Here is a 287402-nt window from a genome sequence, read left to right on the forward strand (position 1 = left end):
ACTTTGTCTAGAGCGGGGGGGAAATCATCCAGGGTTCCTATTTCTGACCACTACCTAACAATCCATGCTGAAAATACTCTTCTGTGTGGACGTTGGGTTACGCACGGTTTTGACCAGACTCATGGTACATGCACTATCAAAGCTTGTATGTGAAGACTGGGCAACAGTTTAATAAAAACAAAATACTGCAAATGCTGGAAATCTGAAAAAGAAACAGAAAATGCTGGAAAAGCTCAGTAGGTGTGCCAGCATCTGTGGAAGGAGAAATAGAGTTAACATTTTGAGTCCAATATGACTCTTCGGGCAACCAAATTGTTTGCCAACAAGTGAGAAAACAACTCTTGAGGAGTAGAAAAAGAATTGGCAATTGTCTGAATTGTTTTGTCTTCAAAATTTATGCCACAATTCCTGATGTGGTAGCTCTGATTCTGGGGCAACCATGAGTAGGAGATTAAAGGTAGAAATTGTTTGTTTCTAATGCACTTGGGATTAAGCTGTCAAATTCATCGCCATTTTTCTGCATTTTTGACTTGGTCCAGCAGTCAGATCTATGACTTGAGTTGGTTTTGGACCAAAGCAGAGAAATGGTGTTCTCATTGCTTTAAAGTTAAATATGAAGTTTGTCTAAACTTGCATATAAATCCAACTTTCCTTTTGTATGTAGTAAGACCTTCAGTTTGTGAACAATTTTTGCTTCCTGATGTGATTTCTGGCATGCCTCAGGTAGAAACTCTCTCTAACAAATAGAGGTTAATGTGTATGTTCTGGTATGGCTCACAACAAATATTGCCATTTTGCTGTTTTTTCTTCTCAATGCCTTTCTCTCCTTTTCTGATGGTGATTAATTTACAGCTGGATATGGTTTTACAGATGCAGTTAGCTCTTGTGGGGATTCATCTTTCTTAAGCTGAGAAAATGAATAGTGATAGACAATTTGACCAATGCTGAGAGGGCATCAAAATTGAACTGAATCCTTTTGCTTTTCATTCGCACCCCCTGACCAGTTTGTCAAGATCCTGATACTAATGCAAATCATGCCTCTACATCATCCTAGTTGATTTTGGTGAATGCTAGCAATTGAAACTGAGGCATTAATAGGCTTTGTAGCTCCATACTGCACCTGACAGTATCCCTGCAGTCTGAGCCACCCGAGAAACCCGCGTGGTTCATTTTTTTTAAGAAGGCTGCTTGATTTTATAAGTGAACTGCATGCTATTGTCAGATTTATTTGCAGTTATGAATGAAGGTGAAAATCCCAAGTGTTTTTTGTTAATTACAATATTAAATTAGCGACCCTGTGAATGTGCACCAGCAGATAAGTTTGTGTACATTTTGCTAACAATGTATCAAAGTGCATTAACATTCCAGTTGAAATCTCTGTTTGCATTGTACCCAAATTTGGATAGCACCTTATTGTGGTTGAGCAATTTTTATTTTCTCAGCATTGCTCTTGTACCTTGTGCAGCTGCTCTGGAAATTGGAATGATTTGCACTGCAGACTTGTACTTGCCTGCTCTGACTCCTGGAAATTTCATAGGTTGCACCAACAGCACCATGCGGTCTCCTATAAGGGTAGGTCAAAAACAAGCTCTTTTTTTGTGAGGCAAACTTATGTCTTTTGGGTTTCTTTGATCTTTCCAAACCAATTCTGAGCTGGCGGTTGAGAGGAGCAAGAGCAGCTCAAGTACAATGAAACCCTGTGGTGAAATTTCATGCATTAGAATTGAAAATAACTTGTACAGCAGTGTTACTTGCAAAAACGAAGTTTGGCTTACTTAATTCAAATCTAGTATACTGTTGCTGGCCACCTGATCAGCGCTATCCGTTTCTTGATGTTTCCAGCACTGAAACATAGAGTTTCAGTGCTTTACTTTGGTTCCAGCATCTTTTGCTCTCACATCATGTTTCAGCAGCTGTTATAGGAAGGTCAAGTGTTGAATGGTTAACTTTGTATCTGTAGAAAAAAACCTCCCTGAAATATTCAGCAATATCCTAACCCTGTGGTTCCTTTAGATGACATCTATTTATCTTCAGTTAAATTGTGAAAGGTCATCTTGGCTCAGTGATTATGCTTTGGTTTCAAATGTGAGTTTTGACCATGTGAAAAGATGCTTGTTGCCATTTCATTCCAGGAGAAAAAAAGGAATTGTCTTCAATCTGACCAAAAACTTGTTTTTATATTGGTGTTTTGCATGAGTTTTAAGTCCACTTTTATAGTTTTAATGTTTATTTGGGTGTTCATTATGAAAATTACATTTATGGTTGTTACAACGTGAGGTCTAACAATCAGTCATGTGCTTTGTGTTGTAAGTAAATAACGGCAGAGGCGTTTCTGATAAAAATTTCTCTTTTGCTGAATCATTTTGCAACTTCAGAATCTCACTGCTTGACTTCCAAAAACTGGTTTGCAGCTTTCATTCTGAAACTACTTTTAAACCCATTCATGAATTTAAGGAGGGTAATAAAGCAGGTAAAAGACTGTACTCTCTGGTATCTGTAGTATGAGTGGTTAGATGTACTTTCTGTATTAATACAGATTTTGCTGTAGATGTGTTCTTTTCGCTGAAGTAAATGCCAGTAGTAATAGGTTATTGACTGAGCCATAATAAAGCCAGTGGCAGTTGAACTGAGCTTGATACAACTACCTGGTATTTTTTATTTGAGCTTCTAAATGCCTCTTAAGATTTTATAATACATTTTCCATAGCTAATTGACAGTCTTAATGAGTTTTGAAAGTTTTATTTTGTTTCTGCTTCATGTTATTTAAATACTTGGGATTGCTGAGGTAACTCACATTTGTCCTCTGGAGTGAGAGTACACATGTGACCATTACCTCTAAGGTTATTTGTCACTTCTTTTCCTTCCTCACAACTGGAGAAGTTTTAGAAATCCTATCCTCACCTGTTGATTACGCCATCACGTTAAAAGTAACCAATGAACATTGTCATGAGGTCTAATTCTGACAAATTCAGAGCAGAGTGTCAAAACTTAACTTTCTTAGAATCAGTGGTCAAGTGTAAAGTTTAAACTCAGCCAGGCTAATGCTTTCTCAAAGGCTGAAGGTAGAAATAGCTATTTTAATTTGTTCAGATGCAGATGAGTACCATTTTTGAGACTAGAAAGACTACAAATAACTGCTCGCGGTTTGGGTTCAAATATGAAGAATGGCCACAAAAGCAACGTGCAAAAGATAGCTGCTGTTGGCCTTTGCTAGGGTACACCTTCAGAAGAAAGGAAGGTTTTTTGATTGTGTGCAAATATGTTAATTAAGCACACTCCAGTTTGCTCTATCCTACGTCTAAGATTTGCTTTTGGTGCAACACCACCTCCGCTGCTGCTACGATAGTTAATCAACTTTTCTAAACAAATACAAGAACACCCTGCTTTTCAAATAATATATTGTTAAACTTGTGCATGCTCTTCAATTATATGGAGGATGTGAAAGCCTTGTAGAACCTACATGGTTGAATGTGCACTCTGCTAGAATGTGACTGATTCTGTATGAATTGCTGACCTTTTACATGATCCGGTTTGCAACTGTCTTTTTATATTGTAAAAAAAAAGTTCCCATATTTAAGAACCCTATTCTCGTATACTATCTGCCTATTATTTTGCAGACAAAAATAAGCAGTTTTGTATGAGATGTTATTTTCAATGTGTTTAATAAAGTTTTTGAGTAAGAATACTTTTTAAGTGTAGCATTATTTCTAATGGCCTCAAGATGAGAAGTATGTAATTTTTGTACAGTACTAGTGGAACTGGATAAACAAGTGATAAATTAGTGCTATTCTCACAGCATTTGTCTGCCAAAATTAAGAGTGGTGAATGTGTTTCAAAAATATTGTGTTGTTTTAGTTCTACAAAATATTGGTCTACTGATCAAGTCTTTTGTTGAAGCATTGGGTAAATCATAGTTGTGGGAGTGCTGATGGGAGATGAGCTCAATTCTGAATGGAGATATATGTTACATATATTTATTGAAAGCTGGATGAGAATATTAGATGAGTTGCCTTGTATGCCAAGTGTTTGGCAGCCAAATCTCTCAACCTCAAACTAATTCAAGCGGACCTTGGGTACATAACATCATTGTAGTCTGTTGGTGACTTTTTGTTGTGTCTTCCCAAGTGTTGAGGTTAAAGTTGCAAAATGTTAAGGTGTTCTTTAGTATGTCTTTAAAGCATTTCATCTATCCCCTCTGTGACGTCCAGACTGCAGCTTACAGTAGAAAACGGGAATTCTGTCGTGAAGTGTGGAAATGGTGAGTTCAGACCAAATCATCTACACCTTTCTCATAGATGCATTAATTTTGGTTAGGTGCTTGATGAGTGTTGGGCACCCACCCTGCAACTTGATGCCAATGATGCATCATAGACAATGCATGTGGAAAGGGTGAAGTCATTCAAGCAAGGGATGGCAATGGGCTGTACTTAAGTGCTTAGCAAGTTATTGGCAAACAATAGATCATGAAGTTATTTTTTTTTATCATATGACCAATGAAGGTGCCACCATCAGTGTGGTAACAAATGTAAATCCCCTGTCATGGTTCTTGAACACCTCAAGTAATATCGCAGCAAATGGAATGCTGAGCAGCATTAGGGCAAGAACAGAACCTTGTTTGACACCATTCATGACTGAAAATAGTGCATGACTTCAATCTATTACTTACTTGGTCCTTCATGCCTACATGCAGTTAGTGGGAAATGTTCACGATTATAGCTGGATACCCGAACTTTAGAGAAATCCCCCCCCCTCCCCCCAACGCACACAGTCCATTGTTCACCAAATCAACAAAAACCACACAGATTCTGCTCTACACTTTTCCTCTGTTTGTCAGGCTGAAACTATTATCTTTGATATTCTGTTACCAATTTGAAAATCGCATTGGCTTTCTGGGAGATTTTTTTTCCACCGCTGTTGATTCAGTGAGGTTTACTATTGCTAGGACGAAAGATTTGATCTGGGGTAGGCAAATGTGATAACTTTTTTTTGCATACAGCAAGGTCCTACAAATGGCAATGAGATGAATGACCAGTTAATCTGTTTTGGATGGTATTAGGGCACAGCTCCCTGCTGTTCTTTGAACAGTGCAATAGAATCTTTTAAGTTTACCTGCAGGAATGTCTCCAATGACAGCAATCATGCAGCAGGCCCTTAGTACTAAATAATGTGCTTAACTCACAACATTCTAACCTGGAGGCGAGTGTACAATTATTGAGCAGCTTGATACTGGGGAAAAAGGAGAAAATGGTTTTGAAAAGAGGAGGTTGTGCCACTAGGTTAAAAAAAAATCCACTCCTGAAGCTGCCGTCAAAGGTGACAAAAGCCTGGTTACTCATAAGTGTGCCATACGCCATGAGTTAAGCAGTCTTAATTTGAGCCTGTCATAGACATAGATCCATATACAAATCACTAGTGTAGAAAGTGAAAATTTTACATTGGTGTTGCCTTGATCTATCCAAGGTCAGATATAGCATGGGAATGCTTGAACATAATTGCACTCTGTTCCCTGGCACTGATGGTTCTCACTTTGAGAACAAAAAAACTTTTCTAAAGTTTGGTTTGATGACACAATACAAATGTATCTTGCTTAAAATTTACGTCTATACTCTTGGTGAGTTTCCTACCTTGGTGTGTGTTGCCATAGAAGAGAAGTTGAACAGAGCCGAGATACATGGAGAAAAAGGCCAAAATCAACCTACCATTAAACACTTTTACACAGGTTTAGAATGCACTGGTTGTGGGGAAACTTCGAACACAAGGGAGAAAATAATAGATTTTTAATTCTGATAGCAAACTCAATAGTTAAATTTAATCATTCAGCTTCCAAACCTTATGAAGTGTTTCAAGATAATGCCCATTTAAATTGATCTAGGGTATATGAATAACACAAGTAAATAGATTCTTTATACCCCTTTCAAAACTCTAAGCCAATTTGCAGCAAATGTGACTAACCTGTAATTTCATTTTATAGAAATTTACTAAGAGATTTAGAGGGTTAGTCCAAAAAATATTGTAAAATTTAGGTTGTCTAAAATGTTTTCCTTCCTCTTGAACATTACAATTGACTGCCTACATTATCATTAAGCAGTTAAGAGATTAAATCACTACAGGAACGTAATCATTGTTCACTAAACAGTTTCATACTTTTATATGATCTTGTGATCTCATTGATTTATTGGTTTTACAAATGCTGTTGACAGTATATAATATGCAATTATTTAATGCCTAAAGTATGCCACCGCTATAAATCAACATAGAATCATCCTCTCTATTTGTCGTTCTTCCCTTAAGCAACACTAACATCAAAACAGATGTGTGGATATAATTTTAATATAAGTTCCTGTTTCACGTCTGAGAAATAACGGTATGGCTACTTTTTACTGTTTCTGTAGCAGTGGTCGGATTTTACAGGGTTGAGGGTGCTAGCCCCATACCTAACCCCCCTCCTTTTCCAACCAGGCTTGGTACTGGAGGGGCATAACACTGCTGTCAATACCTGGCAAGGTCTTTCAGCACAGTGCTCAACAGATTGAAAGCTGAAGTAGACAATACTCCCCAAAGAGAAGGCAGGTTTACAAGGTGGTAGATCATGCAGCAAGCTGATATTTATGCTCAGGGACATCATAGAGCAGAGCTGAGAGTATCAGAAGCCACTTATCAACTTGATTGATTTTTCAAGAAGGCTTTCGACAGTCACTCTGGTACATCGCAAGACAGTATGGCATTCCAGAGTTGTATATTAACATCTTCAAAGCCTTATACTATGACTCCTGCTGTGTCAAGACCAGCACCGGCACCACAGACTCCTTCAACAAAATAGGAGTATGGCAATGCTGCATACACTTCCCAATCCTTTTTCTCTCGGTTATCAATTTCATCATGAGGAAGGCAGTTGTAGGTGCAGACAATGGCATCATATGGCAACACCACCAGTTGACTAATCTGGATTTTGCAGATGACATCACCTTGCTGGCTGAAGAGTCGCACATACTCCAAGACATGTGTCACAGCGCCAAGGTTGGTCCACGGTCAGGTGCGAGAAGTGCAAGACAGTAACAAGGCCATTGCCATTGGGCAACAGAACATCAAAAACGTCAACCATTTCCCCTATCTTGGAAGCAATGTCTCTTGGGAGAGCGATGTAGACGTCCACACATCTGGGCATCCAGCACCATCAATACAGTCATAACTCTGCGACTCTACATGTCCATTGTAGTACCAATTGCAATCTATGCCAGCGAGACATGGAAGAGAACAGAAAAGGTGTCACCAGTGCTGCCTAAGAAAGATCTGGGGCATTAAATGGAGACGCAACATCACCAATGAAGTGCTACAAAGAACTGGTCACTGCCTGTGGGACATTGTCACGGAGAGACAACTGAGACTGGCAAGACAAATATTTCACCTCCAGGGCCAGAGTGGCAGTAGGATGGATACTACCAAGGCTAGCCAAAGAAGATCTGGCAAAGTATATTTAAGGAGGACCTTAAAAAGAGCAGGACACTGCCTGGTATGGAGTGAAAGAAATTGCAATGGGCCAGTGATGGAGTCTTGCTGCTCGTTTTTCTGTATGGGACCAGAGGAACAAAGTCCAAGTCTGAGAACTACTACACAAGCTAATATATCATATAAGCTCTTCTTCAGAACTTCTGAAGAAGAGTCATACGGACTCAATGTTAACTCTGTCTTCCTCTCCATAGATGCTGTCAGACCTGCTGAGTTTTTCCAGCAATTTTTGTTTTTGTTTCAGATTTCCAGCATCCGCAGTATTTTGCTTTTATCTTATCTATCATATAGCTATAGTTAGTCTTTATTTAAAAGTTGATTATTCTGTTTTCTAGAGTGTTTGCATTATTTATTCACACCAGTAGAATTCAAATTATAAGCAATCTTCCATATTGCCTTTATGAATTATTTTATATATTTTCCCCAGCTTCCCAGATAGTTGGCGCAGTATGGTGGTGGCTTGCTCAGCCACTTCAAATGACATTAAATCCATCACAGTCTGGACTAGGCAAGAGCAATAGTGGAACTGTGAGGATTTTGTGACATTCATTTCTTGTTCAGTCCCCATTGTAAGTTTTCTTGAATTCTGTTACAGAACTTGTACCTAGTTTATACCACATTTGGAGCATTGTAAACAGTCCTAGTCTCCACATTAAAGATATGAAGACATTGGAGACAGTGCAAAAAAAATTACAAGATTGATACCAGAACTGAGGTTATAATTCAGGAAAGTATCAACAGGTTGGGTTTTTTTTTTAACCTAGAAAATTATGAAATGGCTTGAAAGGGTAGGTGTGGAGAAGATTTCCATTTGCAGGAGAGACAGAACTAGGGCCATACATATAAGATGGTAACTAATAAATCCTCTAGGCGATTTAGGAGAAGCTTTTTTTACCTTGAATGATTAGAATGTGGAACTCATTCCCATAAAGGAGTAGTTGAGATTAGCAAAGATGAATTTAAGAGGCAGATGTATGGGCAATAAAAAGGGTAGAAGGATATATTGATGGGGTTAGATGAAGAAGGGTTGAAGGAGGCTCGTGCAGAGCATAAACTCCAGCATGGACCTGTTGGGCTGAATGGCCTGTTTCAGTCCTGTAAATACATGCAACCATGCAGATAGGAGGTGAATACTCTACCTCTGGGTTGGTAGTTCTCTGTTCAAATAAGGAAATTCCATTCCATTTTCCTAATAGATACGGATCAAAAGATCCTACTTGTGAAAGGATAATCAATCATGGTTCCTGCGCTGATTCTTACCCAGTGACTCCTGATGGAAAACTATTGAATGCATATTTAATCTCAATAAGGTGTTGTCCTCATTTACTGTCTGGACTCCATACATGGAATGGCTATGTAACAAGTTACTAGAGGACTACCAGTAAGTAGGAAATTCTACCTCGGTAGGAACACCAGATAGAGTGAACTTGCATTTATATGGTATGTACATTAACACATCCTCAAGGAACAGTGTTTCTCAAATAATCTTTTATGTATTCCTGAGCAGGTAGAGATAGCTGTGGTTTAATGTTTCATGCAAAAGATGACACCTCAACAATGCAGCACTACCTAACTACAGTACTGAAGTGTGAAACTCTGTTACATGCAGAGCTTGCACCCACAGTCTTTTGATTTAGAGGTGAGTTGCATACATTCAGAGATGAGATGAAGGGAGGAAATTAAACAATATGCAAGTGAAAATATTAACTATAACTCCAGCTCTAACCACAGGTTGCACTGGGATCATTATTAGCCCTCCGTGACTGACTCTGACTCTGCCTCTAAAGCTACTAAAGTAATAAAGCAAAGGACTGTCAGTACCCATTGTATCTGGGAGGCTTTACTGTTTATTTCAATCATGAGAAATTCTTGCAGCATTTGTGGATTTTGGATCTTTCATACTAACCATAAATGTTACAAACTGCATTATTTAATCTATATAATAGGTTATGAATAGTATTATGCTTTAAGGTCCTTTAAGCACTTTATTATCCATCATGCTAAACTATTTGTTTTCCTGTTGGCATCAGTGTGCAGCAAATTGGTGCTCCAATTTGCTGAATCACAAGTTAAGTCCTGCATTATGTTATGTGTCAGTCTGAGACCAAACATTTTCTCACCAGGAGAAACAAATGGATCATTTGTTTTATGCCAAACCACTTTTGTAGAGGTCCTATCTGCTGCATTGGCATATAGATAAGAATAGGTTGATTTTCCCACTTTCACTCAGACTGGGGTCTAATCTGGGAAACTTTTTTTAAAAAAATTGTTGACTCTTTATTAATTTTATATGTAATAAATCATTTTTTAACTTTTTTTGTACTTTTAGTTACACCATTTAAGTTTTTTTTCCTAAAACTGAAGTTGGGTATCAATTTAAAGTGAACTCCCTGGTGTGGTGCTAGTCTTGTCTCCGATTGATTCCACACATCAGTGTTTGTCATTCAGTAATATGATCTTGCATGTTAGTTGAGATATCCGGGGGAATTCATGCTTTTTAGAAACCAGTTCTGCTGTACAGTAGGTTCTTAAGTGTTTGATATTACTATAGGGCATGTCAAAAGGAAGTTACACTTTTTCGTTTCACTCATGAGGAAGAGCTAAACTTTAAATGTTACTGAAGCTTCTATACTATTTAAAATAAGAAAAATGTTTCTTTCGCTTTAAATTCTGCCATGTTAATACTAGAAATTACGAGGCAAAGACCGAACTAGATACTTTATGTCGTAAATCAGATTACAAATTGGATTTCAAGTTACAAATGGTTAGTGATATCACTATCTTAAGATGTCATCGCTGAATGCAGTGACATGGGACTGAAGCAAAGGGCAGAATCTTTCTGGCCGCGGGGTGACGGGCTTGGAGGCTGAAGGGACAGCGCCAGGAAAATAGCGGGGAGTCGCGATGGGTTGGGTCAGTGACGCATTCCCGACGCCGGGGAAGTTTGAGAGGTGGGCTGGGATGCGGATTGGCTGCCCACTGAACGGAGTTAGGCAATTTAAACAATTAAGGTCCCAATTGGGGGTGAATTAGAGGGAGCCGCCAGCAGCAAAGGCCACACCTGTGCCCAAACACTGCCACTGGAGAGGTTTCCCTTCTGCTCTCAGCCCTCCCTGCTTGCCCTCTCTGAATTAAATAAATTTTTGCTTCTTTAAGATCTTCTCGAGGTCTGCTTGCTTATGAGGTGTCCACCTCCCCAAGGAGATCTGCTAAAGCTCTAGAGATGCTGGCCCTGTGATTGGATGGCAGCATTTGAAGTTCTGAAGGGGAGTCATACCGACACGAAACGTTAACCGTTTCTCTCCAGATGCTGCCAAACCTACTGAGTTTTCCAGCATTTCCTGTTTTTTCCAGATTTCTAGCATCTACAGTACTTTGCTTCTATCATAGCATTGGAAGCCCACCCACCTTTCCTTTTATAGGAAGCCAAGCGCAGAGGTGGCCAATTGAGAGACTGCCTCCAGAAAAATAGCTCCGGTCTGTCTCCCAGCCAGCGTAGGCTCGGGGCTCATTTTTTTTCCTAGTGTCGGGATCCTGAAGCCTGCGGGGAAAATCTTGCCTAAAGTATCAGTAAGTATTAAGATGTGGATTCCCAGCTGCGATCCTAATCTCAATAACACCATTGGGTGGTTTAGAAACTTCACTGCATTTTTTTTAATGCCTATTGTGTATATAGTTGTAATTTTTGCAAACCAGTGATGGTCTTTTACTCTGGATATGGTACCAGCTGCACTTTGCAGGCACACCAGTTCATTTAAACAAGCTGAGATTCTCAATAATAGGAAGAGATGAAAATGGAAGTTTCCCTCCTCTAATGATACAGAGCACGTTGACCTTTAATTCATACTGTGAGACAGTCTTTGGAAGCCATTTGATTTACTGAGTTTGCCATCAAATAAATCAATGTTGCAAAATAGGCATCACATTTCCAGGATGATTCATAGGGATTATATTCATGGTTTCCGGAAACATACATGTATTTAGTTTTGTAGATCAGTGTTGGTTGTGGGTTTTAATCTGGCTTGACATCTGTTTGTGTGACCTTACAGATGTTTAATTTTGCTTTGGTAGACCTTCATTTAAGGAGCTGAGATGGGAATCTTTGGGAAAGACTGCAAAAATATTTTAATTTATTATGGTTATTGGATTTGTAAGTGTCCTAGAAAACAAAAGCAGCAACTGAGAAGTCAACATGTTTTATATGTAATATTTGCATTTATATATGAGAATTTACAAATGGCATTTGTAATGGAAATTAGAGCCTATGGGAAAAATGAGGTAATCATCAAAATGTGTTCCACTGTACAGAAATAAATGGGACTTGATGAAGAGGATGAACTGTAGCTCATGGAGTTGCCTGACGAAGGCACTGGTAGAATGAGGAAGGGTTGACTTCAATCCAATTGATGAGCTTGGAAACAGTAACAGTGAGACTTGAAGACATTAAGATCAGTTTTGGTTCCAGCTATATTCCAGGATGAGCTGAGGATAAATATCAAAAGCAAAACTCATAATAAATAGGAACCTAATCTCATGGTATCCTCCTTTCTAGAAAAGTGGATTGATGGCAGTAATGTGGGGAGAATGGGGGGGTGAGGAGGAGGGGGAGAAAGTCTGACAGAATAACATACTTGACACACCTGCATCAGATTCCAATTTGCCAAGTTTTGAGTCTAATGAATCACTGCCAAGGCTATTTTCTTAGTCTACAGTAAAACAAAGCACCTAGGGTAATATCACCTGTATGAACAAGAAAATTCTAGAAGCATTGAACATCTAAAGAATCAGAATGGTTACAATGCACAAGGAGGCCATTTGGCCCTTTGTGACCATGTCAGTTCTCAGTAAGAACTACTCAGCTAGTCCCAGTGCCCTGCCTTTCCTTGTAGCCTTTCAAATTATTTTCTGCTTCAGACCCAAATTCCTTTTAAAATCCACAATTGAATCTGCTTCCATCATCCTAGATCCTAACCACTCGCTGGGTAAAAGAAGTTTTTTTCCTCCATGTCACTGTCCTATGTCATGTTCTTGACCCTCCCAACATTGGGAACAATTTCTCCCTATCTACTGTCCAGACCCCACATGATTTTGAACACCTAGATGAGAAAGGAAAAAGTTAATATTTCAAATTCAATTCTTTCTCAGAACAACAGGAACAGAAGCAGGCTATTCAGTCCATCAAGTCAGTTCTGTTATTCAGTTTGATCATGGCTGATCTGTACCTCCACTCCATTTATCCGCCTTGATCATATCCGCTGATATTCTTACCTGACAAAAATCTATCAATTTCAGTCTTGGAAAATTTCAATTAACACAGCATCTACAACTTTTTGGGAAAGAGTTCCAAATTTCCATTGTCCTTTCAAACAGAGTCCCAGCTCAATTTTTAACATTAGACATTAGCTTGTCACCTTTCTCCGCAGAAGCTGCCTAACCTACTGAGTTTCTAGCATTGTTTTGTTTATTTTGTTCCAGATTTTCAGCATCTGCAGTATTTTTTGTAATATTGTGTTACTGCTGAAGTCCAGAATTCTTTCATCAATTTGAGGGAAGCTCTTGGCACAGAAATAGATATCATGTTGTCCTTTTGAACTATAGAAAGGGTAGACAGTAAAGATTTGTTTCCCCTAACTGAGGGGTCAGTTACCAGGGGACATACATTTAAGGTGATTGGTAGAAGAATTAGAGGGGATATGAGGAAAAACTTTTTCACCCAAAGGGTGGTGGGTATCTGGAATTCACTGCCTAAATCAACTCATTTCAAAGGTACCTGGATCTGTATCTGAAGCGCCGTAGCCTACAAGGCTACAGACCAGGTGCTAGGAAGTGGGACTAAAATGTGTGGCTAGTTTCTTTTTTCATCTTTTTTGTAGCTGGCACAGACATGATGGACTGAATGGCCCCTTTCTGCACCATAGCTTTTCTATGGTTCTAATATGGAGAGGCGATGGTATAGTGGTATTATCACTGGACCAGTAATCCAGAGACCCGGGGCAATGCTCTGGGGACCTGGGTTCAAAACACACCATGGCAGATGATGGAATTTGAATTCAATAAAAATCTGGAATTAAAAGTTTGGCCCATCTGGTTAGAGGAACTGGATGTGGTTCCTTGTTGAGCTTTTTAAAAAGTCTGCCTGCACACACCGCCTTTCCCCACACATGAAGAAGATATAAGAGGGTGAGTTAGGTATCTTCCAATAAGGAGGAAAGAAAAAATGCAACAACAACTTGCATTTATATAGACTGTTTAACATAGTAAAATGTTCATAGAGATATTAACAGAGGTGATGCAAAACACATACATAAGTTTTAAAGAACCTCTTAAAGGAGGAAAGTAGGTAAAGAAGCAAAGCAGTGTAGTGAGGAAGTTCCAGAGGCAGGTGCATGCACAGTTGCCATTGGTGGCGATTAAAATCGAGGATCCTTGAGGCCAGAATGCAAGGAGTGTAAATAGCTTTAAGTTGTGGAGCTGCATGAAATAGGTATGGCAAAGCAATGGGGAGATTCGAAAACAAGGATGAGAATTTTAAAATCGAGGCATTGCCTAAAAAAGAGCCAGTGTAGGTCTGCAAGTACAGGGGTGATGGGTGAACAGGATCTTGTGTAACTTAAGTAACATGAGCAGGCAAGTTTGTGGAGGGGATAGCGTAGGAGGCCGGCCAGGAGTGCATTAGAATAGTCAAGTCTAGGGTAACAAAGGGTTGGATGAGGGGTTCGGCAGAAGAGCTGAAGTAGAAGTGGAATTTAGTGATGTTATGGAAGTGAAAATAAGCATTCTTAGTGATGGTGTGGATATGTCATTGGAAGCTCATGTCAGAGGGTTGTAAACATGGAAGAGCTTAGTGATATAAAGGGATGATGCGGTGGAGAAGATTAAAAAATACAAATGGAAACTCAGTGACCATGGGTGGTGTGCGAACGGGACTTGATGTAAGTTATGATATGGGTAGCAGAATTTCAGATGTGTTCAAAGTTGAGGATGAAAATGAAAGTCTAGCCAGGAGAGCATTGGAATTGTCAAGTCTAGAGGTAATAAAGGCATGCAGGAGTGTTTCAACAGCAGGTGAGATAAGGCAGGTGCAGAAAGAATCAATATTACAGGAGCCGTCTTGGTCATCAAGCATGCGGTCAGAAGCTCATCTCTATGTTCAATAGGGGATGCCAAAGTTTGGTTCTGCCTCAACAATAGCTTTGGTCTTCCCAATGTTTGGTTGGAAGAAATTTCTACTCATTAGGACTGAATAAGTACCAGGACAAATCAGACAAAGGTTGAGCAAGATGATGATGAGTATCAGCAGTGTATATGTGGCACCTGATGTGCTTTGAAGTAAAGTCAGTGAGGGGGATCATGTAGATGAGAAATGGGAGGGAGTCAAGGATTGACTGCTGGAGACTCCAGTGGCCATGGTGCAGTAGAGGGAGTAGAGATTAATCCTGCTAATTCTGGCTAAGACTGGATCGATAAGAATGGAATCTGGTGAAGGCAATCCTATCCAAATGGCTGATGGAGAGGAGTTGAAGGATGGTGGTGGTTAACAGTGTCAAAGACAGAATAAGAAGGAAGGGTAATTCCAAAGAGGAGTAATATTGGACTCGAGATTAACTCTGTTTCTCTCTTCACAAATGCTGCCAGACCTGCCGAGTTTTTCCAGTACTTTGGATACTGGAGATCTGAAATAAGAACATAATATTTTGCTTTTATCCTTATGATAGGTGTTAGGCTACCTGGGCTATAGTTTCTGCTTTCTGTCTTCCTCCTTTCTTGAATAAAGGTGTTATATTTGCTATTTTCCAATCGGTTGGATATTTCCAGAATCATGAATTTTGGAAGATTATAAACAACACCCCTACCATCTCTGCAGCCACACTTTTTAAGACCCAATGATGCAGGCCATCTGGTCCTGAGGACTTGTCAGCCTTTATGTTTAATGGTTTTCCCAGCACCTTTAAGTTCCTCCCTCCCTTTTACTTCTTGATTTTCAAGTATCTTTGGAAAGTCTTTTAAGTCTTACATGCTGACAGACACAAACTACCTCCATCATTTCCTTGATTTCTATTATCAATAACCAGGGCTCACTCTAGAGAACCAATACTGGCTTTAGTTACATTGTTCTTAAAGTCCATGAGCTCCTCCCTACAGTCCATAGTGTCCTGTCCTTTTTCACACATGAAGGTCAGAGAATAAGGATTACTGGAGTCAATGACTACAGGCAAGAAGGAAGGGAGAAAAAATGCACAAGTGCTCTCAACACGAAGTTGAAATTCCTGTTGTCTGTAAACAGAAGTGATAAAAAGACCTTTTGAAAAACAATGGTGAGTCATGTAATATCGATACTGCCTGCAGCAAATACCTGATTGGAATATGTAGTTGTGTTTCCTGCAGTGAGTCCACAAAACCTCAGCCACACATGGCCCCGAGTGGCTGTAATAAAACTATATTTGGATGCAACTAAATGAAAAGACATATGTCTCTGGCAATGTGCTCCTCAGTCACTATTGGACAGGAGGTCCTTGGAAACTTTTAATGATTGAGGTTTCTTGGAGTGAGTTATTAAGCTGGAGTGTTTCAGCTATGAAGAGAGATTGGATAGGCTGGGCTTGTTTTTCCTGGAGCAGAGAAGGCTGAGGGGGGACCTGATTGAGGTGTACAAAATTATGAAGGGCACAGGTGGGGTAGATAGGAAGAAACTTTTCCCTTTAGTGGAGGGGTCAATAACCAGCTGGCATAGATTTAAGGTAAGGATCAGGAGGTTGAGAGGGGATTTGAGGAACCATTTTTTTTTGCCCAGAGGGTAGGGGGTACCTGGAGCTCACTGCCTGAAAGGGTGGTCGAGGTGGGGACCCTTACAGTATTTAAGAAGTATTTAGATGAACATTTGAAACACCATAGCATACAAGGCTATGGGCCATGTGCTTTAAAATAGGATTAGAATAAATAGGGACTTGATGACTGGTGTTGAAGGGCCTCTTTCCGTGCTGTAAACTCTATGACACCTATAATGAAAGGTTAAGTAAAATAACCTTCATCAAAGGCTACTCTTCCAAATATTATGCTACTCCCTTTGAAGCTCTCTTCCAAAACCACATTGCCTTCCAGAAACTTGAAAGGCTCCTTAAAACCTTTATTTTTAACTGGGACTTTGTTCTCCCCAAGCACCCATCCCTTGCCCATTAGTTCCTGTTTGACACTAGCACCTTGCCCACTTGTTGAGTTTCACTTTAAAAGTCAATAATTACAAAGGAGACCAGAAACAAAGTAGAAAACATTGAATTCACAGCAGGTGAAGTCAGCAGCTGAAAGGAAAAAATAGGTCAATGTGTTGAAAGGGATCCCTTCACCAGAACTCCTGAAAGCTGCACGATCTATTTTAATTAAGTGTTATCAGTCATTGCAGAAATGAATCACAGTTCTCACTCTGGACATACATGATTAAAAGGGGCCTATGATCTTTATAAAGTCATGATACTTAATGGGACACTCACCACGTGACTCTCTAAAGCCCATCCAGAATCTACAAGTCACAAATCAGGAGTATGATGGAATACTCTCCACTTGCTTTGATGAGTACAGCTCCAACAACACTCCAGCTCAGCTGCATCTAGGACAAAGCTACCTGTTTGACTGGCACCTCATCCACCACCTTGAACATTCACAGCCTCCGCTTTTGACACACAGTGGCAGTAGTGCATACCATCCACAAGATGCATTGCAGCAACTCACCAAGCCTCCTTCAGCAACACCCAAAGCCGGTACCACTAGAAAAACAAAGGCAGCAGACAGATGGGAACACCACCACTTGGAAGCCATCCAACATCCTGACTCGGAAATTTTTTTGACGTTACTTCACTGTTGCTGGGTCAAAATCCTGGAACACCCTCCCTTGTGGGTGTGGGTAAACCGACGCCACATGGACTGCAGCAGTTCAAGAAGGTGGCTCATCACCAGTTCCTCAAGGGCTATTAGGGATGAACGATAAATGCTGGGCTTGACAGCGATGTCCACATCCCACGAAAGAATAAAAAGTAAATACTGTCACACATGTGGCACGGTAACAAATTCAGGTTAAGTTTAGGATGCCAGGGATTCAAGTTGCCAGGAGGAGTGGATTGAGGCCAGGGAAGCATCTAGAAGCTATCAGGGATGGATGATCAGACCCTACCTTCATGATCACAAACTGGCCCTTTGCTTCTTTTATTCCAAAAAGGTTAATTCGAGCTCAGTTCATTTAAAATAATAAATAAGTAGATTTGATTTTTTAAAAAACATCAGGACTTTAGTGACCAGCGACACGTCACAGGGAGCCGGCGGTTGCTAAGCAGCCTGACGGGAGTTTTTTTTTTCTCTTTGACCCCCCCCGCCCCCTCCCACGGGCTCCCATCGTCTCGGATGACGCGTCGATGCGCAATGACGTACTGACGCTCCGTGAGGGGAGGGTGGGGAGAGAGTGCCGGCACTGCGGCTGCGCAGTCGGAAAGGCCGACCCGGTTGGTGGCGGGGAAGCGCGAAAGGTGGCGGTGTGCGTGCGTGCCGGCAGCGCTCATGCGCGTGGTGCGAGGGTTGCTCGGTTCGCTCGCGCTCCCTGTCTCTCCTTCTCGCACTGTCGGTGAGCGTCATGGCGGAAGGCGGCGTCCCGGACCTGGAGAGCCAGAAGAATGAGATTGGGAACTTGTTGAAAACGTCGCTCAAGAAAGGAGATTCGTGGTAAGGAAGGAAGGGAGAAAGGGACGGACGGACGGAGGGAGGGGAGGGGGGGAAGGAGTGGGGGGAGGGAGGGGGCGTTGGCGACGGTGATTTAGCGCCTCAGGGTGAAGGCCGTGGGTAAGAAAGCCCCCCCCCCCCCCCCAGCCCCCGTCACTCGCCGGGTTGGGGGGTAAGGAGAGCGAAATGCGGCCGGGGAGTGAGGGTTGAATCCCCCGGGGCAGAGCCGGCGGGGAAGCGGCTGGTTTTGACATGTCATGGCGTAGGCCTCGGGATTCCGGTTGTAAATCTACCCGGGAAGCTCCGACCCTCCGCACAAACTCCCCACGGTGTCGGTGCGACAACGTGTGGCCTGAAGCCTAAGAGTAACCTTAACACCCCTATTGGAAGCCACTACACCCCAAAGAAGTTCCTTTGAAAGGTTTCCTTCCATCCTTAAGTGGAATATTAAGGTCTCTGATCCGACCGTGTTTCTGTTGAGACTTGACTTGCCCAGCAGCCACACTTGGAATAACATTTAGCTGTAAATAACCCAGCAATTTAGACGTGAAGTTTATTTTCACACGAAACAGCTGTCCAACCTCGACAATTAGGTGACTCCCAAAACATCCTGTTTCTCACTTGCCCCATTTTAAAGTTTCTCTTTTTCAAGAGTGTCTTAACGTCGTGAGTCTTTATTATTTAAAAGAAACACCTTTCTTTTAAGACGCGGCCAAGTCATTTTTAGCAGTCCATTTACAAACTCTTTTTACTTTCAGTGCTCAATTGTTTAAGATTGTGGCCCTGTGGGACTCAAACTTAGGAAAATATAAGGGATCTGTGGGCAGTTCAAAAATGAATATGTTCAATTCAGAGCAGGGGAGAAGAAAGTCTTTAGCTGGTTTTAAATCCCTGATGCCTTTAAGAATTTTAAGAATTAAGAAACACAGCTCCTTGCTGACTCAGCTGTTTCATTGTGGGGATTAAATCCATTCAGTTTATCAAAGTAGGACTTTTTTTTTAAAGTAGCTTGAAAGTGAAGAGATATATATTCCGGAATGGTTCTTTAAAGGTGAATACTGAAGCAGTAACATGTCTATAAACTCTTAATTGGTAAGGTCGTGATACTGGTGCAGACAGTGCAAAGAGAGAATAGGTACTTTTCTATTGAGAAAGGAAAACTGAGGGCATTGCTCTTGGCCACATTTCTGCACTTGACAGCTGTCATTTGTTCATTGAAGTGAGGAGTTCTACACTGAGGAATGGAATGTTTTTCGTTTTGTCATCCATTGTCAACACAACTGCCATGGCACAGTTCGATGCAGATCCAACCTTTGAGTCCCCAAAATACACCTGAAATTTAGTTTGGAAGAGTGCTTCTCACATAAGAACATTAGTCATTGATTGCCGGGTGCCAGTTTATGCCAAATTAAAGGTAGTTTTTTTGTGCTGCAGATATGCAGTGCTTCAGTAAAAGGGCTGATGCTATCAAGACAAACTTAATGTCGAACCTTTACAATGAGTGAAGAGGGAACAATGGATCTTAGAAACCTGTCTGGAGTTGATCCCAGAGGTGGAAGGGTGAATAGGAAACAGTAACATAATGATTGTTATTGGGTCAGTAATCCAGGGCCCGGACTACTGATCCAGCGACGTGAATTCAAATTCAGTAAATAAATAATAGTAATGGTGACCACGTAATGACCGGAGTGTCATAAAAACCCATCTGATTCACTAATGCCCTTTGAGGACTTGCTCATTCAGAGAGCTGGTGCATACACAATAGGCTGAATAGCCTCCTTTTGTGCTGTAACAATTCTGTAAGGAAGGAAATATGCTGCCGTTACCCAGTCTGGCCTGTATGTCACTCCAAGCCCACAACAATGTGGGTGACCCTTAATTCCCCCAAAATGACTAAGCAAGCCATTCGATCGACGACAATTGGGGATGGGCAAAAAGTGCTTCTGGTCTTGCCAGCGACACCAACAATTGGTGAATGAATAAAAAAAGGTGACATTTCCCAATGCTGTTTAACTTCTTTTCTTTCCTCTATGCAAAAATATCTTCAATTTGCACCTCTTAAGAGAGAATTTTATAATAGTAATTTGAGCTGTTGACCTGTGGGTGCTATCCATGGCTTTGGTAGCTTCTGAGTCAGAAAGTTGTGGATTCAAGCCGTATGTCAAAGAGTTGAGCACTAAATCTACATTGATACTTGAGTGCGGTACTGTGGAAGTGCTACATGTACTGCATTGTCAGAGGTACCATCTTTTGGATGAAGAACTCCATACCCATTAGCACTGTGGGATGACCTTCATCATATGTCTTAAGTGGGTATTAAAGCTCCCATGGCATTATTCCAGAAAGAGCATGTGAACTCTCCTGTTGTTCTGCACAACATCCATGCCTCATTGGCATAATTAAATCAGATTATCTGGTCCTTTATTTCTTTGCTGTTAAGGAACTTTACTGTGTAGTATGTGCCTGCAACTCTGGTCTTCTATATATCCTCTTCCCTCTACTCCACCATTGGTGGCAAAACTTTTAAGCCATTTGGCTTAGCCCCATGTTTATCTGTTTTTCTCCCTGGATTTAAAAGTTCTAGAAATCCTGCTTTTTTAATCCATGATTTTTGTCGATTCTCATCTCTTTTATTGCCAGGTGTCTGAGATACTGTAGGAATTTTTGAAGTTAAAATTGCTATATATTGTGTACCTTGCTTATTGCTTCTTGTATTTGTTACAATCACATAGACAACCATAACTGCTTGTTGCAAATACACTCAACTGTTTCGCTCAGCCTCCATGTGCATCATATCTGCTCTGTTGATTCTCTTTTCTGTATAGCTGTTTCTAAAATGCCATTTTCCCACTTCAAACATTTCCCTTAACTCGTGACCACATTCGTTCAGCTTTGAACCTGCACATGCTAACCCCCTCAAGGTCTTTCTTGCTATGCTTAGTACATTATGTCTTCACTTTTGTAGTACAATGTTGTTACTAAATACAATTATACATTTATTGACACCAGAAACTTCTTGCCCTCACTCCTACAACTTTAAATGCAGCACATCTTGAAATTTCTCAATGAAAATATTATCATTGTGTCCACCTTAGCTTGACAGGACATATGCAAATCACTGGAATAAAGATGTGAATTTGAGCCTGAACACAGTTGCACTATAAATGCTGGAAAAAAAGCTAGTTGCTTAGTCCACAAGAGATTAAACTTCAACCAAACTCTTCTAATTCACTTCTCTAGCCAAAAGTAAAAAGTTTTACTGGTCCCAGAAGGCTGTCTTGAGTCAGAGGCAGTAAAAAGTTGTGTTACAGCATGCCGTTACATTTCAGTTTCATTTGTAAATATGTTAGCTGAAAGATGAAACTGAGAATAGATGTGATGTATTACTTCCTTCAGCCCATTGCCTTTCAAAAATGTTGAAGTGGAAGAAAATCTAAGGAAAGTTAAAGCGCCAACAGCTTGAATCCAGAAGGCATAAATAAGAAGCTATCTTCTAGATAGAGGATGTCATTGGTTTGGGGGGGTGATGCCGATTTTGAATTAGCAACTTGCTGCACTGTTTATCAAATACTTAGGAAACGGAAAGCGAGAGATTCTTATTCAAAGCATACAATTTCTTGGTAAATATGGGATTCATATGAGTATTCATTAGCATCAGGAACAGTACTAGCAATTTATTTTAATGTAGTTTATTTCTGAAAGGAAATGTGCAAACACTGGTGCTGAATACAATTTAGTAGAGCTTATTATGAATGGCTGCTCAGTTGCACGGTACTTTGTTAAAATTTCATTCTCAGGATTTGGTTGCCACTGGCAAGGCTGGCATTTATTGCCCACCCTTGATTGCCCTTCAGAAAGTGGTGGTGTGTTGCCTTGAATTGCTGCAGGACATATGATGAAGGTCATCCCACAGCACTATTGGGTATGGAGTTCCAGGACTTTGATCCATGGTGCATGATTTGGAGGTGATTGGAATTTCCACGCACCAATTGCCCTTGTTCTTCTAGATAGAGGATGTCATTGGTTTGGGGGGGTGATGCCGATTTTGAATTAGCAACTTGCTGCAGTGCACCCAGTAGATTGATCAGTCTTTCTCCAATTCCCTGGGTACTCTTCACCCCCACCTGATCCTCATTCGCTCTTGATGCCTACATCTTTCTTTATAAAAAGTTAAACTTGCTAATCTAGCACATAGTTCCTTTAATAGTATTAGCTTGTGTATATTCAGTTGTATAGTTTGCAAAGGATATACAGCACTGAAGTAGGCCTTTCACCATTTAAGCTCCACTCAAGCCTCCCATCTTTACTCATCTAAACCTATCATCATAACCCCCATTCACTTCTCCCTTATATGCTTTTCTAACTTCCCTTTAAATGCATTTATGCTATTTACTTCAACCACTCTGTGTGATAGTGAGTTCCAAATTCTCACTGCTCTTTAGATAAAGAAGTTACTTCTGAATTTCTGACTGAATTTCTTATTTTATATTGACAGCCTCTATTATGTGCTCTTCCCCACAAGTGGAAACATTCTCTGTATCCGCTCTATCAAAAGCTTTCCTAGTTTTCAAGACCTCTAATGGTCACCCCTCAGGCTTTCTTTTTCAAGAGAAAAGAGACCCAGCCTGTTCATCCTTTCCTAATATGCATATCCATGCATGTCTGGTATCATCTTTGTAAATCTGAAACATCTGCCTGGTTCAGAACAGGAAATGCTGCAAAAGCAATGGGAGAGAGAGGACCTAATCTGCAGTTCATATAAGTGACCAGCCCACGGAGATGTGAATAAATACTGCTGGTAAATGCCTTATTCACAGAAAATGCTGCAAATACACAACAGTACAGGCCAAATATAATGAAATAGGGTTGCTGAGACCCTGAACCATTAAACCTCTGGTCTTGCGATTGAGCTATTTACAATTGTTAAATTAATTGAACAGTTTGCCATTTGAGAGATTTGAGTTTCAAGAACTTGTGTATGATTAGAAAATGTAAAGGTTAATTTTGTTAATGTAATAAATTAATGTTATTGATAATGACCTTGGAGCCCACTGTGTTAGCAGACAAAAATTGATCAGATTCCGATGCCTGGGTTTATAACTGCAAGCTCAAAGGGAAAATGATGCTTTAGAAGCTTAGAAAAATCAATCCTGTGGAATTCTAGCAAAATGATCTGGTCTTTAACCTGTAACAGTGAGCTGTGATTATGAAAACCTCACAGATGAGATACTGCCTTCAGATAAACTAAAACATTTGTATGGTGTCTTTCATTTCCTTGGGATATTCCAAAGTGCTTCATATCCAGTGAATTACTTTTGTGAAGTGTAGGCAGCAGTCAGCTTTGCATGCAACAAGGTTATGCAAACAAATTACATAGAATTTACATCAGTCACTGTTTATGCCCCTCCCCTCTTCACACCCCTGCCTTCATCCAACCCTATCAACGCACCTTTCTAATTCTTATTTCCTCAGACTTGTCTAACTTCCTTTTAACTGTATTTATACTATTCATCTCAATTACTCCCTGTGGTAACAAGTTCCATATTCTAACCATTCTTTGCATAAAGAAGTTCCTGCTGAATTCCTTATTGGATTTATTGGTGACTGTCTTATATTTATGACCCCTAATTTTGAAATATTCCACAAATGGAAGCATTTCTACACCTGCCCATTCAAACTCCTTTGTAATCTGAATGACCTCTGTTAGATCATCCCTCAGTCTTCTCTTTTTCTAGAGATGTACTGACATCCTGGACTGGAGCTTCAACTCTCAACCTTCAGACTTGGAGGTTAGATTACTCTGGAGGTCACCATTGACCAGAAACTGAACTGAACAAGAGCAAATCGGAGGCTAGGAATTCCGTATCACCTCCTGACTCCCCAAAGCCTGTCCACCATCTACAAGGCACAAGTCAGGAGTGTGATGGAATACTCTCCACTTGCCTGGATGAGTGCAGCTCCAACAACACTCAAAGTTTGACATTGTCCAGGACAAAGCAACCCCCTTGATTGGCACCCCATTCGCCACCTTAAGCATTCACTCCTTCCGCCACAAATGCATGGTGGCAGCAGTGTGTACAATCTACAAGATGCACCGCAGCAATTAACCAAGACTCCCAACATCAATTTCTAAAACCGTGACCTCCACCACCAAGAAGGACAGAGCAGCAGGTGCATTGGAACACCACCATCTGCAATCCCCAAGCCACATACCATCCTGACTTCGAATTATATTGCTGTTCCTTCACTGTCGCTGGATAAAAACCCTGAAACACTCTCCCTAACAGCAATGTGGGTGTATCTACACCCCATGGACTGCAGCGGTTCAAGAAGGTAGCTCTCCACCACCTTCTCAAGGGCAGTTAGAGATGGGCACCAAATGCTGGCACAGCCAACAACACCCATATTCTGTGAAAGAACAAAAGAAATGAACACTTCTGCCCCAGCATGCATGAAATTCCATTGTGATAACATATTCTAATCTTCCTTTTCCAATAAATGCTCTTTTCAACAATCTGTTAATTAGTATATTGATCAGTTTGGCACTGAGTCGTGCATGTTGGGGAGGTCCCAAGTTCAGCTAAGTATTTCTGCCGCTAAGCTATGTAAGGGGAAAAACCTGCTAAAGTTATGCTCCTTTTAGAATTAATTAATTTTTGATGGGAACTGAGTTTTGGGTAAATACAGGATTAAGATTGGGATGAATTTGTTGGCAATTATGGTATAAACTCTCACTAGGATAATGACAATTTGCATGAGTTCTAAGAGACCAAAGCCAAGAAACAAACAAAAGTCAGTACCTTGAGGGCAAAGAAAGAGTTGCATATAAATTATTCCTTGTTGTATCTTCCTAACTTCAACCTCGTTTTTACGGCATTTAAAGGGACAGTAGCATAGTGATAATGTTACTGGACTAGAAATCCAGAGGCCTGCACTAATGCTCAGGAGACATTAATTCAAATCCCACCACAACATTAAGTAAATTAATGCATGAATGTGGAATTTAAAAAAACGAGTCTCGTTAATAATGATCACGAAGCTACCAGACTGTCGTTAAAACCCAGCTGGTTCACCGAGGCCCTTGAGGGGAGAAAGTCTGCTGTCCTCCTCCAATCTGGCCTACATGTAACTCCAGACCCGCAGCAAATGTGCTTGACTTTTAGCTGGCCTCTGAAATGGCCTGGTAAGCCACTCAGTTTCAAGGGTGATTGGGGATGACCTGTGCTTGCTAGTGGCACTCATACCCCAAGAATAACTTAACAAAAAACCTGCACTCTTGGTGTCTCACCATGGAGATGGAAGATCTCAGAGTTGAACTTTCTGGCGCAGCTGGAAACAGGTTGACAGAGGCTTTGGGACCCTGTCAGCCCTGCAGATTGCTGGAGATGTGTGGTTTAGTGGGATGGATAAGAGGAAAATAGTGATTTCATGCCCTCTAAATAACTTCTTGAATGTTTTGATTTTTAGGTTCCTAATAGACAGTAGGTGGTTTAAACAATGGAAGAAATATGTGGGTTTTGACAACTGGGATATGTACAACGTGGGAGAACGTGGAATGTTTCCAGGCCCCATTGATAATTCTGGGCTTTTTGCAGGTATTGAAAAGTTGAATGTCGAGCTTTGATTTATTTGAAAACTGTCAACCCTTTGTTCTATATGCTAATGTTAGATTTTTCCAGTTGACAATTTCACAGAAATTATATTAGCTTAAGAGGCTTCATCATGTTGTGGGGTGATGTATTTCATTGAACATAAGATACCTTTGTGTGTTTCAATTAATACATGATTTATGCACAGCCATTTAAAAGAAACAAAAGCCTGTTTTATTATTGTAACCCTGTCAGATGTTTTGTGTCTGGAAAGCTGGATAAGAGCAACAGGTTTCAATATCTGGATGTATAATGCATTGCATGTGCTGCCTTACCTGATCAATTTCTTTTAAAATCTATACTGTAATAAATCAAAGTTCCAGCACAGAAGGAGGCCATTTAGTCCATCATATCTACGCAGATGGTAGTTCTGCCTGTCTTGTAGCATTAACAATTAAATTTGTAGAAATAGAGTTGTATGTACAAGTTTGCAGGTTGGCACAAAGTTTGGGGCAGAATAAATTGTGTAGGTGGGAGCAGCAAATCACAAAAGGGCACATCGCATTAAATGAGTGCGCAAAAATTGTGGTAGGTGGGAGTTCAAAGTAGGGAAGCAAGAGATTGTTCAAAACAAAAACAAAAATACCTGGAAAAACTCAGCAAGTCTGGCAGCATCTGTGGAGAGGAACACAGTTAACGTTTCGAGTCCGAATAACCCTTCAACAGAACTAAATAAAAATAGAAGAAAGGTGAACTATAAGCTGGGTTGGGGGGGCCGGTGGGGCAAGCAGAACCAGTGATAGGTGGAGATAACCAAAAGGTATGAAGATCTTGCCTTGTTCACATATCTTTTGGTTATCTCCACCTATCACTGGCTCTTATTTGCTCCCCCCCCAGCAACCTAAACCAGCTTATATTTCACCTCTCTTCTCTTTTTACTTAGTTCTGTTGAAGGGTCATTCGGACTCGAAACATTAACTGTGTTCCTCTCCACAGATGCTGCCAGACTTGCTGAGTTTTTCCAGGTATTTTTGTTTTTGTTCTGGATTTCCAGCATTCCCAGTTTTTTGCTTTTATCTTAGTGCTTAAGAGATCGTTCACTCTGGATTCAAGAAAGATAAATCGGGCTATTTTCTTAATGCGAAGAGACTAGAAACTATGGAGGAGAAATGGGATTTGGGTGTCCAGATAGAAAAATTATTAAAAGCTAGTGCATGCATACAAAAAGTAATCAAAAAGCCAAATGAAATGTTGGCCTTTATCTCAATGGGGCTGCGATACAAAAGGGAGGAAGTGATACTTTTTGTACAGAGCCTTCGTCGTGGCCCAATTGGAGTACTGTGTTCAGTTTTGGGACCTCAGGTAAGATAATGTCAAAATTGGAGGGAGTGGAGCTGATCCACCACAACGATATCAGGGTTTAAGGGATTAAATTATGAGGAAAGGTTGCATAGAATTAGCTGGTATTCCCTTGAATTTAGAAGTTTGTGGGTTATGTAATCTGGATATTTTCAAAACTCAAATCAGATTTTTACTAGGCAAGGGTATCAGATTAAATGCAGGCAATGGTGTCGAGATCTCAACCATCTATCACCAATGAAATGGTGGAACAGACTCATGGGGTTGAATGTTTATTACCCAAACCGTGATGCTACCTTTCTCCTTGAAGGACTATGCTTGTAGTTCTGCACCAATATCTAGCTGAAATTTGATTACACTTGTTTAAAGAGCATAATTAGGCTTTGTTTGCCTAATTTTACCTTGATAGCCATGTATAAATGTGAAAGGGATGTTTATTTTGAAAGCAAAAAGATTTTTCACAACTTAATGACAATAAGCTCTAAAGGCCTCTTGGACAATCTGAAAAGGGTAGACTTCAGAAGCTTGAATTGTAATTTGTAACTTTTTTCAATAGTGCTTGGCTCCAGATCTTTGCTTTTGTAAATATGGCTCTAGAGCTATTTTTCAAGATCTAAGCTCACTAAGTCATATGACTGTGTTTAAAACAACAACTTGTAATACAGCAGCATTTGGAAACAGGTTTGATCTCCAGGTTGTAAAAGTTCGCTAGACTGAACTATGTTGCTGTGGGGATGGAGAGTTGTTCCTTAATTTCTCTTAGGTGCCTCCTGTCGACTATTTCACGGAAACATAGGCAGAGACATGGAAGTCGGTCACTCCCATTTTAGATGCAGGTTGTGCGTGGCCCCCATGATATGAGAAATTTTTCTGAAAGTTTTATTAGAGCATCTTTGCATCTGAAATTGTCAGAGGGGAGAATTATTTTTGTTTCAAGGTGAGATAAATATTTATGATTCTGCTCTTCTATATAATGCTGCTTATGTTGACCTCTGGTATTTCCCCCCTCACTTCCCCCATATCAGTTGACTTGTGAAAATGAGATTACTTTTTAGGGGTTTAAAGGTGTTTGTAATTATACTTGTGGACTTGGAATGCGTCTGATACAGGCAACTTGCTTTCCCGATACAGATTTTGTCTGAACTGTGATCAGGTATAATGTTTGCCTGCAAAATAGCTTTATCTTCTTGTAGTCCAAAACATTGTTCCTTAGCTTATGTCAGTTCATGTTAAGTGTCCTTTCTAAAATAGAACTGCTGAAACAGGCTTCTTGGCTGAATTGCTCCTAGAACATCCAGAGGTCACATTAATGTGTGGTGACTGCCTGACATCCTTGCCTTCTGTTGATAGCTATCTGAGTGGTTCAGAATAGATGCAGTTGCTACCCATGAAATCCAGCTTGTTTTGTGTGATATCTGCCAACTGGTGATTGTCGTCATGTAACCAAAGATGCTCGTAAATCTCCACGGTATCTTTCTAAAGAAACTCATTCTAAATGGTAATTTTATCTAATAATTAGAGACCAGTGAACCTGTCTCTTAAGGAAACCACAGCACATGATTTGGCTCAAATACAGAGGTTAGATTAATGTGCCATTTGGTATTTTTTTTTTGTTAGTCCAGGTAAATGACTTTGACAAAATGTATGTGGAGGTGGTCAGCTGTACTTGTGCAGTTAATTAGTGCAAACAGATTTACTGAAAAGTTCTAAAACTGCTGTAATAACAGATACAAATTATAGTAAAATTGTCCAGAAGATTCTAATTGTGTGTATTTGGTATGTGCTCATTTGTTTGACAACTGTTAATTATTTCCTTTTACCGCATGCAAGGACTACATACATATACTTTGAGACCCTTCGGCTTCTATATTTGTGCCTCCATCTTGGGTGGAGCAGCCTGAGAATTACTGAAGTTTGTGTCAACCTGGTCTTCATAACCCTGAGGCTGTGAACCAGATTTAAATTGGTTAAGTGCTTTGAGCACATTTAAAAGTGAGGCTAAACTTTTAACAACACTAAAACCCCATTTGCCAATGCTGAAAAATCTTGACTCATAGAGGTTTACAGCACAAAAGGAGGCTAGTAGGCCCATCGTGTCCATGCTGGTCGATAAAGATCTGACCACACTAATCGTTTTCCAGCACTTGGCCCATAGCCCTGGAGACTATGGCAACACAAGTTAATATCTAAATACTTAAATGTTACGAGAGTTTCTGACTCAACCACCCTTTCAGGCAGTGAGTTCCAGACTCCCATCACCCTCTGGGTGAAAACATTTCTCCTCAACTCCCTTTGTACCCCTCATCTTAAATCTATGCCCCCTGGTTATTGACCCTTTTACTAATGGAAAAAGTGTCTTCCTATCCACCTATATTCCTCACAATCTTATACACCTCTATCAGGCCTCCTCTCAACCTTCACTGCTCCAAGGAAAACAACCCCAGCCTATCCAATCTTTCCTCATAGCTCAGGCAGCATCCTGGTAAATCTCCTCTGCATCCTCTCCAGTGCAATCACATCCTTCCTATAATATAGTGATCAGAACTACACGCGGTACTCCAGTTGTGGCCTAACCAGCATTTTATACAGTTCCGGCAAAACCTCCCTGCTCTTATATTCTGTGCCTCGGCTAATAAAGGCATGTATCCTTTATGCTTTCTTAACTACCTTATATACCTGCCCTGCTACCTTCAGGGACCTGTGGATATGCACACCAGGGTCCCCCGATCTTTCGTACTTTCCAGGGTCCTCCCATTCATAGTGTAATCCTTTGCCTTGTTAGCCCTCCCAAGTGCATTACCTCTCACTTTTCCAGGTTGAATTCCATTTGCCACTGCTCTGACCAGTCCGTTGATATCCTCCTGCAGTTTATGGCTGTCATCCTCATTATTTACCATCACCCTCTGCTTCCTGCCTCTCAGTCAATTTTGAATCCAATGTGCCACTTTGCCTTGGATCCCATGAATTCTTATTTTCTTGACTAGTCTACCATGAGGGACCTTATCAAAAGCCTTGCTAAAGTCCCTGTACATCACATCAAATTCATTACCCTCATCAACACTCCTGGTTACCTCCTCAAAAGATTCGATCACATTTGTCAAACACGACCTTCCTTTAACAAATCCATGATGACTATCCCTGAATAGTCCGTGCATCTCCAAGTATAGATATATTCTATCCCTCAGAATTCTTTCTAGTAACTTTCCCACTGCTGAGGTTAGACTGGCTGACCTGTAATTTCCTGGTCTATCCCTTCCTTTTTTGATAATGGGACAATGTTAGCAGTCCTCCAGTCCTCTGGCACCTGTGGCCAGAGAGGATTTGAAAATTACTGCCAGGGCCCCGATATGTCTTCTCTTGCCTCCCTCAACACCCTGGGGTCCACCTCCTCCGGGCCTGTGGATTTATCCACTTTTAAGGCCACTAAACCCATTCGTACCTTCTCTCTCTCTCTCTATGTTAATTTCCTCTAATATTTCACAGTCCTCCACCCTGATGTCTATACCTGTGTTATCCCTTTCCATTGTGAAGACCAACGCAAAGTATTCAATGAGGACTGTACCCATGTCGTCCGGGTCCACACACATTACCTCTATGGTCCCTAGTTATTCTCTTGCTTTTTGCATATTTTAAAAACCCCTTTGGGTCTTCCTTTATTCTACCCACCAATGCTTTCTCATGCACTGTCTTAACTTTCCTAATTTATTTTTTAAGTTCCCCCCTGTACTTTTTATTCTCCTCTAGGGTCTTTCCGTATTGAGCCCTCTGTATCTGCCATAAACTTCTCTTTTCTTCTTAATCCTAACCTTTATGTCCCTTGACATCCAGGGTTCTCTGGACTTGATTCCACACACACACACACACACACACACACACACACACACACACACACACACACACACACACACACACACACCCACACACCCCACCCCCCTCGTCTTTACGGGAACATATTTGCCCTGTACTCTCTCTATTTCCTCCTTGAATGTCTCCCCACCCCCCTACTGCTCTGACACGGTTTTATCTGCAAATAGCTGCTCCCAGTCTACTTGGGCCAAATCGCATCTCACCTTAATAAATTCAGCCTTTCCCCAGTTTAGAACTTTTATTCCCAGCCCAACCTTATCCTTTTCCAAAACTATCCTAAATTTAACTGAGTTATGGTCACTATCTCCAAAATGCTCCCCTACAGAAATGCCTTCCACCTGCCCGGGCTCATTTCCAAATATTAGGTCCAGAACTGCCCCCTCCCATGTTGGGTTTTCTATGCACTTGCTAATAAAGTTCTCCTGGATGCAACTTAAGAATTTTGCTCCCTCCCTACCTTGCACACTAAAACTATCCAAGTTAATATTTGGGTAATTAAAATCCCCTATTACTGCCTTATTATTCTTACGTTTCTCTGAAATTTGATTACATAATTGATCCTCTATCTCTCCCTGACTGTTTGGGGGCCTATGGTACACACCCAACAGTGTATTTGCCCCTTTTATGTTTTTCACTTCTACCCATGTGGCCTCATTTGATGATATCATCCCTCCTCACTGTTATAATTGATTCTTTGATCCGTGCAGACTTGATGAGCTGAAGGACCTCTTCTACTCTGTGATTCTGTGATATTGCACACCTCCATCCCCCTCTACCTCGTCTGAATACCCTATAACCGGGAATGTTAAGCTGCTACTCCTGCTCGTTTAGCCAAGTCTCAGTCATAGCTATGATATCATGCTCCCATGTGCCTATCTGTGTCCTCAGCTCATTTGTCTTATTCCTCAAGCTCCTTGCATTAAAATGTATTCCATTTAGCCTTGCTAAACTCTCTTCTTTCTTATTAAGCCTATGTTTCCTCTGCCTTCTAGACTCACTTACTAGCCTTTTAATTTCTAATTCCATTTCAGCTTCTCTCCCTGCTGAACTACTTTTCAGGATCCCATCCCCCTGCCGATTTCGTTTAAATCCACCCCAACAGCATTAGCAAACCTCCCTGCGAGGATGTTGGCCCTGTTCCTGTTCAGATGTAACCTATCTAACTTGTACAGGTCCCAATGTCCCAGGAATTTAAAGCCCTTCCTCCTGCACCATCTCTCCAGCCATGCATTCATCTGCTCTACCCTTCTGTTCCTATACTTACTACTACATGGCACCAGGAGTAATCTGGAGATTGCTACCTTTGAAGTCCTGCTTTTCAATTTCTTACCTAACTCCCTAAAGCCTGCTTGTAGGACTTCATTTCTTTTTCTTCCTATGTCACTGGTCCCAACATGGACCATGATCTCTTGCTGTTCACCCTCCCCCTTCAGAACGCCCTGCAGTCGTTCCATGACATCATTGATCCTGGCACCCGGCAGGCAACATACCACCCTGGAGTCATGTCTATGGCTGCAGAAGCGCCTGTCCACTCCCTTCAGTAATGAATCCCCTACTACTATTACCCTTCTACACTTCTTCCTCCCCACTGAGCAGCTAGACCACCCACAGTGCCATGGCCTTGGCTCTGGTTGGCCTTCACAGAGGAACCGTCACCTCTCACCGTTTTCCAAGGCCGAAAAGTGGTTTGCAAGCGAGATTTACTTAGGGGATTCCCTCTGTACCTCACTACCTGCCTGGCCCCCTTCTTCTGTCTGGTGGTCGCCCATCCCCCCTCTGCTTGCTCTTCCCTAAGCCTCATGAATGCTCCGTAGTGCCCCCAGCTGCTGGTCAAGCTCCGAAACCTGGAGCTCAAGTTGCCCCATTCGGACGCACCTCCTGCACATGTGGTCATCCAGACCACCAAGAACATCTAGGATTTCCCGCGTACTGCAGGATGTGCAAATCACATGACTGAGCTCCCCAGACATATCTTAACTAAATTAAACATGAACCCTTGCTTTTATTTTACCCTTACTCCTACTTGAGTATGGACTAGATGCTAGGTCCTGTAGATAGACTAGATCCTCTAGGTGCTGCTGACTGCCTGTCCCAGGGTCGTCCTCTTGCATTTTCCTCTGGGTGCTGCTGACTGCCTGACCCAGGGTTGTCCTCTTGCACTCTCCTCTAGGTGCTGCTGCCTGCCTGACCCCTCTTTGCTGGGTATTCCCTGACATCTCAAACTACCTTCCTTCTGTTTATAATGCCCCACAACATGCAACTGCTAGAACTTTCCCATTGTGTCTTTATCCTATGCTGCTACATGCAGTACCTGCTACCTACTTCTCATTACTTGGATTTTGGGCCATCTTTCTGATCACTGCGGGCTTTTCAGAGCAAATATGGGATGAGCTAAAATGAGCCATTACCTCAACGTAGATCAGTCAGACGGTGATTTATGGGCTCTACACAAACTCATGAATAATAATAGAATTTGAGCTGAAAATACACTTTACCTATTCAGTTACTGTATTTAGGTTACTGGTAGTATTGTACATTACATGTGATAAAACAACCTATTGTTCACTTCGCCATGAACTACAGGAGCACTACTTGTCTATCCATCTAACTTCTCTCAAAGATGTAAATTATTTTTGAGAAAACATTTACCTTATGCTGTAAAACTAAGCCACATCTAAGTGTTAGTCATGTAATCAGAGTTTACTTATTTTAATTCAGTGGACTTAAGTCATTCATCCTCTCTAAACTCAGCTAAAAATGCTTGGGATTGGGAAGGGGTGAGAAGTTATTAATATTGCAGCATCTTAACTTGTAATCTGTTACTTTTTTTTAATAGAAGTAGAATCACAGGTCCTGAAAGAACACTTAATCGATGAGTTGGATTATGTCTTGGTTCCCATTGAAGCTTGGAACAAGTTGGTCAATTGGTATGCATGTGTTGTGGGTCAGGAACCCATTGTACGAAAGGTAAGACAATGTCAAATCCAAGGGATTGATATGGGTTTTATTAGCAACTGATTTTCAGTCTAGTTACTTTCATTTTTATAAAATTTGGTTTGGCAATGAACTCAAAATTGTACTGAAGCTGGGTGGGATTGTTACCAGTGCATATTGAAAAATGGAAATGGGCCAGCGAGCATAAAGCCTTGAGACATTATTCTGCTAGACTAATAACTCGAAAAAAACTGAATGATTTTTTTAATAAATATATTTTTAAGATTTGAATGATGCTGGCAAGCCTGCATTATTGCCTGTTCCTAGTTTTGAGTAGCTTGCTTGACAACTCCAGTGGGCTTTAGGGGTGAGCTTATACACTGTGGGACTGGGGTCATTTGTATGAAAATGGAAACAGTCCTGCAACTTTAATGGTGCCAGCTCACAAATTACCAAATCAATTGAACGTAAAACCCAAATTTGCATGGGTTGCTCATCCATTAAGGTACCCACTATGCTATATATGTAGTTTGAACATAGCCAATAAAACTTAAGGCAAACCTTCTTAATACCGGTATCAAACCAAGTTTCCCCTAATATGTTCCTTGCCCAATGACGTAATAAAAATCAGAAGAATAAAATGAATTGTTTAATGGGAATTGGACAGCAACCTTTCAAGGGATGTAATCTGACCACTGAAATTCAGTGATACTAAATTTTCTGCTTGGCATGTATTTCAATTCTGAGCAGCCATGTTACCACAACGAAATCAAGAAAGTTAGATTTTATGAATAATTCGCTGATTTATTGATCAAAATCCATGACATTCAATTCTGGGAGGTAAACCTCTACATGACTTACCAGTATTTTTTTTATTCATTCATGGGATGTGGGCTTTGCTGGCTGGGTCAGCATTTATTGCCCATTCCTAGTTGCCCTTGAGAAGGTGGTGGTAAGCTGCCTTCTTGAACTGCTGCAATCCATGCAGTATCTGCTACACATTCTGTACCAATAGTACAATCTTTGAATGGGGGAGATTTTAATATGGAAAGTAGCTGTTGGTGGGCCAACTGAATTGAGAAGATGTTGCAAAGGCATTAGTCTGGTTAATTTAAGCTCTGTTTATACTGTATTTTACAACTGAGGTTTGCTCAATCAGGCACAAGCCAAAGGGTTAGTAGCTATTACCGTGCTATTTCTTGGCAGCTGCTTTTGTTTTTGCCTAGTGCGAAAAACAAACTCGAGCGTCTGAATTCCAAAACTTCATCTTTAAATTCTTTGGCCAGGCACTGTCACATATGCCTAAGTGTTATATGTCAGTGCTTATACAAGTGGTGTCTGAACTCAACCCCAGATGTTGTGCTTATTACGTGTTCATCGTAATTTGGTATGATGAAAGAGGAGACACTAGCATGTTTCTTGAGGATAAAATGTGTAGAGTTGATTATCAAAGGTCTATAATTTTATGCTGTTTCAGGTAGAAGAGTAGAACTTGGCCATTACTTCATGTACCTTTATGACTTGTATTTTGCTAAATTAGATGAACAGTTAATATCTTTGCACATTCATTAACTGTTGCTTATTAATGAGAAACAGCTTTTTAACTTCAGCTGTGTGTCAGTTTTTGACTGCTTGTGAAGGATGTTTACACTGAGTAAAGCCTTTACCTTTTTTGGTTACCAAGTACCAACATCATTCACAGATTAGATCTAGTCAGTTAGACACAGACTGAGGTTGTTGTTTGGTGTTCAAATGGGTGTGATTTTATGTTGCAAGCCCATGCCCATTGGGAACTGAGTTTAGACAGCAGAGACTTGATTCATAGACAGCCAACACATGTTTTGGGCTAAACTTGAATCTAAGAGGTAAAAAAAAAACCCTAGTGTGCAATCTATTTTGCCTTATCTTTGTAAACTGGTGTACATCTGCACCGCTGTCTCCTCCCCCTCCCCCTTGAACTATACAGCTCAAGGTACATGCTGAAATCCGTGAACATTTTGTCATGGATGTATAGGCTGCACAATCATTCTTTTACTATCCATTAATGTTATAGGTACCGGTACCTAGCCACAGTCAAAACGTTAAATTTTTTAAATTCCATTGTGATGTACTAGCATTCTGCCCATATTTTATATGTATTTAAAAGACTGGTAGGAGCGACACTGGGGAGTTAAAATTGCTAGCTTATTGAGTAAATCACATATAGTTTAATTGTAACTTTGTAGACAATGATTGAAATTGGTTTAAATAATTCAGTTTCCTTGTGAAAGGACAATATCTGAATAGTATCTGAACTTGGCTGTTAAATGTGTGTAGACTCTGCTGTGATGCATCCATGTGATGTTTGAAGAATATTCTTGCCGTGAATATGAAAATCCATTTCCTAACTTCTTTCATTACCTGTATATCATGGTTATTTAAAAAGTATTTGATGTGCTATATGGATTACAGCATGGTGCTTTAGACTTGAATTGATCTGAGTAAAATCCAGATATGCTCTTTTTAATCTACTAATTATCAAATATTTTAGTGTTCAGTAAATGGATTCACAGAAGTGAAAGCATGAAATTCACTCATCTGTCACAACAGTTCTAATATCGATATGTAAGTGATGGCAGTAATTTTGAGTTATCTTTGTAAATGACTCAACCTGGTAATTTAGACTTGTCAGTTGATTAGAGAGAGGGCAGTTAGGGCTACATAGTTGTCCATAACCACTTAAGGGGAAACCTCCTACCAATTTCAGAACCCAATTAACAGAGATCTGACAGAATTGGTTGGCTTGGAAAGGCACTCATGCCTGTATATTTGAAAGGTAGAAAAAAGGGTGACTTAAAAAAAAATTGTGTATTACATGCAAAAATATAACCTTTGTTTCTCTGTCATGTATTTCCGTGATCTGTTAGCTGTTTGTTTTTTAATGCAGTGATGCATTCTGTTCACAGGTGGTTGAGCATGGAATGTTTGTAAAGCACTGTAAAGTAGAGGTTTACCTCCTAGAATTGAAATTATGTGAGAACAACAACATGGACAATGTGGTGACGCGCCATTTCAGCAAAGCAGACACCATAGGTAAAACCCTTTATTTCTGTGTTGCTTCTGGGACATCATTAAAAGTAAAATGAGATTGCACGATATTTAAAAAAAAACATGCTTTGATCCTGGGCATTGCATCATATAGCCGTTCACCTTGACATTAAACTAAGTTGTGTAGAAGTACAAGGGTTATATAGAAATAGTCGTTTGGTAGTACAGAACTTGAGTATAGCTGAAAAAAGAGATGTCAAAGCTTTTCATGTTGCACTCATCAGGACACTTAGCAAGAATATCAGTATAAGGGGAAAACAGTTGATCCTAATTGGTCAAGCTGCCTGGTTTAAATTTCAAACAATGCTCAGCAGTTAACTGTCAGTCACCATCACTGCTGCATTCTCCATGGCAATGCCTCTACCAAGCAGAGTCCACTTGCCAACCAACCAGCACTCTCTTCACATACAGTAAAAAAATGTTGTTTTCCCCTTTCATGGGTATTCTTGCAAAGTATCCTGATGAGTGCAAGACAAAAAGCTTCAACAGGTTTTGTAGAAACCAGAGTTTATTATGCATGGCTGTTTTGGAAGTCAATTTATAGTGTAAAGTGAACTGCAAATGTTTCCACTGAACACAGCAGTGCTACAGGGTGTGCCTCAAGCTTTCTTCTGACTTTTGTTTTTGCTATTCTTTTGAAACTGTTGCAAGGCAGTCAGAATAAGGTGAGCTGTGATTAGTGGAAATTTGCAATGTTTGTACAGATAAAATTTGTCATATCATCTCCTGGCTGCTTTTGACCAGTAATGTGGAAATGCAACACTCAATGACTCTGCAGCTAAAGTACTAACATTGGCGGCATGTCTTGTATAGGTTAACGTAATTCCTTTTGAAGAAAAACGTTTAAGTCACAATGTTCACTAATAATGAATATGTCAGTGGGATACTTACTAACTGTTACAAGCACATGTAAGTGTGGATTTGGTGTTTGAGGTCTTTTATTAAAAGCAGCTTCAGAATCATTTAGGACTGAGATGAGGAGGAATTTTTTCACTAAGACGGTGGTGAATCTTTGAAATTCTCTACCCCAAAGGGCTGTAGAAGCTCAGTCATTGTGTATGTTCAAGACAGAGATTAATAGATTTCTAGATATTAAAGACATCAAGGGATACTGGGATAAGTGTGAGAAAATGGTCATGATCTAGCAGAATGGTGAAGCAGGTTAGAAGGGCTGAATGACCACCTCTTATTTTCTATGTTCCTAACCTTGATATCAATTCCTGCAGCAATTCCAACTACCTTCTGGGACAAGATGTAGATTCTGCAGTGCACACATTTATCTTTCAACTTTTTTAAAAAAGGCACAAGCTTAGATTTGTACTTTATAACTAACTTATTGAGTAACTAATTAGAAGAGAACCAGCAAGAAGAGTAGACGCTAAGATAGCAACTACTCAGACAAGCCAACACCAGTACCAGAAATTGAGGCCTGGATCAACTAGCCCACCACTGCCACCTCAACCAACACCACCTTTCCCAACCAGCAGAAGGGAGGGGTTCATCCGAAGGTGTGGGTATAGGAGAGACCACATAATTGAAAGAAGCAGTGGTAAATCAAGAAGAGCTGGTAGCAGCAGAGATGGAAAAAGCACATGATATATTTTCAGCTTTTTGCAGTAAATTTCTTGGTTAATGTCAAATCTGACTGAGACTTTCATTAATAGACTTACCGTAAGAGCCGGTATCATTTCTTGTGTATGTTTGGCTCATGATTCTTGCTTCTCCTTTTGCAGCCTCCTGTTTCTGACTCACTGGTGTTTTATGGCAGGGAGTATTTTCTGCAGCAATTTTCATGGCTGTAGACTTGTGGACAACTGAGTGCCTTAACAGCTTTGAGAGTATGTAAGAGGTCACACTGTACATGATGACATTACATTGCAGCCAAGAAAATGACAAATTTAAATTTTGAGCTGCTAAACTGTGAAAATAGTTTTTCAGGTCTGCTAGTTGTGGGTTATTGCTCCCTACTAAATAAACCATATGTATTGTTTCTATTATAATTCCTGGTCCACAAGATAACAGCTGTCCAAGGCAGATGTAACAGTTGGCAGCACGCTAGCTGTTTATGGATGAGAGGGGACAAATGTAAAATCTCACTTTGAGCTGTGTACAGCACTCCTTCAGATTCCCACATGGAACAGATCAGTCATACACTGCCATCTACGGATCTGCACTCAATTTAGCAGACTCTAGGGTTAGATTTACCACCTATTCATACAGTTAATGGATGGCAATCTAGCTCTCTAACTTTGCTTCCTTCTGGTGTTGAATGAGTGATTTCAATCTGGCCCGACTTATTATGGATAAAAGAGCCATTAAAGCAGTGGTAACCGGTTTATTCTCAGGACTAGAGTATAAATTGTGACTGGAAATTGAAGGTGGAACTTTAATCACTTCTGACTGCATCTGGATAAAGAGAGTTAATGTTGTCAGTTAGCTCTAAACCTTATGATCAGTGAAGCATGTGGCATCTTGGTAGCCATACTTGATAAAACTGAAATGTGCAGCAAACAATTGCTTTTTAATCCAACATCTTGCATACCTGTAACTCTGGGAAGGTATTTAAACTTGCAGTTGTTTCAAATTTGCTTTGAATCGAGCATTGAATGTACGTGTCTTCAAATTTCTTCCTTAACTGCATCTGGTTTATTTTGTAGCAGTTGCAATAATAGGGTATGAGTTGCTTGGATGACTTTCAGCTATATATCAAGTTTATAATATAATCTAAGACTTGGGGAATGGGTGAAGAAAAAGGAAAAGTGAACAATGTAGAAAGAGGAAAGAATATCAATGAACAGGTAAAGGACATTCTGTAAGAGGTGAAAAGAACAGCCAGAAGTGGTAATCCATGTTAAAATCAATGACTAAGAGAAAAAGGGTTGTGGTCCTACAGGCAAAGTTTCAAGAGCTGGGGAAAAGATGAAAGAATGGGACCTCAAAGGTGGTAATCCCTGGATTGCTCCCAAGTTGTACATACTAGTGAGCACAGAAACAGGAAGATAATGCATGTTAATGTGTGGCTGGAGAAGTGGTGCAAGATGGTGCTTTTTAGATTTTGGAGGCTGGTGTTATATAATCATTACTTCTACATGCCAGACTGTTTCATCTGTGTCTCAACAAGCCAAGCTTCTACGCTACTTACTCTTGAATTAGGAATCCTTGTTTTTCATTCAAGATATAGGAACATTAGTGGATCATTTAGCTGTCTGAGAATGTTCTACCATTCAATGAGATCATGGCTGATCACATCCTAACTCATATACCCAACTTTACCCACATCGCTTAATACCTTTGGTTAACAAAAATCTACCAGTGCAGGTTTAAAATGAACAACTCATATAGCTCTCTTCTGCAAACTGATAAAGCTCTATCTGCAAACTGCAATTGATGCAACAAACGTCTGTCTCACTTTGCGCATGGAAATGTTTGCTAACTTCACTCCTGGAAAGTTTGGCTATAATTTATAAACTCTGTTCCTCGACTTCCCAACCGGCAGTAATAGCTTCTGTCTATCTACCTTATTTGTTCCCCTTAATATCTTGAAAACTTTGATATTTGTCTTTGGTTTGCCTACCCCTTCCTCCGCTACCCAAGCCAGACAGCATTCCCTGGGAAGCAGCCACATCTTGCATGCCACAAGCTATATATGCTTTTGATTATGAAATTTAATTTTTAGCAGTTTGTGCCATAATTGCCCCCTTTTTGTTTTGGTGCCTCAGTTTAAAAGGATTTCTCTTCTGATTTTTCCCACAGAAAGTATTTGGAGGTATTTGGATATGCACTTGTGATGCCATGGCATACAAGGCTTTGAGGCTAGTGCTGGAAAATGTGATTAGAATAGTTAGGTACTTGTGTGACCGGCGCAGACTCAATGGGCTGAAAAGCCTTTTTCTGTGCTGTAGACCCCTATGACTCTAAAATCTGAATTCTGTCTACTCTCTGCTGAAACTCCATCTGTGTTTAGAAGAATGAGAGGTGATCTTATTGAGACATATAAGATCCTATGAGGACATAACTAGAGCTGGGGGACATAGTTTAAAAAGACGGATATGAGAAGAAAGTTTTTCTTTTGGGGGTCGTAAGTCTTTGGAACTGTCTTCTCCGGAGACCGTTGGAGATAGGGTCATTGACTATTTTTAAGCTAGAGGCAAGTAGATTCTTCAACAAGGGAGTCAAACATTTTTGGGGGCAGGCAGGACATAGAGTTGAGAACACAATCAGATTAGCCATGATCTTATTGAATGATGGAGCAGGCTCGAGGGGCTAAATGGCCTATTCTTAATTCATAGGTTCATATGTAAATAAGCCTTGAATTGTCCACACAGCATCAATGACATGGTACACATCATGCTTTCAAACACATGTAATTAAAATTTTCTGCAAATTAACCTTCCAATTGTAATTTTAAAAATTGGTTATTTCTTGTGGATGTTTCCAAAAGGACCTTGCTTTCTGTTGGTCAGTTGCCCAATTAGGATTGTTATATTTGATAACCAACATTTCTAATAAATTTGCATGTTTAATTGCCATATTACATTTGTGTTCTTTCTTGCAACAGATACGATAGAAAAGGAGATGCGAAAACTGTTCAATATTTCAGTTGGAAAGGAGACGAGATTGTGGAATAGATACATGACAAATACTTACGAACAGCTTAACAAGCCAGATAGCACTGTACAAGATGCTGGTCTGTATCAGGGGCAGGTGGGTATTACATTCTGCTGTTCTATATGGAGACAGTGGGGCTGGGAGTGATGACAATACATGTTTTGGAAAAGTAAAAAGTACAATTTGGGTAAAACATAAAATGATTTGTAAGAAACGATTTTGCAGATGTGTTTCCAGCTTTCTTTACACCTCCCCTCCCCTCTCCGCATTGGCCTGCCCCACCTTGCCTTCTTTCACTCCCCATCCACCCCAAAAAGAAAGTTGAGCACCATAATAAGATGAAATTTAGTTCTAAAAAGGTCACTTTTAGAGACAGTCATATGTAGGGATTTTTTAGTGGCCATTACCCAATAAATTGCAAAAACTCCATCCTGTACTACTCCGTCATTTCTGTTGCCAGGACTGTAAGCTGTGATACCTTCTTGTGGCATAAATGGGGCATATTCATTGCAACTGAATTAATTTAGACTAATTAGATATAATTTACCTAGATTGTAGATGCAATTTATTTGAATTTTCAATAGATCTTCGATAAGGCCCCCCATAATAGACTAATGAATAAGGTCAAGGAACAAGTGGCAGAATGGATTGCTAGCTGACTTCAAGACTGAAATCAGAGTGGGAGTAAAGTGTAGTTATTCAGGGTGGCAGAATGCACAAGGATTAGTCCTGGGACCACTGCTATTCATATTTTGCATTGAGGAGGAGGACTGCAACAAATTAAAGGAAGGCATTAATAAATTGCAGAATGGGCAAATAATTGGCAGATGAGGTTCAACACATAATGTGAGGTAGTACATTTTGGTAGGAAAAATAAGGAGATCACTTATTACTTGGCAGGTGCGAGCCTAGGTTGGGCAGAGTAACAAAGGGATCTCTTGAATACAAATACATCAATCACTAAAAGTTGTGCCACAAGTTAGCAAGGCTACTTTTTCAAAAAAAAAAGCACTCTGCTTTATTTCTAGAGGGATAGAATTGAAAAGTAGGGAAGTTACACTAAACATGTATTAAACCCTGAATAGTCCACATTTGGAGTACTGCATGCAGTTTGGTCACCATATAAAAAGGATTCAGAGGCATTAGAGAGGGTGTGAAGGAGATTTGGAAGCTTGATTCCAGAAATGCATGGATATACATATCAGGATAGGCTTGGTCTCTTTTTCTTGAGAAAAGAAGTTTGAGAGGTACCTGATAGAAGCCTTTAAAATTATGAAAGATTTAGATAGCGTGGATACAGTATGATTCTTTCCTCTTGTAAGGAAGAGCATAACTAGAGACCATCAGCACAATATAGTCACCAGGATATCCCATATGGAATTCAGAAGAAATTCCTTTACCCAAAGTGTGGTGAGATGTGGAACTCGCTACCAGAGGGAGTAGTTGAAGCGAACAGATTAGATGCATTTAAGGGGAAGCTAGACAAGCATATAAGGGAGAAGGACATATATTGTTACGCTGGGAGATTTGGATGAGAAAAGATGGGAGAAGGCTCGAGCAGCATATAAACACTTGCACAGACTGGTTAGGCTGAATGTTTCTATGCCATACACCCTGTGTAATCCTATGTTAATTAACAACTTTGTACTTTGATCTATAATTATGCATTGAGTTTCTGTGGAAACACAACATCTGTTGTACTGGTTTCAACAATGTTAAATTTTACATCTGCATTTTTTAATGGGTTAATTGTATTGCATAACAATCAACGTGTTTTAGATTTTTTGACTTTCATCTCAAATCTTGTATGGACTCATGAAAATTCAAGCGTGGAAACTTTTAAAAAAAAACTTGTGATACTCTAGCTTTAGTGGAGTGGTTTTCAGCAAGATACATGAGGTGAAACCAGTGTAGACAGGCCAGCCACTGACTCATCTAATTAATCACTTAAGATGTTTGATTTTGGAGACTTGTAAAACTTTATAAAATCTTGCATCATACAGATTCCGAAACTTTGGGTGAATGTCCTATGTTCAGTCAGCTATGTATTGAAATGAGAAGTGGCTTACATGTCTGGGATTGTACAAGACCAGGAAATTTATTATTGAGAGCACCCTGAAGTGATGAATGATATGCATTTATTTGGCAAGTTACAGGAAGCCTTCATTTCGTAACACAGCTCTGAAGCCAGTTGGATCGGTCAGCTTGGCCTATGGTAGCATTGGAAATAAAATATTCAGGGTGCCTGTTGAGGTACCACCATCAGCCATTTAGTTGCAGGCAGGTTGGTACTTGCAGCAAACAGTACTTTGCAACAGCATCAATTTATTCTGCAAACAGCAAAGCAAGCAAAATCTATTTAGAGTATATTTAAAGGAGTCATTATGAACTTCAATAAACAGAACTCATGAACAAAACTACAGCAACTTCTCCCAATAAAGCAGGGTGATTGCTCCAACAAAATGTAGTAGGTGGGGGATAGTTACATAATCTAAAATATGTGCATAAAATTAGTCTCCATCACTAACAGGAGTGTGGCCTCCAATCATGACTGTCCGGAAAGTTAACCCACCATCTCCATTCTGACTGGGAATAGTGGCATCACTACATGAAACCTAAAATATTATAAAATATTGTCAATTGTTAAATGCTAGGGCTTGGAGATACATAAGTTCCTCATACATAAGTTTCTGGTATAATTTTCAAATAGCGCGCAAGATGGCTTTGATGAATTGCAGAACCATAATCCCGTTGAAAGACTTATGATGCTATAGCCTGGGAATAAAAGCACAAAGATTTTTAGAACTCAGGAAGCTAAAGCTTTGAAGAAGCTTTTATAAGGCAATTTCCGTAATTCGGCTTAATCCATCTGGATTGGCTTAATATGTTGTAACTTACCAAGATATAATATTTTAATATGGAGTGGTAAGAAATGAATTCTGTTTTTCTTTGGCCACTGATTTCTTTAGACTATTGCCTTTTGAAGATTTGTGGCATGAATGTAGGGCTTTGAATAGTGAATAACAGAAAATATTGCGTCAAAATGTCTCAGAAGTTTTCCCTGCAAGGTTGATTCATTTTATGCTTGCCTGATAAAAGGATTAGATACTAAATTTAGACTTTATAGACTTTTGCCACTGAAAATTGTATTTGCTTATTTTTTTTAATACAGTTGCAAGTTTAGATGACTTCATGCTGCATCTGAGTCTTAATTGTTACTACCATACAGTTCCCTCCTAAGGTATCCTGTTTCAAAAACTCTTTAAGTGAAAAGTTCTTTATTTTTATTTAAAGATATGTATAATGTGCCGTGTTGATTCCACCCAGTAGCTGTTATCTTATCCAGTGATTTGGTGATCCAGTAGAAACATCAGGGCTTTGAAATCCAGCCTGAGGTAAGGTAGTTGGTTTTAGCCCAGAATGGCAGCATGGGCGCTGGATGGAGAGAATCAGCCAAGGTTCAATCAATAATAAAAACAGAAGGTGCTGGAAAAACTCCCCGAAGAAGAGTCATATTGGACTTGAAACGTTAACTCCATTTCTCTCTCCACAGATGCTGCCAAATCTGCTCAATATTTCCAGCGTTTTCTGTTTTTATTTCTGATCTCCAGCATCCGCTGTATTTTTTTATTTTAAGATTCCATCAATCCCCATTAGATGTGCACATGACAATTTTGAGTGAGTACAGATCAGGCTTTCCTGTCATACAAATGGTCTACCTCCATTGAGCCAAGGCAATGAGTCATCAGGCTGCTGGACTGCATAAGATATGAGAAACCAACCTTTCTCTCCCCTGAATATCTCCACACACCACTGGATAGTGATCAAGAGGAGTGTCTTGGCAAGCACGACTTTTTTTCTGTCTTTTTTAACCTTCCTCACCCTTATAAAATCTATGAGCGCTGAGGTAATTCTATTACAACCACACTAAGAATCAGTCTAATTGGCTCTCTCTCGTTCTCTCTTAATTGCGCATCCACCCCACAAGCAGCTAATGGGAGATTACTGTTTATATTTCAGGTGCACAATACTTTTGTTTTATCAAAACTAAACCAGCATTTAACTTTGGGCTATGTAACATGCTTGCTTAAAGGTGTTAAATTATGCAGCTTGGGAGGAGAGTTTCTAAATCATTAACTCGGTGCATATCTTTATGATCTACTGGTAAGGAGCAGACAAATGGTTTTAAAGTAGGTGTTTTTGTCCATGCTTTTTACCTGTATTCAGCGGTTCTCCCAGTTCATGTATGAGTGTTATTAAGAACAACCAAAATCCCTGCTTGATAGGTGATGAAGGCATATAGTCTGGAGTTTGATGTGATTGAATAGTAAGAAAGCAAAGGGAAATGGGGAAGTATGGACTGCAGAAGCTGTGACTGTTTTTATTTCAAATAAAGCTTGATTTTTCAAGTGAGTCACTGTTAGCATGAGCTTTTAGTTTTGTGATACAGTTTACAGGCATGTATTGAAGTTAAAGCTGACAGTTGCACAGCAGATTTCATGTTTGCAACTGCTATAAAGTATCAGGTAATGCATATTGATGGTTGTAGCTGATGACCTGTTTGCGTTAAGAGAATTCTTGATTTCGTATGAGTGACAGATGGTGCATTACAGCAGGTAGATGTTTTTAGTATGTGAGCTGAAGCTTTGTGTTGGTTCCATGACTTGCGACTGAAACAAGTTTATATTTGTAGCCATATGGGAACCATCTATCCTAATCTTTCACTACTCTTGACTGTATTCTTCCTTTTCTGTTTCTAAACCAATTCCCTTTTAAATGATGATCCCTGTTTCTGTAACTATTTATGTTGTAATAATCCTTTGTGGAGGAGTTCTGCCATTATTGTCCTCCAATTACCAACTAGGAAAAAACATTTTTCACACTTGAAAATGCCTGATCGAAATGCCCTTGACCTTTGCTGTTTCAGCTTTTTTTAAAAAGTCTTTGTTGAGCAATTATTTCACAATTTTTCATTTCTACTGTTAGTAGAACTTCACCAACCTTTCCATAACCCTAATATGTTTCTTGTAATGTTCTAAGTGACCTGAATTTTTGATCCACAAGGAAGTTAAGGATTATGGAAGACAGATAGGTTAAGGCTACAGAAAGATCAGCCATGATCTTATTGAATGGTGGAATAGGCTTGAGGGGCCAAATGGCCTACCCTCCTCTTTCTTAGGTGTAATGATCCGCCTTGTGATTGTAACCACACTGATGTGGGAAGGGCTAGTAGAATCCAGCCACCACCATAAAGGATCAGAAATAATTTGGAGTTTCTGATACCTAGTTAAGAGTAGCTTTGTTGATTGATGTGGGATCAGGTTGGGTGAAGTGGGGAGAAAACTCAAATCAGCATACCCTCAAGCCTGCTGATTTAGTACGTTGTATCAAGCTCTGCACTATTTGATTCTCATTGGTAATACACCATATACAGGTTCTCATTTAAAGCGTTTGAAGGGACAAAGCAGAGACTAAGCATTTATCTATAGGGTCACATTGATTATCTTATGGCATTAACACAGAAATGAGAGCCAGCTACATGTCTGTTGTCTTAGATGGGTAAATGTGGTAAAAAAGAATAGCGAGAGGTGCCACTTCTTTAAAACTTAAGTCCCAGTGCAGACAGCCTGGCTGTGCTGTGTAACACTAACCTGGTGTTAACTGAGTATAATACCTTTTTTCCAGGTTTTAGTAATAGAACAGAAGAATGATGATGGAACATGGCCAAGACAAACATCTCAAACAAAGTAAGTTATGATAACATGGTATACCATAATTTCTTGAGGCAGTGGAAATGCGTGTTTAACATTAAAACTCTAGAGGCAACATGAGCATGTCTGCATCCTGTTTTCTTCTTGCAAAAGTCCTTGAAATTAGCGTTTGAATTGTTTCTCCATGTAACAGTAAATGTGTGCATTTAGTGTCCACATTTCCTCAGCATATTTTGTAACCCTTAGTATCGTCTTTAAAGATGGTTTTAGGACAGGCTGTCCTTTTTGGGTAGCCTGAGGAGGACGGGTTCAATTTTCAGTCTTGCTGTGATCTCTTCAGAAATCTCAATGCCCTCAATTAGGAAGGGGGAAATGGGAAATACACTAAACTTCCCACTCAATATTTCTGGCTGTCTCTACTTATGAGTGTGATGCTACTTTGGGTATTGGGGAATAATTAATACCTATGGAAGTCAGTGCCTTCAGAAAAAGGGGAAAGAAGAAAATTAAAGTGCTGGAAGTTAAGAATAGGGGCAGTGATACTAAATCAACCCCTCATTTCAGTAATGGAATTACCCATGTATTGTAGTAGCTTCAGGCAATTAACAGATTGTTGGGGAGAGGGAATTATAGGTATGTGTGCTTGGCTTGTGTTCTTCCTTTGTGCTTCCCATGTCTTGCATATCCCCAGTATATTTTAATTTACTTTTTCGTTCTGACTTGAAATCACTTAATATTTTTTAAACGTTCTGCCAGTTTTTGACTTTTTCTCTTTCTGATGTTTTAGCGGCACCCTTTCTTCCCTTGTCCCAGTTTAGAGGTGAGATCCTAATCAAAAAATAGTGTCTGATTGGCTGACTCCAAAAACTTTAATTAGGAGTGGTGGCTTTAAGTTTTGCATGGTCAAGGTACCAGCTTATTTTGAAGTTCAATCCACCAGAGCAGCAGCAGGCCTACTTAGCTCATTCAAGGTGCTCACTGCGCAACCTTAGCCAGATGAGAGAAGTCACCCCTAATACTAAAAAGATCAAAATGAAAAGAAACGCTGCAGTTGCTATGAGTTGACTTTCAAAATTTGAACTGCTTTGTATTTTGGAGCATTTCAAATGTTTTGACTTGCAATTTGTAATGTGTAGCTCAAATCAATAAGTAATCAATTGACTTGAAGTTTGTCTTTTTCAGGATCCCCAAACATTCACTTATTACAACAAACCAACATACCCCAAAAAATTCTCGCTGCATTCCAGTGCTGAATGTTTTGAATTAAGATTGTGTACAGACTATAAATGGAAGAACATGAAAGTTGTTGGAATTCTGATTTATTCTGTTTGTGGTCTTGACTTTGTAACGATCAGTATTCTGCAGTTTTGCTCTGTGGGTTCGATTTGAAAGAAAGCATTTTTATAACACCTTTCACAACCTCTGGATGTTGTGAAGCGTTTTATAATCAATTAAGCATAATTTTTTTTGCAGTGTAAGTTTGTCTTTATTTGTTACTGCCTTCATCCATTAGGTCTCAAAGTTGAAGCCCAACCTAGGTACAAACATGTAAGCTCAATTCTCTGAGTTGGGTTTGAACTTTGTAACTCTGATATGAGAGCCATGCGAACAAGCCAGTGCAGTACTGTACCAAGGTTGCTAGCCTTTTGGATTAAATGTTGTGCAAGGTCTTATCTATCTTTTTGGGTGGTTCAGGTATACCTTAAATTCCATGACACTATTCAAAGACCAGGGTGTTCTCTAATATCTTATCCAATACTCCTCTATTAACATCAAAAAATATCAACTGCTCAGCCGTCATATTGCTGTTTGAAAGATCTCGTACACAAATTCATTGATGTATATTGGCTCTCGGTATAGTGACACCTCAATTTTGAAACCCTCATCCTTGCATTCAGATACCCCCCCCCCCAGTCTTGATCCTGCTTATCTAAGTAACCTCTTCCTGCACTGCACCTGCACACTTCTTTTCCAATTCTGGCCTCTTGCACATCCCCAATTTCCATCACTCTACTATTGGCAATCACGCTTTCAGCTGTCTAGGCCTTGTTCTGGAATTCTCTCCTTAAATCTCTCGTCCTATAAGATGTTCCTGAAAACCTACCTCCAGCCAAACATTTGATATTCTGGCTTGATATCTCTACTGCTTTGTGGTCACTGTTTGTCTGAGAATGTTTGAGAATGCTTACGCTAAAGGCACTTATAAATACCAAGTTGTTTCTCACATTTATTGTACTCTTAAGTAATTGTTTGAAGTGCTTTGACATGTGGCACACAACAAAAAAGCAAGGTTTATTTTCCTTTCATACTCGAGGAAAAAGTGTGGATACCTGAAGTTGACTTGCAATTTGATTGGCACTTGCTGAATTTTCACTGTCAGCCGTCCTCTTGTAGAGGTGTTCCAGAGAGGCCAGGTGGCCCAAGTTGCCTCGTGCTTTCTTGTTAGAATTACTATTGTTGGTGGATGTCTGAAATTAGGTTACTTGATGTTTGGGCCAAAGAGGGTATGTAGTCTGAGGAAGCTGGGAAGAAAATAGTGGTGCTTTTACACTGTGGTTACTGTTGCTTGACAACAACAATTTACTTTTCTACCTGTCACCAATCTCCAAGCACTATGCAGTAGTACAATTAGCGCATCTCGTGACAGCTCATCAGATCTGCCAAAGGGTGGATCTAGACAAACTGTCAGGTATTTTGGGCAGTTTATATTTACAAAAGACAGGAGAACTGTGCATTTATAATCAGCTTTCGTTTTTAAATGTCAGTGCCTAGAGATTTATGTTTTCAATCTGTTAGTTTCTAAAGTTATTTATTATCTATAAAAGCAAATAGTTAAATCATCATTTACATTTTTCTACCTTGCCATTTTATTCAGATGGTGGATACTAATAACACTGGGGAAAGAGAAGTAGCTGAAGAATAATAGTGAAAGCTTGTTTTTATGTGAATACAAATATTTTGGCACTTTCAGATTGTCTGCATCAGAACTCTAACCTTCCATTAAATTTTTAAAGGCAAATCTAATTAGACATCACTTATAGATCAACTAAACATGTTAATTATTGGGATGTGGGTGTTAAAGAATGTCCTGTTTTCACTATTGACTATCATTTACCATGAGATAGATATGAGTGTGATTATTTAAGCATGGAGTTGCACAATATCATACACTTGATTTCATTTTTCAATAAGTGTGTAGTTGTCTTGAGAGCAATAGTCTGTCTTTCATTTTATTTCATATTAAAGCTTTGATAGTCTAAAACAGTAGCAAATGTTTGTTTTCAATTGCCAGGGTACCTTGGTATCTGTTGAACGTCTACTTCGTTTAGATTTTTATGGCCAAAAAGATGTGTTATCAGGCAGTTAAGATTGTGGGGGGGCTGGGATTGTTCCCTGGTCAAACGTTGTCAAATATTAAACATGTGCAGAGTCCATCTTTGCTGTTTCTATTAGTTAGAATCTTGTAGTAATAAAGCTAGAAAAATAAGATTCTATTGGTTCAACCTTTGAAGTCCATCCTTCGCATATTAAACCTTCTGTTCTCCTTGTTTATTTTGTGGACTATCATTTATTGTAATCATGGAAAACATGAAAAAAGTTGCTGTACTTGTATGCATGGGTTTAAAAATAGTTGAACTAACCCATTGCACTACAGAAAGAGGAGAATCTTGTTATCAGATTATTGAAGAAAATTTGCAGTAATTTTCTTTACTAGATCATTGGCAACTAGGGCTTGATTCAATGATATATGGGAAATAATTTTTTGAAGAATAAAGCTAAGTTAGATAACTTTGTCATTTATATAATTTGAGCCTTGTACAACCACGTCAACAATTTAAATAACGTGATTTTTGTTTGAAATCACTCTTCTAAGTGTAAATTCTATTTAGATTTTGCTAAAGTACTTTTAAAACTGTAATGAACAATAACATTTCACTGGCATTTTGGTAGAAAAATAGAAGCAAGGGTAAGTCATTCGGATCTTCGAACCTGCTCCACCATTCAATATGATCATGACTGATCCTCTATCTCAACATCATATTCCTGCTTTCTCCCCATACCCCTTGATGCCTTTAGAGTCTAAAAATCTATCAATATCCTTCTTAAATAAATTCAGTTACTTGACCTCCACAACCCTCTGCAGTAGAGAATTCCACAGGTTCACCACCCCCTGAATGAAGAAGTTTCTCCTCATCTCAGTTCTAACTGCCCTACCCTGTATCCTGAGATTGTGACCCCTTGTTCTAGACCTCATCCGGTCTGTCCATTCCTGTCAGAATTTTATACATTTCAATGAGATCCCCTCTCATTCTTCTTAACTCCAGTGAATACAAGCCTAGTCAGCCGAATCTCTCCTCATACGACAATCCTGCCATCCCAAGAATCAGCCTGGTGAACCTTCACTGCACTCCCTCTATGGCAAGTATATCTTTTTGGTAGGTAAGGAGACCAGAACTATACATAATCCATGTGTGGCCCCACATATAGCTGCAGTGAGACATCCTTGCTCCTGTGCTCAAGTCCCCTTGCAATGAAGGCCAACATACCATTTGCCTTCTTAACTGCTTGCTGCACCTGAATGCTTGCTTTCAGTGATTGGTGTACAAGGACACCCAGGTCCCTTTTAACATCAATGTTTCCCAATCTATCACCAGTTAAATAATCTTCTGCCATTCTGTTCTTCCTACCAAAGTGTATAACTTCACACTTATCCACATTATGCTGCATCTGCCATGTATTTGGCCACTCACTCAACTTGTCTAAATCACCTTGAAGCCTCTTAACATCTTCCTCACCACTCACATTCCCACCAAGTTTTGTGTCGTCAGCAAAATTGGAAATATTACATTTGGTTCCCTCATCCAAATCATTGATATATATTGTTAATAGCTGGGGCATTGATCCCTGTGGGTATCCCATTCGTCACTGCCTGCCATTCCGAAAAAGGCCCATTTATTCCCAGAATTACCTGGAAAAACTCAGCAGGTCTGGCAGCATCGGCGGAGAAGAAAAGAGTTGACGTTTCGAGCCCTCATGACCCTTCGACAGAACTAGGTGAATCCCAGGAAGGGTTGAAATATAAGGTGGTGGTGGTGGTTGGGTGGGGGGAGAGAAGTGGAGGGGGGTGGTGTGTTTGTGTCGAAGTTGGTGATATTATCTAAACGAATGTGCTAATTAAGAATGGATGGCAGGGCACTCAAGGTATAGCTCTAGTGGGGGTGGGGGGAGCATAAAAGATTTAAAAATATTTTAAAATAATGGAAATAGGAGGGAAAAAGAAAAATCTATATAATTTATTGGAAAAAAGCAAAAGGAAGGGGGAAGAAACAGAAGGGGGGTGGGGATGGAGGAGGGAGGTCAAGACCTAAAGTTTAGGTCTTTGACCTCCCTCCTCCATCCCCCCCCCTTCTGTTTCTTCCCCCTTCCTTTTGCTTTTTTTCCAATAAATTATATAGATTTTTCTTTTTCCCTCCTATTTCCATTATTTTTAAATCTTTTATGCTCCCCCCACCCCCACTAGAGCTATACCTTGAGTGCCCTGCCATCCATTCTTAATTAACACATTCGTTTAGATAATATCACCAACTTCGACACCTTTGTGTTCTTTTGTTCTGCCGTCTGTGACATCTTTTGATGATCTGCTTCTATCACTGCTTTTGCCTACAACCACACCACCCCCCTCCACTTCTTCTCTCCACCCCCCCCCCCCCCACCACCACCACCACCAACACCACCTTAAACCAGCTTATATTTCAGCCCTTCCTGGGATTCACCTAGTTCTGTCGAAGGGTCATGAGGACTCGAAACGTCAACTCTTATTCTCCGCCGATGCTGCCAGACCTGCTGAGTTTTTCCAGGTAATTCTGTTTTTGTTTTGGATTTCCAGCATCCGCAGTTTTTTGTTTTTGTTTTTTTTTTCATTTATTCCCACTCTGTTTCCTGTCTGCTAACCAATTCTTAATCCATGCCAATATATTACCCCCAATCCCATGTACTTTAATTTTACACACTAGCCTCTTATGTGGGACTTTATCAAAAACTTTCTAAAAATCCAAATATACCACATCCACAGAAATATTATTGGATTTAAATTCTCTAGACAAATTGGATTTTGCTATGATTCAGCTTTTTTTTCAGATCGCATCCAATAGGTTTCCTGTTTGCTTAGCTGGTTTAACCTGGTGAGTAGTTGAACTATACAAATCAGGAAGGCCCTGGTTTGATTTCTGATCTGTGTTGGAATTAGCTGACTTCAGCCAGGTGGTGAAGATGTTGCAGTTTGCCTCAGAGTCCATTTGTCAAAGGGGGCAATCTGATTTTTACCTGCTTCTGATTTCTATCCAATGGCCTGCAAGTCCACTTGTATAGGTTTAAGGTAAAAGCAAGATCAAGCTCAGTTATGATGTCGGGAATAACCCAAAAGCTTCTGTGAAATTGATGGTGCCTGCTACTCATGGAATCATATCTCAAAGGAGTCAATATCTGTAGGAATGATGGATTAGAGACAATATTGGTAGAAAAAGGAGTGAGCAAAGGAACCTAGTTATAGTAATGCTCCAAATGTCATGAAAAATAGCTTCATCGTGTAAGCATGTTATTGTGCAACAGGAAAAATGTGTTTTTAAATTTTAAAAAGTGGAATTAAAAAATAGTCGGTAATTGTCAGCTTCCAGTGACAGTCCTAGACCATGCGTCCAGACTACTACTTTATAATTCGCAGGAGAGTACATTTCCCTAGTTTCATTTTTTTATCCGGAGAGGACTGAGCTGCACAATGACAGGATTATGTCTGTGTATTTGTATTTGTGATGGGAAATGTGTATTCTTCATTTTTCTTTGTTACACATTGTTACAAGGTAGAGCTGTGGGAAACCTACTGAGGTTTCTAGCATTCTCCCAGTACCCTATAACACAATGACCAAACATATTCTGTCCTTTTTTATCTCTTTTCCTCCATTGTTTATTACTTCTTCCGTTTTGCTTTTCTGAAATCACCGGAGGCAATGAGGGGTCCTCATGACAGATGTACATACAAACTCTGTTCCAGTTAACATTCTGTAGTGATCAATTAACTTCTGTCAGAATAACATTTATAATCCCCCTTGCTTAGCTTTTTGCGTAATTGTATTGCTAGGCATGCAAGACTGCTCTTAAAAAGCATTGTCTTGACAGTGTTGCCTTGCATCTGGCAATATGATTTATAAATCAGTGTTCGTGCCTTTGTTTTTATGACAGATCCAGCACTGCCACCAGCAGAAATTTATCTACCTCTCCAAAATCCTCGACTAGCTGCAACTCCTACTCGTCCTTGTCCTCCCCTTCTACAGTCTCTAATGGTGAGAGCAGCAACTCCAGCTACATATTAAACAGCTCCAGCTCCACCAGGGGGTGAGTGTGCCTGCATGGTGGAAAGACATTGCCTTAAATGACTTGATCAGTTTTTAATTCAAACTCAAAAATGTGACCTGGTGGCTTTTAATTTCACTGCCTTTCTTCACTCACACCTAAACTTATATTTTTCGTTTTTTTGTTCAATTATCCTATTCAACTGCCATACGCAATTTCACATAAGGCTGTAAGGGTCCAGCCTGACTGCAGATTGAGGTCCCTGTTGTGTCTGCTCAGTTGACTGACTTAAAGTTATATCATAAATGGTTGTGAAATAGAAATTTACATCTATTAAATTTTGAAAGAACAGGTGTTCTCCCTCTCCTTCAAAAGCAATTATGGAGGTATCTTGAAATTTAATTAATTTCTTGGTGTAAATATCTTGAGAGATTGTGGTTTCTTTGTAGCATGGCCTCTTTATAGCTGAAGAACAGTTAACCAGTTGCTGCTATAGTGTAATGATAAATGAAGATTTCCTTCTGTTATTCCACTATAGTCTTGATCTATCTCCTGGAAGTTTAGCAGTTTTGTAAGGTTGTTGTTTCTTATCCCAATTCTTCTGTTGTTGATTTGGGGTTTGTGTTTCAACATTTTTTAAATAAAATTTGTGAACATGCTGTAATAATGAACCTTCAGTTTATGTCCACTGTCTCAACAAACCTCAAAATGAATGGTACACCAAATATTCTTTGTAATATTTTCAGATGAATATTTGGTGTACCATTCATTTTGAACTAGTTAAAAGTAGCATTGAGAAACTCCATTGCACGGCTGTTTTGTCAGATTTCCTTTATACTGTGGGTGTGCCCAGCTAACTTTTACAGTGTTGTTAATTTGTAGGGAAAACCCCAACAATTTAAAAGTGTCTCATGATGAAGAATACTGGTTGACTTGTTTAAGATTTTGAGTTGCTACTCCATTTTTTACTTCTTGCTGCCATATTGGTGAGGTGTAATTTTGATGCCTAATGGTGTTGTCTTGTATGGTTGTCTTAATAGCAGATAATACTGACATTTTTACAGTATAAAGTTGGATTTGTTATGAGGCTATTACCTGGCCTAGACATTTCTTTAAATTTGCACATTTCATATGTTCTCTGGGGTAAAATATTTGGACTCATTTTCCAACTCCTAAGAATTTATTTGATATTGTGTTTGTTTTTTCAGACCGGGTGGGTATGGATCTTCATACAACAGTTCTTATAATTATAGGGAATCTCATGCACCAAGCCAAGCAGGTCTTTGTGGCCTAAGTAACCTTGGTAATACATGCTTCATGAACTCAGCATTGCAGGTGAGATTCCACAAATTTTAAAAGTTTTCATCACTACTTAAATACTTGAATTGTTACATCTTAAATTGTGTTCTAACAATCATAATTTCATAAGGACAGATATGAACACGGTTTAAGAATATTCTTCATTTCAATTTCTCTTAGTGTTTGAGTAATACTGGTCCATTGACTGATTACTTCCTGCAAGGAAAGTATGAAGAAGAGCTAAATCGGGAGAACCCTTTGGGAATGAGGGGAGAAATTGCTGAAGCCTATGCTGAGTTGATCAAACAGATGTGGTCAGGGAGAAGCTCATATGTGGCGCCAAGGATGTTCAAAGTAGGTCCTGTTAAATTCTTCTGAATTACTTGGTTTCTAATTATCATTGAAGCTTGGATTTTAAGCTTAGTTTAAGGACAGCGTAGTATCTTGAAAAGATGAGATGAGTTTAAAATCTAGAATTTCAGAGTGATCTTCTCTCTCAATGTTTTATGTCAGCAGATGCTAAAATGTAATTTCCATATAACAAATAATTGCCAACTAATTGCCCACAATATGAATGGCTTCTGATTAAGATTGTGTATCTGTCCATCTAACTAAAGAAAGGTTTGTTGTGTTGCATTAGGATTTCCACCAGTTTCCACTCCATACTAAACTCATAGGAAGACATTCCATGCAGGCCACCAGATTTTAGAAGAGCATCTTTATTGCCTCAGTTCCTATTTTTAACCTCATGGGTGTTAAAAACAGCATATGGGTTTCTATTTCCCCCCTCATATCAAATCAAATTTATTGTGCAGCTTTCTGATTAAGGACGCTACTGCAAATTAAACAATGCTTTGTTTTTGAATACAAAGATTCTATCCCTGTGATTCAATCACATACCATTGGAGCATGAGTCTGCCAATTAAGATATAATTTGTCAGTCAAATGGGCTTATTGACAAAGAGTTCGTAATGGGAGAAGCCAATTCTTTCTGGAAAATAAATGAGTAGTTAAATGAACAAACCAATCTGATCTGAGATCAGAAGTTACTATTAATGAAAGGAAACAAGCACAGAATGTCATCATTAAATCTTTTTAAAATGTAAAGTTGGTTGACAAGGACAGATTTATAATAACTACCTTACAAGAAGAGATTAGCTGTGTGCATTTGTGCTTCTCCCTGGGAATGATGTTTTCCAATCATCAGTCTTCCTTTTGAAACTCACCTTTTTCTTGAAAGTCAAAGCAAGAACAAGATTGACAGGACCAAAAAATTGGATTTAATCTGTATTCTTGGGCAAGGAAGAAAGTACTGATGCAAAAACTAAATCTAAGGACTGAGAAGAGGAAGAAAGGCATTGAGGCATTGTTTATCATTATTGTCAAGCAAAACAATAGTGTAAGATGCAAAGGCTATTCAAAACCTCAAACTGATTTAACCTCCAGTGAGCCACTAAACTTTCAATCCAGTGGTGAAATTTCATAAGTTGCTAGCTTTAAAGAAGCATGTAGTTATTTTGTTTAGCTGCCTTTGAGAATTGTCCATTAATACTGGAGTGAACATCAGATAAGATAGAGTTGAGACAACATTTATTTATCTCTTCCCCAAAATATTTTTAGCAACTCGTAATTGACTATCAAAAATACTTAACAAACCTTACTTTGTGTTTTCTGAAGAATTAGATCTGTCCTAGTCAGTGTTATGGTGCTTTCTCTTGTTTCTCCCACAAGAGGCTCCAAACTAACCATCTGTCTGACCTCAAGAAAACACAAGAAAAGCAATGATGGACTTCAAGATGTTACTGTGATTACTAGACAGCAACTAAAATATTAGACCACAAATTGGGGTAGAGACGATAAATACTTTCATTTTGCATTCTTTGTCCTCTATCAAATCTGCTTTCTCATCTTCAGAGCTGAGTTGTATGATTTAGAATTACATAGTAATTAACACACATCTTGTCCTCATTCTCTGTGAATATTTAAGTTTTTGAGCTCTCTGGAATAAGAAAGTTTCTGCTGACATTGACGTAATTCTAGTAAGATATTACTGGAATAATTAAAATTACTTTTGAAATTCTGGATTATAAGCCTTTCTTTTTAAATAAAGTGCAAGTTTAAAACTACATGTCACCCAGTTAAGTATGAACTTTTTCTTTCTCCAGACACAGGTTGGGTGTTTTGCTCCGCAGTTTTCAGGATACCAGCAACAGGATTCTCAAGAGCTGCTTGCATTTCTTTTAGATGGTTTACATGAAGATTTAAATCGCGTGAAGAAAAAACCCTACTTAGAACTTAAAGATGCCAATGGTAGGGAAGACGAGGTGGGTCTGGCTGAATAGCCTTTTAAATAATGCAAGACTCCTTATTGAATCTGGAACATTCTGAGTAAAGCATGCTTGTTACTTATTTATAGTGCCTTTCACATCCTCTGGCAGTTCCAAAACATTTTGCATCCATTGAATTACTTTTATAGGATAAATATTCAATTTTCCCCTCAAAAATCATTGTTTGGAAATATATTGACCATTATAAATCCATGGCTGAGAGGAGGAGGGGCAACTGGACAGTAAATGTCATATGCACTTCCTGGTATCATATTTTCCAAAGGATTAAAATTTGATCACCAATTGGTTGTTAAAAAAGTTTTTTGGCACGTGCCAGAAATTAACGCTATAGTGCCAAGGTAGGCAGCATTTACAATTCTAAACAGATAATATGTCATCTTCAAGGTTACTGGACATAGTAGCAAATGTTGTCTACTTGCTTTTGTTCAGCTCCTTTAGCTAGAAAGTTTTAGACTGCAGCCAGCATTACATCCATCCATACAAGCTAAGGTGTTTCTTTTTTTTGGCTCCTGTGCTTGACTATTAAAATACCTCTCTTAATTAATCCATGAAAATCTCCTTAACCATTTTAAGGAAAGTACAACTCTGTCTCAACACATGAAATTGAGTGACATTTATTTCACTAGTTCATACCTCTGTTGTCCAACTCTCATTTCTTTGTATGTTTTATCAATAGTTCTGTTACATTTGACATGTCCTCTTACACCACCTGTGACAATTTGCAAACCAGTTCACTCTTGTACATATTACTAGTAAAAACTCATTAAAAAATAATAGGGAAGAGAAAGCTTATTCATTCCCTTACATTGGTTGGTTCAAAAGTTGCTTGGAGCTGGCCTGTTGTCAACCCTGTTGACTGAGTTGCAGCAAAAATTGTTTCTTGCATGCTCATCTATGTCATCAGCTTAGTTGCATTGGTATTCTCGTCTCTGAATCAAAAGGGAAAAGGCACAAAGCCCTAGTGCTGACTTGAGTACATTATCAAGGCCAGCACTTTCACACAATACTGTGCTGCCTGAGGTGCAATCTTTCAGTTGAGGTGTTAAAACAAGCTTCTGTCTGGCTGCTCAGATGGATGCAAAATATCACAGTACTATTTAAAGAAGAGCAGGAGGTTCTACTGCCCTGGTCAGCACAATACCCTCAGATACTGCCACCAGAACTGGATTTGCCTTGATCTGTTTGTGGGACCTTGCATTCAAATGGGCTATTTGGTATGCTGATGTAGCAATCAGTAATTACACTTCAGAAGTAGTCTGTTACGAATGTGCGAGATAGGAGCAAAAGTAGGCTGTTTGGCCCCTTAAGCTTGTTCCGCCATTCAAATAAGATCATGGCTGGTCTGTTTGTGTTACACATTCCCGTCTACCCTCCAAAAACCTTTGATTCCCTTGCCTAACAAGAATTTATCTACCTCTGCCTTAAACATATTCAGTGACCCCCGCCTCCACCATCTTCTGAGGCAGAGAGTTCCAAAGTCGCACAACCCTCTGAGAGAAAAATTTCTCCTCATCTCTGTCCTAAAAGGGCAACCCCTAATTTTAAAACATTGCCCCCCTAAATTCACCCACAACAGGAAATATTCTATCCACGTCCACCTTGTCAAGACCATTCAGGATCTTATATACTTCAATTAAGTCACCTCCCACTCTTCTAAACTCCAGTGGAAACAAGCCCAGCCTGTCCAATCTACCCTGATAAGACATCCCGCTCATTCCAGGGATCAATCTTGTAAACATCCCCTGAACTGCCTCCATTGCATTTATATCCTTCCTTGAATAAGGAGACCAAAGCCGCACACAGTATTCAAGATGCAGTCTCACCTATGCCCTGTATAATTGAAGCACGACATCATTTCTTTTATGTTCAATTCCTCTCGTAATAAAGGATAGCGCTCCATTAGCCGTCTTGATTACGTGTTGTACCTGTATACTAACTTTTTGCGATTCATGCACGAGAACACCTACATCCCGCTGCACCTCGGAATTTAGCAGTCGTTCTCTGTTTAAGTAATACTCTGCTTTTTTTCTTCCTGCCAAAGTGAACAACTTCACATTTTCCCACATTATACTCCATCTGCCAGATTTTTGCCCACTCACTCAACTTAACTATATCTGTCTGCAAACTCCTTATGTCGTCTTTACAGCATACTTTCCTACCTATCTTTGTGTTGTCTGCAAATTTAGCTACCATGCCTCAGCACAGACCCCTGTGAAGTATTTTGGGACATTCTGAGTATGTAATAAGGCCTACGATAATGCAGGTTCTTCATTAATGTAGAACACAATCAACTATTCTTGTCCCCTTTTCTGGTTGTAGGTAGTGGCTAAAGAAGCATGGGAAAACCACAGGTTAAGAAACAACTCCATCATTGTGGACATCTTCCATGGGCTTTTTAAATCCACCCTAGTTTGTCCTGAATGTTCAAAAATTTCTGTGACATTTGATCCTTTCTGTTACTTAACTCTTCCGTTACCTATGAAGAAGGACCGCACGATGGAAATCTTTCTTGTGCGGGCAGACTCGTCTAGGCCTACCCAGGTAAGACCAGGTTCTCTGCAATAAATTAATGCATGGCGATCACAGAAGGGATAAGAAACTATAGTTAGGAGCAGAGAGTAGAGATACTAGGAATATTTCCATGGAAGCGAAAAAGGCTAAGACAAGAAGACTTCATGTAGGTTTTTAAAATCATGACCGGTTTTGATAATGAAAGACAACTTCTTCAATTGAAGATACAGTGATGAGGGATGGTCAGTTTAAATTTTTGAAAGCGGTAAGTTAAAAGAAATCTTTTTATTGGAATATAGAATGCTTTGCTTTCTTGAGGCAGAGGCCACAGTATCTTTCAAGAGAAAATTAGATAAATATTTGAAGCAGGAGAAGAAATAAGCAAGTTCACCTCCAAGCCACACACCATCCTGACTTGGAACTATTATATCACTGTCTTGATAGTGTTGCTGGATCAAAATTCTGGAACCCCCCCTATCTCTCAGCACTGTGGGTGTACCTACACCACCTGCATTGCAGCAGTTTGAGAACGTGGTCCTGAACCACCTTCACAAGGGCAATTAGGCATAGGCAATAAAATTGCAGGCCTAGCTAGTGACGCCCACATCCATGAAATAATTTTTAAAAAGCAAATGGAAAAAGTGCAGGGCAGTGGAATTAATTTTCAATTACTTTAGCAAGGATTCAGCACAAACATGACAAGCTAAATTCCCCTCCAGGGTGTAAATTTCTGACTCCAAGTGCCTCCATATATACCAAGTGGCACAGTGTAGTCATCGATATTGGTCCATTGAAAGTCGCTAGCCAGAATTATTAATTTGAACAATTCTTGTAGTGGGGGGATTTAAACTTTGAATAGTAAACTTGAATAGTAAACTAAATTGTTTAAACTTTGAATAGTAAGGGAACTGGCATACTTATGGAGTAGGAGCGAGGTTGTTTGCAGCCCATTTTTGTGTTTACTGGTTGTCCACACAGGTACTTAGCCAAGATATGTTGCTGAGAAAATAATGCCATTTCCTGCTCTCACTAAATACTTGTTTTTTTGTAGCAAATTCTTCTGTCACCTATTAATGATGACCTTACTTTACAGTATAGAATAGTTGTTCCAAAGATGGGTGCAATTTCTGACCTGTGTACAGCCCTTTCTCAAATCTCAGGAGTTGCTGCAGAAAAGGTAAACTTCCAGTCGTCACTGAAATTTAACATTAGAATTTGTGTATTCATTTTAGAAGTTGCTTTCTTGCATTATGTGCATGCTAGTGCATTCTGTCAGTGAGTTCTCATAATACCTGATTAATCTGACCTGGAGCTAGAATCAAAACCTGAACATTTTGGGATATTTCTTGTTTGTGATAATTTTGCTTCTATAGTTGTGATATTTCAATTACAGGAACATATTTGGGACTTGCTTCAGATCTGGAAACTATGTCTCAATTGGCATCAAATGATTGAACAGGGTAGTAGGATTGACTACTGTAAAATAGCCTGCTAACACTCACTGCTGGGGTATCTGCAGAAGGAATGGTGACTTAGGTTAGGAGAGCATTGCCAATATCCATGAAATAAAACAAAAGTACAATACTGCGGATGCTGGAAATCTGAAATAAAAACAGAAATTGCTGGAAATACTCAGCACGTCAATCTGCATCTGTGGAGAGAGAAACAGAGTTACCTGAAGAAAGGTCCTTGATTCAAACATGAACTCTTGTTTCTTCCTTCCAAACCCATGGCCCCTACTACCTAGAAGGACAAGGGCAACAAATGCATGGGATCACTGCCACCTGCAAGTTCCCCTCCAAGTCACACACCATCCTGACTTGGAACTATATTGCCATTCCTTCACTATTGCTGGGTCAAAATCCTGGCACTCCCTGCCTAACAGCACTGAGGGTGTGCCTACACCACATGGATTGAAGTAGTTCAAGAAGGCAGCTCACCACCACCTTAAGCACAATTGGGGATGGGCAATAAAAATGCTGGCCTAGCCAGTGAGGCTGACATCCCAGGAAAGAATATAAGAGAAAATATTTCCATTATTTTCTGTTTTTATTCCATGCAACAGTACTTCAACTTAAGTAGCATCTTTTGCAGAGGCACAGTGGAATGGCTACTCAAAAACTAGAAGTTAAGTGTTGCATTTTACAAATATGCCTAGATGCAGTTTGAAAACTCTTGTATGAAAATTATTCCAGTGATAACATTATCCACTACTCATTGGCCTGGTTGGACAGTAATGAATCACAGATGTGTTAATAAGTTTACTGGTCTCCAGCAGATCAAGTTTGGCTAAAGTATATATGCGTAGCTGATTTTTTTTAACAGCATTTTTTCCAAAATTTCGCATCAACACTTTGGAAGCAATGAATAGTTCACAATCCATTCTAAATAGTGAGTTTTGAGTTCTGACGGAATGAGTGGAGTTGCTGAAGAAAAAATGCTGCCATGAATCTTTACAAGTTACGTAATTGTGTGATAGAAAAGAAAATGCAAGTTTGAAAAGAAAGAAGTTGAAAGTTGTATAGCATAAATAAATGTTTTCAATTTGTCAGATTAGCCTCAAGTCCTGGTTGGGTCTCATTTAAACAAACATGCAAGTACTCTTTTGAAAGTTGTTGTGGTGACTGTTCTTTTTTTTATTCCCACCCTACTCCTTTCTATTTGCAATCTTTGGTTTTGCAACTATATATATTTTTATAACGACAGTTGGGTTTGTGGTAAGGTTCTGAATTCATCAATTTATAAGACTTGTTGAATAAATTATTGAACCATATTCAATTTATCTGATTCTGTACTTGTGTTGCAATTTTTTTTTAAATGAAAAAAAAATCTCAAGATGGGATTCCACTGTTTTAAAACAAAAACAGAATTACCTGGAAAAACTCAGCAGGTCTGGCAGCATCGGCGGAGAAGAAAAGAGTTGACGTTTCGAGTCCTCATGACCCTTCAACAGAACTGGCCAACCTGCTAATCTATCTGGGTAATTAAAATGCGTCTCTTGGAGGAGAAAATGGGTACTCAATACTGGAAAAACAGAATCCTTAGGTTTCTCTAATCTTAGTGATCGAAAGTAATTGACCTAGCTATGTGTTCTGTTGAAGGGTCATGAGGACTCGAAACGTCAACTCTTTTCTTCTCCGCCGATGCTGCCAGACCTGCTGAGTTTTTCCAGGTAATTCTGTTTTTGCTTTGGATTTCCAGCATCCGCAGTTTTTTGTTTTTATTCCACTGTTTTAACCTTGGCTTTGTAAATTTGGCTGCAAAGCTGAAGAAAATTATGCTGCGCAGAAGTTGAAAGATGCAGAACTTGGCATAGTTTTTCTTCCTGTAGCTTAAGAAATAGTGCTTCTGGAATTTTGTAACTAAGCAGAGTCATAGAAGCTAGATTGCTACATATTTTCAATTTACTAACTATTTAAGATTGAACTGCAAATGACCAAGATCTGTTTGTGTTGAAATGTGCTGCTTACCATGCTCCGACTGACATCCTGGTACTTAACTGTCCACTTGGTGAGATCTCGAGCTTCCCTTGTCAATTGTTCAATAGTAAACAGTGATTATTCTCCTGGGGAGGGGTGGGTGGGGTTTATGGGGGTTCCTGCATCTAAACTTTCTGGATAAGTGAAGGTGTGAGTGAGTACTCCAATATGGGAAAAACAGGATCCTTAGATTTCTCTTAAGAATTTCCAATTCAACTTAAATGTGTTCATGGGTTTTCATGTGTATCTTACATCAAGCTAGCCAAAAATATATATAAAATAGCTCATTTTGCAATTCTAAGTTTGTTGAAAACATATTTATCGCTTTTTCAGTCTGCAAGTACAACTTATTTTGTATCATTTAAATTTCGGTAGTTCTAAAATTTGAGACCTTTTATGAACCTTAACATTTTCATTGGTGGTGGATTCAGGCAGAAAGACCATTGTCTGCTGATTTCTCTGGGGAATAGACTGAAATTAGCTTTGGAAAAACTGCATTCCTTGAACTTTCTTGTGAAAGTGGAATTTGCAGTCAAGCATGCGCTGCCATTCAGTAAGATCATGGCTGATCTGAATGTGGCCTCAACTGTACTTTTCTGTAACCCTTCACTCTAGATCTGTAACTCAGCCTTGAATATATTCAATGACGCAGCCTTCACTGCTCCCTGGGGTAGAGAATTCCAAAGATTAATTATCCTCGTCCAAACTGCCTAATAATTAAATAGACCATGTGGAGGACCCTGCTCCAATCCATGCCTTATTTTGTATTGGCTGATCTAACCCAGTGTCAATGATGGCCAACCTGCTAATCTATCTGGGTAATTAAAATGCCTCTCTTGGAGGAGAAAATGGGTACTCAATACTGGAAAAACAGAATCCTTAGGTTTCTCTAATCTTAGTGATCGAAAGTAATTGACCTAGCTAAGTGTTTTGGCAGTGCTGGGTGGGCAGATGCTTGTGGTGGGGCTACATTCAGGGCTTCCTCTTATGATTACTATACACTATGCTTGTTTGAAAAATAATTGTGCAGTCATTGGGTTGAATAGTGGGTTAGGCACAGTTGTGATGACCCCTATGGTTAGCCTGGTGACATTCAACACTTGGATTCTTGCATTAAATATCACTAATTAGGGGAGTAATTTGAAGGAGTAACATGTGTTGTGGGTAAAGGGGAGACAATGGATGTATTTGTACTTGGATTTCCAGAAGACATTTGATAAGATACCATATCAAAGGTTACTGTGGAAAATAAAAGCTCGTGGTGTAGTGGGTAACATGTTAACATGGATAGAAGATTGGCTGGCTGGCAGGAAAGAGCATGCATAAAGTCTATTTTTCTGATTGGCAGGATGTGACGAGGGGCATCCCGCAGAGGTCTGTGCTGGGGCCTCAACTTTTTACAATTTATATCAATGACCTAGATGAGGGGAGTGAAGGCATGGTAGCTAACTTTGCAGATAACACAAAGATAAATAGGAAAGTATGTTGTGAAGTGGAATTAAGGAGGTTGCAGATGGATATAGGTAGGCTAAGTGAGTGGACAAAATCTGGCAGTTGGAGTGTAATGTGGGAAAATGTGAAGTTCACTTTGACAGGAAGAATAAAAAAGCAAAGTATTACTTAAACGGAGAATGACTGCAGAATTCTGAGGTCAGATCTCAGTGTTCTAGTTCAGAAGTCACATGCAGGTGGAGCATGTAATTAAGAAGGCTATTGGAATACTATCCTTTATTACGTGAGGAATTGAGCATAAAAGAAATTATGTTGTGCTTCAGTTATATTGATGAGACCACATCTCGAATTCTGTGTGCAATTTTGGTCTCCTTATTTAAGGAAGGATGTAAATGCGTTGGAGATGGTTTACTACATTGATACCTGGAATGAGCAGGCTACTTTATGAGGAAAGGTTAGAGTGACTGAGCTTGTTTCCATTGGAGTTTAGAAGATTGAGGGGTGACTTGATTGAAGTACATTAGATCCTAAATGGTCTTGATAAGGTGAATGTGGAAAGGATGTTTCCTCTTGCAGGTGAGCTGCCAGAATTAGGGGGCACTGTTTTAAAATTAGGGGTTGCCTTAGGACAGAGATGAGAATTTTTTTCTGATGGTTGCGTGACTTTGGAGGCAGGGTCATTGAGTATTTTTAAGGTGGAGGTAGATAGATTCTTGTTAGCAAGGGAATCAAAGGTTATCGGGATAGATAGAAATGTGGAATTTGAAACAAACAGATCAGCCATGATATTGAATGGCAGAGAAGGCTTGAGGGGCCAAATGGCCACCTACAATTTCGTATGTACGTATGAGTACTGCTGGTGCTGTAGAATTGTAACCCACTAAGAATTGCTGTTTCACTGCCTTCGTAGGAGCTAGGGAGTTGATTATAGAGAATGTTCAAGCAAGTTGACCATTTCAGGTGGCAGTTAAAGGGATTGAGAATTACCTGAACTTGTTATTCACTCACCCATACTAACTTTTACCCAAACATCTGCAGTATTAAAAATTGGTATTCTCCAAGAGCTAAAAAGTTCATCACTTCAATGTAGTAGGTAAAGACAATGTCAAATTACCATTATTTCAGTGGAGATGTATTACTCTATTTCTATTTGATCTCATGTAATTATTTTACAGCTTCAGAACAAAGTTGTGTATAACTTCTGTATATTTCTTTATCAGATGGTTGTCGCTGATGTTTATAATCACCGGTTCCACAAAACCTACCGACAAGATGAAGCCTTGAACCACATTATGGACAGGGATGATATTTTTGTGTAAGTATAAAAACCACTCTCAATTTTCCATTTCAGTGGTGACAAGTAGTTTGTAGCACATATTCCACATTTTTGTATGTGCACAGCCTGTTTATTGCACATCGCAGTATGTTCCAGATTGTTGCGGGCCATGCAGATTAGAGGGAATGTTGATTTAGATCTTAGCAGGCCTTATTTTTGCTCTGGAAAATGCTTTAAGTCTGAGTCACAAATAAAATGTTCATTGATTAGTAAAACCATAATGTTTTTAAATTACTTTGTGAAGAATATTTTCGAAATCTGTTAGTGGATTGCCCGAGTGAATTTAACTTATAATGTGATATTGAGCCATATGAACCAGGGAACACTCAATTCAGGCAAAAATCAGCGCTAAGTTAGCTATCTCAGCAGGGAGCAAAATAGCCACAGGGTTGTTCCTGATTGCTATCTAGTGCTCTTAGCTGAATAGTGTTATTTGAGGACAGATGTGATTGTTTGGATGATGTGCCACCAGAGTAAGTTAGAGTGAATTGAAACTTTTGGGCAGGGCCTTTTTATGACTCCTAGCGGAAAGAGTCTGATGTTCGATTTTGTTCCCCTTCTATCTTTTAAGGCATCCTCCAAAGTATGAGAGAGTGGGCAGTCTGCTCCCACAGCTGATTAGCAAGTTTGAGAGTACTCTACAGATGACTCCTTGCTGTAGCACCTCAACATAATACTAAATTAGCGGCGGTGGGAATCAGACCTCAGTATTACCAGTCAATTCTACCATAGAATTATGTTCTGTAACTGTTGACATTTTAAAAATTTCTATATGAAGTTTATTTTCTTGCAGCTACTGATGAACTCCTTACATTTTACAGTTATGAGGTCCCAGGTGTTAGAGAGGAAGACTCTGAAAGTTCAAAATGCATCAATCTACCAGTTTACTTCCGTGAGAAAATGATGCGATCTTCAAATACACCTGCTGGCACTATTCTATTTGGTCAACCTCTATTGATCTCTGTTCCCAGTGATAATGTTACAGCGGATAGCCTGTACGAATTGGTCCTTGCACGAATTTCGTAAGTTTACCAATATCATCTTATTGGGAGGCAAAAATCTTTCAAGTGCTTTGTTTGGCTAAGTTTGTTTTCATACATTTACTTGAACAGAAGTGTCTTATTTTTGCTGCCAAGCTTGCAGTTCTCCTGATAAAAGATGTTTGGATTTGATGGCCTCCTTTTAAAATAGCTGACCATTGTTATATCTCTCTTCACAATTGCTTTGTGTCTGATGCCTTAACTGTTTCTGATTCATTTGTGAATGTATAAGTTTCCAGTTCCTGTTGTTGTCCTGTATATATGGTAAGTTGCAGTTCCAAATACTTGCAGAATGTTTTAAGTTGTCCAGACATTTGTGTCCAACTGCATGTTCACTCAGTGTGGAAAATAAAATAGTCAGTAGTATTTATATAATAAAAAATGTGGAACAAATTCTTTAAAAAAATTTGTTCCAGTGTGTGGACGATGTTGTTATTGTCTATCAGCCTGTGCCCTGTCGATTGTATGGTTTGCTCAGAGTCAGCCAGTGGGTAGACCAGATTAGGTAGGGGTGGAAGGTTCCTTTCCCTGAAGTGAACCACTTCATTTTTTAAAAATTTGTTCACAGGATGTGAGCGTCTCTGGTTAGGCCAGAATTTATTGCCCATCCCTCATTGCCCTTGAGAAGATGGTGACGAGCTGCCTTCTCAAACTGCTGCAGTCCATGTGGTGTAGGCACACCCACAGTGCTGTTGGGAGGGAGTTCCAGGATTTTTACCCAACAACAGTGAAGGAAAGGCAATATATTTCCAACTCAGGAAGGTGAGTGGCTTGGAGGGGAACTTGCAGGTGATGGTATGCCGATGTGTCTGCTGCCCTTGTTCTTCTAGATGGTGGCAGTTGTGGGTTTGGAAGGTGCTGTCCAAGGAGCCTTGGTGTGTTGTTGCACTGTATCTTGTAGATGCTGCACACAGCTGCCACTGTGCGTTGGTGGCAGAGTGTGAGTGTTTGTGGAGGAGGTGCCACTCAAAGGAGCTGCTTTGTCCTGGATGCTGTCAAGCTTCTTGAGTGTTGCTGGAGCTGCACTCATCCAGGCAAGTGAAGAGTATTCCATCACACTCCTGACTTGCACTTTGTAGATGGTGGACAGGTCCCGGGGAGTTAGGAGGTGAGTTACTCGCCACAGGATTCCTAGCCTCTGACCTGCTCTTGTAGCCACAGTATTTATATGGCTCGCTCAGTTCAGTTTCTGGTCATTCCCAGGATGTTGATGTTGGGGATTCAGTGATTGTAATGCCATTTAATGTCATGGGGCAATGGTTATATCTCTCTTGTTGGAGATGGTCATTGCGTGGCACTTGTGTGGTGCAGATGTTACTTGCCATTTGTCAGCCCAATCCTGAATATTGTCCAGGTCTTGCTACATTTGGAAACGGACTGCTTCAGTATCTGAGGAGTCGCAAGTGGTGCTGAGCATTGTTCAGTCATCTGTGAACATCCCCATTTCTGACCTTATGATTGAAGAAAGGTCATTGATGAAGCAGCTGAAGATGGTTGGGCCTAGGATACTACCCTATGGACCTCCTGCAGTGATGTCCTGGAACTGAGATGATTGACCTCCAACAACCTCAACTGCCTTTCTTTATGCTAGTTACGACTCCAGCCAGCGGAGAGTTTTCCCCGATTCCCATTGGTCCCAGTTTAGCTAGGGCTCCTTGATGCCACACTCGGTCAAATGCTGCCTTGATGTCAATGGCAGGCACTCGTCTCACCTCTGCACTTTTGTCCATGTTGAACCAAGGTTGTAATGAGGTTAGAAGCTGAGTGACCCTGGCAGAACCTAAACTAAGGGTCAGTGAGCAGGTTATTGCTAAGTTCAGCTTGATAGCACTGTTGCTAACCACTTCCATCACTTTACTGATGATCGAGAGTAGACTGATGGATTGGTAATGGACCGGGTTGGATTTGTCCTGCTTTTTGTGTACAGGACATACCTGGGCAATTTTCCACATTGCTGGATAGGTGCCAATGTTGTATCAGTACTGGAACAGCTTTGCTAGGGGCATGGGAAGTTCTGGAGTACAAGTCTTTGGTACTACTGCTGGAATATTGTCAGGGCCCATGGCCTTTGCAATATCCAGTGCCTTCAGCAATTTCACATGGAGCGAATTGACTTGGCTGAAGACTGGCATCTGAGATGCTGGGGACCTCCAGAGGAGGCCGAGATAGATCATCCACTCGGCACTTCTGCCTGAAGATTGTTGTAAATGCTTCAGTCTTAAATTTTGCACTGATGTGCTGGGCTCCCCCATCATTGAGGATGGGGAACAAAAACAGAATTACCTGGAAAAACTCAGCAGGTCTGGCAGCATCGGCGGAGAAGAAAAGAGTTGACGTTTCGAGTCCTCATGACCCTTCGACAGAACTTGAGTTCGAGTCCAAGAAAGAGTTGAAATATAAGCTGGTTTAAGGTGTGTGTGTGGGGGGGCGGAGAGATAGAGAGACAGAGAAGTGGAGGGGGGACGTGTGGTTGTAGGGACAAACAAGCAGTGATAGAAGCAGATCATCAAAAGGTGTCAACGACAATAGTACAATAGAACACATAGGTGTTAATGTTGGTGATATTATCTAAACGAATGTGCTAATTAAGAATGGATGGTAGGGCACTCAAGGTATAGCTCTAGTGGGGGTTTTTTTTATATAATGGAAATAGGTGGGAAAAGGAAAATCTTAATTTTTTGGGAAAAAAAGGAAGGGGGAAACAGAAAGGGGGTGGGAATGGGGGAGGGAGCTCACGACCTAAAGTTGTTGAATTCAATATTCAGTCCGGAAGGCTGTAAAGTCCCTAGTCGGAAGATGAGGTGTTGTTCCTCCAGTTTGCGTTGGGCTTCACTGGAACAATGCAGCAAGCCAAGGACAGACATGTGGGCAAGAGAGCAGGGTGGAGTGTTAAAATGGCAAGCGACAGGGAGGTTTGGGTCATTCTTGCGGACAGACCGCAGGTGTTCTGCAAAGCGGTCGCCCAGTTTACATTTGGTCTCTCCAATTTAGAGGAGACCACATTGGGAGCAACGAATGCAGTAGACTAAGTTGGGGGAAATGCAAGTGAAATGCTGCTTCACTTGAAAGGAGTGTTTGGGTCCTTGGACGGTGAGGAGAGAGGAAGTGAAGGGGCAGGTGTTGCATCTTTTGCGTGGGCATGGGGTGGTGCCATAGGAGGGGGTTGAGGAGTAGGGGGTGATGGAGGAGTGGATCAGGGTATTGAGGATGGGGATATTTGTGGAGCTGTCGCCTCCTCCATTGAATTGTTTAATTGTCCACCATCATTCATGACTGGATGTGGCAGGACCGCCAAGCTTGGATTTGATCTATTGGTTGTGGAATTGCATAGCTCTGTTTATCCCTTGCTGCTTATTCTGTTTGGCACACAAGTAGTTCTGTGTTGGAGCTTCACCACTTTTTTTTTTTATTCGTTCATGGGGTGTGGACGTCGCTGGCTAGGCCAGCATTTATTGCCTGTCCCTAATTGCCCTTGTTTAGAGGGCATTTTAAGAGCCAACCACATTGCTGTGGGTCTGGAATCACATGTAGGCCAGACCAGGTAAGGATGGCAGATTTCCATCCATAAAGGATATTAGTGAACCAAATGGGTTTTTACTACAATCGGCAATGATTTCATGGTCATCATCAGACTTTTAATTCTAGATTTTTGAATTCAAATTACACCTTCTGCCTTGGTAGGATTCGAACCCAGATGCCCAGAACATTACCCTGGGTCTCTCGATTGCCAGTCCAGTGACAACACCACTACGTCACCGCCTTCCTGATTTTTAGGTATGCCGGGTGCTGCTCCTGGCATGCCCTCCTGAATTCTTCATTGAACCAGGGGTCATCCCCTGGCTTGGCAGTAATGGTAGAGTGGAGGACTTACCTGGCCATGAGTTACAGATTGTGGTTGAGTACAGTTCTGCTGATGACCCACAGTGCCACTTGGTTGCCCAGTCTGGAGTTGATCAATCTGTTCGAAATCTATCCCATTTAGCATGTTGGTAGTGCCGCACAACACAAAGGAGGGTACCCTCAATGTGAAGACAGGGCTTTGTCTCCACAAGGTGGTCACTCCTGCCTATACCGTCATGGACAGATGCATCTGCGACAGGCAGGTTGGTGACAATGGGGCCAAAGTATGTTTTTCCCTCACTGACTGCCGCAGACTCGGCCTAGCTGCTATGCGATTTAGGACTTGGCCAGCTCAGACCATAGTCGTGCTACCCAGCTCCTTTGGTGATGGACATTGAAATCCCCCATACAATGTACATTCTGCACCCTTGCCACCCTCGGTGCTTCTTCCAAGTGGTGTTCAACATGGAGGAACACGGATTCATAGCTGAGTGGCGGCGTTACATGGAACGTTACAGGTTTCCTTGCCCATGTTTAACCCGATGGCATGAGACTGCATGAGGTCCGGAGTTGATGTTGAGGACTCCCAGGGCAGCTCCCTCCAGACTATATACCACTGTGCTGCCACCCCAGCTGGGTCTGTCCTGCCAGGACACACCCAGGGATGGTGATGTCTGATATGATTCCATGAGGATGACTATGTCAGGCTGGTGCTTGACTAGTCTGAGACGGCTCTCCCAATTTTGCACAAGACTCCAGATCTCTTGATTACTAGTCCAGTGACAATAACACCACACTACCCTTGATATAACAAGCCAACTTCTTTTGCGGTCATTTTTCTGATGGTAGCCCACAAAATGCCAGAGTTACTGAATTCAGTTTCAAAAATTCCTATGAATGTATTCCTCTTCATTTGCAAGTTCCATGCTGTGCAATAATGACCACACTATTGTAACCAAATAACTGACAGAAATGAGTTAGCAAAAAACTGATTAGTAAAGAACAAGGCGCTAGCACTCAGATTTCACAAAGTTGAACATAATTGCAGTGTGTTATCCTTTGACCACCAGCAAAACTCCATAAAGCCATGTTTTAAAATCATTATTTAACTGATTCAGTCACCGGAAAACAAGGTTCTACTTACATGTACACATGTGGGAATAATTTCAAATTTACCATTTTTAACAAGAAAAATATTGTTACTAATTAATACTAAGGTATTTTAATAGTCTCATATTATGACTTGGGTCCATCCTGCTCTCTTGAACCTTCTTTAAGTAGACTTGAGTATATAAATCTGCCATCTAGCCTCCAAATATTCCTGTCACAAGTGGGTCAGGTGTCAAGGAGAACTAACGATTCTCATAATGTAGTTGGAATATATTGTAAAATAGAGTAGTAATGGCGGGGGGATGGTGTGTGTGAGATTTAATTGAATTAGAGGCAACTAGTCTGGGTGCTTTGATCTGAGAAGACAGATTGGGTTTGAAATGTTAATAAACATGGGGAAGTTTAGAAACATGGGTGTCAAAGGAATATTTGCATTTTGAAATAAACCAGACTAGATTGTTTTCAAAGGAGGGGTGAAATGTGTCACCTAGCCAGGTGAAGCTTAGAATCGGTGTGTTTATTTTTCCCAAAGATTGCTGGTAAAACTTAATGTTATGAGAGGTTTTAATTTCAGGAAGATAAAGTCCAAAGACATAGTGAAACAATGGGCATTTGCATTCACAGAGGAAGATTTGTATAAAGAAGGAGCAAGGGCTGTGTTTAAGGGAAGGCATTTTTTAAGATCTTACAAGTGTGTGAAAAGTCTTCAGCATCTATGCCTTAAGCTGCTGTCTTCAAAGGACTGAAGTTAAGAAAACTCACTCGGAAAGCCACTTGTTCAGGGTATCATGTTTCATTGCATGGGTCTTTTAAAAAAACTGTGTGCCTTACTGTTGCCTTAACAAAAGTGTAACTGGGAATTAGATTGATTAGGGAATTTAAAAGTAATAATAATTTGTAGATCTATGTATTTAAAATAATTTCTCTTATTAATAAATACTTAATTTAGTTTTATAAAAATCTAAGACTTGGTAGTCTTATTACTACTGAATTGAAGGCACGCATCTTGAAACTTATACAAATTGCAAAACAAGTTGTGACAATTGTTTAAAGTTTCCCTCTGGGATTTGAACAGCTCGGCATTTACCACCTACTGTGTCATAACACAGGCCATTATGAAAAATGACTTCATAGTGTAGTTATAGATAGTTGATCAAATACTAAGGATCAAAATGAGTTATGTGCTGTTAAGGCCACAGAGATATCAGTTTTGGAAAGCATCCTGGCCAGCTTTGAATAATGGGGAACTAAGTATGCTTGACTATTTTGAAGGAAAGAAATGTGAATTTAACATGCCTAGGACTCACTACATATGCAATTAGTTACTTTGAACTGCAGCTACTATTATGTAGGATCCCATAAATCGCAGTGGCATGAATGACCACATAATCTGTTTGGTTGTATTGGTTGAGGAAGGAATAGTGGCCAGAGAAGTGCAAGACCTCCTTGCTACTCTTCTATTATGGAATTTTTAATACCAACTTGGGCCCTTGAAGCATGTAGACTGGGTTGTGACTTAACGTCTGGCCCAAAGGGTGGTACCTGCTGCATTCTAAGGTCACCCTAAATAAAGCATTATTAGAGTAGTTATTGAGTGCACAAGAGAGGGAAGGAGGACACATGATGACCAAAAAGACTTTGTTTATTCCATGCTTTGTCCTTGACCTTCAGAGTCTCAATCCATGACAGATGCAGGTGCACCTTGCGACCATTAGTCCAAGGTGTGTCTCCCTGCTCCCAATCTACATAGTATTCACAGAGAAAAGTTAAGACCATAAGAATAAGAGCAGGAGTAGCCCATGTGGCTTGTCGAGTCTGTTCCACCATTCAAAACAATCACGGCTAATCTTCGGCTTCAACTTCACTTTCCTGCCCATTCCCCATATTCCTTGATTCTCCTGTGAGACCAAAAATCTGTGTCTCTCAACTTTAAATGTATTCAAAGCATCCACAATCCTCTGGGGTAGACAATTTCAAAGATTCACAATTATTTTAGTGAAGAAATTTCTCCTCATCTCGGTTCTAAATGATCCGCCCCTATCCTGAGACTTTCCCCTTGTATTCTAGATTCTCAGGCTGGGGAAACAACCTCTCTGCATCTATCCTGTCAAGCCCTTTCAAAATCGTGTAATTTTCAATGAGATCACCTCTCATTCTTCTAAACTCCAATTTACCCAGCCTCTCGTCCCAGGGACCATTGTAAAACTTCCACTGTTTTGCCTCCAATGAAAGTTTTAACTACTTCCTTTCAGAAACCAGGCATTTCTGGTCCTGTACTGCATTCTCAGCAACTTACTTCATGTCACATTTTGTGGTAGAGTTTCTTCTGTTAGCTTTGCCTACTCCAGCGCTGTTTGGATTTCAGGATAAGTGTAACAGGAGTGTGATATTTGTGTACTGTCATCCTGGTGCCTGGAGAAAACATGTTGGTATCTAACACCTGGGAAACATGCTGTGGTTAGAGACCTAGCAATGATATTGGTTGTTCATCTCACAGCACTCTGCTTTTTTTTAAGATTTAGAATCTGGAAATAGGTGTGACCAAGTATTTTGCCCTTGTTTCTTGTTAATAATGAACTAATCCAGTTTAAGACTGGCAAACTGCTGTCTGAGTATGAATATCATTGAAACAAACAAGACTCTGAAGGGATTGACAGAATAGATACAGTGCTATGAGGTTTCCCCTGGCTAGGGAATCTAGAAAACAGGGGCACAGTCTCAGAACTAAGGGATAATCATTTAGGACTGAGATGAGAAATTTCTTCACTCAAAGGGTTATGAATCTTTGGAATTTGCTGCCCCAGGGGGTTCTGGATGCTCCATTGTTGACTGGGCTGGGATAGATGGATTTTTGGTGTCTCAGCGAATCAGAGAATATGGGGAGCAGGTGGAAAAAACGGCATTGAAGTCCAAGATCGGCCATGATCATATTGAATGGTGGAGCAGGCTTGACAGGTCGTATGCTCCTATTTCTTGTGCTCTTGTGACTATCACCAGAAACCAAATTTGGGCTCACCTGCTCTATGCTGTAACTTTTGAATCACTATTAAACATGTGAGACCTTGGCACTGGTTTTGTGAGCTATAGGTATGGAGGTAGTTTCAGTTCAGTAAATCAAAACAAAACAGTACTTCCACATGGATGTACCTTGGTTGTGATTTGCAATAAAATTAAACTTGAGGTCCAAAGGTAAACTTGTTAAAATTGAGACTGGGTTTTTTCAAGAAAACAAGAAATTGTAATATTTTTCTTCTGTTAATAACCCTTTCATATTTCCTATGTATTGAAAGACAGGCTGTTGGGGATTTGTAAGTATGGCAATTGGCGAAAGAGCCAGAGTGACTGCAAGAGTCTAAAGCCAACAGTGAGAAGTGGTTTTGATATGCTAATGAACCAAGAGGAACTTGGTTCCAGGCCCACGGCAATGTGGTTGACTCTTAAATGCCCTCTGAAATGGCCTAGTAAGCCACTCAGTTGTAACAAACCACTACAAAGTCACAAAATAGGAATAAAACCCGTCGCACCACCCACCATCGACCTAAGCACCGGAAACGACAAAGGCAGTCGCAGCCCTGTCAACCCTGCAAAGTCCTCCTCACTAACATCTGGGGGTTAGTGCCAAAATTGTCAGAGCTGTTTCACAGACTAGTCAAGCAACGGCCTGACATAGTCATCCTCACAGAATCATATCTTACAGACAAAGTCCCAGATTCCTCCATCACCATCCCTGGGTATGTGTTGTCCCACTGGCAGGACAGACCCAGCAGAGATGGCAGCACGGTAGTACACAGTCGGGAGGCAGTTGCCCTGGGAGTCCTCAATATCGACTCCAGACCCCATGAAGTCTCATGGCATCTGGTCAAATATGGGCAAGGAAGCTCCTGCTGATTACCATGTATTGCCCTCCATCGGCTGATGAATCAGTGCTCCTCCATGTTGAACATCACTTGGAGGAAGCACTGAGGGTGGCAAGGGTGCAGAATGTCCTCTGGGTGGGGGACTTCAGTGTCCACATCACCAAGAGTGGTTCACTATCACCACTACTGACTGAACTGGCCAAGTCCTAAATGACATAGCTGATAGACTAGGACTGCGACAAGTGGTGAGAGAACCAACAAAAGGGAAAAACATATTTGACCCCTCATCCTCACCAACCAGCCTGCCACAGATGCATCTGTCCATGACAGTATCGATAGGACTGACCACCGCAGAGCCTTTGTGGAGACGAAGTCCCTCCTTCACATTGAGGATATCTTCCATCATGTTGTGTGGCACTGCCACAGTGCTAAATGGGATAGATTTCGAACAGATCTACCGACTCAAGACTGGGCATCCATGAGGCGTGGGGCCATCAGCAGCAGCAGAATTGTACTTGAACACAAACTGTAACCTCATGGCCTAGCAAATTGCCCAACCTACCGTTACTGTCAAGCCATGGAATCAACCCTGGTTCAATGAAGAATACAAGAGGGCATGCCAGGAGCAGCACCAGGCATAACTAAAAATGAGGTGTCAATCTGCTGAAGCTATAACACAGGACTACTTGCATGCCAAACGGCATAAGCAGCAAGTGATAGAGCTAAGCGATCCCACAACCAATTGATCAGATCTAAGGTCTGCAGTCCTGGCACGTCCAGTCATGAATGGTGGTGGACAATTAAACAACTCAATGGAAGAGGCTCCACAAAAAGCCCCATCCTCAATGATGGAGGAGCCCAGCACAGCAGTGCAAAAGATAAGGCTGAAGCATTCGCAACAATCTTCAGCCAGAAGCACTGAGTGGATGATCCATCTCGGCCTCCCCCTGAGGTCTCCAGCATCACAGATGCCAGCCTTCGGCCAATTCGATTCTTCCGCGTGATATCAAGAAATGGCTGAAGGCGCTGGATACTGCAAAGGATGTGGGCCCTGACAATATTCCAGCAATATTTGTGCACCAAAACTTGCCGCGCCCCTAACCAAGCTTTTCCAGTACATCTACCCAGCTATGTGGAAAATTGCCCAGGTATGTCCTGTGCATAAAAAGCGGGACAAATCCAATCCGGCCAATTACTGCCCCATCTGTCTGCTCTCGATCATCCGTAAAGTGATGGGTGGGGTCATCAACAGTGCGATCAAGCTTAGCAATAACCTGCTCACTGGTGCCCAGTTTGGGTTCCACCAGGGGCACTCAGCTCCTGACCTCATTACAGCCTTGGTTCAAACATGGACAGAAGAGCTGAGGTGAGAGTGACTGCCCTTGACATCAAGGCGGCATTTGACCGAGTGTGGCATCAAGGAGCCCTCGCAAAACTGGAGTCAATAGGAATCGGGAAAACTCTCCGCTGGTTGGAGTCATACCTAGCGCAAAGGAAGATGGTTGTGGTTGTTGGTGGTCAGACATCTCACCATCCTGACTTGGAAATATATCATCATTCCTTCACTGTCGCTGGGCCAAAATCCTGGAACTCCCTTCCTAACAACACTGTAGATGTACCTACACCACATGGACTGCAGTGGTTCAAGAAGGCAGCTCACCACCACCTTCTCAAGGGCAACTAGGGATGGGCAATGAATGCTGGCCCAGCCAACGAAGCCCACATCCCACGAATGAATTAAAAAAAACTTCAGAGTCCTTCTTAAAACAATAACAGGAGTAAGTTTGAATTGAGTTGGTTTAGTTCAAAGGGGGATATATGCAGGTTGTAAAAAGGTGTAAGTAAATAAGCTAAAGATAGGGTAAGTTTCCATTTTTTAAAACCTAAGAGCTAAAGTAGAGTCTAATAAGTCTAGGAAGAAAACATTTCTAGAGACTGGTTGAAACAATAGAGAGATCAAAGGGAAGGAACTCATTTAAGGAAATACTGAAGCCTATGTGAGGGAGGTAGCTATTTAGCTTTACCAGAAGACAGCAGGATAGCTGTCAGATTTCCCAGAAGACAGTGTGAACAAGGCCAGACTGGGAAAACCAGTTGCTGTCAGCTTCAAAGGACACCCCAAGGTAAAAAGGCACTGTGTGGTAAAAATTATTGGAACTCTATAGATTTGGATGTCCTTAGCTGCTGCTGGACAGAAAAGGGGACAGTCAGTCCTGAGGGTAGTTCAGATCTTATGGAACTGTTTTAAAGTAATGTTCTTGCGTTTAGGTGTAATTGTGTTTTTCCCTATTTTCTGTCAATTAATGTTTACTCTACTGTAAAATCATCACAAGTAGCCAGGGACATAACTTCCTGTTTTCAGGACCTCTCCTCGTACTATACAAATTGTAAAATCTGTTTTGCCAGCTGCTTCAAGTTTCTGTCTGGGATTTTGGCAGCTCAGCAATTACCATCAGCTATGCCACAACAATTTTGATTTAGATTTTAAATGGGATTCCAATTAAAGCATATTTTTTATACTGTAAACTTGATGTGATTGGCCTAATGAATGTACATTAATTCTATTTTTCATTTCAGCCGTTACGTGAAACTGTGCAAGGAAATGTATGAAAGTCATAGTTCTGGAAGTCAGAGCACAGACAATGGTTTGTCTGGTGAGCTAAATGGTATTAATGATGAAGGTACTGGTATTCTATTATATTAACCTAGATATATTTTATAACAAGCAGGATATATCAATTTAAAAACAAAAGCAGCAGATATATAGTTTGTTGAACTGGCATAGTGAAATTTGCTTTCATAGTTTACTGTGTCTTCCTGTGATTATCGTATCCATTGACTGGGAGGCAATAAGAATTACTGCATGAGCAGTTTGGTTTCCTTGTCTCTTCCTGCTATTCTTTTCTACTGCAGCTGAACTTAGATACCCTGGTGAAGTACATTTTTACTACTGTGCAGGCAGAATCCTTTCATCCTAAACATTTTTCTTATATGTTTGAGTCTATTGTGAAAAATTTTATGACGGATGGGGAAATTATAGTGTAAGAAGCAATATAAATGCAAGCCTGTCTTCTTTCTACAAAGGTTTGTTGCAAAACCTTGTTTTGATTCTTGCATATGTTGCAAATCACTGTCCAGTTGATTTGAAGTCTGTTCTGCATCCTTCCCTCCTGCCTGTAAAACAACCATTCTCCCCTACTGTGTTTCCTTTCACTGAGCCAACTTTCTATCCGTGCTGCCACTGTTGCTTTTATTCGATTGGCTTTGACTTTGCTGACGAGCCTATTATTGTGGCATTTTAGCAAATGCCTTTTGGATGTCCTTAGGTACCACATCAGCCGCATAACCCTCATTAAACTTGTCTGTTACCTCACCAAAAAAACTAAATAAAGTTAATTAAATACAATTTGCCTTTAACAAATCCATGTTGGCTTTCCTTAATTAATCCACATTTGTCCAGTTGACTTTAATTTTGTCCCAGATTATTGCTTTTAAAAGCTTTTCCAACCAAAGTTAAACTGACTGGTCTCTATTACAGAGCTTTCGCTTGAACCTTTTTTTTTTGAACAAAGGTATAACATTTGCAATTCTCCAATCCTCTGCCACCACCTCTGTATGTAAGGAGGATTAGAAGATTATGTCCAATTCTTCTGCAGTTCCCTCCCTTGCTTCGCTCAATATCTTAAGATGCATCTCATCCAGTCCTAGTGGCTTTTCAACCTAAGTACAGCCAGTCTCTCTTAGCCTCCTCTTTATCAATTTTTAGCCCATCCAGCATTTCAACAACCTCCTCTCACTTTGACTTTGGTAGAGTCTTTCTTGGTAAAGACAAATGCAAAGTATTCATTTAGTACATCAGCCATGCCTTCTGCCTTGTTGCATAAATAATCCCCTTTTGGTCCCTAATTAGCCCTCCCTTCCTCTTGCTACTCTATTACTACTTATATGCCAATAGAAGACTTTTGGATTCCCTTCCATGTTAGCTGCCAGTTTCTTCTCATACTTTTCACCTCTATTATTACTTTTTTCTCTGCCCCCTGAACTAACTTTATTCAGCCTGGCTCTCACATATATCATAAACCCGACATCTGTCACATGCGCCTTTTTTTTTGCTTCAACTTTCTCTCTTTGTCAGCCAGAGAGCTCTGGCTTTGTTTGACCTATCTTTCCCTCTTGTGGGAATGTACCTTTTTAAAGACACTTCCACTACAGTTTTGCCTGCCTCTGAGACTAAAAGCTGATGATTCTTTGATTAAATATTTGGTTGTGATGATTATATTGAAGCTTTAAAGGACAGATATTTTTAGGTGGCACAGTAATGCTTTGAAACTTCGTTAGCAACTGAATTTTGTGAACTTGTTTCTTTTAAGACTTCTGATTACTTCCATCTGTTAATTTTTGTGTTCTACATTCTTTAGTTGAGGAGGAGATGGATCTTCAAAATGTAGTGGGAGATAATGAGGAAAATAGTTCTGAACCTGAAATCAGCCAGTCTGACGGTTCTGCAGCTGATGAGAATGATAAGATGGAAAATGGACCCACCAAGCACACTGCCAAAGAGAATAAACAGAACTGTAAAAAGAAACTCTTCAGCTTCAGTCTGGTGAATGCCTATGGCACTTCAGATTTCAGCTCTATTACAGAAGATGGGGCGTTTCTCAAGTTAAACTGTAAGCCACACAAAGTTTAAGACAATGCTGAACTAAAAATATGAAGTCCACGGAACAAAAAAAGATTGTTTCAGTCTCTTCCCACAGATCATACACAATTACACCTATCAGAACTTGCCACAACTCATTAATTTCCTGAAGGAGACGCACCTAAGTTTAAACCTTTAAGACATGATGTAAAACATCAATCAATGGCTTTATATACGTTATTTTATCAAGGAGTTTCTGAAAATCCAAGTAAATTACATCCAATGGATAGATCTTGTTACCACCTCAGGATATTCACTAGATTTGTTCAGAATAATCTTTCACTTTTGTCAACTATCTTATCACTGCGTTGTTTATTTTCAAAAATGGAGTCCTGCTGTGAAACTTGCTTGATGAGATTTATTGATGCATATTCTTGGTGAAAGGAGAATTGCTACACTGTAGTTTACAATTTAGTACATTCTAAAGCTTGCTATTTTCTCTTGTTCCACACTCCCCCTCACCCCCATTCTCTCTCCCTTTCTCTCTCTCTCTCTTTCCCCCCACCCCATTGCATTCTAGTGTTTTTTTTAAATTCCAGGATGTAAATTTGGCCTGGAAATTAGAGTAGCTAAAAGTTACAAGTAGGTGCAACTTAGTTGTGTGAAAAATTGGTACATTTAAAATGAGTCATTAGATTTTGTACAGATAATCTTTTCCATTTTATAAATCTCTGACTCATTTTGCCTGTACTTGGTTATGTTAAAATTTGGTGCCGAAGTTGCAGATGTGATTGCAATCTGCCACTCAATTGCTGGGTATAGGTCATAAATGTGATGCCTGTGACTTATATGTGACCATAAGCACAAGGCTAGTCAAAACTGGCTTGACATTTCAATTAATTTTGCTGATTTTTCACTCTGAGACTCATGGCAATATTTGTTTCTCTCCAGCACATTCCACAGTTGCTATAGACTGGGATGCTGAGATCAAAAAGACGTATTATGTTGATCAAGAAGCTGAGGTATGTGGATTTTCTTTGGAACCTTTTAACCACCATAACAACATATTGCATTTAATTTAGCTGACTGCAAGAGGGAGAAGTAAATGAGGAGAAAACCTAGTGTGGGGAAAAGAGGCTGAAGATACAGTGAATGATGGTCTTTTCTCTAACTAAGACCTTTGAAGGAAAAGAGCACGCTAACTGAGCAGTACTTTTGGTAAATAATTTAGAGCATAGGGGTATAGTGACAAATAAATGTAGCACTGCAGCACACTAAGTGAATATCAACACGTGTTAGTTAGTATAGCATTAGCAAGCGCTTCTCCTCCATTTTACTTCCAAGCATTGCATGTGTAAAAGTTCAATGGAAGCACATGTAGGATTAAATTATTTCTTCGTACTTAAAACTTTACTTTTAAATCATCTCATGAACATTACTGTGATTCGACTAAATTTAAGCAGTGTCAATGAACTTGTGTGCATAATGACCTCCATTATTCAGACCAAGAGATTTGTTTCTAAAAGGATCTTATTTTTTCACATAAAGGCATACAGAGAGCACTCATTGTTAAAACTCAAACATTTATTTAAATTGTGCTGCAGTAAATATCCTAGTAAACTGGACCACCAATGATTAGTTCAAAATTAACCAATGAAATGGAGCCTGTAATCCCAGCCATGAAGGCCATAAAATTAATGGTATTTGCATTTGAAAATGAGCTCACATCTTCTATAACTTAACGTCACCACCCGCTGATTTTATCTTGACCCACAGTGAAAATACTGATTTGTTTGTTACTAATTCACGTTATCTAACATTCTGCAATAATATGAACCAAAACTCTGTGGGTCATCTATTGGACAATTATCCAGCTAAGATATATTGTCAACTTGAATATTGCAAAAATGTTTCTGGTGCAAAATCAAAGAAGGTTTCTGTTGCAAAGGAATATCCAGTCAATCTTAAGGCATCATAGGTATTTGTGGTGCTCCATAGGTTTGAGTGCAAAATATTTAATGGTGATCAGTAAAGGAAATTAATTCTTCTTCCCTGCTTAATTTCTTAACTTGCGGATTTTTACAGGGAGGAAAACTACATTAGAAGTTTTTTGAGTCTGGTGGCATATATCTCACAACTGTCAAATTAGCTTCTCAAAAAACCGATTGGCAGCCTTTCCCTTCCTGTTGCTGAGGAGCAGCAGCAGGAGATTGATTCTCTGATCCTGTCCTATTTGAAGCCTTTAAATGACAATTTGTATACAACTAAAATAAAAAAGAAATTGTTTTGGATTTTATATATAAGACAGACAACCACATGCATTGATACTGAGAGCTGTGAAATATTCCTCAGTTCTGTCAGAAAATAAAGAATGACAAACCAGCTTTTATCTACAGTAAAATCAGGGCCGTAACTTCTGAGCTCTCTCCAGTGTCGGATTGGGGTGGTACCCCAAAGTGCACTGGGGAATCCCTCTCAGATCTTCACTAGTAAGCATTTGCATGGCAATTGCCCAGAAGTGCACACTTTCTCTGGGCAATTGCGCTGTGCTAGGAACCATCTGAAAATGCGATTTAAAGCACAAACTTCAGATGGTTCTGACAGGGTTACACCAATAGTTACCCAGAAAAAGAATTAAAAGCTCTTCTAACTTCTGGATAATAATCGTAAAGACCCAGACTGCCACACGCAGCGCCACCACCACCACCACCACCACACACACACACACACATACACCCCCCCCCCCCCCCCCCACCGCTGCCCCCGCCAAGGTGAGGTTGCCGCACCAGACTCCTCAACTGACCTGACTCCCCCCCCCCCCCCCCCCACACACACACACACACACACACACACACACACACACACACAAACTCTCCGCAGGCCTGATTCTCGCTCTCCAACCCGATTGGAACCCACCCCTGAGGTCCAACCAGAGCCCCATCCCTCTAATGTCCAACCCCGAACGTCCTCCCACCCCCCCAAAGCATGTCCAACTCCCGCCACAATCTCCAGAATGTCTGACCCCCTCCTGATGTACGAAACCCTCCCCTCATCCCCACCTGACCTCCGAATATCCCACCCCCTAAATCCTACCCAATAATCTTTTCCCTGGCCTGTCAATTTCAATTGGACCTTTTAAACATACCTGCTTTGCGGCAGCTAGTGCTGTAAAAAAGTCAATTCAACAGTGCTGGACTGTGATGCTGAGCTTCAGAGACAACTGCGCTGCTTGGATCTCACCTGGCCTGTGTTGGAAGGTCGGGCAAGATAGGTACAGAAGAAATTTGCCACTCCAAGGAAGTTACGGCCCACAATTATCTGGCATGTGCTGGGAATGGGTTAATCAAAAATGCCAGTTACTGTAGAGTTACATTTACCAATGGAATACAGTGCAATGCTTGTAGCATGATCTAATCTGTAAGTAATCTTCAACAGTACGTTAAAATATAAAGTATAAAATAATACAGTACACAGGTGCGGGTTTCAGATAACTTCAGAATTACTTCTAGTTGATAAAGTGACTATTTGTATTAGGTGAATATCAGAAATTCTGGTTCATTGTGAATTCCAGTTGGTAGAGTGCCTGCTGTCTCAAAGGTTACTGGTGTATTTTTCACACCATGAGGTGTGCCATGGTGTGTTAGACCCAATTAATTATTGGTGAAATGCAGACACTGCTGTTTTATTGTTGAATATGGCAGGTAATTTGCATGCAGCAAGGTCTGATTTTGAGGCTTAAAATCCAATATTTGCATCACCTAATTACTTTTTTTAATTTTAAAGAAACATGATGAAAGGCTGAGACCCAGAGTGCAAGTCACCCAAATGTTTAAGATATTAAAGAACATAGAAGGTACTGATTACTTTGTCTTCTCTTCTAATATCATCGATATTTGTGGTGACCTGCAGTATGGGCCTCAACCTTTCATCATGGTTTTTTAATTTTGAAAAAATAGTTGCTTAGTGAAGGTCAGGCTCTTAAATGAAGGATAATTACTGGTTGAATTGGTAATATGATCAGATTGACAATCTACAGCTATTGGCTGGAATGATTCCCGTAAGAGGTAGTTGGGAAAACTTCAAAATAAGTAGAGGTAAATAATATTTGGGAGTAATTTAGTGGTGTAATCTAATAGAATAAACATCTGTTATCTGTTCAAGATTTACTTTCCTAATTTTATGTGATCTGATTTCTTTGTGATATTGTTGGTGTTCACCTAGGAAATAAATTTGGACTAAAGAATTTTATAAGGATAGCACCATTGGAAACTATGTTGTGAAATGAGAATAATTTGCCACTTCTTGTCACTTCTACAGGCATATGAAAAACATGAAAGTATGTCACAGCCTCAGAAGAAGAGAAGCTCAGTTGCATTGAGAGAGTGTATAGACTTGTTTACAACAATGGAAACCTTGGGAGAGCATGATCTTTGGTTAGTATACAATACAGCTGATTCTTTTCTTCCCCCCCCCACCCCCCCCCCACTCATTTATTTTCAGTATTTCCCACTGTTTTCCTAGGAGTTCTGTGACCTTTCTGCTGTTAGAGTGGGGTGGTTCAAATCTGAGTTGAAGTGCAGCTTGTAATCAGCTGAGGGAGCAAGATTTTGTAGCTTGGCAGAAAGGTAAGTTCAAATAATTACAGCAGAGTGACTTCAACCAATGAACAATCAGTGGCATACGAGACCATCATAATTAATTTAATCCATATGCAAGCTGTCATCTGGATGCAAGTTTACAGTATACTGAAAGCTTTAATGCTTTTATGCATCTTGGGGAAGGTTTATTGTTTTTCACATAAAATATTTAAGATAACTGCATTATGTAACTTGTTAAAAAATTAACTTGGTTTTACTAGCCTTTTACTGTTGTCATTTTTCTGCTCATCAAGGTGAGGGATGTTGGTGCAAGGGAATAGTATATTTCCCATCTCTGCCAGCTAGTGCCCCACATCAGGTATAAAGCAAACAGATTGAGGACAGCTTATTCTGTTCTGACCCACCATGCCTCAGCCCCAATCTCTGAAGAGCACCCTCGCTTACATCAGTGTAACTTACTTTTGTTTAATTTTGCAAATCTGCCACCCACCCAGTAGTCCTCGAATGAGTTTGCCAATTAGGAACTTGCTGAGGACTGCCGAAACTCACTTCGTAGAGGAAGGACCCTTGCAACCAGCAGACAAAAAAGACTTCCATCCTATCAGATAAAAGCAAAATACTGCGGATGCTGGAAATCTGAAATAAAAATAGAAAATGCTAGAAAAAGTCAGCAAGTCTGACAGCATCTGTGGAGAGAGAAACAGAGTTAATGTTTCAAGTCCATATGACTCTCCTTCAGAGCCAAACAGAAGTAGAAATGTGATGACATTTATACTGTTTAAGGGGATGGAGCGGGTGAAGCTGGGTAGAAGGTCAGCAATAGGTGGGGGCTAAGGAGAGATTGACAAAGATGTCATGGACACAAGACAAAGAGAGTGTTAATGGTAGTGGTAAGGGCGAAAGGAGGTGCTGAAAATGGCTTAAAGGTAAGAAAGCAGAATGTGTGAATAGCAGAACGAGGGTCAGCACCCTGTGAAAGAACAACATGGAACAAATAACAGATGGCCCTTTGGGGCCGGGGTGGGGGACTGCATTGGGAGCAGCGAATGCAGTAGACCAAATTGAAGTAAATGCAAGTGAAGCATTGCTTCACTTGAAAGGAGTATTTGGGCCCTTGAACGGTGAAGAGGTAAAGGGGCAGGTGTTGCATCTTCTGCAATTGCGTGGGAAGGTGCCGAGGGAAGGGGAAGTGGTGATGGAGGAGTAGACCAGGGTGTCCTGGAGGGAACAGTCCCTACAGAATGCTGACAGGGCAGGTGAGGCGAAGATATGTTTGGTGGTGGCATCATGCCGGAGTTGGCGGAAATGCCAGAGGGTGATCATTTAAATGCAGAGGCTGGTGGAGTGACAAGTGAGGCCAAGGGGCATCCTATCATGGTTCTGGAAGGGAGGGGAAGGTGTGAGTGTAGAGGCACAGGAGATGGGTCAGATACAGTTGAGGGCTCTGTCAACTAGATTGGGTGTGAAAACTCGGTTAAGGAAGAAGGAAAACATGTCAGAAGTGCCATTTTGGAAGGTGATATCAATGGAACAGATGCGACGGTTGCGAATGAACTGAGAGAATGGGATGGAGTCCTTACAGGAAGCATCCCATCAGTCTGGGCTAAATTGATCTCCTGGCCCCAGAGATGAAAAGCCAGTATGCCAATCACTGTTTTCTGGGTCTTTAAATACCTATATCTTTTTTATCTTGTTTGTTTAAAGCAGAAGAAACAGTCCTCCTAAGTAGTACAAATAGAAACTTTCAAAAGTAATGCCTTTGGCAGCATTCCATGTATTCAGCTTCAGTACAACCATTTTAGAAATGTAGAGAATATATTGTAAATGCAGAACTTTTTAAAGAAGTTCATAAAAATGCAATTTTGAAATGAGAGAATTCCTTAGAAATTAAGGAAAGTTACTGTCTTCTGATTCAAGATGTTGAAAGTTCAAAACTTAATTTTGGTTGGCGTTTGAACTGGTTATTTTTGTGGGAAGCATGGAAGCTTGAGTAAACTAAAAAAAAAAAATAAAACTAATAGCAATATAGTTCTAGTATTTAATTTATACAGACAACCTGCTATGATGTCTTAATCAAAGAACAATTTTATCAAGGCAATCATTTGTTGTGGAAACACTAACACACAATTCAGGATAGTGGGGATTCTAGAGTGTCTTGGTCAGATATTTTGAGTTAGATTGATAGATTCCCCTGCTAGCAAAGGGCAATCATTTAGGACATCATTCCGTTGTCATTGTGCAAAGTCGTTCTCTTCCTCTACCAATGGGAGATATCCTACTGTGTGTCTGAGATGGTTAATGCTCAGCATTTCATTTCCACAATTGTTTAAATGTGGAATTATGGAAAGCTGGCATTGTTCACCTCAGTTGAGTTTCATTAATTATCATCAAAGTTATTGAATTTTTGGCAGAAATTATTTTTTTCTCTCTCCAAGGGATGAGAATCCTGCAATGTCCAACTTTCCATGCAAGCTTCAAAGACTGTCAAAAATCAAAACATATTACACTCTTGGCTGGAAATAAAAGAATGTTTGGACATTGGTTAATGCCTCTAGTTTCCCATAGAAAAAAATCTATTACATGAAAAAAAAACCCTCCTTACAAAAGGAAACCCAAAAAGTAAATTAATGAGCCATTGCTGGAGAAAATTGTATTTGAAGTTGTTTGTCTGCACTTCAGCTGGCGAATAGAGGAGTGAAATTAAAGGCAGCAAAAAAAAACTACTCTTTAGCACAGGAGGAGTTGGGGGGAGGATGGTGAAAGAGAATTTTACTGTACTGAAGTCATCAAACAACAAGCAAGTTTTTATGATGGGTTTGTTAGTCCAAGCACCATATGTGGAATGGCAGTGTATCCCAGTTAGTGCTAAGTTAACTGGTTGCAGTCAGGACAGTCATAAGGAACAATTAGCAGTTCCCTAGGTCAACAAGGGTAAAATTGCTCTGCGTTCATGTTCCAGATCACTACCCAGTGACTCTTGGTAGAAGGGCATTTGTGAGAATTTTGGGCAAGTACAGGATTGGGCTTGAATGCAGTGCCTCCAAGGATAAATTAGATACTTGATAGACACTATTTGTACAGTAATGGAAATATCTCAGCAAGGAGTCCACATTATCAGGAGAGAAGCACTGAAGGACAAAAAAAAATGGGGGGAGGCAAAAAAATTCAGTTAAATTTAATGTAATATCTAGTAATCAATTTTCATTTCAAATTAAATGTATCCTTCCAGAAATTATATGTTAGTATCTTACTAATTGTGTCCACAGGTACTGCCCCACTTGTAAAAAGCACCAGCAAGCCACTAAGAAGTTTGACTTGTGGTCACTACCAAAGATCCTCGTGGTACATCTGAAGCGTTTCTCATATAATAGATATTGGAGAGATAAACTTGACACTTTAGTGGAGTTTCCTATAAGGTGAGATATTGACTAATTATCGGCTGGTCTGTTCTATTGGGTACTGGAGCATTTATTTTAATTTACTGTATTTTTTCAACAAAAATAATTAAAATTGCTGTTCTGAGAACCTGGGCCACATGTTTTCCACACCAGTGTGTGATGCATAAGAGTATCAGGTTGTGGTTCTCACGTATAATCATTAACAATCACCTGCATGCTTCCTGATCAATTAATATGGAATGGTATTGAACTAAAAATGATTAACAGGAGGAAACTGATTTTTGGAGAGCCTTCTGTTTAATGGAATAACCTCATTGGTGCATTTACCTTTGGAGCTGCTGCTTGATACTTACCTGATCTCTCCCCCAGCAGCACAACATGTTTTTTAATAGCCATCATTTTAGCCTGTTTGAGCAGGCCACTAATGCGGCTTCCTGTTTTCTGGCTTGTATAGACACACATGTTCATCATTGGGAATTAAAAAAGTATTGCAGAAATGGAACAGATTCCATTACATTTACAGCCTCTTGGTCTAGTTTTGCAACATAAACTCAAGATGAAACTTGAATATTAAATTAAAAAGAACAGGCCTAGTTCCAATTTATATATGTGTGTATGCTTTTACTTCATTTAAACAAGGCACCCAGGACTTCCTCTTACCATCACCCTACCAAATCCTGCATTCCCTGGTATTATAGTTACTTTACTGGCTTACCATCTCAGGCCTTGTACTAGCCCCCATTACCTTTTGCAGTTTCCCTACTCATCTGCATCCCTCACCACTTCCTTGGTCACTTTCCCCATAGCAATGGGTCTTTGTAATGACTGAGCCAGTGATACGGTTTTGAACTGCTTAAGATGATGTGATCTCGCCACACTATATCAATATATGGTATTTATATAGTACTAACTGTTATAACTAAAATAATAAGCTTAAAAGGCTCTTTAAGTTAAAGCTAATCTCTCTGAATTTATTACTTCATGGTACCCACTAACTCCTTTGTTTGTCTACCCACTGTTCCATTAATTTGTTGATTCACTATGCCTGTTACCCCATTATTTTATTGACTTGGTCTTCTAGTGTTTACTACATCCCCTTTAATTATTTGGCATGCCTGCTCATCCAATGCTTCATAGATTTGTTGCTGTGCCAACATTCAATTAATATTATTCATTTGTAAATTAATAACTCTTCATTTTTGGTGTCCCCTCTCTAAATTAGTTGATTCAGAAATATCTAATACTCTCTCATTTCACTGGGCCACAGTATCCTTGTATGTGGTATTTGTTCCTTTCACTGTGTTAGGGTTGAATTTTCCTATTGTGGATATAGAGTATAAAGCAAACCCACTAGTTCACGTTCTAATTTAAGTTCTTCAGGTAATTCGGTTAATTTTCAATATCCATTTTAGTGGCAGCTTCTGTTTTTGGATGGATTATCATTAAATCTTAGGGAACATAAAAATTAAACTTCAAGATTGTACAGTTTTTGACTCAGGTTGCATTATAATGTTGTTTCAAAATGTTCCGTTATTGATCTGTCATCCTGTTTGTTAACTTTTCTGCCTATTCAATTTTTGCCAGCTCCCTTATCTCACTGAAATAGAATGAGTTTATTGAGGTATGAGTATCAGTTAGCTTGCTTCAAGGTCTCTGTTTTGCAAAAGGGGGTTGTCAGTTAGCCCTGGTGAAGTAGCAATTGCATGGGTCCAGTGAAGAAATGCATTGGTGAGTCTTTTTAAATGCATATTCTATATTCTTTGAAACATTAATGTTAAATAGTTTTTTTTAATGGGCCTGTAGGGATTTGAACATGTCTGAGTTTGTCTACAACCCCAAAGCCGGCCCTTGCATCTATGACCTTGTTGCAGTAACTAATCACTATGGAGGAATGGGAGGAGGCCATTGTAAGTAACTTACATTTACATTTATTTACTGAAACTTGAAGGACATTAGCAACTAATTATTTGTGAATGTACAGCTATAACTTGGTATGTCTTTCTGCCAACAGATACTGCATATGCTAAAAATAAAATTGATGGACAATGGTATTACTTTGATGACAGTAGTGTATCAGGAGCGTCAGAAGATCAGATTGTAGTAAGTTACATTAACTACAGTACGGAAAATATTATGGTTGTATTTGGGAATTTCTCATTTATAACTGAATAAAATTAATTAAGTGTTTGCATACAACAACGGTATGTCCAGTTCCACAATCTGGGAGCAAACCAATCTGACAGGTGCGGAGAGTCTGCTTTGCATATGGGATTATCATATACTCTGAAATTTCTTTCCTAAACTCGTGTTAACACATATTCCCCCACATTCAGAATATCAATATCATCTAGTCCCCTTCCTCCTTCTGACCAGTATCTGTGAAACGCCTAGATTGTTTTGATTTTTTAAAATTGTTCTCTGGGTGTAGATGATGCTGGCAAGGTCACATTTAGTGTCCATCACTAGCTGATACATTACACACACTATAAATTCATCTTGTCATTGTTGCTGCCAATGTGTCCTGCATAAATAGTGCTATCAGCAGCAGCGTGACTTTTTCTCCTTAAAGGGTTTTCACTCCTAAGTTTCAGCAAGAGCACGTTGGGGAGGTGGTGGTGTAGTCCAGAGACCCGAGGTAAAGCTTGGGGACCAGGGTTCAAATCCCACTGCAAGAGATGGTGGAATTTGAATTCAATAAAAATCTGGAATTAAAAGCTTAATAATGACCATGAAACCATTGTTGACTATTGTAAGAACCATCTGGTTTACTAATGTCCTATAGGGGAAGGACATGAGCCCTACATGTGACCTAACTTGTGACTCCAATGTGACTCTTAAATGCCCTCTGAAATGGCCTAGCAAGCCACTCAGTTGTATCAAATTGCTAGCGGGTCTATAAGGAATGAAACCAGATGGATCACCTGGCATCAACTTAGGCACCAGAAATGACGACAGCAAACTCAGCCCTGTTGACCCTGCAGAATCTTCCTTACTAACACCTGGGGCTTTTGAGCCAAAATTGGGAGAGCTGTCTTACAGACTAGTCAGGCAACAGCCCGACATAGTCATACCTCATGTCCCTAGTAAAAATCACTATATTGGTTGCGACTGCAACAAATTGGCCCTCCACTTGATCCTTTGTTTCGATCTTTTCTATCTTCCTCTACTGCTAGTCCTCCATTGTCAACCTTTGGTCATTGCCCATTAATAATTCCATTTCTCCAGATGCTTGCATGATTTCCACTTCCATTCAAACATAGTTATCTCAAGATTCCATCCTCTACTTTCTTATTCCTCACATACACATGTAAGTGCAGGGTCAACTTCCATATGTATGCTGACAACATTTAGCTGTATCTCTCCACCATTATCCTTAGTACTCTCTACTGTGCGGCTGCCTACCTAACAACAACAGCCTCCAACTAAACAATGGTAAGACTGAAGCTGCACAGTTTAGATCTGCATCAATTCCATCCCCTTCCACAGTACTCACTTTGATGTCCTGTTTAACCTGAGCAAATCCCACATCTAGTCCAACATCAACCACCTACTTCCACTTCTTAATATTTGCTGCCGAAGCTTTCATTCGTCTTTGTTACCTCAGTTTCTTCCAAAGCTGTCTCCTTGTTGACCTCCTGAGTCCCATCCTACAGAAACTCAATTTCATACACAGTCCTACTACCTACTGTAAGGAGGCCCATCTGCATTGCCCTGGTCTTTCGCCGTTCCATTGGCACTGCATCCACCATCAATTCACTCTGTTCAAAATCTCTTGCATTTAATCTTGAATCTGTGTGCCCTCATTCTTGATCCTTCAACTCCTGGAAACAGGAGTACTAAGGTATCCCATTCTTTCATAATTTCAAACATTTGGATTATCTCACTTTATAACCTTCCTTTAAACCTCCTTTGTCTGGGTTTAACTTTGCACATCTTCAAAAGCCTCCTTAAAATTAACCTCACCTTCACTACCCTGCCCAGATTTATGATTGGTGGTAAAGAATTTCTGTGACATTAACTCTTGGTCCTGCCTATCCTTTGGTTCCTTGCAAAGTAAGTAGTTGATGCAGTGCATTAATCTTCAGAGGGTAGTATCTGAGTTCAAGCCAATGGTTCTCAGCATTGAATTTCCATCCAGTCAATCTAGTGAAAGATGTTTTCCTCAAAGGAAAAAACTGACAATGAGTGAGGCTGTTGTGTTCAGTGCATTTCCGGTATTAATAAATCAGCATTAGCAGAGTCTTAGGTTTAAAAAAAGCAAAATTGGGAGGGGATGCCATTTTTTTCCCTCCGCTCTTCCCAACTTTCTCCTTTCAGGATGGTGCTTTTTTTTTTGCTGGTGTTCCATTCCAGCTTTTTGAATCCTCTGGTACCTTACTCAAGTGCCCATTTTTCCTGTGTCTGCATACTGTTGGATTGTTACTAGTGTCTGCTGTGGCTCAGTTGGTGACACCTTCGCCTCCTGAGTCAGAAGGTTGTGGGTTCAAGTCCCATTGCAGGGCTTGAGCACAAAAATCAAAGCTGACACTCCACTAAGAGACTGATGCATTGTTGGAGTTGCCTTTAAACCAGGCCCCCTCGGGTGGATGTGAGAGGTCCCATGGTATCAATATTTATCCATCAGTCAACTCTGCCAGATTACCTGCATTACAAAAGTACTTGGCTGAAAGCAGTTTGGGATATCCTGTGGTTGTGCAAAAAGCTATATACATGCAAGTCTTTCTTTTTAGAAAGGCAATCATAACTGAGCCTGATCCTTTCCTTGCCTAACATCCACAACTGTACTTTCTGTCAAGAGTCACCGGATGGTAATCAGAAACGGGAACTCTTGGCCACAAGCCCAAAGGCATAGAAGCACATGCTGCCCCTGCTGAGATTGCACTATCTGAGACAAAAGGAAACGCTTTTATTTTAAATACTTGTTCTGCGCACTGGCTTCCAAATATGATTTTTTGTAAGCTTATATATTAGTTTGTGAATGCAGTTGGGTAAATATAAAGAACCACAGTCCCTTATACAGTAGGTTCATGTTTTTTAGCTGCAAGTAATAATGGAATGAATGAGGGTTTTGACAGCAGACGAGCTGAGATGGGCAAAGATGGGCGATGTTACGGAGGTAGAAATAGGTGGCCTTAATGATGACATGACTGAGGTCAGAAGCTCATCTCGGGATCATATATGACCCCAAGGTTGCAAACAGACTAGCTGATTCTCAGACTCTTGCCAGAGAGGGATGGAACATAAATAGGAACGTAAGTAGACCATACAGCCCTAGAACCTGCTCTACCATTCAATATAATCATGACTCATCATCTGCTCAACTACACTTTCCTACTCCCCATCCCTTGATTCCCTGAGATACCAAAAATCTGTCTATCCTCAAAGAAACTCAATGATGGAGCATTCACAACTCTCTGGGTTGACAATTCCAAAGATTCACAATCTGAGTGAAAAGATTTCTTCTCATCTCGGTCCTAAATGATCAACCCCTTATCCTAAAAATGTGCCTTCAGGTTCTAGATTCCCCAGCTAGCAGAAACAGCATTGGTGTCTACCCTGCCAAGTCCCTTCAGAATCCTATATGTTTTGATGAGAAGTTCTCTCATTCTTTTGAACTCCAGAGAATATATGCCCACTGTTCTCAGCCTCTAACCATAGGCCAACCTTCTCATCCTAAGAACTAATATAGTGAACCTTTTCTCTACTGCCTGCAATGCAAGTATATCCTTCTTTTAGATATGAAGACCAAAACTGAGCACAGTACACCGGGTATGGTCTCACCGAAATCTTATACGTTTGGAACAAGGCTACTTATTCTTATAGTGTAATCCCCTTGCAATAAAAGCCAACATGCTACTTGCCTCCTGATCCCATCCTGTACAGGTGTGCTAACATTGAGTATACCCAAGTCTGTTTGAACATCAGCATGTAGAGGTTTTACACTTTTTTTCTGTTTTTCTACTACTACTGTCATGGACTAGTCTGTCTCTCAGAATAGTCAAGCAAAAGCCTGACATAGTCATCCCCATGGAATCACAGCTTACAGATAATGTCCCAGACGCCATCATCACCATCCCCGGGTATGTCATGTCCCACCGGCAGGACAGACCCAGCAGAGGTGGCAGCACAGTGGCATACAGCTGAGAGGGAATTGCCCTGGGAGTCTTCATTGTTGACTTTAGACCCCATGAAGTCTCATGGCATCTGGTCAAACATTGGCAAGAAAACCTCCTGCTGATTACCACATACTGCCTTCCCTTGGCTGATGAATCAGTGCTCCTCCATGTTGAACACCACTTGGAGGAAGCAATGAGGGCAGCAAGGGTGCAGGGTGTAGTCTGGGTGGGGGACTTCAAAGTCCATCACCAAGAGTGGCTCGGTAGCACCACTACTGACCAAGCAGGCTGAGTCCTAAATGACATAGCTGCTAGACTGGGTCTGCGGCAGGTCATGAGGGAACCAACAAGAGGGAAAAACATACTTGACCTCATCCTCACCAACCAGCCTGCCGCAGATGCATCTGTGCATCAGTCCTTGACAGTATCGGCAGGAGTGACCACCGCACAGTCATTGTCGAGACGAAGTCCCACCTTCACATTGAGGATACCTTCCGTTGTGCTGTGTGACACTACCACCATGCTAAATGGGATAGATTTCAAACAGGTCTAGCAGCTCAAGACTGGGCATCCATGAGATGCTCTGAGCCATTGGCAGCAGCAGAATCGTACTCAAACACAATCTAACCTCATATCTTTCTCTGTACTCTCATTGCTATCAAGTCAGAGGATCAGCCCTGGTTCAATGAAGAGTGCAGGAAGGCATACCAGGAGCAGCACAAGGCATACCTAAAAATGAGGTGTCAACCTAGTGAAACTATAACACAGAATTACTTGCGTGCCAAACAGCATAAGCAGCAAGTGATAGACAGCGTTAAGTGATCCCACAACTAACAGATCAGTTCTAAGATCTGCAGTCCTGCCACATTGCGTCATGAATGGTGGTGGACAATTAAACAACTCACTGGAGGAGAAGGCTCCACTAGCATCCCCATCCTCAATGATGGGGCAGCCCAGCACATCAGTGCAAAAGAGAAGACTGAAGCATTTGCTACAATCTTCAGCCAGAAGTGTCAAGTGGGTGATCAATCTCGGCCTCCGGAGGTCCCCAGCATCAGAGTTGCCAGTCTCCAGCCAATTCAATTCACTCCACGCGATATCAAGAAACCGCTGAAGGCACTGGATAGTACAAAGTCTATGGGTTCTGACAATATTCCGCCAATAGCACTGAAGACTTGTGCTCCAGAACTTGCCCTGCCCCTAGCCAAGCTGTTCCAGTACAGCTTCAACACTGGTATCTACCAGCTATGTGGTAAATTGCCCAGGCATGTCTGGTACACAAAAAGCAAAGCAAATCCAACCCAGCCAATTACCACCCCACCAGTCTACTCTCGATTATCAGTAAAGTAGTGGAAGGGGTCATCAACAGTGCTATCAAGAGGTACTTGCTTAGCAATAACCTGCTCACTGACACCCAGTTTGGGTTCCACCATGGCCACTCCGCTCCTAACCTAATTACAGTCTTGCTTCAAACATGGACAAAAGAGTAGAACTCTCATGTTAAGGTGAGAGTGACTGCCCTGGACATCAAGGCCACATTTGACCAAGTGTGGCTTCAAGAAGCCCTAGCAAAACTGGAGTGAATGGGAATCGGGGGGAAAACTCTCCGCTGGTTGGAGTCATACCTAGCACAAAGGAAGATGGTTGCGGTTGTTGGTGGTCAGTCGTCTCAGCTCCAGGATATCACTGCAGGAATTCGCCTGCTTCATCAAAGACCTTCCTTCCATCATAAGGTCAAAAGTGGGGATGTTCACTGATGATTGCTCAGTGTTCAGCACCATCTGCGACGACTCATACTGAAGCAGTCCATGTCCAAATGCAGCAAGACCTGGCTAATATCCAGGCTTGGGCTGACAAGTGGCAAGTAACATTTGTGCCACACAAGTGCCAGGCAATGACCATCTCCAACAAGAGAGAATCTAACCATCGCCCCAAGACATTCAAGAGCATTATCATCACTGAATCCCCCATTTTCGACATCCGGGGGGTTACCGTTGACCAGAAACTGGACTAGCCATATAAATACGGTGGCTATAGGAGCAGGTTAGAGGCTAGGAATCCTGCAACAAGTAACTCACCACCTGACTCCCCAAAGCCTGTCTGCCATCTATAATGCACAAGTCAGGAGTGTGATGGAATACTCTCCCCTTGCCTGGATGAGTGCAGCTTCCACAACAGTCAAGAAGCTTGACACTGTCCAGGACAAAGCAGCCCACTTGATTAGCACTGCATCCACAAACATTCACTAGCTCCACCACTGACACACAGTAGCAGCAGTGTGTACCATCTTCAAGACGGCTCCTTAGACAGCACCCCACAACCCTTACCATCTAGGAGGAACAAGGGCAGCAGATAGATAGGAACACCACCACCTGGAAATACCCCTCCAAGCCACTCACTATCCTGACTTGGTTCACTAATGTCCTTTAGGGAAGGAAATCTGTCATCCCTACTTGGTGTGGCCTACAAGTGACTGCAGACCCAAAGCAATGTGGTTGACCCTTAAAATGCCCTCTGAACAAGGGCCATTAGGGATGGGCAATAAACGCTGGTCTAGCCAACAATGCCCACATCCCATGAATGAATAAATTAAAATATATACATATCGCTGTTCCTTCACTGTTGTTGGGTCAAAATCCTGGAACTCCCTTCCTAACACCACATGTACTGCAGCGGTTCAAGAAGGTCGTTCACCATCACCTCAAAGGCATCTGGGGATAAATGCTGGTCCAGCAAGCGAAGCCCACATCCTATGAATGAATTTTTAAAAAACTACCAAAGTGAGTAACCACAGGCTTGCCCACATTATGCTCCATTTGCTACCTTGTTGCCCACTCACTTTACCTTGAATAACCTTGCATGACTTGAGTCAGGTCAAGAAATGGATTAGGAAAGGATCTTGAGGAAGAAACATCAAATGTAATATTGTTTTATGATGATGCCGTACATTGCATTGCCCCACCATCTAAACATGATACTGTGATTTCTATTTTTCCTAGACAAAAGCAGCTTATGTTCTTTTCTACCAACGTAGAGACCCCAATAGCCATTACAACAGTTCATCTGCTTCCTTGAGCACTCCTGCTGCAGAGAATGGTGAGAATAGAAAAAATGAAGACGACAAAATGGATACCAACTAAGATCAAAGTGCATGATTTGCCAACAAGAAATTAGATCAACTGTTTTTGGACTATGCTGCTCTATATCATCAGCACCAGCTGCCTTCAGGGTAGGGGACAAGAACCCTCTTGATAACAGCAACTTTTTTAAAAACAAAATTGGTCAGATCTGGATGACTGGGTGAAGAAAAATAACAGTTGCTTAACCTTTGTTCAGTCATGCTCTGTTTCAGAATCTACTGACTTCTGATGACAATTAATGAATGTCACTGTACTGTAAAATAAACTGCTTTGGAAATTTTTAAGTGAGGTTTTTTCTCATCAATTTGAGATAAAGGTTTTTGGTTTGGTTTATTTTTGAAAAAGGTTGCAGTTTCTACTCAGTTCCTTCCCAGATTAATTTTCTGCCCAATTTGGATTTTTAAGTTATGTCACAAACTTGTATTGCTTGTATTGTTTCTTCTTATCGATATAGTGGTATTTCTTTGCATGAATGACACCTTGCATCTTAACCTGGAAATCTTGCATTATAAATTTGTAGCAGGGCACTGGTTTATTTGTGGTTTGGCTACTGTGACTCCGATATTAAAATTTGTAATATTATATTGTATTATAGGCAGCACAGGAACAGAGGTTTCCAACCCCCAGGTGAGATAACTGATCCAAACCAGCATAAGTTTGCTGGTATGTATTGTAATGTAAATTTCGCATCAGTTTCTTCTAGTCTTTTTGCCCAAACTGGCACTTTGTAAGTGGCTGGTTTTAATACGTATCTCTAAATAAATAAAGACCGCTGATTGGAGCTATGACTTATCTGTCATGTGGGCTCACTGTGTAACTCTAGTGGGAATAGTTTTGTTTTTTGAACACCAAATTTTGATAAAAATGAATTAGAACTGTTATAACTTTTACTCTATGATCTCCTTTTGGTTTCTAGCAAAAAAATTGGAAAGCAGATGGGAAATAATGTAATAAAGCGCTACACACTTCAAGCAAGAACTTTTACAGAAAACACTGATTTTACAGTCTTTTGTGCCCTCTATCGTACATTGAGAAAATTACTCAGTTTTTCTGAAGTTCATCAATTCTCTACTACCCTAAGTCTACCAATTTGTTGTATATTAAAGTTACTGAGTGTGTCCAAATATTCAATTTCAAAATGCACTTAAAAGACTTGACAGCTACTGTCTCTGGCAAAAGTATAAATATCAATACTTGCCTTAGAAAACGCTGAGATTACTTTTTGTACCAATGTCTTTGGCCTGTACACTTCTGCACTCTGGCTGATCCACAGTATTCTGATCTGTTGAAGTCCAATAATCTAACTTTGAGACACTGAGAGCCATCCTCTTCCCTTGCTGAGAGGCACTTTTCCATGCCCCCAGTTTGTTGCCTTGGAGCTAAAATGTTCCTGGAATGTGACAGCTGATTTTTGCCCTCCCCAAGCCAGTCCAGATCTATCTGTCCCTTTCATCCTTAAGCATTCAGTCCTTTCAAACCGGTCAGTCACACTGAAATTAAACAAATGGCCTGCTGCCCTTGCTCCCAAACCTGCCTGCCCTTTTACCACTCTTCCCTTCACCTCTAACCCGGCTGAATCTGAATAGTGCACAATTATGCTTCTTGATGTGCAAAACCACAGATTTTGGCTAGTATTTAAAAATTCTAAAGCTCTATCCAGTTCCTTGCTGAATGAACTGAAAACTTTTTTAGCCAGCACATAAGTCTTAAGAAGAGGGAGTGCAATTTTATGTTTAGTCTTAGGAAATGAAGCTGGGCAAGTGGATGAAGTAGCAGTGAGTGACCATTTTGGAGATAGTGACCATAATGCAGTTAGATTTAGCGTAATTAGGGAAAAGAATAAAGATAGAACAGAAGTAAAAGTTCTAAATCGCGGAAAGATAAATTTTACGAAGCTGAGGTGTGATCTGGTGAAAGTGGGCTAGTTACAGCTACTTGAAGGGAACCGAGTGGGAGGCATTCAAAAGTGAGATTCTGTAGGCAAAGTGTAGACATTTCCCCACAAAGAAAAAGGGTGGTGCTATATCTAGAGCCCCCTGGTTATCTAGAAGCATACAGGGTAAGGTAAAGCAGAAAAAGAAAGCTTATGACAGTCACAAAAAATAAATATGCTAGAAAACCTAGGCGAGCATAGACAATACAGGGGTGAGGTAAATAATGAAATCAGGAAAGCAAAAAAAAAAATTGACAAGTAAAATCAAGGAAAACCCAAACATATTTCATCAGTACATTAAGAGCAAGAGGATAACGAAGGAAAGAGTACGGTCCATCAAGAATGTGCAAGGTAGCTCATGTTGATGCAGAAGATGTGGGCAGGGTTTTTAATGAGTACTTTGTCTCTATCTTCACAAAGGAGAGGGATGATGCAAACATTCTAGTTAATGAGTGTGAAACAGTAGATACAATAAGCATAATGAGAGAGGAAGTACTGGAGGGGCTGACATTCTTGAAGGCAGATAAATCACCAGGGCCAGATGGATTGTATCCTAGGCTGTTAATGGAAGCCAAGGAGGAAATAGCGGATGCCCTGAGGATAATTTTTCAATAGATACAGGTGAGGTTCCAGAGGATTGGAGGTCTGTGAAAGTTTTACCATTATTTAAAAAGGTTGCAAGGGATAGGCCAAATAATTATAGGCTGGTCAGTCTGACTTTAGTGGTGGACAGATTATTAGAAACAAGTCTAAGAGCCAGGATAAACTGTCACTTGGGCATGGATTAATCAGGGGTAGCCAGCATGGTTTTGTTAAGACAAAATCATATCTTAGTAACTTAATTGAATTTTTTGGGAAAGTAACAAGAGAGTTTGATGAGAGTAATGCAGTGGATGTGGCCTACATGGATTTTAGGCATTTGACAAAGTCCCACATGCAGACTGATCTGAAAAGTAAAAGCCCATGGGATACAGGAAATGCGGTGAGTTGGATCAGTGACAGGAAACGGGCTAATGATTATGATTGACAAAATAATATTTTAGCAAATGGAAAGAGGTTTCCAGTGGCGTTGCACAGGGCTCAGTGTTGGGTCCCTTGCTGTTTGTGGTATATATTAATGATATGGACTTAAATGATAGTAAAGAGGATTGCTGTGGACTTCAGAATATCAATAGTTTGGTTGAGTGGGCAGAAAAGTGGCAAATGGAATTCAATCCAGAACAGAGACGGGTAATGCATTTGGGGAGGACAAACAAAGCAAGAGATTACACAATAAAAGGGAGGATATTGAGAGGGGTAGTGGAAGTAAGGGACCTTGCAGTGCATATCCACAGGTCCCTGAAGATGGCAGGACAGGTAGAGATGGTGGTGAAGGAAGTTTATAGAATGCTTTCCTTTATTGTACAGAGTATAGAATACAAAAGCAAGAATGTAATGCTGGAACTGTATAAAATGCTGGTTAGGCTACAGCTGGAGTTTTGTGTACAGTTTTGATTGCATTAGGAAGTACATAATCGCTCTGGAAAGAGTCCAGAAGGAATTTACAAGATTGTTGCAGAGCAGGAAAATTACAGCTATGAGGAAAAATTAGGTAGACATGGGTTGTTTTCCTTAGAACAGAGGAGGCTGAGAGGTGACTTGATTGAGGTGTACAAAATTATGGGGGGCCTGGATAGAGCAGACACAGAAGACTTGCAGTCAGTTATCAGGGGCACAGATTTAAGGTGATTGGTTGAAGGACTAGAGGGAATATTGGGGAAAACTTTTTCACCCAAACAATGGTAGTGTCTGGAATTCTCTGCCGGATTGGTAGTTGAGGCAGAAACCCTCAAATCATTTAAAGGGCACCTGGATCTACCTGACATGCTGTAACCTGCAAGGCTACAGACTGGATGCTGGAAGGTGGTATTAGAATGGGCAGCTAGTTTTTTTCAGCCAGTGCCAACACAATGGACTGTTCAATGTCCAGCATATTTGTATCAGTAACTTTGGTTACTTGACATTAGAACCAGGTAGCACAATGTCATAAATTAAAGTTGACGCATGACTCCGCAGAATAGAATTAGCCAGTCTTGGTTCTTGTTAATTGTGCCTTTTCCTCTGCCCTCCTGGGCCCCCCCAAAAAACTCCATAGTAACCATAAATAAACAGACTTGGTTATGCCTTCAATTTAAAGAAAAATGTTAGACATGGCTTAGGGAAATTGAACAGTCATGAAATACAGCTCATTAGGTTGTGTTCCTTAACAACATACTTAAGGCTTCCAAGCATATGCAAAACTTTGAAGGCACTTTACTATCATTGGCACGTAACTGACTAAAGGATGTCAAACATTGTGATCACAAGCTATGTGTTGGGTGGACTACAAACTCATCCAATCAAAACTTTAATCTCAGGAAAGATCCGTTTTTAAGTCCACAGGGTGAAACCTCTGCCAGAATAAATGTTGCCAAACTTAGAGCAGCAGGACTGAATCTTACCATTATCAACACAGCATCTGGGAACAGTGAAATGGCTTATATGCTGCAGCCAGTAAAACCCAAGGACCAAAATCAGAAACCTCAAAGATTGGTATGATAGAATGATATGGAGGTTGCTGAATTGTTCTGTGAGAAACGCACCCTTCAGCTACCATGGTTGAAAGACAGGTCATCAACATCAAAAAACCTATAAATGCCAAGAAAAGGTGTGAGCTACAAGCAAAACTAAGTTATGCACGTAAATTGGCTGACAAAGCTAAGGGAATATAGATGTAAACTGACATGGATCATATGTAAAAGTTCTATGAGGCACAAAGAAATACCTGACATGGTTTGCAATTAGCTACAATTAATCTAGGGGCCTAATGTCCCAGTGAATAAAGTGATTTGAACTGGGCAAGCAGCAGGAAGTCAATAGCTGTGTAGTATCTACTGTTTACATTTCATCAGTGCTGGCATCCAATACCTTGGTTCTTTCTGATCTACGCCAAAATCTTTGCTCAATCTAGAGGCTTCTAAAGCTTGACATTGATGTGGTTCCTATCCTTTTCAGCCTTACCAGCATATTGAGCTTTGACCTTCTGTCTCTCAACAGTTTTAAAACTGTTTCCTCCGCTATTCAATTGGTAAACTTGATGCACTAGCATTATGGGGAACATTGGCCTCTTTCTTTATTCACCTGTTTAACATCCAGTATGGGATGTGTTTCCCTGCCAGCTTGCACCAGTAGCATGCCATGCTTGAGTGAGAGTCATTATATTTTTAGTCAGATTAGTCTCGCACAGCCACTTGAGCCTGCAGTCATTATTCCTGCACGTGACTGTTGCTCCAAGTTTGGAGCCCAATAAACTCTCAAAGGCGAGCTTTGAACACTCAGAGTTCATCCTAAGTAATGAACATGGACATGTATGTTGTAGGGTGCCACAGAGCACTGCTATCCAGTTAGAAAAACTTGATTTATATCATGACTTTAATAACCACAGGATGTCAGAAAGGGCTTTATAGTCAATGCAATACTTTTTTGACATTTAATCACTGTTTTAATGCAGCCGCCAATTTGCACACAGCAAACCCCCTCTCATTATAATGGTCAAATAATCTGTTTTGGATGATATTGAGGGATAAATATTGGCCAGGACACCAGGGAGAACCCCCCCCCCACCCGCTAAAAGCAAAATACTGTAGATGTTGGAAATCTGAAATTAAAACAGAAAATACGGGAAAAACTCAGCAGGTCTGGCAGAATCTGCGGAGATGAGTGGGCTCTGAAGAATGGTCATACGTACGCGAAATGTTAACTCTATTTTTCTCTCCACAGATGCTACCAGACCTGCTGAGTTTTTCCAGCATTTTCTGTTTTAATTTTAGAACTTCCCAGCCATTCAGAATAGTGCCATGGAATCATTTATGTTCATCTGAGCTGTTAATCTCATGCAAAAGCATCTCCAACAGTGCAGTACTCCTTCAGTACTGAGACTGGAGTGTCAGCCTTGATTTTTGTGCTTAAATCCTGGAACACAACTCGAACCCACAACCTTCTGACTAATCAGCAACCACTACCAATAGAATGACGGCTGCCATTGCCCCCTGCCCATTCCCATAGTGCTGCAAAACCACCTCATTCAAGTATTTATCCAATTCTCTTTTTCCACCACCCTTTTGGGCAGCACACTCCAGGTCCAACTGTAACTACCTCAAGAAGTAAAAACACTATAAACAAAAAAGGGCCCAAGTTTTTCATCACAGTTCCTGCTGATATTGATGGAGAGAGAAACAGAGTTAAGCTTTCAAGTCAGTGACCTTTCAACCTTATGAAACATCATTGGCCTGAAAATGTTAATTCAGTTTCTCTCCATTAAATCCAAGTTTTTGTGGTATTAATTTGATAGCTGAAGTTCCTTACGATCCATTCTCTTGAAGTATTTTTCCAGATTTCCTTTTGAATGTCACTATTGAATTTGCTACTGCCATCCTTTCAGGCAAAAGTACAAGGGGCACAGCTATAGGGTGATTGGCAAAGGAACCTGAGACAACCTGAGAAGAAACTTTTATGCAATGAGCAGTTAGGATTTGGGATGCATTGCCTGATTAGGGTGGTGGAAATTGGTGTAACAGTACCTTTCAAAAACAGATTGGATAAATACTTCAAGGAGAAAAAAACACAGCGATATGGGGAAAGAGCCAAGGAGTGGAACTAACTGGATCACACTTCAAAAGAGTCAGATTCAATGCACTAAGTGACCTGTTTCAGTGCTGTACTGCTATGATCCTATGAGATTATGCACAGGGAAATAGTTGAAATAGAGTCATAGAGGTCTACAGCACACAAAAAGGCCCTTCAGCCCATCGAGTCTGCGCTGGTCAAACAAGTAGATAAAAACAAAAAAACTGCGGATGCTGAAAATCCAAAACAAAAACAGAATTACCTGGAAAAACTCAGCAGGTCTGGCAGCATCGGCGGAGAAGAAGAGTTGACGTTTCGAGTCCTCATAACCCTTCGACAGAACTTGAGTTCGAGTCCAAGAAAGAGTTGAAATATAAGCTGGTTTAAGGTGTGCGGGGGGCAGAGAGAGAGAGAAGTGGAGGGGGTTGGTGTGGTTGTAGGCAAAAGCAGTGATAGAAGCAGATCATCAAAAGATGTCACCAACAATAGAACAAAAGAACACATAGGTGTTAAAAGTTGGTGATATTATCTAAACGAATGTGCTAATTAAGAATGGATGGTAGGGCACTCACGGAATAGCTCTAGTGGGGTTGGGGAGAGATTTAAAAATATTTTAAAATAATGGAAATAGGTGGGAAAAGAAAAATCTATATAATTTATTGGAAAAAAACAAAAGGAAGGGGGAAACAGAAAGGCGGTGGGGATGGGGGAGGGAGCTCAAGACCTAAAGTTGTTGAATTCAATATTCAGTCCAGAAGGCTGTAAAGTGCCTAGTCGGAAGATGAGGTGTTGTTCCTCCAGTTTGCGTTGGGCTTCACTGGAACAATGCAGCAAGCCAAGGACAGACATGTGGGCAAGAGAGCAGGGTGGAGTGTTAAAATGGCAAGCTACAGGGAGGTTTGGGTCATTCTTGCGGACAGACCGCAGGTGTTCTGCAAAGCGGTCGCCCAAACCTCCCTGTCACTTGCCATTTTAACACTCCACCCTGCTCTCTTGCCCACATGTCTGTCCTTGGCTTGCTGCATTGTTCCAGTGAAGCCCAACGCAAACTGGAGGAACAACACCTCATCTTCCGACTAGGCACTTTACAGCCTTCTGGACTGAATATTGAGTTCAACAACTTTAGGTCTTGAGCTCCCTCCCCCATCCCCACCGCCTTTCTGTTTCCCCCTTCCTTTTGTTTTTTTCCAATAAATTATATAGATTTTTCTTTTCCCACCTATTTCCATTATTTTAAAATATTTTTAAATCTTTTATGCTCTCCCCAACCCCACTAGAGCTACTCCTTGAGTGCCCTACCATCCATTCTTAATTAGCACATTCGTTTAGATAATATCACCAACTTTAACACCTATGTGTTCTTTTGTTCTATTGTTGGTGACATCTTTTGATGATCTGCTTCTATCACTGCTTTTGCCTACAACCACACCAACCCCCTCCACTTCTCTCTCTCCGCCCCCCCCCACACACCTTAAACCAGCTTATATTTCAACTCTTTCTTGGACTCGAACTCAAGTTCTGTCAAAGGGTCATGAGGACTCGAAACGTCAACTCTTTTCTTCTCCGCCGATGCTGCCAGACCTGCTGAGTTTTTCCAGGTAATTCTGTTTTTGTTCTGGTCAAACAAGTGCCTAACTACTTGAATTTAGTAACAGTGTCTTGGCGCCATTAAGACTTCCATTGACTGCAATGTGAAAAATATACCTAAAGAAGATTCAGATCCATTTAAGACACAAATTAAGCAACTTTCTTTTTATTGCTGAAAAGAGAGACATGTTCCAAAGTTTTTCATCTTCCACTCATCAGGACAAACCCAAGAATGCCAAATTTCAAACAATTACAACATATAGGAGAAAAGAGTGATGATTGGTTGACAAGGCGACTCTGAATGGCCGAGGTGTTGTCATGTAGAAAGCAACAAGGAACAGTCCAACAGATCATCAGTCCAAAAGACGTTCTACCTGCCACATAACTGAACAACATCGTATATGAATTTCAGTGCCAGTGTGAAGCCAGGCATGTAGGCCATATGTCCCAGTGATTGGCTGCAAAAAATCAAACAGCATGTTCCTTCAGTTGTCCATAATAATCAGAATACAGATCATACTCAACCAGCCCACGCTTGCAAAACCCAAAACAAAAACGTCAACTGTTAAAAGTGATTCTGCGATTGGACAGCACTTAATGAAGAAGCTTTGTGCCTTTCTTGAATTACACTGGAGCTTGGGGAGCCTATGGTTCCCCATTGTATTCCCAATGACAACGCCTCAGCTCATCAGAATTGACTTGCCAACCGATCGTCACCCTTTTCTCCTGTAATATAAATTATTGTGATCAAAATTTGGCATTCTTGAGTTTGTCCTGATGAGTGCAAGATGAAAAGATTCAGCTGCATCTCTTTTCAGCAACTTTTCTGCTGAAAAATCAGGACCAGAGAAGTGCCAAATCACATTTGTGGTCAGCACAACACATTCAGCTGTAAATGTGTCATAGACACAATAGGCAGACATCTCCCAACCTGATAATAAAATATAGAAAAATCTTATGTTTATTTCTCAAATGCAGGAGAAAATCAGCTTTTAGTGATTCACCACTCAAAAAAACCAAATCTGGCAATTTATCAGCAAAAAACTCAACAATTTGACCAACGTCAAGTCCCAATGATTCAAGCCAAGCTGCAGACTGATATTAAATTTTGTATGATAGGTCTATGACATAAGAAAATGCAATTTTCAATTTAAGTAAGACAGCATGTTTCCTGTACAACATGTACTCATTGTTTATATTGCAGGCCATGAGATCCATTCAAAAAGTAGTACAGAATTATAAAACATAAGCTGGATAATAGAGAACTCTGAGACTTATTTTCTTGGCAGAATGGAGTTAGCTGAAGATGTGGGCATTTATGTGAAGTTGTTTCCCAGTAATGGAGTTAAAACCTATAACCAGACTGAGATTACAGGGGATTATTTCATGCACTGTCATAGGAGAAGAATAATGCGGGAGATGGAATATGGTGGGAAATCTCATGAAAAACTATCTGTCACTTACACGTGGTTTAAGTCTCTATAATGAAACTGGAGTGAAACACAGTTTTTCATCAAAATACATTTATTAGAAAAGCCTCCTTTATATTAGGTTGTAACAAGTTAGTTCCTATGTCCAGTTAGACTTTTACAGACTACATTAAGTACTTTTCAGTAGACCTTTTAAAAAGTACCATCATATAGTAAAATGCCTAACACCAGAAACTAGTTTGATGCATTCAGTAGAGAATTTAGGATCTCACTGACTGAGAAACGTCTTTTGGGACAAGGACAGGTTTCTGTGTATTTTCCAATTACAACAAGAGAATTTCTAAACAGAGCTAACAAGCCTATTAGAATGTCACTATAGATAATATAGCGAATCTAATTTGCATTAATTTGGTGGTTGCTGTATTTCCTTAAAATTTTACAGCTCAATGCATACTCTTAACTAAACTTTAAAAAAGCACCATCTGTAATATAACACCTAACATTCTATATTTAAGACACTAAATTTTAACTTATTCATCTGTAGCATCACCAAGTCATTCATCCTTTGGAAGAAGAGCTTTGATGTCATCTTCAATGTCAATGGTGAGGAAGTTTTTGCTATATCGCCTATATGGCTCACCGTTTGACTCAATAAGGAATTTTTCGAAATTCCAGCCAATATCATTCCGACGGACTGGCTTCCAGTCTATGAACTTGGGATCACCCATTAAGGTATCAGGATCATCATAAGTCTCAGGCAACTTCTTCTTCAGAAAAGTGAAGACTGGATTCTCGTCTTCTCCATTGACATCAATCTTTTTTGACAAAGAGAAATTTGGTTCAAAGCCATTGCCTGGACGGACATATTTCAAGGAATTAAGGATCTCCTCATTGTACATATTTTCCTACAAAATCAATGTAAAAGATGAAATACATGAATCCTTGATTTCAGCTATTTTTTGGACAAGTTATACACCTATTTTATGGAAACACAGAGCAGGCCAATCATCATCCGTTTCTGATTTGCACCCTTATTCAGATCTTAAACAGGATCAACCTGAAACCTCCATTGTCTATTCTCTCTACAGATGGTGATTGACCTGTAGGATGCAAATTACTTTTCAAATTTAAATAATCATCTAAAAACTACTGTAGTTGCTGCAATAGTATCAGCACTTCCGACTAGCCTGTATGTGACATGCTTTGAGATGTTTCTGAGAAACATGGTAAGATGTTAGATGCAAGTTACTTCTTTCAAAGTATCAAATGTTGAATTCATCACAGTACTGTAACTCACTCCCAACTGGTCATGGTTTTTCTTTAAGCTTAACTAGTTTGCAGATACCAGTTGGGATTAAAATAAGCAGACATCCCATCTTATTACATTGCACCTTTTTACTCCAATGGTAACAAACTAAACTCTGAATTTGTCCAAGGTTAACAACTGTTATTACAAAATATGATAAGATGAATGAATAAGGGCACTGGAAGAGAAGCTCCTTAAAATTATTGCCTTAAAAATCTGAAAATCAAATGCAGAACTCAAAAATGTTTGCTTTTAAATTGCTATATAAACCATGATAATATTTTAATGATTAATTTTATCAAAAGTTTATTAAGTTACTGAAGTTGGAAAATGTCAAAATATTACTAAAAATAGCAAGTTAGTCAGGGTTGCTATAACTTAAGCTTCTAATTTATCTACAACAGTTTAGGGCTTCCATAAGAGAAATTGAGTCAGTTAAACTAAGTGGTGACATGCTCTGTGAAAAAAGACATCAAAGTATTGTTTTTCCTGAAAAAGTATTAGATTTACCTGGTAACCAAATTGGTTGCAGGGAAAACCCAGAATCACAAACCCCTGGTTGCCGTAGCGACTCTGGAGCTCATTCATCTGTTGGTAATCCCTGTTAGTTGTGCCTCATAAGGATGCAACGTTTTCAATCAACACCACCTTTCCTATGAGGTTGGAGAAACTGAAGATTTCACCATTGAGAAGTTCTGCAGACAATTCATAAAATCTCATTCCAGTATTCGCCATCTTCCTTGCTAGTCTTCTGCACTGTTGCCTCAACCCTACTCTTACATACAGATGTATCTGTACTGTCGAGTAAGTGGAAACACGTGCTCAAGGTATTAAATCAGTAACAATCCTTTGACTGAAATTTGTGTTACTCTGATCAAAGGAAGGTAGCAACAAAGCATCACGGCTCTAGATAAAATATGGAGAGCATAAGTTACATATGAATATCCTTAAAATTCTAGGAATTTAAAATCTTACGCCTGCATGCTATATCCTGTTGTGTTTTTGTCACACATGTTAAGTTTTTCCCATTATAAATATCTGTTTACATATTTCAGTGGAATCTGCCTATGTAAACTTAACTGTTGTGTTTAATGGTCACTCCTTGCCAGAAGTGATGCTGCAGCATCTCAATTGTGCAGCTCCCAGCTCAACAGCGTAGATTGCATAGAAACTCCTTTGCTCCAGCCCAACTATATTTACTTTAAAGACAGCTGGATCAACCACTCAATGGTTGGAGAAAGTAGCACTGGCACGTGCTGTGCTGCTTTGCCCATTTCTTCTTGGAAGTAGCAAATTAGGCCTTACAACAGTATATGACCCTATTTGCATATTCAAAAGCATCCAGTCTCTTTTTAGCAGTGATTAATGTTGGCATCCATTTAAAAACCTGCCCAAAAGTTGATTCAAATCAGGAAAAACACAAGATTCACAACTGACAATCACCCATTTTTGAGAAAAGGCAAAAGTAAAAAATAAACAGTTCAAAGATTCTTCCCATGACTTTAAAACTGTGATTGATGTCTGCTACCCCTAGTCTATTATCTTTTGCTATCTAACCCTACTTCATCTAATGACCACACATGGTCTCAATTCCCCATGTGCAATGCCACAGAATACCTTTGTATTTAGAAACAAATATCTTTTTCTAGCAAGTTAAACCAAAACAAAATATACAAAAAACTCATAACAGCAGGTATGTAGTGGTTGCAAGACTGTGCTTAGTTTGTTCATTTCAAGATCTGCTTTCTAACCTCAATTATAAACTAACTCACCCAGTAACAATAAGGTTGATTCAGATATGAAATCCATTTTGTACCCTCATATGACTTTAGTCTCTATTGAAAACGAGAGTAAAATTTAACAGAATGTAAACAGATGTTCAACCCCAACCTGCCCCATTCGAACAGGGTGGTTAGATTAAAATTGGGGCTACAATGTGTAAAAACCCCTGGATTAGGGATGGTAAAATCAGCGAGGATTCTCATACCTGATTGCTATCCAGTTACCTCCACTGGAATAGCAACTGTGTTGATGTCTGATGAGGACAAAATGGGGCTTGGCTATAATTTCCTCCCACAAAAATGGCTTGCCATCATTCATCGTCAAAGCTCACACATGAATAATGACAACCTAGATAACGTACCAAAGAGCATTGACACTTGGAGAAGCATAATTCCCTTGTCAAGAAAATAATCAATGTATATTGCTGAAAAGAGGCACACACAACCGAAGCTTTTTGCCTTGCATTCATCAGAATAACCACAAGAATGTCAAATTTTAAACAATCACCAACAATTTATATTACAGGACAAAAGGGTGCTGATTGGTTGGTAAGTCGTCTGATCAGTCGAGACGTTGCCGTGAAGAAAGCAACAGGGAACTATAGGTTCCCCAAGCTCCCAGGTAAATCAAAAACATTCCTTTTGTTTGCAGAGAACGGGTCCTTGTTGCGTATGAATGTATGTCGCTTCTAGCAAGTGCAAATAAGCCCCATTACAAGCTTGACTGATTATCTTAAATTGGTTGTTAATGTAGCTATTAATGCACTGAGGATTGTTCAGCAATTGCTGCCCAATTAATCACATATAACAGTAAACATTTTGTTTTGAGTTTTGCAAATGTGGGCTACACTCTGCCTATTACAACCAAAGGAACATGCTGTTTGATTCAATCATGGGGATGTACAGCCTATGTACTGCACCTGGAATCACACCAGCACTGAAATTCATACACAATGTGGCTCAATTATGTGGTAGGCAGAATGTCTTTTTGGACTGACGGTACTGTCCTGTTAGTGGAAAATAGCACTCACATAGCCACTGAATAGTAACAGCATGAAATGGCTTGCTTAACCTGTTGTTCAATCAGCACCCTTTTTTGCCCTGTAGTATAAATTGTTGTGATCATTTAAAATTTGGCATTCTTGGGCTTGTCCTGATGAGTGCAAGATGAAAAGTTTCAGCAACCTGTCTCTTTTTTCAGCAATATTCAACTTCTGTACTTCTAAGTTATCAATATATCCAGGAGTAGGAAGAGAAGGTGGGGGGAAGACATTAAAACACATTTCACAAGAAATGAAAATAAAATACCAAACAAAAGTATAAGTACATGTCATAATACATGATTTCACCAAACAGTGATCATATAGCAAAGAGGTATTTTCAAATCTCATATTTTACTAATGTGGTGAATTTGATATGTGTAGCTCATGCTATTTTTTTTAAACTATGTCAACAGGAAAAGTATATTTTTAAGAAGTATAATTTAATTTCTCAGAATTGAGTATGAATCTCACTTGAAATTTAAAATTAGTTCAGGATTTCCAAAATTTTAAATTTCTATTGCTTATCCTTTGTTGACACCAGCCACCAGACCCATCCACTACAACAAACCCCTAAAGTTACTTTGTTACATTAACAACTGCAGCAGCTATTATATTAGCAATGTTAAGTTGCTAAAGGCTGTTATAATGAGTGCTTCACAGGGCCAATTAACCAACAAGGAAAAGTATCTCCAGTATAAAAACAAGTCCTTGTGCATTGCCACAGCTGCACCACATAACATCCTGAACAGTCAAAATATGTGATGTAAGAGGGCCAACGAAGCTGGAATCTGAGCAAATGGGGGTTTTGTGGACATGTCATCCTTTAACTGGACAATAACATGATGGGCATAAGCCACTAATTAGTCTAGTGAAATTCTGGATTTTAAATTATAAAAACAAGTATAAGAAGGAGGTACAAATGGGCTAGTGGTTTGGAACACTGAAGAGGGAACTCAAGAGACATTTAGAGGACAAACCAGGGACCAAGCCAGAGGGTGCAGATGCATATAATCATTGCTTCCAACCAGGGTATAAATAAAGTAAATGTGGCTCTCTATGAAAACTCCTGCTCAATACTGTAATGTATCAGGTCTTGCCCATGCTGAATTATGTTCAATCATAGCCATCAATACAGGTCAACATCAAATCAATAAATGTCATGTCTATCAAAACATAACAAATTGGCATCTCAGATGGGATGATGGCAGGCAGTTGATTCATTATTGAATTCCTTGCCTCTGACCTACTCTTGTAGCCATAATATATATATATGGCTGGTCCAGTTAAATCCCAATCAATGATAAGCCCATTGATGTTGATGGTTGAAGATTCAGCAATGGTTATGCCACTGAATGTTAAGGAGCGGTGATTAAATTCTCTCTTATTGGAGATGGTCTTTGCCTGGTACTTGTGGGGCATGAATAATACTTGTCACGGTTCAGCCCAAGATCAAATGTTGTCCATGTTACATGCAGGCACAAATTGCTTCTGTTTCTAAAGAGCTGTGAATAGTACTGAACAATGTGCACTTTGTCAGTGAACATTCCCACTTCTGACTTATCTTTTGAAGGGTAGGTTATTGATGGAAAGCCGAAGGTGGTTGGGCTTTAGGACACTGCCCTGCAGAACTCCTGAAGCCATGTCCTGGAGCTGAGATAATTAGCCTTCAACACCCACAATCATCATTTTCATCATGACTCTGTGAGAAGAGTTGCTTTGGTAAGCAAGTGTCAGGCATTCTGGCTACATGACCAGCCCAACTCAGTTGCGACGGTCTCAATATGGTGTGGATGTTTGGAATGCTAGCTTAGGTGAACGTTTCAGTGTCCGGTGTTTTGTCCTGCACTGTAGCTTCATCAGGTTGGCACCTCATTTTTAAGCGTGCCTGCTGCTGGCATGCTCTTCTACACTCCTCATTGAACCAGGGTTAGTCAACTGGCTTGACAGTAATAGTACAGTGAGAGATATGCTGGGCCATGGGGTTACAGAAAGAAAAACAGAAAATGCTGGAAAAAAACTCAGCAGGCCTGGCAGCACCTGTGGAGAGAGAAACCGAGTTCATGTCTTGAATCGATATGGCTCTCCTTCACCCACCTCCCTGTAGAAATGGAGTTTGTGGCTGTTTCCTAATCTAATCTCCTCTCCTAGGACTCCAAATTCCCTTTAGACTTCCCTTCCTCCCTCAACCTACAGACTTCCAAATTACAACTGGTAGATTGGTATGGATGAGCAGAAAGTATTGGGAAATATTCAGGCAGCATCTGTGGAGGGAGAATTCATGTTTCAGTGCCATGACCATTGACTTGTAGGATCTATTCTCTTCATCTTCGTTGGTGTGACAAAGAAAATGTTCAGGCAGCACCTGTGGAGCGAGAATTAATGTTTCAGCTCAGTGAGCATTGTGATCTATTCTCTTAAGGCTTGTTGGTGTATTGGGCTTTAGATCTTCTGTCTACCAACACGCTTTCCCCCTCCCCACCCCCCCAGAAGAATAATGATAAATGCACTCACCCATCCCTTCAGTTTCCTTCCCTCATACCGACGGACGACCATGTGGGTCCCCAGGGAAAATGTTTACCCTCCCCGTCCCCCCCCCCCCCCCCCCCCACCCCCCACCCCCGTTCAACCGTTAAATTCGGTGGTTGGGGTGGGGAGCTCACTATTAATGGGGACGGGTCTCCCGTCCGCTCGAGCCGGTGACTGTTATCCCCTCACCTTTCCCGCCGACTGCGAGCCGGTGACGGTTATTTCCCCCTCCCCCTCCCCCCCACTACTCCACTCCGCTCCGCTCCGCTCCCGCGAGCCGGTGACGGTTGTCCCCCCCCACCCCCGCGAGCCGGTGACGGTTGTCCCCCCCCACCGCCGCGAGCCGGTGACGGTTGTTCCCCCCCACCCCCGCGAGCCGCTGACGGTTGTCCCCCCCCACCCCCGCGAGCCGGTGACGGTTATTCCCCCCCACCCCCGCGAGCCGCTGACGGTTGTTCCCCCCCCACCCCCGCGAGCCGGTGACGGTTGTTCCCCCCCCACCCCCGCGAGCCGGTGACGGTTGTTCCCCCCCCACCCCCGCGAGCCGGTGACGGTTGTTCCCCCCCCCACCCCCGCGAGCCGGTGACGGTTATTCCCCCCCACCCCCGCGAGCTTCAGATGCTCGAGCGAATCCGCCCAACCAAGGGGCCGGTGAGTAACTGGTCCCCTATCTCAGGGAGTGCAAACAAACTATCACCGCCCCCCTCGATGTTTTCTTTAAAAATTGTATTTATATTAAATATTTTTCTTTTCACCTAGAATGGTCACTATTGCTTTTCAAAAACCTGAGCCTTCGCGCCTTGTGTTGTCAGTTCATTGGATAATATTTACCCCTCAGCAGATGATCTGGTGTTATCACACCCCTGGGAGCTTGCTGTTGACAAATTGGTTCCCGTTTCCTACACTGCAACATTGACTACACTCCAAAAGTGCTTCATTGCCTGTAAAGCGCTTTGAGACGCCCTGGGGTCGTGAAAGGCGCTACAAAAACGTAAATGCAAGTTGAACTTTTTTTCCGTGCCGGTGGTAATGTTTTAATCAACTTCAACTCTAAGTATGAATGGTTTGAAAGTAGTTTGGTGGCTCAAATGCCTATTACTTATACTTATCAGCCATGATTGAATGGCAGAGCAGACTCGATGGGCCGAATGGCCTAATTTCTACTCCTATGCCTTATGGTCTTATGGTCTTATACATGGACCCCTAAAATCCCACATGGCCAATTGTATCAGGACTTCACTAATGAATCATGACTTGTGTCTACCAATGCTGAATCAGTAATAATTTACAAGGTCAACTCATTTAACTATTCATTGGTAGCACTCTGCCACATTCAGTGCAAGATGATATTGTTATTACTGTGTTTGGAAATTAGAGAGCAGACATTCAAATGTCAAGTCTGAATCAAGATTGCAGCAGCAGCAGATGGGTACGAGGGAGTTCAACAGATGAATTGGTTAAGTGTTTGGGTCACTCAGTTCGCTGTCAGGTAACTGCATCGGATGGCTCCTGACATTCTTGTCTCACTTTTCAAGAATGCCTTCTACTGAAAGACCTAGCAATCAAAGATGGAACAAGAATACTGGAAAAGAGGAGCACCCAATTTGAATGAGAGCCACTTTCAATCCCTTCTAGAGGGATTCAGCAGAGAAAGACTGTTGGGTCTCCACAAGAACAGTCTGTGAAAGAAAAATATATTTTACGCCACGTGGGGGGAGCTGGTACTGGCATTGATTGTCAACTCTCAACCCTGTAGCTGCAGGTCAATGCTAGAAAAAAGTTAAATTATGTTTCCATTGGGGGGAAAAGATGTTATCATAGGCAAGAGAGTAAGCAACCAGACACAGATTTAAAACAATTGAACCAATGGGGAGATTAGGAGATTTATTTTAACACGCCTACTTACTATGATCTGGAATATGCTGCCTGAAAGGGCGGTGGAAACAGTTTCAATCATAACTTTCAAAAAGGATTTGGGTTATATAGCAGTAAAAGAAAAGAATTCCAGGGCTCTGGGAAGGAAGAGGAAAGTGGGACTAAAAGGCTCTTTCAAAGAGCTATTACAGGCACAATATGCTTACTGGTCTTTTGTGCTGTAAGATTCTATGGGATGAAGATGAGCAAGGCAACACATTGGCTACTCTCCCTTTACTTCCTTGGCACCAGCACACTTTTTACTATCAAAAATCAAGTTGAACAGCTAAAACTTCACACTGTATTTGCCATTTCGCTGACCAGCAATTACTTGCATGCAGAGCTATGATACCTCTTTCACATTAACTGAATGATACCACTAGATCTCACATTATCTCTCTGTTGCCATCTGGTCGATATCCCCCACCGGAATGGTCTGAGGGCTCTCCGCTTCTTCCTGAACAGAGGCCTGAACAATCCCCATCCACCACTACTCTTCTCCATCTGGCTGCACTTGTTCTCTCACTGAACAATTTCTCCTTAAACTCACCTCACTTCCTCCAAATAAAAAGTGTGGCTATGAGTACCTGTATGGGCACCAGTAATGCCTGTCTCTTTATGGGGTGTGGAACATTCCTTGTTCCAGTCCTACTCAGGCCCCGTCCCACAACTCTTTCTCTGGTACATCGATGACTGCTTCGGTGCCACTTCTTGTTCTTGTCTGGACCTGGAAAAATTTATTAATTTTGTTTCCAATTTCCACCCCTCCATCATTTTCACGTGGTCCATCACTGACACTTCCCTCCCCTTCCTTGACCTCTGTCTCAATTTCTGGTGATAGACTGTCCACTAATATTCATTACAAGCCTACCAACACCCACAGCTACCTCGACTACAGCTCCTCACACTCCATTTCCTGTAAGGACACCATCCCATTCTCTCAGTTCCTTCGCCTCTGTCGCATCTGCTCTGATGATGCCACTTTCCAAAACAGTTCCTCTGACATGTCTTCCTTCTCCCTTAACTGAGGTTTTCCACCCTCGGTGGTTAACAGGGCCCTCAACTATGTCCAGCCCATCTCCCGCACATCTGCCCTTATACCTTCCTCTCCCTCCCAGAACCATGATAGGATCCCCCTTGTCCTCACTTATTACCCCACCAGCCTCCACATTCAAAGAATCATCCTCCGCCATTTCTGCCAACTCCAGCATGATGCCACCACCAAACTCATCTTCCCTTCACCCCCCCCGATGGCATTCCGCAGGGATTGTTCCCTCTGGGACACCCTGGTCCACTCCTCCATCACCCCCTATACCTCAACCCCCTCCCACGGCACCTTCCAATGCAACCGCAGAAGGTATAACACCTGCCCCTTTACTTCCCCCTTCTCACCGTCCAAGGGTCCAAACACTCCTTTCAAGTGAAGCAGCACTTCACTTGCACTTCCCTTAACTTCGTCTACTGCTTTCGCACCTCCCAATGCGGTCTCCTATGCATTGGAGAGACCAAACGGAGACTGGGTGACTGCTTTGCGGAACACCTTCGGTCTGTCTGCAAGCATGACCCAGACCTCCCTGTCGCTTTCCATTTCAACACACCACCCTGCTCTCATGCCCACATGTCAGTCCTTGGCCTGCTGCAATGTTCCAGTGAAGCTCAACGCAAACTTGAGGAACAGCACCTCATCTTCCAACTAAGCACTCTACAGCCTTCCGGACTTAACATTAAGTTCAACAACTTCAGATTATGAACTCTCTCCTCCATCTCCATCCCCACTCCGATCCCCCTTTTTTCCAATAATTTATCATTTTTTAAATATATTTTTCTTTTCCCACCTATTTAAAAATTTATTTTGATCTATCATTTTATCTCTACCTTTTAGCCCATTTCAATCCCTTCCCCACCCCCCACTAGGGCCATCTGTCACTTGCTTGTCCTGCTTTCTACCCTTAATGTCACCATTAGCACATTCCTTAGATAATATCACCACCGCCAACACTCCTTTGTCCTTTTGTCTATGACATATTTGGCAATCTCTTCTTTGCCTCCACCTATCACTGGCCCTCTATCCAGCTCTACCTGTCCCACCCCCCTCAACCAGCTTATATTTCACAACATTTCTATATTTCCTTAGTTCTGATGAAGAGTCATACGGACTCGAAACGTTAATTGTGTTCCTCTCCGCAGATGCTGTCAGACCTACTGAGTTTTTCCAGCTATTTTTGTTTTTGTTTCAGATTTCCAGTATCCACAGTATTTTGCTTTTATCTTAGTCTTTACCTGATTCACTTAACCTTGATAAAGAAACTTGTGCAGGGTGCTTATGGGAAGCAGGACACAGGAGGGGACACCCCCACATAATTCATCCCCAACAAGCAGCTGGCCATGGACCTGATGGGGAAATTCTCTGCCAGCAGCTCATTTCAATTACACCCATGGTGCATATAATCAGGTAACTGATGTCCTTTTTAAGAGAGCTGAGGAATTGATCCAAAACAAAAACAGAATTACCTGGAAAAACTCAGCAGGTCTGGCAGCATCAGCGGAGAAGAAAAGAGTTGACGTTTCGAGTCCTCATGACCCTTCGACAGAACTTGAGTTCGAGTCCAAGAAAGAGTTGAAATATAAGCTGGTTTAAGGTGTGTGGGGTTGGGGGGGGGTGGGGGGTGGCGGGCGGGGGTGGTGCAGAGAGAGAGAGAGAAGTGGAGGGGGTTGGTGTGGTTGTAGGGACAAACAAGCAGTGAATTGATCCAGTTTGACATGAGAGCAAGGCGACAGCATGATGGGACCATTCAGTTTTATCATTTTATTGGATGAGCCAAATTTCAAGGTGTAATAGAGGCACCCAAATATTGTTGCATGTTCTTACCATTCTCCCTTTCATGTTTCTTCACAAAGTGAATATAATTTGCTGAACGCCCAAATTATGTGTGACTAGATTCATAGAAACCTTCATGTGAATGGCACATTTCTGGAAGTTATCACGATGCATTCATCCTCAGGAATTCTGCCTGCTGTGCGCTCATCAAAGAAAATAATAAATGGTTTATGGATGACAAAGCATCATCTTGCTACTATGGATAATGCTCCCTTGAAGAGTTACAATAACAGCTGTGGAGCATTACAACTTGTCACATGAGTCTCACAGAGTGATCTTTGAGAAAATCATTTGGTCTTAAAAGGTGCTTTTCCTGCATTAATATATGAGGACGAGCTTTGCAATATGCTCCAAATCAGACATCCTGTAGCTAGTTATGGCCTTCACAACTTTGCCATCCAAAAATGCCTAGACTTTGAGAATCTTGGGGAAGTCTCCCTAACTGCTTTAAAAACAGAACAGCATGGAACAGAGCACCCAGAGTAATGTAATTCAGAGGACTCCTCAGTGACAGCTGCAAGAAACATTTGAACTCAATTTATCAGTGAAACATTTTCACCTGTTTAAACAAAGTTTAGCATTTTTACCATTACCATTACTCCTTTCCCCCACCCTTGCAAAAAAATTACATTTCTTTCAACCCAGCACCCATCCTAGAACAACATAACAGTCCCCATTGGCCCTATGTGGCAGTGCAAGTTTAAGTCAATGAGCCCAAAACAGGTATACATTTTTTATTCCGAGCAATTCAAAAGTGAACATAAGCCGTTCTACTCCTCCATCATGCTTTACTTATCCTAGGTGTCAAAACATGTCTTGCTTTCTCCTGTTATAATTCTTCTATTAGGTGCAGTCCGAGGACCAGTGTCATGGGAGGTGATTGCCTACTCCTGTGTTCAAAAAAGGCTCATGGGACCAGGATACCAGTTGCTCCTGCAATGGAGGCAATGCTAGCTGCACCTCTGGAACTTCTACTGTGCAGCTTAGTCTCACCTCACGTATCCTACTGTATTTGAGGGGTAAGGCTAAATGCCTGCAAAGTGCACTGTCCTGAGAAACAACAACCTCATGCATATCATCTCCAACCTTCACCATTCTACTGAGCACCAAAACTGGCTGTCCACTAATTAGTAAGCTATTTGCTCTAATGACAGCAATGAGGTCCTGAAAAGCCTTTATGCTGGCCCTCATTATCTAAAAGTTTGAAAGTGCTGCCTCTTCTGTTTCCTGCACAGGCAGAGTCATAAACTGGTTCTTGGCTACTCCCATGGTGAGGAGATCTTGCAAATTGCTGTGTTGATTCCAGAACAAAAGAAAAACCTTCCATGATGTTACCACAAACAAGGGCTGTGGAATCCTGGGCTGCAGCTATCAGTCATCACACATTATTGCAGACTGATACAGCCATGATGTTCTTTGAACATTTTTTTTTCAGTTGAGTACACAAGAATTATGGGACTTGTCATGAAATCCATTGATCTGTCTATCCCTGGGCATTAAACTGGCAGTCTGTGGAGATTGTAACATTTAAAACACAGGATGTTCCAATGCTTGTTCCATTGGTTCCTGCCTAGTAACAAGGGTGGGATCTTCTGGGAGTATTTTGATGGGTCCCCAGATCAGTTCGAGGGTCAGTGAACAACTCTTCTTGAGGCAGTCAGTTTGAGGCAGTCTGCCAGCCAACAAGTGAAACAAAGACAAAAAGGGACAGTAACAGGTCTGATTAAGTTAAGTTAAAGAAAGAGATGTGGGGAGCAGACTTTAAGTAAAGAGGGCCATTGGAGCAAAGGTGCCCCTTTGCAGTAGTGGTGTTCTGCTTGGCATGGCCATAGATCTGAAAGTGTGCTTGTGATCTAGTGTTAAGTGACTCAAGAATCCAGGGAGAAGGAATCTCAAAAGGCAAGATTGAAACCCTGTGAGGTGGGCCATTGTTAAAGCCATTCGAGTAGGAGCAACTTTTGGAGAGAATTCCGAGGAGGGACCTTCGAAGGTAAAACTGGGAATCCCTCGTGAGACAGAGTTTCAATGAGATTGTTTGGCTTGGTGTTTACTGATGACTGGGTGGGTTCTTGAGAAATCCAAGGATTCTGTTTTGGTTCCACTTGTCATTAACTTTGTAGTTTGGTATGTTCAACCACAGATCATCTGTTAATTCACGTGTACCTCATACTTACCCTGAATGTTAGAGTATGAGATGCATATTGTAAATTGTTTTATCTTTCTGAACTTGTATAGTAAAGATTGTTTCTCTGTTCAAAACCTGTGAAATCTTGTGGCTTTAGTTCAAAAGCAGGTGTCTTGAATCTCAACATTTATCTATTTTATACAAAACATTATTGGTCCCTAACCAGATCTTCCCACAAGTCCCGGGGTCTGGCCAAGGATTGTAACAGTCCTAAAACTCAAAAGCCATGGGTTGTTTTATCCAAAGCTTCCACTGGAGAGGCAGAACATCTTCACCTACTCCTCCAGCTCCCACATGCTTTGAATTTCCCAATATCACATCCTCAGTAACATGATCTAATTCCAGGTGAGCTGATGCTTGGGAATGAGAAAGCAAGTAACTCAGAAGGACTTCAAGTTTATTCAGGCAGGGGAACATGAAACAAGATGGTACCCCTTTATAGTCTCTTCCACATGATTCTATTTCTTGTTGTTATCCTCTCATCATCGCTTTCATTGTTCTTCCTCCTCATTACCATCTTTCTCTTCACCAATCCTGGCTGTTCATTGCTAAAATGATTCTGCAGAAGAATAGTATGAGCAATGAATGGGTAAGGGTCAATCATTTGGACTAGGGAGAAAAAAAAGGGTTTGGAAGCTCCTGTGTGAATGACTGCTCTATTAACATGCAACCTACGTGGTCCCACCGGTTTCATCATCAGTCAATGCTAGAGAAGACTTCTAACCCAGCATCTCTATGGTTGCTCCTCCTAAGGGATGAACTCTCTGATATCTAGGAACTCCCCTCCTGTCCCTCATCTTTTATAAATATTGCACACAGGTTTCTTGTAACAAACTTTAGTTTTGGCTAGCATTTGAGAAATACCAGCCAGGTGACGTCACAGGTCCAAAGTTATACATCTGGTGGTACATTCATCTTGAAGTAGTGGAAGGAATTTTCAGATTTTATATACCACACGAATAATTGCTGTTAGGTGTTAACAAAAAATATTGTAAGATAGTGAGCTAGTAAACATCTCTGGTGGAGTAAGAAGGGTGGAGTAAGAAGGGTGACTTGTACAGCTATTAATTTCAGAATATCAGCAGTAAAGGCAGAAAGAGACAACAGCCAATGTGTTACTTTGCTTGCCTTCACCAAGCCATTGAATGTTTACCAGAAACAAAAACAAAAACAAAAATAGCTGGAAGAACTCAGCAGGTCTGACAGCATCTGCGGAGAGGAATACAGTTAATGTTTCGAGTTCATGTGACTCTTCGTCAGAACGTTTACCAGTGCTGGTCTGCAGTGTGGTGAGAGGTGTCATTCAGTATCATTGCCATATGTTCATATGGCACAGAAAACCTTTTTTTAAGGCTTCCTCCCAAGAATACCCAGCAATTTTTCTTTTGCTGCATTTAGTACAGGAGTATACGTAGGTCAGTCTGTAAAATCATGTTTTTTATTCTTTCGTGGAATAAGGGTATCTTTATTAAAATTCATTCATGGGATGCGGGCTTCACTGGCTGGGCCAGCATTTATTGCCCATCCTAGTTGTGCTTGAGAAGGTGGTGGTGAGCTGCCTTCTTGAACTGCTGCAGTCCATGTTGCGTAGGTACACCCACAGTGCTGTTTATTGCACCATTTATTATCTTTCCCTAATTGCCCTTGAGAAAATGGTAGTGAGCCACCTTCTTGAATGCTGCAGTCCATGTGGTATAAGAACACCTAGAGTGTTGCTGAGAAGGAATTGCAGGATTTTGACCCAGCAACCGTGAAGGCAATATAGTTCCAAGTCAAGCTTGGAAGGGAACTTGCTGGTGGTGGTGCTCCAATATATCTCCTCCCTTGTCCTTCTAGGTGGTAAAGGTTGTGGGTTCGGAAGGTGCTATCCAAGGAGCCTTGGTGAGTTGTTGCAGTGCATCTTGTATATCATACACCCTGCTGCTGCTGCGCGTCAATGGTGGAGGGGCTGAATGGTGACGGTAATGGATAACGTTGAGCTTCTTGAGTGTTGTTGGAGCTGCACTCATCCAAGCAAGTGGAGAGTATTCCATTACACTCCTGAGTTGTGCATTGTAGATGGTGGACAGGCTTTGGGGAGTCAGGAGGTGAGTTACTCACTACAGAATTCCCAGTCTCTGATCTGCTCTTGTAGCCTTAGTATTTATATGGCTAATCCAGTTCAGTTTCCGTTCAATGGCAACTCCCAGGATGTTGATAGTGGAGTATTCAGCAAAGGTAATGTCAATAATTGAATGTCAAGGAGAAATGGTTGGATACACTCTTGTTGGAGATGGTACATGCCTGGCACTTGTGTGGTGCAAATGTTGCTTGCCACTTGTCAGCCCAAGTCTGAATGTTATCCAGGTCTTGCTGCATATGGATACGGACTGCTTCAATACCTGAGTCGCAAATGGTGCTGAATATTGTGCAATCATCAGCGAACATCCCCACTTCTGACCTTATGATGGGGGGAAGGTCATTGATGAAGCAGCTGAAATGGTTGGGCTGAGGACACTAATCTGACAAACTCCCGCACTGATGTCCTGGGACTGAGATGATTGACCTTCAACAACCACAATCATTTTCCATTGTGCTAGGTATGACACCAACCAGTGGAGAGTTTTGGCCCGTTTCTTTGATTACCAGAGGAACTGAACATAAATATAAGGATGTTCTGCTTCAGTTATACAGGACATTGGTGAGACCGCACTTGAACACTGTGTGCAATTTTGGTCTCCTTATTTAAGGAAAGATGTAAATGCATTGGATGCGGTCAGAGGATACCGGGAATGAGTGGGTTGTCTTATGAGGAAAGGTTGCACAGGCTGGGCTTGTTTTCACTGGAATTTAGAAGAGTAAGGGGTGACTTGACTGAAGTATATAAGATCCTGAATGGTCTTGAGAAGGTGGACATGGAAAAGACATTTCCTCTTGTGGGTGAGTCCACAACTAGGGGGCACTGTTTTAAAATTAGGGGTCACCCTTGTAGGACAGAGATAACGAGAACTTTTTTCTCTCAGAGGGTTGTGCGACTTTGGAATTCTGCCTCAGAAGGCAGTGGAAGCGGGGTCATTGAATATTTTTAAGGCATAGGTAGATAGATTCTTTTTAGGCAAGGGAATAAAAGGTTATTGGAGTAGATGGGAATGTAGAACTTGAAACACAAACACATCAGCCATGATCTTATTGAATGGCAGAGCAGGCTCAAGGGGCCAAATGGCCTACTTCTTCTTCTATTTCATATGTTCGTATGTTCCCATTGACTCCAGTTTTGCTAGGTTCCCTTGATGCCTCATTCAGTCAAGTACTGCTTTGATGTCAAGGGCAGTCATTCTTGCCTCACCTCATCTCTTGAGTTAATCTCTTTTGTCAGTGTTTGGACCAATGAGTTCAGGGGCTGAGTGGCTCTAGTGGAACCCAAGCTGAGTGTCAGTGAGCTTGTTATTGTTGAGTAAGTGCCATTTAATAGCACTGTCAACAACACTTTCCATCACTTTGCTGATGATCAAACGTAGACTTATGGAGCCGTAATTGACTGGATTGGATTTGTTCTGCTTTTTGTGGACAGGAGATACCAGGGTAATTTTCCACATTGCTGGGTGGATGCCAGTGTTGTAGTTGTGCTGGAAATACTTAGCTAGGGTTGTGGCAAGTTCTGGAGCACAAGAAGTCAGTACTATTGCTGAAATGTTTTCAGAGCCCATAGCCTTTGCAGCATCTAAGGTCTTTAGCCATTTCTTGATATCATGTGGAGTGAATTGAATTGGCCGAAGTCTGGGATCTATGATGCTGGAGACCTCAGGAGGAGGTTGAGATGGATCATCTACTCAGCACTTTTGGCTGAAGATGGATGCAAATTCTTCACACTTTTCTTTTACACTGATGTACCGGGCTCCATCATCACTGAGCTTGGGGATATTTGTGGAACCTCCTCCTCCAGTTAGCTGTTTAATTGTCTTTCACTATTCACATCTAGGCATGGCAGGACAGCGGGGCTTAGATCTGATCAGTCGGTTGGGGGAATCACTTAGCTCTGTCTACTGCATGCTGCTTCTGCTGTTTGTCATGTAAGTAGTCCTGTGTTGTAGCTTCACCAGGCTAACAGCTCATTTTTTGTCTACCTGGTGCTGCTCCTGGCAACCCCTCCTGCATTCTTCATTGAACTGGTGAATATGAGGTTGTGTGTAATTCTGCTGCTAGTGATGGCCCACAGCGCCTCATGAATGCCCAGTTTTGAGTTGCTGGATCCGTTGAAATCTATGTCATTTAGCACGTTGATGGTGCCACACAACATGATGGAGGATATCCTGAAAACAGGACTTAGTTTCCACAAGCACTATGTGGCTGTCACTCCTACTGATACTGCTATAGACAGATGCAACTGTGACAGGTAGATTGGTAAGAACTAGATCGGGTACGCTTTTCCCTGTTGTTGGTTCCCTCACCACCTGCAACAGACCCAGTCGGGCAGTTATGTCCTTTAGGAGTCGACCAGCTCTGTCAGTGGTGGTGGTACCAAGCCACTTTTGCTTTTGCATGCCCTATTTGCATCGTTGGAAGTCTCCGCCAGGGCCTTGTTTAAAAGTGCAATAAAATCTTAGCTCAGCTACCTATGACATATACCTCAATCCTTTAATATATTCCATACTTATGGCTACATCCCCAGACAATTTCATCATTCCTAGCTTTATTAAAGGCTTTCCAAACAAATTTCCACACATTCTAGCAGAGGGCTCAGATGTTACACTAGAGTTGCCCTACTGAAATGCCAATGGGTATTTAAATTAGCTGTCCTGTGGTCTCTGGCAGGATCAGCACTGGATGGAATTTCTCCTCTGTGATCCAGCACTAATTTAAATGATCCTATGAATTTTCAGGACTTTTCTGCTTCTGGTTGTAATAGGTATGTTGTCATTTAGTCAGCCCTGCTTCGAGAGGTATTCACAGTAACCACCTTTTTAAAATCTGTATTGAACTCTCAAGAGGGAGCAGATTTGTTTAATTTACTGTGCTACTACTAGAAAAGTTGACGCAGCAGTGTAAAGCAAATGTGGTACTGTATTATACTTGTGTTCAAGGATAGTTTCAAGCACCATGCTCCCTTGTTCCATGATCACTCTGGCCCCTCATTCGTATTTCTCACTACTTCAAATATTTGTGCCATGACAAAGATAACTTAATAGTTATGACCATGTCATATTACTTCTATTCCTTCTGTACTTTGTGTAACTACGAAAGAGACAGAGTGAGTGTTTCTGTGGGGGAAAAGGTGACAAGAAAAGAGGTAAATATTATCTTGATCGATGAGAATGACTGTTTCAGTTTTAGAGATTATTATTGACTTTTATTGTCTGTGATCCTCTTGACTTTAAAACCACAACTTAATGCAGAACAATAAAAGTTTATGCAATTCAATGAAGTTGTGAAAGTATCAAATTTACAACAGTTCTTATGTGAAGCTATGTTGATAGTTTTTGTTTACACCAGTTAAAATATTATTAATCAATATAAATGTTACTATTTCGCTGTAGCTTCACATTGCTCTTGTATGTGTTTCTAATGCTAAGTAGTAAACTAGATTTTGTTGTTATGCTTTTCCATGCAGTGAAATGAAATGTCTGAAAAACTGAAACAGTGCAGGGAAGATCTAGCAGCAGCTCTGGACCGAGCTCTGGAGGACAACATTGTATCTCCCGTGTTCCCTTCAGACCCCGAGTGGCTTGACTCAGGAAGGTTACTGCAACCAAACGCTGGTGCATTCATTAACCATCCTATCGCTAGAATGTATCCATCTTTCAATTCGCCACATCTCACACAGCCAGTTCTGCAAGTGTTGTCTGAGAGAGGACCATATTACTGTGTGCCTGCAGAACTTGCCTTGATGGATTGCAATAATATTTCATTTAAAGTAAAGCGGCTTGTTTTTGGAAATGCGGAAAGCTTTGTTGTGAATGCTAATGTCCCAGTGCCCGATGGTCCCTTTGAGAATGGTTGTGAGAACACAGATAACTTTACACAAGAATACATCAGGTACTGAATAACTATGCTAGGAATTGTGTAAGTTTCCAACTTTGATCATACAGCTTCCTTTCAAATAGTCCTCACATGCAGGAAGATGTCTCAAATAACTTTACAATACAGAGGAATGGGATACAATGGGGAAAGGGCAGCAATGGAGAGGCTAGGAAAGGAAATGGAAAGTACCACTAAAAGAAGGTCTTTGAAAACAAGGAAGAGGACAGCAATATGGAAGGAACTGAATATACTAGGGTAGAGAGTTCTGGCAGCACGCATGGCTGTGGTAAATAAGGATAGACTGAAGAGACAAGGGATTTGAAGTCCTGTATTAAATAACCACCCGGTGTATGCAGCAAGAGGAGATTGTAAGAGTTAGGTGGGGCAGCGCTATGAAGAGATTGGAAACAATGGTAATTTTGAAATTAACATGCTGAGTCTTGAGGAGTCTTACAGAGCTTGGAAAGTACAGAGATTCTACGAATGTGGGACTTTTCCGTTCATAAGAATGCAGGGTATAATGCTATGCAGCAGTTCAGCTTCTTAAAAAATTGAGGTGGGAAGCGAGCTAGTAAAACATTAGGGGTTTCAAACCTTGAAGTGATAAAGGTGTGAACCAGGGTTTTTGCAATGGAAGGGGAAGATGTGGGCAATGTCACTGAGATAAAGAACAGATGGCTGAAGGGAGCTGAGTGCAGAGTCAAGCATTCTGGCAAGGTTCCACATCTTCTGAAAGTTGAAGGTTGAAATGGTACTTAGAAAGGTTGATTGAGTCAAGGCCAAGAAGCACAGAAGTGGTGCCAAGAAACTAATAGAATGTACTTGATTATGCCGAAACTCAGAAAGAGGAGATTTGGGCTCATGGAAGTCCTGATATCAGACTGGCAGTTTGGAAGTATGGCAATGACTCTTAGGTCAATGGAGGAAACAGTGAAGTAGAGCTGGTAATCATCAGCTTACATGTGAAAGCTTAATCCATATTTCTAGATAATATCTCTGAAGAGTGGCATGTGGATAGTAAAAAAAGAGGAAAGAGCACTAGAACACACCAGTGTTCACTGTAAGCAAAGGAAGCAAAGCCATTGGCAAGCCTATGTTAGATAAGAGTGAAACCGGAAAACAGCAATGCCTTGGTGGTGGACTGAGGAGAGACAGTCAAAGAGGATTGACTGGGCAATGGTGTCAAAAGCAGCAGAGCATCAAGGGGATAAAGAAGAGTCACGCAACGATCTTTGTCACACAATGATTTGGGAAAAGGTCCCATCACCAGACCGAAAGGCATTGGCAACAATATAGAACCTACGTTTGATAAGAGTGATCCACTCCGGCAAGCAAAAGGACCCTGTAGGCAGCATTTTGCTGACGCTGCCATCCAATTGAGGATGTGAGCAACACCACCACCACCAAACCCCCCACCACCCCCACACCCCCCACCCCCGCCTGCCCCCACCATTTCGTCCAGAGCTCCTGGCCCAACCGGAGGATTGGCAACTCAGCAATCTTAGCAGCAATGCAGCTAGCGATGGCCACTGCTGAGTCTGCAGAACAAGAGACAGGGCACGTCAGACATGTAAGATTTCCTGAGAATGAGAACATATGAGTAATGGACTTTAATACAAAACGCAGAGTGCAATAGACCTTTAATTTTTATTCTGTAAATTAAGGAGACCTGCATTTTGCAATGTATTGTAATTATTTGTTTATCTAAATGTTCAGAATTGTGAAATCTTTTTATTATTTTATACTTTATTTTTATTTTAATGATTGTCTGTAACTATGTTATGATTACTTGATTTATTTGTAATATTATCACAATTCATCCCCTGCTGCCATGATGATTATTTTCAATAAACCAAATACCCATCCAAGCTGGGGCCAGTCAAGCAACCCCTGGCAATCAGGGTTGGGGTGGTGCCGGGGCAGGGAAAGGGAGTGGGTGGGGTTGGGTGGTGGCGCAGGGGTGGTGGTTATTGCAGTGGCAGAAACTCAGGCACGGGGACAGTCACTGCCACCAGGGGGGCCCCTCCGTGGGCCAAGTAGCATTCATCCAGGAGGTCACTCCTCTGCTCCTGGGCACCAGCTGAGAGTTCACCGGGTTTACCTGGAAGTCTTCCCACATGGCAGCAGGTTCTCCTGATGTAGGCAATATGCCCTTGGGGGTGGAAGTGCCTCTTAATTGGGCCTTTAAGTGACCGCCCAGTGGTGGCTATTGGTAATTTGCCATGGTGGGAGGAAAACACCAGGCTCTCCTCCTGAAGCCTTCCCACTGCTATATTGCCAGCCCTTCCACCTCACAGCCTGTCTCCAAAGAGCTGGGAAAATTCAGTCTGCTATTTGTGATTTTAATTGTTGCAGTCTCAGTACTGTGAGCAGGGCAAAAACCAAATTTGAGGAACTCAAATAATTATTTTTCTCATACTTATTTGAAATTTATAAAAGTACATTTCCCTTTTTACAAAAGTCCTTCACAAGAAACCAACAATTATGCCTGTCTGGAAGCACAGGGAAATAGTTCTCCAAGCAATTCATGTGAAGAATTGACAAAGAATCTTCTGGAAGTTATAGGTAATAGTTGTTTATTGCTGAACTGCTCCCTTTTTTAAGTAATACGCACTGAAATTAGGCTATTTGAATGTTGATATACAAAAACTATTCCAATGAAAGTCCTTTGTACACTATTTTAACTGAGGCATTAATTCATGGATTAGCAACTGTTAAAATATCAAACCAAAGCAATTTTTTTTTGTACTTGTTCATGGGATGTGGGCATCATTGGCTAGGCCAGCATTTATTGCCCCTCCCTAATTGCTCTTGTTCAGAGGACATTTAAGAGTCAACCACATTGCTGTGGTTCTGGAGTCACATGTAGGCCAGACCAAGTAAGAATTGCAGATTTCCTTCCCTAAAGGACATACAATACATGAAGAAGAGTCTCGTTTCAACGCATAAGAAAACTAAAGATTGGTGAGAGCTTGTTGCATGAGTGCCAAACATTTAATGCATTTTGACAAGGCAAAGAATTTCACATTAAATGGGAGGATACTGAAAGATGTAGAGGAAGTGTGGAACCTTGGAGTGAATATCCACAGATCCTTGAAGGTAGCAGGACAGGTTGATAAAGTGGTTAAGAATACATATGGGATCCTTTCACATATTTGCCGAGGCATAGAATAGATGAGAAGGGAGGTTATGGTGGAACTCTATAGATCATTAGTTAGGCCACAAGTTGAGTACTGTGCGCAGTTCTGGCGACCTCATTACAGAAAGAATTTAATTGCATTAGAGAGGGTATAGAGGAGATTCACAAGGATGTTGCCAGGACTGGAAAATTACGGCTATGAGGGAAGATTAGATAGATTGTTGTTGTTCCCCTGGGAATAGAGGATGCTAAGGAGAGATTTGATTGAGATATACAAAGTTGTGAGGGGCCTGGATAGAGTGTATGGGAAGGGTCTATTTACTTTATCAGGGATGTCAGTGACTAGGGGCATAGATTTACAGTGATTGGTAGAAAGATTAGGGGAGAGGTAAGGAAAAACGTTTTCACCCTGAGGGTTGTGGTGGTCTGGAACTCACTGCCTGAAAGAGTACTAGCGTCAGAAATCCTCAACTGATTAAAAGATGTCTGGATGTGCAGGGCTATAGACCAAATGCTGGAAAGTGGGATTAGGTTGGTTGACTTTTCTCAGCTGGCACAGACATGATGGGCCAAATAGCCTCTTTCTGTGCCACAAACTTTCTATGATTCTAATATCATATCCATGATTATGAACCTTGGGTGCCTTGTACAGACCTCACAATAAATAATACCCTCACAATTTTTACTCTTCTATGATGATACTGGGAAGGTGTATTGGCATTCTTGTATTACCATATTTGAGGTGGTGCAAAGTGAAATACCTCTCTTCCATGTTTTGTAGTACATCCATAAAAAACTTGAGACATAGATTATATTGAATTTACCAAATTCACTTATGAAATAGTTAAATATAGGAAATGTAGAGGACATTTTTCTGACTAATACCATGTTTATAAAATTACACGTTTGTTTGGAAACGAAATTACTGGGGAAAAAGCTAAACTAGGCCTTGAAATTGAATTCCGTGTGCTCACCTTACATAAAATGTACACTTGTAGGTCCAAGATGGTGAGCAGCATATCTTATATTACAAGCTTGCCACTCACCTTCTTTGTAAAGGCTCCTCCGTAGGCATCCAGGTCTCTTGCATATGCAAATAAGAAGTTATTGTCGGTTTTGAGACCCCCTTTGCAATATTCAATTGCATAAGCATGCTGCAATCAGTTTCTTTAAATGCTTGGCAATCAAAGCAGCAGTCCTCAAAGATATGTTTGAACTTTTTTATTTGTACAGATGCAGACACATTACACTGCAGCTCCAGCATCAGCCACCCTGCTGACAAATCCAAACGCATGCCTAAAGTTGAGCATCGCTGTGCTGTTCCACAATTCTCTGAGTGGGATTGGCCGTAACTGTCACTGCCTCCATCAGCTGTCCGGGCACATCTGTTCTATGCTCACCAGATGTTGCCACCATTCCTACGCCCACTTCAATGCCTGTTGACATTAGAGTATCTCCGCTGATGGAGGATGCACTGGGATGATGTGATGCTGCCTCTTCAGATGTTTCCTCCTCTTCTGAGGTGTCAAATGTTTTCACAGGCATGGCTGCTACTTTATCTTCTGATTGACCTGTGAAAAAGAGCAGTGTGAGGGCACTGCACATTCCAACACCTCCTTCTGATTGCCCTTGAACTGGAGCTCCCAGTGTTCAGTGATGAGCACAGGTGCGCTAGTTATTGCTCACTAGAAGGTTTACTGGCCTCTTTCATTAGGTTATTCACTGTCTTGGGCTCCACGGCTACCTTACCATCAGGAACAGGCTGCCCTGCTTTCTGGCCATCTCACTGCAATGCCTCATCTTCTGCCAGAGTCAGTTAGCAAGAAATGGCATATCTCCTCCAATCCGTTGCCCTTCTCTGTAACAGTGAGCTCTCTTTTTCTGCAAACACAGAAATTCATATTGTCACGTCCCTCACAGCCACGCCAGTCACCATGTTGGTATTGCCCTCGATTGTACCCTATCTATGCCTCTTATAATTTTGTACACCTCAGTTAAGTCACCCCTCAGCCTCCTTTGTTCGAAGGAAAACAACCCTAGCCTATCCAATCTTTCCCCATAGCTGCAATTTTCAAGCCCTGGCAGCATTCTTGTAAATCTTCTCTGTACTCTCTCCAGAGCAATTATGCCCTTCCTGTAACATGGTGACCAGAACTGTAAACAAAATTCCAGCTGTTGCCTTACCAGCATTTTATACAGTTTCATCATTACATGCCTGCTTTTGTATCCAATACCTTGTCCAATAAAGGAAAGCATTCCATACGCTTTCTTTACTATCTTATCTATTTGTCCTGCCACCTTCAGGGACCTGTGGAAATGCAGTCCAAGGTCTCTCACTTCCTCAACCCCTCTCAATATCCTCCCGTTTATTGAGTATTCCCTTACTTTGTTTGTCCTCCCAAAATGCATTACCTCTCACTGTTCTGGATTGAATTCCATTCGCCACTTTTCTGCCCACTCAACCAAACCATTGGTATCATTCTGGAAACCACAGCTATCCTCTTCACTATCAACTGCACGGCCAATTTTTGTGTCACCTGTAAATTTCCCAATCATACCTCCCACATTTATGTCCAAATCATTAATATATTCACAACAGCAAGGGCCCCAACACTGAGCCCTGTGGAACACCACTGTAAACCATTTTCCATTCACAAAAACAGCTGAGCTAATTTTGGATCCAACTTTCCGCCTTTCCCTGTATCCCATGGAATCTCACTTTCTAACCAGTCTGCCATGTGGGACTTGGTCAAATGCCTTACTAAAATCCATGTAGACAATGTCCACTGCACTACTCTCATCAATTCTCCCTGTTACTTCCTCAAAAAATTCTATCAAGTTAGTAAGACACAATCTTCCCCTAACAACACCATGCTGACTGTTCCTGATCAACCTGTACCTTTCTAATGACAGTTTATCCTGTCTCTGAATTGATTCCAGTAATTTGCCTACCCTTGAAGTCAGACTGACTGGTCTATAATTTTCTGGCCTATCCCTTGCACCCTTTTTAAATAATGGTACAACATTTGCAGACCTCCAATCCTTTGGTACCTCGCCTCTATCTAGTGAGGATTGGAAAATGATCCTCAGAATATTCATTATTTCCTCCTTGGGTTCCTTTGACAGCCTGGGATACAATCCATCCAGCCCTGGTGACTTATTCATCTTCAAGGATGTCAGTCACTCCAGTACTTCCTCTCTCACTATGCTTATTGTATCTAATGTTTCACACTCCTTCTCTTTAACTAGAATTTCTGCATCATCCCTCTCCTTAGTGAAGAAGGAGCAAAGTAGTAATTCAGAATCCTGCCCACATCTTGAGCATCAAAACACAAGTTATCATGTACATATCTGATAGACCCTACCTTTTCCTTAGTTATTCTCTTGCTCTTGGTGTACAGGTAAAACATCTTTGGGTTTTTTTGATTTTACCTGCTAATGTCTTTTCGTAACCTCTCTGTTTTCCTAATTTCCATTTTTACTTCGCCGCTGTACTTTCTATACTCCTCTTGGCTTTCTACAGTATTAAGTCTTTTGTGATTGTCATAAGCTTTCGTTTTCTGCTTTATCTTGGCCTGTATGCTTCTGGATAACCAGGGAGTTCTAGATTTGGCAGGACCACCCTTTTTTGTGGGGACATGTCTACACTGCACCCATGGAATCTCACTTTTGAATTCCTCCCACTGATTTGACACTGTTTTCCCTTCTAATAGCTGTATGCAGCCCACTCTCAGCAGCTCACCTCTGAGCTTCGTAAAATTTGTCTTCCCCCAATTTAGAACTTTCATTCCTGTTCTATGTTTGTCCTTTTCCATAATGATGCTAAATCTAACTGTATTATGGTTACTATCTCCAAAATGGTTCCCCCACTGCTACTTCATCCACTTGCCCAGCTTAAGTTCCTAAGACTAAATCTAGAATTGCACCCCGTCTTGTTGGGCTTGTTATGTTCTGGTTAAAAAAGGTTCTCTTGAAAGCAGATCAAGAATTTTGCACCCACTGTGCCCTTCACGCTGTTCGTATCCCAATTGATATTAGGGTAGTTGAAGTTCTCAACTATTACTGTCCTTTTTTTTTGCACTCAGAAATCTGCCTACATTATTTGCTCTTCTAACTCTCTTCTACTATATCTTTTTTATATCTCAGCTCAACCCATATGGCCTCATTTGATGCCTCATTTATGATATCATCCCTCCTCACAGCTGTAATTGACTCTTTAACTAATAATGCTACACCCCCGCCTTTTTTATCCCCCTCGCTCTCCTGTCTGAAAGCTACATCCAGGGATGTTGAGCTGCTATTTTTGCCTCTCCTTAAGCCAAGTTTCCATTATAGCAATGATATCATGTTGCCATGTGTCTATGTGTGCCCTCAGCTCATCGGCTTTATTTGCTATACTCCTTGTATTTACATATTTACCTTTTAACACTGCCAAATTCCTGTGCTGTACTTTTTAACCTGTGCTTCTTCTGTCTTTCAGATTCACTCGCTAATTCTCCATTTCCTGTTCTCTGCTCTGAATTTTCCCTCAGGTTCCCATCCCCCTGCCAATCTAGTTTAAACTAGCAACAGCACTAGCAAATCTCCCTGTGAGGATATTCATCCCAGTCCTTATCAGGTGTAGACCATCCAGCTTGTACAGGTCCCACTTTCCCCAGAACTGGTCCCAATGCCTCAGAAATTTGGCGCCCTCCCTCCTACACCAGCTTTCCAGCCATGTGTTTAATCGCTCATGTGGGACTGGGAGTAATCCTAAGATTACTGCTTTAGAGGTCCTCCTTTTCAATCTCCTTCCTAGCTCCCTACAGTCTGCTTTCAGGATCTTATCCCCTTTCCTACTTAAGTCATTGGTACCAATACAGACCAAGACCTCTGGTTGATCACCCTTCCCCAGAAGAATGTCCTGCAGCCACTCAGTGACATCCCTGACCCTGGTACCAGGAAGGCAACATACCATCCTGGAGTCATGTCTACAGCCACAGAAACTCCTGTCTGTTCCCATAACTATAGCTCTTCCTTTCTTCTTCTTCCCCTCTAGTACAGCTGAGCCACTCGTGTTGCCACAAACTTGGCTCTGACTGCACTCCTCTGAGGAACCAGCACCCTCACCAACTTCCAAAATGGAAAACCAATTTGTGAGCAGGACCCAGGGGACTCCTGCACTATCTGCCTAGTTTTCTTGGCCTGCCTGGTAGTCATCCATTCATTCCCTTTCTATCTCCAAGCTGCTAAGCTGCAGTGTGGCTACCTCTCTGAACGTGCTATCCATGGTAGCTCTCAGCCTCGCGGATGCACCACAGTGACTCCAGCCGCCGCTCGAGCTCTGAAACCCAGAGCTCAAGGTTCTGCAACTGGTGACACTTCTGGCACATGTGGTCATCTAGGACATCGGGAGCAATGACGACCTCCCACATATTACAGCACACATATTCCACACGGTTGAGCTATCCTGTCATGGCTTCAATTTACTTCTTTTATGTTTACTTTATTTTACTTTGGTTTACTTCTTTTAACTTTATATTACTTGGTCCTACTGAATAAACCTTACCAAATGTACAGTTCATACTTTATTTTAAACCTTAGGAATAGAATAAACCTTAAACACTTATTAGATACTCTCCAAACTGCTAGCTTCTTCTCCAACCAATCAAATTGCATCTTTCCTGTGACATCACAATTTGTTTTCTTCACTCTCCTTTCGAACAACGCGGGCCGGTTCTGAGCGGCTCCACCTCCCCAACTGCTCTTCCCGAAGGTGAGTCAGACTCTAATAACTGACTAATGTCAGTCTCTAATAATTGACATGGTATTATCAGCACCCATGTCTGGCCTTTCTTTTCATCTCCACTGCTTTTGCTGCAGTAGACAGCTGCCTCTCCTTTAAATATCATGTCTGCTTCTCAGGAGTTAGGACTTCCCCCATCCACTTCTCATTATTGGCAGGGCCCCACATCTGCCGGCCATTAACTGGATGGCCCCAATGAAATTCCCTTTCATCTTCCATCCACGCAGCCACGCTACCCACTTTGCATCCCAATATTGGAACTTCCTCACTGGTGACAAAATTCCACCGTATGTATCTGCAATATTTTGCTTTCGTATCCATCAATTCCAATCTTTTTTCTGCTTCATCTAACATTCTATATCTTTTGTAGAAAGATAGATGGATGAATGCAGGAGCAGCAACGTCATGAAGCAGGGGCAGCAGGGGCTCCTGAGCACCCTGCCCAAAAGTGACAACGAGCCGTGGCTGGTTGGCGCCTAGCGACACCAAGGGTCTATAGATGCTGCCTGCCATTCCTGCAGGTGACTGAGAACCAGTGTTGCCAATGACTGCACATGTCTAGGGACCTGGTGGCTCACACTTGCCACTTACTGCAGGACTTGGCGCCAAGGGGACATGGAGGGCATCCAGTGGCTGTGAAAGTTACTGTAGCGCTCAATTTCTATGCCAGTGGCTCCTTTCAGGGCTCCACAGGTGACCTCTGTGGGATTTCACAATCCACCACCCACAAATGCATCCATGAGGTCACAGATGCCATCTTCTCCATCGCACACAACTTTGTGCATTTCGCCTGGGAACGGGACAGCCAGGATGCAAGGGCCATTGGATTCGCCCATTCTCAGGATTCCCACAGGTGCAGGGTGCAATTGACTGCACTCATGTGGCGCTCAGGTCTCCATCACTACACTTGGTGGACTTCATCAACCGCAAGGGCTTCCACTCACTGAACGTGCAGCTGGTATGCGACCACCAGAAACATATCCTGCAGTATGCGCACAGTTTCCAGGGAATGTGCATGATGCCTACATCCTGAGTCACTTGCAGATCCTTACAGTCTTCCAGGGTCCACAGAGGCTGCAGGGTTGGCTCCTTGGGACAAGGGCTACCCGCAGAGGCCGTGGCTGATGACACCTATGCATTGGCCTCAGGCTGCAACAGAGCAACGCTATAATAAGGCTCAAGCAGCAGCTTGCAGTTTGGTGGAGCAGACCATCGGGATGCTGAAAATGTGGTTCCGGTGCCTGGACCGGTCTAGTGGAGCCCTGCAATACAGTCCATAAAGGGTGTCACACATCGTCGTCATCTGCTGCGCTCTTTACAACCTGGTGCTGCAACAGGGTGAGGAGCTGGCAGAGGAGGAGCTGGAGGAGCTGCATGTCTCCTCCAATGAGGAGGATGCTGACAGGGATGAGGGTGAGGGAGTCCGCGGTGGTGATGATGACGTGGATGAGTCTGTCGCACTGGATAGACGAGGCAGGCACACTAGGGAGGCCCTCATAACTGCCAGATTTGTGGAGGATGATGACGACATCCAGTGAGGTGTCCCTGTAGATCCTCACTTCGCAGTTGTGATTTGACTCCAGTCTGGATTATCTCAACGTCAATACCCTCTGAGAGAACGCTCCTGCCATTGAGATGTAGTGGAGGCCCTAAAAGTCGCTCGATTGCAGGAAGATGATAACAACATACAGCGAGGACACTTCATAGATCTTCACATAGCTTCTGAGAATGTCTGACTCCTGTCTGGCTGAGGGCAGCTTGCTTGCGTTCCATGATCAGGGTCATCTGAGATGCAGCCATGAAACTTTAGACACATCTGATGCTGTGTCCGCCTTCAGCACCTCAGCCCTTCAGGAGTTGGTGCACAGCATCACTGGTTGCAGATACTGATGTGATGGGGGCCAGCCCCACCTTAAAAAGTGCTGAGAGCACACAGAGAGTACGACAGAACACTGTGGCGTCTGCCCACTACATTCAGGCAGCAATGACAGCACTGCCGAGGTGCACGCGTCAGTAATGTTTCCAAGGAGTGTGAGGCTGGAACGTCATTGTGGTCTGAAGGCTGCTCTAAGCACAGGGAAGAGGTCCTGGACAGAGACACCTGCCCTTTATCTTGTGCAGAATGGTTTCACATCTGAGTGACAAGAACACTGCTCATCAGAATAAGGATCCACAGGCAGGGAGACATTCTTGGGAGTTTAACAAGAGTGAACATTATATACAAGTGATTAACACCCATGCCCATGCTGTGCAGCTAATTCTCTTTAACTGTCCTAACCCTACTGCTATGTCTTGGTGCTCCCTGGACATCCACAGCAGAGATGGAGACAGCCTGCTGACTGTGACACACTGTCTGTGATGACTTTGGCAGGCGTCCTCTTAAGGGCCAAGACTTGGAGGGCCCCAGCCTGCTTTCAGGGTCCTGTGTGGCAGTAGCACCCTCCTCGGCCTGTGAAGCTGGATCTATGGAGGTCACAGGAAGAGTGCAGTCAGATGGGGCTGGTCACTGCCAGAGTCACCTGGGTGGATGGTCCCAGAGTGTGCACCCGCTGATTGGCCTCCCCTATGGGTGCCCGAGGGCTCCTGGCTGTGAGCAGAAGGGGTAGCTGGAGTTGAGATCGAGTTGCCCAGCATACACACTGTTGGAGGCCAACTATGGCATCAGTGATGGAGTTAAGCCCACGCAGCAGTGCAGGAGTGACATCCTGGAGCAAGGTCTCCATGGCTGCCGCCAACCTGCCAATGTTGACCTGGGTGCATTGCAATGCCAGCGCTATCACCTCAGCCTGAAGATGGACAGACTCCTCCATCGTGCCTTGCAATCTGAGGACTGCAGCAGCTAAATCTTCCTGATGTTCCCGAGCTTGCCTTTGCAGCTCCAGCAACTGTGCCATGACCAAGTCCAGAGACTCGTCATCCGACTCAGACTCAGCAACGTTCTGGCCTCCAGAAATCATCCGAGTGCCAAGGACCTGGGAAGGCCCTGTGTCAGCCTGCTGTGGATCAGAAAATGCAATGTGCTCACCAGAATGTGGTCCTGAGGCTACTCTAAAGCTAGGACCCACCGAGGTGTGTGTCTCTGTACTGATGAAGGGTGTGGGTAAGTGCTGTGATGGGACTTCAGGGAGGGTAACTTCTGATTCCTCTTTGGAGGTTTCTTTGGAGCTTGCTTGGAGGCTCTGGGTCATGGACTCCATCTGCTGCTTCCCAGATGTGCTTATGAAAACAAGGGGAGATAATTAGTGCATGGCAGTGGCCTGTGAAAGAGGACACATCACACACAACATGGTTATCTGATGGATGTTGCACTGCTGGATCCTCACTTGGTAGAGCAGCGCCGACCTCACCGTCAGCACAGAACTGGTCCTGGTCAACATTGGCCAGCTGGATGGCTCTGTTTTCAAATTCTGTGAGAACTTTGAATTCCAGCAACCCTCCACCTGTGTGAGACCTCTCTCTCCTGTTTTGAGCCAGTTTGTCCTGCATGGACAGAAATGTGGAAAGTGTATCAGGATGCCTGCAGGCCAGATGATAAGTATGCCTGGCCTGTGTGAGTGGTGAGTGGTGCCAGACAGGATGAGGACAATGATCGTGTGTGAAAGAGTGAATGGTGATGTCCCTTGCACTGGCACTGAGGGCCCTGTGGGTGTTATGGGTCTGAGAGTGTGAGTTGGGAGTGATGAAAAGTGTGACTTACCCTGACAGAGCAGAGGAAATCATTCATCCTTTTGCGGCACTGGGTGGCTTCCTCTTCTGAAGGGCGTTGGCGCTGACCACTGCTACCACTGCATCCTAAGCCGGGTTGGTGACATTGCTACCCATCTTGCAGCCAGAGTGGGGGGTAGGACACATCCTGACGGGCCTCCAAGGCATCCAGCAGTCGCTCAAGGGACCTGTCATTGGTGTGGGGGGCTGCAGTCTTTTTGCCTTTGCTGGCCATGTCTCCCAGGCAGCAGCGATGAGCTGGTGGTGATGAATACTTTGCTGGCGGCTGCCTTTTAAAGATGGCGGTTGGCATGATGGAACAGCAGGGTGGTGGTGAGCGGGCAAATGAAAGCCCACCCACCATGGCAACGGCATGTTTCACGGGAGTGAAAATATAATGAGGCGGGCTTGGGAAGATACGGTGTGAACACCCCTGCCATTTTCATCGGCAGGTAGGATTTCATTTTACCCATCCACTACCGTACTTAATGAAATTCTGGGAAAATTCTACCCTTAGTGTTTAGTCTTGGAAACAGTACATCCAGTCCTACCTCTATTCCATTAAAACTACTTTTCCACCCTTCCCTAAGTTTCTAATAATCACCTTAGTTTACATCTAATTGTTCTATCCATACTAACCTGCATTAACAAATAAACAGTGAAAACTTTGGATATTCATCTTAAGTTTAAATCATACATTTTAATCAAAAGACTATTTTCAAGTTATGATTGAAAACATATATTAGTTTACAGATGTTTAAATAGGCTGCATTAATGACTTGTTTTCCAATTGCTCTGCCACAATTAACTAATGCCTTATATTTTAAGAAAGCACCAGTATTCGCACACTTGAAGCCTTGGCAGGAAAGCTGGAACCTTTAAGTGAATCATGTCTATCTCCCTCTCAATCTGTCGGGTCAGTATCTGCAGAAGACACTCTGGCTCTATTCTTTGCGGATCCACCCTATAGCCCAATAAAGAAAGAACCACACATTGGGAAATACAGAGTCTCAGATGATGACAACCTGATTAATATTGTCTTGGACATGGAGGAGGATTACAACTTGTTGAAAAAGTTATAGATTGAGAGATGTTAAGTGACTGGTTAAAAGGAACACCAAATGCTGAGCATACCCTGATACTGCATCCGACTGGTCTGGAAGTTGAGAGGACAGACTATCTAAAATTGTCTTCCAGCTGGAATTCTTTCTCAACCTTTTACAAAAGCATGAGCATCTACTGAAAGAGCTAAATAAATTGCAGGAGCAATTACTTTTAAAAATTTTTTTTACACCACTGGCCTGGAGAATGCTTGAGGATATTATAGATGATTATTGTTCTGCTCTTGACTAATGCTCTGCCTGTTGGATCCAAACAAAAAACTAAGTACAGTTGCAATTCCATTCTGTGTTTGGTATTCAGGATGAAACAGAATACATACATTTGGTTCTGATCCCTCTATGAAGTGAGAGGCTTGATCTCCTGTTTTATGTACAGAAGGTCATTGTCAACCCTCATTGATGATTTGCACAACTTTGGAAGAAAAACTAGGGATTATCACAAGTTATTCAGTAGTCCCTTACTATTAAACTTAGTATGATGGCCCACTACATGAGGTAAGTGAGAAGGTCCAATTTTCAATTTAAGTAGTCCATGCTCAGTATGACAATGGACACCCTCCTACATTCAAAAAACATGAACAAATGTATTCAATACACTGTATTATTAAAGGTCATGTCATATTGCAGATAGTGTAAAACAGTTGCATATGCTGAATGAATAGTTTTATGGAATAAACAGTGTTGGTTAAACATTTAGGATCTTATGACGTTATTTCCCAAGCACAGGATTAATTCCCAGCCTGAAAACATGCACATTCAGTTGAGATACCAAGACTTTGCACTAACGCAAGAAAAAAACCTCTGCCAGTTACATACCACCTACTTCTTATCAAGTAAACGTGCCAGAGGTAGCTTTTTAAAATCAAAACAGGTTTATTTGAAGAGCGTCCCTTCTGTTAAATTGTGTTGTTTCAACATGTTAGTCTTTTACAAGATGCATCAAGTGCTCTTCAGTTAGCCTTTCAAAAAGCACCTTCATATAGTAAAATGCCTAACAGCATGGTAGGTTGGTTCCTTAGGATCAGCAAGGGATCTTCTTTTAGTCATATGGAGAACATCTGCGTCTTTTTCGTTTGCCAGGGGTGCATTTCTAAAACAAGGAACAAATCTATTAGATTAGCACAAAAACAATGCAGGGGATCTAAAGGGCAGAATTTCAGTCCACTGCTGGTGAATTTGCTGGTAGGAGGGCCCTGGGGCAGCCTGCCTGCCTTCACCACAAATGAGGCCCTTAAGTGGTCACTTAAGGCCTCCTCCCAACCAGCTTCAATTTTGAGGCTGGTGGGAGGAGTTCAAGGGTGGGGGGGTTAAGCCTCAGGCATGACGCAGGGAGGCATCTCCCTCAAGAGTCTTCATTCAACATCGAGCACCCCCAGTTGATGCTCCTTCCCCACACCTCTGGCCTCTCCATCAACAACTCACCTCTCCTCCCCGCCTTCAGAGCCCTCACACTTACCTCAGGGATTTAGAATCTGGAAATTGCTTGTAGTCACAATCCTGGCCACCACTGCTACCGGCACTGCTGGATCTACAGAGCTACTGGCCAATCAGATTCCATAGGGCATTAAATGGCTGTGGGGCTGTCCTGATTGGCAGGGTTACACACCCTGCCACCTCTTCAAAATTCTGCCCATTTATCTTTTATGTGATAGTTGTATGGCATTATGATTCTACACTTTACAATTACACATGCTTGACTAAACCTATATGATCATCATAGCAAAATGCTTAATGTTAACATACCACCACAATTTAACATAGTTCAGATATATTTTTATATGGTTTTAAACTTCATTATTATTGGACCTTTTGCAGAAGAGTTTTGATGTCCTCTGCAATGTCAGTGATAACGAAACGTTTACTGTAGCGCTTGTATGGCTCCCCATCTGCCCCAACGAGAAATTTTTCAAAGTTCCAGGAGATGTCATTCCGAAGGACTGGACTCCAAACGATGTATTTGGGATCGCTTATTAAGATGCGTGGTTCGTCATGAGGTTCAGGTAACCTCTCTTTCAGAAAAGTGAAGATTGGATTCGCATTTGGTCCATTCACCAGGATCTTTTCAGTCATGATGAAAGTCGGCTCAAAGCCATTACCTGGACGGACATACTTCAAGGCATTGAGAATCTCATTATTTTCGTTGTTCTCCTACAAAACCATTGGGAAAACAATGTCAACAACAAAAATACTTGGCATGTTAGTCCCATCATTCACCCATTCTTTAAATGGTTGGAAAATCACGTGGCTGATCAGGATTGTCTTATGAAGGTTGAGGAAACTGGGCCTGTATACTCTAGAGTTTCGAAGAATGAGAGGTGATCTCTTTGAAAATTATAAAATTCTTACATGGCATGACAGGGGAGATGTAGATAGGATGTTTCCCCTGGTTGGTCTAGAACCAGAGGGCAGTGCCTCAGAATAAGGGGCTGGCCATTTAGGACTGAGTTGAGGAGGAATTTCTTCACTAAGAGGGTGGCGATCTTTGGCATTCTCTACTCCAGAGGGCTGTGGTAGCTCAATCATTGAGCATGTTCAGGACAGAAATGGATAGATTTTTGGATACTAATGATATCAAGGGATATGGGGATTGCACAGGAAAATGGCATTGAGGTAGCTGATCAGCCATGATCTAATTGAATGGCGCAGCAGGCTCAAAGGGTCCAATGGTCTACTCTTGCTCCTATGTTTCTAGATCTGCAGCATTTTGACAAAAAAATAAATGGTTCATTTCCATTTTAGGCACGATTTATTACACCATTTTTTCCAGGCTAATTCCAAAATCCTTTTGAATAATTGTTGCCGGACAAACGCGCCTCCCAAGAGTTGGGAGCTTGTAGAAAACCCAATAACCCCTAAAACTGTCAAAACTGGGGTTCTAGAAACCGATAACCATTTAGAGAAAGTGACACTACCATGTAAATCACTCTCTCGATTTAGATAATTTGCAAGTCACTGGAGTAATTAATTACACATAACAGGCTTTTGAGACACGCAATAAAGCTATATACATAAGCACGTCTTCGCAAGGATTTTGACTCGTTGCAACCCTGGTATAAGATCAGTCTGGGTCAGCCACGTCTGCGCCAGTTAGAAGGAAGGAGACTAGCTCCCATTCACACTGGATTAAAATGTGAAATCTGGTCTTACTACGTTGCACTTTAAAAATAAACGATAAACGTAACTTAGTCGATGCCGAACAACACCCTGCATTTATGTGAAGTTAAACGTGATAAAAGCAAATTGAGAATGAAGATAAACTCTTCGAAATGAAATAGCCGCCAAAAGAAAATACCAAATTAAATCGTATTTCTAAACCACATAAATTGAAAACTAATGCATCTAATAATCTATATAAATCAGTGTTAAAACTTAATATAGCCTTAAAACTTGCAAACGATGGGTAACCAAATTAATAAGGGCGACTACAACCATAATTAGTTTTTAAAAAGTTTTAAATTCATCAAGACAACACAGATCGATTAAAATAAGGCGGGTTGGAGAGGTATCTAGCTCCAAAAGACATTGAAGAAAAACATTAAAGACAAATTTACTTGGTAACCGAACTGGTTGCAGGGAAAGCCGATCACCACAAACCCCTGATTGCCAAAGCATTTCTGGAGCTCGTTCAAATGGTGATAATCCCTGTTGGTCGCGTTTCAGAGAGAGGCGACGTTTACGATCAGCACCACCTTTCCTTTGAGTTGGGAGAAGTTTAGGACTTCGCCATTGAGAAGCTTAGCGGAAAACCCATAAAATTTCTTCACACAGCCCGCCATGCTCCAAAGACCTCTCCTGAGCTCTTGCTCCCAGTCGAGTAATTAACTATCGGGCAAGTGGAGCCACGTGTCCCAACGTATCAAACAAAACCCTCCGCCGAAAGTCCTGATGTAGACTAATAAACCGTATGCTCTAAAATATTCACACCCCGAGTAAACTAAAAGAACATGGGTAGACGTTGGTAAATATCTATGCCTAATAGTTCATTTGTGATTGTTTAGTGTCAAGGGTACGTCAAAGCAGTATTCAGGAAATTGTCACATCAATTGTCTGCGTGGGCAATTTTATAAGTGGACTTAAACCTCCCACCAGAGATAAATGCAGAGGAAATCGCAGAAACGTCTTCCAAACCAGGCGGTTTGCCGATGTAGTTTCAAGGGAATTTCCTTGTGCATGTTCCGTTCCATACTTATACCTCCCTGCATGACCTGGACCGTTTTGACAGATCAATTAGCATTTGCAGTGGGTTGTCCCAGGGTCACCAAATAAAATGGGAGAAATAATAGATAACGGCCGCATAGTGGTTATGTTGCTGGAGTAGCAATGCAAAAGTGTGAAATAATCGATCCAGCGACGAGTTCAGATTCCACAGTTCAGCTGAGAAATTTATAAACTCCGTTAATAAATAAATCTGGAATAAAACGCTAGTATTAGTATAATGATAACAAGTAACTATTGGATTTGTCGTTAACCCAACTGGTTCACTGATTTCCTTTCCAGAAGTGAATCTGCTGTCCTTACCTAGTCTGGCCTATATGAGTCCAAACCCACAGCAACGTGGTTGGTTGACTCTCTACTACCCTTTGAAATAGCAAGACACCCCAAGGGCAATGAGAAATGGGCAACGAATTCTGACCTTGCCAGTGATGCCCACTTCTTGTGAATGAATTAAAAAAAAACACAGGTGCTCCTTTGAGGGACTTTTAGAATGTTCAAATCAAATGAAAAATAACAAAATTAGCATCAACCGCCACTTTGCCAGCCAAATCAGGATTCTATTATTGATGTCTGTAACACTACAGGCTACTGTGTCCACTGGTTGTAAATGCGTCATCGAGAGCACCAATGGACACTGCATGCTTCCTCTCTAGGGCCAGTCAGGCATGGACAAGAAGATGGAAGAGATACAGGAAGATAGGGCGACCACCCCACTTCACTGCCAGCCCTAAAACTACAAATTGCGGGTTTTAGCCAGGCCTAGATGGATTCCATGAGAAACCCATAGCCACCTTCCCTCTGCACTGGGTGATGAACAGAATGGAGATAAAATGTAGCCTAAGGTTGAGGAGCAGCCTCTTCAGGTAACTAGGCTGCTACCTCTCACTCCATGTAGACTTTGGCTGCCGTCTTCTCTGAGCTGCAAAAATCACACTGAGCCTGGAAGTGCATAAAGGTGCTTAAAATCTGTTGCATGTGGCTGCTTCATGCAACACATTCCACTCCAGATCTGCAATGGTGCAGGGAAGGACTCAAGCATGGACAGCCATTCTCCATTGGGGCCCTCTGCCAGAAGACAAGATGGTGGTCTGGATGTAGATGATAACATTTGAGTGGAATGCAGGAGCAGCCTATACAGGAAACTCTTTGGTGCACTGGGGGAATTTCTGAGAGACAGCTCAATTTGTGAGTTTTAGGTTCCGAGGGAGGGCCTACCTGACCCAGGAGTAGGAAAATCCACGGCTGGATCACAAGATCTTTCTGGGCTGAAAATAATCTTATAGCCAGAATCACTTTGCAGAAAAGTTGGCAGTTTTGAATCCTGGACTAAGTTTAGATCTTTAACCCACAAATAGTATGATATTGTAAGCAAGCAATAATTAGAGTTTATAACAAAGGCAATTTAATAATCATAGGGGACTTTAATCTTCACATAGGCTGGACAAATCAAATCGGCAAAGATTGTCTGGAAGAAGAGGTTATAGAATACTTTCACAACAGTTTCCTGGAAGAATAAGTGGAGGAACCAATTGGGGATAAACTTAAGATAAAAGTAAAATACTGCAAATACTGGAAATCTGAAATAAAGACAGAAAATTCAGCAGGTCTGGCAGCATCTGTGGAGAGAGTTAACGTTTTGAATCTGTATGACTTCTTCATTGGAGATAAACCTACCTTGGATCTAGAATTGTGCAATGAGGCAGGTTTAATTAATAATTTAATAGTAAAAGATCCTCTGGGGAAAAAAATGATCACAAGACAATTGAATTCCATATTAAGTTTGAAAGTGACATAATCTAATTCCAACCAAAAATTTTAAACTTCGCCAAAGCCAATTACATAGGTATGCGAGGAAAGTTGGCTAGGGTTAATTAGATAAATAGTCTAAACCATACAATGGTAAATAAACAGTGGGAAACATTTAAAGAAATAATTCAAAATGTTCAACAAAAATACGTTCCATTAGAAAACAAAACCTCAGCAAGAAAAATCCATCTATGGCTTACTAGGGAAGTTAAAGTAATATTAGATGAAAAGGCTTATGCTGTTGCAAAGAAAAGCCTGAGGGTTGGGAATTTAAGGAACCAGCAAAAGACAACCAAAAAAGTTGCTAAAAAGGGAAAAAGTGCAATCAGGGTAAACTAGCCAGGATTAGAAAAACAGATTATATGAGCTTTTACAAGTATATAAGAGGAAGAATAGCTAAAGTAAACTTAAGTTCCTTAGAGGCAGAGACAGGAGAAATTATCTTGGGAATGTGGAAAGAGAAGAAACATTGAGGAAATATTTTGTATCTGTCTTCACAATAGAAGACGTACAATACACTCCAAAAACGGAAGGTAAACAAGTGGTAGTAAGTGTGAGAAACATAAGAACATAAGAACTAGGAGCAGGAGCATTTCAGCCCCTTAAGCCTGCATCATTATTCAATACAATCATGGTTGATCTCATTTTGGCCTCAACTCCAATTTTCTGACCTCTCCCCATAACCTTTCAACCCATTACTAATTAAAAACCTGTCTACCTCCTCTCTAAATTTATTCAGCATCCCGGCATCCACTGCACTCTGATGTAATGAATTCCATAGACTCATGATCCTTTGAGAAAAGTAATTACTCCTCATCTCTGATTTAAATTTATCACTCCTTAGCCTAAAACTATGGCCTCTCATTCTAGAATGCCCCTCAAGGGGAAACATCTGCTCCACGTCTACTTTCTCAATCCCCTTTAGCATATTATATACCTCAATTAGATCTCCTCTCATCCTTCTAAACTCTAGTGAGTATAGGCCTAAACTGTTCAATCTCTCCCCTTAAGGCAAGACCTGCATCTCTGGAATCAATCTAGTGAACCTCCTCTGAACTGCCTCCAATGCAATTACATCCTTCCTCAAGTAAGGGGACCAAAACTGTGCATAGTGCCCCAGGTGCGGTCTCACCAATGCATTGTCCAGTTGCAACAACACTTCCCTGTTTTTATACTCTATTCCTTAAGCAATAAATGCCAAAATTCCATTTGCCTTCCTTATTACCTGCAGTACCTGCATACTAGCTTTCAGCGATTCATACACGAGGACACCCAGATCCCTCTGCACTGAAGCATTCTGAAGTTTCTCTCCATTTAAATAATAAGTTGCCTTTTTATTCTTCTGACCAAAATGGATAACCTCACATTTATCCACATTAAACTCCATCTGCCAAATTTTGGCCCATTCACCTAACCTGTCCATATCCATTTGTAAATTTCTTATTTCTTCTTGCAACTTAATTTCTCACCTATTTTGGTGTCATCTGCACCACACAAGTGCCAGGCAATGACCAACTCCAACAAGAGAGAATCTAACCATTGTTCCTTGACATTCAATGTCATTACTATCATTGAATCCCCCACTATCAGCATCCTGGGGGTTACCATTGACCAGAAACTGAACTAGACTAGCCATATAAATACTGTGGCTACAAGAGCAGGTCAAAGGCTAGGAATCCTGTGGCAAGTAACTCACCTCCTGACTCCCCAAAGACTGTCCACCATTTACAAGGCACAAGTCAGGAGTGTGATGGAAAACTCTCCACTTGCCTGGATGAGTGCAGCTCCAACAACACTCAAGAAACTTGACACTGTCCAGGACAAAGCAGCCCGCTTGATAGGCACCCCTTCTATAAACATTCACTCCCTTCACTACCGACAAACAGTGCCAGTAGTGTGTACCACCTATAAGATGCACTGCACAAACTCACCAAGGCTCCTTAGGCAGCACCTTCCAAACCCACGACTGCTACCTTCTAGAAGGACAAGGCCAGCAGATACATGGGAACACCACCACCTGCCAGAAGGTAAAAAACAGTAAAAACTAGGAAATAAGAATATGGTCTGAACTGGTCTTGTATATAGAACCATAGAACACTACAGCACAGAAAAACAGGCCATTCGGTCCTTCTAGTCTGTCCACTAGTCCCATTGACCTGCACCCAGTCCATAACCCTCCAGAACTCTCCCATCTTAAAATTTAAGAGTGAGCCCGCAGTTACCTTGTCAGATGGCAGCTCGTTCCACACTCCCACCACTCTCTGAGTGAAGAGGTTCCCCCTAATATTCCCCCTAAACCTTTCCACTTTCACCCTAAAGCCATGTCCTCTCGTGTTTATCTCTCCTAATCTAAGTGGAAAGAGCCTTCTCGCATTTACTCTGTCTATACCCCTCATAATTTTGTAAACTTCTATCAGATCTCCCCTCATTCTTCTACGCTCCAAGGAATAAAGTCCTAACCTGTTTAATCTTTCCCTGTAACTCAACTCTTGAAGACCCGGCAACATCCTAGTAAATCTTCTCTGCACTCTTTCAATCTTACTGATATCCTTCCTGTAGTTAGGCGACCAGAACTGCACACAATACTCCAAAGTTGGCCTCACCAATGTCTTATACAACCTCACCATAACATCCCAACTCCTATATTAAATACTTTGATTTATGAAGGCCAGTATGCCAAAAGCTTTCTTTACAACCCTGTCTACCTGTGATGCCACTTTCAGAAAATTATGTACCTGAACTCCCAGATCCCTTTGTTCCTCCGCACTCCTCAGTGCCCTACCATTTAATGTGTATGTCCTACCTTGGTTTGTCCTTCCACAATGCAACACCTCACACTCTTCTGCATTAAATTCCATCTGCCATTTTCTGACCCATTTTTCCAGTTGGTCCAGATCCCTCTACAAGCTTTGAAAGCCTTCCTCGCTGTCCACAATGCCTCCAATCATATTGTCTTCAGCAAACTTGCTGATCCAATTTACCACTTTATCATCCAGATCATTGATATAGACAACAAACAACAATGGTCCCAGCACAGATCTCTGAGGCACACCACTAGTCACAGGCCTCCAGTCTGAGAAGCAATAATCCACTACCACTCTCTGTCTTCTCCCACACAGCCAATTTCAAATCCAGTTTACAACCTCTCCATGGATACCAAGTGTCTGAACCTTCTGAACTAACCTCCCATGTGGGACCTTGTCAAAGGCCTTACTAAAGTCCATGTAGACAACATCCACAGCCTTTCCTTCATCTACTTTCTTGGTAACCTCCTCGAAAATCTCTACAAGGTTCGTTAAACACGATCTACCATGCACAAAGCCATGCTGACTATCCTTAATCAGCCCTTGGCTGTCCAAATAATTGTATATCCGATCTCTCAGAACACCTTCCAATAATTTACCTACTACTGACGTCAGGCTCACTGGCCTGTAATTACCTGGTTTACTTTTGGAGCCTTTTTTAAAGAGCGGAACAACATGAGCTACCCGCCAATCCTCTGGCACCTCACCTGTGGCTAAGGACATTTTAAATATTTCTGCCAGTGCCCCTGCAATTTCTACACTAGTCTCCCTCAATGTCCGAGGGAATATCATGTCAGGCCCGGGTACTTATCTACCTTTATTCGCTGTAAGGCAGCAAGCACCTCCTCCTCTTTAATCTCTATATGTTCCATGACACTACTGCTTGTTTCCCTTCCTACCTTATACACTATGCCAGTTTCCTGAGTAAATACTGATGCAAAAAAACTTTAAAATCTTCCCCATCTCATGAGGCTCCACATATAGACGACCACTCTGATCTTCAAGGGGACCAATTGTGTCCCTTACTATCCTTTTACTCTTAATATACTTGTAGAATCCCTTCGGGTTTACCTTCACATTATCTGCCAAAGCAACCTCATGTCTTCTTTTTGCCTTCCTGATTTCCTTCTTTAGTATTTTCTTACATTTTCTATACTCTACAAGTACCTCATTTGCTCCTTGTTGCCTATACCTGCTATACACCCCTCTCTTCTACTTAATCAGATCGCCAATATCCCTTGAAAACCAAGTTCCCTATGCCTGTTAACTTTGCCTTTAATCCTGACAGGAACATGCAAACTCTGCATTCTCAAAATTTCGCCTTTGAATGCCTTCCACTTACTGAACACATCCTTGCCAGAAAACAACTTATCCCAATCCACTCTTCCTAGATCCTTTCTCATTTCCACAAAAATTGGCCTTTCTCCAATTTAGAATCTCTTCTCGAGGACCAGACCTATCCTTATCCATAATTAATTTAAAACTAATGACATTGTGGTCACTGGACCCAAAATGTTTGCCTACACATACTTCTGTCATCTGACCTGTCTGGTTCCCTAATAGGAGATCAAGTATTGCATCTTCTCTCATTGGTACCTCTATATATTGATTTAGCAAACTTTCCTGAACACATTTGACAAACTCCAAGCCATCCAGCCCTTTTACAGTATGGGAGTCCCAGTCAATATTTGGAAAGTTAAAATCTCCTACTATCACAACTTTCTGTTTCTTACATCGGTCTGCTATCTCTCTACAGATTTGCTCCTCCAATTCTCTCTGACTATTGGGTGGTCTATAATACAACCCTATTAGTGTGGTCACACATTTCCCGTTCCTCAGCTCCACCCATATGGCCTCTGTAGACGAGCCATCCAGGCTGTCCTGTCTACGCACAGCTGTGATATTTTCCCTGACTAGTAATGCCACTCCTCCCCCTTTCATCCCTCCCCCTCTATCACGTCTGAAACAACGGAACCCTGGAACATTGAGCAGCCAGTCCTGTCCCCTCCAGCAACCAAGTCTCACTAATAGCAATAATGTCGTAATCCCACATGCCAATCCACACTCTAAGCTCATCTGCCTTTCTGACAATACTCCTTGCATTGAAATAGGCGCACCTGAGAACATTTCTATCACATACAAACCTTTGATTTCTGTCTATACATGCATTCCTCGCTTGACCTTTATCCTCCTCCACCTCACTATCTGCTCTAACACTCTGGTTCCCCTTCCCCTGCAAATCTAGTTTAAACCCTCCGGAGCAGCACTAGCAAACCTACCCGCAAGGATGTTAGTCACCCTCCAGTTCAGATGCAAACCGTCCCATCGGAACAGGTCCCACCTTCCCTGGAACAGAGCCCAATTGTCCAGAAGCATGAAGCCCTCCCTCCTGCACCATCTCCTTAGCCACCTATTTAGCTGCATTATCTTCCTATTTCTAACCTCACTAGCATGTGGCAAGGGTAGCACTCCTGAGATCGCCACCCTGGAGGTCCTGATCTTCAACTTTGCACCTAACTCCCTAAACTCTCTTTGCAGGACCTCCTCCTCCTTCCTGTCCATGTCATTGGTGCCTACATGGATCACGACATCTGGCTGCTCACCATCCCTCCTGAGAATACTGAGAACTTGATCCGAGATATCGTGGACCCTGGCACCAGGGAGGCAACAGACCATCCGGGATTCTCGATCTCTCCCACAGAACCTCTTATCTGTCCCCCTAACTATCGAATCCCCTATCAGTACTGCTCTCCTCTTTTCCCTCCTTCCTTTCTGAGCTGAGGGGCTAGTCTCGGTGCCAGAGATGCGACCACTACAACTTGTCCCTGGTAGGTTGTCTCCACCAACAGTTTCCAAAACAGTATACCTATTGTTGATGGGAATGGCCACAGGAGTGCTCTGCTCTTTCTGTCTATTCCCCTTCCCTCTCCTGACAGTCACCCAGCTACCTGCCTCCTGACTTTTAGGGGTGACTGTCTCCCTGAAACTCTTGTCTATTACTGTCTCTGCCTCCTGAATGATCCGAAGTTCATCCAGCTCCAGCTCCAGTTCCCTAACTCGGTTTTTTCAGGAGCTGCAGCTGGATGCACCTTTTTCAGGTGTAGTCATCAGGGACAATTGTGCTGTCCCTGACTTCCAACATGCTGCATTCGGAGCACTCGACTACCCTTACTGCTGCCTCCATTACCCACTCCCAATTTAATTAAAGGAACTTACCCGGCCTTACCTCACTGGGAGCAAGCTCCTCCTCAGCCTCTGCTCGCCGAAGCCTCTCGAGCCAATGCCTCAAAGCTCCACTCCTTCACTGGGCTGCTCACATGCTGGCCGCTCCTCTTCAGCTTCCCCTCCTTTTATTTTCAATCTCCCAATCACCTCTCCTCTTGCGCTGTTTTCAATCTCCCGACAGACATATCTTAAAATGGAACACCAGTAAAAACTGGGAAATAAGAATACTGGTTTGAACTGTTTGTCCTCCTGGGCTGGAAGTTCCCCTTCAAGACATTCAACATCCTGGCTTGGAAATATATCGCCATTTCTTCACGGCCACTGGGTCAATACCCAGGAACTCCCTTCCTAAAAGCACTGTGGGTGTTCCTACACCACAGGGAATGCAGCAGTTCAAGAAGGTAGCTCACCACCACTTTCTCAAGGGCAATTAGGAATGGGCAATAAACACTGGCCAAACCAGCGATGTCTACATCCTGTAAATGAATTACATTTTTATTTACTCTGTCTTTGTGCTGGAAGCCTGGGTCTTGAACTTTACTGTCTTCCGAGATTTCCAAGCAAAATGATCATGGGTTAGGAATGCTCAGTACTTAAGTACCATGTGCAGTTCTGATCACCTCATTACAGAAAGGATGTAATTGCATTAGTGTGGGTATAGAGGAGATTTATGAGGATGTCTTTGGGACTGGAAAATTGCAGCTATGAGGAAAGATTGGATAGGCTGGGCTTGTTCTCCTTGGAACAGAGGAGGCTGAGGCGAGATTTGAAAGAGATATACAAAATTATGAAGGACCTGGGCAGAGTGGATGGGAAGGGCCTATTTACCTTAGCAGAGAGGTCAGTGACCAGGGGGCATCCATTTAAAGTAATTGATAGAAAAATTTGAGGGGAGGTAAAGAAAAACTTTTCACCCAGCGGGCGGTAGGGGCCTGGAACTCTGCCTGAAATGGTAGTAAGGGCAAAAACCCTCAACTCATTTAAAAGGTGAATGGATATGCACCTCACGTGCTAAAACCTGCAGGGCTACAGTCTAAATGATGGAAAGTGGAATTAGGCTTGGTGGCGCTTTTTTTTGGCCAGCACAGACAAGAATGGGCTAAGTGGCCTCTTTCTGTGCCATAAACTTTCTATGATTCTATGATAAGGCCACACAAAAGGTTAATACACAAGATAAGTGCACATGGAACTGGAGGTAATATATTAACGTGGATGCAAGGTTGGTTAACGGACAGGGAGAAATTGGGAGGGACAGTGGGGCATTTTCAAGTTGACAGATTGTGACTGGTGGAGTGCTACAAGGATCAGTGCTGGGGCTTCAGCTATTTACAATCTATATTAATGACTTAGACAGGGAAACCAAAAGTAATGTATCTAAATTTCCTGACGATACACAGTTAGATGGGAATATGAGCTGTGAGAAGGACACAAAGAGATATCTCATGGGTTGCAGGGGGACCTGACCAGAGTTGGTCCAACTGAGATAGATAGTGCTGAGTTTAAAATTATTTCAATGAACACTGCAAAGACTTTGCCTAAAATATTTAAGGAAACATAATCAGCTTTAAATAAATTTCTTCTCTGCAAGCCAGCAACCAAAAGGAGAAGACTTAGAAACAGAAAATGCTGGAAATACTCAGCAGGTCAGGCAGCATTGGTGGAGAGAAACAAAGTTAACCTTTCAGATCTCTGACCGTTCATCAGATTCGAACTGTTCTGATGAACAGTCATCAACGTGAAACATTAATTCTGTTTCTCTCCACAGATGTGTCTGATCTGCTGAGCATTTCTCGCATTTTCTCCTTTTACTTTAGATTCCCAGCATCCACAGTATTTCACTTTTGTTTGAGGGGAGGCTTTACATTGTGCAAATCAGCAATGATTGAATAGGTGACTCTTCAAATCTTGCTGTATCAGGGAATCCCTGCAAATATACGTGCTCTTCTGTGCCCTGAAAATATATCATACTTCTGGTGATCACCTGCGAATACTGATGCGATCTCAGGGATTTCCTGCTATGATCTCTGGAAAACAGCGCCAGTTCCCAAAAGGAAAACATTGCTTTCATTATAGAAAATATTTTTTAATATTAGTACAAAATATCAGAAATAATATTCAAGAAGCCAACAAACTTAAAAAATGCAGAACTCTTGAGATACTGCGAATCAGGCATACTATACTGATGGATCATGTATGCTTTACCTGAAACAGACATAAATCCAATGGGGTAGACCAAATTGAAGGAGGTGCAAGTGAAGAGCTGCTTCAGCTGATAGGAGCGTTTGGACCTTTGGATAGTGAGGAGGCAGGAGGTAAAGAGGCAGGTGTTGCACCTTCTGTGATTGCATGGGAAGGTGCTTTTGGAGGGAGATGGGGTGTTGCAGCTGATGGAGGAGTGGACCAGGGAGGCCAGGAGGGAATGGTCCCTATGCAATGCCGATGGGGGGGGTGAAGGGAAGATGTGTTTGGTGGTGGCATCATGCTGGAGTTGATGGAAATGGCGGAGGATGATCCTTTGAATGCGGAGGCTGGTGGGGTGAAAAGTGAGGACAAGGGGGACCCTTTCATGGTCCTGGGAGGGAGAGGAAGGTGTGAGGGCAGAGGCACGGGAGATGGGTTGGACACAGTTGAGGATGCTGTCAATCACAGAGGGTGGGAAACCTTGGTTAAGGAAGAAGGATAACATCTCAGAAGCACCATTTTGGAAAGTGGCATCATCGGAACAGATGCGACAGAGGCAAAGGTACTGAGAAAATGGGATGGACTCCTTACAGGAAGCAGGTTGTGAGGAGCTGTAGTTGAGGTGGCTGTGGGAGTTGGTGTGCTTGTAGTGAACATTGGTGGACATTGGTGGTGAGACAGAGAGGTCAAGGAAGGGAAGGCAAGTGTCAGTGATGGACATGTGAAGGTGATGGAAGGGTGGAAATTGGAAGCAAAATTGATCATTTTTTCCAGGTCCAGGCAAGAGCATGAAGCAGCACTGAAACAGTCATCGATGTACCGAAAAAAGAATTGTGGGAGGGGGCCTGAGTAGGACTGGAACAAGGAATATTCCACATACCCCATAAAGAGACAGGCATAACTGGGGCCCATGCGGGTACCCATAGCTACACCTTTTATTTGGAGTGAGACAAGTTAAAGGAGAAGTTCTGTCAAAGGGTCATGAGGACTCGAAACGTCAACTCTTTTCTTCTCCGCCGATGCTGCCAGACCTGCTGAGTTTTTCCAGGTAATTCTGTTTTTGTTTTGAAGTTAAAGGTGAAATTGTTCAGTGAGAGAACAAGTTCAACCAGATGGAGGAGTGGTGGTGGGTGGGGCCTCTGTTCAGGCCTCTGTTCAAGGAAGAAGCAGAGAGCCCTCAGACCATCCTGGTGGGGAATGTAGAGAAATTGGACATCCAAGAAGAGGAGGCAGTTAGGGCCAGGGAACAGGAAATTGTTGATATGACGTAGGGCATGGAGGAATCGCGGATGTAGGTGGGAAGAGACTGGACAAGGGGAGAGAGAACGGAGTCAAGATAGGAAGAAATGAGTTTCATGGGGGAGGAACAGGCTGACACAATTGGTCTACCAGGACAGTCCTGTTTGTGGATTTTGAGGAGGAGGTAGAAGTGGGCTGTCCGGGTTTGGGAGATTATGAAGTTAGAAGTTGTGGAGGGAAGATCTCCAGAGGAAATGAGGTCAGTGACAGTCCTGGAAACAATGGCTTGATGTTCGGTGGTGGGGTCATGGTCCAGGGGGAGGTAGGAGGGAGTGTCTGAGAGTTGGCGCTCAGCGTCTGCGAGGTAGAGGTCAGTACATCCAGTACACCTACGTCAGTACACTCTGAAGAAGTCATAAGGACTCGATACGCTAACTCTTTTTTTTCTCTCCACAGATTCTGTTAGACAACTAAGTTTTTCCAGCATTTTCTGTTTTTGTTTCAGATTTCCAGCATCCGCTGTAATTTGCTTTTATATAAATCCAATGGGTACCCGTTTGAACACTAAGTGATGTTTTAGGGTTGGAAGATAATTTGAGAAATATGTTGAGAGAATGAGATCTTATCTGGAGTAGAGAGGAAAGACTGGCTGGGCTAAGATTTTTTTAAAGGGTTTGACAATCTGATATGGTATTTGTAGAGGTTGCATGAATGAAGAAACCATTTTTTTTTAATCTGATCTTCCTCCTTGGGAGAATCAAGAGCCACAAAATAATGGTCCCAGAGATCATGAATTAAGTTACAGACAAGTTACCAACCCTGGTGAAATATTAACAAAAGAGCAACTGTAAGGCAAATCATTTCATTTATTGCCATATATTAGAGTTAAGTCAAGGATACTACCTACTGGGAAGTCTGTTGATTACATCACACTAATATTCTAGGAGTCTACTGTCACTGTACCTGAGAACTATTTCTAACAACATTAAAAAGTAATCATCAGTATAGGCTATGGAGAGTTCCCAGAGCTGTGCTTTCTCCTTCCAAATTTCCTCTTTGCTCTGGTTCCAGATGGATTCTTAACAATGCCAATGCATGATGACAGTTCCCAAGTGCTTGGCAGCAGCTGAAGGAGGCATTGGAAGCAATTATACATATTGCTTTACACTCTTGTTCAGTTTTTTTTTAACCACTTGGTTGCGGATCCCAATGGCATTTTGGCCACGTGTTCTGCTACTGGCATATTTTGTATTAGTTGCAGGAAGATGAAGAGTTTCCTTTTAGGAATCACATGGTTTTGATGTTTTCAAGAAGAGTGAGGAAGTGATGCCAGGGATCTGACATTTTAGCATCAACACTGTGTCCACACTCTGTCCTCTGTTACCCTCCCACCTTCAAAGACCATCAAATGTGCCCTTACCTATACAGCAGCAGCTGATGCATGGTGACACCATTACCTCTTAAGTTCCACACACCATCCCAACATGATCCTTCATCATCATTGGATGAAAATCCTGAATTCCTTAACCAACCAGACTGCAGAAGTATTTTCATCATGCAGAGCAAGAAGATGACTCACCAGCACTTGTTCAAGGGCAACTAAGGATGAGCAATAAATGCTGGTCTTGCTAGTGATATCCATAGTCCAGAGAATGAATTTTTAAAAAAGATTCAGATTGAAGCCTGATTTATCTGCGAGGCAGCACCAAAGTTGTACAGAGATAAAAACAAAAAAACTGCGGATGCTGGAAATCCAAAACAAAAACAGAATTACCTGGAAAAACTCAGCAGGTCTGGCAGCATCGGCGGAGAAGAAAAGAGTTGACGTTTCGAGTCCTCATGACCCTTCGACAGAACTGTCGAAGGGTCATGAGGACTCGAAACGTCAACTCTTTTCTTCTCCGCCGATGCTGCCAGACCTGCTGAGTTTTTCCAGGTAATTCTGTTTTTGTTTTCCAAAGTTGTACAGCCTGCTATAATAAAATTTACATCCACACTGCAGCACAGACAGGTCACTTCTGTCATTAACTTTGCAGGCATGATGCAGTATTGTGGGGTGGGTACCTTGGAGTGCCAAAGCTCACATTGCTCACTTCGCCATCCGCAAAATAATTAGGTTTTGAGCAGATACAGAGATCATTTGCTAAACCATTTCATCCTGCTGGCAAAGATCAGCTAAATTAGCATAAGACAGAAATTGAAACTGAGATGGTTCTAGTCTGTGCTTCTTATTACAAAATTCCACTTGCTTCATACAGTCACAGAGTTGTACATTGGTGACCCGAGGACTGACAGTCCCTCATTGTGTAAATCCAGGGCTAAAAATGAGGAAGCTTAATTGATCTTCCTCTTTTTAGATTTTTTTAACAGATCTCTAGTGACCCCTGCTGAAAATGAGTGACTGTGTGTGTTGAACAACAGAAGAATTAGTTGTAATGGCTTCCACAATTCAATAGACTGCCAATGCTCCTGCATTATGGCAGTGACTACACTGAAAAAGTAAATATTTCATTAGTTGGGATGCCAAGAGGTTGTGAAAAATGCTTTTTAAATGCAAGCCTTTTTTTAAAGTCTTTCCTTGTCTAAGCCAAAACAGAAGGAAATGTCACAAGGGGAAGATACTGAAGGTGGCCACATTTAGCCTGAATAAACAGCTTTGATTGAGCAGAAGAGAATATCAGGTTAACAAAGAAGTTTACAGTATTGAGCATCTTCCATAAATTAGCTTGTGGCTTCTCTGAGTAAGTTTGCCAAAATAATGGCATGAAACCAGGAATGGCACCAAGGCTGCTGAAGGTCGTTGCTCTTGGTGATAATGATTGAGGGAGGAATATTGGTCAGGATAACTTCCTGTTCATCTGTAAATAGACCACTTGAACCAAAATACAGGACCTCACTCTAATATCTTACTGAAAAGCAGCACATCCAGCAGCATGGCACTTCCTCAGTGGGTGCAGCAAGTGGTTAGAGTTTGGAATGAGCTGCCTGGGAGTGGTGAAGGCAGATTCAATCAAGGCCTTTAAAAGAGAATTGGATAATGATCTGAAAGGAAAAGAAATTGCAAAGCCACGCGTATGGGTAAAGCAGGGGAGTGGGGTCTGGGTGAGTTGTTCTTGCAGTTAGCCAGCATCAACTCTTCAGGCAAAATAGCCTCCTTCTGTGCTGTAATCATTTTATGATTCTAAGTGTTAACTTTGATTACTTGCTCAAGTCCTGCTGTAAGAATTTGAGCTACAACTTTGGAACTCAAAAGCAAAAATGATCCAAGCTGATTAATTGGTTCAGTGAGCTGGTTAAAGGAATCATGCACAGGCTAGTCAACCAGGATGATATTTGTCTCTTCTCCAATGAATGGGCTTTGAGTGGCTGGTCACCTAATAGTTGCGACAGAAGGACTGGTCTATTTCAAGGGGCAAGCCTCAACTGTATCAGTTAACCTGATGTATTCTCTTCTGCCAACCAAAGAAAGCATGGGCTGAATTTAATGCCCTCCCAAGGTGAGTTTGGTGGCAAAGGGGCATTTAATTGGGCGGGTGGGTGACGGTTGGTCGCCTCACGGCCTTCCTGCCCAGATGCCAATTGAGGCCTTTAAATAGTCAATTAATACCCATAAGTGCCTCACCCCGACCAATGTTGGTATTCATCCGGCAGCAGGTGGAGGCTCGGCATGTGGGAAGCCCAAAAAGCAAACCCTGTTGGCGTTGCTTGCGGCCTTTGGGGGGGGTTGTGGGGGGAGATTGGTGATGCTAGTGAGGGACCTTCCTACAAAGGCATTCAGTGCTTGATCGCGGATCCAACATCAAGGAAATCAGGCCCCCTGAGAGCCACACACCTGCCCTTGCTGCCGACCCCCATCACCCCTTCTCCTATGGCCCCCGCCCCACAACCCCTATTCTGCCATCACTCCCAAACCCCCCAATGCCACGCCGAGCAATGCACAGCTTCCGGCCTCTGATTGGCTGGCAGCTTTCAGGGGGCGGGATTCAACCTGAGGTCCTTGATCCCGGGAAAGGCCCACTGTTGCCTGGCTAAGTACCCAGTTGGAACTCATTTCGGCAGGCCTTCCCTAAAAGGCGACATGAAGCTCTTGCTTGGTCTCCAGTAGACAGGCAAGGCCCCCACTGCCTCTATTAAATATTGCCCCATATGGAATCAAGACAAAATAGTAAATTATTAGTTAATATATGAAAGCCTATACATTTCAGTGAAAATTTCCAAATATGTCATCCACATTAGGTTTCCACTGATCCAGAATCACGGATTCATTACAGTGCAGAAGGCGGCCATTTGGCCCATCTTGTCTGTACCAGCTCTCCAAATGAGCAACCTGCCTACTGCCATACCCCCGCCTTCTCCCCGTAGCCCTGCACGTTCTTCCTTTTCAGATAACAGTCTAATTCCCTTCAGAATGCCTCGATTGAACCTGTCTCCACCACACTTTCAGGCAGCGCATTCCAAACCCTAACCACTCACTGCGTGAAAAAGTTTTTCCTCATGTCACTTTTGCTTCTAATGTCAATTACTTAAAATCTGTGCTCTCTCGTTCTCGATCCTTTCGTGAGTGGGAACAGTTTATACTCTGTCCTGACCCTTCGTGGTATTAAATCTCCTCTCAGCCTAATCTTCTCCATGGAAAACAGTCCCAACTTCTCAAATCTATCTTCATAACTGAAGTTCCTCATCCATAGAACCATTCTCATGAATCTTTTATGCACTGTCTCTCCAAATGCCTTCACATCTTTCCTGAAGTGCAGCACCCAGAACTGGACAGAGAATCCAGCTGAACTAGTGTCTTATACAAGTTCAACATAACCTCCTTGATCTTGTACCTATTAATAAAGCCTAGGATCCTGGGTGCTTTAATAACTGCTCTCTCAACCTGTCCTGCCACCTTCAATGACATATACGCATATGCACCCAGATCCCTCTGCTCCTGCACCCCCTTCAGAGTTGTACCCTTTTGTCTCTCCATATTCTTCCTACCAAAATAAATCACTTCCAATTTCTCCACATTGATCTCCACCTGCCACTTAAACAAGTTGGTGGAATGGGCGTTTGTGTCCTTTTGAAGCTTTACACTATACTCTTCATAGTTCACAATGCATCCAAGTTTCATACCATCCACAAATGTTGAAATTGTTCCCTATTCGCCAAGGTTTAGGTCATTAATATATATCAGGAAAGGCAAGGGCCCCAAAACTGACCCTGGGGAACTCCACTACAAACTTTCTTCCAGTCTGAAAAACATCCATTAACCGCTACTCTCTGTTTCCTGAAACTCAGCAAATTTCAAATCCATGTTGCTACTGTCTCTTTTATTCAATGAGCTATAATATTTCCCACAAGTCTGTTGTGCGTCACTGCATCAAAGGCCTTTAAGAAGTCCATGTACACGACATCAACAGCATTGCCCTCATAAACCCTCTCTGTTACCTCTTCAAAAAACTCCAGCAAGTTAATTAAGCATGATTTTTATTTAATGAATCAGTGCTGGCATTCCTTAATTAACCTGTATTTGTCCCTGTGACTATTAATTTTGCCCTGAATTATTGTTTCTAGAAGTTCCCTCATCACTGAAGTTAAACTAATTGGCCTGTGGTTATTGGGTTTATCTTCACACCCCTTTTAAACAAGGGAATAACATTTGCCAGTGTCCTCTGGCACCACCCCTGAGTCTAAGGAAGACAGGAAAAATTATGGCCAGTGCCTCCGCAATTTCCACTCTCACTTCCTTCAGTATCCTTGGATGCATCTCATTTGGTCCTGGTGCTTTATCAACTTTAAGTATAGAAAGCCTATCTAATACCTCCTCCTTATCAATTTTAAACCTTTCTTGTGTATTAATTACTTCCTCTTTCATCATATCCTGGGTAGTATCTTCTTCCTTGTTAAAGACAGATGAAAAGTATTCATTTAATACCTCAGCTATTCCCAATTCCTCCATGTGTAAAACACCTTTTTGGTCCTTAGTTGGCCTTACTTTATCTTTTACCACCCATTTTACTATTTTTATGCCTTTGGAAGACTTTGGGATTCCCTTTTATGTTAGCTGCCAGTCCCTTTTCCCTTTTTGCTTCTCTTATTTGCTTTTTCACTTCCCCTTTGAACCTTGTGTATTCAGCCTGGTTCTCCATTGTATCATCCACCGACATCTATCATAAGCAGACCTTTTCTTCTTCACCTTAATCTCTATCTCTTTTGTCGTTCAGGGAGGCCTGAATTTGTTTGCCCTGCCTTTCAATTTCAAGGGAATATACCTTGACCATATCCAAACTCTCTTTTTTGAAGGTAGTCCATTGTTCAGCTATTGTTTTTCTTGCCAACCTTTGAATCAAATTTATTCTGCCCAGGTCCATTCTTACCCCATTAAAGTTGGCTTTCCCCCAGTTAACTATTCTTACTCTATATTGTCCTTTGTCCTTTTCCATAGCCAATCTAAACCTTATGATACAATTACCACTGTTCCCCAAATGTTCTACTTATATTTCATCCACTTAGCCCATCTCATTCCCAAGAACCAGGTTTAGCAGTGCCCCCCCTCACATTGGGCTGGAAACATAGAAAAGTTTTCTGAACACATTCTAGGAACTCTTGTCCCTCTCTGCCCTCTACACTACTACTATCCCAGTCTATATACAGATAATTAAAACCCCCATTATAACTACTTTATAACACTTGCACCTTTCTGTAAGTTCCTCGCAAATTTGTTCTTCTTCATACTTTCCACTAATTGGTGGCCTGTAATCGGCACCAAGCAATGTTATTGCACCTTTTTTGTTCCTTAGCTCTAGGCAAATAGATTCTATCCTTGACCCCTTTGAGATATCCTCTCTCCAGTACTGTAATGCTCTCCTTAATCAATATTGCCACCCCTTCCCCTTTTCTTCCTTTCCTATCTTTCCTGAACATCTTGTATCCAGGAATATTTAACACCCAGCCCTGCCCTTCTTTGAGCCATGTCTCTGTTATAACCACAATATCACATTTCCACATGGCATTCTGCACCAGTAACTCATCAATCTTATTAACCACTCCATGCATTCACATAAATGCACATCGACCCTGATTTAAACCTTACTTTCTCCCTAATGCTGACCCTACCTAATAACTTATACCTACTCTAGTGCTATCTGTCTCTATGTATCTTTGAATTCCTTTTCTGATAATTCCTCCTGGTTCCCACATCCTGACCAAGTTAGTTTAAACCCTCCCAATAGCACTAGTAAATCGCCCTGCAAGTAACTCAGTCCTGACTCTGTTTAGATACAACCCATCCGGCCTGTACAGGTCCCATCTCCCCAATGTCCTGTCCCAATAATCTAAAGCCCTCTCCGCTGCACCAGCTTTCCAGCGATGCATTCATCTGCTTTATCTTCCTATTTTTATATTCACTTGCACGTGGTATTGGGAGTAATCCAGAGATTACTACTTTTGAGGTCCTGCATGCTAATTTCCTACCTTGCTTCCTAAATTCTGATTGCAGGATCACATTCTTCTTTCTGCCTATGTTGTTTGCGCCATTGTGCACCAGGGCTGCTATTCACCCTCCCCGCTCAGGGTGCTTCGTAGTCAATAAGTGGCACCAGGGAGGAAACACACTATCCTGAATTAATTTCTGCAGCCACTGAAAGGCCTACCTGTACCCCTATCGAATCATCTATCATTATTGCTCTTCCAGTCTTCCTTCTACGTTCCCATGCCCCTTCTGCACAGCTGAGCCACTCATGGCGTCATGGACTTGGCTGTGGCTGCACTCATCAGATGAACGACCACTTTCATAAGTATCAAGCACTCTGGGGAATCCTGCACTACCAGTGTGTTTCTACTTTATTGTCTGGTGGCCACCCATTCCCCCTCTCCCTGCTGCTCTTAAGCTGCATGGTGACCACAACTATAAACGTGCTATTTGGCGGGAAGATATAGTAATTTTCATAACGTTATTGGAATTTATTGTAGAGTAAAAATTGGGTCTGTTTCTATGTCTGTGTGTGTGTGTGTGTGTGTGTGTGTGTGCGCATGTGACTTAATTGAATTATGGCTTTGATGTATCAGAAGATAAGCTAGGTTTGAAATGTTAAGTAGGTAAACATGGTGAAGTTTTAGAATGTAAGATGTAAAGGGAACATTTGCATTTTTAAATAAACCAGACTAGCTTGAATTTAAAGGAGGGGGTAAAATGTTTCACCTAACCAGGAGAAGTTAAGAAAGAGTGTGTTTATATTTCCCAAAGATTACTGGTAAAATTGGTACTATGATAGATTTTTTTATTATTAGAGAGGTAAAGTCCAAAAACATAATGAAATAATGGGAATTTACATTCAAAGGGGAAAATATGTATAAAGGAGTGAAGGCTGTGTGTAAGGGCAGGCATTCTAAGATTTAACACATGTGTGAAAGCCCCTAGCATCTAAGCCTCAAGCTGCTGTCTACAAAGAACTGAACCTGAGAAAAACTCACTTTGAATTTGACTGTTCAGGGTATTGTGTGTTACTTTGCCTGGGTCTTAAAATCTATGTGTCTTATTGTTGCCTTAATGACAGTGTACCTGGGAGTTAGGTTAACTGGGGGATTTAGAAGTTATCATAGTAGTAATTTGTAGATCTATGTATGTGCTTCAAATTGTTTCTTCTATTAATAAAGGTTTGATTTAGTTTTGTAGGAAACAGGTGGTCTTCTTACTGCTGAATTCAAAGCCCGCATCTTGAAATACATACAAATTGCAAATTGTTTTGGCAGCTTCTTCAAGTTTCCCTCTGGTATTTGAGCAGCTCAGCATTTACCATTGGCAGTGCCATAACATATGCAAGACACTCTCATGGATGCACCACAGTAACACCAGTTGCTGCTCATGTTCTGAACCCTGGAGCTCAAGCTGCTGCAACTAATGACACTTCCTGCATAAATGGTCATCCCATGTCCTTCAGTCCCCACATAGAACAGGATGTGTTAGAGGTTGGAGCAGCCCTGCCATTCCTCTATCTATTAATTAATAACATTGCTACTGCTAATAAACCTCACTACTATTAATTACCCTTATGTAAGGAACATATCTGACTCGGGCTCAACAGGCTCCTGATGTCCTCTGAATGTTGGGGAATTGGGAAGTCCCTGCTGCCACCTGCTGTGGATCAGACTATGCACTATGTTCACCAGTGTGTGATCTCGTGCCTATTCTAGAGCTAGGTTCCACCGAGTTATGTGTCTTTGCACTGTTGGAGGGTGTGGGTGAGCACTGTGATGGAACTTGTCACGACGGGGGGTGCATTCCAAGCAGGAGGTGAAGTATTGGTATTGTTGCCTTTGCAGGGTGAACCCCTGAAAGCGAAATTTAGTGGCCCCTACAGGATAGTTAGGAGAGTTAGTAAAGTGACTTATCTGATAGATACTCCTGAGCGTAGAAAGAAGAAACGGTTATGTCACATAATCATGCTGAAGCAATATCATCACAGAGAAGATGATAAGACAGAGCAAGTGTGCCAGGTGGCAGGAGGAGTGGAGGAATGAAGAGACGTTAAGGGCAAGGTAGAAGGAGAAATACAGAGTGCCCAAAATGAAACTTCTACAATTCGACTAGCCAATATGACAATACTGGGACAGTTAGACATTGTGTTTTCTTATTTAGAGGAAGAACCAAGGAAAGATCTAATAAGGTTACTTAGAAAGTATAAGTGAATTTGTCGGGATACACATGAATGTACTATGTTAGCTAAACATGACGTGAGTCTCAGTGCCGATAAAACAACACCATAATCGGTTGAGCCCAGAAAAGCAAGCTCAGTTACAAACAGAGATCCAATATATGCTGGACAATCGATTGATTGAGCCTAGCCAAAGTGGCTGGAGTTCACCGGTAGTATTGGATGCTAAGCCAGATGGATCCACTAGATTTTGTATAGACCAAAGGAAAGTGAATGTAGTAACGAGGGCAGAATCATACTCATTTCCTCAGTTAGAAATTGCATCGCTAGTGTTGGCAGTGTCTCATTTCTTTATAAAATTGATCTATTGAAGTGGTACTGGCAAGTGTCATTAACATCAAGGGCTAAAGAAATATCTGCCTTTGTTACACTAAGTGGGTTGTATCAATGTCTAGTCATGCCATTTGGGTTTAAAAACACTCCAGCTCAATCCAGAGACTTTTGAATCAAGTAGTAGCTGAAGTACCTAACTGTGTGATTGATTTAGACGATGTCGTAATATATAGTAACACATGGGAAGAACATGTAAAGCAATTAGAGGACCTGTTTAAGCAATTGCAGTTGGCTGGCCAAAAGTGAATTTGCAAAAGCAAGGGTAGCTTACCTAGGTCACATTGTAGGACAAGGGCAAGCGTTGCCAAGAAAAGCAAAACTGAACGCTCTAGTAGAATTTCCTATTCCTAAAACTAAAAGAGAAATCTGAAGATTTTTGGGAATGTGTAGGTTTTATAGGAAGTTTGTGCCTAACTTCAGCACAATAGCTGTACCGCTCACCAATTTGTTAAGAAAATAGACAAAAGTGGCAAGGTCAGCAGAATGCCAAGCAGCCTTTGAAAAGCTGAAGGCAATCTTAATAAATGAACCAATGTTGGCTGCCCCTGACTTTATCAAATCTTTTAAAATGGTAATTGATGCCAGCGACTTGGGGGTAGGTGCAGTCCTATTCCAAGATGATAAATTAGGGACAGAGTAGCCGGTGGGGTTCTTTTCCAAGAAACTAAATCAATGTCAAAGGAAGTGCTCTACAGTAGAAAAAGAAACTCCAGCATTGCTGTTGTCTGTTCAACACTTTGAAGTTTATGTCTGACACGATAACAAAGAAACACTAATCTACACTAACCATAATCCACTGGTGTTCATTGAAAAGTTTAAAACTCGAAATGCGAGACTGTTTAGATGGAGTCTATTGCTTCAACTGTCCAATGTAAAGATTATTCACATTGCCAGCAAAGATAATGTGATCACAGATGCATTGTCCCAGGTGTAAAATATTAAAATTAGTTAAAGGGGTAAGAAATGCTGAAGATTGTATAAGATTGTGTAAGGGGGAGGAAAGATGAATTAAAGTAAGTCTTACATTTTTTTGTCCATGTGTCACATACCTTGTGATGAAACACATTTTTGAAATGGTATTTCATCTCTTTTAAGAGTGGAGGCACGTAAGGAACATATCTTTTTATTTCTGTTGGACTGTGGATTAAAATTACAATGGCTGCATTTTGAAAGATATGTCCACTGGAACAGGATGAGAGATATATACAATGTTGCAGTCCTGGAACAGAGTGTGCCGTGAAAGACAGGTTGGTGCCGGAAAGATTCCTAGACCACGGGAGCTGCCTGGCAACAAAGTTTTAATTGGCTCCTGACCAGGTGAGCAGGTTTTGTGTGAGAGCAGTGCAGCAGAATAGCTCCTAACTTAGAAGGAACATGACCTAAAACCTCTAAATCCTGTGTTTGGAAGATTCCAGTAATTCCACAGTAATAGCTAGCTGGTTTTTTTCCTTCTCATATCTCTATACCCTGCTCTCTCATTGAAAATCCCTGTCAAGGGGCAAAAGGGAAAAATCGCTGTTAGAGGCATTAAAAGGCAAGTGCTCAGCCAGTGAACTAAATACTGTAAGACCAACTCGTGTCATCAACAAGAACTGAAAGGTATTTGGGAGGCACCGATCAAAATCAACCCATCAAATACCGTAATCTAGTATTGATGCTATTGAACTATTTTATCCCTCCCTTAAAATCCATGCTCATCAAGCAAAGTCTCTCTCTGGGCTAAAGCCCTGCTCCGCTCTCACTGATTCCTGTACACACCCAGTGAGGTCTCATTCTTCGCATTATTTTAAGCCCTGCTCTGCTCTTAGTTGTTTCCCGCCACTCACCAAAACTCTGCCAACATGCTATGTTTCTAATCAGCTGCAAAGAATGTTATGACTGACTGTAGTGAGAAATCTTGAATGTTGATTCATACTTATTACGTAGTTAGTTACAATCACAACTTTATGTTTTTAAACTCAGGTTGTGATTAGATTGAGTAGGAATTCAAAGACTGCGTACTATGCTGGAGTACTAATGCTTAGCAACAAGGAGTGGGAGGGCGTAGGTTTGATCTGCTACTGCCTATATTTCATAATCTGAGTTGTACCAGCTAGGGAGAGGCTACTCCAAGGAAACATTTTTTTGCTAGAAGTAAATGAGAGAAGAACTGAAAGAAAAATCTGATAGAGGTGCTGCTAAGAACTTCCTGTTTATGAGTTAATCTTGTGAATTCACTGTTTGGGGATTGATGCTTGTGAGTGTGTGAAAGTAAGCAGATAAAATAGAATTCAGCTGAGACATCATGATTGAGGAGAAAAATAATGGAAAGGGTATCTGCCTTTCACTTCCATAAAATATGTTTTGAAAAATAGAATACTTATTTATGCAAATCATCTTATTTGCACTTTCTTACTCAGAATAGGAAGAAAATCTCAATTTTGCAGTTTGCGTGTGGTATAGCTAAAGGCAGAAACTGGTGCTCTAATACCCACCTCAAACTGGTGGGCTATCCCTGCAATATCGTACAAGAAAGTTTTCCACAGGAAAGAAAAATGAGTTCTTGTACAGCACCTGCACATACCAATAGTGCCTTTCACAGAACCTCAATAAGTGCCGCTTTTATGGGCTTGGGGCCAACAGTTGGCCAAGTTAATCAGAACCCTAACACTGTCTGATCCACAGTATTATATGATGTGGTATTAAACCATATAAATTCAGGCCCAGGTTCAGTGTCTGGTCAATAAAAAGTTTGCTGGTCTTAGTACTTTTACAAGATCAGCTTTACAATACTAGAAATATAAAAACAGCTCTATAATTTGCTATTAAAAAATTAAATGCATTGTTAGAAATGCTAGATTTGAGGTGCTGCTACTCTTCAGCAGTAGAGTAGGATGGTGGTAAAGGGCAAATTGGATGGTCAATTCCAATATTTTAAATCTTTCTTTTAAACTGAGTCAGATCCTTATATTATGAATCTGCATTTGGCCAGCAAACCCCATCCTTTGATCAGATAGCCAACAAATTCAGGTTAGTTTCTGGTAACGTAGTCCATTATATCAGTTTTATTTTGTTCCAAACATTTGCAGGTTGCATTTTCCTCTGCACCGTTAAAACTATTGCTAACCATCAATGGTTGGGTCAGTTTAATCCTTACATTGCGTTGCTTCCTTCATTTTCACTGAGAATTTCCATGGGCTACACTGAACACATTAACTTCTCCAATGCTGGTCTACCTCCTGTAGATTTCCAGCATTTTCTGCCCTTAGCAATAATGCTGAACTGCTACATTTACCCAGTCCCAGATTTAACTTCCTCTGAACTATTCTAGTCTCACATCATTGATTTGGAAAACTCTGGAGAGACAACTTAAAAAGGTAAACAGAAAGTTCCATTTATAGTAAATAAGAATGTCCCTTAATAGGTTGATGCAATTTCCACTCATGAAGTGAGCGCAGCATAATGCTCTGGTTTTAAGTAAAAATGATAGGCGTCCTCCTTCATTTGCTACTCATCATGCCTAAAGATTTGAATCCATCAACACCTGCCCAGAGTAGGTAAAGACACGTCTCCTCCATCTTCAAAACATCTTCAGTAGTCCTTAGTGGGGCGAGGGGGAATCACTTTGTAATTTAGTTTTATAATCATTTCATAACCTCTGTTATGTGGTTACACAAGAGAGCTAATATTATGTTTCATGATGAAGGGCCTTCATTAGCTGCATCTACTTAGCTTTACGAGGGAGGAAAATTAATTATATGCAGACGTTTCATATCAACCTAGTGATTCACATATAGTTACACTTCAATCAAATACAATTAGTTTGATTTCCATATGCGAGAGGCCAAATGGCCTTTTTCTGTGCTATATCATTCTCTGATTCTATAACCAGCATGTCTTAACTGTCTGTTTTAAAAGGACTTGATGAACTTGAATCTCTGGTTTTAAGTAAAAATGATAGGCATCCTCCTTCATTTGCTACTCACCACACCTAAAGATTTGAATCCATCAACACTTGCCCAGAATAGGTGAAGATACGTCTCCTTCAAAACATCTTCAGTAGTCCTTTGCTACACACTCACGAATAGCCTGCCTTGCCTCTACAACATGTTGTCATTTTCTCCCAATTACGTTTGCTTCAAGTATATTATGACCAAAACTAAGTTTTTTTTTTAAATTGTGCACTCCTTATCAAATTCCTTCATGGCCTCACCCCTCCCTATCTCTAATTCCTCCAGTTATACAACCCTCCCAGATATCTACACTCCTCCAATTCTGATTTTATTTGTTCTATTATTGGTGGCCAAGCCTTCAATACTGAGGCCTGAAGTTCTGGAATTCCCTCCGTCCTTTTCCTCCTTTGAGACATTCCTCAAAACAGTACTATTAGGAAGTTCCAGGATTTTGATCGTGTGACATTGAAGGTGATATGGTTCCAAATCAGGATGGTGAGTACCTTGGAAGGGAACTGGATGATGGTGGTGTACCCATGCGTCTGCCACCCTCGTCCTTCTAGGTGCAGAGCTGGCAGGTTAGGAAGGTACTGTTGGAGGCGGCTTGGCAAGTTCCTGAAGTGCAACTTCTATATGTTACACACTGCTGCTACTGTTTAAGGTGGTGGATGGCTGCTTTGTCCTAGATGTTATTGAGCTTCTTGAGTATTGTTGGAGCTGCATTCATCCAGGCAAGTGGAGAGTTTTCCATCACATTCCTGACCTGTGCCGCATAGATGGTGGACAGGTTCTGGGGGAGTCAGATGACTTACTCACTGCGGAATTCCCAACCACTGACCTGCTCTTATAGCCACGGTATTTATATGGCTAGTCCAGTTCAGTTTCTGGTCAATGGTAACTCCCAGGGTGTTAATAGTGGGGGATTCAGTGATGGTAATGCTATTGAATGCCCAGGGGAGATAGTTAGATTCTCTCTTGTTGGAGATGGTCATTGCCTGGCACTGGTGTGGTATATTACCTGCCACATATCAGTTCAAGCCTGAATGTTTTCCAGGTCTTGCTGCATATTGACACTGACAGTTTCAGTCTCTGAGGAATGGTATTGAACACTGCGCAATCAATGAACCTCCCCACTTCTGACCTTATGATGGAAGGAAAATCATTAATGAAACAGCTGATAATGATTGGGCCTACCATAAGGAATTCCTGCAACAATGTCCTCGGGCTAAGATTATTGGTCTCCAACAAACACAACCATCTTCCTTTGTGCTGGTTATGTGGAGAGATTCCCCCCACCACCCTGCCCCAATTCCAACTGACTAATTTTACTAGGGCCTCTTGATGCCACACTGTCAAACACTGCCTTGAAGTCAAGGGAAGTAACTCTCACCTCGAGAGCTGAGGGCCTGGATAAAGCAAGTTAATAATTACAATTCTTAGGTCTTTTACGCAGTTCTATATTCCTTTTCTCTCCTTCTCCTTTACTAACACTATCAAGAATTAAGTAAAAATGAGGGGGAAGCACATCCTAAGTTTCTCTGTATTGTTTAAAAACACACTTTTAAGGCAACGTGAATTGTTACTGCCTCAAACCGACATACCATACTGATGGTACACTTTTGCACTTCCATCTGCCCAGTTCCCAATCTAAGTCTTGATAATACTAAAGCAGATGGTGTTATAACTGCAGAGGAAAAGAGTCGCTACCTCCCTTTGCCTTCGAAGGGGTGGCGTATACCTTATAAAATGGAACTTTCAAGCAAACTCAATGTATTGCAATGTGCGTTTCAATTTGGATAGAGCTGTTCTTTCTTTAGCCCAAAACTACATTGACATGATGAAATACAATTTTTATTTTAGCTAAACTAAGCAGACTGAAGAATTTTGGCTGCTTGAATGTCAACCTCAAAGCAGTTAATTTATCTGCGCACCATAAAATTCCAGCGACTCTGACAAGTATACTCCTTCAGTCAAAAGGCTCACTGGCATCTATGATTTAAACACATCAATCTTTAAATTCTGCAATTCAATTGACTGAAAACATACAATCTAGCTAGACAGGGTGCAAATTACAGCAACTTTTTTCTTAAAAAGAGGCTTCTGCCTCCAGAAATGAAGAACGAGAGCCAGATGGGAAAAATGTGGAAAATAAAGAGTTTTAAGATTTTTTTTAAATAGGAAAATATAGTATTGAAAGCATATTCAAGTAGGGGAAGCATTTAAGGGAAAGCTAGATAACTACCTGAGCAAGGAATAGAAGAATATGCTTAGACAAACCAGCATGGGTAGAGGCGGTGTGGAGCATGAACACTGACATTGGCCAGTTGGGTTAAATGGCCTGTTTTGGTACTGTAAGTTCTAAGAAGGAATTGAAAAAAAAAACGTAGGATTCAAGTTAAATTTAAAAAATGGTGGGCAGAATTGTGTTTTAAAACATTCTTCAAACTGCATATTAAGTGCTTAAATATTTTAGAGCAGTATAACTACTGGCGTTTAAGTAGTGTCATTACTATAACTTGCATTTCAGTGTTGTGCATTAGCTAACAGTTTACAAAGCTATCAACTCAGATCTTTTTCTGGTAGTTTTAAGGGTTAAAATTATTTGAACAGTGCAAAGAAAGTGGTATACTAGTGCTTTATTTTTTTTATTAATACAACCACAACATTGACAGGAAGTGTAAAAGAATAGACCCACCGTTTGTTTTTTTTTTAAAAAACTGGCTTTTATTTTGCTATTAGTATTGCTGGTAACTATTTACTGATACAGCCAAAAAAAAATAACAACACACCTAGTAAACTGCAAGTGAGGCACATTCAGAACCTCAGAAAACATTTCCAATGTTAAAGACAAATCATAAAGGCAGGCAGTACATATACTAACATATGATAAATAGAAGGCATCAAATGCATGGTGGTGTTGACCACGCCAATCCGTTTATTGAGCTGCTGCCCAGCTTTACTCCTCACAAACTAAACAACTCACATTTAATCAGCAAGCTGTCTGAGAGCCAAAAGAAACCCTGCCCCCCTGCCTTTCCTCAACTCTTAGCCTTCCCTGATTAAAATCGTCATACTGTACCCAAGTATGTTAGAGCCCAATTTGGTTTACATCACTGATCCGTTTCAGAAAGTTACCAAGCTTTTATACAAAGGAATTCAACTTTTATTTTTCCAATACACTTAAAAATTTCAGTTGAGGCTACAGTATTAGCGTTATGAAATCCAATTATACAAAAGTTGAATTAAGCTACACCTATAAACAATTGTGGCAAATTCACTTCTTGGTTTGGTTTTATGTGGAGCAATACAGGCTGACAGAATGCTATTTCCTACCAGTAAGGCAGCACTTGTTGATCATGTAAAGTAGATAGGTCAAAAAAAAACTTAACAGTAATGGCTAACCAAAGTTTAGGTGCATACATGCATATTGTAAAATTGACCATAGCTATACATCAGCACACCAGTGAGCTAGGAAAGAAAAACCTTGATTGGCTTTTAAATATTGATAGCAAACGGAGCTGTCAGGAACGGTATTACAGGTAAATGAAAGGCCAGTATAATCAAGACACTATCGTACTAAGTTTAACAAACATCAATTCAAGATATTTTTAAAAATCAAGTGACTGTAAATGGGTGGTAGGGTGCACTTGGTTTGCATTTTTGCTTTATAGAACACTGCAAAAAGCCTTATGCCTAGGACGCTTAGCTTGCAAGGCAGCCCGCGTGGCCATTTCAAAGACTTCTCTCACTCCATCTTTAGTTTTTGCTGAGCATTCCATGTACCCATATGCACAAATCTTGGTGACCATCTCTTTGCCTTCTTCAGGTTTCACAGGTTCCTGTATAAGCGAGGAGGAAGAGCACGCGAGCAAAAGAGGAGGAGGGCATGAGCAAAAGAGAAAGAGAGAGAGAAAGAAAGAAAGAAAGGATTACTTCAAAAATATTATACAGAAATGTAGAATTCATATCCAAGTTTGCTAGCCTGCAAAAGGAAAATTGATATTAGTTCTAGGCATATCTACACATTCCCAACTTACTACAGGTGAGGGTCATCAAATTTAGTCATTAGTAGGGTAGATTTTTAACAATAAAAAAAAGGTCCAAAAGAACTTATTCAAGTTCTCCAAGTTTGGCATGCTGAAAATTCTGTCAACATGGAGTCCCACTGTATCTGCTGGGACAAGACAATGGATAGGCAATCAGTTACCAGAACTACAGTGGAAGTGTCAGGTGCATCAAGATCAACTTTCCTATAAGTAGTCCCCCTCTTTGAAAAATCATCCCACAGGAAAAAAGTGAAAAATACACACTGGACTGACAACCTTAAAAGCTTCTCTTTTTTTTTTGCTTGTTTTAGCATCTCCCAAAAATTTGTATCATGAAAAAACAAAACTTCAGAGTTATATTCACATAAAATCGAACAACAAAATAACAGGGAGCGCTAGATCAAAATGAAAGCAGAGAATGTGGGATATAAGAAACTTATGGCTGAAGTGGAAAAAAATAAGTTGACACTTTGTGTGAGTACCCTTTACTGATATGACTCTCAATCTGAAGCATTAGCTCATTGAGCTGAATTTTATTCATGATGGTTAAGTCCTGTCACCAGAGCTGAAAGCGGAAGCCAATCCCACTTTGGGTGACTGGAACCTTAGGGCATCATAAGCCTCTGCTGCCGGGGCTGCCATATCCAAACAAAGATGGTGGCCCACCTTCAAGAGCTACCAGGATAATCAAAGGGCCAGCAGCTCAGCAGCACCACCACTTGCTGAGGCTGCATCACTGGTGAAAAAGGCGTCCTCGAAGAAAGGTCAGCGTAGTCGGGGGCAGCTGGGAGCCTTGTAGCAGGGGTCCAGTGGCTGGGGAAAGTTGTGGAGCACTGGCAGTGTTGTTGCTATGAGGCTCCTCCAAGGGCCTTGGAGTTCCCGTCAAGGGCTCCCCTACTCCCAAAGAACCTGGTTGTCTCCCCATGTAGCAGATGGCCACCTTATGCAGGCATAATACCAGCGGAGGCAATAAGTGGCCTTTAATTGGCCACTTCAGTTTCCAAGCACTGGCAATATAGCATGCTGGCAACAAGATGTCAGGCTCCCCTCCTGTCGTCATTTGCCAGCCCCTCTACCTTCTAACCCATCACCAATGGGCTGGGAAAATTCAATCAATTATTTTTAAAAGCTGGTATTGATGAACCTCATCTCTTTCTTCCTATATTTCTCCACTAACCTGCTTCATCTTTGCCAGTTCCCTCCGTGTGTGATCATCGTTTCGCAGGTCTTTTTTGTTCCCAACAAGGATAATAGGCACACTAGGGCAAAAATGTTTCACTTCTGGAGTCCACTTCTCTGGGATATTTTCTAATTCAGAGAGAGAGAGAAGTAATAAAATAGATATGATTTTATGTTATGAAATAAAATCATAGAATGCTAGAGCACAGGAGGCAGTCAATTGGTCCATCAAGTCTGTATCAGCGCTTTCGAAGAGCCTTTTAGTTAGTCTCACTCCCAAGTTCTTTCCATTCATCCCTGCAATTTTTTCTCCTTCAGGTTTTTATCCATTTTCCTCCTGAAGGTTACTATTGAATCTGGATATATATCCATATCAGGCTGTGCATTCCAATTCCTAATCATCATGTAAAAAAAGGTTTTTCCTCATGTCGCCTCTGATTCTTTATTCAATCAACTGAAATCTGTCCCTCTAGTTATCGACCCCTCAGCCACTGGAGATGGAGTAAATAAAGTGAAACTATCTTAATCCTTACTGATTTTAAATACCTCTATCAAATCTCATTTTAGCCTTCTCTGCTCTAAACAGAACAACCCCAGCTTCTCCAGTCTGTTTTAGTATAATCCCTCATCCTTGGAACCATTTGAGTAAATCTTTTCTGAAATTGCTCCAAAGCCTTCACATCCTCTCTAAGTGCAGTATTCAGAATTGGATACATTACTCCAGCTGCAGATAAACTAGTGTTTTGGTTTAGCTTAACTTCCTGGCTCTATCTATTAAGATAGAGGCTCTATGCCTCTATCTATTAAGCTCAGGATTCCATATGGTTTAATAACTCTTTTAAGTTGTCCTGCCACCTTCAAACAGATGATTTTAAAGCTGAACCCTGCTCAGAAAAAATTATTTTTTAAGAACCTGGACTTTCATGATGTTTCTCCCCCAAGATATCAGTATTCTCGGTATTATTTTGAAAGGAGTTTTTTTTTATTCATTCATGGGATGCGGGCATCGCTGGCTAGATCAGCATTTATTGCCCATCCCTAATTGCTCTTGAGAAGGTGATGGTGAGCTGCCTTCTTGAACCGCTGCAGTCCATGTGGTGTAGGTACACCCACAGTGCTGTTAGTGAAGGTGTTCCAGGATTTTGATCCAGTAACAGTGAAGGAACGGTGATATATTTCAAGTCAGGGTGGTGAGTCTCTTCCAGGTGGTAGTGTTCCCATGTGTCTGCTGCCCTGTCCTTCTAGACGGTAGCGGTCATGGGTTTGAAAGGTGCTGTCTAAGAAGACTTAGCGAGTTCCTGTAATGCATCTTGAGGATGGTACACACTGCTTTCACTGTGCACCAGTGGTGGAGGGAGTGAACATTTGTGAATGGGGTGCCAATCAAGTGGGCTGCTTTGTTCTGGATGGTGTCTAGCTTTTTGAGTGTTGTTAGAACAGCACTCATCCAGGTAAGTGGGGAGTATTCCATTACACTCCTGACTTGTGCCTTGTAAATGGTGGACAGGCTTTGGGGAGTCAGGAGGTGAATTACTCACCACAGAATTCCTAGCCTCTGACCTGCTCTTGTAGCCGCAGTATTTATATGGTTAGTCCAGTTCTGTTTCTGGTCAATGGTAACTCCCTAGGATGTTGATAGTGGAAGATTCAGTGATGGTAATGCCACTGAATGTCAAGGGACAATGGCTAGATCCTCTCTTGCTGGAGATGGTCAGTGCCTGGCACTTATGTGGCATGAATGTTACTTGCCACATGTCTGCCCAAGCCTGTATATTGTCCAGGTTTTGCTGCTTATGGACATGGGCTGCTTCAGTATCTGAGTTGTCATGAATGGTGTTAAATATTGTGCAATCGTCAGTGAACATCCCCACTTCTGACCTCATGATGGAAGGAAGGTCATTGATGAAGCAGCTGAAGACGGCTGAGCCTAGGACACTACCCTGAGGAACTCCTGCAGTGATGTCCTGGAGCTGAGGTGACTGACCTCCAACAACCATCTTCCTTTGTGCTAGACATGACACCCCCCCACGCCCAAGACTCCCATTGACCCCAGTTTTGCTAGGGCTCCTTGATGCCACACTTGGTCAAATGCTGCCTTGATGTCTCACCTCACCTCCGGAGTTCAACTCTTTTGTGCATGCTTGAACCAAGACTGGAATGAGGTCAGGAACTGAATGGCCCTGGCAGCATCAGTGAGCAGGTTATTGTTAAGCAAATGCCACTTGATAGCACTGTTGATGACCCCTTTCATCACTTTACTGATGAGAGTAGACTGATGGAGCGTTAGTTGGCTGGGTTGGATTTGTCCTGCTTTTTGTGGACAGGACATGCCTGGAAGAGCTTGGCTAGGGTCAGGCCAAGTTCTGGAGCACAAGTCTTCAGTAGTATTGCAAGAATATTGTCAGGGCCCACAGCCTTTGCAGTATCCAGTCCCCTCAACTGTTTCTTGATATCATGTGGAGTGAATCGAATTGGCTGAAGACTGGCATCTGTGATGCTGAGGAGCTCTGGAGGAGGCCGAGATGGATCATCCACATGGCACTTCTGGCTAAAGATTGTTGCAAATGCTTCAGCTTCATCTTTTGTACTAATGTGCTGAGTTCCCCCATCATTGAGGATGGGGATATTTGTGGAGTCTCCTCTTCCAGTGACCTGTTTAATTGTCCGCCACCATTCATGACTGAATGTGACAGGATTGAGCTTGGATCTGATCCATTAGTTGAGGAATTGCTTAGCTCCGTCCATCGCTTACTACTTAAGCTGTTTGGCACAAAGTAGTCCTGTGTTATAGCTTCACCAGGTTGACATCTCATTTTTAGGTATGCCTGGTGCTGATTTGGCATGCCCTACTGTACTCTTCATTGAAACAGAGTTGATCCCTGGCTTGGTGGTAATGGTAGAGTGGGGGGATATGCCAGGCCATGAGGTTACAGATTGTGGTTGAGTGCAATTCTGCTGCTGATGGCCAACAGTGCCTCTTGGATGCGCCGTCTTGAGTTGTTAGACCTGTTTGAAATTTATCCCATTTAGCACAGTGGTAGTGGTAGTAGACGGGACTTAGTCTCCTCAAGGACTGTGTGGTGGTCACTCCTACCAATACTGTCATGGACAGATGTATTTGCAGTATGCAGACAGGTGAGGTCAAGTATGTTTTTCCCTCTTGTTGGTTCCCTCACCACTCGCCACAGACCCAGAATAGCAACTATGTCCTTTAGGACTCGGCCAGCTCGGTCAGTAGTGATGCTACCGAGCCACGCTTGGGGATGGACATTGAAGTCCCCCACTCAAGAGTACATTCTGCACCCTTGCCAACCTCAGTGCTTCATCCAAGTGGTGTTCAACATGGAACAGCACTGATTCATCAGCTGAGGGGGGACGATACCCCTCAGGTGGTTTCCTGGCCCATGTTTGACCTGATGCCATGAGACATCATGTGGTCTGGAGTCAATGTTGAGGACTCCCATGGCAATTCCCTGACTGTATACACTGTGCCACCACCCTTTTCTGGGTCTGTTCTGGCAGTGGGACAGGACATACCCAGGGATGGCGATGGTGGCGTCTGGGACATCTTTTGCAAGTACGACTATGTTAGGCTGTTGCTCGACTAGTGTGGGACAGCTCTCCCAATTTTGGCACAAACCCCTAGATGTTATTAAAAGAGGACCTTGCAGGGTCAACAGGGCTGAGTTTGCCACTGTCGCTTCCGGTGTCTTAAGTTGATGCTGGGTGGTCCATCCAGTTTCATTCCTTTTAGGCTTTTTAATGGTTTTATACAACTGAGTGGCTTGCTAAGCCATTTCAGAGGACATTTAAATAGCAATGGTACGTAAAAAGAACAGCTAAAAGACCCTCTGCAAGGAATGCAGTCGTAGGATTAAAGCCAAAGACATGGCAGGCTAACTGTAGTGTGACTGTAGAACAAGATTTTAGTTAGCACATCATCTTATAGATATTACTTTACAAGATAATGAACAATAGAGTCTGGAGACAGACCTTTAAAAAAAAGTTATCATTGGTAAGTTGCGCACTTTTCATTTGTAAAATCCTCAAATAATTAAAATTATGGCTATATATCCTTCTCAAAAATGTGGCATCACAATTCACTTTGATTTTCTATTTAACAGGCTTTAACTACTTTAAAATTCTCTTGTATTAAAATGATTAACCTTCGTTAAAAAGGAAATAATTTCTAATTATGCAAACCTGAATGATGTCTTAAAACAAACAAAATAAAAACCCTGATATATGTAACCAACGGATAAGAGAGAGAGTAATTGCTCATACCACCCAGTATAAAAAAAAGGCACATCCTTACCTAAACTGTCAGGGCTATCAATAGAAAAACACATTAGAATAACATCTGTATCTGGATAGGAGAGAGGCCTAAGTCGATCATAATCTTCCTGTCCTGCTGTGTCCCAAAGTGCCAATTCAACCTGGAGAAGAAAGTAATCAATTTTCAGAATCTTAAATGTAGAATACTTAAAATTCTCTCCATGCACTGTGGTAATATACACTGGACAGAAGGTCAAACTAGCCTTTTTCCATTCAAGAAAACAAACTTGCCCATATTCCAGCAATCCCTTCTAAAGGGTCTGCTAAGCACAATTTTCCAGAGAAGGTGAACATTGTTAGGAACTCAAAACAGTGGGTGAATGTTCTACTCAAGAATCAATGAGCTACTAATTAAGTTGACGCCGTTGAAAAATTAAGCTCAGAAGGGTATTTGAAGGCTGAAACACATTTTCATTTTGCATTGTGTGTTAGGATCAAGATTTCTCAAGTCAGATGGAGCACAAAAAAGATACAGTCTTCCTTTATTTAGTGTGCCTCAACCCACCAACTTCACATTTCTTTATATAATTCCAGTATCAAAACTAGAGACCATAAATATAAGATAATCAACAATACATCTAACAGGGTATACAGGAGATATACTTTAACCAAAGAGTGGTTCAATTGTGGAACTTGCTACCACAAAGAGTAGCTGAGACAAAAAGTACATACGCATTCAAGTAGTAGATAAGCACAAGGGACAAAGGAATAGAAGGTGCGCTGATAGGGTTGGATGAAGAGAAGTGGGATGGAGCATAAAAAGATCAGTTGGGCCGGAGGTCTAGTTTATGCACGGAAAGCTGTTTGCAAGTCTAAATAATATCTGGATCTTGACATCAATTTCAAAAACCATTCTGCTACTCCAACTCATGCACGTGAGAGGAGAAACATATTGTGGCTGCTAGTTCAAAAAAAACTTAAACGGGTACAAAAGAACTTTTGAGAATGGTTTTTAAAAAATCACTTCATCATGAAGAGAAAGAGGTTTGGCCTACAGTATTCATTCAGTTTAGGAGCAATGGTTTCCATGAGTAGTTTAGATGAGAAACAACTTATGTGGCACTCTGATCAATGCTCCATCCACCAGCCCCTTCCTCTCCCACCCCAATTTTGAGAAGGTATATTAATGTACACAAGTAAATGAGAAAAGGGAAAACTGTATATATAAGATGGATTTTGGCCTTATACAGAATGTCAGGCAACAGAATATGGTCATTAAAATCTTGTAAATGATGTTACATCTATAATGCACCAAACAATGGAACCTTCTATTGTTTACTACCAACCTGTTTTCCATCCACTTCAATATCTGCTACATAATTTTCAAAAACCGTTGGAACATACACCTCGGGAAACTGATCTTTACTGAAGACGATTAGTAGACATGTCTTCCCACAGGCACCATCACCAACTATAACCAGTTTTTTGCGTATGGCAGCCATCACTGCAAAAGGACAAAATTACAATTACATAACCACTACAGGACAAATCAATTTTTTTTTCCAGCTATGTACCATTCTAAATATCAGGAGATTTTTCTTTTAAAATGCTGCAGATATTTAAGATCTCATTCATTCAAATTCATTTAGATTTGAGAAGTTCAAAATGCAGTTGGATCTGGAGTACTACTGGGACCTCTTGCTAGGAACACCAAGGTCAATTGTAGTTGGTCAAATGACTCAAAACAACGAATTTAGTACAGACTGGAAAATGAACCTAGGGCTTCTAGTGTCCCATACAGCTTATTTCTGCTCCCAGTAATGCAATTCTCTGATAATATAGAAGCTCTGAAAAGTTTGAATAATTTTTAGATGAGCCAATATTTTGGAATACAGCACAAATAAGACAGTTGTCAATATGTTTAAATACAAATTAGAAGCGTCATTTGTTCAGGCACACATTTATTTCTTACCAATAATAAGTCCTACTTTATAGGTTTAGACAATTCTCAGCAAGGACAATGGGGTGCATCAGTAAGTTAACTGATGTAATGTCTTTGAAAAATGTGGGTGGCACAATAGCTCAGTGCGTCAGAGCTCTAGCATACTGTGGTGAGCATACAGGTTTCTGCAGATTCTCTATCTGTGAGGTTGCCAATTACGACAGCATAATTGTATGAGAATTAGTGTATGAAGGCCAGGCATTGGTGAAGGACAGAAAATGGGTTTCTGCCAGCTTGTGAGGTCCTAAAGGAAGCCTCCAGTTGCTCCTCTCAAGTGGGTGGTAATATGAAGGCTAATGAGAGTCAATCCAATATTGTGAAATATTCAGTCTTTTTAAAATGGCAAGGGGGGGGGGGGGTGGAAAGAGAGAATAAAAAACAATTTTACCACAATTCCCAGATCTCACTCAATCAATCCTTACAGTACAAACTTATAAACTTTGTAAGTAGAGATTACATCATTATTATTACTATGCTTTTGTACAGGGTAGAGAATAGCATTCTTGCATGTTGATCTAACAGTCTAAAAGCCTTACCTTGAAACACAATCTTTAGATTAAAAAGAAACTTCCAAGTTCTCAACAAGAATAATGTGGTGAGGAGTATTCAGGCCAAACCCAGATTTAAAAAAAGCTTCCCCAGCACTTCACAGAAGTTAATTGATATAAAAATATTATCTTATTCACATGCTTTTAAAGAATTGTTTCTTGCGAACAAATTTCTGATTCAAAACCTTTGTCAGAATGAATTTAGATATCCAAGTTTCACGCAAATGTATTCTCTGCTCATTCAAGGGAATAAATAATGCAAGCCAAGTATGGCACAAGATTAGAAAAAAAATAAAAGAAACCGTAGTAAACAGAATTGTTAAATGAATGCACATACAAAGCAAAATTTTCAGCTGTTGTTACTTAGAAACAGAAGCAGGAACTGCAAACAAAATGCAGAAGTATTACGTATGAGAAATATTGTTAGCATTCCACAAAAATGGGGCAGTGGTAATTATTTTTATAGTAAACTTGGACAACACTTGCCTTCTATTTCTTAAGATTCTGTGATTTGATTTTGTGTTAACTCTACAAATATAAACAATACTTTCCAAAACAGATTTTTAAAATTTTTCTTCATATCTTTCTGCTTCACTAGTAGAGCCCAAATCATCCACCCTAAAGGCAAACAAGGCGACTGCTGATTGAAAATTCAGAGATGACAGTATAGCAAACAAAGTTCTTTCCATACCACAGATTTCCATGCAAATATGTTTACTGAAACTTGCCAAAAAAATCCTTTCTATCTAGTCCCTGCAAGCCATTCCTTCCAAAACAGTTCAAACACGTTTAACCTGGTTTCTAATACTTAAATGCTCAAAACCCCGTGTCATTCTACCTTGAACCCTCAACAAATCAGCATCATTTTGAAAATGAAGTGTTCAAAATTGATGTCAGAACTTGATTTCTTTTAATGCTTTATTCATTTCTTTTTCTCCATATAACCTTAACTCGTGGGTTGCACTACAAAATGTCTGAAAACTTGCAGAATTCCGCACATTGTTCTGGCATTAGCATTGGGATCTATTGTTGCAGCTTCTTTTGGTCTGCTAAAGCAAGATGTTTTCTCCCATATGTGGCACCTTGTGCAGCCTAACCTGCATCCTTGCAGAAGGCCCTCTTTACTCCAGACATGTCAGATGGGGGCACGGGGGTGGGGGGGAGGAATAGTTCCATTGTGTAGTCTATTCAAGCCAGCATTGGTGGCGCTGGGGACAAAAAAAATTGGCTCAAAAACTCAAAAGAATGTAAGTTCTAACGTTAAAGAAAACAAGAAACTGAAGAAAAACTTAGAAATGGCTGAAATATACTTACTATTTATATTACTATGTTCTTTCGACGACCTCCAGGATCCTTGTTAGTGCCAAGCAACCCTGAATACCTGTTCCAATGGGTGGATTGCATGTCAGAACCAGAAGGAAATGGCATGCGGAACCAACAGAGTCATAAATATTAAAATAAAGTAACCACCTCCAGGCACTTCTGCTGCTAGTGGTACCACCCACTAGACCTGCGTCTGTGCAATAGGACTGAATATAAATCATAATTTCATGTATCTGTCTAAATGACAATTTGAACACTTAAAAATCAGTCTAATGTGTGAAGTGCTTTGTGGTATTCTAACAACATAACTAACTGCATAAATGCAAGGATTGCTATTCATTTGCTGTTTTCAGCTCTCACTAGACCTGTACAGGGAGAAATGGGTGCGGGTCAATACTGATTTGCAGTGTTCCCACCAACATGCTGTCAACTAATAAAAACAACTCTGCCTCTGGCACTGGAGTCTCCTATTCATGGGTCTCAAGAATTGTCACTTAGGTCTTCGATTGCAACTCATCACTCTCTTCTCTCTCAAACAGATTTTTGATCTTTCAGGGGATCAAGGAAAATGCGGAGCAGACAGGAAAGTGGAGTTGAAGGCTAAGGTCAGCCATGATCACATTGAATGGTGCAGCAGGCTCAATGGGCCATATGGTTTACTCTTACTTCTACTTCTCGTGTTGCTAATCATGGCTCATGTCATGATATCATTATGGGACAAGGTGAGGAGGCAGGCCCCAAAATCTTCCTTAGCTGGTAAGGAGACTGAACCCATGCCATAGGCTTAGTACTACACCACACCATAGCCATCCAGCCAACTGAGCTAACCAGCCACTAACCTCCATGATATCATGTGGAAAATCAAGTAATAAAAAAGATAAAGAAAACATAGGCTGTAAGATCTGCTGGTTGACTAAACTGACCATGTGCAGTGGAAATAGATGCTGGCTTCCAATATCAGACATTTCAGACATTGAGCTGAGGCGACACAGACTACACGATTAAGGAAATTGCCATCAGTTTCCTGGGTACAAGAAGCATACGGAGGCATCGCCTCCCTTACTGAGCATAGGTAGCTAAACTGCAGGTGCCTACATTTTCTATACATGTACTACCAGATGATGTCAACTCGCAACTCTACAGCTTCTAAAAGCAATATAAAATCTCAGTGCATTTACTGTGAAAAAATCAATTTAAATTTTGATCCAACTGCTTAGACACGCAATAATCTTTATGGCTTCGCCTGTGGCTGTTGTTGACTGTGACGAAGAGAAGGCAGTACAGTAATTGTTTTGACCTGCCCAAGAACACTGTTTGCTGTGGACACCAGCAATCTTCAAAACGTTGCTACATTCCATGAAGGTCTGTCTGAAGGAATGCTGGCTAACAAATCAATATAAAAGGCTGTGATGGAAGAGTTTTATAGGAATAAAGTACAGACTCGGAGAGAATGCAGATTTTTCTTCCAAAAGTATCAAAATTATACTTGGAAAATGAAAATTCTCCAGGCTTACCTAGTGGAATTGGGTTAGGTTCTCAATAACCACCAGGAATTGGATTAGGTTCTAAATAACAACCATTTTTGAAATAAACCACACAATGAGCAGCACTGCTCTCACTGAAGCACGCCAAGCTGTTTAGATAAGAATAGAAAGTTATAGAGAGAGACAAAGTAAATGGGCAAAACTATGGCAGACGGCATTCAGCATGAGAAAATCCACTTTGGATCCGAGAAACACATCAGAATATTTTCTTTACGGCGGGAGACAGGAGCTGCAGAGGATCAAAGGGATTTATGTGCCCACGCCGACAGATCAATAAGAGCTAGTGCACTGCGACAGATGATACATCAAACTTGGCAGAACAAGGGCGTGTGGCTTAGCTATCACTGAGGAAGAATGCAACATAATACAAAAAGATCAGAAAAAACACAGACTGGGCAGTTAAGTGGCAAATGAGTTTGAACAAAGACATAATGTGAGGTGATACAATTTGACAACAAAAATGGAAACATCACCTACACCTTTGCATTTGGGAAACTAAAAGAACATAGGGACCTAGGGATACTGGTGAGCACATAATTAAAAGCAGAATCACAAGTCAGCAGAGCAATTGAAAAGGTTAGCAAAGCACTGGGACTGATTTCTCAGGATATAAAATTGAAAATTAATGGTTATGTTAATTGTATAGGGCCCTGGCCAGGCTGCAGTTAAAAGTACTGTGCACTGTTCTGCTATCCATACTGAAAAAAGGACATAGAAGCACTGAACAAAATGCACTTTAAAAGTGCTTCATTAGCTGTGAAGCTCTTTGGGATGTTCTGAAGTCATGAAAGGCAATGTATTTATACAAGTTGTTTCCTTCTGCTGCCATTTTGATTGGTACGTTTTGTCCACCAAGTTTGTGGAAGTTGACAACTAAGTGAAATAAAAGCAAAATACTGCGGATGCTGGAAATCTGAAACAAAAACAAAAATTGCTGGAAAAACTCAGCAGGTTTGACAGCATCTGTGGAGAGAAAGACAGTTAACGTTTTGCGTCCATTTGACTCTTCATCAGAACTAAAGAGAAATAGACATGGGGTGAAATATAAGCTGTTTAAGGGGGTTTGGACAGGTGAAGTTGGATAGAGGGCCAGTGATAGGTGGAGGCAAAGGGGAGATTGCAAAAGATGTCAAAAACAAAAGGTCAAAGGGGTGTTGACAGTGGTGATATAAGCTACAGCATGTGCTAATGGTGACATTAAGGGTAGAAAGCAGGATTCTCTCTGTTCCTTCGCCTCCGTCGCATCTGTTCCAGTGATGCCACTTTCCAAAACAGTTCTTCTGACATGTTTTCCTTCTTCCTTAACTGAGGTTTTCCACCCACGGCAGTTGACAGAGCCCTCAACCGTGTCCGAACCATTTCCTGTGCCTCTGTCCTCACACCTTCCTCTCCCCCCCAGAAACATGATAGGGTCCCACTTGCCCTCACTTATCACCCCACCAGCCTCTGCATTCAAAAGGATCATCCTCCGCCATTTCCGCCAACCCCAGCATGATGCCACCACCAAACACATCTTCCCTTCACCCTTCACCCCCCACCCCACCCCACCCCTGGTCAGCATTCCGTAGGGACTGTTCCCTCCGGGACACCCTGGTCCACTCCTCCATCACCCCCTACATCACAACCTCCGACCACAGCACCTTCCCATGCAACCACAGAAGGTGCAACACCTGCCCTTTTACTTCCCCTCTCCTCACCGTCCAAGGGCCCAAACACTCCTTTAACGTAAAGCAGCATTTCACTTGCACTTCCCTCAATTTAGTCTACTGCATTCGCTGCTCCCAATGCGGCTTCCTCTACATTGGAGAGGCCAAATGCAGACTGGGTGACCGCTTTGCGGAACACCTTTGGTCTGTCCACAAGCATGACCCAGACCTTCCTGTTGCTTGCCATTTCAACACGCCACCCTGCTCTCATGCCCATGTCAGTCCTTGGCCTGCTGCAATGTTCCAGTGAAGCTCAACGCAAACTGGGGGAACAGCACCTCATCTTCCGATCAGGCGCTTTACAGCCTTCTGCACTTAACTTTGAGTTCAACAACTTCAGATCATGAACTCTCTCCCCCATCCTCACCCCTTTTTGATCCCCTTTTTTTCCAAAAATTATAATTTTTACATTTTATTTTTATTTATTTTATATATTTTTCTTTTACCACCTATTTCTATTATTATTTTTAAAATATATTTCCATTTATTGTTTTATCCCCACCTTTTAGCCTATTTCGATCTCCTCCCCCCCACTAGGGCTATCTATCACTTGCTCATCCTGTTTTCTACCCTTAATGTCACCAGTAGCACATCCTTGAGCTGATATCACCACCGTTAACACCCCTTTGACCTTTTGTTTATGACATCTTTTGCAATCTCTCCTTTGCCTCCACCTATCATTGGCCCTCTATCCAGCTTCACTTGCCCAACCCCCCCTTAAACAGCTTATATTTCACCACGTCTATTTTTCTTTAGTTCTGATGAAGAGTCATACGGACTCGAAATGTTAACTGTCTTTCTCTCCAAAGATACTGTCAGACCTGCTGACAACTAAGTGCTTCTTTTAAATATATGAACTGAGAATTGGCAATGTTACAAAGGCAGTATGCATGTTTCCCAGTAGCCACATACATCTATGTGCCAATGCCATGATTCTGTGCAGGAATCAGGGGTATGCATTCACGCAGTCTGAATTGTCCCAGTTAAATGTCTCCTGCACCATTTCCCATTTAGTTTGGGGTTGTTGCAGGTTGTGGGAGGTGTGCAGCCAGCTAAAAAAGCATACAAGATCATACAAAATAAAAGCAGCAAAAGTAGGGAAACACTGAAAATCAGCATCTGGCAGATAACGCAGCAAGCCAAGAAAAAAAATCAGAATACCAAACTAGAGAATGGAATTGGCCATCAAAATATACAAGGCTAAATCACATTGGCTGCTGATATAGATGCAACACCTTTTGAGGTATTTCTATATCAAGTCTCATGAAGAACATTTCTTCTACAAGGAATTTAAAAATAAATCCTCCTCAAACAACAAAAACTATTTTAAAATGTTCTCAGCATGATGTAGATTAGAAATAACTTGCCTAGTTCTGCTGTTGACTTTGCCAAGTGAAAACTCTATAGCTAACCTGAAATAGAAAGTCACTGGTCACAGTATAACGATTTGTATCACCATTTTGTTTTATCATTCCAACTTCACAAATTTCAACTTTACTTCTGGCTATAGTTCCCTTAAGGTAAGGTTGAGCAGCAAGCAGGATTCCTGTTACTACAAATTAAATCTTCATGATCAAAAGCCACAACATCGATAACGCTGACAACCAAATTTCAGCGACAAGTTCTAATGTTGAATGACAATTTATCATTTCAAATGTGAGCTGGAAAGCAGAATTGGAGCTAGCAAATTACAGGTAATACAGGGAAAAGAGGGAATTCATGGGGCAAGTCATCATAGCTAACTTGCATACTCAGCAACCAACTTCACAGTGGCATTTTTAGAAAGAAAGATTTGCATTTATACAGCGCCTTTCATGACCTCACAACATTCCAAGCACATGTGAAGTATAATCATTGTAACGTAGGAAGCATGACATCCAACTTGCACACAGTAAAGTCCTACAAACAGGAATGTGACAATGACCAGATAAATCATTTTAAGTGGTTTTAGTCAAAGGAACTATTAATGCTGGCGAGGACACTTTGTTAAGGTGGGGAGTACTACTCTGCCCTTCATCAAAATAATTCCACGAGTCTTTTATGTTCACCTGGAAAAAGGCAGATAGAGGCTTGGTTTAATGCCCCATCGGAAGGATGACACCTCCGACAGTGCAGCACTCCCTTAGTAGTACACTGAAATGTTAGGAGAACTTCAAGTTTCCAGGCAGAGGAAATTATTTAGATCAGAAAAACATCAAAATAAAAACGCAATGGGATATCACCTGAACCAACTCGTACACACAATGATCAGCTCAAGAGGAACACTGGTACAGCCCTGGGAAAAGACAGCCATTACTGGACCTCAGTGTGCAATCAGGGTAAACGTAAACAGAGACAAAACAAACTGAAAGTTTAAATGAGTTGACGTTTCGAGTCCTCATGACCCTTCGACAGAACTTACTCGAAACGTCAACTCTTTTCTTCTCCGCCGATGCTGCCAGACCTGCTGAGTTTTTCCAGGTAATTCTGTTTTTGTTTTGGATTTCCAGCATCCGCAGTTTTTTTGTTTTTATTTATGAAAGTTTAAATGTCTGTATTTATGGTATTGTAACATTACCTTCAAAATAATTATATTTTCCAACCACACTAAAAAGTGTGACTGTAATTATTACTAGGCTTTTGTAGGACAGAACACAAAATATAGAAGTGTGTCACATTTCAGATTAGAATTTAGACTCTGATAAATGTCTTAAGAACCTTTCAAGTAAACAAACCAAAATCCTTGTTGTAATGCAAACTTAACATTCCATGGTTTCAAAAAGGTAAATACTATTCAAGCTGCAGACACAGGTAGTTCAGTTCTACGTAAAACTATTAATCCATGGGATGTCCCATATTCTTGAAGTCTGACCCAGTTTCTAGAAAAAGTGAAAGTTTACAGGCAAACCCAAGGTTCAGATTTCCATATCCAAGTTTCAGTTTGTATCCCAGACCTTGCCGCCTAAGCAAATCAACCTACTTTAATTTCCCCACTCCTGATTAAGTTCTTCTCCAAAACGTAGGAAATTTGCCAGTTAGAAAATAATTAATATATAACACGATTGCTACTTTAAATAAGATTCCAATAGTAATGCATTTTTTTCATTGTTTGCAACAAATACTCAATATAATGCACTGACTGCAAAGTTGTTCCAAACTTCAGTAATGTGGCACAAAAGTTATCTTACATTGGATTTCCAAAATATCCATATTTTCACCCAAGTTGAATATACTGCATTTAATGAATCCAATGTGTAAACTTATAGTCAAGCTCCAGCATTAATATTTTGCCTGAAACATGGTCTCCAATGTGCAATCAAAACAATCATTAATCTGGATTACAAATGGAGCAACATACACCTACGTCACCTCTGTATTTCTCATTCAGTACTCTGCTTTAGAAGTATAGGCCAAAAGCAGTGCAGTGGACTGATGTATCCAGCAATTTCCTCCATTCCATGTTATGAATAGGGAGTCCTGTTCAAATCTCAGTCATTTCCAGTTATGTCCTCACATCGGGCAATTATCTGCCTAGCACTGCAGTGCCTCTCATCACTACTTTTAAAGCACTAAACAGTACGAAAGATGACTGAGAAATGCTGGTATGTGCTGAAATGCATGTTTATATGTAAAATTAAAGTTATGTAATAATTCAATAAAGTACACTTCCTATTATTCCTGTTAAAAGATTTTGATCTGCTTTATGCTCATTTTTCTCCAGACTTCTTTGCTAATTTCATTTTGTCCGTGTACAAAACAGCAGAGAAAGATGTTTCTAGATCTGTTTCTCATATCTGTTGAAACTACAAATAGTATAGCTCAAGAAAGACATCCTATAAATTGAGATTTGTTCTTTTATATTCTCTTCTGTATGTTTTAAAAACTTCATCCGGGAAGTTAAAATTCCACAAAAACACAAATTAAGAAAAATAGAATTACAGAAGCTAGAAATTACAATCCTCCAGAAAAACTCAAGGACAAAAAGAGCTTTAAAACCCTAGTCTGAACTGACATGCAGAGTCCGTCACCCACACTCCATATGGTTAGCAGGCTGATAATGTGATTGAGCTAACATTGTAGAGAGAGGAGGAATGTGAAGAGAAAGACAGATTTCCATTTATATAGCACCTTTCACAATCTCAGGGTGTCGCAAAGCAGTTTACAGCCAATGAAGTGCTTTTGCAGAGTAGTCACTGTTCTAATGTAGGCAATGCAGCAGTCAAATTGCACACAGCAAGTTCCCACAAATAGCAGTGACGACCAGTTAATCTGTTTGAGGTGTTATTTGAGGGATGGATCTCGACCAGGACAAGGGGAGAGAAAAAAAGAAACCAAACAAGATTTGTGGAACTGACATACCAGCAATACTAAATTAAATTCACTAATACTGACATTGTTCCTCTACCTTCACCCCACTATTGGCAACAGAGCCTTCAGCCGCCTCAACCTGCACACTGGAATTCCATCCTGAAATCACACCGCCTCTTCAACTTCCCTATCTTTTTTTAAGATCCTCTGTAAAGCCCCATTTCTTTGAAAAAGCTTTTGGTCACACATCCCAAATCTCCTTTGGTTTTGGATCCATTTTTTTTCCCCCTTACGCCTAGGGAAACACCTTGGGGGTATTTTCATCCATTCAAGGTCTTATTTCACAGTATCTTTACAGGGCAGAAGGAGGTCATTCAGCCCATCAAGTCTGCACTGGCTCTCTGAAAGAGCATTCCACCTAGTGCCATTCCCCTGCTTTATCCCTGTAACCTTGCACATTTTCCCTTTACAGGTAGCAATCCAATTCCCTTTTGAATACCTCCATCGAACCTGCCTCCACCACCCTTTCAAGAAGTTTGTTCCAGACTCCAACCACCCTCTGAGTGAAAAAAAGTTTCCTTCATATCACGTCACATCACATTTACTCCTTATGCCAATTATTTTGAATCTGTGCCCTCTAGTTCTTGATGTTCACTTCATTGGGAACAGCTTCTCACCATTTACCCTGTCCATACCCCTCAGGATCTTGAATACCTCTATCAAGTCTCCTCTCAGCCTTCTTTTCTCCAAGGAAACAGTCCCAACTTCTCCAATCTATCCTCATAGCTACATTTCTTCATCCCTGCAATCATTCTTGTGAATTTCCTCTGTACTCTCGCCAATGCCTTCACATCTTTCCTCAACCATAGTGCCCAGAACTAGACGCAGTACTCTAGATGAGGCCATAACTAGTCTCTCACACAAGTTCAACATGACCTCCTTACTCTTGTACTCAATGCCCCTATTAATAAAGCCTAAGATACTATATGCTTTTTTAACTGCTCTCTCAACATGTCCTGCCATCAATGATCTATGTATCCATACACCGAAGTCCCTCTGTTCCTGCACCTCCTTTAGAGACTCTCCCTTTATTTTATACTGTCTCACCATATCTTTCCTGCCAAAATGAATCACCTCACACTTCCCTGCCTTGAGCTTCATCTGCCACTTATCTGCCCAATCCAGCAACATGTCTATTTAAATTTTTGTTTTAAAATGCTATTTAAACAAACATAGAAAGAAAAAGCTTGCATTTATATGGCACTTTTTATGACCACCAGACATCTTAAAGTGCTTTAGAGCCAATGAAGTGCTTTTGAAGTGTACTGTTGTATGGAGGAAATGCAGCAGCTAAAGCACACAGCAAATTCCTATTTACAGCAATGAGATAACAACCAGATTATTTGTTTTTGTTGGGTAAATCATGCAAATTTACAACAAAGCATTTTGCTTTCACTGGATAGTATTCCCATGACAGGGAATGTGTATTTAATACGCACACAGTGCAATCACAAAATAAAATTGAACAGGGTGTTGGGATATTTATATCAATCATCACAAACTATAATTAGAATTTGATATGAACTCAAAGTTACTTTTAAATACATATTTTAAATGTGTAAGGATAACCATCGTTACATATGTTAGCTTTGCATATTAAACTCTACACCAGGGTGCCTTTTATACACTGACATATGTGCAAAATGTAGCACATTTTTGTTTAGCTCAATATGATTTTCAGCTATTTTAATTAATTTAGAGACAGCAGCGAACATGTTCCAGCATATATTCTAACCTAACTTTTACAAAAAAGAATTCATGCTATTGCCTTTTGAATTGTTTTTCACCCCAGGCCAGAAGGTTTGGTGAGTGGGGGGGCGGAGCAGGGAAGCATTTCTATTCCAGTTCACCAAGCCTTGCTGGAAATGTGTATGTACCCATTGTGTGAGGATGAAATTGAGATTGGATGTGATGGGCTTTATAATCTGACATATAGAGCCCAACTTCACACGGACAAAATAAAACATCCGCTTAGCTAGAATATCAGAGAGGTATGCTGCACCTAGTAAAAGCTATTGTCTTCAGGAGAGGAGAAAGGAGAGAAATTGAAAAGTTAAACAGCCTCATTTTTAAAATTAAAATAGGAGCAAATTATACTCAACTCCAAGTGCAACTGAATGTCACTGCTTGTGGGAGCAGTATTTCATACAAGAGATACTAGAAAAACGTAGCATGATTGAACACTAAGCTACTGATTTTAAATGTGGTTCTGTAAAACTACTGAAAACCTGCATGCTGGCTGCAGTAAGAAAAAAACAATGAAATATACTGAATCTATATTGTGCCACATGTTATGCTCAGTATATCCCAAAGCTAACAAATTACTGTTAATTTGTGGAGAATATTGTTACGCTAACAACCAACAAGTACACAGCAAGATCAAACAACAGCAAACAAGATGAATGACTAGATAATCTGTTTCAGGGAGCTCTTTTTTCAGGAAGCAATATTGGTCAGGACAACAAAGAAGTTCCTCCTCATCTTTAAAAAGTGTCATGGAGTCTGTTACATCCAAACAATGCCTTAGACAACACAACACCACTTAGTAATACAGTGAAGCGTCAGCCTAGATTGTGTGTTAACACCCTCGACATGGACTTCAGCCCACAACCTTCTGACTCAGAGGGGAGATGCTAACAAGTAAGTCAAGCAAACACTAAATTTGATCAGTAGCAGACGCTATCACTGTCGGTGGGTGTTCACTCCAGGATTTTTTGGGGGAAAAAAACTTGATACCAACAATTCAGTAAAATTATATTAAATATCAAGCTTATGTTTACAGACTAGGTAAAATATTGTTTAAGACACCTTACTTGGTTATCTACCTCGTTAAATTCAACCTTCAGAAGTTAACTTCAATGTACAGGTAAATATTTGCCTTTAAAAACTAACTACAAATACTTCTGTCAGTACTTGTTATGTTTAACAAAATAATCACCAGGAAGTTGAAAACTAAGGTCCACCAATTCCTAAATATAAAATATATAACGAGGTCATTGCTGGTGTTTCCCTAGCTACAACTGGATAGATAAGGACCAGGCACTCCTACCCAGCTGGGCGATGGATGGAAAGTCATTGGAGGAGAAAGGCGTGGTCAATTGTGTCAAAGGCTGGAGATTGGTTGAGAAGGGCCAGGAGGAATAGTTTACCTTTGTCACAGTCGCATAGGTTGTCATCTGTGACTTCACTAATATTAAAGGCATTTCAGTACCGTTGCAGGATTGGAGGGATTCAAGCATAGAGTTCTGGGACACTAATTTAGGAGGCGACAGCACATTCAAGGGCTTTGGAGAGGAAAGAGGGTGGAGATGGGTCGGTAGTTTGCAAGGATGGAGTGGCCAAAGGTTGTTTTTTTGAGGCAGATAATGGCAAATTTGAAGGAGAGAGGGACAGTACCCGAAGAGAGAGAATCATTCATGACATCACCTAACCAGGGAGTCAGGAAAGGAATAAAAGCAAACCATTGCAAATCTGAAATAAAAACCAAAGAGCTGGAAAAACGCAGCAGGTCTGGCAGCATCTGTGGAGAGAGAGAGACAAAGTTCACTCTTCAAGTGAAATAACTTCTTTGAAACAGGAAAGGAAGTTGGGCAGTCAGCAGGTTGGTGAGAATAGGGTTGAGGGAGCGGGAGGTGTGTCTCGTGGAGTCAAGGGTTATGGGGGGCAGACAGGAAGGTTGAATGGAGACCACAGCCAGATCAGCCATGATCTGGTTGAATCGTGGAGCAGGTTCGAAGGGCTGAATGGCCTACTTCTGCTCCTAACTCCAATGTTCCTATAACAATGATGGGAACCCCAGACATGTAGCATGCTGTAAGAGGTTCTAAAGTTCTAAAAAGCTTTCCAATCAGCAAATGGGCATAAATGAAAAAACATATTACCTTGGAATCATAAACAGGCAAGTAATTTTCATTCATAAACATGCCTCCTAAAAAGTTTTACCAGGAGCTATGCACTCATCTTGAACAAAATTTCAGTGACCATGAAATTCAAAGCATTCTTTCAAAGCATTAAGATTCAACACTGAAGTTAAGTTTTACTAGGGTCAGCATTCTGAAAACTGATCAGCATTTCAAAATTTAATTTTTCAGAAAAGTGGTAACAGCCCACATAGCAAAATCTTAATGAAAATAGGTCCACAGCAGAATTTTACACATTTCTGATGCACAACAGTAACATGCTATTCCATGTTAACAATAGCACCCCCTGTAAATGCTTCAGAATTAAGTTTGAGCATTAACTCAAGTGATCGTCACATTTTCACTGGGTGTAAATTAAATCCATTCACTTAGATGGATACTATCTGGCAATGGAAGACATTATTCAATGGTATTAACAATACTTCATCTGTTTAATAAACTGAATAACCACTCATGACAAAAGAGTCAACAGTACTCAATTAACTAAATGCTTATGTTTAATGCATTTGCTATTGGCGATCCGGTACTGCAGTTGTGAGGTTTTTAAAAAACGATTTATAAGAAACATCTGCATGCCTTTTGATGAGGTGAAGGCTGCTCAAATATGGCAGCTTACAGATATTTCCAGATGGAGCTTAGGGCAAGATCAGGGAAGATAACCATGAATTATAAATATCCACAATCTCAACTTTCCTTAAAAGGAGGACACTTTGTAACTATAAAAATGCCTGGAAAAACTCAGCAGGTCTGGCAGCATCTGCGGAGAGGAACACAGTTAACATTTCGCGTCTGTATGACTCTTCAACAGAACTAAGTAAAAATAGAAAATAGAAAATCTCTTTTCTATTTTTACTTAGTTCTGTTGAAGAGTCATACAGACTCGAAACTTTAACTGTGTTCCTCTCTGCAGATGCTGCCAGACCTGAGTTTTTCCAGGTATTTTTATATTTGTATTTTTATTTTTGTTTTGGATTTCCAGCATCCGCAGTTTTTTGCTTTTACACTTTGTAACTAGTCTGCTTCCAACTTCAAATATGGAGCTAGTAGGATGGTTTCCTTAGGTGACACCCAGCTCCTTTCCTCAGTGTTTATACTGGTCTTGTTTTAAAGCTATCTTCTGTCATATCATCCTAGGTACTTAAGTGTTAATATGTAAATAGAGCCGATAATGTAAGCAATTAATAGAAACTGAAACTAACTTGTGTCTTGGTTACTTTTTTTTATTCTTTCACAGGATGTGGGTGTTGCAGGCTAGGCAGCACTTGTTGCCCATCCATAACTGTCCTTGAGGAGGTGGTGGTGAGCAGCCCTCTTGAACCACTGCAGTCCATGTGGTGTAGGTACACCCACAGTGCTGTTAGGGAGGAAGGTCCAGGATTGACCCAGTGACAGTGAAGAAACGGTGGTATAGTTTCAAGTCAGGATGGTATGTGGCTTGGAGGGAAACTTGCAGGTGGTGGTGCTCCCATTTATTTGCTGCCCTTGTGCTTCTAGGTGGAATTTAGGGCTAGACAAGTTCAGCAGCTAATACATACTTGCCACAATTCTGGCTGAACTCAACACATCCCTTCCTCTGTCCCAACTCGACAACAGCACTACCCCATTGACCTTGTCCTGTCCAGCCACCAAGTAGTCTATAACATTCAACATACTAATCATATTTACAATGTTGCTCACTTTTGATTCAAATGTAAATTCTTCGTCTCTGATCTATACAGACTTCAAAAAGTACAGAGTTAGCTAATATCAAATCGGACAGTGTTAATACCGTTACAATTAGCAACAAAAGTTCCAGCAATTAAGGGCTGAGAAACAAGCTCTGCTGGAAGTGCACATGCCATGTTGGATGAAGGCAGAAATCAGCTTAAGCTATGCTATCCTCTGAAGTTCAACATTAACACTCATGGGGCAACAGAGCCCCAGCAAAAGACGTCTTCAGGACAGAAAGGATGGGAGAAAAGAAGAGAAAAGATAGGGGAGTAAAGTGTAAAAATAAACACTGGGGCTGTTGAATTTCTGCTGGTTAATTCCAGTAATATTGGCGGAATAAGCTGAACCAGTTCAAAAAATGGAGGAATTTAAAACGCAAGTGAATTATGTCCAAAAACCCCAAGGTTTCTGCAATCTTTTACACTGTTTCAAAATTCAATTTACCAGAATAAGGCCCCCACACAAAACTGACCATGTCACCACTGGGAGTTTGTGCCAATTGAACCAGTTCAGGAAGGCTCTTCGAATTGTGCTAATTTTCTTAGACATACAGGTACCAGCAGGCACATTGTTTTAAAAAAATGCTTTATTTACTCAGAAACTGTAAGAAATTGACTAGCGTACACTAATGAAATGGTAAATTGTTCAGGTTAGTATCTTTCACAGTGATTTTAAAACAGGTGGGAGATTGCACACTAATTAAAAATGCTTATTGTGATAAACCCTTTTTCAGCTGTGATAAGGGAAGTGGTCCATGTTACTACTTTTAAACGTATCAAGTAGTACTTGTTAGTGCGGGACGGGGTATGGAGATAAAAAAAAACATTATTCTACTCCATGGACCAGTGCCGTGTAAGATTTTATGTCTATGATTATGCATATGACTTTTAATGGAAACGTGAACTGTAAACTAATCAAGGGAGTTTAAAACATTTTGGGTACAATTTCCCTATTGTACCCGAACCTGAAACTCTACCCAAATTGTGAGGCAGGAAAGCGAACATAAGAATTTGCAACAGCTAAAATAGTGTGAAACACAGTACCAGATAAGACAGGAAAACAGAGGTTAAAAGTGCAATATAAAAGCAGTTCAAATTTTAGCAATTCAAATAATGTAAAATTGCAAGACTGACACTAAAGTAGCTTATCCACATAATTTCAACCCCATCATAAAATTATGCACCACAAATCTTCAATCTATACTTTTGTGGTAGTGGGAGCGGGTTCCTCAAATACATCTCTAAATGGCAGACTATTGTTCTTTGTAGTATATTCCAGAAAGGCAGTTGAAGGATGATACTACAGCTAATTTTAACTCAGTCTTACATTTATTTAGAGTTAAACATTACAAGCATATATCTCCTAACTCAATAATGCCACAGTTTCAGTAATTGTCTCTTTATACCTCATTTGATCCAACCAGAAGGTTGCCAAAAAAAAACCAAGTTCCCTTTCTGAAAGAGGCACTATTGATATACTCTAACAAAAAAAAAACATAAAAAGCTTTAAAGGAAACTTAGCTAAATCAGATTAAAGTGATATTCCTAGGGTTGATGATGCACCCCCATCCCCCTGGTTGCAAAAGGCCTGAAGCAAACTGGACGAAGCCACATATTCCCTCTCCAGGCACACCTGGGCGCAGAAGACGAACACTCAACTGCTTGGAACTGTTGATGGCTAAATGTCTCTTTATACTTCTGATCCAACCAGAAGTTGTCAATAAAGATGCCTCTTCTGAAATGGGCACCACTAATGTACTGTAACAGAAAGAAACCCCCAAAAATGTTAATGGAAACTTAGTTAATCAGATTAAAGTGACATTCCCAGGGCTGATGATGCACTCCAATCCCACCCCACCCACCACGTGTTCCCTCTCCAGGGACACCACAGTGGAGACACAGCAGCAGAAGAGAGGCAGACAGTTGGGCTGAACAACCCACTTGGCTGCCCACTGCCTGGGCCTGTTGATGGCCAAAGTGTATCCTTAAATGTGCTCAAGTGAGGTCCCAATTAATGCCCTTCACCTGTACATAATTAAACATAATCAATATACCATTAATACTTAGCATGTAACTTTCAGATGGACAGAGAATTTCAAATTAACTCAAAGCCCATCTTGGGCTAAATCCCTCATTACTCACGGATTGCTCAGAAAACTGAAACAACATATTTGCAATTGCGACCCAACATGGATCTTCAAGATCTTTACAGCAAAAAAAATGACTGGCGTACTGACATTACTGTTTGGGTAGCCATATTTATTTCAAACTTACGGAACATAACCTGGAAGTTTATTTATTCCCAAATAGTAACGTAATATAGCAACATTCAACAAACATGTCCATCACCCACATTATAGCCACTATTTGAGCTTGATGTATAGATCACCTTACCAAAGTGTTGCTTCTAGTTCAAGGCACACAGTAGTAGATAAGAGTTGCATTAACAGTGTTCATCTAGCCTAGTTTTATGTTTTCCTTTTTAGATTCTTACAACTAGATTTATAGATGAATAGTGACCAAGAGAAGCTCTATAAATTTTGGACTAGTTATGATTTGTTTCCCCAAACTGATGAAAGATTGAATAAAATGCTGGCGCAGTGACTTCCAGACAATTATACTGTAAAACCACTGAAGTTACTTTGTGAAAGATTCTGAATATATGTTTATATTTCCTGGTTTCGAAATAATCCCTCACTGCATTGGACTTTTGTGACAGCAAAGATTTTCCCCATTGCTCCCTCAAGTCAGCTGCAGCTCAGTGATAGTATTCTCACCCGAGTCAGAAGGTCATGGGTTTAAGTCCCACTCCAGAGACTTGGGCACGTCACTTAAGACAACACTCTCAGTGCAGTACTGAGGGAGTGCTGCACTGTCAGAGCTGTCATTTCTTGGATGAGATGTTAAACTGAGACTTCATCTACCCTTTGGTAGATCCTAATGGTACTATTTCAAGGATGGAGAGGTTGGGGGGGTGGGGGGGGCGTGGGGCGTGGTGGTTGGCAGTGTGGAGCTGGTCCTCGTGTCCAGGCCAATATTAATCCCTCCAATCACCAAAATAAATTATCTAGACTTGATCACATTACTGTTTGTGGAAGCTGGCTCGTTTTAAATCAAGGTGGACTATATTGTTTCTATGCAAGAAAGCAACAGCTTCTAATATCTGTATTCCTACATTTAAAACAGTAATGTTTCAAAAGGACTTAATTTGGCGGTAAAGGGTTTTGAGATGTCCTGAGATCTTGAAATTACTATAAAATTGCAAGTCTTTTACCTTTCTCCCCAGATCCCTCAAGCCAGTGGGACTCATCTGTTCCTTCACCCGATTCTATACAGAACAAACGAACTGCGTGGCTTATAACATGTGACCATTATTCACTTTAACCTTTCTCCACACATTCAATCACACTGCCCATCAGTTACAGCTAGTCAACATTGTTGCGGTTTTATATGCCTTGAACCACAGGAAGGTAGATGATCTTGGTGGCGCTGAAATCATGAGCGAGTTTAAGATGAGTCAGGGAATTATCAATGATTAGTCACTTTTCTCTTTCATCTTACCTCTTGAAGTACCAGATCCACACTGAAAAAGGTCGTGACAAATCTTTTTGTTACTTTTGCGCAAATAGTCACGTGACAGAATTTGCCGGTTTGTGGATTGACATGGGAAGAACTTGTCTCCCCACTCTCACAAGCTTTTCCCTTATATTGGCACACAGAAGAAAGGTGGTTTTCCCCAGTAAACATTCCTCCCCATTGAAAGCAAGTATTTGGCGAAAATGCTCCAACATGTGTGTTTAAAATATATCCTCTGCAAGGTAATCAATGATGGCATTTCAAATCTGACAGCCTTGGACTTAACTTCTTCATGCCAAAGTTAAAATTGTGAAGCTACAAAACTGCCTTGGAAAGAGTCAGCAAACAATCTTGAATTTTCCACAAAAAAAGAAATGGAGCAGTTTATTTTGCACTTGGTTGATCTATTTTACCAACGCTACTTGCAGTGTAGAAAATAATTTCTGCTTTTTTGTGTTTGCACTTAACATAGACTTTGTATTCTGGCGCAGTTTTACCTAATTATGCTGTCGTGTCAGCAGCGCATTTGGCAGCACACAATACTTTTGAGCAATTTACATTTTTTGGGGGATACTGCTCTGAACCTTGCCCATGGCAGTTAGTTTTGTTTGAGTTTTCATCCACTTGCCTTTGCCTTGGTATGTCTTACATGCTCACAGAGACTCACGCACCAGTGAAACATTTCAAATTAGACTGGCCAAAAGTCAGACTGGCTGTACACAACCTTAGCAGCAAGGTTCATAATAGAACATTCAAGAAACTGAAGGATGTTGAGAAACAGAATGGTTGAAAAATGAAGCAAAACACCGTTAGGATGCAACTGTGAACACCATGTTAAATACATAAACGTTGATTTGCCCTCTGATCGGTTAACAGCAAACAGGCTGTGAAACCACAAAATACACTGATGTATCAAGACCTTACATAATACATTTGCAAGTTAAATTCAATACAATTTGTTGTCTAGGGAATGGGGTCATGCTAGAACTGCAATACATTGAAGCTTTATTTATTGATATTTAATTGCGTGATCTTCTTCCAAAGCAAAAGTCAAACTTAAAATCCAGGGTTCTAGCAAAAATTACAAATTAAAAACCTAAACATCTTTCTCACCCAACAAAAGTTGAAACTCGTGAAAACTTAAGCTTGCTAATAAAATATCTGACATTATAATAACGTCAGGGTACACTACTACCCCCGCTGAACACTTTCACATCTCAAGCTTTTCCACAGAAGCAGTGAAGCAATAAAACAGTTGTGAGATTAAACATAACACCTTTTTAAACAAAATTAAAAATGGATCTTCTCACAAAACATTCATAGCAACACTTCAAAAGGTGCGATTATTTGTACTATAAGGCACAGCAGGGTCTTCATCAAGATTAAACTTGTGATGGGTGCATCACACCTGTGTTTTTTTTTTTACAAAGGTCATAATCCACCCTTTTATCTGCACTGCTAGACAAACATAAAAGGTAAATGTAATGGATTGTCCAACACTAGTCAACTTTGGACCATCTGTGCATTCCAATGACAATCAGGTATGTGAAACATCACTAATACCATAGCCTTGGGTTCTACTGATATCACAAAGTTATAACTCACAATGCCTTACCAACTGTAGTACTTGAAAACAACTTTATATAATGATTTGACGACTTTCAGTATAGTATGTACTATGCAGTACTGTTATTGTTGAAATCTTAATTTCAGTAATAACTATCACTGCAATAGTGATTCTATTACAAAAGAAGTTACACAAGAAAAAGTAATAGCTAAATTTAATTCCAAATTTGCCTCACTTTTGCATGCCTAGGATTAAGATTTATTCTTTTCAATGAGTTTAATCCATCATATGAACATCAGAAGTTTTATTTTTGTTTCATTAGTTGCTCAACAGAAACAGATTTGAATTTCTAATTAGGCGAGCTAAATATATAGGTACAAAGGCAATGTAGAGATGCCTATGAGCCATTAGACAGGTGACACTAGATATGCACAACTAATTTCAACAAATTTTTGAAATCCAGATCTCAGTCATTTGCCTTCATGGCTGCCAAAAAAAGGCCAGTGCTATCTTAGAGCAGTCAATAACAGTTCAAGCAGGGGAGAAAGTAAGAAATAATATAGTCAGCTGCAAATAAATATTGGACACCTTAAATCATTGGCCGATCTGTAATAACAGGTTCTTACATAGGGTATTTTCTGCATTAAAGGTGCTAACCTCATCACAGCAGTGCCCAAGGACCCTGAAAAAAATGATATCAGGAGATTAGATCTAAAGCTTGGTCAAAGGGATGGGTTTAAAGGAAGGCCTTACAAGAGGAAAGGAGTGTGGAGAGGAGGCAGTGTTTTAAGGAGGAAATACCAAAAGTTGTGGGGCCTAGGCAGCTAAAGCAGAGCCAGTAATGTTGGGCAAGACAGAAGGGAGGAAGCACAGAAGACCAAGTCAGATGACTCATGAATTTGCAGGAGAGGTAGGACTTGTACTTCTGGCATAGGTCAAGAACAGAGAAGGGTGAAGCCATACACATTCAAACACAAGGATGAGAATTCTGAGAATTTTAAATTTGAGGTACAGATAAACAGGGATGGCTGGTGGTGATGGTGGTGGTGGTGGGGGGGAGCAGTCAAGGGGAAAGGATGCAGGAGCGATATTTAGATGAATGAGTGCAGGGGTGATGGGTGAGCAGGACTTAACACAGGACAGGATATGGGCAGTAGAATTTTATATAGCTGAATCTTAAGGAAGGCGAGGATGGAAGGCCAGTCAGAAGACAATGAAATAGACAAATCTGTTTACGGCATTGGGAAAGTTTTCACTTTAAATGAGCTAGGTTGGAGTGAAGGAAGTGGTGTTAGAAGTGATTTTCCTTGTAGGTGAGGATAGAGTTCAGAAGCTTCGTTTGGTTTGATTAGTACACCGAGGTTATGAACTGTCTGGTTCAGCTTGAGAAAGAGCTGGAGAGCAGAGAGCTTGTTGGTGGCAAAGGTTGAAGATAAGGGATTTGATCTTCCCGAAGTTTAGGAATTGAAGTTCATCAAAACTGAATGTTGGAGACGTAGAAAAACATTCCAAGGCACTTCACAGAGGCGTTGACAAAACAAGCAAGGATGGTCCATAGCTGGCAGAGCAACATCTGTGAGCTAGAGTTGAGGACAAAAAGGAAAGGGGAGAGGGCTTTATGGGGACAGTTGATAGTAGAGGAAAGAACCCAGTGTTCTTTTTTGCTCTACAGGTTGATTCTAGATTAACTAGTGAGTGCTTTTGGCAGAGAGGATAGCAAGGCCAAAGCTTAATGTGATCCAGTTAGGTTTGGTGAGGGATAGCTGAGCCAGGTCTGCACTGAATGTGCTCAAGTTGTTGCTCACTGGATTCCACAGAGCAAAGATTTGTACCGTACATCGAGTATTTTATTAAAGGAAACAGGGGTAGAGGAGTACCATTGCACATTGTTGTCTAGTAATCCAAACTGTTATTTTCTGCTTAACAGCATCCAAATAAAACATATTAAAGAAGATTGCTTCCATGAGGAGTCACCTTGTGAACTCAATAACCAAATCAGGACTGTACTGACACACAACTCTTGCCCATTCAGATTTTGAATATAGACAGTACAGTAGTTGTTGGGATATGCATCTCCAATACAGAGCTGTGCACTGTATTTAACAGCCCTTTTAATTACTCATTCCCTGTACCTATGGCCAGCAAAATGTTGCTTATTTGAACTTTTAAAAAAAAAATTACTTATTCTCCTTGCACCACCACCCAAACCTCAGCCCGTCCATTGAAGCTTAAGTTTCAAAATAGATTTTGGGACAGTTTGTGCTTCACCATTTTAAGTTTTTGGTGCATGATTTCTGTACTAAAACAAGCAGGTTCTAGGTTCATTTTTATGCTCAAAGCTCTACTTTTGTCCAATCTCCTTTCAATTTACTTTTTTAAAAAAAAAAACTTTGCTCTTCAGTATGAATAGTTTGCATTTCTCTCACTCAGATGATTTTTTTCCTTCCCCCTGTCTCCCAGCCTACACAGACCCACTATGTTGACATCAGAACTACCCAGTAATAACCTTGCATTAAAAGAATTCAAGTGGCACAATAAAACTTCTAATATATTGCATTCTTCTGAAAAACAATTGTAACATTGTTCAGGGATGGAAATTATCCCAGAAATTTGAAAGTCAAAAAACATTATACAGTTTCGAAATGTTGAACAGTTCTAGTTTGTGAGAAATTTTACATGCCCCAAGACACAAAAATTGAATTTTTGGCTAAGAGAATTTCTCTTGCGGCCACCAGTAAGCCAATCAAGTTTCTGACTTTGCTAAAACCAAATAATTCCAAATGTGATTTTCGGGGGAAATGGGTGGAGTTTTAAAATTTTAGCAGAAAGAAAAGCTTAAAGCATACAGCTTACTATTGATGTTTTGGGGGTTGATTGTATACAATGAGTTGTAGACTTTTGTTCAAGTTCACATGCAGAGAAGTAAGCAACCTACAGATCGTTGCAGATGAGTTACAGTTCATTGAGGAAGTCCCAGTACCACACATTGTTTGCAATGCTATGGATAGTGATGGTAGAGTCTCCAACTTTCTTTCCATCACATGGCTGACCTGGAATCTCTCCCACTCTTACCGCCTGCTATTGGCATATGTTGGAAGGATTTGCAGGTTAAAACTCAACCTGAATGGCTGGGTTATAAACAAATCTTCCTGGGCCGGGTCTTGAACCCATAAGCTTCAGGCTCAGAGGCATGGATGCTACCCATTGCATCACATGACCCTGCAGAAAGTACATTTTTGGTAAACAGCATCAATAACCGGATTCAAGTGACATTAGCAACAGAGCCAATGATAAAGACGATCAATTGGAAACTAGCTAATTTCAGTTAGATGACAGGGGACCCAAGACGGATTAACTAATTGGAAAAATGGCAAATGAAGCAGATCAATTGGGAGATATTTAAATTCGAAATGGATAGGAAAAAAGACTAAATACATACATAGAGTAAAAGGAGGGTGTGAAAGACTGGTACAAAATTTGTTATTTTTCAAAGGGAGGCATGCAAAAAAGGACTTGCGTTAAATTAGTCCAAACAGCAGATATAGTAGATCCAATCAAGTACCATATTTTGTATAAAAGAATAAAAAAAAATTAAATGGTAAAATTCTTAACAAAAGAATGAAGGGATTTAGGGATGTAGATACAGTCCAGAGATCTTTAAAGGTTTGAATGCAGGTAAAAAGGCCACAAGGAATGGCAAATGTTAATTCGGGCTTTTATACACAGGGGCACTCAATAGGAAAGTAATACTGAGTTGGTACAACATATTGGTTAGATCACTGTTGGAATATTTCATGCAGTGGAGCCTGGGAAAGGCATAACGAGTTTCAATTAGAATGAATCAACAAAAAGAGGTCATCATTCTGAAAAACCACGTGGAATTTGGGGCTTTTCTCAATTAAAGTTAAACGGGGATCTCATTGTGATTTGCAAAAATATGAAACATTTTGAGTGGGTAAACAGTGAAAGGTTGTTCTGCTGGTTGGTAAATTGGAATAAGGAACATAATCTGAGGATTGTTGCTATAAGAGTGAGAGAAGTTATAATTAACCCCCAGAGGATCATTCAAACTTTGAATGCTTCATCACAAGGTGGAGACTGTCACTGAAAATGAAACTGAATCACAGAATTGTTACAGCACTGGAGAAGGCTCCTGCACCCCTTTCATTTTATATTGTCGCTCCATGTTCTTCCTACCAAAATGAATCACTTTACATTTCTCCACATTGAATTTCATCTGCCACTTGTCTGCCCGTTCCACCAACTTGTCTATGCCCTTTTGAAGTTCTACACCATCCTCCTCACAGTTCACAACGCTTCCAAGTTTCATATCACCACAAATTTTGAAATTGTGCCCTGTACACCTTGGTCTAGGCCTTCATAAATATCAGGAAAAGCAAGGGTCTCAACACTGTCCTCTGGGACACTCAACTACAAACCTTCCTCCAGCCTGATAAACATCCATTAATCACTCTCTGGCTGAGCGACAGGAAACAATTTTGTCCCCATGTTGCTCCTGTCCCTTTTATTCCATGAGTTATAACTTTGCTCACAAGTTTATTGTGTGGTGCTGTATCAAATGGCTTTTGGAAGTCCACATACACCACATCAGCAACATTGACACATCAACTCTCTCCATTACTACTTCAAAAATCTCAAGCAAGTTAGTTAAACACAGGGGCACTCAATAGGAAAGTAATATTGAGTTGGTACAACACATAGACCACTGTTGGAATATTTCGTGTTTCCTTAGGAAATCTGTGCTGACTTAATTAGCCCTAATTTGTTCGTCTGACTATGAATTTTGTCCCAAATTATTGTTTCTATAAGCTTCCCCACCACCAAAGTTAGACTGACTGGCCTGTCATTGCTAGGCTTATCTTTATACACTTGTTTGAACGAGGGTGTAACATTTGCAATTCTCTATCAATTCTGGTACCATCTGAGTCTAAGAATCATTGAAAAATTACGGCCAGTCTCTCGACAATTTCCACTCTCGCTTCCTTCTGCATCCTTGGATGCATCTCATCTGGTCCTGGTATCTTATCAACTTTAAGTACAGGCAGCCTAACCAAAACCATCTCCTTATCAATTCCAAACCCTTCTGTATAGGTAATCTGTATAGGTATTTGAAACAAAAAAATGTAAAAGGATACAGGGAAATGGGATTAGAGTGATGCTAAATACTAAGAGAGGCACAATATGATGTGTTCTGCTCTACTTGTACAGTTCTAGATCGTCAGCATCCTTTAAAAATAACTTTGCTTATGTTTATTTTTAAAATGTGGGGGACATTCTTTCCAACTGGATCACCTGATCTGCTTAAAATAGTTAGCCTGTTCTTTTTGGAGTATTTTAGTATAAACAGTATAGATGCATATCCAGAGTCCAGGGAATCACAATACAGATTAGCACAATGTCGTTAACAAAGGAAACTGCTGCATTGACTCCTTTTCCAATATGTGTAATCTGATTACAATTTGCATTTCAACTATTCACAAAACCATCACAATTAGAATGGCGAGGTTCTCCTGGCTGTTGCTTCTCTGACTTTAAGCGCAACGGTGCTATATAACCTTAGTTGTCTGCAAGACTTCAATAAGCAGAATTATTCATTAGCATGCTATATCCATGAACGATGAAAAACAGCAGTACAACTAGATTTTTGTTACTTGCAAAATTGAGCTGTGTCTTTAAGCTATACAAGTCTAGGGTTAGTATTATAAGTAAGTATATAAATATAGGAAGGCAAATGCAATGTTGGTATTTATTTCGAGAGGACTAGAATATAAAAGCAGGGATGTGCTGCTGAGGCTTTATAAGGCTCTGGTCAGACCATAGAATATTGTGAGCAATTTTGGGCCCCGTATCTCAGGAAGGATGTGCTGGCCCTGGAGAGGGTCCAGAGGAGGTTCACAAGAACGATCCCAGGAATGAAAGGCTTAACAAATGAGGAACGTTTGAGGACTCTGGGTCTATACTCAATGGAGTTTAGAAGGATGAGGGAGGATCTGATTGAAACTTACAGAATACTGAAAGGCCTGGATAGAGTGGACGTGGGGAAGATGTTTCCGTTAGTAGGAGAGACTAGGACCGGAGGGCACAGCCTCAGAGTAAAGGGAAGACCTTTTAGAACAGAGATGAGGAGAAACTTCTTTAGCCAGAGAGTGGGGAATCTATGGAATTCATTGCCACAGAAGGCTGTGGAGGCCAGATCATTGAGTGTATTTAAGACCAAGATAGATAGGTTCTTGATTGGTAAGGGGATCAAAGGTTACGGGAAGAATGGGGTTGAGAAACTTATCAGCCATGACTGAACGGCGGAGCAGACTCGATGGGCTGAATGGCCCAATTTCTGCTCCTATGTCTTATGGTCTTAAGTACTGGTAGGGACAGGTCTGTGGGAACAACTTGAGGTGAACCAAGAACATCACACATTAAAGCTTACTGGGCCAATTGCAATTTTACTTGTAGCGTATTGGTATCAATATGCTATGTCTAGTGAGAATTTTTTTAAATACAAATTCATTCACAGGATGTGGGCATCACTGGCAAGGCCAGCATTTACTGTTTATCCTAATGCAACTGAGTGGCTTGCTAGGCCATTTCACCAGGCCACGAGCACCAACCATATTACCGTGGGTCTAGACTCAAATATAGGTTTGACCTAGTCAGGCGGCAGATCTCCTTGCCTGAAAGGCATTAGTGAACCAGATGGTTTTTTATCCGACAATTCAATAGTTTCATGGTCGCTGTTACTTGAGGCTACGCTTTTTAATTCCAGATTTATCTAATTAGCAGCATTTAAGTTCCCCAGCTGTCATAATGGGATTTTAACTTATCTCTGGATGATCATTCCAGGCCTCTGGATTCCTAGTCCAATAACATAACTGCTATGCTACCGTAATCCTGTAACTACACAGATTTGTAGGTGATTTTGTGCATTTTCCAGGACCAAGGTACAATAATGAGGCCCTTTCACATTGGAATTGTTTTACATCAGGATGCTGGTTAAATATTAGCTTTGTCCAAGATAATGTCCAAATGCAAATTTTTAAACCAGAAAGTTGTATGTGTGGGGGCTCTAAAATTCCTCACTTGGATTATGCACTTGTTATCCACTTAAAATAATTTTTATGTAGGCCTTTAATGCAGGCAAATATTCCAAGGAACTTACTCTCCACTTGCCTGGATAAGCACAGCTCTAACACTCAAGAAGCTTGACACCATCCTGGACAAGCAGCCCGCTTGATAGGTACATCACCCATCATCTCAAACATTCACCGGCACACCATATCTACAGTCTGCCTGTACCATCTACAAGAAGCAAGCAGCCACTCGCCAATGCTCCTCCAACAGCACTTCCCAAACCCATGACCCCTATTACCTAGAAGACCAGAGCAGCAGGCACAAGGGGTCACAGCTATCTCCCCTAATTCACCTCAGGTCACACACCATCCAGACTTGGAAATATAGCACTGTTCCTTTCTTGTCACTTTGACAAAATCCCATAACTCCCTACATAATTGCACGGACTGCAGAAGTTCAAGCAGAAGCACGCCACCACCAATTCCAAGACAATAAGCACTGGTCTTGCCAGCGATGCCAACATTCCATGAAGGAATTTTTAAAAAGTGACAAATTGTCACTAATCCAAAAAAAAAGATATTAGAAGGATGACTAAAAACCTTGCTCATACATTTTTCTATCATTAGAAGGATCAACGCATTTCCTGATTATGCTGACCATTTTCCTTTCCTAGTCTTTCCTCACCATTTTCTTTGCCAAAACAACCATGTGACATATTTACATCCCACTAAAGTTTGACAGGAAAATATGTGAACACCGAACATGGTAACTGGCTCAGACATCTGGCCTCCGTGCAGTAAACCATTTTTAAGATTTCTCCCAAGCTGCAAGCATTAGCTTCTCACTCGCCAGATGACATCAAAACAACTCAAAATGGCCATTATTCATTCGTGTGGGCCTCGACCACTGGTATTAACAGACTATCCAACTCTGGAAGGCATCACAGCCAAGATCACCATGCGCACCTAGCAGGATTCTCCATATGATGAGCAGGTGTGAGAACCATAGCCAATTCTCCGGTCCCTAACCCAGATACAGAGTGGCCAATAGTACGTGCATTGCTATCTCAGCTGAGATCAGCTAACTCAAAGACAGGGCATCAAGACTACGCTCGAGATGGCAACTGTCTTGAGACAGGGACACCCCCCCCCTTCAATAAAATTGGTATATGTCACATATTTTGAGATTTACAGGAGCTTAGGTTTAAAATCTTGCCATACAAATAGTTTTGGTGAAATTCACTGCAACTCACTTATCATGTCTGACTGATCAAATGTCAGGGTACAGTGTAGCACAATAGATTTTGCAAGGGTGGATGACACAGTACATTTCAATTTACCAATAACAATTAAAACGTTGGAGAACCATTAACCTAGTCCAAATAAATTTTGTAAATGTTTTCATTTTTAATGTAGGGAAGAAATTGTGCTTTTTGTTGTCTGAATAGGATCAGCACCAGTTCCCCTTTTTTGCTTATGGGAAACAATAAAAGCTTCCTTCATTGAGAAAATGTCATCCCCAGAGATGTGGCGTTTAGCTAAGACATCAGTTCTGTTTGGGACGCACCTCAAGAGCTTTATTTTGTTTTCTTCCTTCTGTTGATTTATAAACTATGAAAATTAACATTCAAAAATCTTCCTATTTGTGTCATGAAAAAGTCAACGTGGCTTGAAAACAGAAAAGCCGCCATAACCATTTCAAAACAAGAGGGAATATTCACAGACTGCAGCTCTGAAATAGCATTAATAGTCACTCAAAATCGAGAGGGAGGAAAAAGCAGATATATTGAAAAAATAGGGGAATGACACCACGTCCGAGTGCCCTAACATTTCACTTTCATCAGGGACGTTCACGTAATTTTTTTTTTAAATATTTAAAAAGAGGAAAGCTATGAAAACAGCACAGACCAAAGACATCAAACGACAGGCGTCTTATTCTTTAAAAACCTATTCTAATCTGGGCCACATTTACGCAAAAAGGACGAAAAATCAAAACTTTCTTTCCCCCGCCCTTTTGAAAAAGGGTCGAAAAATCTTTTAACAAAAAATATGGCCAAGGTGCCTAAAGAACAGAGACACTGAAGCCAAAGAAAAATCTAAATTTAGGGCGGTTGCCATTTTAAAATAGATTACCTCATTTTAGATGTCCTGATATTTCCGTTTTGTTGAATTTTTTGCTTTTTATATATATATATATATAATATAAAGAAGATGTTGATTATGCTTCAAATTCAGATCAAACACCAAATACATGCGAAGCGCGACAAGCATTTCAAAGACACCTTGTGGCGCTTTCAGGGTTTCAAAAATTAAAACCCTTCAAACCTTCCCGTTTTTAAAATTAAAAAAAATAAATAAATAAATCCCCATTCTTAAACACACGAAGGCCTCCGTTTGTATTGTTTCCTCTTCGAACTACAAAACAAAAGAGAGAGAGAAAGAAAACCCATGAACCTACAATATTTTTTGGCCTTAAATTGGCGTTCCAGACTAAAAGGAGAAGCTGAAAGTTCAGGAATCGATTTGACTTCAGGAATTAGCTAACAAACAAACAAACACAACACAACACAACACAACACAACAAAAAAAAAAGTCAAAAGAAAACTTTCTCCCTCCACAATTAGGAAAAGCAATACTGACCTGCAAAAAGAAACACCAACTTTGTACTGGGTGGGTGGGTGGGGAGGAAGAAAAGGGTTTGGAGTTCACTAACCTGTGCTTTCTAAAACCTCTCAAGTTTATTTATTTATGTATTTATATATATATATATATATTTTTTTTTGTTATAAATATTAGAGGGGCCCCCTCACCACCGACCCCCTTCAAGATGCTCATATTTTCCTTGGGTTGGGCCAAACCCCCTGAAAACTCCTCCAAACACAAGATGGCGGCCGCCAGCAACAGATGATTAAAGAGGGAGAAAATCAGGCCCCCCCCCCCCCCCCCCCCAAAAAAAAACATTGAAATCCAACCCAAGACATCAAGAGACTAACACATCAGACACGCCACAGTATAATCACTGGTGTGAGGATCTAAAATGTATTTCTTTAAAAAATAAACTGCTTCCCTCTCCCTCCCTCCCTCTCACTCACTCACTCACTCACTCAAAATCCTGTCAGTTGAAGACAAAACATGTCCTGTCAGAACCAATTCCTGTTAACAAGAAAAACACCCCCTCCCCTAAAAAGGAGAGGAAGGGGGGGGGGGGGGTTTATTCTCGATAAAAGAGGCTTTTTTTGGTTAATTTCTATTTCTAAAAAAAATTCTCTTCAGGATCTCCCCAGTTAGAGGTAAGATTGAAGGAAGGTGACTTACCCACAGGGTTTATATTTTTGCCTCTGCCTCTGTGTGTAGGGGTAGGTTTTGTTGTCCTTTTCTCTCTCTCTCTCTCTCTCTCTCTCTCTGGCGCCGCTTCCTTTTTTTCTCCTCTTCTCTCTCGATTGCAACCAGCCCAGGCTCAGACAACGCGCCCTCCAGATCAACGTGGCCACGCCTGAGGGGGTGGCAGCCACAATTCAAAGCAATGCAGGCAGCCCTTCTTCAAAGACAAGCCTCTATTTCCTCAACAAACTGGTACTGGATCATGTGAAGGACCTGCAGAGAGAGAGAGAGAGAGAGAGAGAAATCATTTAGATTAGGGTGGGGATTTTTTTGTGTTCCTCAAATTATGATTGTTGCTGATAGGGCTTTGGCACTGCACTAGTTAACACGTTTAGAGAGAAATTCCTCTGTGCCTGCTTTAATGACTGGGTTGCCATAAATCACAAAAGCAATTTTATGCCGACGCATTAATCACCAATATGCTAACAGACGAAATTAACCCTCTCAGTGGTAAAAATACATTCTATAGCGTACAATGAGCCATAGACACTTGAAAAGTTTCAGATTCAATCCCTAATCTGGGGGCATGACAATTAAATTCAGCTGAGTGCTCAAAGAACTGTTTCAAATACTCCATTAGGGTGACACTCTGCCAGCCCAGTGCCAGAAAACTAAAATATGCATTTGATATGTCCTCTTCTCAAGAGGACAGCACCACTAATATGAGTAGTCTATATGAACTAAAATTATATGCGGGTTAAATTAAAATTAGATTCTCTTGGTTAATGATACAAACAGTATCCTGTAGTGCTCAGTGGTCGTAGGAAATTTTGGGTACTGTGAGATCTCTTTCCGGGGTCACCTGGGTTTGCACAAGGCCTGAGAAAAGTGGCAGTCAGAATGACCCTCCCAGTGGACCCTGGACCAATGGATGGTCATTTTAGTCAGGCCACGGAGCAGGCTTGTTTGGTCCTCTGCATGCCAGCTGATTATGTTTAAATGTGAGGTTGAAATTCAGGCTTTCAAGATAATTGAGCAGCTTTTCAAGATAATTGAAGAGGCGCTGTAATCTTTGTCACTGTATATATGTGAGGAAGATGGGCTCATATAAGCTGCAGAATATACATATGGCATTGGTATCTGTAATATAGGTCAGATGGATATTGGAGGCCAGCAATCCATGCAACACTTTCAACCCTAGGTCCTCGGTGATTCAAGGGAGGATCCTTCACCTAGGGATGCTCACCTCTCTTGGCCAGCAAGTTATTACAATAGGCATGTCCAGATGGAAGACTAAGCAAGGAAGCACACAGTGTGCAACCACACCTTTTACAGAAAACCCCACTGTGCAGAATGAAATGGCACATATGAAATTGTCAAGAGAATTTCTTTCCAATCAGGTTTCCATCCCATTACACTATCAAAACGGCTCTTATCAAATTCACAAATTACATCCTGTGTGACTGCAACAAAGGTAAACCCATACTCCTTTTCCTTCTCCACCTTCCTGAAATGTTTGACATGGTTGATCACACCATCATCCTTCCAACGCCTCTCCACTAACATCCAGCTGGGTGGGGCTGCTCTCATTTTGCTTTCATTCTTACCTATCTAATTGTAACCTGACAATCACCTATAATGGCTCTACTTCACCACCCCTTTCTCGAACCTTCCATTGTCAGACTGCTTGACTGACATCCGGTACCGGATGAGTAGAAATTTCTTCAAATTAAACATTAGGAAGACTGGAGCCATTCCCTAGCCATTGACTTCATTCCTCTCCCTGGCAAATCTCTGAGGCTGAATCAGACTGTTTGCAATTTTGGTGTGTCATGTCCCTAAAACATGAAAGAGATCATAAACTGTTAAATCAAACCTTATTTTTTTTGTTTATTTAAAAAGTGGACTCTGCTGAACCAAAAGATGGCTGCTATGGGTCACCTGATTCACAAGTTGGCTACAGCTTCTGGAAATTTCCAATAGCAATTATAGGACAAAAGCTGAACCGATTTCCTTGTGGGATCTCATACCTCTCATTGTGAGGACACATTACAAAACCAGGGATCAGCAGACGATCCATCTCCTGAGCCTGGTACTATAACAAAGGGGAAACCATTGAAACTTGTTATACCTGCAGAGGCCAAAGCCACTGTTCATCTCCCAAGGCAAACAATGTATTTTGATCAAAGACATAGAAACTGCTTGTTAGCCTGCAACTGACTAATTAATGGGCAACATCACATGACTTAAGCTTCTGCCCTTTGGAAAGTTTTAATATTACATTTTGAGACTCACAACTTAGTCTGCTGTTTCAACTCCAGCCTGCAAACATCAAAGTAGGACTCCAGACTGACTAACAGTCTGCATCAATTCTAAGCCTCCTCGAACCCTGTTTCTCTGGAAGATTCCTGCCATTGCCTGCCAAGCAGATCAAGTCTCTGTATACCAGCCTCATCTCACTGCATCACCATCAACTTCAAAATAATTCTGCAAAATCCTGCTTCAGCTAGCTTAGGAAACCTGAACTGTAGCTCGTCCATGAAGGAACCCTCACTGGACTCTGACTTTCTGGGCTCTGGCAATCACATGAACTGATATCCATATTAGTGGTGCTTTTCCTTTAAGTTATTGTGTGCTTGTGTATCTGTATGAAGTTGAGACAATTCCCTGGGTTTGAATGTGTGAATAAACTATACTTCTGATTTAACTCTAAAGAGAGTTTGCCGCAAGTCACTTTAGAAATTGACCCACAAACAGGGTTTGGGGAAGCACGCCACAGCCTATTTCAAAAATTAAAATACCTTTACTTATGGACAGATGGTGAGAAAATAAAGGAGTTCAGTTTTGCCTCCCTTCCATGTCTGTAACAGGTTTGATCAAGAGGTGAGTTTTCAATCATATATTCATGTTATCACTAAGTCTACTTGTTTCCACCTCCATAACAATCACTCGATTCTGCCTTGCTTCAGTTGATCTGCTGCTGAAACTCTCATCCATGCTTTTGTTACATCTAAACTTAATTATGCTAACACTCTCCTTGGCAGCCTTTCACTTTCTATCTTCTATAGACTCAATATCATCCAAAACTCTACTGCTCATGTCCTAACTTGCACCAAGTCCCAGCCACCCATCATCCCTGTTCTCATTGACCTACTTTGGCTCCCAGTTAGGCAATGCCTCCTTAACCCTCCGAAATATCTGTGCTCCTCTAATTCTGCCCTTTGAGCATCTCCAGTTTTAATTGCTGCACCATTGATGTCCGCGCCTTCAGCTGCCAAGGCCCTAAGCTCTAAAATTCCCTCCCTCAATTTCTCTGCCTCTCTTTCTCTCTTTCCTCATTTAAGACACTCCTTAAAACCAAGCTTTTGTCATCTGCCACAACATCTCGAGTGTTTAAGTGTCAAGATTTGTTTTATAATGCTCTTGTGAAGCTCCTTAATTAAAGGTGCTATATGAATACAAGTTGTTTTTACTGAGAGAAAGCTCAAATTGTGAGACAGAGATTCCCAGGGGATGTTTTGGGGCCTGAATGCCCCTAGGCTAGGGAAAGAAACAAATTTAGCCAGAGACCCCTGTTCCCATTGCGCATCTTTGACGCACGTTCAAAATGATAGCATGTGGCCTTCAGTTAATGATGAAGTGAACAAAACTGGTTTTATGATAGGCAACTGGTAATTTTTGTAATTGAAAGCTGGGTAGAGTTCTGTTTTAATTTACTTAATTTTAGAAAAAGGTTTACCCTCTACGTGGCAGTTGTTAAATTCAATGAGTGCTGGCTCACTTCTTTCTTTGCAGCTTATTCATCCTTTCACCACTGGAGCAAGGTTGGGTCATGTAGCAGGACAGCTCTGCCTTAAGAAACACATCAGAAATCAGCTGCTAACAAGTTTCTTTGTGAAGTTCAGCTCTCCAACTGATTAAAGTATCCATGTATTGGTGGCCCCTGTTTATTTTTCACATGCTGTTGCTTTCAGTTGTCCTAAGATCTTGCCCACTGTGCCAAGCCTCGCCACTTCCAGCCTCGAACTCAGCAAAAGATAATAGCTCTGATGATGTGATGCCCATAGAGATGTCATGCACACTTGAATGAGAGCCAAGGGATGGCAAGTAGAATGAAATTGTGCCTAGACTGAATCTTGCCTACACAATGAGTGAGGGAAAATGTGAAAGAAACAAATAATATTGTCAGCAGACCCAGAAAAGAATACATTTTAGAAGTAGATTTGGATTAATTTAGATTTAAATGTGCCACTTATGTGCACCAATTATATCAGTTTCCCTAATATGCCCTGTTCCCATGAGGGGATCAAATTGGGATGCTCGCCATTTACCTACTTTTTATCCTCGGCAACATGGATCAGGGCAAACTGAGACATCCATGAAGCACATGTGCACGAAATAAAAACCCAAGATTATAACAGGTTTAGATAAGTCAGACAAAGAAAAGCTGTCCCCATTAGCTGAATGTACAAGGACTAGACGACACAGATTTAAAGTTCTCGGCAAAAGATGGAGAGAAGGTGTGAGGAAGAACTTTTTTACGTAGTGAGTGGTAATGACTTAGTGGAATGAAATGGATTTGATCGATGATTTCGAAAGGAAATTTGACGGGCACTTGAGGGAAATAAACTTGCAGGGCCACAGGAATAGAACAGAGAAATGGGACTGACTGGATTATGCTACAGTGAGCCAACATGGACTTATGGGCTGAATGGCTTTCTCCTGTACTGTAATGACTCTATGTTATTCCCTTTGGCAGCATTGCTATATGCAGACAACATGCTGCTGCATGAAACAAACCCAATCACCTCACTTTCCAACACCTTTCCAATAAATTCAACTACTACTAAATTAAGGGCATAACCTCTATCGCAGGACATGCCCAAACACATATAGGAGGCCCAAGGCACAGCAAGCAATTGGAAAGGTAAATGATATGTTAGCTTTTATTTCAAGAGGGTCAAAAAAATAACAATAAGGAAATATTGCTGCAATTATATAGGGCTTTAGTGAGATCATATGGAGTACTATATATAGTTTCATTTACTGAAGGATGGATATATTTGCCTTAGAGGGGGTGCAACAAAGGTTCACTGGATTGATAACAAAACAAAAACAGAATTACCTGGAAAAACTCAGCAGGTCTGGCAGCATCGGCTGAGAAGAAAAGAGTTGACGTTTCGAGTCCTCATGACCCTTCAACAGAACTCACTGGATTGATTCCTGGGATGAAACGGTTGTTTTTTTTTAATTCATTCAAGGGATGTGGGCTTTGCTGGCTAGGCCAGCATTTATTGCCATACCTAATTACCCTTGAGAAGGTGCTGGTGAGCTGCCTTCTTGAACTGCTGCAGTCCATTTGGTGTAGGCCCATCCACAGTGCTGTTAGGGAGGGAGTTCCAGGATTTTGACCCAGTGACAGTGAAGGAACAGTGATATATTTGCAATTCAGGATGGTGAGTGTCTTGGAGGGGAACTTCCAGGTGGTGGTGTTCCCATGTGCCTGCTGCCCTTGTCTTCTGAGGAGAGATTGAGTAGAAAGCGCTTATTTTCTCTGGAGTTTAGATGAATGAGAGGTGATCTCACTGAAATGTAAAACATTCTTAGAGGGCTTGGCAGAATAGATGCTGAAAGACTGTTTCTCCTGACAGGAGGGTCGAGAACTAGGGAGCATTGAATCAGGATAAAGATTCAGCCATTCAGGACTGAGATGAAGAAAAATTTCTTCAGAATGCTGTGAATCTTTGGAATTCCCTACCTGAGAAGCATGTGGGTGCTCAGTCAGTCGTTCAGTATATTCAAGACTGTGATTGATAGATTTTGTACATAAGGGAATCAAGGTATATGGCAATCAGGTGGAAAAGTGGATTTGAGATAGTAGATCAGCCATGATCTTATTGATTAACAGATTAGGTTTAAGGAGTCATATTCCCTACTCCTCCTATTTTTTATGTTAAATTCTTATTCCTGGAAGATAAAAATTGCTCTCTGTTGAAAGGCACCAACTCATTCTCCCCCGTCCCCATTTGTCCAGATATATAACATTTAACTGGATGAACACAATAAAGGTGACATATTTCCAATTTGGACATTAACCACCCTTCTTTCAATGCTTTAAGATAAAAGCAAAATACTGCTGGAAATCTGAAATAAAAACAGAAAATGCTGTAAAACTCACTAGATCTGACAGCATCTGTGGAGAGGGAAACAGAGTTGACATTTCGAGTCCATTTGACTCTTTCCAGAGCTGAAGAAGAGTCAAACAGACTTGAAATGTTAACTCTGTTTCACTCTCCACAGATGCTGTCAGACCTACTGAATTTTCCAGCATTTTCTGTTTTTATTTCTTTCATTGCTGCTGGGTGAAAATCATGGAAGTCTCTTCCTAACCCTTCTTTGAGAATATCATCACTAAAAGGGCCGCAGCGGTTCGAGGATAAAACCCACCATCACCTTCTTAGGGCAATGAGGATTGGGCAGTACATCCCTTGCCAGCATTATTCTCCTCTACAAATTAGCTGACCCAATAATGTGGGCACCACAATTAGCTGCACGTGCATATGTGTGGACAACAGGTGAGAACAGGTTTGGGTTTGCCCTTGATAGCTTCAGTATTTGGATAGGCATTGAAGAATCATGTGTGAATAATAGCCACCTTGGTACCAGCGAGTTAACTGTAGGCCACAGAACCCAGTGAAGGAGTCAACATCTTTGGGACAGAGGTAGGAGGAGAAATTTGAAGTTGAAACATTATTGAAATGAGGAAAGTGAACATTGTGGCTGTGGTGATGCCAGCATTTAACATGCCAATGGACTTCACATCCCCTGGTACATTAAATGTATTTTTTTGATTTGTGATTGTTTTCCCAGTTCTCTTCAGTTCTTTATCTGCATGCTGTCCAGAACAACTTTCATTTGTGAAATCACTTCTCCCTGACTGTTGATGTAATGAATACACTTCTCAACAATGCAAATGAGATCAGAACTGAGAATAGATTTGTCTATTTTTTCCCTTTAACCCTCTACGAAGCATCTTGGGATATTTTCTACGTTAAAGGCACTATATAAAAACAGGTTTTGTTGTTTACATGCTGCTCATCCTTGACATCATCACAGGCACAAAGACAACTTATGCTTGTGTGTTGATGATACCTAACTCTCCTCCCACTTCATCCAGGTCAATCTTTGGAAAATCAAAGTAATTGTCTTCACCTTCACAAAGTTCTTACCCTGTCATTGATTCCCCAGCTACATTGTCAGGCTGAACAATACCATTTGCAATTGTGCAATCAATTGACTCTGAATTGAGCTTTAAATCCACATGTGATCCATCACCACATTTACAAACTTGTACCTTCGCAGCACTGACTGTCTGTGACTCAACCTCCGCCCCTCTGCTACAACCTCCGCCCCTCTGCTACAACCTCCATCCCTCTGCCTCAACCTCCACCCCTCTGCCTCAACCTCCACCTCTTTGACACTCTCTTGCACATACCTGTCTCACCTCTAGAATCAATATTTCAAATGCTCTCCTTGCTGGCCTTACATCTTCCAGCCTCCATAAACACCCCAAAACAGTGCCACACACATCCTGTCCTACATGGAGCACACCACCTCCCATCCTCATTGACCAATGCTGATTCTTCATACCCCAATGCATTAAAATAAAGATCATCATCCTCATCTATAATCCCCTTGCAATGTCCTTGTTTCACTCTGTCCCTGTAATTTCCTAAAAGCTCTCGTGAGTGCCCCATTCTTCTAATTCCCTCTTTAGGTCACAAACTTTTCTCACCATTGGTGACACAGCCTTCAGTCTCCTTGGCCCCAGTCTTCTTAACTCCCTTCCTAAATTTCTCTGACTCTGCACCTCTTGCTCCACTTTTAAAAATGTCACCAAAGCACATCTTTTTGGTCAAGCTTTGAGTTATCTCTCCTTAATCTATGCTTGTTGTCTCGGTGTCTGTTTTGTTAACACTTACTTGTGAATTTTTCTGTATTTAAAGGTGTTCTATAAATGCAAAGTTGTTCTTGTTAATGTCATGCTGAGGAGATTTGCTAAGTGGAACATCCCAGTGCAGGGACCCACTATTTCTGATAAACATTTATCCAGAAATAACAATACAAGTTGGTCATAGTTGCAAATTATACAAAGTAACAGGGACCAAGCAACCAAGGAACTACAGCAGGATGAATTATAGATGCAATTGTAAGGGAAAAATGGAGGATGTGCTTAATGAAAATAGACTTGCTTTTATATAGCATGCTTCAAAACCTCAGGACATCCCAAAGTGCTTGACAGTTAGTTAAATATAAAACGTATAAAATTCTGACACGGATGGGCAGACTGGATGCAGGGATGATGTTTCCTCTGACTGGTGGGTCTAGAACGAGGGGTCACAATCTCAGGATACGGGGTAGGCCATTTAGGATTGAGATGAGGAGAAACTTCTTCACTCAGAGGGTGGTGAACCAGTGGAATTCTCAATCACAGAGGGTTCTGGAGGCCAAGTCACTGAATATACTTAAGAAGAAAATAGATAGATTTCTGAACTCTAAAGGCATCAAGAGGTATGGGGAAAGAGTGGGAGTATGGTGCAGAGATATTGAATGGCGGAGTAGGCTCAAAGGGCTGAATGACCTACTCTTGCTCCTGTTTTCTATGTTTCCATGTTGCTAAGTACTTTTGAAATATAGACACTATTGTCATGTAAGAAATGTGGCAGCCAATCTACATGTAGCAAGCACCCGCAAATAACAATGTGGTAATGACCAGATGATCTATTTTTAGTGATGTTGATCGGGGTAAATATTGATGAGGAATCTCAAGTTTTTAACTGAAATAGTGCCACAAAATCTTTTAGTTTCACCTGTTGAGGGCAAATGGAGCCACAGTTTAACTTCACACCCAAACCGTATCAATCTATATTTTTGTGCTCAAGTCTCTAGAATAAGACTTGGATCCACAACCTTCTGACTCAGAGTCTAGAGCTGAGCAATGGCTGACACATCAATGAACAGTGTTTAACTAACTATAGGAGAAACAGAAAGAAATCTGAGAATGATTGTGATCTCAATATTTAATATGTCCAGTCATTGCAGACCAATTAAGAAAGCAATTGGGAGAGCAAAGAGGGGAAATGAGAAAGCGCTGGCTGGTAAAAGTAGGGAAAATCACAAGATATTCTATATCAATGGGAAGAGGATAACCAGGGAAAGAGTACGGCCCATTAGGGACCAAGGGGGCAATTTATGGGTGGAGCCAGAGGACATCGGTAGAGTGTTGAATGAATACTTCACATCCTTCTTCACCCAAGAGAATGAGAATGCGGATGAAGCTATAGAACTTGGGGAGAGAGACTGCAAGGTTCTTGAGCAAATTGATATAGGGAGTGACAAGGTATTGGAGGTGCTGGCAGGCTTAAAAGTGGACAAATCTCCAGGTCTGGATGATTTGTGTCCCAGACTGCTGAGGGAGGCAAGGGAGGAGATTGCAGGGGCTCTGACCCAAATTTTTAATTCCTCTCTGGCCACAGGGGAGGTGCCAGAGGACTGGAGAACAGCTAATGTGGTTCCACTATTTAAGAAGGGTTTAAGAGATAAGCCAGGGAACTACAGACCAGTGAGTCTCACGTCAGTGATAGGGAAACTATTGGAGAACATTCTGAAGGAGAGAATCTATCTCCACTTGGAGAGGCAAGGTTTGATCAGGGATATGCGGCATGGTTTTGTCAGAGGGAGGTCATGCCTAACAAATTTGATTGAATTTTTTGAGGAGGTGACCAGATGTGTAGATGAGGGTAGTGCAGTTGATGTAGTTTATATGGATTTCAGCAAAGCCTTTGACAAGGTCCCACATTGGGAGACCTATTAAGAAGGCAAATGCACATGGGATACAGGGTAATTTGATAAGGTGGATTCAAAATTAGCTTAGTTGTAGGAGACAGAGGGGGATGACAGAAGGCTGCTTTAGTGTCTGGAAGCCAGCGTCCAGTGGCGTACCACAGGGATCTGTGCTGGGTCCCCTATTATTCGTCATTTATATAAACGACATAGATGACTATGTGGGGGGTAGGATTAGTAAGTTTGCGGATGACACAAAGATTGGATGGGTGGTTAACAGTGAGGTTGAGTGTCTTGGGCTACAGGAAGATATAGATGGGATGTTCAAATGGGCAGATAAGTGGCAGATGGAATTTAACCCTGAAAAGTGTGTGGTGATACACTTTGGAAGGAGTAATTTGACGAGGAAGTATTTAATGAATGGCATGACATCAGCAAGTTCTGAGGAACAAAGGGACCTTGGCGTGTGTGTCCATAGATCTCTGAAGGCGGAGGGGCATGTTAGTGGAGTGGTGAAAAAGGCATATGGGATACTTACCTTTATCATTCGAGGCGTAGATTACAAAAGTAGGGAGATCATGTTGGAGTTGTATAGAACCTTGGTGAGGCCACAGCTGGCGTACTTTGTGCAGTTCTGGTCGCCACATTATAGGAAGGATGTGATTGCACTGGAGGGGGCACAGAGGAGATTCACCAGGATGTTGCCTGGGATGAAACATTTAAGTTTCGTAGAGAGGTTGGATAGACTTGGGTTGTTTTCATTGGAGTAGAGAAGACTGAGGGGTGACCTGATCAAGGTGTACAAGATTATGAGGGACATGGACAGGGTGGATAGGGAGCAGCTGTTCCCCTAAGTTGAAGGCTCAGTCACTCAGATTGTTTAACTGGGAAGAAGATGCAAGGTTTTTACACGTACACAACAGCAGAAGCATTTGTGCTGACAGTGGATAGACTGTTAGTTTCTAAATACCAGGAAATTGTTTAAAATGTCAGGTTTTGTAAATGGTTAACAGCACTGTGGGTGTACCTACATCACAGGGAATGCAGCAGTTCAAGAAGGTAGGTCACCACCACCTTCTCAAAGGCAACTAGGGATGGGCAATAAATGCTGACCTAGCCAGCAAAACCCACATCCTGTGAAGGAATAAAAAAAATGGTTATACTTCAACTGTCTATTAGTTTTAAGATAGAATGGAGCTGGAAGTCTAAAGGATAGCCAATTAGCATTTCTGCCTAAGTACAAGACCTATATGATTCATGTTATGATGGAGATTTGAGAGGGGAAGGGTCCAAAGGAAGCTATTTGTAGGATCAGGTTATAAACCTTCCTAAAGAAAGCGCTCAAACTCACAAACAAGTCTGTCTGTCAGGATCTAAGAGAGCGCAGCTAGAGGCAGCCAGTCTCTACAGGAATTCATCTCACAGAAATGTGGGTGGGAATTGAAAAGACCAAATTTGTGAGGATTTGGAATGAGGCTGGAAGATTTGCGTAACGTGGCTTAGAGGGAGAATCTCCAGGAAAAATCACCCTGTGAAAGACAATTCTGGGAGTAACATTTACCTGGCTGAGAGGGGAAAAAATGTAAGTAAACCCTTGGGAGTTGAGAATCAGTTTGGACTGGTTCCAGGAGAATTGAATGTCTACTTAAGGGACATTGTAAAATATAACTGTGGAATGAGATTTTTGGTTGTGTTAGAAGTAAAAGGGAACAAATCTGTTCTGTAGTTGAAGTATAAGTTACCTACTGAAGTAGTGCTTAGTCATGGTGCTTTTTGTTTCTTTGCTACATAATGTGAAATCTTTTTGTTTTATCCTTTGGGGAGTGGGACTGACTGGATTCCTTTTTGAAAGACTGAGGGCAGGCTCGATGCACTGAATAACATCATTCAGTGCTGCACTTTTCTAAGGCATTCCAATTATATAGGACTTTGCTGAGACTAGTACTATGTACGGTTTTGGTCTCCATACCAAAGTTCCATGTTGGACTCAAAGTTAACTCAGTTTCTGTCTTCACAGATGTGCCAGACCTGCTGACTTTTTCCAGTGCTTTCTGTTTTATTTCAATCTCCAGCCTCCTCAGTATTTAACTTTTATTATTGAGGAAGGATATACTTGTCTTAGAATGGGCAGACACGTGGAAGATGAAATTCAACACAGAAAAGTGTGAGATGATACATTTTTGATGGAAGAATGAAGAGAGACAATACATGGTACAATTTTAAAAGGAGGGCAAGAACAGAGAGACCAAGCCTGAAATTTTCCACATGGACTATATAATAACTTGCATTTATAAGGTACCTTTATAGAAAATCATCAAAATACTCTGCACAGAGGCACCTGGGGAGAAAACAGACCAAGCCAAAGAGGAGGAAAGGTCATCAACCTGAAACGTTAACCTGATCCTACAAATAGCTTCCTTTGGACCCTTCCCCTCTCAAATCTCCATCATAACATGAATAACGTTTGATATGGAGACCAAAAATGTACACAGTACTAGTGTCAGCAAAGTCCTATATAATTGGAATGCCTAAGAAAAGTGTAGCACTGAATGATGTTATTCATTGCATCGAGCCTGCCCTCAGTCTTTCAAAAAGGAATCCAGTCAGTCCCACTCCCCAACAGGTGCCAAATCTGTTTGAGTATTTGTTGCACTATTGATTTTTTAAATGAGAGACTAGGGCCGGGACTTTCTGGCCCCGTCACGGATGGGACACACCATGGGCAAGGCGGTGCCCCAGCCAGCAGCCCATTGACTTGCAGCGGGACTGGAAGATCCCGGCGGTGGGCAGGTGCGAAAAATCCCGCTGTTGAAGTGGGTTACTAAAAGTTAATTTCAAAGATGGTTTTAAGGAGGAGAAGGAGGCGGAAAGGCAGAGATGTTTTGGGATAGAATTCAAAAGACCTAGCTGAATGCACAGCTGCCAAAGCTGGGTGGAAGTGTCGGGGTGTACAAGACACTGGAGTCGAATGGCGAATTCGGAGGCCATTAAAGGACTGGGGAAAATTAGTGCGATAGGGAGGGATGAGACTATGGTGGCATTTAAACGCGAGGAAGAGAATTTAAATTTGAGGAACCAGTGTTGGTCAGTGTGGTAATCGGTGATGGGCAAGTGAAAGCTTGGATTGGGGCACAACATGGGCAACTGTGTGTGATAACTTTTATGCAGTTTGGGCGATGGGAGGTCAGCAGAAGAACATTGGATTCTCAAGGTGAGCAAAGGCATGGGTAGTGGTTTCAGCGGCTGTTGAGCTGAGGTAGAGACAAAGATGGGCAATGTCACAGAGCTGATGGCCCTTCTCCCCAAGCCATACACCAGCAAGGAAATACAAAGAAGCAGTCTGGATATCTTGAAGGCTGAGCCATATGATTTTTCCCTTGCCCCATTGCACAGAGGTGCCTTCCCACTGAAGTCAGAATATAGTGACATGGGAGCAACTGACAACATTTTGGTGGTACTTTGCACCATTAGGGTACCCTTCAAATCCAACTCTGAAAATTCTTTTCCACCTACAAATGGATTGGACTATTTAAACTTCAGTTTTTATTTGTCTCACCAGATCATTATTAAATATTCAGTGTCTTCAGGTGAAAAGCTCGATATGTAGGCAGTTCCTAGAATCCCTATTCTTTGAAAACAACTGATGAGAGAAAGCCTTTTCTAAGGTATAAATTCTCCACAGTTTTCAAGGAGAAATTAACGTAGAAAGCTTTCTGATTCGGATGGAGGGCATCATTATAAATGTACAGATTATTCAGGCCAAATGCATGGATGGACATCCTGTAGGTTGTTCACTCTGTAAAGAAATACAGAGGCCTGTTTTCTCTATGGGAACGCTACTTCGCTGCTTCAGGTAAACTGTTATTTAGAGTCATAGCGTGGACTCACGTCCCTTTTATTGAGTGGCAGGGCCATTCTGGGTCCTAACGCTGCACATGCTGGCAACATGCCTACCAGCATGAAAATCTCAGAGATGGAGGGGAAACCCCTCCACAGGATGGCTGGAGGCTGCAGCTTTAGGCCACTGATCAATGCTGTTCCGTTAAGGGATAAGAACAGGAGACCTCACCGGTCTGGAGAACTGCCTCCAGGAACCTGCTGGATTTTGGTCTTGGGGGCTGGGGCATGGGGCTCTGCTGCTGTTGGCTGGATCCCAGTGGTGTCCCCAATCAGCCCATAATTGTGGAGTTAATTATTCAAATTGACTACCTACCACTGCCAGATCACTGACCCAATACCCAGAAATGTGCACTTCCTCCTGGTCCTGCCTTCAAGTTTGCCTCCATGGATCTGGGAAGATTATACCTATAGAGTCATTACGGCCATTCGGCCCACCAAGCTCATGCCAGCTCTGTAGAACAATTCAGTCAGTCCCATTCTCCAACTCTATCTGTGTAACCCTGCAAATTTATTTCCCTCAAGTGCCTATTTAAATTTCTTTTGAAATAATGATTGTGTCTGCTTCCACCAGCTTTGAAAGGTTGAACGCTTTTAGTTCCGTACTTACTCCTGCCTATTTATCTTGACACATGCAGACCTATAGATTCTGACAAAAGCATTAAGCAGATGATTAGAGAGAATTATTTGCTTCACTGCCAGTTTGACTTAGTTAAACCTATTTCATGTTTTTGGCCTCCTGTCCTAATATCTCCTTTTGTGGCTTGCTGTTTGAAAACACTCTGTACAGTGCATTGGAATTATACAGGCACTATATAAATGCAAATTATTGCTGTTGGTCAGTATTCCAAAGACAACATTCCTGCTTTGATCGTCTGTTAACTCTCATCAGCTATTTTGCTCAGGTTTTTAATCAGCTTATAGGTTTTAAGTCATTTACTTGATGGTCTGCATATTGATTTAGTTAGGTAAATGACATAAAATCTATAAGATGATTAAAAATCCGAGGGAAATAGCTGGTATGAATTAGCAGATGATGAAAGAGGAAATGTGATCTTTGGATGCACAGCAAACATACAGTCAGTCGCTGCTCACCCAGGTGCCTCATGGGTTTAAGTCACTTCTGAGAAACCTAATAGTTAATTTTTTAGTTACTGAGTCAGTATTTATGGACACACTATTTGTTCACATATGGTTCCCAATGTGCTCAATTGTGAAAGAAAGCTAGTGTTCCATGGAAGGAAATCATTTATGACTTTCCGCTGAAATTGTGTATCACAGGGCACCTGTGTAGGGTCATGCAATCAGACTCAATGCTGCAGCACACACCCTTCAGCTATGAAATAGCTCAGCCTGAACCCAGCCTCTTGCTTAAACACTGCAGCTAACTTGAGGAAATCAAAAGGTTTACTCAAGGAACAAATCAGCTAAAGTTCACTTGTGAAAGACGCCTATTTATTGTGTATTCAAGCAGTCATAAAAAGAAGCATTTACCATCATAGTCTGAACACTTGCCGTTGGTGGACTTTTCAATAATTTGTGCTTTGAAAGTAAATTAATTCTATTTTGTGCCGACAGAGGCCAGACTTATGATAGGGAGAAACGTAACTTAATTTAAACCCAGACTAACACTTTAACTTGTATATGATCAGATTTCATACTTTTACCGCTTGACACTGTGAACAATGAGTGAACACCTCATTATAATGCCCATACAATGCATTTAACAATTACAATGTTATAACTATTTATTTTGTAATATGGTATGTGCTGGGTGGTCTTTATTTCAGAAGGTTTTGCTAAACTTGCAATCTAAGAAATACAATAGCTTGAGGGTCCACTGCTGATTTTGTTTGTGACTCATAACACAGTCTTTGCGCCTGCTTCAGACTTTTCTCCTGGACTTCCAGTTCCATCCATGTAGTTCAAACAAATTAAAAAGCATCTGTTGAACTGTCTGCTCCCATCTCTCTTTCTCAATCTGCTCATTATTGGCTTACCTTAAAATAGATAAGATACCAAGAGCAGATGAGATGCATCCAAGGGTACCGAGGGAAGTGAGAGTTGAAATTGCAGAGGCACTAGTGATAATCTTCCAGTCTTCTTTAGACACAGGGTAGGTGCCAGAGGACTGGAGAATTGTAAATGTTACACCCTTGTTCAAAAAGGGGTGCAAGGATAAAGCTGGCAAATACAGATCAGTCAGTTTGACTTCAGTGGTAGGGAAACTTCTGGAAACTATAATTTGGGACAAAATCAATAATCACTTAGACAAATGCAGGATATTTAAGGAAAGCCAGCATGGATTCATAGAAGCAGGAGTAGGTCATTCGGCCCTTTGAGCCTGCTCCGCATTCAGTATGATCATGCCTGATCCTCTATCGCAATGCCATATTCCCGCTATCTCCCCATACCCCTTGATGCCTTTAGAATCTAGAAATCTATCTATTTCCTTCTTAAATATATTCAGTGACTTGGCCTCCACAGCCCTCTCTGGTAGAGAATTCCACAGGTTCACCACTCTTCGAGTAGGACCTACCCCGTATCCTGAGATTGTGAGCCCTTGTTCTAGACTCCCCAGCCAGAGGAAACATCATCCCTGGATCCAGTCTGTCCAACCCTGTCAGAATTTTATACATTTCAATGAGATCCCCTCTCATTATTCTAAACTCCAGTGAATACAGACCTAATCGGCCCAATCTCTCCTCATACAACAATCCTTCCATCTCAGGACTCAGTCTGGTGAACCTTCGTGGCACTCCCTCTATGTTATTTATCATACTTATCAATGTTATACTGCATCTGCCACGTATTTGCCCACTCACTCAACTTATCTAAAATATCTTGAAGCCTCCTAACATCCCCCTCACTATTCACATTCTCACCTGGTTTTGTGTCATCAGCAAATTTGGAAATATTACATTTGGTTCCCTCATCCAAATCATTCATATATATGGTGAGCACTGACCCCTGCGGTACCCCACTAGTCACCGCCTGCCACTCTGAAAAAGACCCATTTATTCCTATTCTCTGTTTTCTGTCTGCTAACCAATTCTCAATCCATGCTAATATATTACCCCCAATCCCATGTGCTTTAATTTTTCACACTAACATTTTATGTGAGACTTTATCAGAAGCTTTCTGAAAATCCAAATACAGCACATCCACTGGTTCTCCCTTACCTATTCTGCTAGTTACGTCCTCAAAAAATTCCAGTAGGTTTGTCAAACACTATTTCCCTTTCATAAATCCATGCTGACTTTGTCTAAACCTGTTGATATTTTCTAAGTGCCCTATTATCACATCCTTTATAATAGCCTCTAGCATTTTCCCTACTACTGATGTTACGCTAACCGGTCTGTAATTCCCTGTTTTTCCCACCCCCCTCCTTTTTTAAATAGTGGGGTTACATTTGCCACCCTCCAATCTGCCAGGACCATTCAGAATCTACAGAATTTTACAAGATGACAACCAATGCATCCATTATTTCTATGGCCACCTCCTTTAGTATCCTGGGATGTAGATCATTAAAAGAAAATCATGTTTAGCTAACTTGCTGGAGTTTTTTGAGGAGGTAACAGAGAATGTTGATAAGGCTAACACTGTTGATGTGGTATATGTGTTTTTCCAAAAGGCATTTGATATAGTGCCACACAACAGACTTGTGAACAAAGTTCCAACTCATGGAATAAAAGGGAAAGTAGACACTTGGATAAGAAATTGGCTGAGTGATAGGAAACAGAGAGTAGTGATAAATGGTTGTTTTTCAGACTGGAGGAAGGTTTGTAGTGGAGTTCCCCGGGTGTCAGCGCTGGGACCCTAGCTCTTCCTGATATATATTAATGACCTAGACTGTGGTGTTCAGGGCATGATTTCAAAATTTGCAGATGATTCAAAGATTGGAAGATTTGTCAACTGTGACAAGGATAATCTTGAACTTCAAAAGTACATAGACATGTTGGCGGATTGGGCAGACAAGTGGCAGATGAAGTTCGTTGCAGAGAAGTGTGAGGTGATTCATTTTGGCAGGAAGAATATGAAGAGATTGTATAAAATAAAGGGAGAAATTCTAATGCAGGAACAGAGGAGCCTTGGAGTATATGTACATAAGTCATTGAAGATGGCAGGGCATGTTGAGAGAGCAGTTAATAAAGCATATAGTATCTTAGGCTTTATTAAAAGAGGCCTTGAGTACAAGAGTAAGGAGGTCATGTTGAACACTTATAAGGCACTAGCCTCATCTGGGGTACTGCGTCCACTTCTGGGCGCCATACTTGAGGAAGGATGTGAAGAATTGGAGAGAGTACAGAGGAGATTCACAAGAATGAATCTAGGGATAAAGAACTGGTAGCTATGGGGATAGATTGGAGAGGAAAGACTGTTTTCCTTGGAGAAAAGAAGGCTGAGAGGAGAATTGATAGAGGTATTCAAGTTCCTGAGGCATATGGACAGGGTAAATAGTGAGAAACTGTTCCCACTCAAGGGAGTATCAAGAACTAGAGGGCACATTCAAAATAATTGGGAAAAGGAGCAAATGTGATGCGAGGAAAAGTTTTTTCACCCAGAGGATAGTTAGAATCTTTAACGAACTTCCGGAGAGGGTGGTGGAGGCAGGTTCAATCGAAGTATTCAAAGGGAATTGGATTCCTATCTGAAAAGAGAGAATGTGTAAGGCAGGGAAGTGGGACTAAGTAGAATGCTTTTTCAGAGAGCCAGTGCAGACTTGATGGGCTGAATGGCCTCCTTCTGCACTGTAAAGATTCTGTGATACCTCTATAACTGAGCTGTTGGTCATCTGCTCTCATATGGCTTGTTGTCAAATTTTGTTTGATAGCGCGCCTATGAAGCTTCTTGGGATGTTTTACTATATTAAAGGCACTACATAAATGCAAATTGTTGTAGTTGACTTCCTCACTCTTATACACCAACTCTTCTTGCAATAAAGGCTAACATACCATTGCTCTTCCTAATTGCTTTCTGTACCTACATAGAAACATACATAGAAAATAGGAGCAGGAGTAGGCCATTTGCCCCTTCGAGCCTGCTCCACCATTCCTTATGATCTTGGCTGATCATCCAACTCAATAGCCTGCTCCCGCTATCTCCCCATTTCCTTTGATCCCTTTCGCCCCAAGAGCTACATCTAACTCCTTCTTGAAAACATACAATGATTTGGCCTCAATTACTTTCTGTGGTAGCGAATTCCACAGGCTCACCACTCTCTGGGTGAAGAAATTTCTCCTCATCTCAGTCCTAAGTGGTCTACCCCATATCCTCAGACTGTGACCCCTGGTTCTGGACTCCCCCACTATCGCTTTAAATGCACTTTAATTTTACCTGCATGTTAACTTTTTCTAATTTGCCAAAGAGAATCCCCAAATCCTTCTGAATCCCAACATTTACTCATCTCCCATCGTTTAGAGAATATTCTGCCCTTCCGTTCTTCCTAGCAAAGTGGATAATTTCACACTTCGTCACTTTATACTCCATCTGCCACCTTCTTGTCCAATCACTTAACCGGTCTATATTTCTCTGATGCCACTTTACATCCTCTGCATAGCTTACTTTCCCACCTAGCTTTGTATTGGATATATTACACTTGATCCCCTCATCTAAGTAATTGATACTTTTTACAATCTTGATTTCCTAACTGACCCTGAGCTAAGTTTCTCATAAAGACCGCCATGTCACCATGAAGAGAGGCTGGATAGACTTGGGTTGTTTTCGTTGGAGCAGAGAAGACTGAGGGGCGACCTGATCGAGGTGTACAAGATTATGAGGGGGGTGGATAGGGAGCAGCTATTCCCCTTAGTTGAAGGGTCAGTCACAAGGGGGAATAAGTTCAAGGTGAGGTGCACGAGGTTTAGGGGGGGATGTGAGGAAAAACTTTTTTACCCAGAGGGTGGTGTCGGTCTGGGATGCACTGCCTTGGAGGGTGGTGGAGGTGGGTTGCCTCACATCCTTTAAAAAGTACCTGGATGAGCACTTGGCACGTCATAGCATTCGAGGCTATGGGCCAAGTGCTGGTAAATAGGATTAGGTAGGTAGGTCAGGTGTTTCTCAATGGGCTGAAGGGCCTCTTCTGCACTGTGATTCTGTAATGTCCACCTCCATAGAAATCACCTGTCTTCAGTCATGCCTCATGCATCTACTTCTGAAATTCTCTTCCATGCCTTTGTTACCGTATGATTCAACTATCTCAATGCTCTCTTGGCCAGTCTCCCATCTTCCACCTTCCGTAAACATGAGCTCACCCAAAACTCTACTGCTCCTATCATTACTCACACCAAATTCTGATCACTGATGTACATTGACTCCTGGTATACTATCACCTTAATTTCAAAATTCTCATCTTTGTGTTCAAATCTGCCTATGGCTCCTCCTTAACCTCCTCTCTAACCTTCTCCTGCCCTAAAACTGTCCAAGAACTGAGCATTCCTTCAAGTCTTGCCTGTCCTTTGTCCAATTTAGCAGTTGTGCCTTTTGCTGTTTAGGCCTCTGAATTATCACCCTAAATCTCTGTGTTTTTCTCATCCTTTAAGATGCTCCTTAAAACCTATGCCTAAGAAAGCATTTGATCACATGTTCGAATGCCATCTTCTTTGGCTTGTCAATTGTTCTTTCCAGATTACACTCCTGTGAAGTGCCATGACATTTTATTACATTAAAGGTACATTTTAAAGGCAAGATTGTTGCACTGAATTACCAAAAAATAGGAGATTATGGTTGCGGCCATCCTAATCTTCATCAGCAAGCAGGATCTGCCAAATAACACAAAGCTTCATGAGATCCAAGCAGAGTTGCAACTGATCTCAATCAGAAACAAGTATAAGTAGATGGAACGCTGCTGCATCACCTCAGGGACAGAATAAGGGGCTCATTTAGTGAGATCCAAGTAAATCTTAACTTCACAAGCACAAACAGAACTTGCAATTTTTCCATCTGATTCTCCTATCTGTATTGCATGATCATAAGAAATAGGAGCAGGCCATTTAGTCCCTTGAGCCTGCTGTGCCATTGAATAAGATCATGGCTGATCTGATTGTGGCCTTAACTCCACTTTCCTGTCTGCCTCCATAACCCTCGGACTCCCTTGTAGATCAGATACTGTTTGCTTCCCATTCACCCATTACTGGAAACAATCTTTTGCTGCTTATTCACAGTAAGGTCCCCAGTTTTAGCACACCCTTTACTGGCTACTCCTCTATGGCACCAGTCCTACTCACCAAGTTACTTCAGCCACGGTTCCTAGCTCTGCAGATAATGCTTCCATTCCCCATCTCCCTCTCATTGACCATAGTCTCCCATTTATCTCCAACCCTTATTCCTTGTTCTCTGTTCAACCCTAGAGCCCAAACTCCATTCCCACCCTCCTCATGCAATCATCCCCAAACTGTGTTCTCTCACCAATCCTCATCTCCCTCCTTTATCTCTGCCCCCCATCCCCTACCATCCCTCTTTGCCCCAATACTCATTCTCACTCATCCCCATGCTCCCTCTCTCCCCAACACCCATTCCCTCATCTCCATTACACCCTCATTTCCCCTGAACCCCAGTTTCCCTTTCATATCTCCAACCCCTAAGCACAATTGTAGTTGTTCCTGCTACAAGAGCATGGAATAATCCTACAATTCGTTCTCTATAGTTACGGGTGGGTGGACCATGAGGGGTGTTTGATGACACATTGAGAGAATACAGTGGCAAGAAATTTAAAGCATAAAAATCTCCTGAGCTTCTTGCCCTGACTCACAGAGGAGCCAAACCCTGGGGGGGGGGGGGGGGGGGGTTTATTGGCAGCCCCACCTCTTGCCACCCTCACCTCTTGCCACCCTCAGCATATGTGATGAGAAATGCTTTCAACCAGAGGGTGACCCTTAAATAAATCAACTTTTACTAATTTTCCAAAATGGTATTTATGAATAGGCCTTTGCCATAACAATTACTATTCGAAAACCAACAACATCTTAAGAAGCAGCTCAGCTGCTTTAAGTTTACAAGTATGGATAGGCCATGTTTGCTTTGTTGAAACAAAATTCAATGAGAAATTAATTGAGTTTTTTTTAACCTTTCTTGTTTTCCTTTGTTCATTTTTAAAAATAACTTTAGCATCCAATATTAGAAGTTGACAACAAACTCTAATGGTAGAAAACAAGAGCAATTTTTTTTGTTTACTTTCTGCCCCAGACCTGGTAGCAAATTGAAAAGAAAGAAAACGAAACGAAACGAATCGCGGGTTCCCGTTGCCGGGTAACGGCGGTTTGTCCCATCTCGGCTACCGTAGGTGGGAGCTGTCAGCTTGCTGTTCGGGTTGACAGATTCGCTGATGGGCCACGACCGTTTATGTCGCGGTTTAAAAAGAAGTGGGTGCGTGTTTAAAAGCAAGATTTTTAGTTTGTATTTCCGAAGGTAGAATAACCTGCGTTGGAGGAAGAGGATAGGTTTGTCGAGGCGGGAGTGAAGGGGCGGGGTAGTTAATGGCGAAAGTGCGGTTGTTGGGGTGGGGGTAGTGAGCGGAGCGGCCGCGGCCAGGGCTAGAGCCCGGGGAGGCGCTCGGAGCCGCCAAGCAGCCTCCTGACAGCGGGTGGGGAACCGCGGAGCTGGTCTGGTGGCGGTGGCGGCGGCGGGGCGCGAAGAAGTTCCGCTCCCGAGTGATGCGGCACCTGGAGCGGGGATGGAGGCGCCGTCGTCGTGGGATCTCGGGCTCTTCTCGTTCCTCCTGGAGCGCCTCTTCTCCTTCTGCGGCGAGTTCGCCCAGGACTGGAGCAGCAACGACATGAGGGTGACCATCTTCAAGATCCTCCTGGGCTGGCTGCTCGGCAGCTTGGTGGCTATTCACATGGCCTGGAAGTTTTACGGCGCCACAGTCAATGACATGTACTACAGGCAAGGTGTGTGTGTGTGTGTGTCTGAACGTTGGTGTGGGGTAGGGTTGCCAACCCTCCAGGATTGGCCTGGAGTCTCCCGGAGTTCGAGATCAACCTCCAGCTGTGTGTAACCCTGGGGAACAAAAAAAATATGATTGGGACATTAATATTTTTTTTGCCGCTTTCTTTGGACATTTCTGTTTACCAGATATAAAACGGGCGAAAAAGGCTATTTCAAAGTCAAGCATCATCCAATTGGGTAATGAATCTTTTTACTTTCCAATTGGCTTAGGAAGACTGTACGTCACAAGGATGGATGCGTTGGCCGACTAATGATAGCTTGGTGGGGGGGGGGGGGGAGGTGGGGGTGCAAGTCGTGCGATGAAACCTCCAGAAGTATATTTAATCACAGTTGGCAACCCTGTGGTCAGAGGTGGGGTGGAGGATGAGGGGTGCTTTCTAATTTTACCGTGCTGTGGTCTGAGTCAGCGTCCCTGGTAACAAGTTACTGCTACAAATTGAAGTCCAGGGCTTGTTCACTTTGAAGAGCAGGTGACTGGAAAGATTGACGACACGGCTTAATTTTTGCGAACAAGAGTCACATTGACTCAGTGTGACTCTGTTTCTGTCTCCACAGATGTTGCCAGACCTGCTGAGTTTTACCAGCATTTTCTGTTTTTATTTCAGATTTCCAACATCCGCAGTATTTTGTTTTTAGCTTAATCTCTGTGTTCTGGAGAAGGGTCATATTGGACTCAAAACATTAACTGCAATCGGATAATAGTGGCAGGTTATTTAATGGACCAAGAGTCCTTTTCGACAACCAGGAATGTCAGTAGTGGTGATTTGTCCTAATCCTGCTGCCAAATAGCTAAGCCCAACATTTTCTATTGTCTCTCAGGTTCAGGAAAATCTGTCACTTCCTAATTTTTGTTGCATTCAGCTAACTCAGCAAAAGTTTATGAGATTCAAACATGATTCCTGTTTCTATGGCTCTATTGTTGTGCTGATGCACTGTTATGCTTTACTCCCATCAAGTTGTTGACAAATTAAATTAGATAAGGATGTTCTCTTTGTTTTAACTTCCTTATTTGGAGATGATCACGCCATTTGCTGCTGGGAATCATGTTTACATGGTTTTCCTTTTGAGGAAGAATAGCAGTGTGTGAGATATTCTTGAAATGATCTCCGATATGTTCACGAAAGCCAGAAGCCATAAGAACGAGGAGCAGGTTTGGCCAAATGGCCCCCTCGAGCCTGCTCTGCCATTCAGTAAATCATGGCTGATCTGATTTTGGCTTCAGCTCCATTTTCCTGTCTGTTCCCCTTAAACTTTGACTAAACTGTGGTTCAAAATTCTGTTTATCTCAGCCTTGAATATATTCAATGACTCAACCTCCACAGTTCCCAGGGTTAAAGAATTCCAAAGATTCATGATGCTCTGAGAGAAGAAATGCCTCCTCTTTCAATCTTAAATAGATGATTCCTTATTCTGAAACTATGCCCCCAGTTCTAGGTTTCACCAAAGAGGAAACATCCTCGCAGTGCATAGCTGTTAAGGCCCCTAAGAATCTTTTTTTATTATTCATTCATGGGATGTGGGAATTGCTGGCTAGGCCATCATTTATTGTATGTTTCAATAAGATCACCTTTTATTCTTTGAAGCTCTGATGAAAATAGGCTGACCTTGCTCATCTTTCCTCATAAGAGAACCCCTTCATCCAAGCAATTCATCAATCCATTGAACCTTCTCCAAACTGTCACCAATGCGAGTACTTCCCTCCTTAATCAAGGAGACCAAAACTGTGCACGGTACTTAGGTGTTGTCTCACCAATACCCTGTGCAATTGTAGCAAGACCTCCCTACTTTGATACTCCATCCCCCTTGCAATAAAGGCCACGTTCCATTTGCCTTCCTAATTATTTGGCATGTCTGCACGCTAACATTTTGTGTTTCATGTACGAGGACATTCAGACCCCTCTACTGCAGCATTCTGTAGTTTCTCTCCAATTAAATAATGTTTAACCTTTTTGTTCTTCCTACCAAAGTAGGTAACATCACTTTTTCCCACATTCTGCCAGTTTTCCTGCTAAGGTAGTAATCCAGAGATTATTACTTTTGTGGTTCTGCTTTTTAATTTAACCCCCAGCTGCTCGCACTTGTCAAGAGCCTCTTCCTTAGTCCTACCTATGTCGTTGATACCCATGTGGACCATGATAACTGGATCTGCCCCCACCCCCCCGCTCCAACTCCATGTTCCTTTCCAGCCTTGACTAGATGTCCTCAACCCTGGCACTGGGTAGGCAACATAGCCTTTGGGACCAATGCTCTCGGCTGCAGAGAACAGTGTCTCCCCCTCTAACTATATTGTCCCCCATCACTTTCTTTTAATTTATTCAAGGGATGTGGGATTTGCTGGCTGGGCCAGCATTTATTATCCATCCCTAGTTACCCACTATTACATTCATTTTTATTCACCTCACCACCGCCCCCCCAACTTGAATGACCCATGGTGCTGTAGTCACTTTGCTCTTTCTCCATATAATCCCTGCTCTCTTGTCCCCACAGGTTGCAAGAATATTTGTTTTTGGAATTATAATTTAATTGTAGATCTTGATCTTTTCGTCTTGAGTTTAGTGCACGTGCATTGAGCCATCAGGTTGTTAATTATGTATTTTTAAAAATTGCATTTGTGTGACTATGTGCTCAGGATATCCCATAATGCTCACAATGAATTATTTTTGGAACAAAATCATTTTATAGGCAAATGCAGCAGCCATTTTGAACAGAGTAGGAACCCATAAATGACAATGGGAGGAAAGACCATGTAACCTGTTTTGTTGGTGTAAGTTGAGGTTGTATATTGACTGGGATTCTAGAGAAGTCTTTGCTCTTCGAAGAAGTGTCATGGGATCTTTCTACAAACACCTGAATAGAGGCATTGGTTTAATGTGTAATCCAAAAGATCTAATTTGTATAATAATGCGATAGTCTTTCAGTCACACATTGAGAATCAGCCTGATTAGATGCATAGGTCCTGAAAGTAGTACTTGAATCTACAACTCTCTGGCTTAGCAGTGATGCATATGAAATAAATTATCACATTAATGATCTCAAAGCACCTAACTGACCACTGTCAAGTATATAGTAGGAATTCTATTAGATCATTCACTTTGAATGCAAACAGAAAATAAAATGCACAATCACTTATTTTTTACCTTCCAAAAATAAATGAGTGAAGGAAGAAATTTTGTGAATCAGAAGAAAGCAAGAACAGTATAACTGAAGAGAGAGAAAGAACTCACCAGGAGGAGACCTTCATTGTAACACCCAGTGAGAGGTGTCTGTAGCACTGAGAAATTGGGCCAGACTGTCTAGCCCTTTTACTTTCTGAATAAAGCATAGAAAAGCTTTTAATAAATTTAAATAAAATATAAGAGGAGACTATTTCTCTCATCCTAATTAGGCACAATTAATTAATATTTAGCGAGTGTCCATTTCCCATCTCAAACAGAGGCTGCAAAGAGATACATACAGGTTAAGTGAGTGGGCAACAAAATGGCAGATGGTGTATAATATAGGGAAGTGTGAAGTTATTCACCTTGGCTGTAAGAAAAAAGAATATTTTTTAAAAGGTAAGTAGTGATGTTCAAAGAGTCTTGGATGCGCTTGTGCAAGGAACGCAGACAGTTAGCATGTGGTTGCAACAAGCAATTAGGAAGGCAAAAAGTATGTTGGCCTTTGTTACAAGAGGATTGGAGTAGAAGAATAAAGAAGTCTTGCTACAGTTGTACATGGTTTGCTGAGATTGCATCTGGTGTACTGTGTAGTTTTGGTGTCCATATCTAAGAGAGGATATACTCGCATTGGAGGCTGTACAGCAAAGGCTCACTAAATTGGTAGGTTGTCCTATTATGAGAGGCTGAGTAAATTGGGCTTATATTCGGTGGAGTTTAGAAGAACGAGAGGCAATCTCATTGAAACCTACAAAATTCAGAAGGGGCTTGATAGGGTAGATGCTGAGAAATTGTTTCCATTGGTTGAGGAACCTAAAACACAGGGGCACTGTTGCAGGATAAGGGACCAATCATTTAGGAATGAGTTGTGGAGAAATTACTTCACTCAAAGGGTTTTGAATCTCTGGAATTCTGTACCCTAGAGGGTTGTGGATGTCCCAACAGTTAATACATTCAAGGCTGGGATAGACAGGTTTTTGGTGTCTCAGGGGATTGAGGGAGATGGGGAGTGGGTGGGAAAATGGAGCTGAAGCCCAAGATCGGAAGTGGCTGTTTTGAATGGTGGAGCAGGCTCGGTGGGCTATCTGGTCTACTCCTTTTTCTTATGTTTTTAGTTGGTAACTGAACCACAATAAACCAATGTTCGAGCTGTGCTGGTTTAGCTTTTCTCCAGGACAACAGTAGGGGATTAACAATTATTTCTCTGAGGGTTGTGAGACTTTAGAATTCTCTTCCTCAAAAGTTGGTTAAGGCAGAGTCCATGAATATTTTTAAGGAAGAGGTAAATAGATTCTTGATAAGCAAGGGTGAAAGGTTATTGGGGATATGAGGTTGAAATCAGATCAGCCATGATCTTATTGAATGGCGGAGCAGGCTTGAGGGGCCGAGTGGCCTACTCCTCCTAATTCTTATGTTAGATCCAACAGAGACAGTGGGTAAAATCAACTATGGTTTCCATCCCTAATTGTTTACCAGTGACCCGTTCCTGGAAGGTGGATGTATGTGGAACACAACTTGGAGCTTGGCAGCTGAAAAATATTGGACTTATTATAAACTTTTAAGAATGGCTTTTAAGGAAAATTAAAAGGATGCACTTGAAACCCTGGATAAGGATCTTTTTGATGTCTTCAATTAAAGGTTAAGTCTGGCCTTTGGAGTGGTAACGTCAGGGAGAGGGGCGCCCTGGAACAGTGAGATGGATAAAGGCTTGGAAAGGGGGCAAAATTTAGTTCAGCTTGGTTAAAATCAGAATGGGTAATGGTTTTTGCTTAGTGTCCATGAAAAAAGCACGTGTCCATAACCTTGCTAAAGCTACAAGGCAAGGGCAGCATTCAAGATCTTCCATACTTTTGAAGGACATGGAGAGATAAAAAAAAACATAGCAAAGCTGTTTTCGCGAACTGTGAGAAGAGAGAGAGAAGAACAAATATGCTAGTTAAGAGACTTAAAAAAACACTCTCTTCACGTTTTCAAGGACACTGAACCAGGAGTGGTTCAAAGAAGACTTCAGTGAAGAACTAACCCCTCAGTCACTTGAAGCAGAATTGAGTTTTAACTTGTACTACCAGCTAGGGTTCCTAGCATCTCTATCTATAAAACTTGTCCCTTAATGTCAATAAAACCAAATGTTTAGAAAAGTTTTCAGTCTAGATTTATCCTTACCTCTTGTACCCCTGCATTAGTCTGCATCTTCAGGAAAGGAGGAACAGAGAAAATTGTTCGAAAAGAACCATGAAAGAAATTGTGTGTACATCCTCTTTTGAAGGTGATGGGCTGAGGTGCAGTTCCATTGGCACCAATAACCCTTCATTGCTTTACTCAAGTGGCACTCTTCAAATGTGAGACTGAGTGTTAATGAGCTACACCTTGTGAGGGAATCACAGGTGAGTTCATGCCATTCCTTGCCCAATGTTCACGTGTATTTTAAAGAAAGGAGAAAAGATTTGAATTTATATAATAACATTCACAACATCGAGACATCCTAAAGTGTTTCGCAAGCAATTAAGCACGGCTGAAGTGTTACCTCTAGACTTAACTATTCCAACACTCTTGTGGCCGGGCTTCCATCTTCCACCATCCATAATCTTGAGCTCATTCAAAACTCTGCCTCTATTCTAACTCGCATCAAGACCATCACCCCCTTTGCTTGATGACCTACATTGGCTCCTGGTTCAGTAACACCTACATTTTGTAATTCCCATCCTTGTTTTAAATCCTCCTCCACAATCTCTTGTGCTTCTTCAATTCTGGCCTTTTACGGATCCCTAACTGCTCTGTCATTGGTGATGGGCTCTCACTTACCCAGGCCCTAACCCTGTAATTCACTCCTAAATCTCTCTCCCCCTCTCTGTCCTTTAAGATGCTCTTTAAAACCTATCTCTTTGACAAAGCTTTTGGTTATTTGTTCTAATAACTTCTTTTGTGGCTTGGTGTCAAATTTGTTTGGACAACCACTCCTTAGAAGTAAATAAAAACAAAAAACTGCAGATGCTGGAAATCCAAAACAAAAACAGAATTACCTGGAAAAACTCAGCAGGTCTGGCAGCATCGGCGGAGAAGAAAAGAGTTGACGTTTCGAGTCCTCATGACCCTTCGACAGAACTAGGTGAATCCCAGGAAGGATTGAAATATAAGCTGGTTTAAGGTGGTGGGGGGAGAGAAGTGGAGGGGGGCGGTGTGGTTGTAGGCAAAAGCAGTGATAGAAGCAGATCATCAAAAGATGTCACAGATGGCAGAACAAAAGAACACCTAGGTGTCGAAGTTGGTGATATTATCTAAACGAATGTGCTAATTAAGAATGGATGGTAGGGCACTCAAGGTATAGCTCTAGTGGGGGTGGGGGGAGCATAAAAGATTTAAAAATATTTAAAAGTAATGGAAATAGGAGGGAAAAAGAAAAATCTATATAATTTATTGAAAAAAAAAGGAAGGGGGAAGAAACAGAGGGGGGGAAGGAGATAGAGGAGGGAGGTCAAGACCTAAAGTTGTTGAATTCAATATTCAGTCCGGATGGAAGATGAGGTGTTGTTCCTCCTTAGAAGTGCTGTAGGACATTTTACTCTGGAAGAGGCACTATATCAATGCAAATTGTGTAATTTCTGTTGCAATTTAAGGTTACTGAATAATCAGTAGTGGAGTTCAGGCTGTATAAATTCCCTGAGATAAAAACAAAAAACTGCGGATGCTGGAAATCCAAAACAAAAACAGAATTACCTGGAAAAACTCAGCAGGTTTGGCAGCATCAGCCGATGCTGCCAGACCTGCTGAGTTTTTCCAGGTAATTCTGTTTTTGTATAAATTCCCTCTTGTTTGTCCCCAAAAGCATTGGCATGATTCTTCTCCGCCGATGCTGCCAGACCTGCTGAGTTTTTTCCAGGTAATTCTGTTTTTGTTTTGGATTTCCAGCATCTGCAGTTTTTTGTTTTTATCTACAGTATCCCCAGTGCTGCCCTGACTGAGATCAGCTAACTCAGCCCAGGACTCATTGGACTGATTACATTTAAATGTTGGAAGGGGATAATGCAACAGCTTTGACAATTGAGAGTATTGATTGATGTTGGTTCAAACATGAAACAACACTGAACTAGTGAGGAAAGGGTGAGCGATTATTATTAAAAATCATGAAGGGTCTGAACAGAGTAGATAGGGAAAATCTGTTCCCATTGGTGGAAGGATTGAGAACAAGAGGGAACAAATTAAGGGAATTGACATAAGCAATGGTGACACGGGGAAAACTATTTCATGCAGTGAGTGGTTAGGACCTGGAATACACTGCCTGAGAGTGTGGTGGAGGCAAGTTCAATCAAAGCATTCAAGATTATTGTCTGAAAAGGAAGAAAGTGTAGAGCTGCGGGGAGAAGGCAGAGGAATGGCACTAGATGAATTGCTTTTGGAGAGCCAACGCAGACACAATGGGCCATATGGCCTTCTGCTCTACTGTAATCATTGTGATTTTGTGAATTACTATGTGAGAAGTGGGAGGGATGAACTTAGGTTAAATTTAAAGCGGTTTTGCTGTGTAGCTTTGATTCAGGTTGTTTGCATTGATTATGTGATGAATGTGTTCTGAATATGCCTCTGGGATCTATAGCTATGAATATTGTATTGTGAGAATAAGTACATTATAATACTTAATACGGCTGTGGATAATAATGCTGCCACGGATTTGTGGTTGCCCCTGCCTTTTGTACAAAACACAATTGTGCAGAAGTAACTGAATCAAATATTTCCTCAGGTTGGGGTATCCAGAATGGGGGCGGTGAGCTTTGGTCATTTAGGAATGAAATCTGGAAGCAGTTCTTTACAAACTAGATGATAGAAATCTAGAACACCTCTCCGCTTTATCCACCACCCCTCTCCCCCATCATCTCATAGAAAGCATAGAAAAGGCTGGGGCTTTTCTATTGGCTGGGCCAAGCATGCTTTCGAGACGAAGGTAAATAGGTTTTTGTTGCGTAAGTGTTTGGAGCAATGGGAAGGTCAACTTGGCTGCAGGTACAGATAGGCCGTGATCTAATGGGAGAGAAAACTTGAGGGGCTGAGCCACTTACTTGTGTTCCAATGTGCATAATAGTGACTATATTTCAAAAAGTAAGTAATTAGCTGTAAAGAGCTTTGGGACATTCTGATGACTTGAGGGACAAATTTGTACATTCATTTCTTTGACAGCAATATTTCAGTCATCAACATCAAACTCCTTTGTCTTCCTCTAAACAAAAAAAGAGCTACTGATCGAAATTCATTGCCAAACATTTGGAATATATAATGTAAAGTTAAATTTTCACTTTTCTTATCAGTATGTCATTGAACCTGTATGAGATGGTGTAATATCAATGACGTTTATAGAATTGATTGTGCCATAGGGACTAGGTAGTAATGTTTTTGAAGTTTTCCTTTTAATTTAACAGACCACTAAATGTACCCAGAAACTACTGGGGATCCTGTGTAAAATAAAGTAACCTGGAGCCTATTAGAGTTAAATAGTACAGACCAGTGTTTGATTTATAACCAAAGCTGATGCTCAACATATTATGGAACACATTTACCATTTTCAAAACAAAAACAGAATTACCTGGAAAAACTCAGCAGGTCTGGCAGCATCGGCGGAGAAGAAAAGAGTTGACGTTTCTTCTTTTCTTCTCCGCCGATGCTGCCAGACCTGCTGAGTTTTTCCAGGTAATTCTGTTTTTGTTTTGGATTTCCAGCATCCGCAGTTTTTTTTTGTTTTTATCTCTGTGTTGACATTTACCATTTTGTCAGTTCAAGGTGGATGGGAAAAGATCCTGTGGCAGTATTTGAAGAAGAGCAGAGAGGTGTCCAAACCAACATTTTCCCTTACCTCCACCAATTAAAAAACAGAATAATTCATCTCATTGGCTTTTATGTGATAATTGCTGACACAGAATGCCCTGTTTACCTAATTTATTGGTCACTGATTGATTGAAGCAATTGTGTATGTTGTGATTGATGTATTTATATTAGAAGGTTAAGATGATACCATAAAAAAACATCTGGACTCTCTGTTTTACATCCTTGAAATGCGCTGCTACTAATATGTGTTTCAACAGCTTGCATTTATATAGTGCCCTTAACATAGAAAATGTCCCACTGCAGTTCAGAAATTTCAACCAGAAAATGGGAGCCAGGCTGAAGGAGAAGCTATTAGGAGGGGTAACGAAAAGCTTAGTCAATGGCATGGTTTTGAGAGTGAGTGAGAGAATGAGATTTCCAGAACATGAGACTGGTCAGCTGAAGACATGGCCAACAGTAGTGGGAAATGGGGAAAAGGGTTCAGGGCGCTGGGGAGTGAGGAAGTAATATAATTGGAGAAGGTGGGGAGAGAAATGGAATCAGTGTCTTCACAATGTCTGTAGGAGAAAATTGTGGATGATTCAAGGCTGGATGTCAGACAAAGCAGTCTGACAGTACAACTAGTGGAGGGGTCATGATAGGTGGTGGAGAGGTAGAGCTGCGTGTCATCAATGTACATTTGGAAGTTGACTCCATGTCTGTGGGTGATCTCACCAAGCATTGATGATAATCAAGTTTAGATCTTTGGGGACTGTGGAAGTAATAATGCAGCATTTATTCCATTTTGAGTTTTTTTTTGTTTACAACAGTGTGACTGTGGACAGCAGCAGTCTTGGAGTCATTGAGTCTTTGCAGCACAGAAGGAGGCCGTTTGCCTATTAAGTCCAAGCCAGCTGTCTGTAGAATAACCTAGTCAGTTCCATTCTCCTGCTTTATCTCCGTAACCCTGCAAGCTTATTTCCTTCAAGTTCCCATCCAATTTCCTTTCAAAATTACTGATCGTCTTTGCTTCCACCACCCTCGTAGGGAGCATGTTTGAGGTCATGACCATTTGTTGTGTAAGAGAAAAAGTTCTTACTCACATACCACCACCCCCAACCCCCCATATCTCTTGCCCAAAACCTTAAATCTGTTTCCCCTACTCCCTTTAACATCAGCTAATGGGAAACAGCTTTTCTTTATCTACACAATCTAAACCTGTCATAATCTTGTATAGCTCTCAACCCTGTTTTGTTCCAAGGAGAACAACAGACAGCTTTTCAAACCTAAACTTGTTAAATTCCATTATCCCTGGAATCATTCTGGTGAATAGTCTCTGCACCCTCAGGTGAATGGAACTGGATGCAGTGCTCTAGTTGTGGCCTGCCGAGAGCTTTGTGTTCAGCATAACTTCCTTGCTTTTGTACTCAATACTCCTATTTATGAAATCCAAGATCCCTTGTGCTTTGCTAATATGTCAATATGTCCTGCTACCTTAAAGATCCATGCACGTGAATGAATCGAACCACAAACTGTTAGTCCGTTTAATTTTTGCTGCACAACACCATGAATCTTTAATAAAATAAACAATAAGGATTATTACAGGACATTGTCATTGACCCATTACTGATTTTTGTATGTGAAATAATTCATTGGAGTCATGCTCACTATTGAGAATGTTCTCCAAACTCCTGAACATGATAACTTTGCGTTTCTTTTGTGTAATGCTTTTTTTATGTTTTATTGCTCTTTTCCACAAGTCATTGTTGGCTATCCCTCGATACAAGGATGACACTTACTCAGGGTGATGAGTTTCTGCCATGGGTCTTCATGTGAGTGGACAGGCTGATTCTCAACCTAGAGACCTTTGGGCACATGGGGCAGGATGTCCAATGAGGTAGTCGGATCCGGAGAGCAGGATTTGCTTCCTTTTCTTCTGTGCCGCTACTCTGCCTCTTTAAGCTAGTCCCAGTAATGGCGACCGCAAAAGTAATAGATTGAATTCTTATTTGGTGGCCCACTAATGTCCTTTAGGAGAGGAAGTCTGCCATCCTTCCCAGTTTGGTTTGTGTGTGACTCCAAACCCACAGCGATGTGGTTGACTCTGAACTGCACTCTGAAACGGCTAGCAAACCATTTCCATTGTGTAGAATTGGACAATATTGTAAATGCTGGCCTGACGGGCGACACCCACATCCTGTGATTGACTTTTTTTGGAAATATAATATCTTCCTTTGAGGAGGAAAATTAGAGGAGAGTCCCCCGGGGCTGCTCTTGCACATTCCGACCACACACAATGCGAGTTGTGATTTATTATTTTTCTGTGTGAGATGAAGCAAGCTGTTTGAATTTGAGTTTGTTTTACAGGTAGCGGAGGTCAGAATGGAGGCACTCCGGATGGCTCTTCAAACTTTACTAGTTGGTATGTTTCCTTTTAAAGACATTTTTGGATATGCAATACATCATTAGATGGAAACTTTTACAAAATAACTTTTCTTGTTCAATTTTTGCATTAAACAAATAACTAATTTAATAAAGATCCCAATATGTTCTTTCAGAATTTCTATCAGTTAAAATAGATCAGCTAGCCTCAAGGTGCAAATGCACTCAGAACTTTATCAAAGAGGTCCTCTTCCTATGAGAGTCTATTGTAAGCATTTGAGCTCATCAGGGGGCACATTATAGATTCCTGAAAAACAGTCACAAATGTGAACCCTCATTGATTTATTTTATCTCTCCTTCAAAACCAGTAATATTAAGCCCAATTGTATTGCCTCTACTGCCTCCCAAGCTAAAATCATCTAATTAAACATAGTCTAGAGATTGAATCATCGACTTTCCTCAGCTGTGCTCACTGCCTTAACTAACGGCCATTCAAGAAATTTGGCCCTAGAATTGTTAACTTGGTGGGTTACTATTCCACAAGTATTCTAGTCTTGTCCAAATTACCATTTATCTTTTGGTGAGTGTCAGGTAAATGATAGCAGACATTAAAACAAAGAGCATGTTATAGTGATGTCCAATTGTGTTATTTCCCCCAGCAAACTCAGACGCCCTTCACAGCAGGGTCACTCTGCAGCGTCAGGAGTGGTTTTGTTCCCCCCACACTACCCCAATGATGGTGAGGCCAGCTGTAGTTCCACCACCTGAGATCAATTAAATCAGCACAAACCAGCGATCAAATGTGAAATCTTCATGCTATTTATGGTGTAGTTTCAAGCTCGATAGTAAAGTTACCAAAGGACCATCAGTGGAGCAACGATCTCATGCTTTGATTTGTTTTCCTCAGCAACTTTTTATCCTCTGCCTTTCCTGAAGGTATTCATTGCTTGCTGCAGTATGACAGCAGGAACCCCTTTTGCTCACCCAAACACCATCCTTATTGGCACATTTGATAAATACAAGGATAGTGTTTTTTGAGTGACTTAAATTGAGAAGTGCCAAGGTTTGCTTCTTGATATGTCATGAGGTAGCTGGTTCAGAAGAAGCTGCAGTGGGGCTGCTACAAGTAACTGTAGTGTCATTCAGCTGAGGGAAGAAAACTTGGGCAGGATTTCTGTTCCTGGTCACTCTTTGAAAATGTCTCTGGAATTTGGATGGTGGAACCATGAATTCTCTTTCTGGAATGAGGAGAAGCAAGTGACTTATACTTTTCATAATGTAGTTGTCAACAAGTCTAATGAAATTATACCAATTTTGAATCCTAAAATGTTTTAAATTGTTTCTACAGGGAAAATCCCAGCGGCGAGTCAATTAAAAGTCACAAAGAATGAGTGATGATGATGTGTGAATTCTGCAGCTGAGACATGCGGTGATTTGCTGTGTGGAGTAAAGTTGTCGTGAACTTGGAATGTTCGAACTGGTGTTGGATGCTGGACTCTTCAAAGTTTTGAGTGTTGCCACCTGATAACTTAAAATGTGCCATTGTGACTCAATGCCGTTAATTTGTTTTTATTTTCTAATACTCTTAGACTTTGCTGAGTATCGGGGGAAGTATATGTTGACGTGTTGGCTAAAAAGTACCAGTAACTAAAATGTTGATCATTTGAACAGAGATGTGCTGGGCTTTTCAAGACTCCTCAGGATTCAGAGCAGTGGTGGAAAATGGATCTTATCTGAAGGAAATCACAGAATCAACGTGATTCTGTTGGATAAGAGTAAATTCAAGTAGTGGTGGGTGTCATTATATGAGCCCAGCAATAGATTAGTCAGGAACCAACAAGCATTTAGTAGACTGTTCTCCTGTCACAATGTTGTCCTAAAGGAACTTGTCAAGGGTGTACCAATTTGGATTGGGAAACTCCGATCCATACACTTTAGGTAGAATGGTTATATACTAGTCCTCAAAGGCCATCAAACTGCTTCTATATTGATCCCTAAGTGCAACAGGGCAGGTTGTAGATCTGAGAGGTATTGTTAAGAATTAACTTGTAAAACAGAGCAGTTTCAGATTTAGATGCCCTACATGCTATTGCTTTTTATTTTGTCATCTGTATACATGCAAATATTGACAGAACCAAAATTTGTTTGTGTATAGACATGGTCAGCAAAGTTTAACTGCAGCATTATTAATAGGAAGTTGGGCAGTCTTCTGAGGGAGTTAAATAAAGTAAAATGTTACTGTCTGAGGTAGTTTCTCAGTCTCCCTGTGACAATATAACATTAATTCTCCATGCTGGGAGCATCTTTTACCAACTTTATGTACTGAGTGAAGCTAGTGGCCTATAACCTGATGGGGAATCTGCAGCTTGAATTTCAGTTTAAATAACTAAATTGGTGAAAAATTCAGGAGCTTATTTTACTTGATATCCGTAATTATGGTGGCACAACATTGGTATGCCAATATTATGTAGCATGATTGTAGAATGGTGGGTTCATGCCAGGGACCTCCCCTGTGAGGTAAATTTTTAATCTTGATCTTGCTGTTAGGAAATATTTTGGGAAAAACTTTCAACTAGTGGCAGCCTGTTTCTCACCGGAAAAACAGACTACTAGCTGTTGACAGTGCATCTTGTACACCCATTTCACCGCCTGAATAATCTTCTCAGGCATGCCGTTAAATGAGTGCCAGCGCTACTACCCGAAACAGGAGGGAGGTTGTTTGTATGTTCAAATCGAGATCCTGCGCCGGTTGTAGAACCTAACTTTCAGAGAAATGGGCAGAGCTCACACAGTGCGCAAGTTCCTGTCTATGCTTTCAGAGGCCTGTTATCCTTAAAAAGCCCTTTCCAAAAAGGTAATTTAATATAAAATGTAGTGGGCCAGGAGAAGCAGGAGTGCGCCATTTGCTCTTACAAAAATATAGTGTAGCCAGTCCACTGCTGGCTTGTTTCACCACCCCTGACAACCACAACCCCTCCCATTGTCCTTTGAAGACAGCAGATTTTACTTGCCATCCAGATGATTTTTTTGCCATAGTAAACAGTGAGCTGAAGTAGACCCTCTGTTAGCAACAACTTACTGACAGAATGTTACTGAGACCCAAACCAGGAAGATTATTCAGGTGGTTCGAGCCTTCCGGCTGCTGCATTTGGTGGACAATGCAGGAGCATCACCGATATTGTACCTGTTTGGACCCAAACTGAAATTACTCCAATTTGGTGACGGTCACATTGCTTTCCCAGAGGGAGATAAAGCTTCACTTTGGATTTGTGAAAAACTTTCTGACAGCCAGCTCGGGAGTTGGATTGGGTAAGGAGTTGGACCAACTCGCTCCCTCTTCCCAAAAGCTTAAGGTAACACTTCCCAATCAGCTGACTAGATTTTCATGCACTTACTACCAGGTTTAGCATTCTGAGTGAAATAGACTTTATGCACATCATGTCTGTGAGGCAAGGGTGTTATGAAAGTAACCCTTCTTGAATAGAATGAGAGCCTGAACTACTAGAAGTCAACAATATTCCACAGAAATAATCAGGAATAGGAACCCACGACTAAAGTCAACTTAGCATTATTTAAAAAATAAATCAGTTAGTGGTGATAATTAAGAACATTGCATAGCCTAAATAGATACATGATGGTGGACTGTTAATTACCATTAATCTTGATCTGTGTTTCCATTTAAATCTCAAATAAATCACAGGTTGCAGTTTACATTTTTCTATTTTTGGCAATCTGTCTCCAGTTATCACTTTTTTTTTCTATCGGGCTTCATAAAACAACTATTTTGGAAATTATGATGCAAAATGCTGTAATGTAGCAATATTGCAGAGCAATGTGGTTACCTTGTACCAGAATGGATATTCAAATTCATCCAATCTGAACACTGGGGTAACGCAATAGTGTGTTTTTAGTACATATGTTTCTTTGCAGTCATGGTATATTGTATATTTTCAAAACAAAAATCCTTGAAGGAAAATTAACTTCCGTCCACACAAAAGGTTGCCCAGGTTGAGAGCAGCTCATGAAGGATGCTAAGAGATTTATCTTTGTGTTTAAATCAGTTTGCTGAAATAAGGATTGAAGTTTGAAATGTAAACAGGCATCTTCTGTTAGCACATTGCTGGAATAAATTGCTAGTAAAATCTCCAGGGGCAAATACAAGATACCAAAATTACACTTCTAATTTTATGGTGCTCAGTATGAGCCTTGACATTTTTACATTATTGTTGTATTTGTATTGTGCTACCTTCTCTCCAGTTAGATTCAAGATAAGGAAGTGATAGGGTTTGATTCTAAGTTTACGTGATAGCACAGCGTTCACGAAAATTGATTGTTAGCTATTTATTCCTTATTCGGGGGGAGGGTGCGGGGTGATGATTCCAACGGAGATATGGATATATGGGAGTCTTCTCAAGAATAATTCATTATTTATGTACCAATTTAACTTATTCTCACTTTCACATATCTAAAATTGAGTACTTGACAGTTTTACTAATTAAGTGCATGGGCACTATTATAGCCTGAAGTGGAGCTGTGAAACCCCTTCTCTCTGCCGTCTATACTTGCGAAATTCTGAGGTATAAATCCAGGCCTTTACTCAAGTTATGTACTGAAACACATAGATGCATGTACAAATAACCTTTGTTTGAGCCAAAGACCATTGGTATCCTTAAACTGCTGTGTTTAGCGACAGCCAACTTTCAATAAAATTTAAGTGCTGCTTTTCTGAATTTAAGAGATAATTGGGAAATGGTAGCAAGATAATTTCTACTTCTTGTGAACTCCCCGGGTTGGGGGGGGGGGGGAAATAAACCTATGTTAATGACTAGTGAAATGTAATCTAATTACTACTTACACCAGGAATGACCAGAATTAGAAATGTTGTGGGATGGAATTGATATAATTTTTAAATCCTACGTACAAGTGTGCCTTTATGGGACGATTTCCCACCCTTTAGTAAAGTATTTTGGGTTGAGTTGGAAATTTATTAATCTGATTGTTCAGGTCAGGGTGCAGAAAATTATGGGTGGTCTGACTTTCATTTAAAAATGTACAATGTAAGTGATTGAGTTGGTGTGTGTTGGTTGTACTACAGGGCATTACAATCTAGAGTCTGAACTTCCTCACCCATAAAACCCATTTTCCATACAACAATCTTGTGGTTTTAGATCAATACTATGTTGTCTCAGGATTTAGGGCATCCCAACCATTGCTAGCATCTGCCAATATTAAAGGACCTGGATTCTGTACTTCCATTGGCATCCAAGAACTAAGTGTTTGTTTATGGTAAAAAAAATACCACCAACAGAAGATACACCCTTGTTCTATGTCATAGGATTGAGGTGTGGTGGAAGAAGAGAGATTTTTCTTGAATATGAAGCTATTTTATTTCCTTTTTCCTACTCCTTTATAAAATCTCTGTCATGCTTTCTCTACCCTGAATCTGATGACTATTGCTGGGTTTGGCCATTTGTAGCACCTGGTGCTTTGCCTAAGTGAGGTTGGTGAGTGGTTGCCCACACATAAATCAGAGTGGGGAAGAGACTATCATTACCATGCCTTATCATGCCCTTACCTATTGTCCTCTCACTTGCATTTCCTCTGAATAGCAATCAAGAGCACTGCGTGATTTTTCCAATTCCCCCCCCACCCCCCTCCTACTCCCAGCTCCAGAGACCTTTGTAATGCTCCCACTAGCTGAGCAAGACTTTTGTTATTCCATTCATACAGGAAAGCACCCCACCACCAAATACATACTTCCTTGTTTTATTTTTTTCTCCCTTCTTATCTAGGTTCCTTTTAGCTGCGCATCACAATATGCCCAAGGTGGTGACATGTTTCAGACTGTTATCAAAGCCTCTGTCAAACCGGATACCAGCGCCTGTGCGTATATACATATAAAATAAATATATATACCTCTTCACTTTGGAAGTACTTGACCTCTGCTTGTTAATATCCTACGCAAGAGAGGCAAGATTAATTACTCAAAACTTGGCGTGTGTTATTAATTGTGTGATTATTGTGCTACATGTTGCATAAGTTTTTGGGAATTTTCTTTCTCCCACTGCCAATACTTAACAAATGCTCCTCAGTAAACATTGGTCAGAAAAATGGCTGAAACAAAAATAAAGTGTGCCCTTTTGGATTTAAGGCATGAGCAGCCATGTTTTGCCACAGTTTTATGCATAACATTTTACATGAATGCAAGGATGATTTCTTTGACGTCCCTTTTGTACTGCAACATTGTTACACCCTCACTATATTACAGTAAAAATAATGGAACTTTGGATTTGGACAGCAGTATGCCAAAAGTTGGTCTCAAGTCTCAACAGACCCTGGATTGATTGTACTGAAGTGATGTATATTCTACTGAAAACATTTTTCTAATATAAATGTTTTGTACATAAGCAGTACCATTTTTGTAAATCACTGTAATCCATAAATTGGACAACCTTTGTAAACTTGTGCCCCTAAAGTTAATTAACTTATATATATGTTTGGAAATGGAAAGGTTTTCCTGAATGCTGTATATTGGAAAAAAAAACTGCTGTATGTGCGTGTGTGTATATATATGTATATTTAGCCTTAATTTTGTTTTGGCGGGGGGGCTGTATTTGATTAAGTTTTTAAATTGTATAAAATGAGATGCAGAAACAAATTGACAGTTTGTGGATTCTTCTGTTGCTGAAGATCATAGTTTACTAAAATGCCAAATCACACTCCACTTACAAAATACAATTACTCTAATCACCTCCAACATAAAAAGACAAGCTAGTGTAAATGAACTAGAAGATCAAACTCCTACCTCCTTCAGTGACTTTATCATTTATGCTTGCCCTACTGGATACTAGCTGTGTAGCTAGTTTGACTGGATCAGCAAGCTGCAGTAGGGTGTGAGACTGTTTATTAGTGTATACAGTTGATTTCAAAAGCATAAGGAGTTGGCCTCTGAAGAAGAAACAAAGAGTCTTTGGCAAGTACTGCAAAGGAGACAGTAGCAATAAGATCTTTTTGTAACTCATTTTCTTCAAGCTAGTTTGAACTTTCTTGCTTGAAGGTGAAATGTTTTGGGATTTAAAATTATCAATGTGTCTTTTTATCTGCTTTTTCTTTCTTTCTCTGTCCACCCCCCGCCCCCAAGCTCAGGGCTTCAGAATAGTTTCACCCAGCTCAAGATTGCTGAGGTCCATTCTCTTCGTATTGAACTCTCTGCCTGAAATGCAAGTCTGACCCACAGTGCCACAACCTTCACCACAGGTAGGGCAAGGAGGCGGATCCCAAATCCACCCCAGCCGGAACAAAGATCGAACATCGTGCTGTTGGCAACAATCTAATGCATACTGGCTATTGAGCTCATTGTCCACCCCTCCCCTCCCAAGTTGACACAAGTTTCTGTGATAACATCCACTTTTACATGCATATTGTAGTCTGGAGTGTGGAACTATGAATATTGGTGTTAGAGCCTCCAATTTTCTCTCTATCATGGCCGACCAGGAAACTACCGTTCTTGCTACTTACCATTGTTGTATGTTGGAAGGATTTATAAATTGACACTCAACCTATTTGGCCATGTTATGAATGCACCATCCTTGGCCATCAAATTCTAGAGTGGGACTTGAAGCTCCTAAATTCAAGTCCCACTCTACTAAATCCAATTATAGCATGAAAACTTCATGCAGGGATTAAATCTGGTTAGCACAGCTTCGTGTTATCAGGCGATGCCTTTATCAGTAAAGGTTTGGGCCAAACTTTTAATCTATTACCTGCTACCCCTACCATCCCCTTTATGGGAAGAGCAGGTAAAATCAGTTCTCAGATGTCAGCTAATGACATTCTTGATCCCTTCACAGAAAATGAACAAGCAAAGCTCGGGTAACTCAGTCATTGATTTGTATTTCACATGCTCCTCACCTGTAGGGAAGTTCCTGATGTCTAGTCAAAGCTTCCCTTTGGTGATATAGCTAAGATTGGAAACTGAGGAATGCATTCTCCCTGCCCCACGTGCCCCCCCCCCCCCCCCCCCCCCACCAAAAGCCGTCTCTCGCGTTCTGTGGCTTAGCATTTTATAGATCTTTTTGTTAGTGATAGGGTTACAAATTTCAGAGTAAACAATAAACTTCAATCCAGTTGATTTAACACATGAGGGAGCCTTTCATCTTTAAGGAAAAAAATTCTGTGATTATAAAAAGGATGGCAGAGGTAGAAGGTAATAGGTTAAAAATTTGATTATAAATGTGTTAAAATTGCTCTTGCTTTTCAAAATCTGTCTTGTAGATTACTGCTTTGGATTCCTCTAAGCATATTTGCCATCTAGAAATTGCGATAAATTTAAATGATTCCGGGCTTGCATCCTTTTTTCCCCTCGATTCTAAGAATATCTCATTGTTTCTTCAAATTAAAAAGTGCAATTTCTAGAATTGTAGACTTGACAAACATTGGTAAACTCAATGTATAAGGTAGAGTGGACGATTGTGAATTACAAGCAATGTTGGCTACTTATAATGAAATTCATGTTATAACTTCTGCAGGTTTTTGCGGCATGGTGATCCACGGTTGTAGCTTATGCGCTGATGTGAGTGAACTTTGCATGACCATTGCAACCTGTACAATGTTATTTGCTATGATGCCTTATTCAGCAAATGTTGGCAAGTGCTTGCATTTTGTACCACTGTGGTTTTTAGCGCAGCATTCAATGTTAGCTTTGTGTCATTACTTAATGAGATTTGCTCATGACTCCGATGCTGAACTTAGTCACGGGCTTGTAGTCCTTTCATAACAGAAAGGTCTATGTGCGAAGTTAGGTCACAGGATATGTCTTTGTTGAAAATCTTTGCTGTTAATGGGTTTTGGTACTATTGGGGGTGAAGCATTATCACAGGAATTGTGAGATTTGTTAATCCTACAAAGTCGGATACTCTACATTGGTTTGATAACTTGTGCAGAACTAATAAACTTTTATGTACATCAGGTACTTTCTGGGTAAACGTCCGCCATTGTACCTGGCTCTATTTAACAAATGCATTTTAAGGTCAGACAGGAGACCGACTTATAAACCTCAGCAAGTAATACTTTTGAATTAGCTATCTGACAGCAGCCAAAAAATGATGCTTCATCAGAATTTTTTGCTTTAGCCATTCTGGTAGGATTATACCTACATGCGCAGCACTTTCCCATTGCAACATGGAAGTGATGAGCAATCAAATAGTTTGGGCAAAAGAAGATGCTCTCAGATTATATTGTTATTAATTTTAATTTTAGCATGGGTGTCATCACACACTGGCACAGCACTCTTGACTGTTGGCATGTGCATAATAGCTGCCTTTGCCAAAAGAAAGATTTAAAACTGATCACAATTTTATGGCATAAGGTAGTTCAAGACTGTAATCTTGCCTCAGGATTTGAGTGACAATTATAAACTGACAACTGCTCTATAGTTTTCTATTCTATTTTTGGCTCCACTCCCAAATCAAAATATCTTGTGTTATATATACTGAATATATTGATCCTCCTATGGGGGAATCTATAACTACAGGGCACAATTTAACATATGAGCAATTTTTCAAAAGAATTAGCCCTCTTCATAAATTTAAAACAAAGACATAATTAGGAGGTGACTTTTCCCTTTACTAGGATGCTTACCTTTGTATTATAAGTTTGTTATGCAGTGAACAAACCTAAAACACATTAATTAATGAAAAAGAGTTTAAGTTGATTCATAATATGTTCCATTCTCATTAATACTTATGGGCTCAGAACTTCCAGTTTCCGGATGGTCCCCGAAGATGTGTGGAGGGAACTCCTGGGAAGTCACTGTGCACTGACAACGTAGGAATTGCCCGAGAAGTTTTGGCTTCCGATGGACAATTACCCTGCACTTGGCACCCTCCGAAACTTTGAATTAAAGTTGGGGACTTCAGATGGTTCCAATTTACTTAGCAGAATAGTTATCCAGGAAAAGTTAGATAAAAAACCAGTTCTAACTCCCATGTAACTACTGACCGCACCCCCCTCTTGATTTCCCTAGTGAACCCCCCCAACAACCTGATCCCCCTGACCTGATTACCCCCCCAACCCCCAACTATGCCCAAACCACCTTCCCAGCCTGACTACACCCCACCCCGACCACCTGACTACCCACTGATCCCCCGACTACCTGTCTTGACCACCCCCAGCCCAACTACCCTGCCTGACCCCACGACTACACCACAACCACCCGACCACCCCCCGAGCCCCCAACTACCTCTCCTGACGGCTCCCCAACCACCTGAATAACCCCAACCCCCTGACTACCCTCTGACCCGCCCTACCCCCTCACCCACCCTCAATACTCTCATCCATTTACCTTACACGTTTTCCTTCTCTCTAGCTTCTCAAATTAACTTTGGGACATTTAAACTCACTGGAATATGGCAGATAGTGCTGTTAAAAGGGGGGCGTGGCTTGCTTTCCCCAATGCTCCTGCACTATGGAGGACTCTACGCTCCACATTTCTGAGAAGGCCCAGTTTGGAAGTTCGGGCGAGAAAGGTGGAGCTCTGGTGCAAAGTAAGTAAATAGGAGCGGAGTGGCAATCCAATGGTGAATGCCACTGCTGGGAAGATTTGGCCCTGATGAGTAACAGAGTTAAACTCACAAAACCTTGCTCCTTGTTACCTACTGTGTCAAAATACAAATCTATAGAAGTAGGTCAGCATCATTAACCTAATTTATTGCAGACCAATCTACTGGACTGAACTTCCTATTGTTTTGCTATTTTGAGTAACCATTGATTTACATTACAAAATAATCAAAGGCATTCATTAATGTAAAAAAAAACATAACTCTCAATTTTCTAAAAATTAAATGCACAGAACTATTTCACCACATTTTGTTACATCTGTATTTCTAATTTATACCCACACATTGTATAAAGAATCTAAATTGCCAGTGGATATCCTTTTATGTGGCCGCTAAGTTCTCTGCATATTTGTGAACTCCATCTTCTCATTGATTTATTTCATATTTGAAAGAATAGGGTAATTTATTAAAATTCACCTTTAAAAGAAAGTGGTGGTTGAATAAATGTGCTCATTTGTTGACTTCCAGACATCTGGTGGTTTTGGTAATTGCTGAACCATGAAATCTGCTCAACAAAGATTGTTGTAGCACTAGCTTTAGATAATTTGTTACTACTGGGTTAAATGGGGCAACATTTTACAGTAGCGAGCCTCATAAGACCTTTTAACTTTGGTAAATAGAGTGCAATGAAGTGCTTACAGTATTTTGGTGCTGCAAAATTATTTTAAGAATTAAATCATGAAAATCACATTGCAAATGCTTGCATTATGGGGCCACTATGTCTTTTATGGTACAAATGTATCATAACAGCAAATGTAAGGAGCAGAGGGACCTGGGGATATATGTGCACAAATCTTGGAGGCTGAGAAATTGGTTAATAAGGCACATAGAATTCTGGACTTTATAAATAGAGTCATAGGGCAGAATTTTCCCAGAATTGCACTAAGTGCAGTGGCAGGCGGGTAAAATGAAATCCTACCCACCGATGAAAATGGCGAGTTTCCATACCGTTATTGTCCCGAGCCGGCCTCACTATTTATTCACTCCCGTGAAACATGCCGTTTCCATCGCGGGCGGGCTCTCCTTCGCCCTCCCACCATCACCCCGCTGGTGCCTCATGCTGGCTGCCATCTTTAAAAGGCAGCTGCCAGCAAAGTGCTCACCACTGCTGCCCAGGAGACATGGCCAGCAAAGGAAAAAAGACCGCAGCCCCTCACTTCAATGACGGGTCCCTGGAGCGACTGTTGGATGCCGTGAAGGCCCACCGGGAAGTGCTCTACCCCAGCTCTAGCCGCGAGATGGGCAGCAAAGTCACCAAACCCGGCTTGGGAGGCAGTGGCAGCGGTGGTCAGTACAAACGCCCTGCAGAGGAAGGCAGCCACCCAGTGCTGCAAAATGATGAATGATCTCCTCCGTCCTGCCAGGGTAAGTCATTCTTTTCATCACTCCCAACTCTCACACTCACAAACCCATCACACATACACAGGGCCCTCATTCACTGCCAGTGCAAGGGACATCACCATTCATGCTCTCACATACACACCGTCATTGTCTTCATTCCGTCTATGGGATTACTCACCACCCACACAGGCCAGGCATACTTATCATCTGGCCTGGCAGGCGTCCTGATACACTCTCCCCACCTCTATCCATGCAGGACAAACTGGCTCACAACAGGAGGGAAATGTCGCAGGCAGGTGGAGGGATGCTGGATATTGAAGTTCTGACAGAATTCAAAAACAGAGCCATCCGGCTGGCTGGTGATGACTGCGACCGGTCCTGTGCTGATGGTGAGGTCAGCGCTGCTCTACCAAGTGAGGATCCAGCAGTACAACATCTATCGGACAACCATGCTTTCAGTGGTGTGTCCTATTTCATACGCCACTGCCGTGCACTAATTATCTCCTCTTGCTTTCACAGGCACATCTGCCAGATAGCTGACAGACTCCATGACTCACGGCCTCCAATCAAGCCCCGAAGAAACCTCTGAAGACAAATCTGGAGGCATCCTCCACTAGCGCAGAGACACACACGTCAGTGGGACCTAGCTTTAGAGTAGCCTTGGAATCACAATCTGGTGAGCAAATCACACTTTCTGGTCCACAGCAGGCAGTGGCAGGGACTTCCCAGGTCCCCGGCACTTGGAGGACTGCTGGAGGCCAGAATGTTGCTGAGTCCGAGTCAGATGACGAGTCTCTGGACTCAGTTGCTGGAGCTGCAAAGACAAGCTAGGGAACATCAGTAAGGGACGTCTGCTGCACTCCTTAGATTGCAAGGCACGATGGAGGAGTATCTTCAGGCTGAGGTGATAGAGCCAGCATGTCAACACACCGAGGTCAACACTGGCAGGATGGCAGCCGCCATGGAGACCTTGGTCCAGGATGTCACTCCTGCACTGCTGCGCGGGCTTAACTCCATTGCTGATGCTATAGTTGGCCTCTAACAATGTGTACATGAGAGGGTTGCAGGGCACCTCGATCTCACTCCAGCTACCCCTTCTCCTCACAGAGTTTGCCAGGGCCCTCAGGCACCCATAGGGAGGAGGATCAGCAGGTGCACACACCTGGGCCATCCAGCCAGGTGACTCTGGGAGTTACAGGCCCATCCGAATCTCCTCTTCCTGTGACCTCTGCAGCTCCAGCTTCACAGGCCGAGGAGGGTACTACTGCCACTCAGCAGGACCCGAAAGCAGGCTGGGGCCCACCAAGTCTCGGCCCTCCAAAGGACACCCGCCAAAGTCATCACAGACAGGGCGTCACAGTTAGCAGGCTGCCTCCACCTCTGCTGTGGATGTCCAGGGAGCACCAAGACCTAGTGGCAGGGTTAGGAAAGTTAGGTGAAGATAGTTGCACAGCCTGCGCATGGGTGTTGATCACTTGTACATACTGTGCACTATTGTCAGTAAACTCCTAAGAATGTCTCTCTGCCTGTGGCTCTTTGTTCTGATGAGCAGTGTTCTTGTCACTCAGTTGTGAAACCTTTCTGCACAAGATAAAAGGCAGGTGTCTCAGTCCAGGGCCTCTTCCCTGTGCTTTGTGCAGCCTTCAGACCACAGTGATGGTCCAGCCTCACACACCCTGGAAACATTACTGATGCCTGCACCTCGGCGGTGTTGGACATTGCTGTCAGAATGTAGTGGGCAGGTGCCAAAGAGTTCTGTCATTTTCTCTGTGTGCTCTCAGCACCTTTAAGGTGGGGCTGGCCCCCATCACACCAGCATCTGTGACCAGCAATGCTGGTGCACCAGCTCCTGAAGGGATGAGGTGCTGAAGGTGGACACAGCATCAGCTGCGTCTAAAGTTTCATGGTTGCACCTCTGAGATGGCCTTGATCATGGAGCCCAAGCAAGCTGCCCTTGACCAGACGGGAGTCAGGCTATGTGAAGATCTACGGAGCGTCCTCACTGCATGTTGTCATCATCCTTCTGCGATTGAGCGACTATTAGGTCCTCCACTGCATCTCCATGACAGGAACATTCTCTCTGAGGGTATTGGCGCTGCCATAAGCCAAACTGGAGTTAAACATTCACGACTGTGATGTGAGAATCTGTGGGGACATCTCACTGCATGTCCTCATCATCCTCCCCAAATCTGGCAGCTATGAGGGCCTCCTGAGTGTGCCTGCCTTGTCTAGCCAGTGCAAGAGCCTCATCCCAGTCATCGTCACCACCAAGGACCCCCTCACCCTCATCCCCATCGGCGTCCTCGTCATCCAAGGAGACCTCCAGCTCCTCCTCAGCCAGCTTGTCTCCCTGTTGGAGCACCAGGTTGTAAAGGGTGCAGCAGACGATGACGATGTGTGACACCCTCTGCGGACTGTATTGCAGGGCTCCACCAGACTGGCCCAGGCACCGGAACCACATCTTCAGCATCCCAATGGTCTGCACCACCAAGTTGCGAGTTGCTGCATGGGCTCAGGTGGTGAAGTCGGACACAGCATCGGATGCATCAAAAGTTTCATGGCTGATTCTCTATGAGATGGCCCTGATCATGGAGTGCAAGTGAGCTGCCCTCGGCTAGACAGGAGTCAGACATTCTCAGAGGATATGTGAAGTTTCATGGATTGACGTCACTACACATTGTCATCCTCCTCCTGCGGTTGAGTGACTATTTGGGCCTACAATGCGTCTCCATGACCGGAGCATTCTCATAGAGGCTTTTGGTGCTGCCATGAGCCAGACTGGGGTCAAACGTTCACAACTGCGATGTAGGGAGCTACGCGGACACCTCACGGCATGTCGTCATCATCCTCCACAAATCTGGCAGCTATGATTCCACCTGCTATCAGATTCATCCAACCATTTCAAGAGCCTCATCCCCATCATCATCACCACTGAGGTCCTCCTCACCCTCAGCCCCACTGCCATCCTCCTCATCCAAGAAGACCTCCAGCTCCACCATCTCCTTCTCAGCCAGCTCATCTCCCCTTTGAAGCACCAGGTTGTAAAGGGCACAGATGATGATGATGTGTCACACCCTCTGTGCACTATATTGCAGGGCAATGCCAGATTGGTCCAAGTACTGGAATTGCATCTTCAGTATCCCAATGGTCTGCTCCACCAAGTTGCGAGTTGCTGCCTGGAGCATCATTATACCCTCGCTCTGCTGCAGTCTGAGGCCGCCGCATGGATGTCATCAGCCACGGCTTCTGCGGGTAGCCTTTGTCCCCGAGGAGCCAACCCTGCAGCCTCTGTGGACCCTGGAAGACTGCAGGGATCTATGAGCGACTCAGGATGTAGGCATCGTGCACATTCCCTGGAAACTGTGTGCATACCTGCAGGATGTGTTTCTAGTGGTCGCATACCAGCTGCACGTTCAGTGAGTGGAAGCCCTTGCGGTTGATGGAGATCTGAGCGCCACGAGTGCAGTCAATCGCATCTTGCACCTATGGGAATCCCGAGATCAGAGCGAATCCAATGGCCCTTGCATCCTGGTTGTCCCAGTCCCGGGCGAAATGCACAAAGTTGTGTGCCATGGAGAAGATGGCATCTGTGACCTCATGGATGCATTTGTGGGTGGCGGAATGTGAACTCCCACAGAGGTCACCTGTGGAGCCCTGAAAGGAGCCACTGGCATAGAAATTGAGCACCGCAGTCACTTTCACAGTCACTGGCAGTAGATGCTCTCCATGTCCCCTTGGCACCAAGTCCTGCAGTAAGTGGCAGATGTGAGCCACCTGGTCCCTAGACATGTGCAGTCATCGGCGACACTGGTTCTCAGTCATCTGCAGGAATGGCAGGCAGCATCTATAGACCCTGGGTGTCGCTAGGCACCGACCAGCCGCATCTCGCTGTCGCTCCTAGACAGCGTGTGCAGGGGCCCTGCTGCCCCTTCTTCATGAGGTTGCTGCTCCTTCCTTTGCCCAGCCAGGAGCTTCAGTCGCTCTCTCCTCAGCCTTCTACACTCTCTGTAGGCCATCAGGCACACAGCTAGGTCACCAGGATCCATCAGCTTGGCGTGGTCCTCCTGCAGCATGAAAGGGAGAGAGACATGGTTACCATGGCTGTACTTAGCACATTTCTTGGCCCTGTGTGACCGCCCCTCAACGCTCCCCAGAAAGTGCTGGTCACCCCTCAGATGGCCAGAGATGAGTGCGCTGCATGGCTGCCCTGCCAACCTGCGACATGGGGGACACTGGTCCAAACCAGGATGCTGAGATTACAAGGGGCTGTGAGTGCCTCCAGCAGTGACTGCTACATGGCCAGCGTTGGCAAGGAGATTGTACAACGTCTGCAGTCCAACTGCTTCGGGGTCCAATAAAGTGGTGGTGGACTCTAGAAGTTTGTGCTGGGGCGGTGGGGACACGGGGGTAAGGTATGGTGGCCCTTGGTGTCACTGTGTTGCTTGCATGGGTGGGCAGGCTAGGAACTCCAATCATATCACTGTGACTGCACTTGATCTGTCTCGGTTGCAGAGGCATGGTCAGTTTATACAAGATCCATAATGCGTTGCCACTCCTCTCGCTTACCCTGACCCCCAGCTCGATTGCCAGTGCATGGGATGCAACGCCAGGGCAGCACTTGACTCTCTCCCCCACCGACCGACAATGGTCACCTCTGAGACTGGCTAGCACTTGTCCCTGGACACCCCCGGCCTCAGCAGTTGCCTCCTGGGCCAGCTCCCCGGTGTCCCTGAGGCCTTTAAGCAACCAGCGAGCTGTGGAGAACGCTGCTGCTCATTCACCTCAGTTCCCCTAAAGTGAAGGCCGCCAAGTGCTGTTGTGAAACACATCGGCGGGAAAGCACGGACAATATGGCGGGGTTCCAAGAGCCTGGCAGGAAGGCCTTTTAATTATATGCTGATGTATTACAATTAGCTCCCCGCCGACCAATAGTGGGAAACTCGGCCCACCATTGGCGGGCTGGGCAGCAGATAGCGACCTGCCCTCATGCTGTCGTGAAGTGGGTCCTGCCATAATCATGCCACCTATCACACCCACTGCCAGCGGGCTCAGAAAATTCCGCCCATAGACTACAAAAGCAAGGAAACTATGTTGAGTCTCTATGAACTACTGGTTTGGCCTCAACTGGAGCAACGCAACCAATTCTAGACGCTCCCACACTTTAGGAAGGATGTGAAGGCATTAGAGAGGTCACAGAAAGGATTTATGAGAATGGTTCCAGGGATGGGAGACTTCAATTACGAGGGGTCTAGAGAGAGTAAATGGGGAGAAACTGCTCCCATTGGTGGAAGGTCAAGAGCCAGAGGACACTGATTTGGGGCAATCGGCAAAAGAACCAGAACTCAAACGAGGAAAAACGTTTCATGCAGTGAGTGGTTAGGATCTAGAATGCACTGCCTGAGAGTGTGGTGGAGGCAGATTCAATGGCGGCTTTCAAAGGGAATTGGATAATAACCTGAAGGGAGAAGATTTGCAGGGCTAGGAGGAAAAGGCGGGAGCGAGTGGGACTAGTGGAGTTGCTCTCACAGAGGACCAACACTGACAGGATGGGCTGAACAGCCTCCTTCTGTACTGTAACAATTCTATGATTCTACTTGGGTCACATGGGAATCATGAATCTGTACAAGTAAGCCAGCATTAACAACAATTACTGAACTGCTATTTTGTTTAAACATTGATTGATTTACATTAATGTTTGTGTTTATTTTATAATGCTATAAAATGCTTTAATTTAAAAAAAAACCTGTACAAAACAATTTCACCCCAATTAGCACTGCTCCCAGTGTTAAATGGCTGCAGGGCAGCCATTGAGGTCGTGGGTGGGCTCCCAATCCTCTGACTTTTTAACTGAAGGGGAGGGGACAGGAACCGCAGCGCCCTGTAAAATCCACCCCTCTGTCTTTTGCGTTGTTAGGCCATTAAAGTTGTCACTACAAAATCCCACCTGCTTCTTGTTAATAGACATAAAATGTGCCAATCTCACTTGGGCCAGTAATAAGCTGCCAGTGACGTATCATGGATACTTTACAGAACAAGAACAGCTTTCCTCTTGTAAGATTACAGCATTCTCTTTTAAGTCACATGCAGTTGGTTTCCTGTGTAACAGTTCTTCAATTCTCTGCCCAAAGACAAGTCTGACCACAGCATCACGACCTCCAACACGGGCAGGGCACAGAATCCACCCCAACCCGAACGGGGATCGAACCCTGTGCTGTCGGCGCCAATCTAATTCACACCAGCTGTCCAGCCAACCGATGCCCAAGGTGTCCGATTCGCTGTGGCTACATGCACCTTCACATGCATGTTGTCGTCTGGAGCTATGAATAGTGATGGTAGAGGTTTCAATTTTCTTTCTATCACATTTGCTGACCAGGAATCTCTCCTGCTCTTACCGCTTGCCATTGGAGTACGTTGGAAGGATTTACAGGTTAATGCTCCACCTGTTTTGTTGTGTTATGAACACACCTTCCTCAAGTCCCAGAGCTTCTGGCTCAGAGGGAGGGACGCTACCACTGCATCACAAGACCTCTCCTGTTTAATTACAGCTGTGTAAATAAATTCATATTATAAATATAGTGGCAATGTTTACTGGTGTAATGTTGCAGTATAAATATTGTCTTTTCCAGAAGTTTAAAATTATGATTTTCATAATTTTTCTCAATTAAATTTTTTTCTCAAAGTTTTTTAAAACTTAAATTTTTTATTGTTTAGTCTTTAAATTTTGTTTAGTTTATTTCCATTGCACTTTTTTCATTTCTACCCTACTGTTTTTATTTTTAAATTCTCTCCCTTAACCATCCTCTGCTGAAGTTAGTGACTTCACAGAGTTGTTATGGTGCAGGAGGCCATTTGGCCCATCGCGTCTGCACTGGCTCTCCAAATGAGCAATTAGCTTATTGCCAATCCCCACCTTCTCCATGTAACCCTGCACATTCTTCCTTTTCAGATAACAGTCTAATTCCCTTTTGAATGCTTTGATTGAACCTGCCTCCACCATACTCTGGCAGTGCATCCCAAAGAAGATTTTCCTCATGTTGGTATTGCTTCTTTTGCCAGTTACTTTAAATTTGTGCCCTATCGTTTTCGATCCTTTTACAAGTGGGAACATTTTCTTTCTATCCACTCTGTCCAGATCCCTCATGATTTTCAATACCTCTATCAAATCTCCTCTCCTCCTCTTCTCCAAGGAAAACAGTCCCAACTTCTCAATCTATCTTCATAACTGAAGCTCCTCATCCCTGGAACCATTCTTGTGACTCTTTTCTGCACTCTCTCCAAGGCCTTCACATCCTTCCTAAGGTGTGGCACCCAGAACTGGACGCAATACTCCAGCTGAGGCTGAACTAGTGTCTTATACAAGTTCAACATAACCTCCTTGTACATGTACTCTATGCCCCTATTAATAAAGCCTGGGATACTGTATGCTTTATTGACTGTGCTCTCAATCTGTCCTGCCTTCTTCAATGACTTATGCACAGGTCCCTCTGCTGCGGCATCATTTAGCGTTGTACCCTTTTTAAAAAAATATTGTCTCTCCATGTTCTTCCTACCAAGTGAATTACTTCACATTACTCCACATTGAACTTCATCTGCCACTTGTTCACCCATTCCACCAACTTGTCAGTGACTTGGTGAAGTTGTGCTGGATATGGTTCCATCTGGGCTCTTCTTTCATTCTGGTCCAAGTGTATCCTGTCTATAATGTATAGACTTTCAGAAAGCGTCACTGATGGCAATTAAGAGTGGGAAACTAATCCAAGGTGCTGATCCCAATTATAGTCCCTCAGCTGAGAATGGCTAACTAAGTTAAGATGAGAAATTAAATCTGGTCCTTCCTGGTCTATCCAAGTATCACATGACAGAGTATATTCATTCCCTATTTTGCAAATAAGACATTGGCTAAGTGTCTCCCCAGTGCTATGTACCAAGAATGGTTAGCCGATAGTTTGCTTTTCAGCTTCTATTGTACACTTGGTATGTTGATTGTAGATATAAAATCCATGTCAGTTTTTGTTTTGGATTACCAGGAATCAATGCCTAAAACTTAAAAAGCCCCATAAAATTTTTTTTTATTCTTTGATGGGATTTTTTATTCATCCCTAATTGCCTTTGAATTGAGTTGCTTGCCAGACTACTTCAGAGGGCAGTTAAAAGTCAACCATGTTGCTGTGGGTCTGAAATCACATGTAGGCCAGACCAGGTAAAGATGGCAGATTTCCTTCCCAAAAGGACATTGGTGAACCAGATGGCTTTTTAAGACAATCAACGATAGTTTCATGGTCACCATTACTGAGACAAGCTTTTGATTGTAGATTTATTACTTGAATTTAAATTCCACCAGCAGCTGTGGTGGGATTTGAACCCATGTCCCCACAGCATTAGCCTGGGCCTCTAGATTACTAGCCCAGTGACATTACCACTATGTCAGCATCTCCCCCACAATTACAATCATGGTTTGTGTTACAAAATGTTGGCTAGCTCCCAGGCCATCGAGGAGAAGAATCTTCAAATGTTTACTTCTTTATTTGAATAGCTTTGTTTGACAATTATGTGTAATGGCATCCAAAATGCTGCTAGCTTGTGGTACATCCAATCCAAGATTGTGTGTGTTAACTTATAATGCCAGTGCTTAACATTTCAAAATGATATGAAAATCCTTGTTCCTTTTGCTGTTACTACTAATGATTGACATGGAATAGAACTGTGTTTCTTATAAGCTCTTAATTTCACACTCTGTACCAGTAATAGGATTGACAAAAGAACAAATTAGAATACAAAATTATGTCTCTTGTTTATAGGTCCCTAGCAACTAAAACAAAATGCTTAATTTTCTGTATTTGTTGTCTCCTTCCAGCGAAAGGCTAGTACTTGACTTAAATTTCCTTTGGTTGAATAATAATTGCCTGCACATCCATGACATTAGTATTTGTCAGGCCTGTCACAATTAGATCAGCTCCATTATTGAACTTGCTAAAGAACGTAAAGGAGTCATTGTTATTTATAAAATCCTCTGGGTTGAGCCCTTCACCAAAGGCCTTATCAACCAGTTCCGTGTAAGCGAATGCACCAGCTGCTTCAGTAGGCCCATCTTGTCCATCGGTCCCACCACTAAGAAAAACAATTTCATGCTCTGTAAGTGGATCCTGCGGAATCTCTGATTTTACACGGTGTAATTCCAAAGCTACATGCAAGGCCAGCTCCTGATTTCGACCCCCTTTACCTTTGCCCTGGAGCCGAACTGTAGTTTCGCCCCCTGCCAGAAGGCATATTGGTTTCCTGGAGCTCTGCGTGTTCTCCAACAACTCCAAACAGTCGTCTAGTTGGAAGTCAGGTAGCCCCAGGTTTGCAACCATCTGCAGGATCTCATCTTTCAGTTTGCTTGCATGTACATATTTTGAATTGGCAGCTGCCAGAACTGAGCATACATATCGAATCAAAAGACTGTACAATTTGGCCACAGTCCTGACATCTCCACTGACTACAGTAGACAGGACAGAAGTGTTATAACCCAAGCTTTCTGATTTACATTTTGCTTCCTGTAAGGCAATTGCGTTTGACCCCACAATAAAATTACAAATGTGAGCAAAATCTTGGGTTTCTTCTCGGTCCATATTCATGCTGGGCTGAGACAGAACAACTTTTACAGATTCTGGCATGGATAATGCCAGGTTATATTTTGACAGTATCTTGTGACAGTCCTCTTTACTTTGTGAGTTAGGTACAGTCGGGCCACTGGCTACAAACTCCAAATGGTCTCCAATAACATCAGACATGATGAGACTCACCACCTGCCAAATAAAGAATCGTTTTATATTGCTCTACATTTCAAATCTCTTGTACAGTCAAACTTGATTACAACACTATTACAAGGCTTCTGTTCTAATAAACTTGTATTTAGAGTCCTAACTCCAGAGATGATCTCAATTATTAATACAATCTCTGATCGAAACTACCTCTGGCATCATAAACTTTTTATCGACAATTCTTCACTGTACATAATCAAAGAGATTAGATGCAGGGCAATATTCTCATACCGATTACCATGTTAACATACTCACAAAGTAACATATATATATACAAATAAAATAAATAATATACACATATATACACTTGCTATGATTAAATAATTTCATAATCCATCAACAGAGACATCCTTAAGCTAAGCGAGTGAACACACTACATGGAATAGCACTTTGTCATAAATTCCAGAACATCAGTATCGACTCTGAGTTAGGTGGTGGCAGTAAAAAGTTAGGAGGGCTACATATGAGCTCAGCAAGGCTTTAACTAAGAGGGAGTAAACAAGTCTTTATCCCTGCTCTTGACTGCCACCTAGGTGACTCTTACTGAAAGTAGTACCCAGTGACTGTGACTAACAGCAAGATTTTCACAGCTACATTGATTCACCTGATGAAATACCCTGCTCAAATTTATTGTTCAGGTTCACCCATTGTGAATAGCCACGTCAGGTTTTGAGGGTAGTCGGCACTCAGTATTGAGTAGGATTAGGTATCTTTAGAAGAGGAGCAGGAGAGAGAAAATAGACTAAAAACCTGTCAGCTTCTACTCTTTAACAATTTCAAAGCAGTGGGAGGTGGCCATAGGAAAGCAAGTAAAGTTCCAGTTCGTACAGTTGAGTTGAGTTTAAGACACCACATTATAGACTATAAGACTTTGTTACGTCTGCACTTGATTTATTGTGCCCAGTTTGGCCTCTGTACATAGTGAAGGAAATTAAGCTTCTGGATAAGGGCCCAAAATGATAACTAATCTAAGGACTCTTAGTTATGGGATTGGTTCCGTGAGTTTGGGCTATCACTTTGGCATAAACAAAGGCATGGCAGGTACGTGGCAAAGATTTTTAAAATTATGAGTCAGGTTGGATAGCTTACTTGAAATGACGGAACTAAGAGGCATGCATATCTAAATAAAGGCAAAGAATCGGGTTAAAAAAATTGAAGATTTTATTTTCACAAGAAATCATTGCTCTGGATTAGACTATCTGAACATGTAGTCCTTTAATGGAAAACTAAAGTGAGGATATGTTCAGTGGTAGGGGGTTAAGGTGCTGGTAGAAATTGTAAAGATTTATGCGCAGAAAAGAAAAATCAGTTGAGGCTCCTCCTCACTATTATTTTCCTGCTGTGAAATGCACATGTATGGACATCAGCTGACAATGATAAATTCAGGCATAATGCCCCTACCCCCTCTTAATGCCTCTCCCCTCTTTATAATCCAGTAGCCTGCTGACACTCATGGCCTAGGTTTACATACAAACAACTGACCACCTGGCCAAAGTTTGGAGAAGTGCCTTTGTGCGATGTGGCTTGCCATTGTCATGTAACCTCTGATGTTATCCTTTGTGTATAAGGGCTTGACAGCAGAAGCCATTTGATCCATGACTTGGAACAGACAAGATACTGGAACTGTGACATGGTATGAGTCAGCATCAGCGGCAGCATGGGTGGGAGGGATAGAAAATTGGAATCTTCACCATTGTAACATATAAGGAAGAACTCACATTTAAGTAGTGCCTTTCACTACCTCAGAGCATCATAAAATGCTTTACAGCCAATTAAGTATTTTTGAAATGTAATCATTGTTGTAGGAAATGTGGCAGCCAATTGCACAAACAGTGATGAGATAATGATCGGGTAACCTGTTGGTTTACAGATAAATGTTGGCTAGGACATTGGGAGACTCTTAATTCCTCTTTGAAAAGTGTCACAGGGATCTTTCACGTCCACTTCTTCTCCAACAATGCAGCAACCCTTCAGTACATCAGCCTGGATTGTGTGCTAAGGACTTGAACCCATAATCTTCTGGCTCAGAGGTGGAAGTGCTACCACTGAGTCACAGCTGACATTTTGATTAACAGTACCGACTAAGGCCAGCAATTGATTTTAATCTCATTCAAAGTTTCATAATCAATAAAGTCTCAGTCAAGAAACAAAAAAGGATACAGACCTGAGCAGGATAGGCGGCTCTAGCCAAACCTCCACCCTTCAACAGAGAGAGCATTTTGCGGAGTGTGTTGAGTTCCTGAATTGTTGCCCCCTTAGCAGCAAGTTGTTTGGTCAGGCATTGTTTCTCCTCCAAGGTGACGGGGGGGATTGGAGCTGGCAATAAAGCTGACCCCCCTCCTGAAGAAACAATTTTTAAAAATTGTTATGGACATGAGCATGCCAAGTCTCCAGCACACAACATAATGCAAGCCTAAACATAAAGTTCACACAAGCTAGGTTAGAGATTGTGAAAAATAAATCCTCCCACAAGCCAGTGGGCATATGAACCTGCCAGAAGGAAATTAACTTGTGGTCGATTGATATCTTTTAAAAGGGCTGAAACCTGTTGAGAATTGTAATTATGGTTTAAGAAGATATTTAGCAACATCTTCTTTCTCTTTCCAGTTCCGGTAGAGGATGGAAATTAGTGTTCCCTACAGAAGAGGATCATCAGATGGCTTGGAAAGAAAGTCCATGTTAGATTAATTCAATGCAGATTCTGGTTGGAAAGATTTTGTGGACTGAATGACCTTTTCTTGTTCTTGGTCCCCTTAGGTTAGTTTGTGCTGCAATTTTAACGAAGGTGTGACACATGTGGAGTATACAGAACAGAAAGCGATATCCCTGTAGGAAGGAAATTACATTCAGAATTTCAGTTATTTCAGACTCTCTTCCACAGGTCGCTACAGACAACAGCAAAATTCTGCGGATGCTGGGAATCTGTTATCAAACATCTGAAATCAAAATACTGCTGGGATGCTGTTTTATTTCAGCAACAGGCAAACATGGACAGAGCAACGTCACAACCAGCACGGGCGGTGGAACCTGAGGAATTACCATTAAATATTTAGGACACGTATTTCGTAGTTAGTGCTAAGTTAGTTTTAAGTATTCAGTTAATTGGTTAGTGCTTTTTAATGTTAGCTGAGCAGTTAAATAGCCTTAAAGCTAAATAAACAATACTAATGAACTGGAAGCTGACATGGTGGGACAACAGGAACGATTGCATCCACATCCTGTACCTTCTGGGAATTCCACAACACTTCATGTGTCCTGGAAAACCACAGATGCAGGAAGCAGAAGGACATAAGAAATAGAGGCAGGAGTAGGTCATAAGGCTCCTCGAACCTGCTCTGCTATTTAATAAGATCTTTGCTGATCTTCTATTTCAACTTCACTTTCCTACCCTATCCCTATAGTCTCTTAGTGTCCAAAAATCTATCAGACTGGTTTTTGAATATCCTCAATGACTGAGAATCTATAGCTCTCTGGGATGGATAATTGCAAAGAGTCACAACCGTCTTGAGTGCTCACCTTTCTCCTCATCTCAATCCTAAATGGCGACCTCTTATCCCGAGCCTATTACCCCAGTTCTAGCCTCTCCCGCCAGGGGCAACAACTTCTCAGCATCTACCCTGCCAAACCCTAAGAATTTTAAATGGAAGCTGAGAGTTTTGTGGATAGCATGTTTCAGGAGGTGATCACCCTGCGGCGAGAGAGAGTTCAGGAGAGAGAAAACTAGAAAGAAAAGGCAGGCAATGCAGGATTCCTCTGGGAGTGTGGCACTCAAAAAACAGTATTCAGTGTTAAATGCCAGTGCAGGTGACAACACCTTGGGAGAGTGCAGTCAGATGTAAATCCACATCACTGAGAGAGAGTCGGCTGCACAGAGTGCACAAGAAAGTGTTGAATGCAATGTTGAGTCCTGAAGGCTATAAAGTGCTCAAGGAACAGCAGCTCATCTTTTGACTCACAAAAAGTTAGTATGCAGGTGCAACAAGTAATTAGGAAAGTTAATAGAACGTTATCGTTTATTACGAAGGGAATTGAATATAAAAGTAGGGAGGTTATGCTTCAGTTGTACAGGACACTGCTGAGACCACATTTGGAGTACTGTGTTCGGTATTGGTCTCCTTATTTAAGAAAGGTTGTAAATGTGTTGGAAGCAGTTCAGAGAAGGTTTACTAGACCAGTACCAGGAATGGGCTGGTTGTCTTATGAGGAAAGGTTGGACAGGCTAAGCTTTTATCCACTGGAGCTTAGAAGAGTAAGAGGCAACTTGATTGAAACCCGAGGGGTCTTAGCAGGGTGGATGTGGAGAGGATACTTCCTCCTTCGGGAGAATCTAGAACTAGGGGTCACTGTTTAAAAATAAGGAGTTGTTCATTTAAGACAAAGATGAGGAGAATTTTTTTCTCTCTGAGCCTTTGAATATTTTTAAGGTAGAGGTAGATAGAACCTTGATAAACAAGGGGGTGAAAGGTTATCCGGGGTAGGTAGGAGATTGCTATTAGCCCAGCCATAATCTTATTGGATGGCGGAGCAGGCTCGAGGGGCCGAATGGCCTACTCCTGTTCCAAATTCGTATGTTTGACATGGCACTTTACAGCTTTCTGGATTCATAGGGAGATGGTGGGGTACTGACAATGTCGCTGAACTAGTAGTCCAGAGGCACAGGCTATTGGTCTGGGGATATGGGTTCAAATCCCACCATGGCAGCTGGTGGAATTTAAATTCAGTTAATAATATCGGGAAAATAAAGCTAGCATCAGTAATGGTGGCCATGAAACTCTGACGATTGTCATAAAATCCCATCTTGTTCACTAATGTCCTTTTAGGGAATGAAATCTGCCATCCTTACCCGGTCTGGCCTACGTGTGACTCCAGACCCACAGCAATGTAGTTGACTCTTAACTGCCCTTTGAAATGGCCCAGCAAGCCACTCAGTTCAAGGGAAATTAGGGATGGGCAACAAACGCTGTCCTTGCCAGCGACGCCATGAAAGGATTAAAAAAAAATCAACTGAGTTCAACTATTTCAGATGATAAACCTTGCTCCTTTTGTTTCTGACAGCAGCTAGAGGTGATGATTCTCCTTTTCCCATTTACACCTTTGCTAGTTGCATATTTTGTTTCCTCACATGTCCCATTACCATCTCTTTTTGCCTCACCCTTTTCGTCATTCTCCTGCCTTCCACTCTGTCACGGGTCTTCCCATTTGTTCTTTCTTCTCGTTCCCCCTTTCCCCGCTCAAAAAACTGTTACATCTCTGAGCACTCCCCAGCTCTGATGAAAGGTCACTGAAACACCTGAAACATTGGGCTCAATTTTAACTCTGCAAGTGGGTGGATTTTGAGAGAGTTAAAAGCTCGCCCATTAACTCTTATTTCTCCCACCACAGAAGCTGCTAGAACAGCATTTTCTGTTTTTATTTCACATTTCTGGCAACTGGAGTACTTTGCTCTTGTACCAGCAGAGAACAGATCTGACACCAGTACCACACATGGCACTGCATTGACCCACTAAAGAGTCAATGACAGTCAAGCAGTCAACTTAATTTATTTCAGTGAATATTTTAAAACTTTTACAATGGTAGGGCAGTCAACCTTAGGTTTAGTGGATATTGATCTGTGCTAAACCGGAGGCACTGGATAAATCTTTATGGTAGATTTGCAATGACGATGAGACGAATAATTCCTGTACCTGAGATAAGGACAACAAGCAGGTCATCTGCGGTAAGTCCTTCCACTAAATGATGGATATTGTTGGCTGCTTTTAAAGCATTCTCATCAGGGAGGTTATGTCTGGCTCCTTCCATTGCTTGTATTTTTGTCTGAGGTCTTAAAAGCACGTCCCTGTGGAGTCATCAGGAATGAAGCAGTTAAGCAGTGGAAACAACATGGAATGCATTTCTATTTATTTATATTTGCAAAGTGTATAATTTGCAATGCAAACTCATTTGTGGATTGGTTTGCATCAACCAATTTCACTCCCTTTCCTGAAGGCTTCGATTTCTTCCTATGTACAATTTGATGCCCACAAGTACCTTGCTTGGTGGTCGTCTTCGATACTTGATCCTTGCTGGTGCACATTGAACCATGGAGGGCATTACAGCTATGACTAATTTTGCCCTAATCTGATGTCTAGACATATGTGCTTCAAGTAAAAGGGTACTCAACATCAACTACATGTTGGGACCCTAGTTGATTTATGCCCTAACCAACCCCCAGGTACACTGATGCCACCATGCTAAGATTTCGGACAAATACAGCAACTCAAAACTGAACAACCTTGAGGCACTGTGGGCCATCAACAGCAGCAGAATTGTACTCAACCACAATCTGTAACTTCATGGCCTGGATTAACCCTGGTTCAATGAAGTGTGCAAGAGGGCATGAGAGTAGCAGCACCAGGCATACCTAAAAATGAGATGTCAACCTGGTGAAGCTACTACACAGGACTACTTACATGCAAAACAGCATAAGCAGTGACAGGCAGAGCTAAGTGATTTCACAACCAACGGATCAGATCTAAGCTCTGCAGTCCTGCCACATCCAGTCGTGAATGGTGGTGAATGATTAAACAACTCACTGGAGGAGAGGGCTCCACAAATATCCCCATCCTCAATGATGGAGGAGCCCAGCAAATCAGTGCAAAAGAGAAGGCTGAAGCATTTGCTACAATCTTCAGCCAGAAGTGCCGAATGGATGATCCATCTCGGCCTCCTTTGGAGGTCCCCAGCATCACAGATGCTAGTCTTCAGTCAATTCGATTCATTCCATGTGATATTAAGAAATGGCCAAGGGTATTGGATACTGCAAAGGCTATGGGCCCTGACAATATTCCGGCAATAGTACTGAAAACTTGTGCTCCAGAACTTGCCATGCCCCTACCCAAGCTGTTCCAGTACAGCTACAACACTGGCATCTATCCGGCAATGTTGAAAATTGCCTGGGTATGTCCTCCACACAAAAAGGACAAATCCAACCTGTCCAATGACCACCCCATCAGTCTACTTGCGATCATCAATAAAGTGATGGAAGGAGTCATCAACAGTGCTATCAAGTGGCACTTGGTTAGCAATAACCAGCTCACTGATGCCCAGTTTGGGTTCCGCCAGGGTCACTCAGCTTCTGACCTCATTACAGCTTTGGTTCAAACATAGATAAAAGGCCTGAACTCCAGGGATAAAGTGAGAGCGACTGCCCTTGACATCAAGGCAGCATTTGACTGAGTGTAACATCAAGGAGCCTGAGCAAAACTGGAGACAATGGGAATCAGGGAGAAAACTCTCCACTGGTTGGAGTCATACCTAGTACAAAGGTTGTGGTTGTTGGTGGTCATTCATCTCAGTTCCACGGCATCACTGCAGGAGTTCCTCAGGCTACAGTCCTAGGCCCAACCCTTTTCAGCTGCTTCATCAATGATCTTCCTTCTTTCATAAGGTCAGAAATGGGGATGTTCGCTGATGATTGCACAACGTTCAACACCATTCACGACTCCTCAGGTACTGAAGCAGTCCATGTCCAAATGCACAAGACCTGGACAATATCCAGGCTTAGGGTGACAAGTGGCAAGTAACATTCACACCACACAAGTGCCAAGTAATGACCATCTCCAGCCAGAGAGAATCTAACCATTGCCCCTTGACATTCAATGTCATTACCATCACTGAATCCCCCACTAACAACATCCTGGGGGTTACCATTGACCAGAAACTGAATTAGACTAGCCATATAAATACTGTGGCTGCAAGAGCAGATCAGAGGCTAGGAATCCTGCGATGAGTAACTCACCTCCTGACTCCTCAAAGCCTGTCCACCATCTACAAGTCCCACGACAGAAGTGTGATGGAATACTGTCCACTTGCTTGGATGAGTTCAACTCCAACAACACTCATGAAGCCTTACACCATACAGGACAAAGCAGCCTGCTTGGTTGGTACCCCATCCACAAACATTCACTTCCTCCACCAACAACACTCAGTAGCAGCAGTGCGTACCATCTACAAGATGCACTGCAGGAACTCACCAAGCCTCCTTCAACAACGCCTTCCAAACCCACAACCAATACCATCTATAAGGACAAGGGCAGCAGACGCATGGGAACATCACCACCTGTATGTTCCCCTCCAAGCTAGCGACACAAAACTGGGTGGGGTTGTGAGGAAGATGCAAGGAGACTTCAGGGGGACTTAGACAAGTTGTGTGTGTGGGCAAACACACCGCAGATGCAGTATAACATGGATAAATGTGAAGTTATACGCTTTGGTGTGAAAAACAGAAAGTCAGAGTATGAGTTAAATGGTGATATATATTGGGAAATATGGATGTACAAAGGGATCTGGGTGTCCTTGTACAACAGTCAATGAAAGTAAACAGGCAGGTGCAGCAAGCAATTAGGAAGGCAAATGATATGCATGACATTAGTTGTCTCAATTTCTCTGCTCCTCTCACCCATTCTAATCTCTCTCTCGCTGAACTTGCTGCACTCCGTTCTCTCAGGTCCAACCCTGACATTGTCATCAAACCCGCTGACAAGGGTGGTGCTGTTGTTGTTGTTGTCTGGCGCACTGACCTCTACCTCGCAGAGGCTGAGCGTCAACTCACAGACACTTCCTCCTACCTCTCCTTGGACCATGACCCCACCATTGCACATCAAACCATTGTTTCCAGGACTGTTACTGACTTCATCTCCTCTGGAGATCTTAGTTCCTCAGCTTCCAACCTGATAGTCTCCCAACCTTGGACGGCCCGCTTCTACCTCCTACCCAAAATCCACAAACAGGACTGTCCCGGCAGACCAATCATGTCAGCCTGTTCCTGCCCCATGGAACTCATTTCTTGCTATCTTGACTCCATTCTCTCTCCCCTTGTCCAGTCCCTTCCCACCTACATCCGTGATTCCTCTGACACCCTACATCATACCAACAATTTCCAGTTCCCTGGCCCCTACCGTCTTCTCTTCACCATGGACGTCCAATCCTCCACACCTCCATCCCCCACCAGGATGGTCTGATGGCTCTCTGCTTCTTCCTTGAACAGAGGCCCGAACAATCCCCATCCACCACTACTCTCCTCCGTCTGGCTGAACTTGTTCTCACACTGAACAATTTCTCCTTCAACTCCTTTCACTTCCTCCAAATAAAAAGTGTGGCTATGGGTACCCACATGGGCCCCAGCTATGCCTGTCTCTTTATGGGGTATGTGGAACATTTCTTGTTCCAGTCCAACTCCGGCCCCCTCCCACAGTACATCGATGATTACTTTGGTGCTGCTTCATGCTCTCGTCTGGACCTGGAAAAAATTATTAATTTTGCTTCCAATTTCCACCATTTTCACATGGTCCATCTCTGACACTTCCCTTCCTTGACCTCTCTGTCTCAATTTCTGGTGATAGACTGTCCACCAATATCCATTACAAGCCTACCGACTCCCACAGCTACCTCGACTATAGCTCCTCACACCCCGCTTCCTGTAAGGACTCCATCCCATTCTCTCAGTTCCTTCGCCTCCTTCGCATCTGTTCTGATGATGCCACTTTCAAAAACAGTTCCTCTAACATGTCTTCCTTCTTTCTTAACCGTTTTCCACCCATGGTGGTTGACAGGGCCCTCAACCGTGTCCGGCCCACCTCCCATGCATCTGCCCTCACACCTTCCACTCCCTCCCAGAAACATGATAGGGTCTCCCTTGTACTCACTTATCACCCCACCAGCCTCCACATTCAAAGGATCATCTTCCGCCATTTCTGCCAATCCCAGCATGATGCCACCATCAAACACATCTTCCCTTCACCCCCCTGGCGGCATTCCGCAGGGATCGTTCCCTCCGGGACACCTGGTCCACTCCTCCATCACCCCCTACACCTCAGCCCCCTCCCACGACACCTTCCCATGCAACTGCAGAAGGTGCAACACCCCCCCTTCACTTCCCCTGTCCTCACTGTCCAAGGGCCCAAACACTCATTTCAAGTGAAGCAGCATTTCACTTGCACTTCCCTCAATTTAGTCTACTGCATTCGTTGCTCCCTATGCGGTTTCCTCTACATTGGAGAGACCAAACGCAGACTGGGTGACCGCTTTGCAGAACACCTTCGGTCTGTCCGCAAGCATTACCCAGACCTCCCTGTCGCTTGCCATTTCAACACTCCACCCTGCTCTCATGCCCACATGTCCGTCCGTCCTTGGCCTGCTGCATTGTTCCAGTGAAGCTCAACGAAAACTGGAGGAACAGCACCTCATCTTCCGACTAGGCACTTTACAGCCTTCCGGACTGAATATTGAGTTCAACAATTTTAGATCATGAACCATCTCCTCCATCCCCACCCCCTTTCCGATCCCCCCCTTTTCCCCGATAATTTATATAGATTGTTCTTTTCCCACCTATTTCCATTATTTTTAAATGTATTTCCATCCATTGTTTTATCTCTACCTTTTAGCTTTTTTCAATTCCTTCACCCCACCCCACCCCCTCTAGGGCTATCTGTACCTTGCTTGTCCTGCACATGAAATACTGTGCAAAAAAAAGTTAAGGAACTGTGCATTGAAAAAAATTGGCTGGGCACAACAACAAATTTTAAAGGGAACACTGACATTGAGCCGACACCCAAGTGGCTGGCTAGGCCACTTCAGCAGGCAGGTAAGAGTCAAAAAGCATGTCCCTGTGGAGTTATCAGGAGTGCAGCCAGTGAGCGGTGTATACAGTATGGAATGCATTGACCAACTGTATGTTTCTATTCATTTGCATTTGCAAATTGGATACTTTGCAATGGAAATCCATTTTGCATTTGTAAATTGGATACTTTGCAATGGAAATCCATGTTGGATTGTTTGTCATCAACCAATTCCCTGGGTCTAAATTCACACATAGGCCAGACCAGGTAAGGATGTCAGATTTCCTTCCCTAAAGGACATTAGTGAACCAGATGGGTTTTCACAGCAAGCCAGTAGTTTCATGGTCACCATTACTGATACTAGTTTTTTTATTCCAGATTTTGTTTTAAATAATCGAATTTAAATTCCCCTGCTGCTGTGGTGGGATTTGAACTCCTATCCCCAGGTCATAGGGCCAGCCCTCTGGATTACTAGTCCAGTAACACAACAACTATGCTACTGTACTCTACATAAATGTTTTAACATTTGTAGTTTCCAACATTTAAACTATTAACAGTAGTGTTGGTGTGAAAAAGTTTCACTCTGCACCAGTATTCCAGCTACGGTGCAAATGGAGCCTAAATCAGGAGTCAAGCTTGACTACAAAAAAAATTCCCTCCGGAGCCTTCAAACCCAATTTATGCCACACAAATTTAGCATTGGTGTAAATTTAAAACAGTTGTGCACTGGTAGTAAGCTTGTAGCATAAATGCATCCTTATTCTTGGATTACAGATATAACACATGAGTCAGACTGAGGATAAGAGACAAGAGTAAGCTGGAGGAATCTGGTCCTTTGGAGCTTGATGCTATGAATATACTTTATATACACTAGAATAAAATGCAGTTGGATTCATTTGGTTGAAGTGTGCTTTGATCAGGTATATGTTTACCTGGAATCAACTGGAAATTTGAAAAGATATTTGGCGAAATTTTAACTCACTCAAATCTGTTCACTTACACAGTTAACACTGGGCTCATTGGTTTTCCGGCCCCACCATAGTGGTATGGTGCAGGGGGTGGGGGGTTCGAAGCCCAGCCAGAAATCCACTGACATTTGGCAGGACCGGATGATCCCAGCAGCAGGCCCAGAAAATCTTGCCCCTATGTCTCTCCTATTATGTTCCTTTTTCCTTTTGCAATTTTGCGAGAGTATTAATAGCAGATTCTAAGATCTCCCTCAAGATGGTGTTTTAGGTTTCTGTTTATGTTAAGGTCATTGTAGGGAATAAATTTAAAACCTGCATGACAAGGTGATCTTGCCATCTCCACAGGATCACGGAATTGTTACAGGGCAGGAGGTGGCCATTTGGCCCATTGTGTCTGCACCTGCTCTCCAAATGAACAACTCACCTCGTGCCATTGCCCCGCTTTCTCCCCCAAACCCTACACATTCTTTCTTTTCAGATAACAGTCTAATTGCTTTTTGAATGCTGCAACTGAACTTGCCTCCATCAGAGTTTCAGGCAGTGGAATTCCAAACCCTAACCGCTCGCTTTGTAAAACAAGTTTCTCCTCCTATCACTTTTGTCTCTCTTAAATCTGTGCCCTCTCATTCTTGATCCTTTCATGAATGAGAACAGTTCTCCCTATCTACTCTGTCAAGACCCATGATTTTGAATACCTCTATCAAATCTCCTCTCAACCTTCTTTTCTCTGAGGAAAACAGTCCTAACTTCTACAATCTACCTTCAAAACTGAAGTTCCTCATTCCAGGGACCATTCTTGTCAATGTTATGTTTCAATAAGCTCACCTTCCTCTCCTGAAGGTGGTGATTCTTGTGTGATGAGGTTCAGTGAAAACTGGGCAGCATCAGTGCCATCAATTTTTTCAACTGAGTACAGACAGTGTTGTCAGATTATTCAACAATGACAATTCTGTCCTTACTCAGCATCCCCCACACATTGGCATTTTCTAGCATGAACCATTGGCTAAGAATCAGGAGCATGGACAACGGCTCAGTTTCCATCTCCTTAACTCAAGAGCATTGAGACCAACTGTAGCTCCCACTTTTCTCCCCCATACTGAAGTTAGTTAATTCAGCAAGACCAGAAATTGAATCTGCAAAAGTACTGATCAGTATAATTCCATTTTACATTGGACTACAAATTTACCAACTAAACTATTCAAGTAACCCCAAAATGTATGGTGCTGTGCCATGCTCCAGCTTGATGTCCTTGGTTGGGTTTGTTAGGGAAAGGTCAGAAAGAAAACTAATCAGAACTACTGGTTAATAAAATATAAAAATAGACATGCTTTTAATTTCTTACTCTTTTCCAGCCAACTGGAGAATCCTCTGTATTCCAAGAGGAATGCTGATTACTCCTTGGAGCAGGTGGTCTCCCAGAATCGCTTCCGTAGCAGCTGCCATTCCCAACACAGCCTTTCCAAATCCAACAAGGTAGACATTTTTATGGACCGGGAAACACTGATTTTGTATCATCAGCCTGTCTCCTTTTATGCTAACATTATTCTTGATAATGTTTGGAGGCAAAACAGCGTTGATTGCTGCCTGAAAGATCTGCAGACCATGCTGCTTAAGGGGCATTTCTTTGCCAATTACAGAAGCAATCCGATGAAGCCTCCTTGGCTGCCAGTTCTTGTAAATGAATTGATGGTTGGAATGAAGCCACAAGTACCTTCCAAATGCAGTGACCATTTTAATTACTGAGGTTCGTTGATTGCTCGGATTGATTTCATCCTGCCAGAGAATGAATGTGATTAGAAAGAAGTTAATCCAATTCTGGGAGTGTAGCAAGCACAGGTTCAGCTCCACAATTAAATCTGAAGAATGAATATCATATCAGAGATGTCATACATTGTTACATCTACAATTCTTCACATATCAAGTTACCCTATCTTCTACTTTTCATACTTTCATACCAGATTTTTTTCAAAATTTATATTTCCAAATGTCATAATTGTTATTTCATTTTCATAAAGCCACAAGAAATGTTAGTAAATTATTATAAACTGGGCATGACTGATATCTAAGACTTTATTTGTGTCTTTTCACCATTTTAAATTACTGACTGGTGACTTGTAGGAATAATTTTAGTTTTAGTCTTGACTCTTTATCTTAAATTGTAGTGTTATTTTAGCTTTAATCTTTATAAGAGACTTACATTAAGTTTACATTAATGGTGACCTTTCAACCAAACGCAATCCAAGATCACACTGGATGGTCCACATTCAAGCAGCTTTTATGCTGCATAGAAGCCATACAAGTGTGGCTAGTTCTCAGGATGAATATCTTTATATTTGTTAAACATAATGTTAAATAGCTCCCTGTGTTTTTTTTTAAATCTGCAGTTATGCAGTCAGCCTCAATAATAAACTCAAATTTAATAACAACACTGGATAGAAATTCCTCCTTATCTTTAGGAGCTCTCATGGTATTGTGAGAAGCTTTCATGGTATGTGAGAGATCTTAATATCTCTCAATATTGGCTTTACATTCATTTTTATCTGATTGGGACATTAAACAATCTATATACTGTACAAAGAAGATAGAGGATAGAAAAAAGCCATTCGGTGTTTATGCTCCACTCGAGTGTCCTCCCACCCTTCTTAATCTAACCAGATCAGTATATTCTTCTGTTCCTTTCTCTCTCATGTCCAGCTTCCCCCTAAATACATCTATTTATTATGGTACTCTTAGTTAGAAAGTCTCCAGATTGAGACACATTGACATGATTTAGAGGAGGAATATACACAGGTTTAAAAGAAAAAGGGGAACGGCTATGAAAATTAGCCCACAAATAGAGTTTAGATAAAAGAGATGAAGAGAAAGTGAATGAACTAAACTACTGATTCCTTGACCAAGCATGCAGTTTGTCCCTCTTTCAAGGTAAATTGAGCAACAGTTGCGTATAAATTAAGTGGAATTATTTTTTAAAATTGTAACAAATGATTTGATAACATTCCTACTTAATTTAAGATTGACAATAATTTCGTTCTTAATTTGCAAAGCTGTTGTTGAAGTTGTTCAATTTTCTAAAGCACACACTTCATTGCAATGAACATTTAACAAACGGTTAGAATTTCATCATACTTTTAATACTTTAAAGAATGACATGCATTCATCCAGTGCCTTTCATGATCTGAAACCACCTTACAGCCAAGTAAGTACTGCGGCAGCGTAGGCACTGTTGTAATATAGGAAAAAGGTGCAAGTTGCAGTTGTTAACTCCTGCTCCCCCTTCAGGTACCGTGCCCGAAGAGGGCATTGGCAACCATGCACTTCCATTGGATTGGTCCATGATTATGCTTGGTAAAGTACTGCAGTGGTTTGCCATTGCCTGCTGCAGTATGGCTGACCAGGGAAATCTCCTGCTCTTACCGCCTGCCATCAGGTATATTGAAAGGATTTACAGGTTGATAATCAACCCGTTTGGCCATGTTATGAATGCACCTTCCGTGGCCATCAAGTCATGAAGTGATACTTGAACCCAGAGCTTCTGGCCCAGAGCTAAGGATGCTACCACTGCGCCACAAGACCTCTGCTATTGTTAACATGCTACCTTACATGATGCTGCAGGGAAATACAAAAAGGGTTGTAACTAATGCAAATCTGAACGCATTTATCCTTTAGCACACTTAACCTTCATCCTGCTAAATTAATTTATTAATGAAACATGTGTACAATAAGACAATAACCAGCCTGAAGTGATCTAATTTGCTGAACTATGGTAATATAGAGCAGTAGCTTGTACACCACACACTGCAAGCTTACTGCTCATTATTCACCTAGCACTATACCACAAGGATTTACATTTATATGGAACTCCTCATGTAAAACATTACAGGGTATTTTATAAGGTGTAGAGTGGTCACCAATAAAATAAACAAATAAATGGAAACCTTAGACTGAAAGTCTGATCAAAAGGATTTTTTAAGGAAGTTCTGCACTGGAGTATGTAGCTGTGAATCCACAAGATAGAATAGATCAGAATAATGGAATGGACCCAAACTGTCAAAGGCAGCGGCAATGTTAGAGTAGTGCATGAGTTACCTCTTACTATTGCTGTTTTGCTGAAAAAAAGTTTCACTTCTACATTAACAGGCCATAAAGAGCTGACCAGTGCTGTTGTTTCAAGTTTCTGGCTCCATAGGTATATACACCCTGTGGTTCCTTTAGTAGGTGGTGAGATACTGAGGCACACAGACCATTAAGGTCCCAGGATTGATTTCCAAGCTGGGCTAAGTTAATTGGTCGCAATGAGAAAGGTGGAAGTGATGTAATTGGCCTCAGCATCCCTCAGCTGGGGGAGAGGAAACATCAGTCCGGATTCTGCTCCTGATTGCTAAGCAGCAACCTGTGCTGGAGAGCACAGTGAGAATTTGGATGTCTTGCCATGCTGAACTATTTGTCAATACTCATTGACCAGGCTTACACACACAGGCATGACACAGAAATATAGGAACAGGAGGAGACCGTTCAACCCCTCAAGCATGTCCTGCCATTCAACATGATCATAGCTGATCTGAACCTTAACCCTGTCTACTTGCCTCACTTCTGTAAACTTTTACAAATATGCTTGACAAAAATCTGTCATCACCAGCTACTGGAGATAACCAAACAAGGGCACTGAGGGCTGCTGTCAACACTTAATACCTCAGCACAAGGCATTGCCTTTGGGAGATGTGGGGAGAGAAGAAAATTATTGGTGGTGGTGGTGGTGGTGGTGTGTTGGAGGGGGGGGGGGGGGTGGAACTAAACATTGAAAGGAATGTGAGGATTGTTCTGTAATTGGCCAGCTTCCTTCACCTCTTTCTTTTAGCTCATTTTGAAAAAGACCACAAATAAAATTGCTGAAAAATAACGAAATCAAATTGCCCTGAAAAGAAATTCAGAGGTGCTTCCAACAATCTATTTTATTTAGTATTTTTAATTGGTTCATGAAAGCGGCAGATTAAGTGGGGGGGGGGGGGGGGGGGGCGGGGAACAGTAGTTACAAAATAACAGGGGTCAAATCTCCAGTTGAGATCAATGATAATCTCTTGCTCAAGCAAGTGTTAATTATTAATAGAGCCTAGGTCACCACTGAAATGTTATCTTTTTTTAAAAGTGCGACCCAAAGTTGCCCAAATCGTATTCTACGCAGTTAGAACTGTAAACTGGACATTTAATAGTTGCCAGGATCCCTTAAAATAACTGTAGAACCTTTATAGTTAATGGGCATCGAACAATTTAACTCATTGGTTTCAGTCAAGGACTGAATTCGTGATATTTAATTGGGTCACCGCTTCCACTCCTGTCTTTAAAGACTGCGCCTTTCCTGTTTCTGCTGCTGCACATGTGGGTCGGACACTGGGTGCAATGTCGTGCTGACACACAGGACAATCTGCAAACGCCGCCGACGCCTGCTTCACCCTCTTACCTTTCAAGCGATGGCTGCTGTCAGCAAGAACTAAACCCCAATGTCAGCTGCGCAGGGTGGTGGAGTCTGTGCATGATGAACGGAATTGTGGGCGTTGCACATCCTCCCACCCACCACCTCCTGCTCCTCCTCCTCCTCTTACTCAACCCACCACCATCCCTGCCTCCCAACTTCTCCTCCTTAACAAATACTTCCTCTTCCTTAGGACACTAGCTTCTCCTCCTCTTCCCACCCCCCCCCCCCCTTCTCTTCCTCTACTTCCCCGAGGATGACAGATGTTTGCAAAATTAAATTATTTAGTTATTAAATGTTTTAGAGATGTTTCCACTTATGGGAGGGTGGGTGGGAGGGAGGGAGGGGGCTTGTGCAGGGACCAAAACAAGGTGCCATAAATGTACAGTACTCACTCATAAATCCCATTCAGTGGAAGGATTGAGAACCAGAGGGCACAGATTTAAGATCATTGGCAACAGAAGCAATGATGACCATGAGGAAAGGCTTCTTCACTCAGTCAGTTTTTGGGATCTGGAATGCACTGACTGAAAATGTGGTGGTGGCAGGTTCAATCAAGGTATTCAGGAGGGATTTGGATTGTTATCTGAAAAATAAGAATGTGCAGAGCTACAGGTAGAAGGTGTGGGGGATGGCACTAGGTGAATTGCTCCTTCAGAGAGCCAGTACAGAAAAAACAGGCCGAATTACCTCCTTCTGATTAAATAAGGAATTCAGGAGGAATTCCCAGACAATGATGTGAAATTCACTTTCACCAGAAGTAAGTTGAAGCGAGTAGTAAGATGCATTTAAATGGAAGCTGGATAAACACGTGGGAGAAACGAATCGAAGGTGACGCTGGTAGGATTACATGAAGTAGGATAGGAGGTGACTTTTGTGAAGTATAAATATTGGCTTGGATCAGATGGGCACAATGGCTGTCATCCCTCTACAGATTGGCTAATCAGGGTTGTCCAGTCCTTCTGGGTATCCTGGTTGTAGCATAATGGGTTAATAGTTATGGTAATGAGTTAGTGATTTGTGCAATGATGTAACAGTGGCATCAGTTGCCATGTGCAAGAGACTGTAGAAAGATGGAATAGTCTGTACACAAAATAGATGTTCTTAGCTAGAAGCTTATTATGTACATAGTGTAAATAAGTAAAGCAGTTTTGAAGAAACTTACCTGA

At 41.5% G+C, this 287402-nt stretch overlaps 5 protein-coding genes and 2 pseudogenes across 12 annotated transcripts; 3 read left to right on the forward strand and 4 right to left on the reverse strand.

The window, feature by feature from the left end:
- The first annotated feature begins 17990 nt into the window (after nucleotides 1-17990).
- Nucleotides 17991-99152, forward strand: usp4 (ubiquitin specific peptidase 4 (proto-oncogene)). 2 transcript variants are annotated; one of them, XM_041191771.1, is made up of 22 exons: nucleotides 17991-18210; nucleotides 25675-25802; nucleotides 33859-33989; nucleotides 36902-37028; nucleotides 41602-41747; nucleotides 47337-47398; nucleotides 54599-54751; nucleotides 55918-56044; nucleotides 56189-56362; nucleotides 58174-58332; nucleotides 60676-60897; nucleotides 61961-62044; nucleotides 67019-67113; nucleotides 67956-68156; nucleotides 79559-79662; nucleotides 81400-81651; nucleotides 82572-82642; nucleotides 85938-86053; nucleotides 89485-89634; nucleotides 91420-91523; nucleotides 91628-91716; nucleotides 98732-99152. In XM_041191771.1, exons 1-22 carry the CDS (start codon nucleotides 18122-18124, stop codon nucleotides 98870-98872), a joined length of 2925 nt encoding a protein of 974 aa, XP_041047705.1. In that variant the 5' UTR covers nucleotides 17991-18121; the 3' UTR covers nucleotides 98873-99152. The 2 variants fall into 2 exon arrangements, with proteins under 2 accessions (XP_041047705.1, XP_041047706.1); XM_041191772.1 differs by lacking the exon at nucleotides 54599-54751.
- Nucleotides 99153-109020: 9868 nt separating this feature from the next.
- LOC121279970 lies at nucleotides 109021-115149 on the reverse strand (annotated as a pseudogene).
- A 12546-nt stretch (nucleotides 115150-127695) lies between these two features.
- On the forward strand, nucleotides 127696-141807 carry LOC121279973 (uncharacterized protein C3orf62 homolog). Its single transcript, XM_041191596.1, has 3 exons — nucleotides 127696-128111; nucleotides 130558-130661; nucleotides 141554-141807. The coding sequence occupies exons 1-3, from the start codon at nucleotides 127696-127698 to the stop codon at nucleotides 141805-141807; spliced, it is 774 nt and encodes a 257-aa protein (XP_041047530.1).
- LOC121280530 lies at nucleotides 141406-145639 on the reverse strand (annotated as a pseudogene).
- A 28341-nt stretch (nucleotides 145640-173980) lies between these two features.
- On the reverse strand, nucleotides 173981-213703 carry LOC121279849 (transforming protein RhoA-like). 3 transcript variants are annotated; one of them, XM_041191305.1, is made up of 5 exons: nucleotides 213425-213703; nucleotides 182126-182283; nucleotides 180820-180940; nucleotides 176503-176633; nucleotides 173981-175118 (listed from the first exon to the last, which is right to left on the reverse strand). In XM_041191305.1, the coding sequence occupies exons 2-5, from the start codon at nucleotides 182279-182281 to the stop codon at nucleotides 174945-174947; spliced, it is 582 nt and encodes a 193-aa protein (XP_041047239.1). In that variant the 5' UTR covers nucleotides 182282-182283; nucleotides 213425-213703; the 3' UTR covers nucleotides 173981-174944. The 3 variants fall into 3 exon arrangements, with proteins under 3 accessions (XP_041047239.1, XP_041047240.1, XP_041047237.1); XM_041191306.1 differs by lacking the exon at nucleotides 213425-213703 and adding an exon at nucleotides 212750-212769; XM_041191303.1 differs by lacking the exon at nucleotides 213425-213703 and adding an exon at nucleotides 184644-184716.
- A 21986-nt stretch (nucleotides 213704-235689) lies between these two features.
- On the forward strand, nucleotides 235690-255337 carry tcta (T cell leukemia translocation altered). Of its 4 annotated transcripts, XM_041191787.1 has the most exons (4): nucleotides 235690-236058; nucleotides 247429-247483; nucleotides 248103-248182; nucleotides 253236-254101. In XM_041191787.1, exons 1-4 carry the CDS (start codon nucleotides 235842-235844, stop codon nucleotides 253244-253246), a joined length of 363 nt encoding a protein of 120 aa, XP_041047721.1. In that variant the 5' UTR covers nucleotides 235690-235841; the 3' UTR covers nucleotides 253247-254101. The 4 variants fall into 4 exon arrangements, with proteins under 4 accessions (XP_041047721.1, XP_041047722.1, XP_041047723.1 ...); XM_041191788.1 differs by lacking the exons at nucleotides 248103-248182; nucleotides 253236-254101 and adding an exon at nucleotides 254585-255337; XM_041191789.1 differs by lacking the exon at nucleotides 248103-248182 and having other exon boundaries at nucleotides 248792-254101.
- Nucleotides 255338-267904: 12567 nt separating this feature from the next.
- glyctk (glycerate kinase) lies at nucleotides 267905-286309 on the reverse strand. 2 transcript variants are annotated; one of them, XM_041190717.1, is made up of 5 exons: nucleotides 286222-286309; nucleotides 282109-282539; nucleotides 274888-275039; nucleotides 271368-271543; nucleotides 267905-269188 (listed from the first exon to the last, which is right to left on the reverse strand). In XM_041190717.1, exons 2-5 carry the CDS (start codon nucleotides 282495-282497, stop codon nucleotides 268274-268276), a joined length of 1632 nt encoding a protein of 543 aa, XP_041046651.1. In that variant the 5' UTR covers nucleotides 282498-282539; nucleotides 286222-286309; the 3' UTR covers nucleotides 267905-268273. The 2 variants fall into 2 exon arrangements, with proteins under 2 accessions (XP_041046651.1, XP_041046652.1); XM_041190718.1 differs by having other exon boundaries at nucleotides 282109-282622; nucleotides 286222-286286.
- Between the last annotated feature and the right edge of the window lie 1093 nt (nucleotides 286310-287402).

Source organism: Carcharodon carcharias, chromosome 7, assembly GCF_017639515.1.
Source record: "Carcharodon carcharias isolate sCarCar2 chromosome 7, sCarCar2.pri, whole genome shotgun sequence".
In the NCBI taxonomy this organism is placed as follows: Eukaryota; Metazoa; Chordata; class Chondrichthyes; order Lamniformes; family Lamnidae; genus Carcharodon; species Carcharodon carcharias.

Coding starts and splice junctions, on each gene's coding strand:
- usp4 (XM_041191771.1), top strand. CDS start 18,122: ATGGCGGAAGGCGGCGTCCCGGACCTGGAGAGCCAGAAGAATGAGATT. Junction 56,045..56,188: donor TCATGAACTCAGCATTGCAG/GTGAGATTCCAC, acceptor AATTTCTCTTAG/TGTTTGAGTAATACTGGTCC. Junction 56,363..58,173: donor TGGCGCCAAGGATGTTCAAA/GTAGGTCCTGTT, acceptor TTCTTTCTCCAG/ACACAGGTTGGGTGTTTTGC.
- LOC121279973 (XM_041191596.1), top strand. CDS start 127,696: ATGTCTGAAAAACTGAAACAGTGCAGGGAAGATCTAGCAGCAGCTCTG. Junction 128,112..130,557: donor TTTACACAAGAATACATCAG/GTACTGAATAAC, acceptor TTTTTACAAAAG/TCCTTCACAAGAAACCAACA. Junction 130,662..141,553: donor GAATCTTCTGGAAGTTATAG/GTAATAGTTGTT, acceptor TTATATTTTAAG/AAAGCACCAGTATTCGCACA.
- LOC121279849 (XM_041191303.1), bottom strand. Junction 176,634..180,819: donor TGATAGCCCTGACAGTTTAG/GTAAGGATGTGC, acceptor TCTCTGAATTAG/AAAATATCCCAGAGAAGTGG. Junction 175,119..176,502: donor AACTGGCAAAGATGAAGCAG/GTTAGTGGAGAA, acceptor TCGCTTATACAG/GAACCTGTGAAACCTGAAGA.
- tcta (XM_041191786.1), top strand. CDS start 235,842: ATGGAGGCGCCGTCGTCGTGGGATCTCGGGCTCTTCTCGTTCCTCCTG. Junction 236,059..247,428: donor TGACATGTACTACAGGCAAG/GTGTGTGTGTGT, acceptor TTTGTTTTACAG/GTAGCGGAGGTCAGAATGGA. Junction 247,484..253,235: donor TCTTCAAACTTTACTAGTTG/GTATGTTTCCTT, acceptor CTTCTTATCTAG/GTTCCTTTTAGCTGCGCATC.
- glyctk (XM_041190717.1), bottom strand. CDS start 282,497: ATGGTCACTGCATTTGGAAGGTACTTGTGGCTTCATTCCAACCATCAA. Junction 275,040..282,108: donor CTCCAGTTGGCTGGAAAAGA/GTAAGAAATTAA, acceptor ATGACTCCACAG/GGACGTGCTTTTAAGACCTC. Junction 271,544..274,887: donor GCTTGTTGTCCTTATCTCAG/GTACAGGAATTA, acceptor TTGTTTCTTCAG/GAGGGGGGTCAGCTTTATTG.